Raw genomic sequence first — 287,304 nt, forward strand, 5'->3', positions numbered from 1 at the left:
ATGAAATTTAAATAATTACACCTGTAAATGACCTCTTTTGCACGTTTGGTTAATTTACACTTCTGAAGTTATTAAAGCTTAGAACTGTGCCGAGGTTTCTGGAACACTCCGCCACACACCTTACACATGACCAGATGCTGACGCGTCATCGGCTCTGGGGAACGGGGGGTGGATCTTAAAGGGCTTGGGATTTTCCCAGCTTGTGGTCTGGGAAGCTGCAAATGGCTTTGGGATCCTCTCAAACCTGTGTCTGCCTCTACTGCCCCCTCTCCCCCACCTTATGGAAGGACTAGACCCTGGCTGTGTTTTCGGATGGGGAGGGAGGTGGCGGCACCTGCAGGATGCTTGAATTTCACCTTTTTGCCCGTCTTTCTCTCCTCTGAACACCAAAGGGCTTTTACACTCCATTTCTGCTTGACAGTAATTTCCCACTCTTCCTTCTCTGTCCCATGAACTGCTGTGTCCCTGTCCTCTCCTCCGGAGGCAAATAAGCCCTGTGGTTTTGGTTTATTGGTAAAAGGCTGCAGGGAAAGAAACAGACAGACGATAATCAACCAGAGGGAAATTGGCTACTTGAAGCTAACATATTTTTTTTTCCCCTTTCACACAAATGTCCTTTGAATCTGAAGGGACAGCCTTTCCCATCCTTCTATTCCAGCCATTCTGAACTTCTGTTGTCCATCCTGGTCAAGAGGGTACTTGATACAGAGGCTGATTCCAGGGCTGTTCTGATTCAGAAGGTCCAGGGCAGCACCTTCAGTGGTCCCCGTGGCCACTCGTGGAGGAACTTCCACTTAATCCCACCCTCTACTGGGTCTCCTCCCCGATCCTCCTCTGCCAGACGGCGAACCCGAGGAAATGAGGCGAGTCTGGACATATGAAAAGTTGCAGCGTCATGCTAAAGAGTGTTTTCTTTGGACTTAGAGTGGGTTGTGGACCCCGATCTTACTTACGATCAATATCCTCAACTGTAAAACTGGGTGACCAAGGGTACCCTCTTGATTAGACTATGATGAGCATTGCCTGAAATAATCCATGGAGCACACTGCTTGGCACTCAGTAAGCCCTCAATAAAAATAAGCTATTCTCACTTCTAAGTACATGCAGCCTACCAGTAATATCTATTTTATTTCCCAGTTGTTCATAAGCCATCAGTTTCATAGACCCTTCCAGAAATGTGCCAGAAGTTAACACTCACTCACTGTTAAGAGTTTCTGGATCCCCCTTTTCCTCTCCCTTCATTGAAAGAACTCAGAGCAATGCTGACCATTCCTAATTTCTAACGTGACCCCTCCCTTTCCCACTGCCCTTGATTTCTGGAAGATTACGAACTGCTTCTGCTTTCATAGCTGCACTTCCTCTCAGGCCATTGGAATTTAATGCATCTGAGCCCAAAGACTTGAATCCAATTAAAGTAGTTAGACACTCTTTTCCTGCCCCATCTCATACCTTTATTCATTCGTTCAACAAACATTCTTGAGTAAGAGCATTACGCCAGTGCCGTGTTAGGTAGAGGATGTCAGAGCTTATGGTCTAACGTCTTAAACATCATTCCCTTTGCGTGCCACTTGCTTCCTTCTTTTTAGATGACGGATGATTCCCCCTGCTGCGGAGAATGGGATCAAAGTCGGAGTTGAGCAGATTTGCTTCCTCTTTGTACCCTGATCATTTTACATCATTTCTCCCAACCAACCTTGTCTTGTCCTTCCTCTCAATCTAAGCAGAGCCTTAAAAGACGCTCCTGATGAGTTCAGCATTTCCCCAACCCTCTGCTCCTCTCCAGTCCTACTTCTGCATGTAGCCCCACTTCCAGGTTTTATTTATGATGCGAACCTGTGTCCTGGGAAAGCTTCTGTGCCGCCCTCCTAGTTTCCCTTTCCTCTCTCACTGTGAAGGGTATTAGGGTAAGCCTGTTTTTGCTGCAGTAACAAACACCACCCATGTCTTAGAGCAACAACAAACAATGGCTTAATTCTTGTTCACTTGGCCAATAATGACTTGGCAAAACGGGCTGACAAAGGCTCATTGTCCTGTACTGCATCACCGGGACAGTGTGGCCTTCTGGTTATTGAGCTGGGGGAGGAGAGCATCCGAGGGCCTCACGCCAGCAGGAAGGTGCAGCAGCAGGGTGTGATGCATGCATGTCACTTCCATTCACAAACTAATGGCCAGAACTTGCCACATGGCTCCGTCTAACAGCATGGGGGTGAAAGGGTGGGGAAGTGAGTACCAGGAAGGAAAAGAGCATTTATGGGTGAACACAAGAAGTTCATACCACAGGCTGACTCACAATCACACGATTAGAGTTTCATTTTTCAGACCCTCCCAGTCCTTAAGCCACTGGAACTCTTGGGATCCCTTGACCCTAGCATCGCACCTATTTCTTGCCGACTCTCCTTTTCGAAAAGCTGTGTTCTATGTCCAGTTACTCCCAGCCTTTCCCTTCTTCACTCCTTATTCTTATGGTGAGATTCCTTGGTGAGAAACTCTAGGTGTACCGAATTTATTCCCGAATACCCTGCTGAGACACCTGAGAAAAATCTGATCTGAGCAAGATGGCCCTGATGGGGATGATTAGAAGACAGGAATGAGGGGGCTAGAAAGAGAAGTGAAGCCGGTGGCCAAGAAGTGAAGGCTTCTGCTGAAGGATGGGGAGAGAGCAGACCAGGGAAAGGAAAGTGTCACACCGGAGCCTTGCCTAGATGCTCAGAGCGGTGCCTGCACCAGTGGCCCCTGCATCACCTGGCTCTCAGCCCCGCCCCACACCTGCAGGGCTGGAATCTGCATTTTTAACTAGATTCCCCAGGGGCTCCACATGTACAGTGCAGTTTGAGAAGCCCTGCATCAGCACACTTCAGAGCACACCTGTTGGGAGGGAAGATCTGGAGAAGATCTTTGGAACTCAGTGAGAACGGCCAGACAGAATTCAGCCAACCCATCCCTTAAAAACAAGGAGGTATTAAACAGTCACAGGGTACAGAGGCTGCCAGCAGTGGTGGTGTAATGTACATATTCTCAGCAGCAAAACACAATGAATTTAAAACCAAGGAGGGAGGAGATTCTGAACAATTTTTACCAGGTAAGGAAAAACCAAGAGGAATTATGTAACACGTTATCGGTGCTGCTATGACATGTGCCGGATGTTACTGACTTTCTCCTCACTTAGTATCGCATTTTAGTAAAAGCACAAGTACTGGAATGGCTTCTCAAGGTCCCCTTGCATCTTCAGCCTTTCCGTGCTCGTTTCCATAAGTATAAATTCCCACTAGAGTGTCAGGATCAAACTATCCCTCTCGCCCCCGCTCACTGAAGATGAAGAGATGACAGCATTTGGTTTTGTCACTTTCAAATTCCCAGCCTTCTTAACTGTCAACTCCCCACGTCTCCTTTCTCTAGACTGTATGGGTGTCCCTTGTACCAGTACCATTGCCCTTCTTCATTTTAGGAGGTCACAACCCCAAATTTACAAACTATTCTTCACTCTCATATTGGGTGAGTCATTTTCCAATGGCGTCTAGAGTCACCAGAGCTGGGGGCAACTTGGGAACAAGTCCCAAATGAACAGATGAAAGGCAAACCGATTTCCTGCAAAGGAAGGGCTGTTCCCTGCACTTCTGATATGCCAGGCTTGTTCACTCTTTGAAGAACGACTTTATACTGTCTTGGATCTAGATAGAAATATAGACATAGATTCAGATATTTGTTTATTTATTCATACACAGATAGAGAACATGTTCCCCATCCAGCGCTCAGTGAAACTGACACCAACACACCAAAAGATGCAGAGCAGAACAACGGAAAGTTCCTTCAGCATTCAAGGCTCCAGGATTTAATCATTCCTGACACCTAGTTACCCCTCTGCTTTTGGACTCAGCCCTTCCTTAGAGACCATGAGCCAACCCCCTTTTGTACAAACTCCTTCAAGCTAGGTTTCTGTTGCCTGGAACCAAGAGACCGAAGTCATGCTCCAAGGCCTCACCTCTCCCTCCTAAGGAACGCCTCTCTGGGTAGGCCCCTCAGCCAGCTATAACACACTATACTATCGGAACATTTTAAACACAGTGGAAACAGAAGCGTGAGGACTTGCATTCATATGCTGATGCTAGTACTGGAATTAACCACCCCCCTCCCCAGATTAACGGAAGAAAAGCTTTGTCCCTTCTGCAGTCTTCTACACCAAGACTAGCTAGCTGGGGGAGCAGGCGCCTGTGAGCAGCTCTGCCTGTCTGACACCATCTCCAGAACAATTCAAATGCCTGACCTGCTCAAATCAGGCAAGAGGGCATCTCTGGGTCATATTCCAAAACACTTCCACTAGAAGCCTTGTGATGTGGGAGAATGAAGGCATTCCATTGCCTCTGGGGCTTGGTGAGTCTGGGAAGGAGAAAGAATGTTTTCTGGAGAATCTACATATGTCAGGCTTTGTGTATTATCTCAGCCGGCAATCCGTTGGCTTACCTATGCCGTGGCAGTGAGGGTGTAATCATCACTTTACAGAGGAGGAAACTGAAGCTCAGTGACAAGCTCAAGGTCAAGGTCACCTAACAGTAAACGGCAGAGGTAGGATTTGAACCCAGATCTGTTAGACTCCAGAGCCCCTTCTCTTCCTCTGCAGCCGTGCCTCTCAGACTGCTCCACGCACACAAATCACCTGGTGACCTTGCAGAAACGTGGGTTCTGATTCAGTAGATTTAAACCTTAGGGTAGGAACTGAGTCCACATTTCTAACAAGCTCTCAGATGATGTCGATGCTGCCAGTCTCCAGACCCACCTCAGGTAACAAAACTCCAGAGAACAGCATTGCCCCTAGAGCTTCAGTTTCTTGAGGAGGGATTTTGACTTTCATGGACCACAGATTGGTAGAGGTTGAGCTAATTTTACATAGCTCTCGTGGGGTAGGGAGGCCTCCTGCTAACATCTGGGCTACATAAGTATTTAGTTGTACAGAACGCAACTCTTTTTTTTTTTCTTCCCCTAGATGCAGAGGAGTTTGAAAATTCCTTTTTTGGTCTGCAAGCAAAAGCTTCCCTGGAGACAGAAGACATCTCCTGCTGGACCCTGTTTCTTCCAGGGCTTGTTCTGCCCTCCCCAGCTCTCCGCGTCACCCCGGGGGTCTGTGGACATCCTGATCAGTCAGCCATCAGCCAGCCTGATCTCCTATTCCCTCCCTCCCCGCATGACTTCCAAAATGTTACAATTACAGCAATTATGCAAAGTGCTGTAAGAGATGGAACTGTGAGGAATGGATTATACAATGGAGCACATGTCATAAACCCGGGGGAAAGTCCAACTTTTCAGGAAAAACAAAAATTTTACAAAAAAAATTTTTTTGCACACATTCCAGAAAGGAGGGTGGGGGGGTGGAGGTTGGGCAAAGAAACTTGGCCCGGGGATACTCCTAGCTTAGAGTCTCGGAAACCTAAAAGGACTGTTGGCAGTTCTTTGCCGGGATGGGTGTGGTCCCCTCTCATGACAGCTCCAATACGCTGCTCAAGGACAAAAGTGGCTTTGAGCTGCATCTCAAGAATAAGATGTTGCTATGCCTTTCCTTCATGATACTAAATTTGAACACTGATCTGCAGCTTGAACCCCATCTCCCAACCTGTTTTACAGCTGCCACTTAAAATTCAACCTATCAAACCCTGCCAAGCACGTGTTTGGCAGCATCGATGTAAACTGAACGCACACACACTCTGTGAACCGGCAAGCCCACTGCTCGTCTTGGGAGCTTGTGCACCAGACACAAACAAGGCTGCTCCTAGAAGCCCTAGTCCTGACAGCGCTCAGATGTCCACACAGCAACAGGAGGTGAGATAAATGAATTGTGCTACATTTACAGAGTGGAATACTGGGACTGGATGAATGATAAGTCTGTGCAACAATATAAATGGAATTTTACAATGGCTGAGTGACAGACAAAAGGAATCTAAGGTTTTGGAAGTCAGAATGGTGGTCTCCTTGGCAGGAAGGGAGAGGGACAGGCGGGGGACAGAGGGAAAGGTGCTGGGGTGCTGGCAATGCTGTTTCCGCATCTGGACACACGACCGTGTTCACTGGGTGCAGATTAATCACGGTGTATACTCATGATATGTGTGCGCTCCATGGATATAAGTTATATTTGAATTTAAAAGTTTACTTGAAAAAGACAAAGCTTCACATTCCCCTCTAAATTACAATCTCTTTTCTTTGAATGATTTGAAAGCAGCCCCGGAAGGTGTGCGCATCCTCCCTCCCCTGCCTGTACCACAGTCTGGCTCCATGGACTCTGCCCTGTAACTGGCGTGTCTCCTCCCTTCCTTTCCCACAGCCGCCTCCCCAGCCGGGGCCTCAGCCCCTCGGACCCGTTATGAATGAAATCACCGCCTCCCAGCCTCCCAGCTTCCTGTCTCTCCCTCCAGCCACCTCCAAAGTGATTGTTCAACATCTTTGCTTTCATCAGGACCCTTTCTTTACAAACTTGTAGTGTCGACACCACCACAGCCACCACCGAGCCCAGGATAAAACCCAGCCTCTCTGCAGGGCACTCAAGTCCCCCCTCTTCACAAAATCAGGCCACAAGGTCCCTTCCAACTTTGTCCTCTCTGTGCTCCCTAATGAACCAATTCTCCAGCCAAACGGTTTCCTCATTGTCACCATGTCTCCTGTGTTTGCTGTCCACCTTCTGGGCAGGTAAGAAAGCCCAGGTCCCTTCCGTCTTGTTCATTCTTCCCAGAAGGGCCTACTCTGGGAAGTTGTAGAAGGTTAAAGATGTCTTTAGCCTTCCTGGTGAGAACTTGACCTCAGCCTCCTCCAGTCCCTCTCTAAACTGAGCATCAATTGTCCCTACTTACTTGCCCAAACCATTCAGGGAGTACACCTTGAAAGGGGCTGGAGAGAAAAAAGCTCCTGAACTTTTTTTCACCCAGACAACCCATCTGGTCCTAAACTTCAAAATACACAAAAAGTAAACTCAGCAGGGAGCAAACTGCGCCCTGACTACTACCGATGACACAGCATGCGTATTTCCTCCAGCTACACAATGGAGAAGCTGAGTAATATGTGGAACTCACTAAATGACAGGGACTAAGATCACAGGGTTTTAAGGTCAGCTGAAACTCGATTGCCATATTTTTTCCTTCCTCTTGGGTAAAGCCTCTCTGAGAAAACCCCATGCTTTTTTTTTTTTTTTTTTTTTTTTCCAGATAACCAAGGCTGGAGTCATGGCCCAGGCAGTTCCTGGCCTGCCGGGCTGGGCTGGGCACTTTTCAGCCCTTCCTCCGGGGTCAGGCAGCAGCAGGATTCGAGGAGATAGAATGAGGCAATGCTGGCAGGGCAGCTGCCAAGGAAGCCAACGAAAAACTCTGCCCTGGGTGCAGTCACAGCCCTAAGCTTCAAAGGAAGAAAACCAACAGCAGCAAGCAGGAATTTGCATGCAAACAATAGGAATCAAAGCGGAATTTGTGATCCTGCACAGATGCTCCTGCTCAGGATGTAATTACGGTAGTCATCCACAAGCCAGAAAAAGGCCTGTGAGAGGGTCCTTGAGAATGCAAACACTGGAGTCGAGACAATTCTGGCTCTGCTATTCATTTGCTGTGTGACCTTGGACACGTTGCTTAGAGTCTCTGAGACTCTGAGTCCTCATCTGAAAGATGGTGGTAACAATGTGCATATTTCACAGAGGTGTTGTATAAAATGAGAATGTATGTAAACGGCCTACCACATTGTAAGAGCTCGATAAATAGCTACTCCGTTCTATGGGCTGTGGGAATCCCAGCCATCTTTAATTTATTAACCCTCTATGTACAAAACCTCTCCCATATTTTTTCTTCCTTTGTCCTGCATCCTTGCAAACAATGAAGCCCCTATGGAAACTGGGAGATGAAAGTAAAAATGTTAACCCAAGCAAGACTCCCTGAGCAGAGCTGGCCTAAAGAGGCAGGCTCCTAGACGGATTTAATCTGTCCCTAAACATCTCTCCCTTCACACTGTCTCATTCTCTGAAATTCGACCAATTTGTTATTGGGCACCCAGCATCCTCTTTTTAAGTAGAAGCCCTTCTGTGACGCTGAAGCTTCTGTACTCGTCATTCACGTGCTAGCGGTAAATCAGCAGTCTGCTGCAATAAGGCACTCAAGGTTTTGACTGGGAGTTGGGGGATGCCGTTAATTCAGGGCCATGAACCGTTCAGAGGGGTAGGCCTGGGCCAGGCAGGTACTGCCCTGAGTGACTTTGGGCAGAAGCATCCCTAAGAGCGTGGGTTCTGGAAGCACACTGCTCAGATTCACATCCCATGTACATCGCCAACCAACCGTGATCTAGGGGAAGCCGCCTGACCTCCCTGTGCCTGGATTTCCTCATCTATAAAAAGAGAATGATGATTACAGGGTTATCCTGAAGACTAAGTGAGTTATTACGTGTAAGTGCTTAGAACTGAGCCTAGAACATAGTAAGAATCATATACAAATTAGTTATTATTAAGGAATTAGAGAATCTGGGGCAAAGGATACTGAATTATATGGAAGATGATGTCAAACCTGGGGCCCGGCCCGAGTCACTGTTCCTCCCTGCACCCGGCCACGTGCATTTCCATAGCTTTTGGCTGCCCACCTGGGGAAGGGCTCCTCTATTACAGCTCAGCCACGTTTGGGGGAACAAGAATGTGGGATTGCCAAGGACCCTAAGCAGTCATTTTAGTACATTTTTCCATGGACAAAACACACCTGAGACTCCTACCTACCAGCTTTTACCAACAACTTCATGGATTAAGGCCTTATTTGGCTCATCCGGTAGCATCCTCATGAAACCAGAAAACTGCAGGAGGGAAAAGGTAAAAGTTTGTGACAGAAGGAAAAACGCACTGGAGTTAAGAGGAGGTGGGGGCCAGGCTGTTACTTTATAAACACAGCACCTAAGATTAAAGCTCTCATTATCACAATTATCCTCCTAAAGAAATCTCATAAGATACCCTTTTTAGACTTTGACCTCAGCCTTCAGACTCCAAAGACAAGAATTAGCTAATTTTGCTTTACTTTGCATTTTGGCCATGACCTCACTTTCCCTGGGGCAACACCCTAAAGCAGTTCATGTCTCCTCTTTGAGTTTCAAGTTTCCCAAAAAAAAAAAGAGAGATAAAGGCACTCACCTCTCAGAACTTTAGCAGGTTTAATGAAATAATGTATGTGATGAGGTTGGAGATACCTTGCTCACAGCTGGTAAGAGTTATATTGCTATCATTAATATCCATCTCCAATGCCAAATAAATTGCTTCTCATTAAAAAGCTCCTCCTTTGAAAAGCTCTTCATTTCTCAGCTCCTGTTTGCAATAAGCCTGGACCTTGCTCCTTCATCGGTAACTTGGTTTGTCACGGACGTGTCATCCTAGAGTCCCGGGGCAGAAACGGACCCTGGGCAACCTCAAGGTCTTCCAGCAAGTCCCATGGAAACTGTCCCAGATTGCTAGACATAATTAGACACCTAAAAAAGGAAAGTATACACTCATGCTCACCCACACCCTTCAACTATTTAAGGGGCACAGAACAGCAGCACTAGAAGCGACCTAATCCAATGACCTCATTTAAAGATGAGAAAACCAAGGCCTGGAAAAGACAACTCACCCAAGGTCGAGTAGCCTTGTGAAGGCAAGCCCTGATTAGAACCCTTGTCTTTGACTCCCAGGGAGCACTAAATTCTTCTTCTAGGTGTTCATATACCACCAGAAGGAAGATTTTTCAGAAACCACTTATGGAGATAACTGCAGTTTCTCTCTCTCTTTGAGATTAGGGCTAGTTGTGTTTTGAATTTATTTCCCATGTAGGCTCTCAGCTAGCTGAAGGCAGGAGCCAAGTTCAATAATTTCTCCATCAATGTCTTAGACTCATTAAGTATGTGTTGCTAACTGTAGAGAGAGTTTCTGTACAATAACCGATATAAACAATAACTTAAAATAAAGCTGTTCATTTATTTCTAGAAATTTATCCAAGTAAGTGACCAGAACTATGAAGGGAAAAAAGTCATTCATAAATATGTCCATGCAAGTGTACCTGTAAGAGTACACTATTGACCAAAAAATAATCAAAATTAACTGTGAGGGAATGACCAACTATATGGTAGTATTCTCATGCAATAGCTTGATATGATAGTTAAGTAACATTTTATTTAACTTAATTGTAAAATGGGAAAATATTAAGTTAAAATACCGGGCTACAAAATAATTTTTTAATACTTAACCATGTTAAAGAATATGTATAGTCCTGAAACACTATCACCAGCAATAAATATCAATAGCTTACAGTAAAAAAAAAAAAAAAATGTATAGAAAAACATTATTGCGAAGATACACGACAGAAATAAATAGTGGTTATCCCCATGTAGGGGGAGGGATTGTGTCCTTAGAGTTTCTGGTATCTTCTAAATTGTCGACAGTAGGTAAGCATTTTATGGCAGAAAAAAGTCACTGTAAAGGAGACAACTGAGAAGGCACTTTTTAGAAGAGCATCTGGATCAGATCTCACTGTACCAGAGAACTAGCAAGGCGGCAGAGAAACTTCCTGTTCCCCAAATGCCAGGTGCGCCTCTGTATTCTCAGCTCCCTCACAGTTAGGGCACATGACTTCTCTGACCTCTCACTGTGTGTCACTTCTGGGGTGAATCACTGAAGAACTGGCAGCCTAGCTCTGCCCGTGCTACGGAGACGGAGATCATTAGTTCTCAGTGGTGCAAACTACACCGGCCTGGGAACTTGAGGGACTGTGCGGAGCACCGCACTTCCCTCCTCACCACATCCTATCTGGACACGTAGCATGAGAAATAAACTTCCGTGGTTAAGTCACAAAGATTTTCATGCAATCTGTTACCTAGTCCAGTGGTTCTCAAACTTGCCAATCACTTGGGTTCTCTTAAGAATCCTAGTACCCAAGGCACCTCAGACAATTAAATCAGAATCTCTGTGGGTAGGACCCAGGCATCATTTTTGTTTTGTTTCGTTTTAAACTCCCTGAGTAAATCCAGTGAGAAGCCAGGGGCCTACTCCAGTGGTTCTCAAAGTGTGGACCCAATGACTGCATTAGCATCACCATGGAACTCGTTATAGGTGCAGATTTTCAGGCCCCATCCCAAACCCACTGATTCAGAAACTCTGGGGGTGGGATCCAACAACTCATGTTTAACAAGCCCTCCACGTGATTCTGTTGCATGCCCCAGGCTGAGAACCAATGGCCTGGTTCTCTTGGTCTTGAGTCATATAGTCATATTTCCTCAAGTTGGTTAATTGACAATAAATTTCTTAAAAAAATTAAGCAGTGGTTTTGTTATAACAAGGTATGCCGTGGCTCTTCAGGAGCGCTTCTTTGCTTGGATTTGATACTTTGGAAGTATTTTTACACACACTTTTCCAAAAATGATTGCACTAACTCAAACACGTTATGAAAAAAATACCCTAGTACTCAAAATACTGCATGGGTGGTCAAGGTGAGTGGTTCTCAGACTCTGAGATTTTTGAGCATATAATATATATTTTTTTAATGTTGGGAGCACCAAAATAAGGTTAATGACTACTTTTGCAATGCGGGAAAATTTTTTAAAATTACAACTATCACCAGCTATCACCATTATTTTCATGAGGTGACATTTTAACAATACAGACCAAGGAAGAGTATAATCTCAGAATAGAGAAAAGTCTGTGAAAGCCCTGTTTGTAACCTTACATTTCACTGCCCTCTGTTTCCATTTTGCTCAGACTGGTGAAATCTTTGTCACAGGCAAGCTCTTCTCCTCAGCCAGCATCTTGTAACTACTGATCTAGGTGACAACTAAGGCCAACTCACTATTCCCCAGGACATTATGCAATATCCAAAGCCTTCCAAATGGTACCAGAAGTTGAAACCCCTAAGAACTGCTCTAACCTTCAGCACCAAGTTGTTACAGCTCTCAGATTCTTCTCTTTCTTCCCATGCCCCGGTTTCGTGTAGGCCTCAAGGCTTAGCTATTTTGTCTATAGCATAATTCACATATTTCCCTAATTTTTAATACTAAAAACAACAGTGACCAGGCCAGAGCATGTTGTTAAGAAAGTCCATAAGTAAGGCCCATTTCTAAAGATGGGAGTCATGCCCAGAATGACACCCGTCCCCCACCCCTATCCCTGGATGGTGCCTCCACCCCTCTAAAGGGACAAAGTATATCTCTCCTAGGAGACAAGTCACCAAGTACAATCTCAGTCATTGTTTTTGTCACTTGCAGTTATGAGCTGGCAGGCTGAGAACCAAGTATGACATCCTTCCTTTCGGTGGGAGGAGGGGGCAAGGCCTGAAACTGATGCTCACAGATGAGTTTCTGGGTATAAAGGAGGGCAGACAGACACTAGTCAAGCAATTCAAGGGGTGCTGAGTTCAAGTTTCTGTTCCAATATGTTTTCCTCCAAAACACCACCTCAGATTTATTTCTCTGAGCCTTGCAGGATTTGGGGGGTTCAGGGATGGCTACCAAAATGCAAGTGATCTTCTGCAAGCATGAATTCTTCTTTGAGCATAGGAAGTGGGTCTTACTTTTGTATCATTAGTGCCTGACCCCAGAGTAGGCTTCTGGGAGCTGCTGGCTGGACTGTCTCAAGCAGATCCAGGCTGGCAGTGGAGAGGCTCCTAGCATATAAGAAGGACCCACTTGATAGGAGGAGAGGCAGTTGTATGTTAAGTAGTCAGGCAGTGAGCTGAGAAAGAGCTTCCCTGGAGAAATTAGAGGTGGGGCTATTCTAAGAAGGTCGGTGAGCCTCCCCAGCTGCTTGGAGCTAATTCCTAAGGATCAGGAGGCTGGCATCCTAGGCTAGGAAATACCTGGGGAGTGTCTGGGGAGAGGGGCAAAGACAGAAAGCCCAGACTTCATGGCTCACAATCCCCCTTTCATACTGTGAATCACAATTTCTCCTTTTGCTGGGGAATAGGACCCGAGACGGTGTCTCTGAGCCCCATGGCAAGTTTTCACATGTGCTAAATGCAGAACTGCTAAAACCATGATTCTTTTCACTTAGTCTTCTCAGCATTTTTTTTTTTTTTCCAAAGCTGAAAACCACAGTCTGAGAGAAGCCGGTTCACTTGGTGACCATCACACCATGGCCACACACCACAGCCACTCAGCTTATGACAAAAGCCAAGGCTTCCGGCCACATCCCAGGGTCCAGCCATACCCGATGCTGTTCTGATCTGTGTCACCAGAAAGGGGACATGAGCAACTCGGTTCAGTTTTTGTGGAAACTGTCGTGGCAATTCACTGTGGTCATGGTAACCCTATCTGCTTATTATTCCACTGAAACTAGGATTTCAGTTCTGGAAGGGAAAAGTTAAATAATTAAGCAGATTTAATGCCTTTGTCTTAGACAAGTCCCTTGATTTCAATAAGACAATCATAATTTTATATTTTTAGGTGGTGTCAATACTCAAATGCAAAAAGAAAACAAATTTAACAAAACTATTCAAATGGTAAGGATAAAATGCAAACTCAACTCCAAGGCCCAAGTGCCAGTTTGCTGTTGACATTAAGGCTCCTGAGGCTTTTAGGGCCCCCATTTTGGGGTTGGGGGTGCTTTGGCACAGCACCCCCTTTCTCTTCCCTAAGGCTTTTTCCCTCCATTCACAAGAGCTGGGGCCTGGGCAGGAAAGATGTAGACAGAGGACACTGCTGAGCATCCGCTCACCCCAGGGCTCTGCTTAAGTACACTGTTATAACCCAAACCTGATTATGCAGAGTCGTGAGTAATTTCTGCATTATAACAATTACGGGATTGAAAGCCAGGACTCACTCCCTCAGTCAATTCTCACGCTGGCTTCAGGGGCTCCCTGGGGAATATGGTTCTAAGTCCATTTGTGGGAAAAAAAAAAAAAAAAAACCCACCTCTCTTCCCCAGGCGGTGCCTCATTTCCACATCCCCACTGGGCCCAGTACCACCCTGGGGAGGCTGATGAGAATCACCACCAGGTCGGCCCCACTCCTGCAGCTCACAAATCAGAGCCCAAACTTGGCTGAGGCTCTGAGGAACCTAGGCCAGTGAGGCAAGAGAGCTTGGCCCATCCAGGGCCTCTGAAGTACGCCCCCCTCCTTGGAATCCACCCAAATCCCTGGAGGGTCTTCAAAGGACCAGACATGTCTGGGCTGCCCTGTCCAGCAGCCAAGAGTCTCAATCTTAGGACCCAGGAAGAAGTCTGCATTCGAGGGGTTAGCAACTGTTCAGAAGGATGGGAAAGACATTTCATGCAGAGGCCAACAAAAGCAAAAGCACAGAGCTAGGAACAAGAGCACGTGGGATGGCCTGAGATCCGTTACACTAGGACAGTGGCTTGAGTTGGGGGCAGGAGGAGATGACGGCCACAGCCTGATTAGGGCCTGATCCCATCCACTGTGGGACCAGTCCAGCAGCACGCTGTCAGTAGTCAATAAACATGCTGAACTACTGACTACTTGAAATGGCAGTTTAGAATCGAAATTTGCTGCACCAAAGGCACAAGTGATGGGCAGGGAGTCAATGAAAGCAGCCTGGCTTGGGGGCGTGGTCCAAGCTGCAGCCAGTCTCCAGGAAGATCATTCTGCAGCACTGTCCAGGAGGAGGCCAGAGAGGACCTGGACTAGGGTCCTGGCACTGCAGCTGGCGGGAAGAAACAGCTACTGAGGGTACAAAAACGAATTTGGACGAACTTGGTAACTGACCACGGGGAACCTAGACAAAGGGAAAGGCTGATGAGATATTTTACTCTCTAAAGGCTTGATATGACTCATGAACATGACATCTGCTCATGCAGAAATGTTCACTGGGGCCTACTATGTGTTCACAACTCCATTAGTCACTGGAGATAAAAAGATGACTCCACCACCTGATGATGACACAGACGGGGACCGTGGGTGAGTGAACGGAAAATTACAAGAACTTGGTAAGTACTAACACAGGGGAAGTGAGGGGTAGCCACCCAGGCTAGAGCTGGGGGGCTGGGGAGAGAAACAGGGTGCAGGATGAGCTGTCCAAGAAGACACAGCTTTGCAAGAGCTCAGAGGTCAAAAGCATGACAAGGGGAGGAGCTCTGCAAGAACGATCACGGGTGGCATGTAGGTTGCAGGGAGCTGCAGAGACCAGACTAGGAATGCCTCCGTTACAAGTTTGGCTTTTATCCTAAAGTCAGTGGGGAAACCATGGAGTGTTGCAAGTGGGCAAAGATCAAACATATTTGCATTTTAGAAATCAAAATGGAGATCACTTGACAAACCAGAGGTCAATCTGCAAGCATCCTCCAGGGTATCAGGATCATGCAGCAGGTAGAAAGCCACCCTCCATGGCATCAGCGCTTCCTATGACTTTATGAGGGCTCTGGGGGCATCCAGGGCCCTCTGCAATAGGTCCAGGAAGGGCTCAGACCAAAGGCTCGGGAGGAAACCCGCACAAATTATCATTGGTAGAGTTGAAAAGATAACAGAGTTGGGGAGCATTTCAACCTCAAAGGGCAGAGGGACTCCATCCTAGAAATGCATTCACTCACTGGACCCAAGTGGCTAAGAATGCTGGGCTCCATCAGACAGCTGTCGATTTTATCCTTATCCCACTACTTCCTAGCTTTGGGACCCTAGGCAAGTGGTTTCAGTTCAGCATCCACATCTGTAAAATGAGAACAACTCTTCACACCTCAAAGGGTTGCTTTGAAAACTGAGAGACACGGTGTATAAAGTTCGGAGCACACACAGGAGCTCAAAAAGCGTCGGTAACTGCTTTTCTTTCACTACACAAACATATATTGATTACACTGGCCACCTGCGAGGGATGACGGAGATGAAAAAGTCCCGGTTCCTGCCTTGGAAGGCTCCCAGCCAGCCCCAACTCCCAGCCATACGCATTTTGAAGTGCCCCTGCTCAGCTCTCTGCGACCCACAAAGGCGGCAGGCAGCCAAGCCCAGGACTCCTCCGCAGGTAAGCTGGCCCCACCGGCCCCTCCCAGGGCTCCTGGTCCAAGGCCAGCTTGAATGAAGTGGGGGTTGGGGGGACGACTGCTCTGCTTCCTGTAGAGCAGAGCCAGTCCGGAATAGCCCCACATCCGGCTTCAACGCTACTCAAAATTAATGAGCAGGAAAGAAAATGACCCCTAAGCCTTGGAATAGAGTCCACCCTTTAGGGCACCTGCAATCTCTAACTGAAAACTATCCTCCAGCTGCACTAAAAATAAATTCAATGAAATTCCTATTTAAATTATATGCAGTCACCTGGCACTGAGAGTAGGAAAGACCGGTTCTGATGCCAACATCCTTCCCTAGTCAACAGGATAATATATCCAACTTGATCAACTCCAGGAACTACAAAGGTCCCAAACAGCCAAAGACCTAAACTAGAGGATCCTCATTAACATTACTCACTTGTAATTTGTTCTTCCTTCCTATCACTTGAACTACATCCTAAGCTCATCTCCATATTCCCAACTCCTAGTACAGAATTAGTCTTAAGAAATGTCTACTGGAGATGGCTGAAAAATCCAGGGTAAGGCTGCTCCCAATATCTTCACATCCTCCGAGGCACCAATTAATGTCCTGTATTCTGTGAGGAGTTTGTGAGCCATTCTCTTCTCAGCTAGAAAAGGAAAAGGGGGGGAGGGGGGTGCAAAACAATGTAGGAGGAACAATTTAGGTTAGGCAATTAGGAAGTGTTTCAATAAATCTAAATGAACTCCCAATGGACTCTGCAGAATTCATGTCTCAGAGTATTAAGATGGTAGAAACAGCCGAAGTCTCTCGGCCCTGAGATTTGACAATCCATAGAGTTTCACCCCATATGGAATTTCATGGGCACTTTTACACGGGAAAACGTCAAAAGGGCTCCCAATTTTAGTTTGTATTTAAAATCTTTTCCTGGAGCCTTGAAGGTGAATAATCTCGTATGTTCAAGGAGGAATCAACCCCCATGATACTAAAACCACTTACTGTATCTCGAAGGGAAGAGGCTCTGGTGAATCATGGTAGCACCTACTTACTGCTCCTCTGTCACCTAAACAATGAGTCCACTCAAAGCCACACCTTCTTGGGCCTGTTGTTTGCAGAGTTATACAGACGTAACACAAAAGGAGGGTGTACCTGGAAAACACCTCCACTGGAAGGCAAACAGCATCACAAACTGCTCTTGTTGAGGATGACAAAGGATGGGGCTTCTGGGTCTGTTTCTAAGTTATCTGTGTGGCTTTGAGTCATTCCCCTTAAAAAAGGTAATATAAAGAACATGCCTAAACACTGTTCCAGATGCCCAGGAAATGTCTGCTAAGTCAGGAACATTATACCATCAGACTTGCTAAACCCAGACAGGATTCTAGACCCAACCAAGAATAGAGGAAGTGTCATTATCAGCCACTTGACCCGGTATGACTGCAGTCTCACACCCTCACCTACTATTAGTGTGGCTCTATCAGGTCCCCTGTGGGTGCCCAGGATGAAGCAAGAAGTCCCAGTGATGTCAAGAATTGCCTGTGTTTCTAGAAAACTTAGTGGGCAAAAAGGTTTGAATTGAACTCCAGAAAGAGAGGAAAGAAGGAACTGGAACGCTTGAGCCACTTATAAGGATGTGTCTTTCAAACTATTTAATATTTCATATCCATTCAGTTCCACTTTAGTCATGTTAGTAATCTAGGTGGATAAAACTCCTATTTGGTCCTGAATTATCAAAGTCATTGTGGCTGAGCCACGCTGGATTTAAAGACATCTCCATGGGACCCTCTTTGGTCACCAGCCACATCTACCTAATGCCCTCTGCACAGACTCAACTTAAAGAGCAGGTGTCATGGAAATTGCTGTGGAGTATATGATTCCATCAAGACAGGTAAAATATCAGATGATCTATTTTTGTCAAGCCTATGAACAACTTTCCAAGCATTACTAACACAAAATGCCTACACATCTTAAAAATTAGATCCCAAGTGATAATAAAACTAGGATCATATTTATGTTTTTAGAAACCACTTTATCATGGAACTTCCAGAGAAGGAATATTTAAAGTAAAACCTCACCTCCAAGGAAACTTTCAGGAAAATTTTTATGCCAAAATTCTGTCTGAAGGAAGGTGTCTGGATAACTTACTCATTCATTTTAGAACAGGACTGATGGTCACCAAAAAAAGTTGAAATGGAAAAGGCATCAGTAAGCACTAAATTGACCTAGGTTTCCTACAATTTCCTAATTTCTAGAGGTTTGACATCAATCCAGGTCTCCTATAACCAAGGCAACAACTTTTTCACTTGATCAGTATCTTGAGCACCATCTAAAACCTAGGCAAATTAGAACAAAGGCAAACTATTACATATTAACACTTAGGTGACGCAGTGCAATTTGGCGGAAGTTTTTCAGGGCAACAAGCTCACTAACCTTGAATACACAGGATATATATTTCACTTCCTGAAACACAGGGTTTTGTAAAGTTCCCTCTCTGTGTCCTACTTCAGCATAAATCTGGATACACGTATGTTATTACTGAATACCTAGAATGCAGTTTGAAGTCAGTGAATGGATTCATTTTTAAATTATGCTAACAAATCTAAATCGGCATTTAAATGCTTCCCGGAAGTTTGACGTTGTGGTTTTAAGAATTTAAGACATCCAGTGTTTCTGAGAACCTGGATAGGCTTGCCATGTAGAGTAACAGAAGACTTAGAAGACAAGGCTATGCTCTTTATTTGGGCCATCCTTGAGGATATCACAATTTATCTGCTGTGTCAAATTATCTGGAGGGGTAAAAGCAAGATTAGGAGAAACTGACTTAACACAAAGTGTTTCAGATCATACTTTCGAGGACCTTCTAGGTGGACAGAACTAGTCTATGGAACTCATCACAGGGTTTTGCACGCCATGGGAACTCATCATAAATATTTAACTTTTACAGCAGGAAAACAGAAGTACAAATGTTTAGATGATACGCAGAGTGAGTAATACCTGCCTCCTTCACGAGACTGCGCTAAGGACCCAATTATATAACATACGTGAACGCACTTTATAAACTGAAAAGGTCTAAATAAACACAATAAATGCCTCTGTTCCCACAGTAAAGAGTCAAGCAGTGATCCGGTCATGGCCACTACATATTATCTCCTAGAGTTAATGTGCCCGGAAATCACCTGGAAATCTTGCCAAAGCAGATTCTATTGGGTAGGTCTGCGGAAGGGCCAAGATTCTGCTATCTACCAAGTTCCTTGGTGATGCCAAAGCCAGCTCCCAGGACCACCACTGTGAGCAGGGAGGCCCCAGAAGATCATCCTAATTCTTGGTGCCTGGTTGGCCTTAAAGGACATATTTTCTGAGTATAATGCAAACTTTGGCTATCCCTAAAATGAGTCCTGGATAAGTCTGTATGCTTCATTTGGTTCTGAATAGAGTACTTTAGAAACTTAATAGCAAAATGCTTTCTTGGGCAGCCAAAGAGCTAATGAGTTGGGTTTTAATTAGGTTGTCTGCTAGTTCCAGCTTTCTAGGACCAGAGTCAACAACATGCAAAAACACAGAGAGCTAAGTTGCCAGCTTACTTTTATATAACTGCAGTTCATCTCCAAGGGGAGGTAAGAGAGGGAGAGCTCTGCAGTTGTAAACACACACATACACACAAGAAAAACCTGCCGATTCCAAACTGGCCGGAGAGACTAAATTATCTTTTCTACCCAAAGAAAAGGGCTCAAAATATCCCAGGAGGGAAAAAAACACCTGAGCAAACAAGAAACTTGCAGAAACACTGCTGCCTCCTGCCACAGAAGCACTCTGGTCTTACAGGGTCAGTAGGGAACACAAAGAAACCAGCAGGCCCTGCAGACCAGTGGTCCCCCAGACTGGGCCTGCATCCGAATCAGTGATCCACCCCAGAGTTTCTCCTAGAAACAGGCCCAGGATGCTGCTGCTGAGGCTACTGCCAGCCCACTAACCAAGTCTGGAGCAGCACTAGGTCTTTGCGAAGGGAGGAACCACGCCTCACTCTGGGCTGCAGCCCTGGGCCCCGCACAGTGGCTAGCACACACAGGTGGCCCCCAGGAAATATGTGTTGAATGAATGCCCATTGTAACTCTCATTTCCAGAAACAATTCTCTGACTTGCTTAGGTACACTTGCTGCAGGCGTCTTAAACACACATTCACTTAAAAAAAACTACATGCACACATGCCAGGCACTGCAGCCTCTGAGCCAAAGGCGCTTTACAGTTAAATTAAATCAACCCCAAGCACAGATACGAGTCATCATACTTCTCTATAGCATCAGAACAGTTCAATCGTTGAGCCTCTGCCCCTGACGTGGAAGCAGACTAGCCATCTATCCAAACCACCATGAATGAAAACCCTACTTTGGTAAAACAGGACAATTCATTTCACACATACTCATATGCAAAAAAAAATAATAATTTTTTTTAATCAAGGCAAGAATTTGCCTGGAGGGAACACAAGTATCTGTGTCCACATTGGAAGCCCAGAGATGGTCTCCTTAACGGCTCCTCCAGGTACTGGAAACCCAGGCACCGAGGGGCCAGGGGACGGCCCCACAGGCAAACGTGCTACTGAGGCTTCAAACGGATTTCTTCTCTAACTGCTCTCCTGTTTACCGAGCAAAGCTCAGAAGGGGCTTTGGCAGGCGGTTTTCAAATCCTCTGCCTGATCTGCATGTTACCATAGTCACATTCATTCCGAAAAAACAGGTGCTTCTGTTAAAATTAGCTGTTTCAAACTGTCAAATATTTTAGATCACTATGCTGGCTTAAAAAAAAAACAGGGTATGTAAAATAACCAACCAAATGAAAGTGATGCTTCCAGAACTATAAACTCTTTAGTGATTTTTTGAAGAAATATGACCTTAAATTTTACCAAAACTGGGGTAGAGATGAGGGTGGGGGACAAAAATACACACACACATACACACACGTAATTTTTTGCATTTTCTAACATCAACCCAGAATGAATAATAGAAAAAGGCCACACTTAAACAGCCAAGGAAAGACAGAGCTGTGCTTTTTTCTAGTTAAGTCTTGTGTTTGAAAGCCTTTTGTCCCATTACTTTGGTTGACTGTCATAAATAATGGCTTTTGTTCCGAGAACACAGCCATAATGATTTCCTTCTCTCATGACCATTCAAAGGAAGGTTTTCAACATCCTCAGTCAGGATGGTGCCCATTAAGCCTGTGTAAGAAAACCTGCCCTCAGAAGTCAGGAGAGCCCAAGGCTTGCCATCTTAAATTAACTCTAGTGTGGTTTAATTTTTTTTTTTTTAATGAGGCCACTCTGATTTTATTCCTGGAACCAGTATTATCTCTGCTGCCCTTATTAAACCCAATGAAATAGGTCTGAGATACTTCTTTTTAAAGAAATCAAGGCTATTTAAAAAACAAGTTTAACAACCTGATACACTGGAAGAAAGTTAAAATATCAGAGACCTGTGCCCAAATCCCTTGTCTAGCTAATGATACAGACACACAGAAACATTGTGCACTCTGGTTTCCTGAAACTTGCTGAAAAAAATAAAAGCAGAATTCATTTCAAGCCACCTGCTGGATGAAAAATCCTACTTTATCACAGAGCCAGAGAGAGGAAAAAAAAGGGGTTAACACACCACTGAACATTTTAACAACTTCAGAGGATAGGATTTTGATTTCAAGTCAAAACCTTTAATAGAAATGTTAAGAGCAACTATCCCTTGGCTAAGAGAAAGGAAAGTTTCAAAATTAATTTGGTGACTAGCTAGTTAACTTCATCCAAGTAGATAGGGAAAGTGATTTTTTTTTTCTTTTCTGGCTTGCACTGTCCTGAAAATTGCTTCTGCAAGGGAAGAGTCCAAGCAACAACTGGCAATTCTTTTTTTCCTAATCAGACACCAAATTTGCAGGTTTCTGGTTCTGATTTTATTTTACTTTGTTCCTTTCAGTTTACTCTTTGTGATCTGCACAGGCTAAAGGAACCACTTCAGTATTATTTACATAAATCCGATAAATAAAAATAACTAAAAATAACTATCCATAAGCAGGACTGTCACTGGCACATGGGTTAGGTTTCCTCTCCTCAAATACCTCCTGAACTTGACCAATCCAGACTTAAACGAAGGGCAGGGGCAGAGGAATAAACATTAAAGGTCATTTTCATCTTTTAAAGGCTTCAAAAATTTAAATTCACCAGGACCTATGAGAAAAAAACAACTCCCTTGACCGTTTTTTAAAAAATGCATAGACCCTACCACTTTAAAACTTTTTCAAACTTCAAATTCAGAGAAGCTGAACAGCTGTACCACCCCACACAGGTTTAAAGAGGTTTTACAGGCTGAATACGATGTGCTTGTAATAAGTGTAATTATTCAAGTAAAAACAGCCACTATGACTTTCTCCTCTAACATATCACAGTGGAAAAATCTTTCTTTTCAGATTTGTGGGACTTGCAAAGGTTCAGGCACAACAAATCCCCAGAAAAATGTACACGGAGCAAATTTAAAGCATGTATGAGTTTTACCCACGTGGTTCTCTCAGGATGAGCACACAAATAAACCTGTTGTACTTTCAGTGGGAAAATGTTCAAAACTCAGTTAGCTATGTTCAGCAAAACTATACACCCCCTCCCCCAAGATTTTTTTTAATTGTCTACAGAAAAGACCAACTACCTCAAAATAACTCCGAATTTCATTTAACAAAACCTTCTTCCAACATAACAGTCAACGAAAGCGTATCTTAGATCAAGGTCACAAAAAGGAGCCCTTTGCCCGCAATCATGCTCTGGAAAGTTCTTAAACACACTTTCCAGAATACCTCTCCCTGTATTAAACAGTCTGGAACCCTCTACAGTATTTTTCTGAAATCACGAGCACCTGGATCTTGTCTGAATAGACCTGTCTACATACTCTCACTTGATACACAGTCCTTTTGCACGTCCATACACAGATCCTCTGACCTGGGAAGGCTGGCATTCCACACAGGTGTAGGAAGAGCCTTAATCTGAAAAAGACAGGCGGAATACAAATCAAACTTCTGTCAGCCTGAACCCTGCTCATTAGGACAGAAAGAGGCGTGGGGACAAAGGGAGCTCAATCACATTCCAGGAGACACTAGAGGCAAGACCAAAAACCCCCATTAACAGTCCAGTTTGCACTATACTTAATTCAACCACATTTGTGCCCCCTGCCTCTACAAGAGTGTTACACGCAGCTCTCCTTGAATTTTGGGCTGTTCAAAGAAGCAGCTCTTGAGGAAGAAGAAAGGGTTGAGGATTGGGTACCCACCTCACTGCTACGGCAGAACTTTCCAGGGTGCCTTTCCATAGATGACATGCAGCCTGCAACATCACAATTATTGAAAATCAACAATAATTGCCAAAAGCCATCTGAGAAACATAACATTTTAATAGATGAAATAAATACTCCAGTACATGCAAGGTAAAAACTTGACATTAGGGGGGAAAAAATCACTCTATAGTGTAAATTAAAAAATAAAACACACACTCACAGTAGCTTTTCCCCCCGTATGCAAATCACATGGCAATGTCATACTCTTTCCATACCAAATATACGCCTAATCCAACACGATTGCTTAAAAAAATAACAACATACAAAAAAGGTAGCTACATCCATGTCTAAGGAGTGAAAACTGAGGTAACCTTTCTTTTAATTAGGGGGTGGGGAGACCAAAAAAAGAAATGAACCCATGACCTCCTTCCTGCCCAATTAATAAAATTTAGTTGAGGAATTCCGGAAGAGGAGCTGGGGGAGGGGTTGGGGGTGATTCTGCAACCAGCAGATCACACATCTTCCATCTCCTGGTCCCTACTGTGTCTGCGCTGGTGGGTACCGGGGCCCTCGAGTGCGTGCGTAAATGGGAGGCATGGCCCTGCCTTCTGGAAGATTCCTCTCGAGCATTTAACATGGGGGGGGGCGGGAGGGGGTTGGGGGGAAGCTTCACCTTTGATTTCTTTGGTATAAATGGAGAGGGATAAAGAATAAGTATCTTCCTTTAGCCTGGGGTGGAAGAAAGGGATGGTGGGGCCGGGGGTTGCTAATTCACAGAATTGGAATTCACTGGCGGTAAAGTCCTGGGCGAAGACCTCTCCCTTAAAGCCTGAGATAGCAGGGTGCAGCCTTCAGACACGGCGCAGGCCGAGTTCCTTAGCCTCTCCCTGTGGTCCGACATCTTGGCGCCCCCGTCCGGGTGCTGCGCCAGATCCCTGAGGCACTGGGTCAGGAGCACGCAGGCCGACACCACGCTCATGGCGCCGCCCAGGATGGCGGTCTGCACCGCCTTGCCCTCGGCGCTCACGGCCGCCGCGCGACCCAGGAACTGCGGCTCGGTGGCGAAGCCCACCAGGGCGCTGACCGCCTGCACCAGCGGCCCGCTGAAGAGCGCGCAGCGGCTCCGCGCCAGCTCGCTGGGCGCCACCTTCACCTCGCGCACGCAGGCCAGCAGCGCCGACGCGCTCGTGCTCATGCACTTGACGCCCAGCTTGAACTGCTCGCGGGAAAAGCGGTCCCGGGACTTGTCGCTGGCCAGGGCGCACGCGTCTGTCAGGAACTTGAGGTTGCGCGACAGGCCCTGCGACACCTCCAGCAGCAGCTGCGGGGTCATGTCAGCCAGCGGGGTGGCGCGCAGCACGGCGCAGCCCTGCTCCACCTCGTGCCGGCAGCGCGTCACGCGGTAGCGGTCCACCAGGCCCGGCTGCGCGGGCTGCGCGCCCGGCGTGGCCACGGCCGCCAGATATGCCGCGTGGGCGGAGCACTCGGTCAGTGACACCACCAGATCGCCCAGCTCCACCAGGCTGTCCCCTGCCTCCCCGAAGCGGCCCATGTTGAGCTGGCTCTGCACGTCGTGGGTCAGGATGGAGAGCCCCTTGGTGCGTGCGATGATGGTGTCCCGGCACTGCTCGAAGGACTCGGCACCGGCACAAGAGGAGGCAGGGCCCTCGAAGAGCACGGGCCGCGCCTCGCTCGAGAGCAGCAGCAGATCGGCCACCAGCTGCATCTTGCCCTTGCAGTGGTCGCAGACGGACACCAGCCTCTTACGCGGCTGCGAGCAGGCCCCGCCGACGGCGCTCGCTGGAGCCGGAGAAGCCGCCTCGCCAGTGGGCTTCCCAGCGCTGCCGCTAGCCATCGCGCCCGGGGGGCACTGGCATGCCGCTGGGGAGTCCGCTACCACCGCCGCTGCCAATGCCGCCGCCCCCGCGGCCGTCGCGACTCAGCTGGCCAAGGCCGCGGTGCCTTCCCCGCACCATCATGCCATCCACCGCCGCGGGCAGAGGGCACTGGGCTGCGGCGGCCGGATCCCGGGCGGCGCGGAGCGGGCCCTGGGGCCAGAGAACACAGAAGTCTCTTCGGGGCGCGGGGAGGGGCTGCAGCGTTCGGCCTCTTGGAGGGCTTGCAGGAACCATGAACCGGGGCAAAGCAAACTCACAGACTGCTCTCCTCGTCGCCGGGCTGCCAGGAAAGTCCCTTCTGCTGGGCTGCCGCCGCCGCCGCCTTCCTGGGCATGGCCCGGCCCGACCGCCGGAGCTGGGAGGGCCGGAGAGGGAAGCTGGGAGTTGTCCTTCCTTCCTTCCTTTCTTTGAAATCAAAATCCTTTCCTCGGGGAGGAGCGCGGGCGGCGGCTCAGGAGGGCACTGCTGTCAGCCACCTCGGGCTCGGCGGCGCACGTGGGCTTCAGGCGTCCAGACCCCGCCAGGCGGCACTTCCCCGCGACGGTGGCCGGGACTGGCGCTGTAGGACGCGGGGCTGCCCTGGGCGCATCTCCTGCCTCCCGCTCTCGGGAAGCGGCGCCGGCGGCGGCGGCAGGGCCGAGGGTGTGGCCGGTGCTGGCGCGGCCGAGTCAGAGTCGGGCGGGAGCCTGCACTGATTGCGCACAGCGGCCGCCCCGCTCGCGCTCTCGCCCGCCTGCCACGCCCGGGCGTGCCGGGCGCCGCAGCTGCCCCTTCCCGCCTCGCCGGTTCACAGAGCGCGGCCCGGCGCCGAGGCGGCACGCCCTCCCGGACCGCGCGCCCCGCGGCCCGCCGCTGGCTGTCGGCGCGAGTCCATCCCCGTCGCCTCCTCGCCTCGGGCCCGCTGCGGCTGAGCTCTCCCGAGACCCCGGGCCCTGTGCATCGGACGCAGCCGCGCGCGTCTCCCAGGCGGCCCAGCCAACTCAGAAGGTCCCCGCGGCGCTGCGGCAACCCGCCCGGGCCCCGGCTCCTGCCATTTTTGTCAACCTCCAACTTCCGAGCGAGCCGGGAGAAACTGAAAGGAAGGGCGGGGGCCGAAAGGCAGAGGGGAAAACACCCGCTTCCTCTCCCCGCGCGGCTTCACCTCGGAGCGCGGCCGTGGGTGCGCCGCCGCCCGCTCGCCCGCCGGGGCTGCTGGAGGCTTCTCCTCTTCCCGTCCGCGCCTCGCCCCCGGGCTCGCCGCCGCCGCCTCGGCCCTAACCTCCCTGGAGCCTATAGAAATCTTTTGTGTGGCGTCACCGCCTTTCGTTTAAATCCCGCTTCCTCCTCTCGCCCTTCCTCCCGCCCCCTCCGCCGCTCCCGGATGCTTGCGCGATGCGCTGCTCCTCCCCCGGGAAGCTGGGTGGCTGCGATAGGACGCCCCCTCCCAACGCGGACGCCGCTGGCGCGGGGCCGGTGGTCCCCGGCTTCCCCGGTGGTCCCCCGCGGAGCGGCGAGGGGAGCAGGCCGGAGGGAGGCCCTCCCGGGCCGGGGGCTCGGCGCACACCCTTGGGAGACACGGGCGCAGCCGCCGGTTGGCCTTACGTAAGCTCTCAGCCAGACCAGGGGGCTCCACGCTTTCTCGCCGCCAAGGGAGCAAGTCTAAAAGGTGGCCTGTTTCTGAACTGAAGGGAGGAAGACACCCGATACCATTTCCTAGTGATTTGCTGGGGTCCAGTTAGCGCGTTTTGCGGGACACCGACCGGTCTCCTGAGCGCTCCCCCGCCCTTTGTTGTGTGATCCTCTCCCGCGGTGGGATTCTGAAGGAGCCGTGCGGGTTAAGGAAAGAGCACTGGAGATGGAGTGCGAAGAACGAGGCTAGGCGCTTGCCGCCCCCTCCCTTATATCGCTGGGGCGCGGGCTTTGAACCAGACTTCCTGGGGTCAGTCTTCCCCCAGCCATTTCAGTTGTGTGACCTTGTGCAAGTTCTCTCTCCAAGTATCCGTTTTCTCATTTCGAAATCAGACACTGTGCACTGACTGCCTGAGTACTTGGCTCATAAATGTAGCTGTTAGAATTATGAGCCTTCACCGGCAGTTTGCCCTCTCATAACTTATATGTCTTTGGTTATATGATGGAATAATAGTGGCCACGGTTAAATAAAAGAAACAGCCTTTGGAAGTAAACGTTATTATCCCCATTTTACAGATAAGGAAAATGATGCTCAGACGCCTTAAGTGCCTTCCTAAGGTCAAGAAGTTAGCAAATGCATGGGCGAGGACCCCACCATCACCTCTTTTTAATTTTACCCAGCCTTTACTCTTCAGGAAGTGGTTAAAGCGTCTGGACTAACTCCACCTCCTGAAGGGCCGGCCCCCACCTCTTAGTCCTGAAATAAGCCTTCTAGGTGCCCATCCCGAGCAGGGTGCGTTCACCAAACGGAAATGTTTGTTCCTCTGCCCCTTTCTAGGATCTGGTGTCACCTTTTTTCAGCCAGTTGTAAATGTCATTTGTAACTAGGACGACCTTGCAATGTATTGTCCAAACCGAAACAGCTTTGAGACTGAACTGTGAGACATGTCACTAAGAAATTAACCAGTAACCACAGATACAAACCTAAATGGATAGTCACTCTGCTTATAACTTCAAGTATCCTTAGATAACTTCTAAAATCTAAATGAACCCAGTTATTTTGCAAACCGAGGCCGATAAAACTGCTGGTTTTCTAAACAAGCAGCGATTCTGTAGGGTTAATCCCTTTTATTTTTCTGCAGGAGAAAAACAGTTGGATAAATCAGACTCTTTCCATGGTAACCCAGGAATAGCACCCTAGTCCTACTTAGCTCCAAAAACTTCAGAGAAAGAAGTCAGACCCTTCCTTACATTCCTAGTTTATTCATAAAACTGCTCTGGGATCAGATTTTTTTCTCAAAGCCACTTGGTGTCCCTAGGGTCCTATTTTCCTTTCCTTCTACATATGCAGTCTCTTTGTGTTGCTGGAAACCTTGTACTCCAACAATGAGATACGTTACACATAAAATGTCCCCCTATATTCAGTGAGGTTTGGGTTTAGCTTGAAAAATTTGATAGGATCAGTTACTTGGCCCACCCGCCTTCCCTGGCTTCATTTTTCAGATATGACAGCTCTTCCTAAATGAATCCTTCCAGGTACTAACCCCACCTTCCTCTAGGTCCTTAACTTCCTGCCATTATTCATTCCCTCTGCAAACACTGGGCACCTCCCATGTGCCAGACCCTGAGGGCTCTACCCCTTCTGAAGAGTAGAGTCCAGAGAGGGCAACAGAGAAAGCAAGTCATCACAACTTCACTACTGGTATAGGGAGAGCACAGAGTAAAGGAGCTAGAGCAGAAGCAGTAGGGCTCACCAGGTAGCCCAGTTACAATTAGGCAGGAGCATGTGATCAGTTCTGACCAATGAAATGTAAGTGGAGGTGATGTGGGTTACCTGGGACCGAGGCTATGCAAGGCCAGTCTGTACCTGTCCGCTCTTCCCCTGCCGTGACTGCTCTGGAAGCTGTGTTCTAGGTGGTGCAGCTAAAAGCTGACGGACCCTCCGGAAGCCTGGGAGACCATGGAGCCGACCCTCTGTTGACCTGTGTTGGATGTGTAATGTGAGCAAAAAGTAAACTCAGTGTGAAGCCACTGAGACCTGGGGGGTTTTGATGCTGTAGCATATTTTTGTCTAACTTGATTAATTAATAGAGGAAGGCTGTCTGCCCCAGAGTCACGGGAGTCTGGGCTTTTTCTTTAGAAAACTCCACCCATTACTCCTAATCCTCTTCTAAAACTAAAATATAATATGAACAAAAGGTACTGTGCAAAGTATTTTTTATCAAAATGGAAACTGAGTGAGAGAAGAAAGCTGAAAAAAATGTGGCTGAAGGATTGGCCAGGGAAGGTGAATGGAGCAGACAAGAGGAAGCTGAGGCAATGCCGAAAATGGCGTGGCCACTGGAGAATGTATTCTCGGTGCCTGGCTCAAGGCCGACACTTAGTAGACATTTAATAAATAAATGAATACACAAGATGCAAATAGAGAGCTGATTGAGGGCTAGGGAGGAAAGGTGGAAATGACTGAGTTTGGGGCAGGCCAGAAACATACTTTCCTTCCTTCTTTGCCTATATTAGAAGGTACAGCTACCACCTGGACTTCAGGCATATATAAGATCACAGTTTGAGAACTCTTTTTTTTTTTTTAATTGTGATAAAATAGTCATAACATAAAGTTTCCCATCTTGGCCATTTTTATGAACCTAACCCACAGTTCCATGGTGTTAAGAACATTCACACCATTGTGCAACCATCACCACCATCCATCTCCAGAAACCTTTCATCTTCTCAAATTGAAGTTCTGTACCCACTAACAATAACTCCTCATTCCCCAGCCCCTACAAACCACCATTCTATTTTCTCTCTCTATAAATTTGACGACTATGAGTTCCTTATATAAGTGGAATCATATATTTGTCTTTTTGTGTCTGGCTTATTTCAGTTAGAGTAACGTCTTCAAGGTTCATTGATATTATCACATGTCTCAGAATTTTCTTGTAAGACTGAATTGTATTCCACTGTATATGTATATAGCTGTGCTAGGTTTTGATATCCAACTTTGACACTATACTCCAGAGTTTATAGACCAACAACCAAGCTGTGTCTGGTCTACACTGCCACCTGGCGGTCAGTAAGGGGCATTCTTTGCCGTTATGTATCTTTCCTTCGCTGCAGTTTCCCTCTGTTTCGTTTGTTTGTTTGTTTGTTTGTTTGTTTGTTTTTGCCCTTACAAGTGGGCCAGTTCAGTCTCAGGCATTCTTTCCTACACATGATCAGACATCATCCTTTATTATCTTCCTTTCAGTATCTCTTCTAAAGGAGAGGAACTTGTATCTGGAAAACTTACCCCTGCCCCTCCTTTTGCCTGATTCACCCATCCCCACAGGTGATAAATGAGAGTCTGACATCCAGTGGACTGTGGTTCATTAGGGAGCAGGTCACTGTGTGACGGGTCACTCTCCTTACCCAGTGTATCCTCCTTCTCTGGTGTGTTTGGTTCCCAGCCAGTAAGAACACTTGGGCAGGATCTCACCCATCACTCTCATATCCCTGGCTCCCTCCGTGCTGTCTCCCCATTCACCTGAAGTTGAGTGTGTGAGGGAAGCCTGTGTGCAGGACCAGTCATACCTTGGGAGCCTTCAAGTTCCAAGGTCTGGGGGATCTGAAATTTTCTCCCATCCAGCTTACCAGGCAAACCTACATGGAGGTGAAAGTTACTTTCACAGATAAATTCTATACCCCATTTCCCTACTGGTTAGTGATCTGTGGGTGTATTTTCCATTTTCCAGAACTCTATAGGGGAGAAAAGGTGAGTGCTAAGATCCAGGCTCCCTGGACTCCTAACAGTAAAATTTTTTGATATATCTCATGGTACCTAGCGCATAATTAGTCAGTACAGATTGACTAGCTTTTTTGCTCCTTCACATGAAGCCTCCCTGACTTTCAGACAGACATGGGCATTTCTGCCCCCTTGCACCTGCTATGCTATGTGCCCGGCTTCAGCGTGGCCATTAGCCTGCTGTATTTGTAACTGCTGGCATAACTCCCTCCCCACCACCCTGTCATCTTTTTAAAGACAAGGACTTGATCTGTTCATCTCTTCCCTACAGCCAGTCCATTGCATGGTCGTCAATAAGTGTGGAAGTAATAAATTAATGAATTAATTCATTTGCAATTCTCTGCAAGAAAGGCATCCTTTCACTGAACCCAAATCCTGCTACCCACAGCTCTTACTCAGCAATGGACAGAAGTCATGGACATTCCTGAACCCACAGCAGGGACACGGCCTGTGTGTGGTCATGATCAACAGCTAACAGCTCCAAGATTGAGGGCTGGGCCTTTGTTTAGCAAGTGTGCTCACCCCGTTTCTCTGACAGCTTGTTTTGGAGAGTCCAGGAAGCTAATTCTCTGGAAACAGAGATTCTGAGTTTTCAAAACATGATTGCATATATCTGAGCTGCAGAGTACAGGTGATGTTTCAGATAACACATTAAAATCCTACCTTTTCCTCTTAGGAGATGAATTCAGGTGTCTTCCCTAAATTTTCAAGGCAACTGCAGTTTTCTAGATCATTTGAATTAAGTGTATTATCCTGAGAATTTCTGTTGAAATTAGTCTCTTTTCCCCTTTTATCTTGGTGGAGAGAGCATTATCAGTCAATATTTTGGGAGCATCAGTGCCTTTATGTGCATCCTCCACCCCTTTTGAAATACAACCAATTTTAAATCCCACTGTTTAGAGATAGCCACGAGATACATATTTGCAGCTGTTTTCCCATGCAGACATACACATATCTATATAATTTTTTAAACTGAAGAATAGTCAGTTACAATGTATTAATTTCTGGTGTACAGCATAATGTCCCAGTCATGCATACACATACATATATTCATTCTATATCATTTCAATACCATGTTACATTTCACCACTTAATACTATAAAATGACTATCTTTAATATCAACAGATACACATCTATGATAGCATATTTGTTTTGCATTGCATGAGGGGATTACAGTTTACAATCTGCAAATGTAGACTTTATAGCCTGTGAGGGTTGAACAGTAAGGGTGGTCCCTGTTCTCCCCTCTTATAGAGGGTATTACGTAGGATTGTTACAGTGGGTAAATGAAATACAGGTACAGCATTCAGAAGACTGCCTGCCACACGCTAAGTGCTCTGTATTAGCATTTCTGTTATTTTCATTGTCAACTTCCTTAGTGTCATTCTTGGAGGTAGAATTGCTAATTGGGAGATTATGCACACTTTTTTAGAGTTTTGATACATTTCACCTAATTTTCATATAGAAAAACTCCATCCCATAAGTGAATGGGAAGGCTTATTTCCTTGCCAACAATGGACATCCTCTTTATTCTGGCCCAACTGATGGGTAAAAAATTATATCTTTGTTTGAATTTGCACTTCTTTGATATGCGGTGAGGTTCTGCACTTTTTAAAAAATTGAAGTGTAGTTGATTTACAATGTTGTTAATTTCTGGTGTACAGCATAGTGGTTCATTTATACACATATATGTTCCTTTTCACATTCTTTTTTGTTATAGGCCATTACAAGGTATTGAATATAGTTCCCTGTGCTGTACAGTAGGACTTTGTTGTTTATCTATTTTGTAGATAGCAGTTAGTATCTACAAATCTCGAACTCCAAATTTATCCCTCTCCACCTCTTTTCCCCTCTGGTAACTATAAGTTTGTTTTTTATGTCTGTGAGTCTGTCTCTGTCTGCACTTTTTTTTCATATATAAATTGGTTTATTTATTTTGGAAAAATAAAAATATTGTTCAGGTCCTTCCCCATTTTCATTCAGGGCTTTCATCTTTTTCTTACTGATTTGTAGGATATTTTTGTCTCTGCCATGTGGGAGTTTTCCTCCCAATTTACTGTTTATCTTTTAACTTTTTTTTCATGGTGTTTAGCAAACATAAGTTTTGATTGTAATATTTAATAATATGCATCCTGCTCTCCTGTTCACCAGTAATGATGATGACCAGGAATGGACACCCACCCCGGCCTGGGCCGGCCTGGGACAATCACATTCTCTCCTGGAAATCTGAAATTGTAGTCAAAAGGTAATCAATTAGTCACTACATGTGAGTAAATATAAAACCCAGGAGATATGTAGTAACTCTTCTTGCATTGGGTTAAAAAGCACAAAAGTAAAGAATGGTTAAAAAAAAAAGGGGGGGGTAAATAGTCACAGCCTCCCCTGTCTCCCAACTCAGCCCCAACCCCAGGACCTTCTTCCCATGATTCCCCATGATTCTGTCTTTAAAGGGTTAATGTTTGGCCCACCAGAGCCTCCAGAATCATGCTGTGCCTTTCAGGTCATAGGCATCAGTTCTGATTAATTGGTAACTGTGCCATTCTGTTTTTTCAGCATTTTGAATAGCACCCCTGCTTAACTACAAGTATTGCTAGAAACTCACTGCATGCTTCAGTTGAGGCTTCCCTCCTCTGTTGTGGCAGGACACAGGCCAGAAGCAGCCCAGGCTAGGTCACCGGTTAGATCGGAGATTCACCTTTACCATCTGTGGTCACTGAGCCACTTAGTGGTACGGTTAGTATTAAACCCCAGGGCAATGAGAGGCTGGCCAGACCACGCAGTCTCTTTCACTTCTGCCCCTTCCTTTCCTGCCCTACTACACGCCTTCAGACCTGGTTCCCCTTATCCCATCCCCTCTGAGCATTCCTGCCTCCAGACTCCTTTTCAATGGGTCTTCCATCTGGCTCCCTGTTTGACTATCCTGAGTGCCTGGATGATTAACCCAGATGGTGCTATGCTGGAGGAAAGACTCACCACGTCATCCAGTAGACCTGGGCTCAGACTCCTGCCTGCCACTTTGCTAGCTGTGTGACCTCAGACAAATTATGCAATTCTAAAACCAGGGTTTCCTCTTATTTAAAACAGGGATATTATTATCATCATATCTTCCCTTCAGTTCCTGACCTCCTGCCATCTGCATTATACTTCCTGTGTCTTGTTTATCTCCTCTGCTAGTCTGCAAGCTCTTCAGTGCAGGGACCTTGGTATAGCAATCTATACCAATCAACCAGTGCCCCATCTGGTTCCTGGTTGACAGTAGACCCTCGGTAAATACATTCTCACAGAGTTGAACTGAATCAAGTTCCAAAAAGCAAACTGGTAAAAATGCAGTTAATCCAGATGTTTTCACGTCAGTGGATCATAAATGGAGCTGATCTCCTCAGATGAAAGTAGCCCTGGAATTTTCTTTGCACCATCCCAATAATTTCTGTAAAGCAGTAAATGACTTTTTTCCCCCCTGTATCACTAGATACTGTGGACCAGGAATCTCAGCACTTTTGCACCTTAACTTGGCAGCTGGCAGAATGAATTACCAGGGTGACCCCTCCCAGCAGAGCACATGATCCACCACAGCTGTGCATGTTTTTTAGCATGACTGCACCAGGACAGGGCTCTGAGCCACTGGGTGGAGCAGTGTGCTCTGGGGAGAAAGCTTATGACATTTCCCTTATGATTTCAGAAAAGAAAGGAAAAGAAAAAACTACTTTTTTTTTCTTATGAATTATTTCTGCTCCATGTCAGTAGGAAATGGCATAGCATGTATACCTATAAATGCAGGCACGAATATGGCCAGTCTCAGCCACCCGACAGCGGGAGAGTTTTAAGCTTCGGTGGTCCTCAGCGTGAAGGTGAGACAGACATTGTTAGCTCGTTGCCTGCCCCTCTTTTCCCTTAATAACAGAATCCCAATTTTATTTGGGGTGACAATGGAGACAGAAGACAGACTCCCTTAGAAGGCTAGGTTCCAGCCCCTGAGATGTAAACAAAGTGTTGTGTGGATTGTCCAAGTAGGCTGCTGAAAGGAAGCTGACTCCGTTAAAAAGGTGTGCTCCTTTTGGCCTTCCTTCCTGCCTCCTTCCCCTGGATGAAAGTTATCTTGAGGGCTAGGGCTCCGTAGCCGTTTAGGAATTTGTGACCTTGAGGATGGAAGTCACGGGCCAATATGATGGAGCAGCAGGAGAAAGAGGCTGGGTGCCAGATGACCAAGGAGCCAAAATACCAGCCCCAGATGCTTAGTTTCTATCTGCTTCTGTGGTAGAAAAATCAAACAATAACAACAAAGCCCTCTGTCTTTTTAAGCCACTTTTTTTTGTTTTAACAAATTCACTTTTCTATTATATGTAGCCTATTAATCCTATCCAAGCAAGATACATTAGTTTACTAGGGCGGCCATAACAAAGTACAGATCAGGTGACTTAAACAACAGAAATGTATTTTCTCACTGTTCCGGAGGTTAGAAGTCCCAGATAGGCAGGGTTGGTGTCTTCTGAGACCTCTCTCCTTGGCTTGTAAACGGCCATCTTGTCCCTGTGTCTTCACATGATCTTCCCCCTACACATGGCTATGTCCAAATTTCCTCTTCTTATAAGGACACCAGTCACATTGGGTTAGGACCCCCTAACAGCCTCATTTTAACTTAATTACCTCTTTAAAGATTCGATCTCCAAATACAGTCACGTGAGGTAAAGGGGGGTTAAGACTTTAACATATGAAATTTGGGGGGATACAATTCAGCCCATAACACAAAGCATAAATAAAGAGGTTTATTGTGGCTTTTTTTTTTTTTTTGGTAATAGCAGAAAAATTGGTGTAAATGCCCATCAATAGGGTAATAGGGAAATAAACTATTGGCATATTAATACCAAAGCATACTACGCGGCAGTATAAACGTGAAAGTGCATCAGGTCACATTGGTAATTGGAAGATACTTAAGGAGCCAACACGCTCACTAATTTGTACAGTGTGCTGCCATAAACACATATATAAAGGCAACAAAACCATTTCTAGAGACACTTTGATGTTTGTTAATGTATAAAAAATGTATGCAATATTAAACATACTGATAACTAGTTGGTGTGGAATAGAATTGTGGTTGGTGTAGAACAGAGTAGAATGTTTGAAACTTTGTACAATGTTTGAATATTTTACAACTACAATAAATGATTTGTGTCTTTCTTACCCAATTAAAAGATTAAAAGAAATCAGATTAGCCATTTAAAACTTGTGGAATTTTAAAGCATCCACTTCTGGCCAGAATCTCTTTTTTTCCCCTTTTTTTAAAAGTGAAATCTAGTCAATTTACAGTGTTGTATCAATTTCCAGAATCTTTTTAAGTTATAAACGAAAGACAGAATGATTCGCCCTTGAGAAGAATTACAGCCGACAGCATTAGGTTAAAATCAGAAGTGCTACTGAAGCTATTTTACAGATGAAAACTGATTTTTTTAAAAAAAGCTTTTTCAAGTTTAGGAGGCGGCAGTAATAATGAAAGCCAAACTGAATCCTCCCTATTGAGCAGGAAAGCAGTGGGCCTGGTCTATTGATGATCTGAGCAAGTTGCTTTACCTGCCACTCACTTCTTTTTAACTGACTGTCCTCAAAGGAAATCGCAGGAGACAGAGGAAACGTGTGACACCGTGAAACGGGGTTTCTTAGGAGCAAAGGCAGCTCCCAGAACTTCCAGCGCCGATTCAATTCACAGGCGAAAAACTGAGGCCTCGTGAGGCGCTGTTTGAGGATTCCTAGAGGCCCTGGGTGAACTTTGGGACCCGGCCTACGCGTTAAGAGAGGAAAAGGTCGGCCTCTGGCGGAAAGTGAACGGGAGTACTCGGTCCGACCCAGCCGGCCAGGGAAGAAAGGCTCTCAGCAGGACCAAACCGAGGAACCCGTGGGCCGGGGCGGAGCCAAGATGGCGGAGGGGCGTGGCTCCCGGAGGTGGGGGATGGAGGAAACGTGACGGGGCGGGGCCTGGTAGGCTACCGCTGGCTGGTGGGCGGAGCCACGGGGCGGGGCGGGGCCGGAGGCGTTACGGGGCGGGGTCCCACGTACGCGAAGGCAGGGGGCGGGCCCAGGAAAGTGGCGGCCTGGGGCGGGGCCGGCGGCTCGCGCAGGTCCGCTCTCCGCGGCGGCACGGCGCTGCGCGGTAAAGATGGCGGCCTCCGGCTGGGCGCGCGCGGCTGTGGTTGTTCTCTGTGTATCTGATCTGCTGCTGCTCCTGCTGCTGCCGCCTCGGGTCTTCGCCGCCGACGGCCCGGCCGAGACGCCCAGCGAGGCTACCCCACCTCCCCGAAAGAAGAAGAAGGATATTCGCGACTACAATGATGCGGACATGGCTCGTCTTCTGGAACAGTGGGAGGTCCGCGGCGCGCGCACACTCTGCCGGCTCTCCTCTGTCCCGGGCCCCGCTCCCAGTGACCTCTTACCCCCTCCGTGTTGGGACCCTTTAGACCTCCGTCTCGGTATCTGCCGACCCCATAACCTCTTCTCTGCTCATGTCATGAGTCCTTACTGGCTCGCTCCGGCCCCCGCTGACCCCTTGCGGCCTGCCGACCCCCGTCTCAGGTCATTCGTCCCAGTGTCCTCTTCCACCATCCCTCGGGCCTCTCCAGTCATGGCCTCCCACTGTTCTGTCCTGTTTGCCTTCAGTGCCCTGGTCTCCACGGGGCAGTGAGCTGTCCCTGGAAATGTGGAGGGAGGCCTTTTCTACTCCACTCCAGAAGATGGGTGAGGGGTGTGGTGAGGATTATCTTTCAAGAGGGCCGTCTCAGCTTTCATTGTTCACCCGTGTTCTCTACGAATTCTGAGTTCCCATTTTGGTGTATGTCCCTGCTGAGAGTTTGTAATTTTGTGAGTGGCTTTACTTTGGGGGGATGGGGGCGGAGGCTGGTAGCAAAGACCAGTAAGTGGCTCGCTCTCACGGAACTCACATTTTTCGTTTAAAGGAGCAATGACTTTGAGTCATTTTTCTGATTTGAGTTTGAGTGAGAGTCTGTTTTCTTGTTTGTTACTTGAATGCACACGAGTGTGTAGTAAGCTTTTTAGGTAAAGTTCACTAACCGAAAATGTTGCTACCTCTTTCCCTTCCAAAGGTAGTTGTGTTGGCCTGGTTAATTTGCCCAGCTGGTGGAGAAGAGACAGAAACTTGGGTTCTGCTCACTGTATAACCTTGGGAGAGTCATGTCTCCACTCTAGGCCTCGGGTTTCTTATCTGCAGAATGAGATTTTACTGGATGATTTCTTCCAACACTGATGTTTTATTATTTTGTGGTTATCTCCAAATGTGTATGTATTGGATAGAGGCTTTCAGACATAAGTTTAAAATGCCATCTGATGCACTTGACTAGAAGAAAGCAGTTGACCTGCAGCTGATGGAAAGATTGGGGTAGGTCTGGGTGTGTGCACACCACCAAGGAAGAAGGAACTGACTTTCCATCTCCCTTGCAATCTCCCAGGCTCTCTTTGGGCTCTAACAAATGAAGTTTTTGACCCACCAAGGTGTGAGTAGCATCTCATGCAGAAATCCTAGCCTGGAAGTACTCAGATCCTGAGCTAGACAAAAAGACCTGCAGAGGTGACTGAGTGTTCCAACTATCAGGAATAGTAGATAATAATAAAAATAATCCTTAATACACACTAGAAATGGCTGAGTGCTATGGAAAGAAAGTGCAGTGGGAATCCCAAAGGGTTTCAGGAAGGAAGTGGCATTTCAGATAGGAAGGCAGTGTGGGAGAAGGGCATTACTAACTGAGCAGCATGAGCTGAGGTGGATGAGACACGTGGGAACTGGCCAAAGCAGTGTCAGTATTAATAGCCCAGGCTCTGGAGTTGGACTTCCTGGGTTCAGACCACTTCAGCTTGGAAATTGGAGCCAGTGAAGAACCCCTCTGTACTTTAGTTTCCTCACCTGCAAAATAGAGTTGTTAGGACCGACCTCAGAGTTGTTGCAAGGATTAACTGAGAAAAGGGAAAGGACCTACAGTAGTGCAGCTCTGATTATTAGCTATGCTAGTATAAATTGGGTTGTCTAGAACAGACTTTCTGAAGCAACATAATGAGAGAGAAAGATGGAAAGGTTGGTGAGAACCAGGTCCTGCTTGGCCTTGGATCCAGTGGGGTTTGGACTTTATTTAGAAGGAAAAATGCTGCCTGTGATGAGTTTCAAAAGTTGTGTTACTCAAATATTACGGTACTGGAATATGGGTATTTAATCAGCCATGACTTCATCCCAAACCATGTGTTCAGTCATTTGGTTGCCCTTCTGTGTGCAGACATAAGTTTTTACCGCTGAAAGCATTGCATCTATAGAATTTTTTGCTGTTATTTTTTTCATTTGATACATATTAAGCATTTCCCCGGGTTACTGCATAGTCTGTAATATTTTTAAAAGGCTTCAGAATATGCCTTGGAATGGTTGTTTCAGCTATTGAATGTTTTGAATAGTGGAATATCATGATGAGGGCTAAATTTGAGAAAAATTAATTGGTCAGCAAAATGTAGGATGGATGGGCAGGGAGAAACTGAAAGCAGAGACAATAATTATTGGGTGTTCATTAACTCAGAGGGCTACTTTAAGCACTTAATCTCATTTTATCCCTTTACCACATTAATGAAGGAGGTACTTATCTCTGTTTTCTAGATGAGACCTTGAGGCACAGAGGGGTTAAATAACTTGCCTAAAGTCACACAGCAAATTAGCTTAATTTCAGATTTGGTCACTTGACTTTAAAGCCTTTTCCTTTAACCGTTTTACTTCACTGCCTTACACATTGGTGAACACATATGCATATGAAAGGTAATTAGGAGGACCTGGGTTAAGTGAGAAGCTGCAAGAATGGAGGAGAAGGGAGAAAGAAATGTGAGAGATTTTGATGTTCTTGGCAGGATTTGGTAGTTGATTGACTGTGAGACCAGGAGGATGACCAGATAATGTAGTGGAAGGACAGAGGTTTTGCACACAGATTTACTCCTTGGAAACAGTGTGATCCTCATTTTCCTCATCCTTCAAGCTGGATAACATCCCACCTGGCAGAGTTCCTTGTGGACTCGTATTTGCAGATCCTGCAAATGTGAGCACCCTTCCCCAGGAGCAGGGATTTTTCTGTGGGAGAGCAGATCCATCTCTGTGGGAGCTTTTCTGGGAGGAAGCAGTACCTCCTCCCTGGGTGGCAATCCCTGAATTTCCCCCCCACTCCTCTGCTAGTGTCAAAATCAGAGCTGCAGTGAGAGGCCTGCGTCAGGTGTGTGGAGTGGGGCCAGAAGGGGACAAATCCTTCCACTGTGTTAGGACTGGTGCTGAGGCCTGGTTAGTGCAGAAGAACCAAAGGTGATTCTTCACCTGATGTTACTGTCACCAGGTGCCACGGAGGGCCAGGTGGGAGGGATTCAGAGCCAGACTGTGAGTTTATACTTCAGGCATGTGACATTGAGTAAGTTACCTGTCTTCTCTGAGTCTCATCCATGTCATGTATTCAGTGGGGCCTCGCAGAGTTGTCCTGAGGTGGGAGATCATAAATGAGAGGTGCCTGGGACAGCATAGCTACTCAGATGGTAGCTAGTCAAGGACCATGGGAGGAAGGAAAGGATTTACAGAAAAGAGGAGTTCAGCTTTGCAGCTATTAAATTTGACAGACAGCAATGGGGAAGTTGGTGAAGACAGTCAGAAATGCAGGACTGGCCTGGAGGCAGGACCATGCCTGGGTGTGGGGCATGCCTGACCTGATTACAGGACTCTAGCCAGGCCTGGGGGTAAGGGTTTGATTGCTCTCAGCTTAGAAAAATGAGATAAGATTACCCTGGGAAGCCAAGGAACTAAGAGTAGAACTGGACTGTTAACTACACCCAGGGTACTGGTTTTTTTCTTCTCTACCTTGAAGGATTCTTTACCTTTGCTATCTGCACTAGACTTCTGATCACTTAATTATGTTTTCATTAAAAAAGAAATGCTGCGTGTGACCTATGCAGTTAATTTCACGACCATTAGTAAAAATCGGTTTGAAAAATAAAAATATTTAAGGTTATTGAATCACCTAGAAGTCTGGAAGTATTAAGGAGACCATAACAGATGTTATGGAGAAATAGAATAAAGACAGAAACAGCCTGTGAATTTGACCACCAGGAGCTCCTGTGTATTTTGTGAGGGTGATTTCCCTAGTTGATTTCCAGGGGGCCAAGTGGTAACAGCCAACCTGTACTGAGTGTGGTTCAGAATCTCTAGCTTACACCACTGAAAACCAAGCCTGCTAACTAGAATTGAGTATTTGTTTACCGTTCTTATTTTTCAGGTGAAATTGATGTACATGAAATGCAGGTTTTGAGTATGCAGTGCCATGAGTTTTGACAAATTGATACATCTGTGTTATCCACACCCCTGTCAAAATATATTTCCCTCACCCCAGAAAGTACCCTTGTGTCCCTTCTCAGTCGAGCCCTCCTCATAACCCCCTCCTAGACACAGCCACTGTTCTGATTTCTCTTCTCCTAGATTCATTTTGCCTATTCCTGAACTTTAAATAAGTGAATTGGGTAGCATATCTGATTTTTGTTCCTGGCTCTGTCTCTCAATACAATGTTTTTGAGATTTGTGACACGTATCAGTATTTGTTTTTCTTCATTGCTGTGCAGTATTAGTTGTATGACCAAACCAGAACGTGGCTGTTCTTAGAATCTACCGTATTGGGTAGATTCTTTGAGAGCAAAAAAGCTGCAGAAACCATCACACAGGGGTTCTCTGTGATTGCTGGCCTGGAGTGATGGGTGCTGCCTGGAACTTAGACTTTGCTTGAGAGTCAGCTAGAGGAGCAAGTCTGGGTTTTCTTCTTTTCTGTTGTAACTTAGGTCACAGACCTGCACCTGACGTCACGTGCAGGTGTTCTTGCCTCTGCCGGTTCAGAAGCACACTTCTGACGATGTCTGATGCTTTCCCCCCTATCCTGATAGAAAGATGACGACATAGAAGAGGGAGACCTCCCCGAGCACAAGAGACCCTCCGCTCCTATCGACTTCTCGCAGATAGACCCGGGCAAGCCTGAGAGCATACTGAAAATGACGAAGAAGGGCAAGACTCTCATGATGTTTGTCACTGTGTCGGGAAGCCCCACCGAGAAGGAGACGGAGGAAATCACGAGCCTCTGGCAGGGCAGCCTTTTCAACGCCAACTACGATGTCCAGAGGTAAAGCCCCAGCCACCTTGCTGGGAAAACTGGGCTCTGCGGGGACGTTTTCTGAGCCCGTGTGTCAGGGGCTCCCTTCCGGCAGTGCTTGTACGTAGGGCCCTGGACCTTCCCTGTTTAGTCTCTATTTTACATTTATTTATTTATCTAACTTTTTTTTTCTTTTTTCTTTTATTATTTGGGGGTGGGGGTGGTAATTAGGTTTATTTATTTTTTTAACAGAGGTGCTGGGGGTTGAGCCCAGGACCTCGTGCACGCTGAGCACGCGCTCAGCCGCTGGGCTGTACCCTCCCCCCTTTTTCTTTAGAGAAAGAATTCATTATCGAACAAAGCCAGTAAGTTCGTTGTTTATTTGTTTGCTTTTTAATATCTCAGTTGATCCTAAAGTTATTTCTCTTTGTATCTTTAACTTTTATTTTACCTGAGTGAAAACTTGCGTAGTTCAGCCTCTGGTGGGGCACATTAGTCGGTTGGACAGCGTGCTTGTTTCCTTTAGGAGTTTCTGCCCATTGGAGAGTGCTTCAATGTGTAGCTATGTTCACACATACGCTTGGAGCAGACTGCTAATTTAGGGGACGGGGTCCGGTTCTCTAAGCTCAGTAGAATCCTGAGATGCAATTTTAAGTAATTTCCTTTTTCTCCTTCAATAACAGTTCTGAAATTTAGGGTTTTCAAATGTCTTAGTTTGGGAAATGTGAAAGTAATAAAAAGGAGTGCTTAGAAAGTGTCTAGGATGGCAGTTCGCTTTGTTAGCATAAATTGACACTTAGGGGAACAAATAAATGTTGCGGTGATGACTGGCCCAGGGCCGTGGCCACTGATCTCGGGGCTGGTGGCGGCATGACACAGTGAAGGGCGGAGGTGTGGGTGAGCCCCCCAGGAATGGAAGGATCGTGCCCACTGGCCACCCTCGTGGTCCATCCACCCAAACCACATTCCGTGCCTCTTTGGTCCTTGAGACCTGTTGAGCGTGGACATACTTGGGCTGCTTGCTGTTGACCTCCAGGGCTAAGATTTCTGTCCAGCAGCCGAGCGTCCTCCTGAGTCCTTCGTGGGCCTCTTATGGCCCCATATAAACTGGTGTTTCAGCCTTTATCAACAGAAGCCTTTTGTCCGGTGAGACCTTGGCTGGGCACTTCAGAAGGTAACGCAGACCCAGGTTGCAGCCGCCCCCCTGCTTCTGCAGCAGCAGCCCCCGAGCCAGGTCTGCAGCATCCTAAGACCCTCTTCCTAACACTGTCCCTTCCATCGGCCACCACCTATGCCACACGGACAAAATCCACCGTCTGTTCCGTTTTGATCTGAGCTGAGGTGTTAAATGGTTCAGCCAGCCAGTATTTTCAAACAGTGAATGTCAAAAGCACTAAGCCTTGGCAGATAGAATTTTTGTTCTGTGTTCATGTAGCATTTGAAAGGGGTTCTTTTTCCTGGTTAAGTGCCCCCGACCGCTCTGACCCGCTCGCGCTTGACGACCATGTGCTGACTGTGATCCCATCTCTCCGCCAAGGTTCATCGTGGGGTCAGACCGCGCTATCTTCATGCTTCGTGATGGGAGCTATGCCTGGGAGATCAAGGACTTTTTGGTCAGTCAAGACAGGTGCGCTGATGTAACTCTGGAGGGACAGGTGTATCCTGGCAAAGGAGGAAGAAGCAAAGAGAAAAATAAAACCAAGCAAGAGAAGGGCAAAAAGAAGAAGGAGGGAGAGCCAAAGTCCCAGGCTTCAAAGGAAGACAACCGAGCTGGGAGTAAAAGAGAAGAGCTGTGAGGGGCCGTGCTGCTCTGCAGGGGAGCGCACGCCGGGTTGGGGGCGGGTGTGGGGAACCGCACACGGATGGAATTCCAGTTTCTTCTAGAAAAGGTCTGCCACGTGACCAGTATAAGAATTACGGTGTCAAAGTTTCAGTAAGAAGGCAGAGGTTTTGTAATTAACACGGGATGCTGACACATTGACGTTTACTAGAGAAAGCTGACGGGGTTGCTTTTTCCCATTTAAATGTTGGGGGGGCCGCCGAGCGGACTGTGGCACCGCTCCCCTCACCGCACCTGCTCCGGCCTGGCAGCCCGCTGTGTCCATGCGTTCCATTTTCCCTTAACCAAAAGGATACCAGGTTCTAAACTTTAAAACTCTTGATTTAATTGAATCAGGCTCTTTGTGCCGTGGACATCACTACCATGACTGTGAGCCTTGAAACATGCCGTGGGAGCACCGGCATCTCGGTACACAATCAGGATGTGTGAAGCACAGATCTATGCAGAAGATGCAGAGCGCGGAGAATAACGTAACTTGGAAATCCTGATAATTCACTTTGCATTTCTTGGACTTGAATTCCTCTCATCAGTTACAGAGAACTCTTGGTATCTGTCAGGTTTTATGGGGTCTGTCAGTTCAGGGGGTCTGTCAGAACAGAACTTCATTTAGGAAAGAGTCATGCTGGTGTTGAGAGCTGTGTGTGCCATTTAATGTGATCATTTTAAAGTGTGTAAATCTGGCATCAGCAGAGTCCTTTGCAGAGTGTAGCAGAAGACTTGATAACCTCATTCATTTCCAAACTTTTTTTTTTTATAAAGTGCCTAAATTTGTGGTGTTTTTTGTATGGTACTAGCGTGATGTACTGCCTGTCTAATTTTGCTGTTCTGTGTCAGAGCCCACTGTGAGGAAGAGCTGCAGAATTTATACACAGGTGTCATTTTTAAGAACTAAAATGATTTGTTAAAAAAAAAACTTCCATTGTGATTTTAACAAATTAAAAATAGCGCATGTTACACGGTTAGGAAACATCCCTGAAGAATAGTGCCAGGCGGAACGTCTTGTCTCCCCACTGCCACTGCCTTGCCCCGGTGGGAGCTACTGTTCATTTGTTTAAAAAAAAAAAATACACTTACTGGTTTATAGTGATGCATATTTGTTTTGGCCTCATGGCACCGTTTTTAATTTTTTTTTTACCTGTAGTATCGTCAGTTTACAATGTTGTGTATTTCCCCTTATTTTGGTAACTACTCAGATTACTCTCTGATGATCCGCACTCTCTCTGTTCTCAGTTCTGTGCTGTCGGTGGGGTGTCTGCCCTGCAAGCCCCACGCTCTGGGGATGAAGGGCGTTAGTCCGGTCAGCTAATCCCAGGGTGAGTTTGCAGGAGCCGCCTCGGAAAGAGATGTTTTTTCGTTTCTCATACAGTTTGAGCCCAGGGAAGTGAGGCTGGAGGTGCTGCCCCCTCCTCCCCTGTCCAGAGGAGAGCTGTCTAAGGATGGGGCCAGCGCTGCAGCGGGGAGAAGCGGGGAGAGAGCGGGTCCCGATTCATCTAAGCCCCTGCATCCAGCCATGTCTGAAACGAGCCCTGTCCCTAGGTGCTTTCAGTTTTCGCCTAGACAGGTGGTCACCGTGATGGCCTAGTGTGGGGCAGCTGTCCTGATCGGATGCTGCTTCTCATTCAACAGAAGGGAGCACACCCTTCACGCTGCCCAAGACCTTGTATTTTCACTTAGCTGTCTTCCAGCGTCAGAATGTGCACGTGTGTCACAGCTTCCTGTGCAGCGTGCGGCCGCTTCAGCCCGTGTTGACCAACTGCCTGTTATGTGCTGGCACCACAAGGTGCCAGGGGCAGGGTAGATGTACCCCTGCTGTCATGAAACAGTGATTTGGTGGGGAAACACAAACACTAATCATACACAGAAATCAGAAAATGGCAACTGCTAGAAACCGGAAAGAAGTACACAGTGCCAAAAAGTGGAGCAATCTTGGGATAGTCAGAAAGGACCTAGACAGAGGAAACAGTCCATGCAAAGGCCCTGTGGTTTGAAGTAACAGGAAGGACAACGAGAAGGCCAATGAAGAGGCTGGGGCACAGCACAGGAGCAGGCTGGAGCGGTGAGGTACACAGATTAGGGGTAGGGGGTCCCTAAAGCTCATACAAGTTGTGGGACCTCTTAAACAGTACACCTTTAGGAATAAAAATTACGAAAATGGAGATTTATTTAGAAGATTCCTAGGCATGAAGGGCTCATTCACTTGGAAAGTCCAACTCTGCAAGCCAGCTGTTAAATGATGGAAGTGCTTCGTTAGGAGCTAAAGCACTTCTGTCCTGACTCTTGTCACCCTGGCCATCCTGGCCCCTCCCTCCCAGGAACCTGCCAGCACTGAGGGTGACAGCTGAAACGATAGCTTCCGTGCGAGGTGCACAGGGCCTTGCAGAGATCTGGGAGGCCCTGAAGGATTTTGAGCTGCACTGGAGAGCTGATTGGAGGGGGAGCTAGTGGGTGTGAGGGGTGTTTGAGTAGATTCAGGCCTTGGTTGAAGGTGGCGCAGATTAGCAGGGTGGGGGTGAAGTGTGACCCACAGTTCGCCTGCATAGATCCCTGCTGATGAACACTGATGTTTTAGGGTTTCACTAGTACAATCCTGCAATGGACATTTTAACAAATATTACCAAATATTTTGGTAAACTTGTGTTTGTATCTGAAGGGCAGATTCCTAGCAGTGGAATTGCTGGAACAAACAAAATTTACCGTTCTGGTGTGTGTTGCCGGATGACTCTCCCGAGTGCTTACCTTTGCTAGCAGGAGATCTCAAATCCTTGCCCGCACAGAGCTTTACGCTTGCCAGTTTAGTAGACTTAAAAACCACATTTTAACTGGCTACCCTGAGGCCACCATACTCGTGAGGCCACGTACAGGAGTGCCGTGCAGAGAGAGGTGCCGGGCAGCCTCACCTGTTCCAGTCCCAGCTGCCAGTCTTCCCAGCCCAGACACAGATACGGGAGGGGGTGAGCCTTCCAGTGCTTCCAGCCCCAGCCCTTAAGCTGTCCCAGGGATGCCGGAAGCAGAGAGAGGTTGTCCAGGAAAGCCACGCCCAATCTCCAGATTCATGAACAAGAGAAATGTCATATTTAAGGGAGGTAAGGGGGGGAATATATACATGCACACATAAACATACACATATAAATACGCATGCACATACAGAAATTTATTTTTACTTCTTCATGTTTGTTTTCATGTCTTTTGATCGAATACATTTACATGAATTTTTTGACTATCAGCTGCGGGGCATGAGGACTTAATAATTAGACATCTTTCCACTTCCCTTTCTCCTCCTGCCCTCTGGTGTTTGATGGTTGGACTGTGGTTTTTAGTACTTCTGGTGGTTTCCTTTATAATGTTAAACTTCTTTTTCTTTTTTTGAAACTTTTTTCTTTTCCGTATTTATTTCTTTTAATTGAACTATAGTCTGTTTACAAAGTTGTATCAATTTCTGGTGTACAGCCTAATGTTTCAGTCATACATACATTCATTTTCAATTCTTTTTCATTATAGGTATTGAATATAGTTTCCTGTGCTATACAGAAGAAACTTGTTGTTTATCTATTTTATATATAGTTGTTAATATTTACCAGTCTCAAACTCCCAATTTATCCCTTCTCACCTTCTTTCCCCTCTTGTAACCATAAGTTTGTTTTCTATGTCTGTGAGTCTGTTTCCATTTTGTAAATAAGTTCTTTTGTGTCTTTTTTTTTCTTCTTTAGATTCTACATGTGAGTGATACGGTATTTTCATTTTCTTTTTCTGGCTTACTGCGTATAGAATGATAGTCCATCCATGTTGCTGCAAATGGCATTATTTTATTCCTTTTCATGGCTGAATAGTATTCCATTGTATAAATATACTATATCTTCTTTATCCAGTCATCTATTGATGGACATTTAGGTTGTTTCTTCTTGTTCTTTTTTAATTAGGCCAACTTAGTATGTATTCACCCCTAGTCAAGGTGGGGGAGTTCTCAAACTTCCTCCTGTCCCATGTTGCGTGTTTCATAGTGTTATTTTTACCCTGACAAGTTGTATATAACACATCCACTGCTTTGTTAGAGTGGTCTGAGGCCAACTTTATCTTTCCCCTTAAAAGTGACAGCTTTTTCTATCAGGTCTTGGGGATCCTTGCTCATTCATAGCCATTTAGTAATTTTGCTGGGAAATCGTGTTGATTTTTCAAAATATTCCTTTTTTATTCTCCTAGAACATGGTGTGTCATTCCCAGTTGCAGATGTAGAGGGTTTTTTTCCCCCGTCATTTTGGGAAAATTTATCTTCTATTATTAACTTATTTTCAGTTTTGTGTTGGTGTTTGGGCACCAATTTTTTTCTTAGCTCTGAAATAAGTTTTTTTTTTTAAAATCTCTTTCTATTTTTAATCTCATTGAACTGTTTTTATTAGAATTCAAGTTTTTACTAAATTCTATGAACTCAAAAAGTTCAGGTAGAGACTCTCCACCCTGCATTCTATTTTTTCCCAGAATAGAAAATTTATCTGTATTTGTATATGTATTCTTTTGCGGTGGTGGTTTTCTAATTGCAAAATGTTTGGAGAGATGCCACTTCTTTGTTTCTTCCCCTGTTGCTCATGCTTCACAGACACAGCTTTTCCTAGACCTTAGCCTCGAGCATCCATCGTAGGTGAATTCTGACTCCCTTCCCTCCATATCCAAGCGGTGTTTGTTTTCCTGGAGCTGCAGTTCAAGGGCTGAGTGTTGCTTTTTCTCAGCTTTTCTACAACTGAACAGGAAAGGAAGTGGGCTCAGTCCGTGTGTGACCTTGCTTGCCAGGTAGTCTGTGCCCTCCTATGGTTTTCACCAAGTGTCCTAGACCCTGATCGGGGGGAGGAAGGTAGCCGCTGTTCCTAAAAAGTGTCTGGACAAGTCTTCCGAGAGTTCCTCAGGTTAGCAGTGGAGCTTGGGCCTCTGGCTCCCCTCAGGGAGGGTCAGGCGGCAGTGTTCTTTTCCTCACTCACCTCTAACGAGCATGTTCCTCTTGCCCCAGCAGAAGGAGGAAAGGCCACGCCAAAAGCTGCTTTTGGCCAGGGAGGACTGGGGCATAGGGCATGGGGCGCTTGCACCAGACATAGATGTAAGGGGGCGCCACAGAACTCAGTGAAGATAAATCATATTTTAATGCTGTGTTTAAAAAATCAGGCTAATGTTAACAAAACAAAACAAAACCCTGATGAACAAAAGATGAAAACACTAAAGACAGGACCAGACAGAGGAAGGGTTCGGCTGAGACAGTGAGGCCATGCTGTCATGTGTGTGGGGGGGGAATCTGGGGTCTTAAGCCAGCGGTCTTTCCTTAGTATTTCTTTGTGTTTGAAGAGTTCATATTCCCTGACTTCCCAGGTTTCTGTTTTCAGAGCTAGAAGTGAAATCCTTCTGTGTGTTAAAGTAAGACTGCAGAGATGTTACAAGATCTCCCTATAAAAAAAGAAGTTCCCCCACCCGCACAGCATCCCAGCTACTCAAGCTTTGCTCATGTGACCAAGCTTCCCTTTAAGCTATTATCTCTGCACTTTATATGCACATAGTTGTCATCATAGCAGAAACAGAATTTTGTTTTCAGCTTTTTTTCACTTAGCCTTATGTCGTCAAGAAGTTTCTGCGTTGCTATGTGGTCTTCATGTTTGACCTTTCAGTGGCTGTGGAATATACCTGTCCTTTTCCTGCAGAGAGAGAGAGTCCGCCAGACTGCAGTTTCAGGCATGGCTCTGCTAATTGCAAGTGCGTGAATCTAATTTTTTTTTGTTTTTTTTTCTTTCTCTTTCTTAATGGAGGTACTGGGGATTGAACCAGGACCTCGAGCACGCTAAGCATGCACTCTACCGCTGAGCTTTCTCTCCCCCATGAGTCTCATTTCTATCTCACTATCCACATCCCCTTCTAGAAGCATCTGCTTCAACCCAAGGCTGCCCGGTCGGCGTGAGTGACCCTCCTGCCCTATGCCACCCCGCCTTGGATGGTCGTGGCCATTCAGACCAGAGGTGGACACCTCACCCAGGGCACCACACCCCGTGCTGGCAAATCGGGTCCTCTCTCGGCCAGAGACTGAGTGACTTGGTAGCTGAGCCATCAGAAGTGGGACAGCCAGAATGAAGATGCAGAACTTCCGCTGGTGAAGTTCCTAGACTTGCCCTGAATTTTCTGACCTCCTGGGTTTCGATAAACCTGGCCATCCCTGGATTCTGAGAGCTCTGGATCCTGATAAGGAACTTCTCACTAGAGCTGCTTTGAAGAGGTTTCTGCAATCGGTCTGCCCTTCCCACTCTAACTTTTCTTATTCTCCTTTTTGTGTAAAGACAGCATGAAACAAAGCAAAGACGTAGGGACCCTCGCTCTGTGCTGTGTTGTCACTCTATCTCCTATATTGTTGAATATTTGATTTCTTTTTAGTTACTCATATCATCAATTGAAATTGGTTTTTTCCCTCCCTTAAGATGACTCCTTTAGTTTTGTTTGCAAGATGACTGGAACAAAGGATACATTATATGTTGTCATTTTATTTCCAAAATGATTTTATCAGTTTGCACTGTCACCAGCGATATATGAGCAGACCCGTCAATTCTGCCAAAACTCACTAGACTTGGGCATTATTTTTAATTCATTAATGTATTTATTCATTCAAAAAGTGTTTATTGACCACCTACATGCCAGGCATCATTCCATGGACATAGAATGTTCATTTATTTTAATTTGCATGCCTCAATCTTTGGTGGACTCTGTTAAAGAAATATTTTGTACTAGACTTTTGCTAAAATGGCAAAGATTTTATTCAAGACTATTGCAGGAGGGGAATGAGTTTGAACTGAACTCTGAATACAGCGGTGAGAGCTGGGGACTTTTAATTAAAGAGCAGAGTGAGAGGGGCAGTGGGTGGAAAATTAGATTAGCTATCTAGGGTAGGGGGATTCCTGTTAAACTGGCTCAACAGGATTCAACCAGGAGCCTTAGGCCCAAGGCTTAGCTTTCAAGGGTGGGGGTATTAAACTGACTTGGGCAGATTCTTTGCTAAAACTGGGCTCAGCAAGCCGAGGATGAGGTTTAGTTGAGATGAGGGCTCAGAGGAGCCTGACTAAAGCTCGGTCGGGGGGAGTCTTGGTCAGTTCCCACTTCTGTAATGTGTATGCTCTATTAAACATAGAAATTTGCCCTTTGACTGGAAGCTGATGAAAAAGTGGTGAGGCTGTGAGGTACCTGGTCAACCAGACTGGGTGAGGCCAGGGCCTGGCGCTGCGGGGCCTGTGCAGTGGGCGGAGCTCGGACTCTTCACCTGGGGGTCTGGGAGGAAGAGACCTGAAGTCTAGGTGCGGCTGTGCTCCGCTGGGGCTGGGGAGCGCAGAAGGAAGGTGCGGATGGCAGTGGCTACAACAAACATGGCTGGACTTCAGAGCCTACACACACTTCCTGTCACCCACCTCCCGTGAGCCTCACACCTGCCCTGCCGCGGGGGTGTGGGCAGTTCAGTTTCCCAGGTGAGAGCCGAGAGGGGGAGGGGACTTGCCCGTGATCACAGGAGCACCAGTGGTCTGGCTCCTTCATAAAACCCCTATCAGGTGAAGGAGAAATGGCCCTTCTCTCTGCCGTACCGTCCAGAGGTCCCAGACACAGCCGGGGAAAGTGATTTGGCCAGAGTCTGCTTGGGCTGTGACACCCCTTTGAATCAAGGACCAACAGTGTCTTCCAACGCCAGAAAGTCATCAAAAATTAAGGGATGTGTCCACTAGGGGGCAGCAGAGACTGGGGTGTCTCAGGGCCTCCTCATCCACCAAGCTCTTCCGAGTTGCCATCCATCCTTTGGTGAGCATTCTTCAACTATTATTTTAATTAACAGATCGCTCAGTCTGTGCCACATATTTGTGAAAATCTGCATACACCTCTCTCTGAATTTCTCTTTGAGACCTAAAGGATTATCTGATCCATGTATACTGCTCTGTATGAATTACTCCATCCTCATGGCAACCCTGTGCAGTAGACAGTATATTGTCATCGCCACTTGACACCCAAGGAAACTGAGGCACAGAGAAGTTAAGTAATTTTCCTATGGTCACACTGCCAAGAAGTGGCAGAGCCGGGATTTGAACTCAGGTCGTCGGGCTCTGCCTGGGAAGAGGGCTGCTCCTGCCCGTCAGGCCTCACTGCACGCCGACTCGCCAAGTCCCTACTGAACACCTACAAAATCCAGGAGTTGTGCAGGTGCTGGGGGTCAGGGCGAACATGGCGGGCAAGGCTCCTGCCCTCCTGGTGTTCACTGGTGACATTAAAAGATGCTCAGGGTCTCTTCCCGTTTACTGAGCCCCGCCGTGTGCAGGCTCTCTCCACACTTCATTTCACTTCTCTCCGTCACCCTGCGAGGTTACTGTTCGTTAGCCGTTAACGTGAGGCCCGTTAGAGAGCAGCTCGGGGATTGGACTGCCCGGCCCTGCATTTTACAAGCTGTATCATCTTGGGCACAGCATTTAGCACCTCAGCTACGCCTGTGGGTGCTAACAAAAGCTCCAGCCTCCTAGAAGTGCTGAGGATTAAATGAGCGAGTGTGAAGCCCTTGACACGGTGTTCTAATCGTGTTAACTATCACTATATTTTTTTGTTTGTTCTTTTAGATGAGTAAACAGAGGCTCATAAGGGTTAAGCCCCTTGTCCAAGGTCACTGCTAGCAAGAGGCAGCATGGCATCCCGTCCTCACCGTTTTCTTGTAAAGGCACTGCTCTCTTCCCAGGAACCTAGCAGCCCAAGGAAGGGGGTGGGATGGAAGTCTGCATGGGCTGCAGAGATTGTTCCAGAAGAATGCTCATCTGCCCAGGGCAGTGGATGCAAGAGCAGAGTGGGTCTGCTTCCCTCCAGGCAGGAGCACGCCCGGCTGCCACCTGCTGGACACTGCGCTCCCAGAGGCTTGCATGGCCAGGGGTCTTCACACTCAGGTAATGTGGCTTCACCCTGAAAAGGACCAGGGGACAGAGCTGCTCCAGTATGGGCTACAGGAGGCGGCAGGCTGTTTGCCAGGACAAGGACATTTCTGGGGGGCAAATTTCAGGAGGTCTCATTCATGTGTCAAAAGCCAGAAACTCCAGGGCCATCTCTGCGGGGTCTGGCACCTGGGGAAATGTGAGCTGGCAGCCGGGGCCATGTGGCAAACCCTCCACAGACCTTGCTGAATTGACTCAAGCCTAGCAATGAGCCTGCCACTCAGGTTCTGTCAGACCCTGGATCTGAGCATCCAGCTTGCAAGATTTTTAGATCTCTGCACAGGGCCCTAGCACGCTCAGAGCACTTTTTCTTCCCCCCTCCAGAGAAGTCTGCTGAAGTTTCCAAGGTGAAGTTTCTGAGTCCAAAATTGTGGGGCCCGGAGCTGGGCAGTGCTCTGAGCTTGAAGGGCTGCCCTCCTGGAATGTTAGGAATTTGCGGGGACATCTGGCCTGTTTTGCATCCGCTCCCCCTGCCTCCAGTCGCTAGGCCTTCTCCATGTGGGGAGTGGGGCTCAGTGATGGGTCTGGAAGCACTGAGGTCTCTTTGATCCTGGGCCCCCACCACAGCCCACGCTGGGTGACCTTGAGTGCCAATTTGATGTCCCTGCGCCTTGCCTCTTCTATAAACAGGGGTGACAAGTTCTGCCAGACTGGGAATTTACATACCAAGGTCTGGAAGAAACAGGTCATGAGGGATTCATTCCAGTGCCAAGGAGGCCCCTGAACCCCTGGGATAGAAGCTTCCTTACAAATTCCCTGGGATCTTTGCTCCTCCCTGAGAATCCCTTGAGGGCCAAGGTGGTGTTTTCTGCCTTTGGGCTCCTACTTCTAACTTTAAATCAGTGGATGTCCCAGGCTGGGAGGGATCCCATCCCTGCACCTCTGTTGGACCAGATGGCAGTCGCCAAAGGAATTTAACCAAGGGAACCTCCAGTTGAGGAGGAACTTGCTATTGCAGGCTAGTTCCTTGGGCTTTTGAGGAGCAGAATCTGGAGCGAGGGAAGAGGAGAGGGAGGAGGAGGTGGAAAGACCGGAGAGAGTGAGGGAGGAGAGGCTGCCCAGCCTGGAACAGTGAGCTCCCCTCCCTTCCAGCTCTGTACCCGCAACCCAGGCCCGAGGACGGGGATGGGGAGCCCTGCCAGTGCCTGCAGACCTGCTCCTTCCATAACGGAGTCCTCCCCTCCCCCACCCTCCTCTTACCCCTGCCCTTGGGGAGAAAACTTCCCCCCTTACCCAGCCCCCAGGTAAAGGAGCTTGGAGTGGGAGTGGAGGGTATCTGGCTTCTGGCTTCAGTGACAGAGGAAGGGGACTGGGTTTGCCCCTGCCTTCATTCTACAGGGTGATGATGACACATTACTGGGCGCACCTCTGCCCTGTGTGGGCGGGTCAGATGGCCCTGCTCTGTAGGAGGCTACAGGCTGGTGGAAGGGGTGAGTGACAGCCCGAGGCAGGACCAGAGCTATCATGGCCCAGTGGTCCTGAGCACAGAAGGAGGAAGGGGCCACGGGGCCAGGGGTGGGTCAGAGAAGGCTTTGCGTGGAGCCAGGCCTCAGGGAGTTCAGGCATAAGCCCAGGGGAGAGGACGGAGGGAAAGCGGTGCCAGTCGGAGGGAACAGCTCACCTGTGACGCTGTGGGGACACTAAGCGCCTTGAGTGGGTGAGAATGATGAGCGTTCGGTGTGCTGGGGCGCAGCTGGGGACAGAGGGGCAGGCCTAGGCCAGGCCCGGGACTGCCTGTGTTGTCCCGTGGGCATGGGGGCAAAGTCCCCCAAACTCCCGCTTCCGACTTCGTGCCATTGCCGCTTAAGCGGATGGCTTGCTGACCTCTCAAGGCCGCTCTGTGTTCTCTCTGAGCGGACAGCTGCGCCTTCCTCCCCGGGCTGCGTGCAAGAGCCTCTCACCCCTTCGGGGCAGCGTCTCCTCGTGCCTTTACCTCTGGGCGGCGGAAGCCCCAGTCCCCCAGGGGCGTTCTCCGTGCCCCGCCCCCCCCCCCCCCCCCGGTCCCGCGGGACCTCCTCGCCTCTCCTCCCGGGCACGCAGAGGCAGGTGCTAGCTGGCCCGTGTCCCTGCGCACAGGGGCTGGGTGCGCTGGCCCGGTGACTCCCCTGTGGGCGCCTGGGGACTGCTGAAGGGACAGACGTGGAAGGGGCCCCAGGGCCACCCGCGCTCTCCGCTCTGGTGTATCTCTTGCTCCTGCTGCTCCGCGCTGAGCGGCTGCAGTCCCCGGCTGCCCAGTCAGCTTCTGGCTGGCCCTCAGCCCTCCCCGGGTGCCTTCCCTAACTCCGCCGCTGAGCCCTGCGGGCTGTGCGCTCACTCAAGCCGCGAAACTGCTCGCCAAGGGCCCCCTAGGGACCCCCTCCCATCATTAAATCCAGTGGTTCCTAAAACCTGCCCGATGTCTGGCCGACCCACCTTCCCACCTTCCCCCTCACGACTACTGTGCCTTATGCCCCACCACCCTCCAGCCCTCACCTCTGGTTACCTTCCCCCTAACCCGGCTGTGCCTCTTCTGAGAAGGCCCATCCTCTCTCTGACCCTGACCCCCAGGCCGACTCCAGCCCCACCTCCGCTTGTTGACCCCTGACCACTCCGGGCGAGAACTCCTCCCGGCTTCTGAGCTCTGCCACACTGGGCGTGGGGACGCTCGGTCTCCAGGGGGGTCTTTTGTGTTCCTCACTGTGCCATGCCTGGCACAGAATGGGTGCTCAAAAGTATTTGTTGAGTGATCTCTCCCTCCAGGTAAAGTTTCCTGAGGGCAGGGGCCATTTTGGCCACTGCACATGGACGCAGGTGCCCCGGCGGGTCTGCCTGACTTACAGTTGGCCCTCCCTGTCCATGGGATCTCCATTCGCAGATTCAACTAACCGAGGGTGGAAGACATTACATGATCAGAGGTTGGTTGAATCCCTGGATGCAGAACCGCAGATACAGAGGGCAGACTGAGGGACTTGAGCACCTGTGGATTTTGGTGCCCACGGCAGGACCAGAGCGGGAGTCCTGGAACCAATCCCCTGCAGATACTGAGCGATGATTGTGTTTGTTTATTGCCAACTTGATAGCACCAATCTGGTGTCAGCCCCTTTAAGTGGACTGAACACACGCACACACATTAAAGGCATAGATTTTAAAAGTCCAGTGTATGAGCCCCAGAAGCTTTCTGGAAAACATTAAGAGAAGAACTTTTCTGTGTTGAAGGAAATGTTTTACACTCTCTCCGTCCCGTATGGTAATGACTAGCCACACGGGCTGTTGAACACTTCACATGTGGCTAACTGCTGTAACCAAGGAACTGAATGCTTGATTTTATTTCATTTTAATTAATTTCAACTTCGGTGGCCTCACGAGGCTAGTGGCCGCCCTACTGGACAGCACAGGTCTAGGACCATCCCATTCACCCCGTTCTAAGCTTCTCACTTTCTCCTCTCCAGACCCCGCCATCCCTCTCACCTCTCTGTAGGGGTCCCCTCTAACCTGCTTCTGCCCCTCTTGTCTGGCAGCTTAAGGTGGACCTATTTCTCCACCTCAACCTCCACACTCTTCTTAGACGCTGGCCTTTGATCAAACTGTACCTGTGAGGAGGAAAGGGTCCTGCTTCGAGTCCAGACTCTGCTGAGTCCTGGCTTCCCCTTGGGGAGGGTGCTGCCCTGACAGCTTACTGATGGCTTAGGAAGAAGGACCTAGTGGGATGTGGTTGGCCCTGTGAGTGACAGCCTCTCTCATAGGACCATCTCCACTTGCTCTTGTGGGCGCCCCCTAGAGGCAGGACCAGGCAGGAATTTGACATACGGATAGTTCCTGGAAGTGAGAGGCCGACTCCTAGGGCGATTTCCTCAATCTTATTTTCCTTAGCTGTCTGGCTTGAAATGAGGCGCACTTTAAAGGAAACACAAAACAAGCAGACGGGCGCGTGGCATCCTTCGTATGTTTACTATGGTACAGCAAGATCTCCAGACCAGAGCCAGTGTCCTCTGCTGCAAGCAGAAGGCTCTGGGTACACCCCTTTCAAGCGGTCCAAAGGACATCCCTAAACATGACATTTAAGACACTTCTTCATTTCTCTGACAATGACGTCTCGAAGTGCATATAGAATAAATAAATAGAAAATATATCTTTGTTCACGGTGACGCCTACAAGAAATGTTTACATACAAAACACACTATACATCTAATTCCCGAAAAAGGACCAGCTATTTCGGCAACAGGGAAAAAAAGACAAGCATTTCAGAGGAGTGTTTTTTTTTTTTTTAAAGGCCTATCACATTTCGATGCTTTCAAACAAAGAACAAGAACAGTCTTCTAAGCAATAAGAAAATTTGTGCTACCAAGAGCACGCCTGGATATTGGCTCTTGGTGAATGCTTCAGGAAGGAAAGTTTGTGCACGGATCCTGCACTGTTAGACATATGTACAACTCTGAGGATTTTCAAATAGATACGTATTTTTTTTCAACAAACTGAACCAAAGACAGTCAACATTCCTGGCCATCTGAAGTGATCGCATCCTAAGTGGTTCACAGTGTGAGACCCTTGCATTAGGAGTTTAGAAAAAACTCAACAGAACTATAAATAAGAAGATCATGAGGTCATCTGAACTCTGCTCCCCCTGGCCTTGGATCTGCCTGGAAGAGGCCTTTCCGGGGACTTGGGCCTTTGAAGCTGCCACGTTTCAAGAGGCGGAGTCCCACAGTCCCCTCCTAGCAGCTGAAAGACGAGTAGTGGGAGGAACCTCTCTGGCAGTTGGCTCAACCTGGGGAGCAGACCCGTGGGCTGAATCTCATGGGTGCAGCCGGGCAGACGGGGCCAAGGGAGGAAAGGGGACACCTGTAGTCATCATGAGACCCAGAGCGAGCCTGGTACCTCACGAGAGAGTATAAACCACAGACAGAGCTTCCGGAAGCTCTCTCGGCTCTCTCCAAGGTGGGCAAGAGAGAGCAGATTATTAGACAGTAGCTGGGAGGCTGGGATGGACCAAAAGCTCTTCCGAGCCTGGAGAGCCGCCTAGCTGGCTCGCCCCAACGTGCTAGGGCGCCCTGACGCTGCCTGCCGGGCGTTTCTGCAGAACCGCGGAAACAGGTAGCACCAGTGAGGTCACTGCAGCTGCTGGGCGCCCTGCGGGGCGGCTGCAGGACCACTGCAGCCCAGAGGAGGGCGCCCTTGTGCGCGCCGAGGGCCAAGAGAGAAACAGTCATTCGCCAATTCTCTTTCTATTCTGATCTTTTCTTTTTCCCCCTTCAAGGGGACTTGTCCCCATGCCGGGGAGCTCCTTCAGGAGTGCCCGGGGCCGGCTGTTGAGGCAATGTGGTGTGGCAGCAAGTGCTGGGAGGGGGGCTCCTGGCCCGGCCCTGCCCTGGCCGTGTGGTTCTTCCCCATCTTGGAGTCTCATGCGTCCCATCTATAAAGTGAAGGCTTTGGACTAGGTATTTCCTAAGGTCCTTTCCAGCCCTGAAGCCCCAGGCTCACAGAGCTGTGAGCGTGGCCTCAGGGCTCCCAGGGCCCTGGGGGTAGAGCAGACGGGGCTCACCTTTCTCAACCTGACTCTTCCCTCTCCTGGAGTCGGGGGTGGGGCTCAGCACTCTCCGCCCCTCCCTTCTGAGGCCGGCCTCTCCACGATGGGTGGGCCAGCAGGTTGAGGGCAAAGAGTGACCTTGCAGTTACCCTGCTGCGGCAGATGCGGGCAGGAAGGGCTCAACCCCTGAGCCCTGCCAGAGGCTGACTCATCCCTGCCCGTCCAAATGCCCCTGCCCTTCATTCCTGCAAAGCCCCATGGTCTCCCCCTGCAGGAAGCTTTCAGACCCACCCGAGCGTGTAAGGTCTTTCCCTCCTGGGAACTGACACTGGATTCCAGTTTACCTGTCTTGGCTTTCTCCACCTGGCAGCAGAGGGCACAAACTCCTAACCGCCTGTCCCGCCAGACTGTGAGCCCCTTGCCCTAGTCATGACTTCGTGCCCTTCCATCCTGTATGCCGGGGCATCCAGCATCATGGATGTGGGCTAAAAAGAATGTTCTCACCTCCTGCTGGGTTCTAGGCACGCTGTGAAAAGCCAGAGACTTCTGGCATCTCAGAACTGAAAAGGCCTTTAAAAGCCACCTAGTCCAACTCCCAACCTGGGTCCCAAAGTCTCCTGAAAGGTTGAACCCCTCCGGAGGCAGGCTCACCCTTCCCCAAGGGTGGCTGGTTCTACCCTGGCGAGTTCTGGCTACACGCCAGCGCCGCCCACGGAGGAATGAAGATCTCCCTTGACCAGGACTCTTCCCTACATCTACCACTCTAACGTGCGTGCTGGGGAGCACGGGGGTCTGTGGACGGCCCAGCCCCCCAGGCTGCCTCTGAGCTGGAGCACGGCTCCGGCTGAGGGGGACCTTTGCTGCTGGCACAGCCCAGGGCTCCTCATGTGGTCCCCACGCCCCCTCCTCCCCCGAAGAGGCACAGGTCAGAGAAAAGCACCCAAGAGGCTGCGGGAAAGAGAAGGTTCCAGCATCAGCCGACACTGTCCTGGGGCTGCAGTTAGATACTTGAGGGGGCAGTTGGCAGCACCAGGGGTCTCTGATGTCCTTCCCTTGGGCCACCAGGGCTGACGCATGGCCTTCCCAGGCAGCTGCTGGACAGGGGCTGGGGGAACCAGCCGTGCTGGCCTGGTCTGCTGCCAAGAGTCCCCCATCAGAGCCCACTGTGGGGTGGCTCCGGGGGACGGCGGTCCTCACAGCTTCTTCTTCCTCACCACGGGGATGGGCACAACTTGGAAGATTTTGGCATTGTGGTCCTCGGTGTCCAGAGTCACCCAGATGGGCCGGAAGCTGCCTTTGAAGCCGATGAATGCCATTTTCTCTGAAAAGCAGTGATGTCACGTGAGCAGAAACTTCAAGAGAGAATGCCTACACTCTCCCTCCACCTTCCAGGGTTCCCCATCGCCATTCCCCTGCCCCCACCAAGCACCCCCTCCTCTAGCCATGCTGGACTGTGTCCCCCTGGGAAGAGGTTTGTGCCCAGCTACTGATGCTACCTGACATTTGTTTGTACGGGGCACACAGGGTCTCCCCTGAGCCTCCCAGCCCCCCGTGCAGAGTGCTGGCTCTGCTTCACACGGGGGACCCCCTAGGACCCCCAGCCACCTTTGAGCTGACCCTACGATCAGCAGCAAGTCTCTGCCCCTCTCTGTGTCCCTATCTGTCAAGTGATGGCACTCATCTCCAAGACCTCTGTCCCAGCTCCAACATTCTGTAGCTTTAGAAGGAAGTTCTGAAAAGTGAAGGAATTTGCCCGAGGGCACAGAGTAGATGGCACAGCCCAGACTAGAACTCTCGACTCTGGGGGCCCACGCAGGGCTCTCTGTCTCGCAGCTCAGAGCCTGGTGCCCAGGAGACTTGGGGATCCGTGTCTACACTCAGGAATAGTCTGGCCCGGCAGGCAGCACTGGGAAAGTGTCCCTTGACTGAACATCCGCTTTTGGCAACTTTTGTCCTTAATTTAAAGGACAGATGCCCCCAAATGCTTTCAGGCCTAGCCCAGAGAAGACGCTTCTCTTTTCCTTGTGTTCTCTTTTGGCTCATTTGAAGGACTTTCATTGTTCCTGGTTGTTCTTTCGCCTGGGATGAACGGCCCGGGTGATGGGCTGCAGCTTTGATGTGTTTTGAAGTCAGGATGGCAGGGCAGCTAAGGACTCTGGCTCTGAATTAGAAAAATTAGGATCCAAATTCTAATCTTAAATCACTTAACAAATTCTCGGTTTCTTCATTTGAAATGGAAATAATAGTGCCTGTTGCCCAGGTTACTAATGAACAACTGAGGTCATTCTAAGCGGCTCAGCAAGGCGCAGGGCTGAGCGCTGCCTGGTCGCCACGAAGGACGTTGTCGTTACCAGCCGCGTGCTTGGTCTGCCCCCCCTCCGGGCCCCCCCAGGGGCCCCCTCTGGACACAGCCTGCGGCGGTGGCCACGGAAGGCTGCCGCGTCTGCCCTGGCTGGCGTCCTCCCTGCGGGGTCGGTGCCGGGCTTCATCGCAGAAGAGCTGCGTGACCTTGCAGAAACCACATGGATTCTCCAGGCTTTCATGTTCTCCTTTCCTGCCTATCTCTGAGGCACCAGTAAGAGCTTTGCAAAAAACTGGGCAGCAGCTGGAAAGTTCAGGAAGAGGGAGGGCCCCTTGGCCAGCTGGAGAAGCAGGAACTGGGATACGAGGGTCAGACGAGCCACTTTTCTGCTGGAAAAAAGGGCCCCTCGCTGACTAGATGGGTGAGCCACTGTAGCAATTTCCTTCCAGGGTCTGGTCACAGGTTAGAAGGACATTGCTGCCGTGCAGGGATGGTGACTAGGTGGCCTTTTGTCCACGCGTGCCAGCAGACCGCTAGCTGTGTGGAGGATTCTGAGGCTGTACCCAGGTTTGCGGGGAAAGTGGTCTGGCCCCAGCAGGGGACGGCAGCAGCCCGCACAGCAGGCATCTGGGTCATGGTCAGTGGAGAGCCCAGCCCAAGCCCCTTACCTTGCAACTTGAGCCCCTTGTCTGCTCCGAGCTTTTCCAGCACTCTGGTCCACGGGCCTCTGGAGACATATCTTCCCTTTGATGCCATGAGGACTATGGAACTGAGCGAAAAGGGACTGATTAGAGGACAGAGCAAGCTGGAGTACAGGGTTCACTGGGGGGGATGCTGGAGTGTGCCTGGTGGGACGTGAGTTAGCCATGCCCAGAGCCCCGCCAGGGACTTGGCAAAGGGCAGCTGACTGGCTCTTTCCATGTGGTGACCAACACCCTGAGCAGCTCGCCCACACATCTGGCCACGGTCAGTGCCTGTGGCCTTTCCTAAGCCTGCTGTCCACTCACGGCTGTTCCACGTCTGTCCCCACAGAGGACAGAGCAGCTACGCAGAGCACACCATCTGGGGGCCAGCACCTGTGTCAGGGCCGGGCACACAGGAGGACTTCGCCATGCATCTCCTCATTTGCACAGGGCTGTTTGGGTAGGACTAGATGGAAGCACGGTGATGGAGGGAAGCAGAGTGGAGAGTTACCACGTGCTCAGAGGAGGGTTAACTCCTTAGGTTCCCATCCTCCATCTCTGGTCAGGCAGGACAGCGTTACTGCTCCATTTTACAAAACGGGGAGAGGGAGATGGAGGCAAATAGTTACTATCTGCAAGGACCTGCCGCAGGGGAGCCATGCTTGGGGAGGGCAGAGGCCTGGGGCAGTGGCCGTGCCCAGCCTGATGGACCCAACTTGCAAAAGCCCACCTTGGGAGCACAGAGTCTCTACGCCCCTGCCCTGGTTGCGTTCAGGCCAAAGTGCTGGGAAAACAGCCGTCGTGGTGGCAGACTCAGCGTGCTGGGCCAGACGGCAGGAAGTGAACACCTCCCCCAGGAACAGAAACGGGGCCAGAGGCCCGATGGGGCTTCTAGTTTGCATCTCAGAGGAATCCTGTAACCGCAGACCACAGTCCAGACTTGGAAAAACTGTATAAGATTCTGGAAACTGTTGTTACCCCCACTTGTGTCCCACTAGGAGCAGAAGGAAGGCTCTTAAAATGCAAAGAGCTTGTGTGCAGTAAGAGTAGATGGGAAGGGAGCTGGGGGCTGCATCCAGCTCTTCAGGAAGGCTGGGCAGGAAAGCCTGAGGGCTGGGTGGCTGTTAAGGAGAGAGGGAGCATGGCTAACACATCCTCAACCTTGGATTCGGGCTCTGTTCCCAGAAGGCTGTTTCCCCCTCATTCCAAGTCAGAAGAAAAGCGAACATCCCTTTGGCTCAGTTAAGTCTTCTTGCTGGGCTGGACTCAGACTAAGGTCATGCCCTCCAGATGGGGCTCACAGGAGTGGGTCAGAGAGACAGTGCCACAGCCTCCCGGCGACACCCAGAAGCTGCCTGCACACTTCAGGTGCCCCTTTCTGTCTGGTATGGGCTTCCCCTGCACCTGTCAGCACAGAGGTCCCCATGGGGTGGCCGGGCAGAGGAAGCTCCTGCAAGCCATGGTGTGAGTGGCTGCCTCCTCCTTCCCCTGGGACCCTGGCACCAGGGGTGGCCCTGTGGGTGGGGTGGGAAGGGTGGGACAGCCTAGCTTGGACCCACAGTGACGGTGGGCCAGGACCTGTCTTGCCCCATTCCCTGCTGCTTTCCCGAAGTCAGAGCTGGGTCTTGTGGTACCCAATTCCTGAGCACCCGGCAGCAACCCAGGTCCCAGCGCACACCGGGTACTGGGTGAGCGCTGCCCCCAGCAAGGTGCACCGGGGCTGCTGCACGGGCTGAAAGCAGCCCTGGGCGGGGCAGTCCTATACCTCTCACCCCTTTGCTAAACAGAGCAGCTCTGCATCTTTTATTCTAGGCTTTTGCATCCTGTTTCATTTCAAGAAAAAGTCCTCTGGCCCAAAAAGGCATGAAAACTACTAATCTCTAGATGATAACGTACGTTCCCTGAATCGGCAAACCTGGGCCTTCTGCATGAATCTGCAGATGAAGATATGATGCTAAAAGAGCTTGTGATGGGGACTAGAGCAGGGACAAAAGCCCGATCTCTGGAATCTCGCAGAGCACCCAGTTCACGGCATGCCCATCAAACACCAAACAGCTAGCATCTGGGAAGTACATTTGTTTTCATCAATAAATATGTACAGCACTTCCTCTGTGGCGGGTATCACATTAAACGCTTCACTTAGACTGTCAGCTTCTGAGTGAATCCTACACCCATCATACTAGAAATGCAAGTATGAGTTAGACAGGGTCCCAACATCGAGAAGCCCATACTGTGGACGGGGGAGTAGACACGCCCACCAGTCCTTTGGTGGGTAGTAAGAAATTTTTGTTTGGGTTGGAAGAGACCTCCCCAAAGAAGGGGTGTCTGTGTTAGGTTTGGAAGGTGGAGGGGAATTACCAAAGATTTCTAGGAAAAGGGACAGGAGACACCTACAGGTAATAAGCTCAGCCCCCAAGCCAGTACGGTAGGTGGATTTGAGTCGGGGAGACTGGACGAGGGAGCCTGCTGGGTGGCTGTCAGACGGGGAGGGCCAGGACAGAGCAGCGATGCAGAGGACAGTGTGGGGTCACCAGCAGGAGAACAATGATGCAGGCAGAGTTGACGGGACATAGTCACAGAGCGTGGCGAAATGACAGAAGGACAAGAGCTAAGCACGATGCCCAGACTCTGGTCGAGCTGCCCGGATGGGAGATGATGACTTTGTCAAAACGGGGGAAAGAGGAGGAGTGACTGGTTTGGAGGTTTTTTTTTTTTTTTTTTTTTTTTAATTATGAGAACTCAGTTCCATAGGAGACATCCAGGTGGCAATGTCCAACTGCCACATGTCTGGCGTTTTGGAGGGACATGTGGGCTGGAGACACTCAAAAGCCACCAGCATTTGGATCATATTGAAGGTGCGGGAGGGGATGAGGTCATGCTGGGAGAGTGTGTCGTGCTGGGGGCAGAAGGCCAGGGCAGGCGTCCCATTCGCAGCTGGGTAGACCGTCTGCCTCGGCCTGACCTACGTGCACAACGGTCCCGGAGCCCACAGGAGAGGCACCGGGCAGGGAGCCGTCCCAGCCAGCACCCGTTATTGGTGGGCAGACTGTGGAGACTCCCTGAGCTTTCTCAGACTGGGCTGGGATGAAGGTCTCAGGGACAGGGAGGGGGCCTCAGCCAGGGGTCTGCTGGGCCGTGGGACAGCTCCAGACGCAGAGGCACAGACTCACTTGTCGGGGATGGCCGCCACGTAATTGAAGAGCTGCCACGGGATGCCCTGCAGGATGGCATTCCTGAAGCTTGCGTGGCTCACCACGTGCCCTTGCCTCCCGTCAATCACCACCACCTGGATGCCATCTTCCGCACTGGGGTACCTCTTCCCGTCCACCTGCAGACGACAAGCAACGCAAAGGATGACGTGGGTTGGGGGTGGTCCCGAACGCAGCAAAGCCCTGAGGTTCTCCTGCCTGAGTGGTTCCCATGCAGACTCTGAAGACAGAAGTCACCTATGCAGCTGTTCAAACTGTAAAACCCACTTAAATCAATTCCTCTTAGCCCTCTGTCATGGGCTGAATGGTGGCTTCCCCCAAGGACACATCTCCTGGAACCTGTGAAAGTGACCTTGTTTGGAAATATGGCCTTTGCAGATGTAATGAAGAGAGATCACCCTGCTTTAGGATGGGCCCTAAATCCAGGGGTAGATGCCCTTATAAGAGCAAGACAGAGGGAGATGTAAGATTCGGGCACACGGGGGAGGAGTCACGTGAGGGCAGAGGCAGGCATTGGAGGGGTGCATCTACAAGCCAAGGAGCATCAGGGGTGGCCAGGAGCCGCCAGAAGCCGGAAAGGCCTGGGACAGGCCCTGAACAGACGCTCATTATATGCATCCTCAGAGCCTCCACGAGGAACCACCCCTGCTGACGCCTTGATTTTGGACTTCCAGCTGCCAGAACAGGGAGAGGATGAATTTCTGTGGTTCTTAGCCACCCTCTGCGACAACAGGCCTGTGAAGCCAACACCCCATCTCAGTGAGCAAGGCGGTGCAGGGCAGGGGCCAGGGTTGCTTACTTCAATGTAAGCGAAGTCGTTCAGCAGGTGGAAGAAACGCTGCTTGGAACTTTCCATCTTCACCTCCAAGAAGCGGTCCTTTGTCTTCTGGAAAACAAACCGGACCCAGCGTGGTCGTCAGGCCTGGGGAGTCACGTGTCTGGTCTCCCCCTCCCTCTCCCGTCCCCCCAGTCACAGTCCACAGGTGTGAGGGGCTGTGCAGGTGTCCGGGCAGGACTCTCACGGGTCTGGGCCTGGCTGAAGGCAAAGGGAGCCCCGGCTCGCCGTCACCCACTTACCAGCTGAGCGCCGAGGAGCTTCCTGGGCATCGGCACGTCCACGACGGCCCTCTCCGTGAACTTGGGGTAGGCCGTGGCCGTGCAGTCGCTGATGCCCACGTTCTTTGGGATGAGAGCTTTAATCTTTATTCTCTCACAGCCTTTCACAGAGCAGAAGGCAAACTTCTCTCTCTCATTCTGAGCTTTCAGCTTCAGGAACAGCAGCCTGCACACAGGAGCAGAGCGGGGCGTTTGCTGTGGTACCCAGGTCCCCCTCCTCCGCTTCCTCCTCTCTCAAGGACATTTACCAAGCACACTTAGACCCAGAGGGCCCTACAAAATGGATCTGTGTCTACCACAAGTTTATATGTGGTTGGAGAAATTTTTTAAAAATGCATTTAAGAAAAAGCTAATACTGACAATTTTCAGTGCTGTATGCCATGCTATGCTCATGCCATAAAGAGACATATTATCTCACTTAATCCTTGAACAATCCTGTTCAGTGGGTGCTGTTAGCATCTCTATTTCTCAGATCAGGAAACCATGTATGAGAGACGTGGAGTGACTTGCCAGGACCATGCAGCACGAAAGGGACAGAGCTGGGGTTTTTCCATCCCATCCTATCCCTGTGCCTGGTGGGGAACAAGCTGTCGGGCTTCCTAACTCAGCTCTTCTCCAAATCATAATTTATCCTTGCTTCTTGTGAAGAACTAGAAGCGGACCTGGCGGTGCAGGGAGTCAGATGACGAGGAAACCAAGGGGCTCAGTTTGGATTTGTTATCGCTGTTCTTTTAGCTCAGAAAACTGCTTTCAGGCTGATTCCCACATGAGAAACATTGGAGTATATGGTATGGGTTGTCCGGTGCAGACTCCCCTCTGGGAGCTGACCCTCTGCTGAGCCCAGTCTGCCCAGAGAGCTTATGGGCACCTTCGTGCCTTGGCGCCACCCCCACCCCCTCACCACAGCTGATGGGACCAGGGGCGCATACTGGACTTGCAGAGGGGCCACTGATTGGCTACCCAACGGCCAAGAAGGTTCTCCCTCTCGAATCTGGATGAAGAGACCCAGGATCTCTTGTCAACTACTGGCTGGTGCTTAAGCTGGAAGGCCACATGGAGTTGGCACTGGGGCAACCGTTTTGAGCCATGTGCCCACTGAGGCATTGAGAGAGGAAGGCAGTTTTGCAGCAAGAAGCTGACACACAAGGCCCAGCATGCAAGGGAATGTGTGTGAACATGAGGAGAAAGAGAAGCCAAGGCCAGCAGGCCACCTGGTCCCTGCCAGCCCTGCCGTTTTCAGCACAGGGGCCCAGGGCGCCCAGCTGGGATGGCTTCCTGAAGATGCCTTGGCTCCCTTTCAAGAACACCTCCACTTCGAGCTCCCTTGAGTGGCTTTATGCTTCTTGCCATCCAGCGCTCCTGGAATAGAACTGTGTTCACGGGGGAAGAGCTGCTGCGGCATCACTCGCTGCAGCTGCGCGCAGAGCTGCTCCGTCTGTGTCCCGTGCTCTGCGCGGGGTGCAGGGAGCTTCGAGCAGCTTGGGAGGAAGGCAGTTTAATGCTGCCTGTCATCACGTCTCCACTGGCGTCTCCCACACGAGGTCAGAAACCACCCCAGGGGACAAGTTCATGAGCAAGATCCCGCAAGGAGACCCAGGCAGAGGAGTGGGCGTGGTCCTAGGCTTCTGCACGAGGCTGCCAGTGTGCAGGTTTCCTCGCTGCCATGACAGATCAGAGTATCCAAACTGGGAGGGCCCCGGAAGACCATATAGCCCACATCCCCGACTTTACAGAGAGCAGCTGCCTTCCCTGAGTTGAGGTGGCTTCAACACGGATGTGCCCGGGTCAGCTAGACCGGGAGGCCCTGGGGGGCATGAAAAGAATAAGGCCCTGGCGGCAGAAAGCCTGGGCTCAGATCCTGGCTGTGGGACCAAGTAACATTTCACAGCAGCCCTACAGATGGCCGTGCACCTGAATACTAGGCTTGTTTATAGTTCAGCAATACCTCGCTTAGGTGGCAGCTGGCACCAGGACACAGCTAAAATCACTTGAGTGGGGTTTTTTTTCCCTTGAAAGATTTACAGAGGTGATTCAGAGTCTGAAAAAAAATATTTGACACTTCAGGGCCCCTTTGCTTGCAGCCTACCCACTTTTTATTTTACCCCCAGTTACAGCAAGCTGGTCATCCAGTGTCCCAGCCCACAGCAGAGTAGGAGCGAGTCACTAAAGGCAGGTGCTCTGAATGTGAGCAAGAAAGAACATTTGTGAGGCAGAGGAGATCATTAAAAACAGCCTCAAGAATTCAAAAAGCCCAAGAGTTTGGGCTGCTGCTCGGGAAACAAACATCTCAGAACCCGGCTCACAGCCCCGAAGGCTCTCACTGAGCTAAAGCACAGCGTGAGGCCCAGCGGGCTAAGGATTACCTAAGCCGCCAGCAGAAAGGTCGGATTACACAACAAAATCTACCTAAAGGGGGGAAATCATAGATTTTTCAGTGTTTTGATCAAAAAGGCTCAACTTGTTTAAGTGGCAGTTAGAAAAATTTGAAACCTTTTTTTGGAGACGTTCACATCTTGGAACATCCCATTTCTCATGATCCTAAAAGGAGGAGGAACTGCGCACAGATGGCGCTGCGAGGGCTTCGCCTTAGTAATGTTTGGTTTTTTACCATAATGTTTTCTACTGGCGCAGGAGGGGTGTTTAATTTCTCCTCCAGTTTTCATAGGGAGGGAGTTTTCTAAACACCCCGGGACCCGGCTCACCCCCTCACTGGTGCCTTCTGGGGGAAGTGGGGTGACTCATTTGGTGGGGGTGGGCATACAGGTCAGCCCACAGAGCGGGCACCTGGTCTGCCCCATGAGCCCTAAGTCCTGGGGGCTGGGCTCTAGGTGGGGAGCCCACGACGGCTCGGCGCCGCTCAGGGCTGGGCAGGTGCAACTGGGGCTGGTCTGGGAAAGCTCGGATGACCAGCAGCCATGTCATCATTAAGACTGATCGTTCCCTCTGCACATGCTGTCTTGTGTGCCCTGCCTTGGTTCAGAATTGATGTGGGAAAAGGGGTGCTATTTCCTGCCTCCCTGAGCCCCAACATTTTGACGTACACTTCTGATTTTCAAATTTGAATTTTTCCTTTCATCAAATCGATAAAGCCGTGTCTCTCTTAACAAGTAAGAGACAGCGTCTCCTATTTCCTTATCATTGAGTTCAGTTCAAGAATGGAAAAGTGGCCGTGAAATGATCCTTTACCCCGAGGCCCCAGAGAGTTGGCTAGCAACAGCTTTATCGCTTTGGAGCTGTGTTGGCATTCTTAAGAGGTTAGAATAACTCTCTTTTTAGGGGAGGAAACCAAATAGCTCCCTGTCTCCGTGAGCAGGTAATCTGTCCCCATGACATCTCTACTGAATAGAACCTGGTGCAGTTCAGCAAAAGGCGGGAGGGCTCTGGGTACAGTTAGGCGTGGGCTCCAAACGAGCCACGCCAAGTCTGTGCTGTGGTCTCTGAGCAAGTCATTCCTGTGCGCCCTGTGCCTCCTGCCTTCATCTCTAAATCAGGGGTAATATCGCCTGCTCCAGCTGAGTGGTGGTAAGGAACTGAGGTCATGTACCACATTTGCTCAATTCTAAGATTCACTGCTTTCACTTTTTTTTCTGAAATAGGTATATACCCTACAATCCACGTGCTTATTAATAGAGTGTTTATTTTACTCCTAAAGCTTCACAGCTTTAAAAAAAATGTCATCCGTGGATGGTACAGTCTGCCTTAGAATGGCAGTGCCTAGGAAAGTATTCTACATTAACCGGCACGTGCTGCATGGTAGTTCTTAGGACTACTGGAAAGGCTGGGGGACAGAATGAGAACGGGGTGCTTTCCCGCAGCCGGGTGGGGGCTCCTCACCCTGAGTCCTCATCCCAGTAGTAGTGGCTCCTGCCGGGATAGCTCTGCTCCGTTTTATCCATCTGCGAGGTCCTCACGAAGATGCCCGTCTTGGACGTTTGCTTCAGCAGGCGATTGTGAACATCGGAGAGGATGGAAAAGGTGGTGCCTCGCGGGTAGCAGAACCCCACTCGGATCCAGTCGCCCCTACAACCAGAAGTGCAGTCAGGTTACAAGCAAGGATGTCCAGGCCCCCGGGCCTCCTGGGCATGCCTTGGAGAGAGACCAGAGAATTCTCCAGCAAATGGCACCTCTACTTTCCAATGGGGAATTTTGAAAGAGCACTTGCTGTGGGTCATGATTGGGTCAAAGAGTGTTCCAGGACAGTGGGAGAGACGGAGACCGCAATGAATGAGGAGGACCGTTGGAGAGGGTCAGTCGGGCGCTCCCAGGACGTACACTGGGTGCTCCATGTGGAACTTCGGCTGATGTGAGAGAGGGCTGGAGTGAAAGAACCAGGAGCTGCAGGACCCGGATTCAGGCCCTTCCTGGTCCAGCCTGATTGTGGGACCCATTTCATCTCTTTAGGTCTCACCTTCTGCATCTGATAAATGTCTGTCTCACAGAAATACTGTGATCAGTCAATAATGTGCATAGAAAATACATGAACAGAAATATATGACGCCCTATCCAGACGCCCTCAGCTTAATTCCTTGACCTCGCAGCCTCGTTTCCCGCTCTGTAAAATGGTAGCGACAGCTGCCAGGCATGTTTCGCCACATATCGAGCACTTCGTAAAGCCAGCTCCTGGGCAAAATGCCCAGCCTTCGCTGCCTTGCTCGATCCTCGTTACACTTCTGCAAAGTATCAGTATCCCCAGCTCCCAGATGAAGGAACTGAGGTTCCAAGCCGGTAGATGCCCTGCCCGAGGTTGCCCACACCCAGAAAGGGGGCTCAGCCCAGGTCTTCTGATTCTTAACCCCTAGGCGATGTCAAGCCCTCTAAATCCGTCCTCCTGCAGGGATGACATGGGCTAGCCTGAGGTTCCATGAGCGGTAAGCCCGGGACCTTGCAATGAGGCTTCGTTATCACCGCCGCCTGGAGCTCCGTCAGAGCAGCGGTCCCCAGGTCACACTGCTCCCGCCAGGCACCCACTCACTTGTTGAAGTTTATGAGCCAGATGATGAGCTCGGCGGGGGCCGTCTGGTCCCAGTGGATGGTGTAGCCCTTCTGCAGGGTGATGACTGGCTGGTACTGCTGGTAGTGGGTGCTCCTGGCCAGGGCGCCCTCCAGGTAGAGAGGGTGGCTAGGGAAGTCATTCTTGATGATCTTCATTCGCAGATTACTGGTCTTGTAGGCCTGAATATACATCTTTTAAAACCCAAAAAGGAAACACACAACGGGGCAATTACAAGGGATTATTCCAAGAGCGTCTGGTTAACATCTGACTACAGACTACACTTTCAAAGGCACTTTCTCTGAACAGAGCTCTTTTTAGAAAGCTTGAATGAAAGAAGGCCAAATAAGGGGGCATCTCTTTCTGCTGGTGAAGGCAGCCCAAGCCGTACTGTGCGATCCAGCTAAAGCTTTCTGCACATTTTCAAAAAAGTGCTCTGTTGAGGAGAGACCAGTGGAAACTTGGGGGGAGTCTACTTAATAGTCAGCTGGCAAATTTTGGGAAAAGGCGGGGGAATCAGGAGCTAGGGGGAAGGCAGAGAGAGGGAGAGAGAATTTTGACACTTCTGCTGCAAACGCAACTCCCCTTCAACTGGCTGTAGTCCTGCCTGAATTTGAGAAAGAGCCTGGGTGTGCAGCTCTAGGTCTTCCCCTGATTCTCAGTGTCTGGCCCTTGTGGTCAGTCCATGTGCCTGTCAGTACATCCCGGGGAGTGAATGACGTCTCATTTCAGAGAAAAAAACTGAAAGCAAGACTGTCAGCCACTGAGTCCCAGGGACCGAAGAGCCTGGGTGCTTTGGGCCCCTCTTTGTTGAAAACATTGTGACCTGTTTGAGAACCTGTCTCGCATTCATCAAATGACATCCTTGTAGCTGTGGCCAAGATAGGCCATCACATCAAGGGGCAATAATGTTGTGCCTTTGGAAGGAAGGGGTTATCTTCGCCTCCAGTTGTATTACATATAAAATGGGGAGAGAAACTTTAACTCCACCCTCGAATGGAGCTGTCATGAGTATCAAGAGAGCTTAGAGACACATTAAAGCATTTTGTAAGCTGTGAGGTGGAGGGAGGAGGTTATTACTAATAACTAGCCAGTAGCCTGGTTGTCATAACCTGGCAAGCTCTAACCATCAGCCTTTTTCTACACAAGATAAACACTATGGGAAAGAAAGGGTGGGAGGGAAGTTCACGATCAAGGCTCTGCATGGGATGCCTCGCCCTTGAATCAGGGATGCTGTGATACTGGCAGAGTGTGGCTGCAAGGCTTAAGGGTTTGGTCACCCTTTAATTATTCGGGTCATGACTCCTGTCTCTCAGCTCCCTTCTGACTCCACTTCCCTTCTTATCCGCCCCAGACCATCACGTCAACTGCTCACTCCTGTAGCATCAGATCCCTTGCCCTGTGCACACACGCAGCAGAAGCCTCAGCCTGGGTTGTTCCACGGGTCCCCCCTCCGCTGCCAGGGCTCTGGAACAGGGCTGAGAAAATCCCACAGCCTGGGAGAGCGGTGCCCCTTGCAGGGGGCCATCTGCAGCCTCCACCGGCTTTCAGCAGGGCCCGGCATTCCTTCCCCACGCCCCTTGTCAGCATTTTCCAGTCTCGGTGGCAGCCCTTCCCAGCCTTATCTCTCTCTGAAGGCCACCCGGCTCAGGCCCACGCTCCACCCTCTCAGTTCACAACCTCACCCTCCACTGTGGAAAGAAACTCCCTCGACTTCGCCAGCCCCGTCTTCCTCTGGGCTCCGCCGCCGCCGCTCCCACCCCCGCTGGCACCTGCTCCAAGCGCGCCTCTGCTCCAGGTCCCCCACTTGGCCCCCAGGAGCCCTTTCCCCTCACGGGCTGTAGCCCCCTCCCGAGCCCTCCCCAGACCCCAAACCATCTTTAGCTTTTTTCTGACACCGGATTGCTGATGGTGACAATGCCTGCCCGTAGGGCGGTTGTGAGGACAACTTCGTGCTTAGTTTCCGTGCCCGCTCTGGGGCCACCGGGCTCACCGTGCCTCCCTCCTATCTGACAGCCCTTCATTTCTTTGGGTCTCTCTTCTCCTGTTCATCTATTCCTCAGTCGTTCCTCCAAATAGTATCAGGAACAATAATACAGTGACATTTTCCCATTGCAGGCACTGTCCCTGCCTGCCGGCCCATACTGTAGCCGCTGGCCATGTGCAGCTGCTGGGCTCTAAAAGTGGGACCGGTGTGGCTGAGGACCTGAATTTTAAATCTCATTTTAGTTCATTTAAATTTCAAACCAAAGACAGTGCAAAACAGTTGTCCGTGAAACGCAGCTTTACTGTTGGGGTCGGACCAGCTTTTGCTTTGATGGTAGAAAATTTGCATCTAGGTTGAGTGGGCTATAAATATAAAAAGTGCTGTGGATGTCGAAGGCTTAGAGCAGGAAACAAACATAAACATAAAGAATGTTCCATTCATGATTTTTTTTATATGGGTTACATGTTGAGAGGATAGTATTTTGAATATATTGAGTTAAATCAAGTTTATCATTTAAATAGATTTCACCCATTTCTTCTTCCTTTTTAAAAAAAAACTCTTTTTTTTTTAAACTTTGTTCTTATTTATTTATTTTTGGGGAGAGGTAATTAGGTTTATTTATTTTTATTTACTTTTTAACGGAGATGCTGGGGCTTGAACCCAGGACCTCGTGCATGCCAGGCATGTGCTCTCCCACTGAGCTGCGCCCTCCCCATTCTTTTTCCTTTTTAATGTGGCTACTAGAACATCTGAGATCACGTCTGGGGGAGGGTATAGCTCAGTGGGAGAGTGCATACTTAGCATACATGAGGTCCTGGGTTCAAGCCCCAGTATCTCTATTAAAAAATAAAAAAAAGACCATGTGGACAGCTTGCACTGTATTTCTGGTGGAGAGGGCTGGTGAGGCACTCTGCGGGGGCCCAGCTGTTACGCTGCCCTCACAAATGAGGCACACAGTAAGTGCTGGGGCCTGACCTCACAGAGCTCTTTCTCTAAGCATTTTGCCTACAAAGTGTTTTCACTTAGATTTTTTTTGAAAATCTTATTGAGTGAGAAGAAAAAATAAAGAGAAAGAAAGAAGAATACAAAAGAAGCCTCCATCTCTTTCTGGCCTGGCCTAGAGGCAAGCATACAGTAGGCTGTCACTCCACGCTTGTCCCATGAGTGAGTGACCGGTGACACCCGGGGAGGTGTGCCCTGCATCCTCACCTGTGCGTAGCGCCCGCTGCAGATGGCGCCTCTCCAGTCGGGAACGTTGATGCAGTCTGGGTGCCGGACCAGCCAGTTATCGTCCTTGGTGAGGTAGGACCCCGGGTACTCGGACACCGAGCCATCGACATCATGGAATACCGATGTCTTATCCCCATCCATGTCCAGCTGGTTGAACCAGGGCCCAGGCTCTCCGAAGAACACTCTGGAAGTAATCTAAACAGAGCCCAGGAAAGTTAGGCTGGGCCAGGCAAAGGGAAGCTGCAGCTGTCACCGGGCCAGGGCGAAGTTTCCGATTTCCGCTGACATTACAAACCAGCCAAACCAAAGATGCTCTGGGGCACTGGAGGAAACCATGTGGCTGACCTCTCGGATGGAGCAGCAAAACGGCCAAAGGTTCACTGTGCCTCAACTCTCAGACCCAGCACGGTATTTTGGCCTCTGCTCACTGGAGGGTTGGCTGCTGTGTGTGACCCTGGAGAGCGTTCTGATACATGGCTCAAAACACTGCAGGAATGGGGGAGGTGGGGAGGCGGGCCTAGGAGTGTGTGTGCGTGCATGTGCGTGTGTGTGTGTGTGTGTCTGTGTGTGTGAGAGAGAGAGAGAGAGAGAGAAAGAGGCTGAGGTGGTGGTGAATGTTTGCATGAGAAAGTATACATATAATACATACACAGGCTGGGGTGGATTTGTGGGAGAAAGAATGTATGACTGTTTCAAGAAGACAGTCCTTCAACATGAGCCCATGGAGATTTCCACGACTGACCTCTTTCAGGCCTTCAGTGGCCTAAGAAAAGGAATTAAGTAACTTGAGTTTCACATCTTATCCCTCAGCCTGCCAGGAACTGGGCAGACAGGCAGAGGGCAGGAGGGGGGGTCTGGGAAATCTGTACCCCAAAGAGAATGCCCCAGGAGCCCTGGGTCTGCCTCGCCTCACAGGGCAGCCCTCTGTCCTGACCTCCTCACCCCCAGCTCCTGGTCTGTCGGCCGGCACGGCCAGGAGGGCCTATTTATGTTCCACTCTCAGGGAGAGATTAAACAGAGCATCTTCCGCAAAGGTTCCTTTGGAAACGGCTGGGGTTTTTAGATTAATTGTGCCCACTGAAGTGGGCTGGTTACAAGACTCGGTAGGCAGAAAGCAAGCCCCTTGGAGGGACAGCCTCAGAACCTTGAGGGCAGTGAAGGTTTCTGCCGGAGCTTGGGTGCACGTTGAGCAGGGTGAGGGCAAGCGGGCATTTACCCAGACTTGACCTGTGTGCGGCAACCTATGCCTGTACTTTTCCAGTTTGGATGCAGACAGATCTGGGACGTGGCCCAGCCTGCTTGGAGGAGGCTGTTCAACCCCTGCGGTGGTGGCAACGGCTCAAACTCCAGGCCCCGGGGGACTTGTGAATCACTGCCCAAAGTCTGGCTTTGCCGGGAGCCTGCCGCGGCGCCTCACTCACCGGGACATCCTCAAAGGCAATGTTGGTCACGTTGTTATGCGGGCAGCTCTGCCAGGCGTTGTTCAGACGGAAGGCCAGGGCGCTGGTGTGCCGGCCCTCCAGGGCTGCGAACTTGCGGAAAGTGCAGTTCTGGATGTTGATGGGGCCATCGTAGAACTGAATTCCTCGGATCGGAAAATTCCTATGGCGTTAAGGAAGCCAGATGTCAGGCCGATCACCATGTGCCACCATGCTGTTTGCACCCTCCAAGGTGCATGGTGAGAGACTTTCTGGGTAAAGCATTCCTGATTCCCACCCCCAGAAACTCCCCCTACCACAGAACACTAGTGATTCATTAATTCATTCACTGAGAAAGCATTTACACACATAGTAAATGTCAGTAAATGATTGCTGGATGGATGGACAGATGGATGTCTAGTTGCTGACTTAGAAGATGGTCCTCTATACAAACATTTCTCTTGATTTTTCCATCCGATAAAGAGTCATGGATAAATACTGTAAATACTACTGGAGCATGCCAGTATCAGGTCCCTTGGGAGAGTAGAGCCATTAGTCATTATCGCCTTAGTCTGAGTTGCTATAACAATTTAATTAGTTAAGACACAGATGAGTTTCCACTCTGTGAGTAAGTCTTTCAGTTGGCAGTACACTGGGTTTGGGAGACCAGGGAGAGGAAGGGCACAGGATGGAAGGTGATAATGAAATGGTAAAATAACTGCGATGTAACTTTTCAAGCATCCCTAGAAGAGAGGGCACCCCCCCCAACCCAGGAGGACAAGACTGTGAACTGCCAGAGGACCCCAAGAGGGGCCTGAGACCCAGGAGGCAGGGAAAGGATGTAGGAAGAAGCAAAAGGCTTGGGGATGGAGGTGGGAGGGACAAGAGGAGAACTCGTGACTTGGACATTTTGCCTTGGGCCCAATGCAAGGGGTAGGGCATTCAGAGGCTCCTCTCTCCTCGGCCGTGGACTCCTGAGCAGGGCGTGGGAGTCAAGGGCCTAAGAGGGGCTGGCTTCCTGGTGGTCTTTCTTGGACCTGGCCCTAAATCTAGGCTTGCTCATTCTGCAAGCCCAATTTTTATGCTCTTACTGGTATCTCTACCTCTGGGCCAGGGCCCTCTCCTTCCACAGTGGACATAGAGAAGAAAGGACAGAAAGAGGGGACAGAAAACAGAAACGGGACTCTGTCCATGGGAAGCTGCTGTATTCCAGCTGCCCCCCATCTTCAGTGCTGGGCTCCCCTCATTCAGACACGGTTCCCTGAGGAAGCGCCTGGTCACGCCTGTGCCGGCACTGTGCCTTCGGCGGACGCCAAGGCCTTCTGGCGCTTCTGTATCTTTGTATTTGTAACTGGCTGATGTCATCGCCTTGAACCCCAGTTCTCATGGAGCGGCTCCATGCATCTTTCCGTTTAAGGTATTGCAGGGACAGCCGGTTCTCACCAGCTCTATAATTAAACTGTGTGCTTGCTTTGCCTTGGGACCCCCAACCCAGGCCCCTACAGGGTGAATCCCTCACCACGAAGGCTGCACAGTCCTAGGTTTCTGCTCCCAAGTGCAGTCTGAGGAACCTGCCTGAATCTGACAGAGCTGTCAGGTCTCCATAAACAAGTGCACCTCTGGAAGTCATCAGAACAGTCTGGCCCTGGGAGATGGGTAACCCTCAGCGAAGAAACCCAAATATGCAGACCCAGAGCCACTCACGAAGATGATCTGGAGAGACTGCTACATCACTTAGGTTAGACAGAAACAAGGGCTCTGGATAGCTCATGCCAAAGGGGCCTGTGGTTCTGTCTGCAAAACCTTTTCAAAGACACACATCCACTTGGGCTGGGAGTTTAGGCCTGTGTCCTGCCTAGAGAGGCAGGAATGACAGATTCCTAGAGAAAGAGAAGAAAGCTCAGGGGGCAGGAAGGGTTGATCTTAGCCCTCAGAGAACAGGGTCCCCCTGCTGCTTGTGGCCCAGAGTCCTGCTCTCTGGCTTGAATTCCTATCTGAGCAGAAACACCATAAGAAGGAGAGATTTCCTCACTGCTGACCTAAGCTGTGGCTTTCCAAGGAACTGGCTGAGTCTCTTTTCTCTGTCAGCTCTCCAAGTAACCCCCTCCCTCCCCAACTGCTCGGTTATCATCCAGCCTTCAGCAGCAGAGAGCCTGTAACCCTCCATGTCTGTTCCCACCTTCTGGTTGAAGGTCCCCATCTGTGTGTGACACTGCTTTGAGTTGTGCCACCTTCCCAGTTATTCTCCTGTAAGTGCTTTGGTCTGTCTCTCTACTACGGTCAGAAGTGGATGAAACGCTCCAAGCGGGCGTGCTGTCGGGGGGAGAGAGGAAGCCACGGTTGCCGACCCCGGACCCTGAATTCCCACTAACACAGCCCAGAACTACAGGTGTGTTTTGATAGCTATGTTACCCTGTTGACTCATATTCAACAGTCTTTCGACTTCTCTCCCCCATTCTAGATTTAACTGTTTCAGTGATTTCTCTGACCAGTAGAGGACACAGGAATTCATAGTTGACAGGTACAAGTTACATACTAGCGTCTTTCCTTTCATTGCTGCCACTTAGGTTAAGCTACACAGAACAAGGAAGCTGTCATGGTTGCAAACCTACTGGCCTATAGGGAGGGTCCTTCCACTATGGTCCAAGCCACCCGGGCCCCAGATCCTGTTGTCCATCATCTCCGTCCCCACGTTGCCGCTCTCGCCAACAAACAAGCTGTTCTTGATCTCCTGCTTGGAGCCATCATCATACGGGAAGGTGCCACCGCTGTAGAGAGAAGATGTCTGGGGTGAGATGTCCAGAGACAGCGTCCCACCGAGGGCCCAGCATGATGACAGCTGCTCTTACCTGGCCAGGGTCAGGCCGATGCCATTGTCAGCAAACCTGGGGACAAGAGCAGACAGTCAGAGTGTGCCCTTGCTGAGTGAAGCCGTGGAGGGAAGGACGCTTCCCTGCCCCCCGGGGTCATACTTTGGATCCTGGGCAAGGGAAAGGTCCTCACACAAGTACAGGGTTTGCTGAGGGAGCTGTGGCTTGCCCATCCTGTATAATAAAGGGATAGTCTGGGCCCCCGCCCACTCCATGTCTGACTCCAAAGAGGAAAGGGTGACTGCAGTGGCTCTCAGTGTTTGATGCCACGTTGCATTAGCAGCATGCAGACCCGGCTCCACGGGCCTCCCGCTCCAGCCCACCCTCCTCTGTGATTCCAGGGTTCAGTGGGTGGCTGGACCAGGGGCACATGGAGGGTCTTGCCACTCTCAGGGCCAGCACAAAGTAAAGCTGGGGGCATGTGGACACAGTTCCATTTCCTCTTAGCCATCCTCACTACGATTCCAGCCACAGCAGGAAGGACAACTAGAGAGCTGATTTCTAGGTTTCCAGAAGTCAGGAAGATGCCAGCCAGGAGAGGGGCAGGAAGTCATTTTGCAATTACACTGCAGCCACCTTTTGCCCCTGTCCCTTTTGAGGGCCAGGAGGAGCACGCTCCTCGAGGGAGTCTGGTTGTGGGTGACAAGGGGTCACACAGAATCCAAGTGGATCGGTGCGTCCCTGCTGCCGTAGACCCCAAGGCCGAATGTGGCGGCTGCCTTTGTTTCCTTCATCCCGGGGGCAGATATAACTGGCCTCCTCCCACCTGTCCCATACACCCTCCGGGCCCATCTCCTCGAAGTGCCATTCCTACCGACCACTCTCTGCTTCCTGAACTCCAGTGGCTTCCTATCACCCATAAACCTAAGCCCAACCCTTGCCCTCAGGCTTAAGGCTCAGGTGAACCACTTTCCCTTTGCTTCAGCCACATCCTGGCTGCCTGAAGTTTCTCTGGTTCCCAGTTTGCTTCTTCTCACCCTGCTCCCTCTCATTCCGGACACGTGCACGTCCCCCTCTGGCTGAAGCCCATCTGGTTCAAATTAACCATTCGAAGCCCATCTTTGGGGCACTGTGCCCTCCAGTTCTTTCCCAGAACTTCCTGACTCTGGTTTCCCAGTCTTCTCAAGGCTCTTCCTTATCATCACCATCTCCCAGTGCTCTGCCCAAGATCCTCTCATTGTCTACCGTGTCCCTGGGGACTTCACAAAGACACATGGCTTCCATTCCCACCCGTCTGCTGGTGACTAAAACCAGCTCTTCTTTTCCTTGCTCCTCCAAACTTTGGGATCTTTCCATAGAGTTATCTCAAAAGCATCTCAAATTCAACACACATGAATCGGAAGTCATCTTCCAGCTAAGCCTGTTTGCTATCCTGAAGGCTCATTTTCAGCCAAGTTCTCACGGTCTGTAATTCTTTTTCTTTCTCATCTGGACGACTGCAGTATGATTGGTTGTCTCTCCCACTTCTAGGCGTGCCCCCTCCCATTGCTGCCTGAATCCAGTGGTTGCTAGCATGATCCTTCTAAGAAATGGACACAGTGGCCAAATGCTCAAAGTTTTTGAAGGGATCCCCATCTTCCGTCAGTCCCTGGCAGTGCCAACCTTGCCCGCTTGTGGGACGGTAACCTCAGCACCAGCCAGATCTGGGCTCCCTTGGAAGGAGTCTGGTGGAGGGTTAGAAAATCCACCCCCTGCCATTGGTGGGGTTGGGGGTCTTCACAACTCGTCTTGCAGCTCTAGGTCTGGCATCCACTACCTCCGTGGGGACCTGAACTTTCAGCAAACCAGAACCAAGACGTTCACTGGACGTGGAACACTGCAGAGGAGTGTAGCCTTGACCCCCATCTGTTTCCTCTTTCATCACCTCTCAAGTGTCATTGGGCCTCTATTCTAGGGATGAGCAGCGTATCTCACTGACTAGCATCTTGTATTGCAGGGGAGTTCTTCCTTCTGCTGAGCTGAAATCTGCCCAGATCTGTAACTTCCGCCCTCTCGAGCCAATCAGAACAAGCCTTCCTCCTCGTGCCCAGAACGCCCATCAGAAACCCAGAACAGGCTCCCTTCTTCCCTTTTCCCTCTTCTCTGGCCCCACACAAAACAAAGCCCCCCCCCCCCAGTTTCTCTGCCGGTGACATTCCCTTTCCATCTCCCACGTGTGTCTGGCTCTCACTGGGGCTGCCTGGTCTCCATCCCTGAGTCAGTGTCTGGCCTCTGCTTTTCTGAGAAGCCTTTCCACGTGCATGTGTGTGTGCATGCGTGTGTGTGAAATCTGTGTCCGGTTCCCTCCTCACACACTTTCATTTCCTTTTGTTCCCTTTCACGAGCAAGTCCCCCTTCATTTCTCCTTTAATTGGTCTCAATAAAATAGAGAAATACATTTATTCCCCACGTAAAGTTTCTGATCTCTTGTTTATAACGCAAAAGGCATTTCACGGTACTCCTTTAGAGCAAACCCTAGCTCGGCTGCCTGTCCCTTCTGGTCCTTGTCCAGTGTGGGACCTTATATCAGAACTCAGGGTTCCCTGTCTTCTTTCTTGGGCCTTGGAGTCTGATGAGCTGGTATTTCAAGTCTCAGTTCAACCACTCACATTTTGAGAAATTCACTCAGCTGAGCCTCCGTTTACTGTGTCTAAAATGGAGACAATGATTTATATCTTTGAGAAACATGGTAAGAAACGAATGCAACAAAGGAGTTAGCGCACAGTAGGTGCTTAGAACGCGCTCGTTTCCTTCTTCCTTCCTTTCGCTGACTGGTTATGCGACCTGACAGAGCCAAGTCCAGTGACTATTTGGAGGCAAATCATGACCCACAGGGCCTGGGATGGTGGGCTGAAGCCGTACGCTGCTTTTAGGGTTTTCCTGCTGCCATCTGATGCCCCTGCCTGGCTGGGCGACCACGAGGTCACACATCGGCACACAACTTGATTCCTCTCTCTGCCTCACTCACTTTTGTCCCCTACCCCGGGGAGGAGCTGCATCCCCACATTGTGCCCATGCCGCACGACTCTCCGCTCACCTGCAGCTGTCCAGCCACACGTCCCCGCCGCGCAGCCAGGCCCCGTGGTCCTGGTTCTTGTAGGCGGTGAAGTGCTTGATGATGGCCGGCTCCCGGGGCTTCAGCGGGTCAGCATCCTGATGAGGGCTGTACCTGGAACACAGCAGGGGAGGCCCAGGTGGTGGTGTTGGGGGGCCTCCTGAGCTGGCCCCCTTCTGGGGGGTGAGCCAGTCCCAAACCCAGCAAGCCAAGCCGCCTCTGTGTCCGGGAAGGAGAGTCTGAGATGCCCAGCTCTCTGCTTACTTGGGGGAAACCTTGACCTTGGGCCTTTCTGGGCTTCTACATCTTAGCCACCAAATGGAACACTGAGCCTGGGTGCTCCTGAGGTCCGGGCCAGCAAGTCTTCCATGGACATCATCGTGTCACTGGTGTTACCCACTTTTGATAGGGACCAAGCAACTTGGTCTATTTAAAGGGTACTGATTTCCCTAATCACCCTGAGGTTTTGACTCCCCCCGCACCACCTTTTTAATTGAAGTATAGTCAGTAACAACGTGTCAATGTCTGGTGTACAGCACAATGTCCCAGTCATACACAGACATACGCATATTTATTTTCGTATTTTTTTTCATTAAAGGTTATTACAAGGCATTACATATAGTTCCCTGTGACAGCACTTTTTAAAAGCAGCCCCTGGCCTTTGGCTGAGGTCCAGATTTATTTGTAGGTACAAACTGCATGCTCCTTCCCATTGAACTGATGGCATAACTCCTCCCTTCTTCTCTCTTCACCTTTTTATCCTGGCCCAATCTGCTAGGGCCCCGGCCAGTCCTGTTGACTTATTAAAAAGCAAGTACTGGCTTTTGCTGAGGGATCTAGAAACTTCTAGAAATTTCTCTTTCCTTTCAGCTGCTGGAGACTAAACCCTAATTCAGTTTTTGCCCTGCTCAGATTTTCACCACAGTACCCCCAGCAATGAGCTCAAGGCGCAGGACATAGAAAGTGCCCAACAGAGAGGACGGTATAGCTCAGTGGTAGACTGCTTGCCCACCATGCATAATGTCCTGGGCTCAATCCCCGGTACTCCCAGTAAAAATAAATAAGTAAATAAACCTGATACCTCCCTCTTGCCAAAAAACCAAATTTAAAAAAATTAAATTTAAAAAAAGTGCCCAACAGATATCTGATGAATGAATGAATGAGTGAGTGAATGACGGACTGTATGTGTTCCTGAGGGCTGATTACCTGGCGGAGATGATAGAGAGGAAGGGCCGCTTGTCCTTGGCAGAGGCCTCAGTAGTTTTGACTCCGTTGTCTATGATCATGCCAGCCTGGGGAGAGGGGACATTCAGAGACACATTAGCTTCTACCGCCAGGCTACAGGTATCTTCTCATATCTAGCATCCCTGGGTACTCTTGAATGCCCCAGGATGCATTAATAGAAGTAGGGAGTCTACAGCAAGGGAGGTGAAAAAGCTGCATTGTCCTACATTGCTCAAGTCAGATCTGGAGAAAGGCGTCCCCTTTGAGGTGCAGATGAGGAAACTGAGGTCTACAGGGGTTAAGTGTCTTGTCCAAGGCCAGACAGGTAAGTCTACGCCCAGAACTCCCACTGCTTTGGGCAGTTACAAGCCCAGGCCCCAAATCAAGAATCACCAATACGCTGTCTTGGGAAATAAGTCTGCCATGATTTAAAGGAGATGCTGGACTTAAGTCTCATCTTGACCTTGGGGTAGGGGGCTGGGAACCTTCCCCAGTCTTGTCTTGGTTCTTGCCTGACTTGGGGAAAGAACTTCACTTTCTTATTTGGCTCCAAAGGTGTCCACTTTGCCAGCCATGGGTGAGTGGGAGTGGAGGCAGCTGAATGATGCTGCCCAGCGAGGCCACATTCAGTCTCCCCTCTGGGCTGGATTCCCTTGGCCTCTTAGGAATGCTTGAACTTGGTATCTCTTCTTTGAATAATTGGAGGACACTCTGACTATCGCATTCTTCAACTGACTTATCATTAGCAGTGGTGATACGAGTCAGTAGGAGTGGGGCTGGATCCCCTGCTCGTCTCTCGTGAGCTATGGCCTTTGGTAAATCCCTTCACCTCTCAAGACTCAGTTGTAGCCTCTGTGAGATGGGTTAGTAACACTGAGGTCCTGGAGCAGGACCCTTCATGGTGGTGTGGAGTCAGGGCTGACTGGGTGTGAACACCATGCCCAGGGCCTCCCTCTTTGCTCAGACAACTGAATCAATCCAACTCGAGGGGTCCTCTTTGCTCCATTCCTGCCCCGCCACCTTCCTCAAGGCCCATCCTGCGCCCAGGGGTCCTTGCCTACTTCCTTATTGGAAACCACACTCCCTTGAGGATCTCTCCCCTTTCCAACCTCTCCAGACCCCCAGGTCCCACGTGGCTCATCCCCCAGCTCATGGGAAAACTTCTCAAGGAAAGGGTCTCAACAAGCCACCAGCGTCTTTCTTTCCACGGCCCCTGCCCCTCACGGTGGTATGGCCTCTGGGCCCGTTCTGTGTGGGGACAGCTCTCCCAGGCCCACGGGAGCCTCAGAAAGGCCCACTCGGAGGCCTGCGCTCACTCTCCCTCCTCTGTCCAAGTGGCATCGCTGCCCTCCTGACCTCCACCCTCTGCCCCGTGAGACTCTTCATTCTGGGCTTCTGGGACATGCCACTACCTGGGCCCCCTCTCTGCGCACACAGCCCAGCCTCTTCCCGGGCCCCTTCCCCGTCCCACCTCCTGGGCGTAAGCACACGTCTGTCCTGGGGTGACTTCCCTTCTTTATGGGCTTCTCCTTGGTTGAGTCTTTTTTGTTTGTTTGGTTGTTTATCCTGAGCGCACCCACTCACCCGTAGGGGCCCCAGTGTCCTCATCTGTTCCACTAGGGGTTGCACCAGAAGACTGACCGTGACATTCGGAGCTCTATCTATGCACTGCCCCTGCATCCCCAAGACCACCTCTGCCCCCAGCACAGCATCTCTGGTCCCAGCCTTGCTCCCAAGCAGCTCCATTCCCACGTCCCATGACGATGGTCTTATTGCCGCGCTGACTGACGGTCCTTGACACGCTCACGATCCCAGTCCCTTTCCCCAGCACCTCGCTTGGTGCTGGACACAGAACTATTAATGAGTAAACGAAGATGACAGAGGAATTTCTGTTTTCCACCTGCCTCCTTAGCTCTGCATGGATGGAGAAAGGGATGGAGAACCCACTTCCCAGAGACAAAACAAAAGCAAACAGAAGAGAGGAGGCCAAGGCTGCCTTCATCTTCCTCCAGAACCACGTTGATTTTCTCTGGCTTACAGGTCAGGCCTGGCTTTCCGTGGTCATCACTGCACCCATCCCCACCAAGCTCAGGTGCCCGGCTCAGGGGCCGCGGGAGGCGCAGCCTGAGTGAAAGCGCATCTGGCTTCTCCTTTCAGCTCCGGCCCAGATGCGAAGTCGAGGCCAAGGCAGGAGCAGACACCGGAGATCCTTGCTAAGGATGGTCAGCGGCCTGGGAGGCTGCAGAAGACCGCTTCGCTTCCTTCAAGACCAAGGCTAGGAACGCAGCTGTTCCCAGCTGAAGCCACACGGCTCTTCTGATGCTAACCGTCTGCAGGCTGGGCTGGCGCGGGGCGCAGCCCGGACGGACTTACCCGGTAGTTGGAGTGCGCGCGGTTGTTGTGGAATTTTCCCAGCGGGATGTGCTCCGAGTACCCTGGGGAGTACATTCCGGCCGAGGGGCCCGTCGGTACGTGGTGAAAGATGAACCAAAACCCAGTTTCCTGGTGGAGGAGGGCACAGGGGAAAGCCACAGAGTTCAGCACCAGGAGCTTCTCGCTGGGGAGACTGGATGGCGCAGACTAGGGGTGGGTCTCACGCTCTCACCCAAACCGGCCCCACCGCCCAGCCCCAAACACACTGCGGGAAACAGCGAAAAGCATGAAGCAAATATATTTTGGGGGATCCACCCTGACTGTTAAAACCCTGCACAGGGTCCTACTGTATCAGCCGTGAGCGCCAAATGGCTGGATTTCAGAGTCAGGGCCGGGGAGCACATAGTGGGAGGGTTTCGTGAGTGCTCTTAGCTTTCCCCTTTCATTCTGCAGATGTGGGAGCTGAGGCCCAGAGCCAGCACCCGACCTGCTCCAGGTCCCCAGGAAGGTAAGCACCAGGGAGGGGTGGGTAAGGGCAGGGCTGTGTAGACAGAATGCCGTGTTTGGATCCTGTGCGTGCCCCTGGGCATGCTGGCTCACCCCACCTTCCTCTCCTGGTGGGATAGGTAATATAGTACCTGCCTCATAGGGTTGATGCAAGAATTAAAGTATTTTCACATAGAACATTGGTGCGCCAGGCATCTAAGAATGAGTCATTACACATAAAGTGCTTAGTACTCATTAGCTGTGACCACCACCAGTGTGATGAAGGGACAGAGCCATCACTTAAAACCAAGTCCATCTGACTCCCAGGCTGGCTTTTCTCCTCTTCATTCGAAGCCTGGCTGCATGGACGTCTAGACCTGGGGCTCGCGGCGCACACCCTTCCGGGCTGGCTCCAGCCATCTCCTCGCCCCAGCCCCACCACCAGAAGGGGCGCTTCTGCTCACCTCAGACCCCGCAGCAGCACAGTTCACGAGGTTGTTGTTGGGATTGGCCATCCAGAAGGTGGACACAGCACTGCAGGCAGGGGCAGAGATCGGATGGCGTCAGACAAAAGGCTATTGGCTCCCATTCTGCCCCCCCGGGAGGGGACCTGTTGGGCAGCTTAACGTTGGTTTGAGGAGCCTCTTATCAGTGATTTGAGAAACCGCTGATGTGTTGATCTGAAACCCGGTTTTCTCATTAAAGTGCAGTGCATTTAAGCACTTAAATGTTCAGAATTGGAATGGGCCATGTTTCCTGAAGGTAGAGGCAGTTTGTGGGTGAAACCTGAGATGCGTTTTAAAATAAATCTAAGTCAGGAGAACCCAGGGAAGTGGCCGCTTCTAAGGGAGAGGCCCTGGTCTCAGAAGGCTGACCACAGAGGAAGCTCTCTCTCTGTCTCTCTCGGACCCTGTCTCTGCCTCTCTCATGTCTCGAGAGACATCAGTGCAGCTGGTGCCCACGTGGACACACTGTGGCAGCCGAGGTGGCAGCCTGCCTCCTCTGCTCAAGGCAGTGCTGCCCAGCAGCAGGAAAAGGCCGAGGATGAGAACAGGGGTCCCCGGGAGACACACTGAGAAGGCAGAAGTAGAAAACACACTCCTGCCCTCTGTCTGAGCAGCTGAGAGCAGTAGGTGGTTAAGGGCCGTGAGGGCCAAGTGGCCCAGAAGCTCCGGGGGTGAGAAGTCGGATGCTGGGCTGGGAAGTCGCCTGAGCACAGGCGCAGGGCCCTCCCCAGCCCGGGCCTGGCTGGTGCGGGGGCGGAGAGGGAGGCGCTTACTTGCAGTCCTGCCTGGGCTTGGGGATGTACCCCGGGTAGGAGTCTTCTGTGATCATCTTGCACATCTTGCTGTCACGGTCAGAGGGAAGGAGGGTTCCAGACTTGACAAGGAGGCCAAGGCAGTGGTCAAAGGTGTTGCGTTCCTCTGGCCCGTCTTCCGTGAAGAAGCAGTGTCCCAAAGAGTTATAGCCCACAACGTCCTTGACCTGCAGGGGTCAAGACAGGGGGACCAGTCATTCATGTGCTTATCCATCCATTCAACAAACATTAACAGCCTCTGCCACACAGCAGGCCCTGTGAGGGACACTGGGGGGTCGGGGGTGGGCCTGACACAGGTGTTGGGCCTGCGGAGGGAGGGTCAGGGGAAGGAGTAGTGACTTTAAAGCCCCTTCCAGCTGGAAGTGTTGCAACTGAGGCTTCATGGGGTGGGAAAGGGGACAAAGTGTTAGAAGTGGATCCAAGAGGCCACCATGGACGAGGTCATGTGAGCCTCCCCTGGTGAGGACACAATGAGTACACTGATTACAAGGACTTCACGTGGAGGGTTTCACAGAGGAGACCCCACCAGAAAAGGCAGCATCTGAGCCGGGCCAGGTGGGCTTTTTAGTAAGACTGGTATGGAGGGTCCTCATGGAGCCCCCACCCACGGGTCCAAGCCAGCTCTGAAGCCCATGACCTGCATCAAGCCTCATTTGCAACCCCTGAGCCAGAAAACCAGAAAAAGCTGCAAGCTCCATCTCTTCAGTATCCTTCCTGGAATCACAGAGCCAGCGGGCCAAGCAGAGAAACCATCTGAAGACATGGAGAGACGCGGGGTGCAGATTGAGCCATGCATCCCACCAGCACAGGGCTCTTACCCAAGTCTCCCAGCCTCTCTCCAACATACGTCCCCATCGCAAAGCAGAGGACTCGGTCACCATGATCTCCAAGGCTCCTGCTGGGTCTGAGCTCTGTGAACTCATCAGTCTGAGACCCTGAAGGTCCTCAGAGGGCTCCAGCCTGAGTCCCCCCTCCCCGTCTAATGCCACACTCTGTTCACAAGCATCCTTGATGAACGGGGCTCCTGCTTCCACTTAAACACCCCAGAGATGAGATGCTCACTCCCTCCGAAGGTGCCCTGTCTGCAGTGGGGCAGTGAGGATGGAGAGAAACGCCTCCTTACCTTGACTGAAATCTTCCATCCTCATCCCCACCCCGGGTCCCGACTGCCCAGTGATGTCACCCAACGGGGGACGCTCCTGCCCCCTGTGACATCATTCAACCCACACCTATTAAGTTCCAGGGTGTCAGGCCCTGGAAAATTTGTACATCATCCAAAAACAACGCCTCCTTCAGCACTGTTACTTTTTCAAGGGGCTGTCCTGTCTGTTGTAGGATGTTTAGCAGCAGGGCTGGCCTCGACCCACTGGATGCCAGCAGAACCCTCTCAGTTGTGACAACCCAAAATGCCTCCAGACATTCACTGCCAGGTATTAAAGTGGGAAAGGGGGGTGACAAGATTGCCCCTGACTGAGAAGCACAAATCTAAGACAAACACCCCAATCCCCTCTGGCATCTTTTATATGACAGAGCTTGCCTACTCCCCCAGCTCCAGGCAGCCATGCTCTAGAAGCATCTGGAACCAGCACCCTTTATGTCCCAGCACCAGGCTGGGCTTTTAACACCTTTTCATCTTGTTGAAATCTTACAGAACTCTACAATAACTTTTTTCCTTTTTTGGAGATGAGGGAAATGAGACAGAAAAGCTGAGTGATTTGCCCAAGGTCATGCAACCCAGATGTGCAAAGCCAGGGCTGGAACCCTAGTTTTCTAACTGTGTCCCTTCACCCATAAGGGAGGATCGTGCACACACAGCTGCCTTATTCCAGGCAAGCTCTCTGTTCCCTCAAATGAGCATCTCTCCCTTAATCTTTGGTAACAGGCCAGGGCGTGATCTTGAATACTGTTCAGTCCCTCAGTAAGCATTTCAGTCAATACCACGGTTGTCCAATGGGACTGCTTCCTTCTCTCCTAGGGAGCTATGAAAATTTGTTATAAATAGCCTGGAAAGGCAAGCCTGGGAGGAAGAGGCAAGAAAACACGGGCTGTTCATGCTGGCAGGGACATCTGAGACCAAGTTCAATGCCCTCACTTTACAGAGGAGGACACAGACGCCCCGAGAAAGGACCTGGAGCCATGTTGAGAGCCAGGCCTCCTACCTCCTGCCCACAGCTCCTCTTAACTCCTGTGTCCCCACTTGCTCGCTGTCTGGATCACACTTTGGGTGACCCTCTTTGCGTGCCAGTGAATAATGAATTCGGTACATTCTTGTTCTAACAAATGCCTGAAAAAGAAATTCTCTCCAAGACCCTTGAGGTATGCTCTGGAGAGGAAAGCCTTTATTGTATAAAATAACTGTTACGTTTTGGGTGTGCAATGTTTCACAAACATTGTCTCGTTTAATCCGTAGCACAAGTACTATACCCTTTCTACCAATGGCACGGAGACTTACAAAGTTCCCCAAGTCACTTCCCTTGCAAGGAAAGATTGAAACTCGCTTCTCCATCTGTCTAATCCAAAACTTGTGTACTAATTAAATCTCAACAGCACCAGAAAAAAAAAAAATCCTCTCATCTTTTGTTGCACTTGTTTCTTCTCCTTAGGGGTGGGCTGAGAATGGCATAGAATCAATAGAGAAGCACGACTGGGTAGAAGAAAGCCCTGGGTCGGGAGCAGAAGACACACGTTCAAGTCTTGCCTCCACCACAAACTTGCTGTGTGATTTGCCTGAGTGTCCTGGGGGTGACTTCTTTTTTAGAATCTCTTCCAGCTCTAAAATTCTTCCTTCGAATGTTTCCTAGAATTAGACCTTTAAACTATGACAAAGCTTGAGATAGATAAAACAGATGACAGACAGACAGACAGACAGACAGCAGCTGGATAACCAGACACATACATATGGGCTCACGGGTGCCCACCGCGTCCCCACGCACGCTGCCCAGAAACAATGTGTGCTTCTCTTGCACAAACTGTACGTTCCCTTTGTTCTTCTGGACTTCTTCCCTGTTGATGGTTGGCAATCAAGAAAGTGACTTCTGAGAGCCGTTTTAAGGCTTCACCTGCTGTCAGGCGGGGTCTGGGTGTGAGGCTGGGAAGGACAACGCTCCTCAGTGCTCCTAGACCAGCCACTTCACATAGGGTGACCATTTAATTTATCGTCTAAACCAGGACATTTCTGAGAGTGAAAGGAGGTCCTATTAGTAATCAGTCTGGGACAGCAGGGATGAAATGGAACTGTTCTATGCAAATCGGGCCATAGGGTCACCCCAGTTGTGATGATTCCCCACTCCAACCTGTACACAGGAAGAAAAAGAAACTGCCGTTTAAAGCGAATACTGATAAAAGTGAACTGTAGGCCTGATTCTGCCCTCTAGGGCGGATATGATATAATTCATCTTAGTGAGAAACCTGACAACACATATGATCCTATTCAAAGGAAGATTGAAATTTCTGAGCTTCTGCTGTTTATTTTTTTTTTTTTTCGGAGCTGCTAAAGAAAAGCGCCGTGGAGTAGGCGGTAATTTGTATAGCAGGGTGTGTTCATGAGTTTTTGAATATGCAAATAGAAGCTGGGAAAGGAAACCAAGAACCCAATCACTCTGCCTAATAAGAAGAATGAGTTTCTAAGGCAGCGGGAGAAGTGGGGAGGGGGAGGCAGGAACCCCACAGCCAGGTGGAGGGGAGGGCAGGGGAGGGGACGGTTGGAGAAGAGGAACCGTTTCTCTATTTCCAGCTGGTTTCTGTGCTGACCTGTGATGCACCCCACCTCCTCCCCATCTCTCACCCCATTCTGCCAGCGGAAGCCCTGGCCAGGGAAACAAGGACAGGAGTCTGGGTTCCTCATTTGGGCTCAGGTGGGAAGGAGCGGTGAGAACAGCTCATGAATCAATAGTGAGAACAAATTCATGAAACTGGAAAAAGGGGAAACCAGGGGAAACAGAAGCCGCGCCCACAATCCCCGGAGCTTTGAGGCTGGGACAGAGGACACTGAGTTTCCTCGCCATATAGTTAAAGTGGCTCCAGCCCTCCCTAACAGGCCACCAAAGGAAGGGTGTCTCCCTAAGGCTGGAGGGCTTGGGGACTGGAGTCATGTATGGCACCCCCTGGAGCTGCAGAGCCCATGGGGCAGCCTGTTGGGGCCACCCTGGTGGCTACTGGAGGCGTTTACATCAAAGAAAACACATTCTGAACACTGAGCAAGGTGACGAAGAAGGAAAGGACATGCTTACTTCTCCTATCCACTCTGCCCTAGAAAAGGAACAGAGGAGAAATTAAACAGAATCCACGTTGGTGTCTTGTCTGCCTTTCTCAAGAGAACTGGAATGCATTCCTTGCCATCCAGGAGGAACACTCTGGTGCGCCCCCGTGTCCTGCTCAGAGCCAGACACACACACACTAAGATGTAGCGCAGGCCCATCTGACTCCGCAGCTACCCGTCCTGCAGACAGTGTGCTCTCGCGCCTTCCTCTGAGGGCCAGCTCCACCCCCCATCTGCCAGCATCCTGGAGTTCCGGTGCAAACCACCCCGTTTCAAGCAGGACACTATCAACAGTGTCAATTCATGAGAGGCATTTCCCAAACTCTGTTCTGTAGAACGCTGACCCTATGAGATGCCGAAGTTGGGTGAAAAAGGCCTCTGTGTTGAATCAGTTTTGGCATTGCTAGGGAAATCAACATTACATGCGTTTTTACTGCAACCTTGACTCTACTGGCATGCACGGTGACTTTCTAGAATGGGGAGGAAAGACATATATGCAGTGTTTTCCAAGGTCATTAAATGATTGGGCCTACTCTGTGTGTGTGTAGCGGGGGATACCTACTACTATCTCATGGAAGCAGTGAGGTTTTGCACAGAACACAGACAAAGAGGCAGTGACAATACTGTTTCATACCATTGCTAAGTACGTCACATGCATTGTCTGGTGTAATCTTCCCCAAAAGCCTTTGAGATGGGCTCTGTCATCATCCTCACTTTGCACAGGAGGAAACTGAGGCTCAGAAAGCGTCAGGCACCCCCCAAGTTCACACTGGCAGGATCAGAAGAACATGGGTTGCCGTGACTCTAACCTCTTAACCTCGCTGGTCTACTGGTGCCTGCAGTGACTCTCACACAAGAGTAAGGAGATGCACGAGGAGGGAGAAGGGGGCAGTGGGTTTGTTGAGTGGGAGCCTGGTGGTGGTGTGTGAAGTCACATTACTGAGAACCGATACCAGGGCTCAGGGGGAGCAAAAGTTGAGAAGCACACATTTTTTGTCAGTTAGGAGATGTTGGCAGAAATATCAAGTTCAGACCACTCCTTCCAAAGGCTGACAGTGAAGAAAAGGAAAGAGCAAAGGTGGGCTGCCCCCGGGGGAGGTGGGGATGAGGGAAGCTGTTCTCTGAGGATGGAGGGTACCAGAGAACCATTACAGGTGGTGGGGCAGGAGGAGCCCACGAGTGAGGGGCCGCCCAGGGCCCTGGGGGTCAGCTTCAAGGCCCCCACCAGCTGTGCACACCTAGGAACCCCTCTTTCCAATAAACTAGTGACTGCCCATCTGGGGTCCAGGGCACCTCCAGACCGGGGATGGCACTGGGGAAAAGGCATTCGCGATACTACTGAGTGGCCTCTACACTCCAAATCAGAATAAAATCCTTGTCTGCTTTTGGCCTCCTTTCATCCCGTCAGCTAAAAACATCTTCCCAAACATAGTAAGCTGTTGGTAAATCCTTGGAGCCAAAATCAAGGGAGCACATGTAAAATACGGATGGAGAGAGTCCAGCTCCCAAGGCAGTGTTTCTGAATGTGGGGCTCTCTGCCCCAGTGGCAGAGCGAATCCACAAAACCCCAGGTCCCGACCAGCGGCGCGGCTCCTGGGTAAGGGTGCAGAATGCCCTCTGTTATCCTGCTGCCTCTTTGGCTCAGAGAGACACAGGCCTGCACTTCACGGAGATTCTAAGCCATGGCCGTTTGGTTTCACCTTGAAAAGCCGCGCAGGCCCGCAGGCTCCCAATCCTAACCACCAGTTCAGCCATCCAGGGTGGCCCTGGGTGAAGTGTAGCTAGAGCCCCACGTGGCCACTGGGATAACGCTGTGCAGGCACCTCGGCCAGGCACCTGGGCTCCCTGGCATCTGGATGACACCCAGGGAGCTGACGGATGCTCCCTCCCAGGCTGGTGGCCAGCATCCCTTGGGGCCAGACAGGAGGAAGGCTTTGGTACGCAGGATGGCGAGGGTCTTCAGGTTCTGAGAAGTGGTCCAAAGCTCTGGCTCCAAAAATCTAACTCTGCTTGTGGGTACAACTCATCCAGCTGGCATCTGGCTGCTCCAAAGGAGCCAGCTCCACGGCCACTCCTCACCCTCTGCCTTCCATCCTGCCCCACACATCTCTCCAACCCCTGCTTAGCTTCCTTAACTCGGGCTCCTGGCCTGGGCTAACTCTCCCAGCCTCTCGCCAGCATGCATCCCCGCGGAAACGCTCCCTCCCAGTGCTGCCCCGGTAGTGTCCTGGAGAGCCCACCCTGTGGCCCCACCCACAACACCTCCTGCCTGTGTCCCCCTGCTTGAGCCCGTTCCAGTGGCTGAGACCTGGGCTCACCGCTCAGAGGAAGGTTTGCTATTACTAAGACGGCCCAAAACATTGCATATATATTTTCCAACCAAACAACCACGGGAGGTAGCGGTCACGCTCTCTAGCACAGATGAGGAAAGTGAAGACCTAAGTGATTAAGTAGCTTGACTCAGGTCACCGAGCAAGAGGGTGGGAAAGCACAGACACACGTCCACACTGCAAGTGTGCCTGTGTGCGTGCGTCTGTGTGCATGTGTGTGGCTGCCCTGAGGTTCAAAGCAGCTTCCACTCAAACCAACCCAGATCTGTAATTACAGGCTTCTAATAATCTGACTGTCATTCTCTTTAGGAACATTAAATGTAGGTGAATTTAAGTTAAATTTAAGGACAAAACTTCAGAGCAAATACTTAAAGCAGGCAAAGCTCCTAAGCCTCAGGCCTGTTACAGTCCTTCACCAGCTCTGCCTTGTTCTTCTCACCACACATTCTCAGCCTAGTCACCAGCCTGGGTGCCAGTGCCTACGGCCTTCACTGCACTCACTCAGCAAACCCCCCAGGCGGACAGGACCATGGGATGGATGCCTGAGCCCAGGCCCGAGTGTGTGCCAAGCCCTGGGCCCAGCACTTCCCATGTCCTTTATTCCCCATTCAACGGACGAGGAAGAAGAGGCATGGAAAGGTAAAAGGACCAGCCCCGGGTCACACCGCCATTAAGTGGCAGAAGCCGGGTGGGGTCTCCGGTATCCGGCTCCAGAACTCAAGCCCATCCTGTGTCTTCTACTGCACCCCGACCTTCTGAATTCATTCTAAACCCCTTTTTTCTGCTTTTGCCAAAAAACATCCTCCTTCGCATCTTTCTTGAACCAGAAGAAAAAAAAAATCCCACATCTTCAAGCAACTGCACCGGCTGCAATCCTCTAACCACCTGCTGGGGGAGCCGGCCCCGGGTCCCGGCCAACACCTGCCTGTGAGCCCAGGAGACAGGGTCCCGGGGCTTGGGTCTCCCTCATGGCGCTGGTTCCCCAGGGCCCTGTGCGTTTGGTGTTACTTCCCCACTTGATGGAGGAGGGAACTGAGGTTCCGAGAGGATAAGCAACTTGCCCGGGGTTCACAGCTCATGACCCATGGGCCAAGCCCTGGATCATAGCCCCTTCTCGACTGGGCCCCAAAGCTCACGCTCTCTCCTTTATACTCGGTGGGTTTTAAATCAGAGCATTTAAAACACAGAGACAGCAGGCACTCCTCTATAGTAGAAGAGCACAGTGAATAGAACAGAAAGCAGCCTCACCAGCCACATGCTGATGGGCCCCTTCATCTTCCTGTCACCGTGTGCATGATGGGGAGGGTCATTATGCTTGGATTAAAGCAGGGCTCACAAACCCAAATGCCCACGGAGGCCAACAGGTGATGAGATGAGTGGCCCAGGCTGGGGCATTTACTGTAATGTACTAGGCAGTGGCAGGCATGGGGTAAACCAGGGAATACAGGCCTGGCTTGGCGGGGTGCTATGACTTTGCCCCAGTCCATTGCTGCCATGAGGGAATGTGGGTCTGGTGCTGCCAATTTCATTTACTTTTCAAAAGAAGCCAAGAGTCCAGATTTTTATGTGAAATCTCTAAGTTTTTAAATGATGAAAACTAATTCAAATGTTTCTTTAAACATTCAAGCCAAACAAAACACATCTGGCCACTGGGTTCAGCTTGCTGGGTGCCATTTTGTGACATCCGGTTTAAAAGTTCATAGAGGATATGAATTTAGTCCATTTAAAGAAAGTTCTATTTCGTGTAAAATTATCAGGTTAGTGTAAAAATTATCAAATGTTTCTCTAGACACCGTATAAGCCAAACAAAACACAAAGCTGGATCCAGCTTTCAGGGCGCCATTTTGTAACATCCAGCTTCAAATTTTATAGAGGATGTAAGCTGAGTTCATTTAAAGAAGGATCCCTTTAGCGTAAAAATCATCTCTGCAAGTCAAGACACGCCTCTAACACACACACAGACACACACACACACACAACCAATTTACTAATGAAGGTATTTCTCCCAGCAGTGATTGCTCTGAAGATACTTGGTTCAACAGAAGAAAAGGACCCATGCTGCCACTGCCCCAAGCTTGTTGGGCAGATGCGACAAGAGTCTTGCCATGACCCCCCTTGTCTGTAGTTAGCAGATCTGTCATGCTACACAGTCATGGAATGATCCTGGGGAAACCGAGGGACAGCAAGAGCTAGACTCCCAGTGACCACTGCAAACAAATTGCTCACCCATCTCTGTAGCTTAGTGCCCTTTGGCAAGGACACACCCCTATTGTCTCCTTCCTTTTTGGTCAGTGACCTGTTCTCAATTGATTTTGTTCTAAAATCTGAGCTAAGGATGGTTCAACTCCCAATGGCCCTAGACTAAGTGACTAGATCCAAACATCCAGCCATTGCTAACGGTCCCTGGGCCCAGCATTAAGCGGACTGGCATGCAGGGGGAGGACGAAGGGACAAGGGGGCCCTAGATCTCTTGCTTCCTCGGGAAGGAGGTGCTTACCAACAAGCCATTGGAGCCGTGGACAGTGACGCAGCGAGAGAACGTGTGGTGGATGGAGAGGTCCCTGACATACGTGGGTGGGTTGTAGCCTCCCTTCTCATCCACGTCACCCGCCAGGTGGAAGTGAATTGGGTACTGACCCACCAGCTGCTGGCCCATGTGCTTCAGCTCCACGCCCTCCAGGTGTGCAGCCTTAAACCCCAGTGCAAACTGCAATAGGAGAACCAAGAGTCAGAAGGAATCCATGAGGTGCCGCTGATCCCCCTAGCTAGTGCCCACACTCCGAAAATGCACACGTGTTGTTCTCAAAGTGCTCCATTAATTCCTGTTTTGGGTACTCAGTACATCAAAGATATTCTCTGCAAATAGGCCAGGATGCCTAGTCCTTCCTACCTCAAAGGAGACAAGGTGCTGCTAATAATATAGGGACGTTGCAAGGCAATGAACTACCTGGAATGAAGAGATGCAGTGGGACTGTGCAATAGCTGGGGCTTGTTTCAACCCTCTTTTCCTGCCTCCTAAGCCGCTGAGTGTTATGGGAAAGGAATAACCCTGAGATAACCTGGGGGGAGGCTGGCAAAAAGCATGCCCTAGGAGGGTTGGGGAATCCAGGTTAGGGTAGACCACAGTGCAGTAAGAGCCTGTGCCTTAGCTCACCATCTGAAGCCCTCTCCCAGCCATGGGAAAGGGATGCTGAGCTGGCAGTCCTCAGCCGCCGATAAGTCTGGTAGCGTGTGTGTGAGTGGCGGGGCGCTCCACACGCTCACTTCATGCTACACCCAGAGCCACTCCTAGCTTGCTCAAGGGAACCACTCGCTCACACGGAACGTCTTCACTCCAGGAACTCACCATAAAAGCACAGCTTAAAAATGATTCCTGTCAAAAGTTGAGCTCAGCCAACTTCTACTAGAGAAGGATGACTTAAGGACATGCTAACCGTTCCTTCCAAAAATAGGTGTCAATGGGGATGCCAACTCCGGTAGTGGCTGCCCTGGAGCGCTGTGTTGAGAATGATTCTGAGGCCCAGTTTGGGCAAGGTGGCAAGGAGTGCGCTGATCACTCAGGGATTACTCTCAAAATGGGAAATGGGGTTGCAGCCTGCTATTTTTGCTTTAGTCTCTCTGACAAGCTTCTCATCTGAAGATTATACTAACCACCCCTGTCCTCACCACATCCCCAGAACTGACTGGAAATGTGTAGAAGTGTTTTGAGGGGTTGCAACGACTGGGAGCACTGCTAGCATTTAATGAGTGGGGGCCAGGGATCCTAGAAATCCTATAATGTAGGCCTGCATGACAAAAAATAATTATCTTATATATGATGGTAGGACCCCCATTAGGAGCTCTCTAAATTTCACTCCATTATTCTTTTCACTTAGATTACCAAAAAATCTTATCCTTCAAAGCATGTGGTTTTAGCTTCAAGAGAATTGTCTTTACAAAACTCCATGGTACTATTGTTCCTCTATTAGCTTCAATCCCAAATCACTGAAAGCAACGGTCACGTGAGGTATTCAGTCTGCCAGCAAAAGGCACTTTATAGAGAGATGCAAAGAAATTCCTCTTGGAGCTTAATGCTAGGAAAACGTGAGCTCCAATGAGCTGATACAATTTTTCTTTATTGCACCATGAGAACTCAGCAGCTCACCATCTCCGTCTTAGCCTTGAGCTCCACCTGAAGCTCACAGGGAAATGTAATGCTGGCACTTCGAGCTCTTCTCCTTTGTTTACCATTTTATCTGTATTTTAATGGATCTAATGTAAATGTGACTTTTTGTGACTTAAACGCAGTTCTTTTAGGGAGTGGTCAGCGTTAAGTAATGAAGAAAGGGGATGAAAGCTGTGATCCAGGGTTGAAAATCACGAAGGCAGGAGCACAGTGCGCCAGATGCCATGAGACTGGGGAGCAGAGAGACGTTCCTCTATCATCTCTCTTGTTCCTGAGTATTGACTGAAGGAACTGAGTACCAATGCGTAACACATAAGACTTCTCCAACTTCCAGAAGGTACTCTTCCCTTGGTCCTACCTCTGCCCCTCCATCCCCTTTCCTATCAGGAATCCCTGCCCATAGGCTGGCACTGTGGGGATTCTCTGATTGGGCTGACAGCCTCAGCCAGGCAGACTCATACCTTGATGTGGCCCCCAAAGGTGTCGAAGTCAAAGAAGCTGCAGATGTGGGTGCTGTACGGGTAGCACTCATCCTCCATCTCCCCCATCACCACAATGTTCCGGCTCAGGAGCCCAACCTCGGCCCGCATGTCCACACCATCTATCTCCTCCCCGATGTGCAGGTACATTGGTTTCCCTAGGGCAGAGAGGAGGAGAGAAGGTGAGAAATCAGAGGCACTGCATGTCTTCCAGGCAGGTCTCTTCCAGGCAGGTCCCCGCCACGTGCTTCTGCAGCTGCTGCTTACACGGTGCATGGTGGTTCCCATGGCCCCAAGTCTCGTTTTATAGAAGAATGAAGCCCAGGGAGGTGAAATTACTTGCTTGAATGAAGAGCCAGGAGTCACAGCCATGCACGCTTATGTCTGAAGCCCGTGGAAGAAATGGCTGTTTGTCCCTCAGTATCTGTCCCCTCTTCTGCTTGTCAGTGTGAGACTCTCTTGTTTTAGCTAGACACATGGTTCCTGGGACAAGCACCATTCCCAGCCCCGCCGCAGGCCGGGGTGGTCACAGGATGAGCAGAAGCAGCAGGTGTAGCCTTCAGGCGGCCGCTGCTCTTGCCCATCCCCGGGGCTGGGATGTGGACGTTGGTGGTGGGCCAGCCTCGCCCACGTGGGTGACAACATGCCCTGGAGATGGCAGAGCAACAAGAGAGAAGAAACCCACTCTCTGGATGACCCCACAGAGCTCACGTCCTGGACTGCCCACCGGTTGGGATTCTTACGGACAAAACATAAAACAAACCCTGTCTTTAAAGCTACTAATATAAAGCAGTGCAAATCCATATTGTGTTGAAGTAGGCAAATCTGTGTCCTACTTCCCTCCTCCTTATGTGGAGTGTGTATCCACAACTGGATTTCCTAGAAAGAACCAGACTGGAGCTTCTGTGTCCAGCACTGTGGCCGAGCTCTGGATACCTCTATGGTGCCATACAGAACAGTGAAAAAGAGCTTGCAGCCCACTCTGTGTTGACCTCGCCGCCACCTCCCTCCCTCTCCACGGTCCTGGAGGACAGGATGCTCTCTCCTTTGGACCACTGACCCCAGCCCACTCCTTCCCAGAGTCTCGAGGGCCTTGACCCCAGTAGCATGCCCCCTCCAGTAGTTTCATGTCTTCCCTCATTTGGGTTCCTTATGTTCTATTCTCAAACTCATCTAGGCCTTCCTAGCCTTAAAAAATGAACACACAAAAGACATTTTTGGCCAACTCTGCTGCCCCTTCCAGCTCTTGTCCGCTACCTTCTGGCCATGGCCAGGGTCCCTCGACTTAACGCCTTTTCCTGTCCCTCCGTTTTCTCTTTACTGTCTCCCTCCCACCTCTGCATTCAACCTCTTGTCAAATCCACTTCATTTCGCCCTCCATCTCCTCCTCCTCTATCTGGGCAGCAAATGCACCCTAAGAAAGGTGGGAAGTGACAAGCACTGGGAACTTTGGAGCTGTCCTGGTCACCTCCACAACAATCCCAAGTTCGTTTCTGAAATAAAGGGACCTCAGGCTGCCCGTAACTTCAGCTCATCACTGAGACTGCTGACCTGGCCCCTAGGTGCCTTCTCTTCCTGTTGAGGACGCAGTTACAGAGCACAACAATCTCTTACCTCAATTTGCAGCCCAAACCACACCACAGACACCATGTGGCTTCCCTGTGACCTTGACTTGAGCAACCGCAGAGCACAGAGCTCAGAGCTCAGCCCCGTGACACAACCAGTGCCCACAGTCAAAGGCTGTGGCTCTAATGAGCCCTAAGCAGCACCCGCCCTGCTCTCGGTGACCTCACCCCGCTCCCTTACCCACAGGAGGGGCTGGCTCCCCTGCCAGGCCCGTCGACCGGCACACATCCCACGGGTGGGTCTGCAGTCCCTCTGAGGATGTTTATTGTTTTAGAATTCTGCAGACTCAGGGAGGTGGTGGTTTCTTTGAAGCATCTCAGTCCAAGATGCAAAAGCACTGCATGGCAAAGCTGAGAAAACACTCCCCTTGGAACCGCATTCGCCTCCTCTGTCTGCTGTAACCGCTCACCACAAACTTCACGGCTTAAAACAACAGGGATTTCTATTCTGACAGTCCTCGGGGTCAGAAGTCTGAAGTCAGTTTCACTGGGTCAGCAGGCAGGCTGTGGGCACGGCGGGTTCGGCCCAGGACTCCAGGGAGGGTCTGCTCCTGGCCTTCTGCAGAGTCCATTGCCACCTGTATTCCTTGGCTGGTGGCCCCTTCCTCCATCTTTGCTGCGCAACACTCCAGTCTGCTACAGTCGTCACATCACTTTCTCCTCTGACTCTGACCCTCCTGTATCCCTCTTATAAGGACACTTTTGATTCCATGAGCCCACCCAGATCATCCAGGATCATCCCCTATCCCACAGGCCTTAACTGAACTGAATCATACCTGCAAAGTCCCTTCTGTCATGTAATGTAACACTCACAGGCACCAAGGATTAGCACGGGGACACCTTTGGGGGCCGTTACTCAGTCTGCCACAGGGTCCTTCTTTTAAAAAGTCTCAGGTATTTTAAAAGTTAACTGTTCAAAGAGTCTATTTGCTGTAAGGTACTGTCACCCCCTGAGCTTCCTGATGCCAAAGGGCCAGGAGTGGACGCCACGGCCGGGGGCTGTCAGGCCTTCTGTTTCACACAGGTTCTGACATCGACCAGAGGAGAGAGTTTGAAGCAAGTTAGTGCTGCAGAATGCTGGGGCCTGCCCTCCAGCGCATCCCACTGTGGCTTCTGGCTTGGGTCACAAGGCCACATGTCTGTACAGTTTTAAGGCCCAGAAGCAGAGTCCCCTCTGGCTACCCATGCCGGAGCCTCTCTCCCATCCCTGGGTTGTCTGCGGCTACTGGACCTTTACAAGCAGCCAGTTTCAAGGACTTTGAGTGGGATTTAGGTCTTCTGCACCCCGGCTGGACAGAAAGCTGCACCCAGAGCAGTGTCCGATGCTGATAAGGAAAGGGACTCCTGAGCATGCCAGCTTTAAACCCCCAAAGTCCTATGACTGATAGAAGAATTGATTCTATGTGTCTAACAATAGAGAGTCAGGCCCAGAAGGATCCAGAAGGGCTTTCAGCAGTCACTTAAGCCAGCTCCCTGACTTCACCCTTGAGGAAACTGAAGGCAGACAATGCACCAGGCTTGCCCAGTGATCTGGTGGAGGCAGGGGTGAGAATGTGGGGGACACGAGCCTCAGGAAAAGAGGTCCTCTCGGCACCTATGACTGGTGCTGGGCGCTGTACTGCAACCGAGCAGGACCTCATGGGGCCTCCGTGGGAAAGACCCCTCCCCCATATCCTCTGCATTAACTCCTCTCTCAAGCACCTGGATAATAGTATCTGATGCATATTTCCGGAGTTTTTCAGATGCTAAAACCACCAGGGAATAGAAGAAATTAACTACCTGATGATCAGGAGCACCTAGGCCCCAGACCTTCTGGGGCCTAAGGATTGATCGCCATCAACCAATGAGAGAACTGTGCACAGCTGACCACCTACCTTGGGACGCCCTTCCCTCACCTGGCCTTTAAACATGCTTTGCTGAAACCCCTCCAGGAGTTCGGGGGTTTTGGGGGCATGAATCACCCATTCCCCTCGCTCAGCCCTGCAATAAACCTTTCTCTGCTCCAAACTCTGACATTTCAGTTTGGCCTCATGGTGAGTCCAGCTCACAAACTTGCCTTGGGTGACAGTTTCTCTTCACCACCAGATTCTGGCTCTGGGACCGAGTGCGCACTGTGAGCCTGGCCCTTTGCCATGAGGACGTGGAATATGAGACTTTTTACAGTCTGTGTACCCTGGATGCTGACTTTGAGGGCTGAGTATGTCCCCTTATGTCCAGACAGAGGTGATCTGGGGTGTGCTGCCGTCAGTCTCTCTTGGGGAGGGTGGTCAGCAGAGAACGTCCAGCTCAGGTCATGCTCTCCTTGGACTGAGCACGGCAGAGGTCCTAGAGCCAGGCCGCCGCTGCCCCACGCAGAACCCCCTAACAGGCAGGCTGTGCTCTGGGGCCCCCGTCCCTGGTTTCCCGAACCACCCAGTTCAGAACACTCCCTGCAGAGAAGTGGGTCGGTAGAAACAGACCCTTCTTTTCCCAGAGCCGGTATCTTTCCCTTAGGACTTCCCGGCTCCTTGTCTTCGGGGCCTCATGACTTTGGGCATGCTGGATCCAGACCTTTTCTTCACTAGTAGACACCCCAATGGCAACTTTGCTGGCAACATCCAGAAAAACTTCTAAAGGCTTGCTCAGCCATGCAAGGCCACCTTGGACTGTTCTTGGGGTGCAGAAGGAAGCATTGCCTGCCAGGCCCTAGTGGCAACTCAGAGATGCCCAAACTGGCCAAAGCAACCAATGGGGACCTGAGGGGCTGGTACTGAGAGGCACAGCGTAACGCATACTTCCCGAAAGGATGCCTCCTCAACCCTGCCACCCAGGGTTGAGCACACCACGGAAGAGGTTGCACAGAGAGCCAAAGGCTCAGTCCTGCCGGCCAGGGGCACAGGAAAGGACCTTCCCATGCGGCTCCAAGGAGTGCAGCACCCCCACTAGCAGCCTTCAGGATGGACAGAGTAAAACCCAAACTCTTATCAGCTTATCCGCCATCACTCCCCCACATCCCCTTCTGCTCCAGCCAGACCCAACAACCCATCCTTCCCTGAGCAAGCCTCCACTTTCCCACATCTCAGAGCTTTTACCTAAGCTGCTCCCTCTAGTTGGGACAGCCCTCTCCAACTGTCCATGTGGCAAATCACTCTGTCCTTCAAGATCCAGCTCCAATGGCTCCTTCTCAGTGAAGTCTCCCCCCCCCCCCACCCCCAGCGTCAGCCTCTCCATCTCGGGGTCCCTGCATCACTAGGCAGAGGCAGGAAAACCAGGCCGAACCTCCCCATCTCCAGGCCACACATCCCCAGATTTTCAACCACCCCTCAAAACACACCCATTTCAGTGCTCAGGGGACTCCTCTATTTGTCAGTATCCCCCTTAAAATACAGTGTCCCGGCAGGATGCTGACCAGAGGCTCCTGCTCCTGTGGGTGGCCTGAGGGCCTTCCTCGGGGATCCAGTCTCAACACAACTGGACAGGTAGGATGGTGGATGGGGAGGACTGTGGCTCTGGAGTCCAGCTGTCTGGGTCGGATCCCAACTCAGATCGTAGCCTTGAGTCCCTGAACATGTTATTAAGCTCCCTGAACCTCAGGCCCTTCATCTATAAAGTGGAGATAAAAATAGCCCATATCTCAAAAGGTAGCTATGATTGTTAAGTGAGCTAGTCCCTGGACTGTGCTTAGACCAGCCCCCGGCACATGGTAGGGGCTAATGTAACAGGAGCCACACAGGCCGCTGTCCCCGAATGAAGGCTGGAACCCAGGGCTCCCACCAACTACCCTCACGCCTACAATGGTGGGGAGTTGATAGAAAACAGGCTTGACAGCTTTCCTTGTTCCACAGGGGAAACCAGCGGGGGGTAGGAGTGACTTCCAGGTAGATGGAGGGACTGCATTTATCAGACTCCTGTGAGCAGAGTAAGACAGACTGAGAGCTGAAAGAATATTCCAGTCACACCGCCTCCTCCCCCAAGGCGGGGCTCCTTGTCAGGACTTCTGCGAAGCCTTGTGGCCAGTTTATCTGTCCTGCTGCTGCTTTCACAGGGCACTCCCAGCCTGCTATCCCCGGGAAGCTGTGGGTCCTGCGTTCCCAGCATCCCGTCCCGTCTGCAGAGTTCTCCCTCCTGGCTTCACCCTCCCTTCCATCTCCAAGTTCTGGTACATGAAGGCCAGCCAGGAAAAGCAGACATGGTCAAGCTAGACATGTCTTGAATAATCTAGAAGGGCCATGAGCACAGGCAAGGACTGGGGAAGGCCTGGGACGCAGGGGACAATGGGGTCTGCCCCTCCAGACCACTGAGGACAAGCCCAGAGGGACCTGGGCTGGAGGGTCCCAGAGGGGCAAATTTAAACTACAGAGCTCCCCAGATTCCTCCTACAGTCCGTCACCTTCAAATGAAGATGCTGGGGGCAGGGCCTTCAGGAAGCGAGAACAAAGCAGAACACATAGCCCTGGAGCCAGAGAGCTCTGAGTTTGAATCTCGGCTCAGATCGACCTAGTAGACTTGTTCTGTCTACACCAGCAGCCCCTACTAGAGATTTCTGAGATGATGGAAATGCTCTGTTCTGTGCCATACAATATGGTAGCTATTAGTCACATGGGGCTACTGAACTCCCCAAATCTGGCTATTATGACTGAGGAATGGAATGTTTAATTTTGCTTAATTTTAATTAAATTTAAATAGCCACACGTGGCTGGTCACTGCCATACTGGAAGGCATGCGTCTAGACATTTAATTTCCATGAACCTCAGTCTCCTCGTCTGTGTCGTGGAGAAGAGAGCCCCCACCCTGTCATGTTAACATGAGAAGTGGACAAGATGGTTTATGCAAAGTGCTTAGCATATCATAGGAAACTCAAAACTGAATACAGTAGTATTACTTAAAGGTGTGTGTGTGGAGGTGGGGTTACAAGCAAAGGAGGAAGTTGGGAATGAAAACAGGGCAGAAAACTGAGGAGATTTCCAATCGCCATGTCAGGAGGTGTTGAGAGGTGGCTGGCAAAACTTTTGGCCTATTTTTTTTAGATGATTCACACACACTTTCATTTCATTTTGTTTTGTTTGTACTTTGTTACCCCCATCTGTTTCCTGTCAGAAAATCCTTAAAATGCAAAAAAAAAAAAAAAAAAAAGCCTATTTACTGGAATTTGGGGGCAGTGAGGAAGGAGGATCCAGGAAAGCTGTGACCCTCCCTGCAGCCAGCCTGGGGACGGGGACACTCATTGATAATTGGGTGGGGAGCACAGTTTTGGGAAAAGAATGAAGCAGGTGGAATCCTTGCTTCACATCAGTGGGGGATGGAGAGCCAGACAAGAGGCTTGGAGCTGAAAAGGAGAAATGTGAGCCTTTCCAGGACAGACGGACAGACGGTCACACACACACATATGCACACACACACACACACACACACACACACACACACACCCCTACACACACACTCCTCACACATACCCCTACCGAGGGCTTTTCTGATGCTCTCCACCAGGAACCATTGTTTTCATGTAAGCCCTAAAGCTTCTGAGCAAGATGGTCCACTCCGAGCCTAATAACTTTAAGGGGAGTGGCGGAGGCTGGGCTGTGAGGCTGGCAGAGACACCGATACAGGCGGTCCTGAACCAAGGGCATTTGGAGGGTCCTGTGGAGATGCATCATCTTCTCCACTTAGCCCTTCCTCCTTGACACACAGGGCCCAGAGCCGCACCATCTCATTCTGTGGAGCCTTAACAGACCTCAAGAGGCAGCTGGAATGGTTGGCCAAACCTTACCACCTGGCACAACTCTCTCTTTGCTTCTATCAAAAAAAAAAAAGAAAAAAAAGTCTTTCGAAAATGTGGCAAGAGCATGTCCCTCTGTCTAACATTATAAGTCAAACCATAAATAGCCACATTCAGAGCATCTTGGCATCAGACGGCTTCCAGAGCGGCGGTTCACACTGCTGTGGGGGCTCCTTCCTGAGAAAACACCCATGACAGGTTCCCCGATTGCCCAGAGCGAAGGGAAAGTTGTCCTTCTTGGCCTCTGGTCTCCTTCCTTTTATTGGACAATATTAATTACGTAATTTGGGACGTTTCTTTTTCTGTTTTGGCTGCCAGGAAGCTCAGAGGTACATTCTATGGTCTACTTCAGTAGTTCCTGCTAACTTCAATTTCTCCCCTTTTTGCTGAATGTATTCTCCGTCCATCAGTCTTTTATATTTAGACATGTATCTTTCACTCTGTTTTTTTTTTCCCCTGGGGAAGATCTACTTGGACTTATGTTTATACTAAGAGGCCCCCAAACCTTTTTTGAAGAAAGTAGGGGTTTCAAGCAAATGGTTGTTTAAAAAGGCAGACTCTGTTACTTTGTCAATGAACACAGTGTGGTCATCTCAGCCTCTGCCCTCCTTCCCTCTCTCCAGCCACACCCACCACATCACCATCTCCCGGAAACACTGACAGCCTCCCTTTGGCAGTTCTGATCATAGCTGCCGTGTCTGTGGACCACCTCAGCCACATGCCCTCCAGCCTCCCCTTCCCCGTGAATAAAATAAAGGCATTGGACTCCATCATTGTTTTTCACTTTTCTAACCTTTGCTCCCCCAAATTCTCTAGCACACTTCCATTAGTCACAACGAATCTGCTGAATTTTACTTTTTGTAGTTTTATTTCCAAAATAATAGATATTTTGAATATATTGGCTATGCTTTTTCAGTCCATAGTCTTCCTCCTGCTCACAAACTCCAATACTTCTCCAGGCGTAATGGTCCTGGAGTAGCTGATATTTTTAATACCCTGTATTGAGTTTCCTTTCTTCTGGTAATACATCCCAATTTTCCTTTAGGGAGTGTCTCTTTGTCCATTCAATGTGGTCTTGGAGGGATGGTCGATGAAGGTGCCCCAGCCAGAGGGTGAGCACACAGGATACCAGCCCAATCAGTGCTTTCTCCCTGGAAGGTGACTTTTGAGCACTACATCCCAGGAATGAAGCATAGGTCCTGCAGACAGCAGTGCCCTAAGGATGCTACCCATTTGTCCCTGCTACCCAGACCCCTGCAGCTGCCCTATTCCTGGTCCTTCTGCAGCTTGGCTACTCAGCTTCTGCTTGGTTTTCTAAGTTCAACAGCTGCCCAGTGAATTCTTTTTTGCTTAAGATAGTCAAGTTGGATTCTGTTGCTTACAACCAAGAACACTAATTGATACATAACTCCTCCCACTAAGAATAACTGACCTTGACTACTGCACCATGTGGTTTGCTTTGGTCAATGGAAAATGGGTGTGAGAATGTTCTAGTTCTGAGCACAGGCCTTAAGAGTCCTCCCATGTTTCTGCTCACTTCTTCCCCACGAGCACAGTATGTCCTGAGAAGAATGAGAGCCACATGGAGCTGACCTGAACCCCACTCAGCCTAAAGCAAAGCTTAGTCAAGAGGAACTGAACCCCAGACAGCCTGCAGATGCATAGGTAAGAAATAGATGCTTGCCATGAGATTTCAAAGGGTTGTTGTTGTTATGCAGCATTATTATGGCAATAGCTGACTGACACAGATTTGTTGTGATTTCCGTCAACTTTAAGCCTAACAATTTTCAGATTCATCTAGCCTAGGGAAGGGTTGAAAGTCCTACCTGCTACTTTGACCTGGTTGGAGGCACAGGCTTTGCAGGGAAGCACCTGGAACTCTTCTGCTTGGTACATGGAGTAATCAGTACTTGCAATAACCAGGGTGTCTCCAGGCTTCCATGATTGTACATTGTCTTCCAGATTCAGGATGGTGCTGTTCACATTGGTGTCGATGGTGACGGTGAGTTTGGGCCTCACTGTAACCCAAAGCAGGAGAGCCTGAGATCTAAACCTTTGCTCAGAGCAAACTTCTCACTCCCTATCTCTTCCCTTCCTCTCCTTCAATCAGTAAATGTCGGGTTTGCCTATCCAAAACCCAAATCACCAGGCTCACCCCATCCCAGTCTTGGTACAGGTTTTTGAAGTCAACAAAAACTCTACCAGAAAAGAGCCATTCATTAGCTCTGGGCAGGGGAATTTTCCACTAACTCCTCAGCTGGAGTTAAATGTAGCTGCCTCACCACACCCACTTTGCAAAAGATGTAAAACAAATATAGCTCCTCTCAACTATTATTTACAGTAGCTGTAAGCCTCCCTTCCAAAGAACTCCCATCCCTAATGACTGCCCTCTGGAGATGGCCAAGTGCCTCTGAGAACAAACCGAACATTTCCAATCCCTCCTAACGAGCACCTCGGAACCAGCTTTAAAACAATAGCACCCAATGAGGCAATGAGTTCTGGGCCTCGGCAGGGGAGGGCTGCAGGAAGGCCAGCTCTGTCCATGGCAGCCCGGTTTTCTTGGACCAGGCCTTTATCCTTCCTGAAAGGCACATGGGCAGGGCGGGGTTCTGTGAGCTCCTGCCAACTCCGAGGGCCATCCCACTGCTCCTGTGTCCCAGAAGTGCTCTCCATTGTGAACTTGGCAGGAGCACGGTGTCACTGAGATGGCCGAAGGCAGCCGGTCCGGCCATTCAAACTCACAATGCACGGCTGCCAGCTCAAGGAACAGAGCCACAGTTGCATTTCTGTCCCCAGCAAGGAGCTGCTTACCAGGTTTCCCACAGAGGAACCGCACACGGTAGCTCTGGCAGGCTCGGCCCTGGTCGTAGCACACAAACCTATAATCCTGGCCTTTTTTGTAGACAGCCTCAGTGGTGAGGTTAACTCCATCTGCTGTAGTGGCCTGGGGAAGGCACAGAAATTATAGAGCAAAGTCACTTCTTTTTGTAAAGAAGGAAGGTGATGATTAATGCTATAAACATATACTCACGAGTCTAAAATTGTTTCTGCTCCAAAAATGATTTACAATGGCCTTAGATTATTATTCTACCGTTTCCCTTTTTCGATTTTGTTGTAAGAAAGACAGCATGAAGACATAGGATGGATAAACATCTTGCCTGGGGTCCTATGGTATCTGAGCTCCAAACCGGGGACTGACTGCCCTGGTGAACATCTCATGGAGAGAATCTGCAACAAGCACACTCTTTCAGGAGCAGAACCAGCTGCCTCTTACAACTCGGACCTCCACCCCAGGACCATCAACAATGGCCGACATGTATTACAGGCTCACTACGATCAACCCACTGGTGCCCAAATGTGGTTCCACATCCTGTGGGGAGTCTTTAGAAACACGCATGCCCAGGCTACATCCTTGGTGTCTCAGATTTGACTGTGTCTGGGGTGCAGCCTGGGCATCAGGACTTTTCAAAGCTGCCCAGGTGACTCCACTGGGCAGTAAAGTTTGAGAACCCCTCTTGTAGTTGCGGAGCTGAGTGCTCACGTACATTATCTCATCCCACCTTCATGGCTGTGAGGGCTGTGAGGGCTGTGAGGGCTGTGAGGTCGCTGGTGGTTTTACAGATCTAGAAACTGATGCTCAGAGAGGTTGGGTAACTTGCCAACATCACAAAGCCAGTACGTGGCAGAGCTAAAATTTGAATCCAGATGCAACCAACTACAGAGCTGGTGCGTCTCAGTCCCTCCCACTGCTGCCCTCAGACATACCACCTACAGTCCTTTTTTCAGCGTCTGTCTCCTCCCAGTGGATGGTGGGCTCTGGGAGGGCCAGGTTTTGCCTGCCTTCCTGATCCCAGCATCCAGTCCAGGTCCCAGCATAGATCGGAGTCAGTTGATGAGAGCTGATGGGTGAGCAGCTTCAAGGCCAGGTAGAGAATTTAAGGGCGCTCAGAGGAGGGCAGGATCCCTGCCAGCTGGGGCTCATCCCAGGACTAGGGTGTGTCCTCACCAAGACTGTGGCTGTCATCAGAGACTTGCAATTTAGAGCAAGGGCTGCAGCTGTTGTCCTCTTTGGCACGGAGACCAAAGGGACCAGGGATGAGCAAATAGGGAGGCAAAATGCAGTCAATCTAAAAAGGAGGAGGGGGCACTATATAAGAAACATCGTTTTGAACCCAGCAGATATCTGCTGCCTTTGCTTGGGAGGAGAGCTACGTAGATGTGAGTTCAGCCAGAATTAAAATTCAGCCCCTTCCTGCAAGCAGCACCCTCACAGCGATCACCTCAGAGGGATTCAGGAGCAAAGCTCGAGGTCGCCTGGCTGTCACGCCCTCTCCTCTGACCCCCTGACCAAAAATTTTTCCCTGAGGCCAGCACGTTTTTCAGTAGAGCACCCCTTAATACTAAGAACTGAGCCTGAAAACATCATCCAGTGGAGCTGGACGTGTTTTAAGGCACAACATCCAACAACAATTTCAAGAAAAACATCTACTCAGTGTTGCTGCTTTTCTTTTTTTTCTTTTTTTAACCAGAAGAGCCACCTCAGTTTGGGAAAGGGCTCAGGGCTCCACCACTGCTCAGTGAGCCTGGATTGAGCTTTAAGTAGATGCAATTTGATTGTTATTCATGGTACTAATTATAAAGTAACTAGCAATGTCATAATAGTAATACAAGAAAATTATTTTAGAATTATTTTAAAATTACGGGCACTCAGTACAGGTCAGGGGCTTCATGTACTGTTGCATTAGATCCATGAAATAATCCCATGAAGGAACAATTATTATCTCCATTTTTGCTTATGAAGAAATTGAGATACTAAACTAAGTAACTTGATGCCAGCCAGCACTGCTAGTGAGGTACCTGCGGTGCAAAATTTAAGGTAGCACCCACTCTGCCAGTCATGCAAGTGCAGAGTGGGCACCTGAGAGGGAACGCCACCTTAAATCTTGTGCCGTGGGCACCTCACCCGTCTAACCCTCGTCCTGACACTGTTGATATGCCAGAGCTCACAAGGGGCAGAGCTAGGAATGCAAACTAGGCTCTATCTGGTTTCAAATACATTTTCCGAACCACCAGACTGACCTCCTGCCACTGCACCATGGCTGTGGGGGTGTGGGGACTGCCCAGCACGGTCTCTTCCCCAAGGAAGTGTGAGTCCAGGAGGTCCCACTGGCCTTGAAGGGCGGGTGGGTTTTAAGAAAGAAGATGGGAGGAAAGGGGATTTCAGCCCAGGAGAACTGCAAGGGGGACAAAGACACGGGGACAGGGGGGCTGCGGTTTGGGTTCTGATTTTGCAGAACCACAAACTATCAGATCTTGAAGGTCTCCTTGAGTTGAGGTCAACTGGGCTGGTCTCAGTACTTCCTCTCTCTCCAGCTTGCCCCCTCCCACCCTGCCTAGGTGACAGATGTTCTTAACACCCTCTCCTTGTGCAGAGGCTTTGACTGCGTCAGGGGAGAGCAGGGCTGTCAGGGACCTTGGGGGCAGCCACAGCTCTGAAGAGTCTTCAGGAACACTGGGCCCGGCAGGGTGGTCACAGTCACCTGTGATTTCCCACAGTGGCAAAAACTGGCGTGTGGCAAGCTCAGTCCTGTTCAGGCTCTTCTGTGGGTTAATCAGCTAGGTCTCCTGGCTGACGTGTCTGATGCCCTATTTATAAAGAGGATGAAATCTTGCTTCTCTCACCTGGGGTGAGCAGAGGACAAGTCTAGCTTGGCTTTTCTGATTTCAGAAAAACTCAGAATATATTCCACCTCATTGCCTTTTGTGTTTAAAGAGATGCTCTGGGTAAGTTTGGGGCCACTCCTAATTAAAGGCTGATGGTGAGAAAAGGGGAGAACTTGGCATCTCCAGGATGGAGCACCCCACCCTTTGCTCCACAGGTAGAGGTTTAATTCACTTTCAGAGGTACGTGGCATATTTTTACATGACCGCTTCAACGAGACTTTACTTTGCCAAGAAAAAGCCGAGATCCTATTTTGGAATTGAGAGTTTTGAACTAATAAGGGACTACAATGCCTAGCAAAATACTGTCAAAGAATGCACTTTTGTGTGGAGGCTGGCCCAAGCCTCAGGGTAATGCAGAAAACAGTTGTTGGGTCTTTCATTCTTCTCTGGACTTGGAACAGTTGAGAACTTGAACTCAGGGAAGTCATTGTCAAGGATACTCCTTTTGTTGAAAGAGAAACTGGTCCCTGCAATATGGCAGGAGACGGGTGGTTGCGGAGCATGGGATTGGGTCCCTACAGAAGGTCTGGAATTACGCAGTTGGTGAGCAATCACATACTATATATATGTGTGTGTGTGTGTTTTTCACCAGTCCCTTCTGCTACCTCTAAGACTTCAGTAAAGTTTTATTCAGTGTTTTAGTCTGGCTTCGTTGCGCATGGACACGTTCAGGGAAGAGCCTGTGTCCGGCTGGGAGCAAAGTTACTGAGAGTAAGAAACGCCTAAGGAAAGCTATTTTCCTGGCGTGGAGAAGTGCTCTTCTAAACAACAGGGGTCTGGAGCCAGACGGCTGGCAGAGCAAACACCAGGAGGGATTTGTAGAGCATGTAAGCATTCCTCGAGGATTTCCAGAAAATACTTGGGGAGGGAGAGCTGGTAAAAGACTGAACTTCCTGTAGCCAAGTAAGCTGGAAGAATAAAAGTATGGCTATTTCAGAATTAGAGCTGGAACGTTCAGGGTTGCAAGAGAAAATTAAAATTAAATCTGGGAAGTATGTGCTTTGGGAGAGTCAGTGCTTTTTGACTCTGCTGGACCCAAGAAGAGCCTACAATGTGTAACTTAATCTTGGTAAAGCCTTCCCAGTAATACTGGAGCCATGTGAAGGGAGAGCCATGGCCAGATAATGAGAGCGGTTCCTCAGCCTCTGCTAACTGCGGAACAGAGCATCCTCCCCTGGAAAAGTGGTCCCTTGTATGATGCAAGGCAGAGGGCAGAGGTCGTGCCTCAGATGGTGCAGTGGTGTGGAAGCCCAGTCACATGATCTGAGACCTGCAGTTAGAAAACCTGGAAGAAGGTGGTGGGCAAATGTCAGTTGCTATTTTTATTGGCTGAAAGAGGATAAAATGGGCAGGGATGGTCTTTCTCAAATGACTCCTAATTCCAAGCCAAACATTTAAGTGGCCCCAAATTATGTTCTGGAAGAAGACCAGGCATAAGGAGATAAACTCCATTTTCTTGCAAAGGTCTCTATCTTTCCTGTTGTTCCTTGAGCCCAGCAGCCCACCAGCTGAGCCACTGAACTGTGAGAGCTGACTGTTCACCCCACACTTTTATGCTGGAGCCAGCTGAGAAAGTCAAGGTCCCCCTTTGGACAGAGGTCACTCCAAGGGATGACCCTGAGCAAACACTGTCCGTTCTGTGCCTGCTGCCTTTTCTTTAGCCGAGTGGAGAACAAGGCCGTGGGTCTTCTCCACCTGGACTGGGCTCAGCCGGCACCCAGATCCCAGCTGGTTCCTGTGCATTTGAGGTCCCAGAGGAAATCGACTGATGAGTGAAGCTGAGTAGGTCTCAAACCATCCCCGCATTGGGCACCCCCAGTCATGGCTGAAGAAGCAGGTTGGGGAGAAGGAAAAGGAACGTGGCAGTGGGATGCAGGAGAGAATTTGAGTCCTCGCTTTGGAACTTACTGGTGGGGCAGATAAGCAGCCTCCATCTCAGTCTCTAAAGTGAGGACAGCTCTGTCTGGCTTACCAACGTCGTAGGAGGGCCACGAGAGTCACACCACTCAGACAGCAGGAAAGTTTGAAGACTCTACAGAGTCTTCTTCCAGATAAAGCGTTCTGAACCTTTATAATGATTTGGTTACCTGTATATCAATGGGGCGATTGCAGATTTTTCCTGGGTAAGCCGCTCGGAGGTCTGAAATTTTCTCCCCACCTTTAGTGTAAGACACTTTGTCATGTTCAAACCATTCTGTCCACTCCACATCTGGGCAGAAAGCAAAGGGCAGGGTCAGTCAGGCGGGCTCCAGGGAGCCAGCCACACTCCGTGCAGCTCCCACGCACCCGCTGCGAAACAGGGTTGAACACCAGCCGTGCAGGCTTGCACCAGGCTGGGTACCGGGGGCCTGTAAACAATCTGTCAACTCCCCCATTTCTCCCAGCTCTTAATTAAAAATACCTCTTATTGTCTATCTTATTTTATAAAAGCAATAGATAATCTTCACGATTGCCCAAAGGAGAAAGATGAAATCCATCGGTTAACCCATTATCCGAGGATTTCGGTGAGGATTGCAGCTTGCCGCTACCCCCACCCCCACCCCCACCATGCGTGTGCTCCTGGAAGTCCAGGTCCTGCTCCAGTGTTCCCTGTTCAGTGCCATCGCTTGGTGCAGAAAAGGTATTCCATGAGGTTAGATATCCCTCTGGGCTATTCACCACTGAGACTGGATTAATTAAAGACAGCTTTCAGTTGCAAATTGAATTTGAAGCTGCAGCAGTCAAGGAGTTCTATTGGTGCAGAAGAAAAATTCTCATTCTGCAAAGGTAACGAGTCCTGTCCTTTTGCACCACTGTTAAGGTTTACTGAGTTGTCCCAAACTCCTCACCTTGAACCCACTCGCTGGATGAAGAGACATTGAAATGCTCGCCATGCTCTGTCTGGAAGAGCTTGAACACCCGGGCAGCAGCGGAGCCACGGTGTCCTGTCAAAGGAACCAGAGGCTTTAGCAACCAAACAGACCCTCTAAATTCAGAGGGATGTGATTCTAAGACAGAGAAATCCCCCTACACATGTGGATCTTGAGCCATTTCTTAAAAATACAAAGTTTCAGGCCAGTCTTTCCACTTGGGGAGCAGATTATTTACCATTCCTTCTAACTGAAATGTTCCCACAACTCTGAATTTTGGAACCCCACCACTTCTCGTGTGAACTCCTCCCCAGGGTTAGAGCCGGCAGGACCTTCCGAAACCTTCTCTGGGCAGAGGAGGCTGGCGCCGTGTGGTACAGCCCATCCAAAGCATCTTTTTAGCTCAAAATATTACCCCTGCTTGTTCCGTCCCAATTCTCATCTTTCCTATGTCACTTGTTTTGGATTAAGCCAATGACAATTTCTTTGAAAATGTAAATATTATCTCAGTAACTGGCCTTAAATCAGTATGGACTTTTGCCATGCATGTAACCTGGGAGGTGGGTTCTAAAGGAGGAAGGTGGTTCAGAAAGACCTTGAGCCTCTTGATCAGAGAGACACGGGAGGGGATCCGGCCTCTTGCCATGTATTACCGTGATACTCAACGTGGTCTTCAACGGAAGACGAGGGATTCCCTTTCACGGTTATGAAACTCCAAGGGTGTCTGAAAAAAACAACAGAAAGTCAAGTTCTTTGCACGTCTGAGCCTGGAATGGAGGCAGAGTTGAAACAAGGAGCCACACGGATGCTGTCTGAGGGAAACTCACTTACGGGCTGGGTTTCCCTTTTCCAGAAGAACAAGGGCCTTTCTCTGCAAGCCCTGGCCTTCCTGACCACCTGGCGGGCTTGATGTTTGTGGACTGTGGGGCTCTGCACCTCCATTCTGGCAGTGGACAGGGGTTATGAATCACAAATAAACAAACAAGCCCACAGACCTGCATACCACCTGCCAGGCTCAATTAGGTCCTGAAGCGAGTGCTCTGGCTCCTTTAGGAAAACAAGGAAACATGCTCTGAGGGAGAAAGGTTATTCCTCTCCTGTGCGACTCCCCGAGAACTGAGCTCGAGGAAAATGCCAGCGGCGGATGTGACTGAGGCCCCAGGAATCAGCACTGGGCCTTGGGGTGGAAAGAGGTACCTCTTCTTCTTAATGGAAGGTAAAGGAGGAAAAAAAAAGGTGTATGGGTTTGGAAAGTTGTACAACTTCTCTTTTCTCCATTGAAGATACATCTGCTCAACAATCACTTCCTGTATGAATGGGCAAGTGGTAGGTCCAAGTCTCAGATCTTCCACTGATTTTAGACGCTTCGAGTTTGTCACTCAGAGTGGGTCTACACAAATGAGGGTGCAAGTGTAACCCACCCGTGCACTATGGCGTGCATCCTTCCCGGGCCCTTGCTTATAAGGAGAGAATAGTTGCTAGCACTTATCGAGTCCTTATTCTGTGCCAGACACAATATTTTGTTCATACTATCACGTTTACCCTCCCCAAAGTCCTTTGAGGTGGCTCCTGAAGTACCCCATTTTACAGATGCAGGTACCATGCAAAGAGAGGGTAAGTCACTTGCCTGCAGTCACACCTAATAGGAAGTGCAGCCCAGACTCCAATTCGAGCCAAATCAGATGCCAGATCTTGGACCTTCCTCTGCTGAGGCCCTACGTAGCCAGTCCCACTGTGGTTCTACCCCTCAATGCAAATTAACAAGCTGGCCTTTTGGCTTATAAAAAATGAAATGGCAGTGCCCTCAGTTTCTGTTAACAAAGGAGCTTTGCTGTGATCTTTGGCAGCCTGAGTTTCCTGCCCAAACTCATCCAGAAGGAGCAGCCCCTGACCTGTCAGGAAGTGCACCCTGGAACCCGGAGCCCCGCCCTGGCCCAGGGGATCCTGGCCCAGCCAGTAAAATTGCTCTGCTCAGAGCCCAGAAAAGGCTCTGGCCTGCCCCCATCTTGCCCATGATTCGAGGAGCTGATGGGAGGGGCATCCATATCTCCAATAGCCACAGGCCAGATGATCTCAATTTTCCACTGGGCTCAGATCTGATACAACATGATCGAAAGGTGTGGCTACTGTGGGGTAAACTGTTTCCTCTTGGCGCCAATGTGTGTGTGCATGCCAAAGTCAGGCATGACTCTGCAATCCGAGGCAAACAAAACACACCCTAGAGCACATCGAATGGTCCCCTCCGCTAGGGAGCTGGGCAGGGCAGGGGGCCCTTCATGCGATCTCTAAACAAAGGTCTGCCAACCCTCAAGGCACATTATGATTCCGTGGCCAAAGGATGGGAAAATGAACACTAGCTATACATCTGAGGCATGGCTCTTACACACAGTAGGTGCTCAATTAATATTTTGCAAGTGGCAGACTGAATGAATGAGTTCAGATACACAGTGACTTTCGGAGTTTAAAGTGTATGCTTGTAAGAATAAACAGGCTCCCTTTAAGAACAAGCCCTAATACATCCCAGGCAGATGGATCATGGCCCTGCATCTCCCTGAGTCACCATTAAAGGGGATGTGGCCTGGGGAAATGAGGAGGGAAGTTAGGTAACTTCTGCCTAGGGTGGTGTTGCTTCGTGTTCTGGAGCCTGGGGGAGGGGAAGTGACGGGTGGTACCTAAATCCAAGGTGTAGGAAGTGTTTGCTGCCCAGTTTGGTCATCGCCTTCCTGGCCATGTCATCCAGGTTTCGAGAGCCCTCATCATTCACGGCCACAGAAAGGATCCTGCCCTCGGGCACCGCATTCAAATACTGGACCAGACGTTCACTCTCTTTCTTGGATCTATAGGTGTCAAACCTAAAAAAGGCAGAGAGAGCAGATTTTAACAGTCCTAGCAGGACCCAAAAGAGAGAGCTTGAAGCACCTACCCGTGGTGTGACGACTAACACACCATCCGATCATCCCAAAGACTGATTTTTTTTTTAAAGAAAGAAGCTTTTATTACAGAAAACAAATCAATCATCTCAGACTTGACAAAGATAACCCACCCTTACATACATAAAATATCCATGAAATATAGGTCTCAAAAAAATCTGTACCACAGGCGACAAGAATTTACAAAGGAAAGACCCAACTGTGTAATGATCTAACTCCAAGTATGAAGTGCACGTATTAGGTGTAGAGATTTTGTACAATCACTGCGGAAGTTCCAAAAGAATCTGCCTTGGAACTTAACAAGCAAAATCGTTCTCAAATGAATCTAGACGAATAACCCAGCACGAATAGCCAAGATTTGGGAAAAAGAAAACCATGGTGGTGTGGGGAGGAGGGGGGAGATGGACGGATGCTCGCGAGTCCCCAGACTTCTTTTTCATTGTTGACATAACCTGGTCCGGCCCCGCCTAGGCCCCCTCCTTCTCCACGGCCCCTCCCCAGGAATCGCCTGCTGCCAGCCTCGCATGTGTCAGGGCCCTGTGACCACACTAGGTACCCCCTCCTAGGCATCTCTTGCCTAGACCGTGCAGAAGCCTCCTGACCACCTCTGTTAGCTTTACTTCTCCACTCTGTACACAGCAGCGAGAATATTCTTTTAAATCAGATCTTCTTAAAAGCCCTTCACCGGCTTTGCATCCCACTAAGAATAAAACCCACCTCCTCACCGCGGCCTTCAAGGCCCCAAACATGCCCCTGTCCAAAACGCCGACATGACTGTGTCTTGTTTCCTCGGCTCTGCATTCTCCACCTCTCTGCTGGCCCTTCTGTCCTTTGAGAACAGCACACCCTTTCTCACCTCTGGCCCTCTGCACTTGCCGCTCTCTGCCCTGCACACTCCTCGCCCCATGGTTCTCAGCTCAAACGTTGCTTGCTTTCACAGGCGTTCTCTGATCACCTGTTGCAGAGCAATCTCCCCTAGCTACTCTCCATCGTTTCACTATGACTTTTTTCCCTAATTACCGATGATCACAGCCTGAAACTATGTTGTGTGTACAAGTGTGCATGTGTGCGCGCACGTGTCTGTTCCTGTTCAACTCAGCTGCATGAGGAGAACGCCCCAGGAATGAGAGACCTAACTCCCTGAGGTCGGGGATTTCTGTCTGTTTCACTCACTGCCGTGCTCCCAGCACCCTGAGTGGCATCTGGCTAGGCCACACCCTCAGCAAATGCAGACTGAATGACTGTGTTTACACGAAGGCAAACCTTACCGGTCAGAATGGATGACTGTCCCTGATTTGGGGTCGATGACATGAACAATGACTCCACGGTGACCCCAGCTCCTTTCAAAAAAATAGCCTCCCTCCTCCATGCCACCCGGGTGAAGAGTCTTGTTCAGAAATGTCCAAGAGAGCTTCTTCTGTCCATGCAACTCCAGGGTACCTCCTCTGTCGACGCCAATGTACTTGAGGCCAAAGTAAGGGTCCGGCTGAACACCTTCATCAGCCCTACAAGAGAAAACAGCTCTCCACAGTCGGCCGACACCTCTCTCTGTCGGCTGCTGAACCCAGAGGGGGCTGCACTGCTCCCTGACTCCCATGTGGTCCCCGTGGAGCCAGGCACACTTGGTGACTGCACAAGGTCGGTAGAAATAGCACAAGCAACCAAGATCTTCCCAAGCCAGACCAAAACGAGCCCAAAAGGCCAAGCAGAAATCCTATCAATAGTTAACATGTTGGCTTCAGTTCTTCAGTTCTTTTCAGTTCTAAGTATGTTATGTTTCAGTCCGTATCAGATGTGGAATCACCTGGGCATGCACTGCATACCCTGTGTGTTCCTGGCTGCCACCTAGAATTCTCAGTTGCTTGAAGAGCGAGCACAGCCAGAGGCAAATGCTGCTTGGAATTTTTCTTTATCTTGTCCATCATAATCTATTAATAAGCACTCAGAGAGACTCCCTGAGCCATGAGTTGATTGGAAGGCAGCTGAAAGGCTGGCAGGGATTTCTGCAACTTAAGTCCGGACCCGGGCCACAATAAATAAAATGCCTCATGTATTTCTCCAGCTCGCCCAGCTCACCAGTGTCTGTCTTGTTCATGATTACGATCTGGCAGTACATAATGAGGATTCCTGTCTTGCACTAAAGCCTTGCGGTCTTACCTCCCTCTCTTCTATGGAAATCCTCCTTCCCATCAGATCCAAGAGTAGCATTTGACCCATGGAAGCTCTCTACCCACCTTCCATACAAAATGATGCTGAAGTTGCCCTGGAAAGGGCAGAGGGCACTCCCAGCATGCAGCTCTCCTCCATTGTCAATCAGGATGTGCCGTGTGCGTAGAACAATTGTCTCATCTTGGTCTTTAATGACTAGCTTTCCTGAAGAGGGAGGGATGGAGGGAGGTTTAGGAACACATGCTAATGATGAAGTTACAGCAGAGCCAAGGGCAGACCTCCTAAGCTCCCCATCTCATCCAAGCAGGCAAGAAGATATGTTTTTCAAATATCTCTATGCTTGTTGTGCTTACAAGCAGTTACTTTTCTCTCTGCCTTGCGATGTGTAAATAGTGCCTGCTTGGTTTACTGCCATGGCTGCGTGCACTGCATTCAATGAGCAGGCATCTGAAGGTAAGATAAGCAGGAATGCTCGGAGACCAATCAGGGTTTTCCTCTATAAATGCTTCTTTCACTAAGACCGGACTTCTGGCAAGCCATTCCTAAGAGCTCAGAGCTGACGGCTATCTCAAACTACCAGATGCTCTGATATGAACCCAAAGCACGTGACATTTGTTCTGTCCATCTAAAGTTATGGCACCCTGCTAGGCTCTGAACGTGGAGATTGGGGTTGGGGTTGGGGAATGCTGGCTTACCTCCTTCTGAGATGCGGATGGAGTGGATGGTGGCAGAAGAGGTGAGCAGCAGTGCTCTGCCCTGGCCAATGTACACATAGTGGTCCGGGTCATGTCCAGGGTTCCAGGGCTGCAGCTCAGGCCACTGATCAGGGCACTCAGGGGTCACTGCCAAGGACAGAGAGATGTCACTGCTACCAACCACTGACCTCACCAAGCAAGGACTGCCACAGACCACAAGGTGGGGGCAGGGAGGGAGTTTGTGAATTTTCCTGGCCCCTGCCTCCTCCCTCCTAGAGCTAAAAGCAGGGCCTTGGAGAGCAAAGAGAACCCCTGACATAAGAGCCCTGGGATTTAGGCCCATGTCTTTTATTAGTTCGTCATGTATCTGTGAACAAGTCGCTTCCCTTTTCAAGGCTCAATTTTTCCCTTTAGAAAATGCAGGGTAGACCAGATGACTCCTCAAGATATTCCGCAATCTAAGGTTAGGTAATGACTTATCCAGATTATTTGTATTCCAAGGCATCCTTTCCCCTGGAAAGCAACATTTGAAAAGTTGACAAAGCCTTTTCCCCTTCTGCATGAGAATTTGACTTTTAGTTAATTTTCTCACTCTGTTTCCCTGGAAACCTGAGAAAGATAGTGTTATATAAACCATGTTACCAAGCAACATAGTTTATACAAACGTGACCCCGGATTAGTAAATGGCATCTAAACTGGGAAGAACCATACATAATTTATATTTATTCCTGGTGGAGATGTCATGCAGTGGGCATCTGTGAGTTCCGGGATTCCCGTGACTGGGCATGTCCCATGCAGCAACTCTGAAAGTTGGAGTTGCTGGAAGAGATCCTGGTTCTGATGGGGCTGTTTCCATACCTGTCCAATGACAGTCTTGCTTCCTCTCACCTAAGGAGCAGTCACCTGGGGAACCAGAGAGGATAGCTTCTGGAAGGCTATCTGGAATGCTGCCAGGACCACTCCCACGGAAGAGAAATGCCTGATGCTGCTCTGATGGCAGGTGGTGTTTCTATCCTAGATTCATGGACCTGGAGTCCCTTCCAAGGTGGTGTCTCCTCAGCCGTGTGGGGAAAACATGTGGCTGACTGGAGAGCCCAGTGGTCCGGGCTTGGAGCCATGAGCGTGCTGAGAAGGAATCATTCCAACTCAAAGGGACAAAGCCTGAGAGGGTCTCACCGCCCGCATCCCGCAGGAGAATCCTGACTGTCCTTTTACTCTCCAGCTGCATGGGTTTGTGTCAGTCTTTGCATATGGACTTGGAGGTGGTCAGTTTGATCCTTGCAGGCTCTCCTGTCATTGGGAGCACAATTCCCAGAGCTCTGGCAGCTCTGACCCCGCAGCAAAAGCACAACAGTCACAAGATTGGCCGTGGATGGCTGCTCCTTCGCTGGAGCTGGATATTTTGCGCTCAGTAAAGGTCAGTTTCAGTGGGTTTTCATTTGTAGGAACCAGTGAGTAGCTGGAAAAAGTCAATGTCTTTGGTGAAATATCACCACGGCAACCACCCTTCCCAGGAGGGGCTGCAGGAAGTGCGATTCAGATGAGCGCAAGCCCGACCTACTTGGAGCATGAATGGCCGGGGTTGGCTTCCGCATCCCTCTGACGTCAGAGCAAAGCACAGACCAGAGGCACAGCCTCCTTTCCAAATGGTTTATACTCAAACAGAAGAGAGAGACCCAGGATGTGAGAGGAGATACCCGGGGAAGCATCTCCCCAAGGCCCTGAGGTGAACCACCTTGAAAGAGAACCCCAAACCCAGTTCCTGGCACAGAGTCAGTGTCCCCTTGGTGTTTATTAACTGAATACATGATGGGAGGATTAAATGAATGAATTCAGGCCATATTGTTAATTGTTGCATTGAGAGTTAAAATACCAATCCCTTGCTATGTCCCATAAGGACCAAAAAGATTCTACAAGGAATCACGTTGAAGGAATTTCACTAATGACTAGAGATTACTTCCATCCATCAGTGGATTGATAAAAACAAGATATAATACAATGCAAGGTCATTTATTCTCAGTGTAGAAACGCGTTCAGTTCAAGTAATAATAATAGCATTTTGGGGGGGAAAGCAATCTATGGTGATGGTATTATTACTAAAAACCTCTGTTCAAAAAATTTAAATTGTCCCCATCTTTCACCTCCTACCCCAAGCTTGGTTATTTGATTGGCTTTTTTATAGCCTACACAAGTTTGCCTTGTATCTCTGGATGTTAATTCAGAATCACTCAAAGAAAAAGCTGACAATATTGAAATCAGAAAAACAGGTTTAAACCTCGCCTAGAGCTTAACAAGGTGCTTTAATGCACCTGGATCTCATGATGGCAAAGCGGGAAGGGTACATTGAAACCAGGTGGCCCAGAGGCAGCGAGCTGGCTGGCAGATAGGGGTTCTTTTCTACCCTACTCCCACCCTGAGTGGCTGGGAAAATTTCAGTTGGTCGCCTTCCTTTAACAAGAAGAGAGCTTTCACATAAAAGCCTAGATTTCGGGCTTCTCTTCAAAATTCAGCAGCTCCTGTAAAAAGGATCCCATCTTCCCACGTGGCAGCAATTGGCCAGAACTGAGAAGTGGGTGTCCCTTAAGTAGGGTCTGAACTCCCCAGGTGACCATGTCTCTGCCTGGCCACCTTGAGCTGGTTTTATGTCCCGTGCCAGGCTCCTGTAGACACTGAGTTTGTAACCCCGGAGTCTAGTCCAACACTTCATTTTGCGGATGACGAAACTGAAGCCCAGAGTGAGACTTGCCCAGGATCAACGAGTTAGCAGGGCAGGCCAGAGCCCAGGCACCCCAGAAGGACACGCCCGGCGGCTCCTTCTCCTGGCCCCCGGCAGCCTTGCTTCAACAAGGGGCTGCACCTTCCTCACTGAGACACAGAGTCCAACTGCTTTGCGGTGGCTTACCTGTGGATATGGCACCAGGGAAGTGGGCCAGGATGAACCAGCCGACTGTCAGCATCGCCTTGAAAGAGACATCCGGCCTGTGAGCCGCTCCCATCCTGGCAGAATACTCCCTGAAACAGAAGCACCCCGAGTCAGGCCTGCAGCTTCCCCAGGCTGGAGTCAGAGTGTGCGAGGCAGACACACACAGAGACAGGGCCACATGCACACACGGACGCAGGGCCAGCGTGGGCATACTCCAGCCGGCCAGTGCAAAGTCCTCAGCTGCCATGACTCAGGGCTGGGCAGATCAGGGCACGCAAGCCCTGCCATCGTCCCGCCTGTGTCCTGCAGCTCAGAGACCCAGTGAAGGATGGAATTTCATCCTTGGCACAGGAGCTTGCCACCCTCCAGGATGAAGTTTTTTTCTTAAGTTAAAAAACAGAGAGACACAAAAATCACTCCCACAGAACATGAGCTGGAAAATAGATGCCACCAACTTGTGTGATCTCAGATGATTTGATTAACTTCTCTGGGCCTCAATTTCCTAATCTGAAAAATGGGGATATGGACTGGCTAATTTGTAACCTTTACTCCACCTTTACCCATCTGTGCTTCTAAAACAAGTCTCGATACTAATGTTGAAATCCTAAATATGATGCTTATGTGTTATAAACCCTTTTAATATTACCTGTCCAAGAGGAAGGTGGGGCAGAGACAGCTGATTATCCCCCAATAACAATTTTTTTCCCTCCTTAGTAAAAGAACCCGATTTTTATCTGGGTATATGGCCACCTAGGATAAAGGCTACCTTCTCCAGTCTCTACATTAGCTATGGCCTTGAAATTAAGTTCTGGCCAGTAAAATGGAAGTACAGTATGTGAATCCCAGGAAATGTCCTTAGGGAAGGCAGGAAGTCTTTCTTCCCTCCTTCCTCCTTCCCGCTGGCTGGAATATGGAAAAGATGGCTGGATCTTCAGCAGCTATCTTTGTCCGTGTCTTGGGAGCCATGCACTGAAGATGGCAAAGCAAGCAGAGGGAAGGAACCTAGGCCCTGACCCTGTGGAGCACCGAAACAGCCTGAGGCTGTGGATTTATTTTTATGGGTGACAGAATTAAATTTGCATTTTATTAAACTTCTATTTTATTAAAGCCACTTATATTTTCCCCTTTTACTCAGACAGAAGGTGAATATGGGAATCTGTCTAGGTAAACCTCAAGGCAGGAACTCAGAAAAAGATGCCAGATTCCCCTTTCAGAATATAACGCTACTCGGAAAATCTCTGTCAAGTCCTCTGCGCCACACAAGATTGCTTAAACGGGGCTTGGGGAGTGGCCAGCTCCGGCTTCCATGCCCATGTCCCCAGCTCCTCCCCGGAGCATGAAACAAGCAGACATTCTCCCACACTGAGAAAGGGGCCAAATCTATCTCACCCCATACAGGCTCCTCCCTCTGAGTGAGCTCGGGGACAAATCTGATCATCCCTGACCCTTCAGCTCCAGGTGAAGTGCTTTGTGTGAGCTCAGTGAGTGGGGGCAGGCAAGAGGGTCTGAAACAGAGCACACTGGCCCTGAGCCTGGGCCCTCCCGCACAGGTGTGCCGGGGAGGCGGGGGCGAGGGAGGAGACGGTCCTCTCAGCATCAATGCCTGCGGGGTCCTCTTGGCGGGCACCCTGCCTGGCCCAGGCCTGATTGGCAGAGAACAACGGGACCCATTCTAGTCGCCTCTGCAGGGTCACCGAAGTCACACGTCACTGCATCTGGGAATGGTGCCTTTCCCAGGGCCCCCAGAAGAGGAACGTCTGCTCTCATGCTCTTTGCAATAGAAAGGAGGGGACGCTGGAGACAGGAGTGTTCTGTGGTCCTTAGGGAAAGCCAGAGCCCAGCTCTCAAGTCTCCATCTGTTTAGAAAAGCCAAAGGTAGTTTGCTTTTTGCTACTGAGAAGCCCCAAATCATCCTGGGGCTCCTTTGGAGGGAACCTGGACTTTGGGCTGTGAGCTGGCAAAGGAAGGTGGCAGGCACCAGGCTTGGAGGGGCCAGGGGATGGGAGGTGATCTGGGTGCGGGCACCCCTCCTGCCCTAACTGCCGGGTGACCCTCATCCGGCATTTCCTTCTTTGGGCCTCAGACTTCCCTTGTGCACGGTAGGAGGCTGGGGTACAGGGACTTCATGGCTCTGACATCTCCTGATGATATCCTAGGTCATTTCAGAGACAGAAAAAAAAAGTCACTCTCTGGATGGATGTGAAAACAATTCCACGTGGAAGGATAATGCTCAAAACCTCTCTTCCCTGACATCACAGAGACCTCCTGCTGGGTCTCAGCGCTAGACACATCTAAGCCACTCGAGGCAGAGAGCCCCCTGCCCACGAGGTGGCCCCACATGGCTGGGGGCGGTCCTCCGTGCTTTCCTGCCCATGAATGGCTTCCAGGGCCCGAGTACAGCAACCTCGAGAAACACTTTGTTGACGTGAATCCAAAAGGCTCTCAAATTTCACTTGGGAGTTCTTCACCGAGGGAGGACAGCTTTCTCAGTTGGCCACTAAAAGCTCTCTGGCAATGGGAGTTGGGGTTCGGCTTCTCTAGCTGGCAAGATATGGTCTTGAAACAGTTCCCAGCTGTTGAAGGCCTGGGAAGAGAGCATGTTGGCTAACAATGCTAGAAGTTTCCACAGGAAGCTGTTGGCTGGAGGCTGGCTGGACACTGCCCTTGCTAGGTCCCGATGGTCCTGAGCTGCCCTCCTCCTTAAAGGATGCAGTGGAAGGACTTGGCGGTGGAAGAACATGGACACACTTTGGGGGAAGGCTGGCACGCTGGATGCTCCACAAGTCTTCACAATAACAGGTTAAAGTTTTCCAGAAGCTCAGCATTCCCCTGTCCAGCTGCGGCTCCGGGCTGTGTTTGCCAGGCCTCCCAGGAACTCGGGGAGGGAGGGGCAAAAGCAGGGACAAGAGGCGTTGCCTGCCACCGTCTGTCTCTGCCTCTCCTCGCTGCCATCCTGCACCCCGGTCTGGGGTCTTTGCTCTTCCTCAGGTCACCCTGGGGCTGCAGCTGCCCTGGGGTCCAGGGTGTGTCACCTGCAGAGCAGAAGGAGCACAGGATTATGCGAGTGTCCAAAGAGGCCCCTGCATCCTTGCCCGGACCTCCCCAGAGCAGCAGCACTAGCAGGTACACGCCCCGCGGCGCCCCCTGCCCCAGGCGGATGCAAGCTCCTGCCGCCTGCTGAGCCTGCACAGCGAGCAGGTGGCAGAGTTCAAAGCCTGCTCTCTCCTCCAGAAGTTATGCTCCTAATTCCTAAAGACTAAATGATTTGCAGTATCATCTCAAATTAGGAGAAGGCAGGAGCTGCTGGGATAATGAGAGGGAACACAGCCAACACTTCTCCAACTTGGCTGCGCACAGACATTTCCCGGAGAGCGGGCTAAAATACAGACTCTGATTCGGTAGCTGTGGGGTGGGGCCCAAGGGTCACAGAGCTAGTAAGTGGCACAGTCAGGATCTTGAACCCAGGAGGTCCGGCTCCGGAGTCCATGCTCTGTGAAACAGGAACACCACCCCCACCCCCACCTACCTCCCAGCCGGGCACCCTAGAAGGAGGGAATGTTTGATTTGAGCCATTGTCGACAGATTAATGATCCTGAAAGCCAGTTGGGGTGAAGTTGGGGGAAGATGGCAAGAATCTCCCTCCAGCATCTCTTGCATCAGGAAAGCCTTGCTGCTCCCTCTCATCATACCTGGGTTTCTCGTTCACAAGCCCTCAGATCTGTGCCCTGGTTCCTGGTGGCCCCAACAGGGCTGTGCGGGCTGGGTCACCTGCACAGGCTCAACTCAGATCCTTTTCTAGATAAGAAACCACAGGCCCATCTCATTGGCTACCAGAAACCACGGAAACAGGAAGGCCAAGCCCTGAGATCATTCCCTCTGGACAGAAATCTCTGATGAATCTCAGAAAGCCCTTTATAACATTCCCTAACATTCTCCTGAATCAGGCAAGGGGCAGCCAACTCCCTGACCTGCCACTTACCCCAGCCCCGGCCCAGCTCCCCCGGCAGAGGGAGGCACCTCTTCTGGTCACCTGGTCCTGACACAGTATCCTCAGGGAGGAAAAGTAGGCAGGAGACGGGGCAGCCGAAGCATCCTTCTGGACCACAGGTAAACACAGGAAGATTCCCAACTCTGGGGAACCTCGGCAGCCCTGAGCTGTTTCTCAGGGCGAGACTACTATGCTAGGGACTCCAGGGACAGGGGTTTCCTCTGTCCATCCATTTCCTCTGAGAGGAGCATATTTAAAAGCCCCTTTGCTTCTGCGAATCAAACAACACGTTCTTCTGGCATGAGCTACACCTTGGAAACACACTTGCCCAGATCTCTCTCATTGCTGCAAAGACCGAAAACATTCCCCCAAAGCCCAGGGACATTCCAAAGCCTAGACTCTTCTCCAAAACAGTGCTTCTAATTCCTCAAGACTAAGCAACTTGCTAGGTAGCGTCAGGCTCACAAAATGCAGAAGCTGATGGCAACAGGGGACCCATTCCAGCCAGCCCCTGCTGCTGCGCCTGAACCATCTGGGAACGTGTCAGAATGCAGATTCTGGTCCTGCAGGTCTGGGGCGGGGTCTGATTCTGCATTTCCAACCAGCTCCCAGGCGCTGCTGCGCTGCTGCTGGGCGGCGGGCCATGCTTTGAGTAGCAAAGATCCAGTGCAGCCCCCCTCCTCCCTGTTCTACAGATGGGCAAACTGAGGCCCACAGTGCAGAAGGTTATTGCTCACATTGATCAGGAGCAGTACATGGAAACCTGAACCAGTGTCTGATAGGACAACTGATGTCTGACTCCAAATTATGGGACACGTATCACCTTCTCTGCCTCCCTGCTTGCTTGGGAGGAAGGGGGAGATGGGGAAGACTGGGCTCACCTGTTCCTGCCCCTGTCTCAACTGAGGCATCGCTTTAAGTCATAGTTTGGACAATAAACACTTGCCTCAGGAGCCCTTTATACTTCCAGAGTTTTAAATTATCTTCCGCAAACAAAAGATCTCCTTTGATAGGGGGAATTCCCAGCGGGGAGACACCTGCAGAGCCGAAGAGGAGAGATGCTGTTCCATGTGATAAGGGAAATTCACCGTCACAGACCACCCCATCCCCGAGCATATTTGAACAAATCCTGTCAGGCCCTCCCGTGCCACCACATTCAAATCCCTCATCTCATCACCGAATCATCTACCGGGGCTGGGATTGCTCTCCCAGGAGCCTCGTTGCCCTTGCCCGCATGTGGGCATCTGTCTGGTCTTCCCAGTCCGTCAGATGGATCCATAGATAAGTGAGCCTCGTCTAGAACGAGAGGGCACGTTCCACCAGCGCCCCCCCCCCCGCCTCCTCAGCTTCTTTAGCTTCCTTATACTCAGCGGATGCAAGTAAGTCTTCAGGGACAGGAGCGGCCACCTGACTTCAAGGACGAGTTGACCTGGGTCCCAACCCTGGCTTTGCGGGGCATGATCTGCAGAAGGTACAGCAGCCCTGCTGGCTGGCGCTCCTCTCCTCTCGGAGGGCAAGCTCGTCAGGGAGCGCGGGAGGCTGCTCAGCTATGGGCTTTTATCCCTCGCACCCTGTCCTGGGCAAACTCGGCAAGGCTCAGCCATCAGAGCCCTGTGCCCGCCATGGCCAGCAGCTGAAAATTTAGGAGACGCCCAGAGTGGCCTGATCACAGAATTCAGTGACATTTAAAGGGAAGCCTCTCCTGGGACTGAGACAGAACTTGGAGCTGCCCAAGTTAGACCATGCGCTCGCTACACACCTTTCCAGCCGGTTGCATGTGCTCTCCAGGCTGGGTGAGCGGTTGCAGCAATAAACACTTCATCGATTGTGTTTTTTAACTGAACATACCAGCATCGGCAGTGGGTTTGGCGCTTCTCCCGGCCTGAAGTTGCCCTCTGTGTGCCCACTTGTTTCTGAGGCTCTGGAAAGCTTTCTGCACCACCTCCCGGGCTGTTCTGCTGCCCCCGCCTCCATCCTCCACACTGAGCCCATGGGGGTAGGAGGACCCATTCCCACAAACAGCTTTATTTCAAAGAGCAGGAAATCAGTTCTAGATAAGAAGGTACGGCCGGTGCCGAGGAGCGGCAGACATGAGCAGCGCAGAGGGTCCAGTTCCTGAAGCACCTTCGGTGTGAAGTTAAGGAGTTTGGACTTTATCCTGAAAGCCTGAGGGGTCTGCAGGCAGAATGGAGGAGCCCAGGGGAACACCTGCATTTTATAAAGCGGCTGCTGGCAGGCGTGGAAGGGAGGGATGGGCGGGAACGGGAGTGCAGCCCGGAGGACTCTGCCAGAGTTGGATTCATTCTACACATATTTATTAAGTGCCTACTGCACACTGCTTCTAGGCAGTGGGCCACAGAGGTAACAACTCAGGAAAAGACCCTGCCCTGGGTTAGGTTAGAGCTTAGTCTAGTGGGGGTGGGTGGGAGCGGAGAGAAAATAAAGGACAAATGAATGCACCCTGTATGTGCCTGATGGTGGTAAGAGCTTTGGAGAAACTCAAGCAACTGATGGGGGAGAAGCTGCCATTTCATGTGGGTGGTCAGGGATGTTCTCATTGAGAAGGTGACCTATGAGCAGAGACCTGGAGGAAGGGACAGGGCAGGGACGCCGCTGGGATATCCCAGCAGAGGGACACAGCAGGTGAAGGACGCCGGGCGGGAGCAGGCTCGGTGTGTCCACAGAGCAAGAGGCCGGGAGCAGGCACTGAGTAGGGAGGGCAAGGGATGGTGGTGGAGGGTGGGGGGGGGGGCACACAGCGAAACAGAAGGATGCTGCCTCTCATCACAGCGGGTCCCACCTGGCTCAGCGCTTCATCGGTTATCCAGTCGGGTAGGATTGGCTTAAATACACCCCGACCGGATGGCATTGTGTTTGCAGTGGTGTGTACTGGTTTAACACGTTGATCTACTGGTTTAAATGAATGTACAGTAGGCCTTCTATTCTGGGCAATGGCTTCAACATGGACAGCTGATTGTCACTGGGAGTGACGCCTCCAGGCACTGTGCCTAGGTCATCGTGGACCGCATGGGCCCAACTTACATCTGTTGTCAAGATTCTAGTGCCCAGAAGGAAGAGGGTCATGTGACACGGTCTAAAAAAGGCTGCCTTCTAGCTAAGTGGGCCACACGGCACTCATCTGGAGAGGAAAGATGTTCTCGAAACCGTAGGGCCGTGGAAAATCTTTACTGTTAATAGAGCAGTTCTCAGTGTGATTCTGTTCTGTGTTCAAATTACTCGTACTGTAGAGCAGTGGTTCATAAGCGCCCACTTTCTGATGTAAAGGAAGCAAAGGAGGGATGGAGGGAAGACGGGAGGGACTGAGAGAGAGAGAGATTTCTGTGCAGATCTTGACAAGCATGCAGATCATATCCTTACTCCAAGGATTCTGATGCCTTGGGTCTGGGCAGGACCCAGTCATCCAACATTTGCATGCACCCCGGACACCCTGGATGACCTTCGTGCAGGCAGCGCCCTTTCAGAGGCATGGGTTAAGACCCGTGTTTAGGGTTCTGGCACCTGGACTGTGAACTAGGGGCGTCCTTCAAACTGGAAACAAGGACCTCTGTAGGCAAAGGCCTTCTGACCTGAACAGAATGCTCCTGCTCCAGGGACAAGTGCTTTCAGGAGAGGCAGGGTCCTGGAACAATTTCACAGCAAAAAGTGATGAATTTGGGTTTTGCCCAAGGGGAGAACCAGTCTTAAAGCCTGCTGGAAGAATGTGCTTTATCCCAATGGACTGAGACCGAGGGAGAACTGGCGGCAGGACGAGGAGAATCCCGGGAAGTGCGGAACCAGAACATGGACGGACCTTGGGAACCCACAGCGGGCATCTGTGGGTCTCACTTGCCTGCTTCCCTTCTCCTGCCCTCAGCACCTCAGTCTCCCTTTGGCAACCATCCCTCCCTCACTCTCAGTCCCTGTGGTCCAAGTGGGGCTGACCCACCCACCTTGGCTCCTAAGGTAGACATGAGACCCAACCTGACCAATGGATATATTCCATTTCCGGGCTGCTGGGATGGGTTCAGAGACAAAGAAAGGGGGTGCGGAACTGTTGGGATTGCTGGTTCTCATCCCACCATGGCTGGCATGCCTGGAGTTGCTGGGGCTGTCTTGCCTCTGTGCTGGGAGAGCCTGCCTGAGAACAAAACTTGTACAGAGGAAGGCAGAGCCGAGAGACAGAGACAACACTTGAGCACCCAGATCCAACTCTGCCTGAAGCTAGTGCTGCCCCTGGACTTTTCAACTGCCTGAGCCAATAAAGTTCCTTTCTGTTTAAGCTAATTTGAATTGTGCCTTTGACATTTGCTATGGAAACAATCCTAATTAGTGGGGAGCCAAAGGGTGAGGATAAGATGAAGGTTAGTTCTTACAGGTCTTTTTGCTCTCATAACAGGTCCATGTTTATCAATGAGGCTTCATACTATTTTACTGGGAAAAGAGACTACCTTTCTCCAATTACGGCATATCCCCAAACATGTGTGTCTCTAGGAAAGGTGACCCACATTAGGAAAAATAAGTCACTACTACCACGATGGTCCAGGACTTCCCTGTAGGATTCTGTAAGAAGCATCTATTGGCCTCCTCCCCACCCTGACCCCAATCCATCTTTCACAGCCCAGTCAGTGTGGATCACAGCACATTTTTGTTTAAAACCCTCTAATGGCTCTGATTACACATAGAATAAAGTCAGGATTCCTCACCCAGTCCCACACAGCCTGGCCTCCTCTCCAGCTTCCTCCCACACCTCCTGCCACATTGGCCTCTTTGTCATTTCCTCCAAAGATGCTAAGCGCGTTTCTGCCTCAGGACCTTTTCACATGCTTTCCTCCATTCCACCTTTCCTCAGGTCTCAGTTTAAAGCCCTGAGGGAGATCAGCCAAGATGGCAGAGTAGGAAGACCCTGAGCTAACCTCTCACAAGTGCACCAAAATCACAATTATTTGCAGAACAACGATCAAGGAAAAGTCCTGTTCTTAGAGATGATTTTCCTGACACTCCCTTCCCATCCGAAGAAGGTCCTCTCTGTCAATAACCTTCATAATGTCCCAGTTGCTCTCTTCCCTTGCCATAGTTTATAATCATGTATCTTCTTGTGAGTTTGCTTACTGTCCATAAGTTTCATGTGGGGAGGGATTGCGGCCACTGGTAGGGCTACTCAGAGTGTGGTCCAAAGATCGGCACCATCAGCATCACCTGAGAGCCTGTTAGACAGGCGAAGGCAGACCTGACTGTTTCAGTGCATCTCTTTCCCTCTCCCTCTTCCCCCAGGAGCACTGATGTGAACCAGTAGGGCTGCCAAACTCAGGACAAAGAAGGTAGGCCATGAAATGTTCCCCAAAGCACCGGGGGCCCCAGAGGGCTGCCATGAGAGCCCAAAGACCGGCATGTGGCCCACCGGGGAGCCCCCTGGGGTTGGACACAACAAGAGGCCAACGTGCTGGCACCTGCTGCGTCTGGACGCCGGGCTGGAACGTCATGAGGCAGGACCTGGCAGCAGTTCAGAGAGCGCAGCCTTCCTCCCAGCTCCCGTTCTCAGGCTCACACAAACCCAGGAAGGGCAGAGACAGGGAATGTTTGCACAGCAGATAGACCTTCTCCACTCCTCCCTCTGCCTGCCAGATTGGAGTCGAAAGAGCTCGCTTGATTTTGGTTCAAGTTTGGGCCAGAGTCCTCCTTTGATCTGAGGGGCTTGTCTTCTCCTGGGTTATTTATTTGTAGAAACCACTCTGGTTTCCTACAACTTCAAATACACCTACAGGAAACGACGCCAGGCGGAGTCCCGACCGAGGTTTGTTTTCCTGCCCTGTGTGCCACCGGCTCCGTGTGCCTGGGATCGGTTACCTGTATTCCTGCACGCAGGTGTGATTTGCACCCTTGGGCTATGAAACAAAAGCCTGTGATCTTTGAGGGAAAAAAATGGGCTGTAATAAAACCTGTTGGGGAGAAGTGACTCGAAATCAGCAGTCCTGGCTCGTCCTGGGAGACCCTGGGCAAGGCTCCTCCGTAAAAGGAGACCAGGGAAGTGCGCATTTTCATGCTTACTCACGGGTCCCCCACAGGGGCTGGGACAGAGGTGAGTAAGGATGACAGGGCTGCTAGGAGAAGCTCATGAACCAGCTCTGAGCTCTGGGAGCCCCTGCTTCACCACTAGGGGACCCTAGGGCTCCACATAATTGCTTCCCCCCAACATTTTATTATGAAAAATTTCAAACATACAGCCAAGTTGAAAGAATTTCACAGCAAACACCAACATACCCACGACCTAAAAGCTACCAGCAACACTTTGCTTACATTTGCTTTATCACATCCCTGTCCATTAATCTATCCCTCTATCCATCCAGAAACGGATCTTATTTTTAGATGCATTTTAAAGTAAATTGCAATGAGGAGGATATAGTTCAAGTGGTAGAGCACATGCTTAGCATGCACAAGGTCCTGGGTTCAATCCCCAGGACCTCCTCTAAAAATAAATCAATAAATAAACCTAATTACCACCCCTCTACACACATAAATAAATTAATAAATAAATAAAATTTAAAAATAAATAAATAAATAAAGTAAATTGCAAGCACCAGGACCCTTCTCCTAACTACTTCAGCATGCCTATTATTATAAGCTCAATATTCATTTGACTTTTTTAATCATTTGAGATAAAATTTATACATAATCAAACACACAAACCTCAAGTATACATTTGCTGAGTTTTGACAAATGCATCTACCTGTGCAAACCAAGCACCTAGCAAGGTATAGAACATTGCCACCCCCTAGAAGGCTCTCCCACGCCCTCTCCCAGCTAATTCCTTCTTGCAAGAGGCAACCACCGCTACAGTTGAAAACGATCAAAACCATACCATAGATTCATTTTGTCTGCTCTAGAATGTCAATATAAATGGAATTATCCAGTATGTAGTCTTTTGTGTGAAGCTTCTTTCCCTCAGCATGCTTCTGGGATTTATCCACGTTGTTGCATGTACCAATAGTTCATTCCTTATGACGGCTGCGTGGTATCCAAGTGCACGAATATACTACACTACGTAACTGCTTTAATATTTCTGCTCTAGGGAATCCCAGATGAAATGGAGCTTGGGAGAGAAAAAGAAGAAAAACTCTGCTACCCTAACAAAGCCAGACAATGCTGTTTGCCACTGTCCGCAAACCCAACAAGATGCACCAGAGGTGGGAATCCTTGGGTCAAATCCCAGCTCTGCCACTTGGCAAGTGTGTGAAATTCAGCAAGCTTTGGTAGCTACCTCCTCTGTAAGACGTTGGCAGTAATGGCACCTTCCTCAAACGGCTGTGGTGAGGACTAAGGAGGCAAGGCACACAAGGTGATGGGCAGAGTGCGTGGCACAAACAGTAAGTGTTCTAAATGTTACTATACGTTGATGAGAAGGAGCTCTGATCTTAAATGATGTGCGTTTGAACCTGACACATGCCACTGAGCAGCTCTACAATTCTGGGAGATTTCCATAGGTTCTTTTTAAACTAGGAGTGGCATAATAATTTTTCATGGTATTATCCAATGGATTTATTCTTCCCTCTGCCTGTTTTTGCCCTTTGGATTCAACTTTTAAAACTACCTCCTCTCAATGCTGTAGGCTAAGGCTCCTCTCCAGCACATAAGGCTGTTAGCATCTTCTACCCAACAGAGGTTTTGAGGGAATTAAAAGAGATAAAATACACAAAGAGCTTAAAAGAGTCCCTGATATGCAGGAAGCATCTTATAAAAGTCACCTTCCATTACTAGCTGTGCCCTCGGAAAGGGCAGAACAGCGACTGATTCATATTTGCTGAAAACAGTGGATGCTCAAGGAATGCTTTTGAGAGAGTCCTGCCCCGAGAAGTCAGGACACAGGGCATGCAAGCAGGTCAGCCCTGGGCTCCCTGCCCGACAGATGCTAATGAAGATGGAATTCAAGGGGAGTGGCTGCACAGAGCCTGAAGTGCCCCCGGGCCCTCAGCCTGATCTCCTGGGGGCTGCCGCCCACACCTGGTTCACAGCCAGGAAGAGCCACCAGGCGGCTTGCAGAGCACCCCCCCCCCCCCCCACCAAGGCTCTGGCCTCCTTTGCCAAGCTGAGCTGATTTGTGGCCCAGGATGCTGGCCTGGGTTCAGCCCAGTTTGTCTGGGTTGCCTAAGATCTTCCAGAGGCTTCAGCTGGAAAAAGTTATTCCTTACTTTTTACCATTAAATGGGAGAGAGCTGGCTAAGAGAGAAGGTGGCACTATCAACTTGGGGCAGTCCTGGCTGACTTACTGAGGGCTTGCAGAGGCTGAGGTCCTGCCTGGCTGGGATCTGAACCCAGAGCTCTCTGACTCCAGCTTTTTTCTGTCTCCGACTGTCAGTCTTCTCCTAGGATGAAATCTGGAAGTTGTATTTCCAGCACCTTGGAACAAGGGGAGGGACTTTCAAAACCACTGAGCCCATGACTTGCCCAAGGTCCCATAATGAAGATTAAAAGCCAGGTCCTAATGCAATTCAACATACATGTATCATGTATTAAGTTGATCAATATGAAATTGCCACTATTCGACAGTTTTGATCCTCAAAAATGATCAACCTATATGTTATCGTTATGATTCAACCTATACGTTTCTCCAGCCCCTTATGTGTGCACTGCCCTTGCGCCTGGAAGATGGGAGTGGCCGGCACAGAGATTCGGAAACAAGGCTCGCCCTTAGAGCTTGTGTTGGTGTCTCTCATCTACACTCTTCACTGCAATCTCTTTCCTAAGTAGTCTTACTTCTTACAATGAGATCCACACCATCTGAACTGGGTCAATCACTTTCTCAGGGTTTCAAAGACCCCCATGTTCTGAGGCTTCCCAAATCTCTGCCTTGAGCCAAGGTCTCCACCCCGTGCTCCAGACCCTCTGTGATCTGCCCTTTCACATGGTGGGCCTCCTAGAGCCATCCTGGTTCCCCGGAAGTCCTGGATAAGGGGCCAAACTGATTGCACCAAGGGAAACAACTGACCAAGGTCAGGCTGATCACTTTTCTCTTGGTTTTAGTCCCTTCTTGTGCCTTGGCTTTATAGCTGCCTTTGATTCTAGGAGACACCCACTGTGTCTTTATAATAAATCCAACCCCTCTGATTTTTTTTTTTCATTTTTGCTAAGTTTAACCCAACTTGGTTTCTGTTTCTTGCAAAAACAGAGTCTTAGTTCTTCAGCCCATAAAAGAGTGATCTGGCCTCTCTCTCCTAAGGTCTTAAATGGACGTTGGAACTTTCAGACACAACACATTTTTCTGTGTGGATTTCTACTCTGTCCTTATTGATCCCACCCCTGGCGGCCAGAACTTTGTAAGGACAGAGGACGTGATGCCCCTGACTCACCCCATATCCCAGGACCAGACAGGAGTGAGCAGAGCAGGACTCATGGACGTGGCACAGGCGAGTGAGGGCTGTCGGGGCGTTTCCCTGCTCAGCTACCTCGGCACCATTAGAAGCTGCTCTCGTGTGTTTACAGTTCAATTCATGTTGGAACAAAGACGAGCCGAAAGTCAAACAAACGTCTTCCAGACACTTAGCACAGCACACACTCCATCTTTTTCCTCCTTGACTACTGAAAACAAGATAAGCACCACCTCGTCTGACTCTCCTCCAGGAGAGTCAGCATAAAAGTTGGTATAAAAGGGTAAAAGGACAGGGGTGAGATTATCCCTTGGGGTATGTTGTGACAAGACAGCAGAGGAGACAGACCCTTCTTTGAATGGAGCCAAAAGATTTTTTTAAAACATGTTTCAGTACAAAGGAAGATGGTACCGGAGGAAACATCTGCATCTGGTCAGAATGTTTCCCATGCCATGAAAACAAACTGTGTCCTCAAGGCTCAACAGATTCCATTCTTGCTGTTAATTATTCTGATCTCTCCAATTTCCAAAAATAAATATTGAATGTGGCCACTGAGCCCCCAAAAGGTTCTGATTCTGATTTGAATGAATAGGTTGAGTGCCTTCTTTGTACCAGACACTGGGCTATTTACTTACTATCCATTTCGCCCCTCCCCGGATCCCAGAGGTTAAGTGATTTGTTCAGATTCACATAATCAGCAAGTGGTATGTCCCTTCTAGGGTCCAAACTGTCTGACTTTCAAGCCATTGCCTTTGTTCTGGCTGCTCCGCTATTGCAAGGAACTGATAGTTCCTCCGGAGGACCACGGCCAGCTCTCAGACAAGCGCCTCTTCCCGCCCAGCAAGCTGCCTCCTCTGTCTCTCACTCATGGCCTCATCCTGCCCCAGCTGAAGTTCTACAGTGCCCGCCTGCCTCCTTATCCTCTCTCCAGTCATGGGCTCTAGCATGAGGCCTCTGTACTTCCTTCATGGACAGTCATAGTGGGGTCCTGACCAGCCTGCCATCTCCAGTCCCTTCCTTTCTCGGATTCACCCCCAGCTCTGCTGCCAGAACAGTCTTTCTCTAAGGCAGCTTGCACTTTGCACCTTCCCAGACTTTTGATGTCGTCTGAGGCCCCTCATAAAGGAGCCCCTAGCTGCCTACCCAACTTCACCTCTCACCACTTTCCCTCTCCCACCTTCTAACGCATGGTCTGGCCACCCTAGACCACCAGCAGACACCCCCCCCCAAGGCCCTATGCACTCCCATGGTCTGTGCCTTTCCCTACATTGCTCTTTCTTCCTAGAAGACCCTTCTCCAGCATCAATGCCCAGAGAAACCCTATCACCATCCTTTCAGGGCAACTTAAGATTCGTCTTTTCTTGGAGGCTTTATTGGATTGCCAACAGGAATTAATCACTACTTTCTTCCTCATTTCCCATCTCTATTTAGCACTTGTCATTTATTATTTTTATCATCATCATCATCATCATCATCATCATAGAATTTATTACATGTCTCCCACATGCTAGAATGTGGGTTACTGGAGGGCCCAGAACCTTATTTTTTTCATCTTTATATCCCTGCTCATATATTTTGCTTACATCTGCCTATTTCCATTCTGCCTCACTTTGAGAACTTCTTGAGGACCCTAACCTTGCTTTCTGATAAACTTTCTTGCTCCCACATGCACACTGTCTCTCTCTGTTGCTCACTCCCCTTAAGCAAACGTGACTTTCAAATCAAGAGAAACCTCACACATCCTTCATGATATTCCTCCACCGCATTTACCTGTCATGTGCGTGCACAGAAGCCAGGCCGGGCCCACATCCTCTCAGGGCGCTGGCAGAGCCAGTCACTCATCCTGTTGTGTGAAGGGGGTGAGCCTGAGGCAGGAGACCAGGATGACTCAGGGGTTTGGAGTGGATTTCTCAGCTGGCTGGAAGGGCCTGCTGGATGTGAGATGCTATCAAGGCCAAGTGTCGATGTATACCAGGCTGCTGTGTGGGTGGGTCCGGAGACCAGGAGAATGATGTGGGCTGTAGATGCAGTTTAAAGAGGTCCCTGAAGCCACGGGGGAGGGGGCATGAACTCAGCAGGGGACACACCGACCGTGAGAGCCCGGGAGCTCAGAACGACTTCAGTTGGGGTGATCCTGCAAAGTCCGCTTGGGACCCTCTTAGATGTCTGCACCCCACATTGCAGGGCTGGGAAAACTGCTGCTGGGCATCAGCTTCCTGCACCCCTTCCTCCTGCCCAGGCCCCCCTTCCCGTCCACAGGCAAGCTGCACCCTTCGGGCCAGCAAAGCCGTCAGAGCATTTGAAGTCCCCGCCTGGAGCACGTGAGGCGGGCGGTCCGGCCGCCAGGACCTGGCTGCCAGCCAGGCCCACCACCTGCTCGGTCAGGTGCCCTGCCTTTCCCTGCCACCCGCAGCTGCCGGCTCGGCTCTGCTCCCACACCCCCCAGGCTGTTTGGACTCTCCAAGGAGTCTCCCACCCTCCCTAGGAACACCACAAGGTGGTCTCCTTCCTCCCCTGCTGATGCATTTTGGAAGAATAACCCCCAGAGAGATTCTCTACAACTAGGGGGATGTGAACTGACTTCACCTCTCTCCCTGGAAATGCCAGCCACCGCGTGAGTCCCGGCCAAGGGGAAAAGGCCCCGTGGGCTTGGGTCTTGGCAGGCTGAGGCTCTGCCTCCCCACCAGCTGTTCCTGAGCCAACAGGGCTGTAAATGCGTTACAAGGTGTCGAGTGGGTTGTGTGAGGCCAACCCAAGGTGTCGAGCACGGGGCAGGCACAGCTGAGGGGCGGCTGTCCAGGAACCAAATCTCTCATCGGCCTCTTTCCCAGAACCGCAGAGCATGAGTGGCTTCTCTATAGGAAAAAGGCTGGCAGGGCCCAGGTGACGAGGCCAGAGTAGGAGAAATCCACGCGGCTTGTGAAGGCCAGCCCTCCCAGACCATGCAGCATCCTGCAGGGCTCTCGCTCAGGTTTCTTCCAGATTTTCTGGTAAATAATCCACTTTGTTTTATCAGGGTCATCTCCTTCTTAAAAGTCTAAACATCATCTGGTTCAACCTGCCACACTGGGGTGCAGAGCCCTGAGGCCCCCTCTTGGAGACGGGGACACAGGCTGGAGAGCTGTGCATCACCGCATCACCATCTCATGAAAGTCATGGAGGGAGTCCCAGGAGGAGTCGTGGGTGTCTGAAGCTCACTGTTTGCACCTGCTACTCCCAACCCCTCTTGTCTAGGCAGGTGGGCTGATTAGTATCTGCTACCTGGGTGGCAATCACCCTGCTTCAGCATCCCATCGCTCTATAACATTCTGAACAAGCCCATCGTTTTGCTGTGCTGGAAGAAGATGGCCTCTGAATGGGTCTTCTGAGCATGTGGAGTGAGGACCTGTCTTCTCAGGAGCATTGCTGGCCACGCCCTGGCAGCCAAGATCATCACACAGTGGCAAACTGCAGTGGATGATCAAAGGCATGTTGCTGGAGAGAAAGGGGAAGGACCATCTGATGCTGAAGGCTCTACCCCCGGATCTCACGATATGACGGGCCTGATCATCACCCTGCGTGGCCTCTCAGTTCTCCGGCTCCTCACAAAGTGGTCCTGAGTTGCTGCTGGAGATGAGGGAGCGCCCAGGTCCCACCTCACCCCTGGAAGCCTTCTGTTGACTCAGGTTTGCTTTATTGATGGTATTTTTATTTACACAGAGCCTTAAGTTCACTAGTCACTAGCTCACAAAAGCTACATAAGAACCAACTGGGGCACTTAAAAATATACAAATTCTTGAGCCCTTTCCTGGAGATCTGAATTCTGAACATCTGGGATATGACCCAGGAAGCAACCTTTTAAAAAATGTCTTCAGGGCTTCTGACACACAGCCAGCAAATAGGAATTACCTGTGGCCCCACACTGCTCCTCAATCTTTTCACCAGGACAAGGACCACCAGTTGGTTTAATATTTGTGGCTGAGCTGATGAACCAAGAGATAGGGCTTCACATTCATGCTTAGAAAGTTTCCTTTTCAATTCAGCCGCCTGTGATATTTAGATTTTAAGCTTACCACCCAAATCCTTCCCTAATTGGTTCACTCCAGCAGGTAAGCCTGCCTCACTTCCATCCATGTCTCTGAAAAAAAAGATGAGCTGGACACCGAGCAGCAGCTTTGCCCAGCCAGGGCAGTTTCCTGAAGTACTCAGCTCACCACCTGGAACACAGTGCGTGCTCAGTAAACGTTAGTTTGTGTTGGGTGTTGCCAGTACGCACTTGCCAAACCAGCTGGTCTCAGAATCCATGAACACTACCACTCCAAGAAAACGAGTCTGCATACAGCCTATTTGAACATGGGTTCCACTGGCCCAGCTGATTGTGACCATAATTAGTGTAGGATAAGGCACTATTAAGAGTCAAGGCGCAGACTAGGTCTAAATCTGTGTGCTCCCTCACTCATGTCCAGTGGGAATGCAAAATGGTGAGGCAGCTTTGAGAAATAGTCTGGCTCAAATGGTTAATCCTCATTGGTTAATCATAGAGTTACCTCAAATGGTTCCTCAAGTGGTTAATCATAGAGTTACCATGTGATCCAGCAATTCCACTCCTAGGTATATACCCAAGGGAAGTAAAAACATGTCCACAGAAAAACTTGCACAGGACTGTTCATAATAGCCAAAAAGTGAAACAACCCAAATGTTCATCGACTGATGAATGGGTAAACAGAATGTGGTATAGCCATATAATGGACTATTATTTAGCCATAAAAAGGAATGAAGTACTGATATACACTTCAACATGGACAGACCTTATGCTCAGTAGAAGAAGCCAGACACAAAAGGCCACTTATTATATGATGTCACACAAAATGTGAAATATACATGAAATGTCCGGAATAGGTAAGTCCATAGAGATAGGAAATAAATTTATGGTTTTTGGGGGATGGGGGAGGGAGAATAGAGAGTGACTACTAATGCTGGTAGGGTTTCTGCTGATTGGGGTGATCAAATGCTCAAAAAATTGATAGTGGTAGTGATGATGGTTACACAATTCTGTCAATATACTAAACACTACTGAAGTGTATGTTTTAAAAGAATAGATTTTATGGTAAGTAGATCTCGATAAACCTGTTAGGGGAAAAAAAAAACCCTAGGCACTGTCACTTGCTCTCTATGTGCCTTTGGACAAGTCACTTAGACTCTCTGAGCCTTAATATTCTAATCTATTAAATGGGGATGAGAATACTCTAAAGAGAATACTCTAAGAGTATCATGTGACACATATGAGCACTCACTAAACACTAGAACCATCATTATTATTATCAATTTTTATTATCATAAGTATAATAATTTAAAAGGTGTGGTGTATGTGTGTATATATATATGTATATATGTATGTATAATGGAATACTACTCAGCCATAAAAAGGGATGAAATAATGCCATTTGCAACAACGTGGATGGACCTAGAGATTATCATACTAAGTGAAGTAAGTCACACAGAGAAAGACAAATATATGCTATTACTTATATGTGGAATCTAAAAAAATGACACAAATTAACTTATTTGCAAAACAGAAACAGACTCACAGACAAAGAAAACAAATTATGGTTACCAAAGAGGGGGAGGGATAAATTAGGAGTTTGGGATTAGCAGATACAAACTACTGTGTATAAAACAGATAAACAACTAGGTCCTACTGTATAGCACAGGGAACTATATTCAATATCTGGTAATAACCTATAGTGAAAAAGAATATGAGAAAGAATATATATATATATGTATATGTATATGTATATGTATATGTATATACATATACCTGAATCACTATACTGTACACAGAAACTAACACAATATTGTACATTAACTATGCTTCAATTTTAAAAAAAGAATAATAATGTAAAGCTGGGCTCGGTCTATATGATTTACATGCATTATTGTAATCCTTTCAATAGCACAGCTCGGTGAATAATTATGCCTCTGCTTATAGGTACAGAGGGAGGCAATACTCAGAAAGATGCTCATGGTCCCTTATCTAGGAAGTAGCTGAATCAAGATTCAAACCTTAACTTGTCTCACTCCAGAGTCTGTCATTCATTCATTCACTCACTCATTCAACAGTCCAGCACTGAGCCAGCACAGGCGAATCAATATTGAACAAAGCAGCCATGTTCCCCAGCCTCTTGAAGTTTACCATCTACTGGGGTGACCAAGTGTTATCAAATAATCACAAAACCAAATACATAATTACAAACAACAGAACGAGTTACGTTCAGTGCAAATACGGAACACTCTGAGGGAGCATATCAGGAGAAGTGAATGTAGGTTGGGAGGAGGGTGGGCAGGGAGAGCCTCGGGATGCTCAGAGCCCTGCAAGATGCGTAAGACCGACCTGGAGGATGAAGGGGAACAGCACTCCTGGCGGGCTGAGTGACTACATGAGCATGTGAATGCGGGTCCCACACCCAGTGCAAGAGCTGAAGGATGGGGGAGGTGCCCACTGATACTGCAAAAGGGTTAGGCAATAGCTATTCCATCACTGTCCTTTCCGAGGGCCTGTCCTTCCCGATTCCACCTGGTCTGGCCCAAAGCACATGGCGTGTGTATGGGGATGCAGACGGAGTGGGTGGGAAGAGGAAGCACCTGTCTCTCGCCCTCCAGCAGTGGCTTCGGGGTGGGGTGGGTGTAGCAGAGGGCGTGCCCACCTAGGACAGGGCCAGACTGAGCTGTCACTGGGGTGGGCAGGACGGGTTGTGTTGGGAGGGCTCACCCAGCTCTGGACGGTGGAGGCAGGAGGGGCTGGCCCTGGAATGTTGCCTGGGCTCCCCAGTCATCCAGTGCATCTGCACCGAGCCTCCAGGACCTCAGCCTTCTCCCACTGTCCTGGTTCTAACCCAGCCCTGCCCGGTGACTTGATCTACCTCCCAAACAGGACTTTCTATCCCAGTTCCTGCTCACCTGTCCCATCCCAGGTGACAGCCCAAGTCACCATGGAACTGTTGAAGGCTTGCATGAGTGCTGTCCTGGTCCCACTGAACCCAAGTCAGTTCATAGAAACATTATTCAAACACCATCATCCCTGGACAGAGACCAGGGGAAGGAGGGGAGAGAGACCAGAAGACGGGAATGAAGAGGGAGGTGATGATCAGTGTTTCCAGCATTTACTTATTTATGTACCACTGAACGTTTTTTTAATGACATGATTATATACTGGCTGTAGCACAATATTTGTTTAATATATGTCTTAAGTTGTATTCCTTTTCAAATATTAGCTTCATCCTCTAGTAAACCAGCATCAAATCACTGATTACTACAAGCAATTTTTTAGTTTACCTGTGTTTGAAATCATTTCACAAATGTATCGTACTTAGGGACACTGTGGACGAGCTGATTTGGAGGGTCTTCTTAAGAATAAACAGGAATTGGACGTGTCGTGTGGTGATTCTGGGGCTCTGGGCCCTGCCCAGGGGGGAGACTGGGCCTGCAGCCACCCCTGCTCCCACCCAGAGCCAGCCCAGCCCGGCTTTGACGGGCTCCTGGCCCCAGCCTCGCTGCATTCCTAGGGCAGCCTCAGTCATACCACGCTCTCTGCTGTCACCAGGTATGCTCCCTGGGGATGGCAGGGCCTGGAGGGTAGGTGGGGACACAGGAAGTGAGGGGCAGCCCCATTTGGCCCCAGCCCTACTCACTGTGGAGCAGCTGGTCAGGTTCAACTGGCTTTAAAAAGCCTCCACCAAAATGAGCAGACATTCCTCTCTGGGCTGCCACAGCCCATGACTCATCCTGGGGGTGGCTTTCAGGGTCACACTCCCACCATGGAGGCAATGGCCACCCAAAAAGCTCAGAGGGAAAGGAGCGGGCAAAGAAGTCGCCTGGCTAAATCTGGAAGAGGGGCCTGCAGCTGTTTCCACCCCTTCCTGCCCCTTCCTCCTGGGATTTGGCTTATTTAACGGCTTTTGCTTCTGGCCGGAGCTCTGCCAGCTTTTCTCCCTGGGACACCCTGAGCCATTAGGGAAGGGGCACAGGCTGGCTGGGGACTCAGGCAGCTGCAGCTCATCCCCAGGAAGGAGAGGGTGGCACACGGGTGGGGGTCACACGAGCAGGAAGTCCACGCCCACCCATCAGCTGCTCCTGAGCTGGGTGTGGGTGCCAGGGAAGCTGGCCCGGGCTGCTGGAAGCCTCCGCGCCCTGCCTGCCTGGGAGGTGAGTGTGTGAGGCCGGCTCCCCCAGAGGCCAGGCCCCGTGGAGAGTCAGCGATCCAGACGAGGGGAAGCCAGGCAAACACCGGCTACGTTCGCACCTGCTCTGGCCCTGATTGCCTGAGAGGCCTTGGGCCACGTCAGGTTCCTCCCTGCCTCAGTTTCCTCCCTGCTTCAGTTTCCCCATCAGTAAAATAAGGAGAGGTCTTCTCTTTTCCTAGGTGCCATGCCACCATGAGCCCAGCTTTTCTCTCTGGTGAGCAGCAGGCCTCTCTCCTGGCCCCAGGCCCTTCCAGCACCATGAACTTCCCTCTGTCCCCACCCTGACTGCCATCACCTGTCTGCCTACCTGCAGCACATGCTGGCTATCGACCCCCGGAGAGCAGGGAGCAAGACATGTGCTCAATAAATATTTGTGGGCTGATGAGTCAGTGAACACAGGAGAGCAGAGTAAAGGTCCTGGTGAGTGGAAGGAGGTCAAGTAAGAGGAAAAGACAAGTGAAAGATTATTTAATGCATAATGTATTACCTTTCAGTTCATCATGGTTTTGTTTAAAAGATACCAAGGTAAAAGATGAGCTGGAAATACATCTATAAAACATGGACAGATGGCATCCAACTTGTTTCTGTTCCAAGAGTGTGTTTATATGTCGGCTGTTGAGAACCTGGCATTGCATCTTCTGCTAGGAATTCAAATCAAGAAGAATTAAGGATGAATTACAACTATTGATTACTCTTAATATATGCCAGGTATGGTGCTAGGCATTTTCCATGCATCTTCATATTTAATCCCTTCTAGGAAGGAATTACTATCCTCACTTTGCAAATAAAGGAATAGTGTTGCAGGAAGATTGGGTAATTGTCTCAAGGTCACAAAGCTAGTTAGGGAAAGAGTTGTGAGTTGAATCCAGGTCTGTCTGATCGTGAAGCTGTGCTTTCTCTCACTATGCTACACGGTCATTAATTCCCACCAATATTGCCAACTACTCTGATTGGTTGGCCACCAGCCTCCCAAACTTGTCATTGGCCAAACCTCCTAGGAGGAGAGCTCTGGTGACCACAAGGATCTATGAGGGGAAGCCAGGGACAGAGAAGGGGAGTGAGGAGGGGGCAAGAGCCTCCTGGTGGGTATACCTTCTGAGACAAACCAGCAGAAAGAGGTCAGGCCAAGTGCAACTGGAAATGCCTGAGAGAGAAACAAGGTCCATGTTCTGGAAATCACACCCCTTTCCTCCTTCCCCTATATTTGCACCCAGAGCGTAGATGACAACCAAGAAGAAACTGAAGCAGTTCCTGCCCTTTTTGGGGAGTGGAGGAAGGATTAAGCCTTCCTCATCTGCGGACTTTGGGGCCCCTCTTCAAACTTTCTCTCCATCCCACCCCCATCCCATCACTAGTTGGGGACCTTTTGCTTGGATGGTCCTTGGATTCCAAAGGCCAAGAGCAGAGGTCACTAATTGGCAGCCAAGGGACCAAGTCTGGCCTGCAGATGTGGCATGCATACTGCTTGATATTTTTTAGAATTTCAAAAATTGAGAAATTTCACACAAATATCTGGATTTTCAGCTTTGCTGGAAAATCTGAGGATCTGGCAACTCAGGTTCAAATTCCCACATGGCAACAATCAGGGGGCACTGAGTTGTAGCTGCCCCCTTACGTCAGGCACAGTCTCCCCTCCTCGGAGGAGACGGGAGAGGCTCTCAAGCCAGCCTTGGCCATGGCCCCACGATCTGGGATAGCAGCTTGAATGTTTCCGAAAGCGGTGCCTTCCTCCACTTGTGGCTGGTGAGGACAGAGGGCTGCTCTGTCAGCTCACGGAGTTGAGGCATGGTGGCCACACAGTGGGGAGCCAGACCACCTCCAAGCCTGCTTGTTCCTTGACCACTGGACTCAGTCCACTCCAGGAAGCCTGCTGGTATTTCTCATGTAACCTAAAACCCCTCTGGCTTCCTGGCCTGGACCGCCTACAGCTCCCTCTCAGGCAGCCAGGCCTTGCACCCCAGGCTGCTCTGTCCAGGGCACCTGGGCAAACACTCAGGCGCTCAGGCCCATGGCTGGCCCACCTCTGTGCCTCAGGCCGGGCCCCCACCATCCCAGCAGTGCGGCCCATGCCGCTCCCCGGGACTCCGGCCTGTTTGCTTCCTCAGGGAAGTGCTGCCGGGGCGGGCCTGCTGCCGGGGGGGGGGGGGGGGGGGCCGGCTCGGCACCAGCAGTGGTGCCTGCCGCCCTGCTGAATGAACGCTGCCTGTCTGCTGCCCAGGGAGGCCGGGCGGTCTGGCCGGCTCTGCAGCCTAAGAAGGTGCTGGCCCCCTGCAGGCCCCGTCTGGCGGGGATGTGGGATGGGAAGCAGCTCAGGGAGCCCGCTGGGGACTTTGCACTTGACTTTTATAGACACTTATGTCTTCCGGCTCTACACTTATCTCACCCCCAGTGGGGACAACCTTTCCTTCTTCCTTTGTTTGTCTCCTTAACTCATTCTTAAGTCTGGACTCCAGTGAAGCCACACACACACACACACACACACACACACACAGTTGGCCTTGGCTCCTGACGGGGCCTCCTTTGAACAGAGGGTTCCTGTGCTGTGGAATGCGGTTCCTGCTGACAGAGGAGAAATGGCATTCGGGCCTCTGGGCAGAATGCCTCTTACCTGAGGGAGTGTGAGTGAGGGTGGCTGGCCCCCCACCGCCCATCAGTTGCTTCCCTCACCTGCCTCCCACCCCATCAGCCTCACCTGGGCTGCAGCCTCCGTCCTCTCCCTCACAGAGGGGAGAGCTGCAAAGCAAGATGCCTCAGCTCCTGTGTGCCAGACACTCTCGAGTGAGCCCCAATACCTGGGCACCAAAGACACACAGACCACTTTGGATGCCCCAAGAGAGGGCAGCGGCTGGAAGCACGCATTTTGGAGCCAGGCAGGACCAGCATCAGACATGTGCTCTGGCCTTGACCTGCTGAGTTATGTAAAGCAAGCTGCTCGATCTATCTGAACCTCAGTGTCAAACGGGAATTCCTGCCTCACGTCCAAAGAGATAATGCAAACGTACTCTGTGAACGTTTAAAAGCTGTGGAAATGTTGGTACCATTGAATAGGACGTTGGCATGTGTCCTAGGAATGCCAGGATAAGTTACAGAGGGATTCTGCCCTAAAGGACCTCCCAACTCCTGAGGCAGCTGAGGGCCATAGAGAGAAGTAGAAGACTTTGATGGTCCCGGTGATGTGCCTGGGAAGTCAATCCAGCCTGATGCATCTGGGCATGAAGAGAGGTGGCACTGCACTTGGCCTTGAACCCACGGGGAGGGTGGACAAGCCGAGAACCTGGGGCCAGGAAGAGCACCTGGGGGTGCTGGAGCACAGAGTACAGCCTGGGAACGGCGGGAGGGGTGGAAGAACGGAAGACTCACTTGTAGAGTTTGGTGGGAGAAAGAGTCTTCTCACTTAGACAGGAGGACAGAGAAGTTGGCATGCCGAGGTAGAGGGCACAGAGAAGGGCAGCGAGAGGCCATGGTCTGCACCGGGGAGGTTTCCTGGGTCCAGGTGAAATCTCCAGGTGGGGTGGGCTCACATTAGCAAGACTCTGTTTATACCATGAGCTTAGCTGGGGCAACTTTGCTCCCGCCAGCTGGCATCTTGAATGAAATGAAATGAGCACTAATAACATCTCAAAATAAATGCAAGAATGCTTGGTTTAGATGCTCTTGGAATATTGAAGCACTTCCTCCTGATGGAAGGCAGATGGGAAAGGAGGAAAACATTATTACATAGTATTTGGCACAAGATTTCCAGCATTTCCACACGGCATGGCGGCTATGCCTGCGAACCCCGGCATTCCATCTGAGTTTTGACTGAATGGCCTTGGGCAACCCTTAGTCTTTTAGGGTCTGGTGACTTCTTAGGGAGGCTGTGAGGATCGACATGAGACAGTGCCTGTGACACTCTCTGGACCAGGCTGGCACAGAGAAATGCTAGTTTCCTTTTCGGTCCTGCCATTTCGAATGTCTCCTCCATGGGAGCCCCGGGAACCGTCTGCTTACCTGATTCTAGGCGATACCACTATTTATCTACACCCCTCCCACGTCTCTCGGTCATTCCACTTGCACATCTATCTGTCAGTCTGTCAAGCATGGAATCTGGTATAGCAATGTGCTCTCACAATCTGCAGTATCTTGGAGAATCTGGTTCAAGTTTTGTTGTTTTATTAAGTGCATCCTGCTGGGCAGTCATAGGTTCCACGAGGGCCCAGGCTGTCAGGAGGGGCTGGCGCTATTTTGAGGTTTTAGCAACTCCGCCTGCTCCTCGGGCTGCGGAACCCAGCTAAGGCCAGACATGTCCCTTAGGCCAAGTTCAACTGAGGATCACGGATAGAAACAGACTGCTGGGCTGGGTCTGTCCCCAAGGAAGGGGAGGGGGATTCCTGGGCCAGCTATGGAAGGTGGGAGCTGGGGGTTGGGAGAAATTGGAAATAACCTTTCTATATAGAGCTCAATGCAGCCAGGGGCTCAGGAATTCTTCCATGACTTCTCTGCTTAGACTTTACCAGACTATCTTATTATTCCAGCTTGTTATACAAAATATTACTTACAACTTCCTACTGCTATGGTTCTGGTAACGGTATTTTGCTGAAAACCCTGTTGGCTGGAAAGTGAAAATCTGGACATGGAAGTTGACACCAGAACAAATTACTCAGCAAAATACAGGAGTGGGAGGCTTTGGGTTTGATGGGGGAGGTGGGGAAGGGAGTGGCTGGCAGAATATCCAGGGGGAAAGAGAAAAAGGAAAGTACTTGAGAGGGTTTGGGGACTAAAAAACAGGAATTATAGGACACAGGCGTGTTGGAGAATGGTTTTCAAGCTGTTTTTTATAAAGTATTTGTCATGAAACCCTCCTTCTCCGTGAAACCTTCAGTAAAATTTCTGCCACACTCACTGACGCTTTTGGTGTAAGTGGATGAAAAACAGAGACAACCCACAGAGACAGCTAGATGTCAGAAAAACACTTTTTTCATCACTTCCTTCATTCCCCACAAAGTCCTTCTCCTGTTCCCAAACACTGCCTTCCCTGCCCATTATTAACACCTGCCCTGAAAAGATGCTTTTTCCAGCTGAAAGAGGGAAGCAGAAGTCAAGGTCAAACAAAGCCCGGCGTGGTTAACTCTTCGGTTTGGGCAACAGAAGGCTGCACCAGCACTGCGAAGCCAGGAAACTCCACCAGCGATGGAGAAGGTGGAGACATTTTCCAAGCTCTCTTTGGTTTAAAAAGAAAAATAGAGAAAAATAATACGAAAAATTACTTCCCTGTCTCCTCTCTAAATATGTCAAGTATCAGCCTCTTTTTATGAGCAAACCTGTTAAATGTGGACCTGTTCTGATTTTTCCCAACCAACAAAACGACTTCACATTTTTTAAAGGACACTTAAAAATAAGCATGTAGATATTTCCATTTTCACCTAAAGTTTTATTATGTTTTTTTGAAAAAAGCCTTCTGCGGTTCCAGCTGGGGCAAGATTCTGGCCTGTTGAGACTAGGTGTGGTCAAGGGTGAGGCAGAGAGGAAGAGATTGTGGGAGAAGGGAGAGAGCCCCACGCTGAAGGTCCCTCAGGGAAGGAGGGACCCAGAGAAATCCAGGGTGTTCACAAATCCTGAAAACACAAGGGAACACTCACAATGTCTTCATGGACGTCTCCCATCTCTAAAAAATAAAATAATATCTGTTTCCAGACTTTTCAGATACCCGGCAGATTCAGACCACTCAAGACAGGCTGGTAGATTCCACATGCTTGAGACAAACTGGGCCCTTCTATAGGCCAGAAGAGCACAGATTGGCTGCCTCTGCAGGGTGAAGTGGGCCATGCAGGGCCCTGGCCTTCACCCAGGCCCAGGATATTACAGATGTCAAGAGTCTCACTTGAACTAGGCTTTGATGAAAGGTAGGTACTCCCCCTTCTCTGCCTAGAAATGCCCACTCATTCTTCAAGACAGCACATTCTCCATGAAGCTCTCCCTGACATCGCTGACCCCAGCCCTAACCCTAGGTCCAGTATGTCATGTCCCTCCTCTGTGCCCGCCTGGATCACTAGGTGTACCACACGGGCTAGGGCTGTCTCTGTGCGTTTGCGATCTCTCTGAGGGTGCAGTGAATGGTTTAATCTTCTCTATAAGCCGGGAGCCCAGCACAGGGACTGGCGTTTAGAAGGACCTCAGGATATGCTTGGTGAAGGAATAAATGAATGAATGCATGGTTGTCAACATAGTACCATCCCACATTCTCTGCAGGAGGCAGACTAGAACATAACCAACCCCTATACAGAGTAAAAAATACAAGGGTGGATGGTGTGACAAGAATGCGAGGGGACACAGAGGAAGAAGCAGTTCATTCTGCTTGGGGAGGGGGATGCTCAGAACGCTTGATCTGGGGCCTTGATATACAAGCAAGATTTTATCAGGGAGTCTCCTTGACAAAAGACACTCGAAGCAGAGCAGGCAGCAGGAGCAAAGGCATGGTGAATGGGGGAAATTTAGAGTAGCTTCAAGTGACCGAAGGGAAAAATATATAGATGGGAGGGCAGGAGGATGGCCAGAACTGGTTTGCTAAACCCACTGAATGCCAGGATCTCTCTCTCTGCAATAAAGATTCAGAATATGTTTTTAGTCCAAGAAACACAATCTTTCAAAACGCAAATAGATTTTGAAAAATAACAACACTTCATTACTATAAGAAGCCACACACACACTTACACGGTTTCTTCTAAACCAATGCTTCAGAAATCTGAAGTAGTGCCTGATGTGGTAACTTAGAGGCAACATAAATCAAAGAGTGAATTACTCATAACATGACAGTAATAATATAAGTTCACACCCATTGAGATGTTGCTAAATGTGGAAAGGGCAAAGTTTTTGAACCTGATTTTGCAAAACAAGCCGGCCGACCTGGAAGACCGCTTCCCGTGCTGTATATGCCGGGCATCTAGAGCTGCTCCTGCAGACACATTCTTGTCCCTTTGGGCCAGAGCAGGTGATGCTTAAAACAGGAGTCATCTGGATGACAATCGGTGGGAAATGTTTGCAACAGGTTCTTTCTATCTCTGTCTCGCCCTCACGGTCACTCCATTTCTAAATCCACCTTTCCCCTGGAGCTCCGTTTGTACACAGAGCAGCGTGGGAAGGCCAGGGAGAAGGAATTCGGCACTGCAGCCCTTTAAAGAGCCCCATGGCCAGCAGCTGCACCCGGAGGCCTCTGAGAGGAGGGACCACCAAGTGTAACTGGTGGTCGACCTGGGAACACCACCACCATCAAGCCTTCCCAGCACGAAACCCCCTTGACATACGGAACTGCAGGTTTCATAAAGAGATTAAGAACCAGGGAGCTCAGGGATCCTGGATATTCCTGCCTGGGCTGTGGAGCTGTCAGTGTAGGGAGTGTTCACAGGGGCCCTCTGCCCTTCATCTCAACCCAGTCCAGAGAGGCCAGTGTTTCCCAACCCACCGCCTGCTGCTTGGTTCTGGAAGTGTCATGATTAGCCCAGGCCACAGCTGCCCCCTCCCAGAGACCCTGGGTCAACACCCCCTGCACGGCCTCCCCCAGCTTAGCCCTCACCCATACTCCTGTGCCCCCTAGAAAATTAGTGGGATTGATTGTTCTGGAAATGCTGGGGCCGGCTGAACCCCCAGCTCATCATTTGTTGGCAACCTTGGACACTTCCAGGAAGGCACCCTCATTGGCTTTCTGTCCTCTCCCGCCCCCCAGCTGCCTCATGCTTTTCCGGAGCCTCTCCCCAGCGTGCCTTCCAGAGCTCCATCTTGTAATTCACAACCTTACCTAAACCCCAGCACCTTCACAGAAGGCTCCTTCTACCTCCCGCCTGGACCAAGCCTGCGCAGTTCTTTCCCGAGCACATCGACTCCTCATCAGCCTCCTAAGGCTGCCAGTTTCCCACACCTGCCACTCCTCTGGGTTGGAAGTGGGGGATCATTGTCCTCTAGACCAGTGGTTCTCAAACCTGACAGTACGTAACCTCCCTGTATTGTTACTGCCCCTTGATTTACTTCCCCCTAGACAGGAGCTCCTTGAGAGCCCAGTTCTGGGCCTAACCCATGGTTAGTGTACACAAAAAATGCATAAAACACTCCTAAATGTTGAAATACTTAATACGTACAAGGCAGATATCATTGCTCCCATTCTACGGATGAGGAAACTGAGCCTCAGAGAAGATAACAGACAAGCCTCGTCACACAAGCAATAGGTAGCAGAACTACAGCCTGAACTAGGTCACCTGGCTCCAAAACATCTTGCTACCTAGTAGCATGACTCAGCCTATAGGATCTTGATTAGATATAACGAAGCTAAAAAAAATTAAGATAATTTAATTTTTCTAGTTAACACAGACTTCCCAAGAGCTCACAGATGGAAGAAATAAACTTTGGAATCTCCTGAAAGAAACTAAAGACATCCATCCATAAGGCAACTCCACGGGGCCCCTTCCCTTCCCTCACTGCCCTTCAGGCGGGAGGGAAGCACCAGGGCCCCCAAGACCAGTCTTAGCCGTGGGCAGAATGGGGAGGTCAGAGAAATCACAGTTTGAGAACCAGAAAGACACCTCAGGGAGGTCCCTGAGTTAAGACAAGGCTCTTCCTCCCCACAGTTTGGCTACAACCCTGCGATACTAATAAGAGACAAAAAACTGAGTACAGGCTCTTAGGGGAGTCATGATCATAGTCAGTTATGGGCTGAGGCCTCGTGCTGATTGGAGTAACTACTGCAGGAAACTGAACTGTGATCTGCTGCCAACAGAGGACTATGAAAGAACCGAATTTCAAAATGTGGAGCAAATGACAAATAGAAACGTTGAACAAAGAAAGATGTGAACGTGACCAGCCATCAGCCCAAACCAGGAAACCTGGCCCGTGTGGGGTTGCAAGACAAACACTCTTCTGTGCAGAGCTGCCCCAGATCCCCCCAGAACACTAAAACCAGGTCAGAAGTTGCCAGAACTCTGGAGCCCGGTCACCCATTGGAAGAGTGCACACACACAGACACACACACCCATCCCCTCTGCTGCACTGTGTCAGGATGCATTAAAATCCACAGGAGGTTCTTAATAAAAGATAACAGCCTGGAGATTGGTGAGAGGGGATTCACACACAACGGGATTTGGGGAAATTCCATGAATAAAGTGTTGGTCAGCCAGCCTTCCCGTAATTCCTACAAACCCCAATACGCCTTAAGAAGTTTGGCCAACCTGTGGGAGCCCCTGTGTCTGCAGAGCACTGCCCCAGGGCGGGCCTTCCAGATGTGTCTACCTGGGGAAAGAGGAGCATTTCATGTGGACACAGCCATGGTTTTCAAACTTTATCTGTGAGCATGAGCAGCAAGGCCCATCTCTAATAACCTCCTCACAAAATTCCAGAACTCACGGGTAAGAACAAAGGTGCTCTGGTTGAGGTGGGATGGGGGCCAGCTTGCTACCTCCTCTCCTCAAAACACCTGAGAAACCTGTAGAAATGCTAGGGTTCCACAGAACACCATCAGAGAACGTCTGATCCAAAGTGGGCCAAACCTGGCAGGGTGGTCCAGAAGAATGAAAAGCATCGGTGCTCACAGCAAAAGAGAATGTGACAATGAATGTATGTATGTTCATGTATAACTGAAAAATTGTGCTCTGCACTGGAATTTGACGCAACATTATAAAATGACTATAACTCAATAAAAAGAAATGTTAAAAAAAAAAAAAAGAAAAGCATCAGTAACTTTTGAAAGAAGACTCTCCATAGGCAGTGAAGGCAGAAATGAGACAGCAGGTGGTCACGGGGGACTGGGTGACGGGGAAGTGAGAGGGGCAGATGCAGGCGTCTCCATCCCAAATACCTCAGCAGAGAAACAGCGGAAGCTGGAGAAGAATGAGGAACCCCATGAGGGTGTTCAGATGTCAGGGCCCCAGGTGAGGAGAGGAGGCAGAGGGAAAGGCCCAGGTGGGAAGGGCAAGTCCCTCTGAGACCCGAGGGAAGGACAGGTGCGTATCTCCAGGTGGCACACTGAGGGCGCTCGGACAGATGGCTCGGCCGTCCAGCAGTGCGGGGCCCTGGGGAGGGGGGTGCAGAGGAGGGGCCGCTGTGGGAGAATCCCTCTGTGAGCACAAAATGTGGGCTCCGCTGGGGGGCCCCAGCATGGGCTCCTGGTGGCCTTTCTCCACTGCAATGTCCTAACCCACTTCCTGTGGAGGAAGAAAGGGCAGGCTTCTTCACTGCCCCCAGTAAACATGAGAGTGAAATTTATAAATTAAATGAAATTTATAAATTAAATGAGGGAGAACATACGTATATTTTCAGAAAAATGTTTGCCTATACAAAAAGGAGAGTCACATGACTGGTGATTGGCCACAGGGTTCCTTTAAAGAGTAAGGGCCAGTGTTCCAGATACATCTTTCAAATCAAGCTCAGTGATCAAATTATTCAAATTGTTTGTTGCCTCATTTACTGCAGACAGTTTGATTGGTACTTGGACCAGAACTTTTATTTCCAGTTTCTGGTATTCAGTGTTCTGAAGAGGTCTTGGGGCAAACCAATGTGCTTTTCTTTGCGTGAAATTCTTAAAAAACAAAATCAAAAAAAGATCTTAGATAATGCCTTTCTCCTTCATGGTTCACAGTCAACATCTCACCTGGTCCCATCTACTTGGGATTCTGACAGAGATGGTGCAGAGCTCTATTTCAACCTTTCAGAGACAGGGAAGAAGAGATGGAGACAGCCTAGATTTATTGCAGAATGCCAAACAGTAAACTAATAGTAAATTAACTTCAACAGCTTAGAGATTCCGCCTTGTTGAGGGGATGGGCGGGGAATGCTCTCTCATCTGCCCTTCACCATATCTTGCTAAGTTTCTCCAAGTCTCAGGTATGTGGACACATCCTCCCTAACTCTCAGTGGCAAAGTGGCATTTCCTATTATAATTTGTTTGGTTGTTTCAGTGGGATTTTTCTGGGGAGAGTTTTAAAAATTTGACTCAGATCACTATCTTTGGGCTGAAAACTGTCTCTGTTTATATCCAGTTTCCCTTCTCCTTTCCCCACTCCCCAGTGATGGCCTTAGAGTCAGGGCTATACTCCTTCTCTCTCTCTCATTCTCTCACTCTCCTCTCAGCTACAGAGGACTGAGTTCTGTATATGCTTCAGGTCACAGAACAAAATCATCACCGGGGCCAGGTCTTTCCAGCCCCCATCTCCAGGCCAGACCTGGCCCATTACCATGCACAGTAACAATCTGTCTGCTGGATAAATAAACAGGTTGGAAATAGAGCAGGGACTCTGACAGCAGGAAGACCAAGCCCCACCCTCAGGCTTGTTTCTTACTGTGAAATTTGGACAAGTTACATAACCTCCAGATGGGCCTTGGTATCCTCATCTACAAAATATTCTTCATTGAGTTATTAAAAGGACTAAGTGAGAATGTTATGCTAATCAGGAGGTGGAGACCCAAAGCCATGTGGGAATAGGTAGGTAAGAAACTGGGTGAGAGACAATAAGGAGTGGTAGGGACTGTGGCCAACTGGAAAGCACCCTGCACGCTGAAGGCCACACATACAGACATTCAAATTTTATACTCATAAAGGCCAAAGACATTATTTCTGTTGGCCAGATTTTGCCTTTGACTGTGACCTCTGTTCCCCAGTCTGGCACGTAGTGTGTCTTTAGTAGTATAAGTTAAAGGTAGGTGCTCTGTGACTTGAGGCCCACATCATTTAGAGAGACCACAGCTTAAGGTCAGGCCTTAGTTTTCTGCCTGTCTCATCCTAAGAAAGTAGTAAGTTGTGACACAAAACAACAACTCAGTTTACAGACCAGTCATCTGGGATTACCCTCACTGTCACCATAAAGGGTTAAGTGACATCCACGGTGCTCACGGGGCCATACTAAGAGCCTCAGGCTGAAGTCGACCCAAGGACAGACAAACGTGCCCAAGTGGTAACTTGACAGCACATAAGTTTTGTAAATAATGCAACATTGGAGCCTCTGGAGAAAATGTGCTATTAAGTAAAGTATCATTCCCTCTTTGAAGGCAGGACCGCACATATTTTTAATTCTCCTGCCATGCATAAGGCACCTGAGCTCACGGAAGGGGCCTGTGGATGCATGAATGATTGAAAGGTGTTCCTGGGGAAAAGGGAAGACGTGCTGGTAGCAGAGTTCCCAAGTGATGACTTACGAAACTGTGGGCAGGAGAGTCTCAGGGGTGGGTCTCCGCCTGTCACACCAGCGGGGAGGAAGGCCAGACTGCAACGGTCTTTGCCTTTATCATAGATGTTTCGGTGGCCTGGACAGTAAGAGTCACGGACGCAGCCTCGGGCAGCCTGCGGGGGTCCGGACGGTGGGAACGTGGCAGGGCTTTGTGGGAGGACGGTCTGCAGGCTCTGCAGTGGAGGGAGAGGGGCTCATTCTTAAAGCCAAAGGGTCAGTGTCCTGCCGCTTTGCCTCTCTGAGCTGAGTGACAGCTGAGGTGTCCGGCCAGCCGTGAAGCCAGCGACCGGCTCAGTGTCTTGGCTCCAACATGACATGGCTGATAGTGAAATGGCTGATGGAGAGGCTGGTTCTCTTGCTTTTGCTCCCTTCTCAGATGTTAATGGGAAAGGCGCGATGGCTTCACTTACTTGTTTGAACCCTGGCCATTTGTGCTGTGGCTTGGCCGGCTCTCAGCATTTGGAGTGGCTTAAACAGCGGGTCAGACAGAGGCCTTCCCAGCCCAGCCTTCTCCTGGAAATTCTTATTAATGTTTCCAAGAATAAGAGAAAATAATGCCTGCTTTGCTGAGGATGGGGGAAAGGGCTTGGGTCTTGGAGTTAGGACTTCTACGTTTTCATCCTGGTTCACAGATTTCCCTTAGGTGCATCATTTAACCTCCCTGAGCCTCCGTTTCCGCATTTGTAAATGGAAGGGAATGTCACCATTAGTTACTTGTGAGCGTTATTCAGTGAGATCGCACCCACACAGAGCATAGTAGTACCGTCAGTGCCCACAGGGAACACAGCAGACACTCAGCACCGGCCTTCATCAGTTACTGGGGACACCAAGGCCTCTCAAACCCAGGTTTGTCACGACAGCCCGTAACATAAACCAGGTGAATAGTCTGGGGTGCTGACTAGTCCTTCTTTAGCTGTTAGGGACCAACCCAAGTGGAGATCAACGTGTCCGTTTTACTCAGGCGCTCTGCTGATGGCTACTAGGAAAATGTTCCAGAACATCATTTGTCCCATCTCAACTGGATGAAAGCGGGGCCCACAACCTGCTTCTTCCACTGGTCCAGGGAGGTGACTTATTGAGCTGAGAAAGGTGGGCTGATTGAACCTGCCTCATGTGGCCTGCTTACCACACGGGGACTGAGGACACAAGCGCCCTCTGCACCCCCACCCCCCAGCTCAAAGAGGTCAGAAAAATCAAAGATAAAAGACAGTGAGTCCCTCCCATGTAGTAATGGTCTTTCAAACTGTTCATGTAGTATAAATCAGTGGAAGGAGACAGGGTAAGAGGGCCTGCCACCCCGTGGAGGAAAGCTGGCCAGGCTGCTGATGTCAGAACAGGGTGGAAGGGAGGCTGGTGCAGACGCCTGTCCCACCCCCAAGAGAAACAGAAGCCAGCAACTCCAGATGTAGGGGCTGGGGACACAGACAGCTGCAAGTGCCCGTGGGGAGGGAGGCTGCCGGTCTGGAGCAGAGGATGCTGGGGAATGTCCACTTGGTCTTAGAAGGAGAGGACCAGAGTGACATGCAGGATTTCTGAGGGCAGACTGCGGGGATGCCAGCTGAGACAGACAGAGGTCACTTGCTTGGTGGCAGTTGCAACCTGAAGCTTAAAAGATGGGAATCTGGGGCCCAAACAAGAAAAGATCTCGTGCCTCCAGAAGCCAAGAGTAGGTGAATGGGAGCGAGAGGAGAAAGCCCCAGCAAGAGGGGTGGGTGAGCCAGACTTGTGAACAGGGCTGCCCAGGATGCTAGACCAGAGTCAGCCAAAGGTAAAGCAAACATCCCTCACTTCCCTTCTCAAGCGTCTGGCAGAATTACTAATCAAACACAACACCCTTTCCCAGGGACCCCAGATGTGCCATCACAATCCTCCCCTGAGTTGATCGGCAAGACGAAAACTAATTGCCATCACAGACCTACAGGAAAGACCCAATAGGAGGGAGCGTTTGGTGCTTCGGACATGCCAAGTCCACGGTTGGTCATATCAACCTTCATTTGTGTTCCACCTGCTCCAGAGTCTTGGCGTCTGCATGTTGGGGGTTAAATTTCAACTCTGCCAGTCATCAGCCATGCGGTGCCTTATCTGTGAGATGGGGGTACCTCACGGGTACATGTGAGAATTCCCACACCTGGGCCGCCGGTCGTGCACTTGATAGATTTTCAAAAAGGGGCCAGTTGTCTTTCTCCCTTGTATCCATCACTTCACTCTCTGGAGGTGCCCTCATCTTAACCTCAATCCAAATATAATGCTCACTCAATGCTCTTATCATCTCTCTCTCTCTCTTAAAAATCGTTAAGCCTGCTACGGTTCACCCAGGCAGGGCTTGGCAGGGGTGCATCACAAGAGCTGAGATGGGAAACTTGCACCTCTTCACGTCTGGTCTCAGAACTGGAGACCCCAGGTGATGGCGTGGGTGTGTGTGGATTATAGGAGAGGAGAGGGCACTGACTCTCCACGGCGCATGGGATGAAGGGGCCCCGTGGAGATGCAGCCTGGGACTGAGAAGGAGCCACATCAGGAGGCCTCTGTGGTTGCCAGTAGCATCCGAGTCCCCTTCCCAATCCTGAGTCATTCTGGCCCTGGGATGCCAGGTTGGATTCCCCAGGCTGCTGGCGTCATCACCAGGGGCCCTTGTGCAGGTAGGTGCTTTGCTGTTGGCCAGCCTCTGGGGAGTCCAAGGGTGTCTGAAGTCGGCTGCCATCAATGGAACGACTTGTACTTAACTCAGTGGGAATTAACACACACAAACGTCTGGAAAACCACACAGGCTGACACTCCCCGGGGGAGTAAACACAGGCATACTCTCACTTCAACAAGGAACTCAAACAAACTGCTTTTCCCAGCTCCCTTCCCAGAATCCTGCTCCCTCTCATTCAAATCGATGCAAGGCAGGCTCGTGCTTTGCTGTTATTGTTGTTGTTTTAATGTGCAAGATCGCTGAGGCCCGCAGAGGGTGAGCCATCTTCCCAGGAACCCACCATGAGTAGGGAGCTCAGCCAGGACTGGATACCGGCCCCCTGACTCCCAGCACCATGCTCTCCCTGGGCCTGACGATTTCCCAAACTTGGCTCTCGTTCCTGACCATCTGTTTGAAAAGCTGAAGAGTGAGGTGCCCTGTGTGGTGGCAGATGGAAGTCAATCAAGGCATAGAAACCAAACAGCACCACGCTGGGGGGAAGGGATGCTCTCAAACTGGAAATGTCCTTATTGTATGCCACAAACAACAAGAGAGGAAGAAATAAAACCAGACCGTTAGCCAAGCCTGTGCTAGCTTCTACAAAACCTGAGCCCCTTGTAATGTCCCTCATCCCCAGGCAGGTGACTGTGTTGACTCTGCTAATGTCAGATCAGAGCTTTCTGCTCTGGGCTTGTCCACCATCTCTTCTGTCCTTCCTGTGGAAAACCAAGGATGGAGACAGGGGCTTGTGCAAACAGTCTCGAGAACCAGTCAGCGGGAGCTTAAAGAGAGGCCCATGGTACCCATGCCAAGGGGAACTTGGCCCCTGTTTCAGAGACCTGCTGCCTGGCACAGGCTGGGTTTGGCTTGGAAAGGGACAGAGCTGTGCCTGCACACATGGGAAGACCGTCAAAACAGCCTGAGGTCATTACAAACATCAATCACCCTCACTTCCTGCAAGGTGCCAGAGATGGTGACCCCAGGGGGCAGGCAGCAAGGAGACGCACGTACTCAGCCAGGACCCACGCTTTGAGGGCCTGCGGGGAGCCAGGCCCTGGGCCTGAAGGGAAACATTTATTAAGGACCTCCTTGGAGCCGGGTAGCTGTGTACAAGGCGTGTCAAGTTTTCAGCTGTGTCTGGAGGCATCTGTCAAAGCCAACTGGATGCTTCTTCAGGGACTATCAGACCCACCCCACATGAGAGACAGGTAAGATCTGGACAAACAGCACACTTTCATGCATCCTCATCTGGAGGATGAAAGACAATCCAATCAGTGGACCAGTTCTCAAGCTGCAACACCCGGGAGGAAGAGGAACCTGGCTGTCACTCTTCTTGTGCCCAGTGGCAGATGGTAGTCCTCCAACATGGTGGTCTCTAGAAAGTTCGAGAGCTTTCAAGAGCTCCTGACTTGTAGCTCTTCTGATCCCAAGGTGAAGCAGAAAGGCCCACCTGAGGACTTCCCTCAAGGTCTCCTTCAGGGGACACCAGAGCTGTCCCTTGAGTTAGTTCTCCATCTCCTCTCAGCCCCAGCTTGGTTCCATGACCCATGGGCATGTCAAAGGGAGCTCATGACAGGAAGTTCCATAGAAATAAAGAAGACCCCGAGGGGTATAAGGGCCCCTTCTCCCCACGAGATCGCATCCTCACTCCCTCACACACCTTGATTAAGTGGCAGCCCTGTCAACCTGTCTTCATGGATAAAACCTGTTAACTTTCTTCCTTATAGACCTCTTAAATCTGTCTCCCTATTTTGGGTCCCTGTTATTGTTACCTAATTGGTGGGAAAAGCCTCCAAGTGGGCTCACTACCCTCATCTACCTTCTCCCATCCAACCCATGTGGCTGCCTGAGCTGTCTTTCTAAAATACAAATGGACTCATTCCTTCCTCCTGCTCCAGCTCTTCCCACAGCTCTCAGTTGCTCATGGGTGGTAACTTCTTAGCATGACCGTTTATTACCTGGCCTCTCCTCACCTTTCTGGTCACTCACAGCACTGGGAGATGAAACCACTGGGAATAAAATAGAAACCAAACTTCATGAAAACAATGAGCCAGGGAAGACTGTGGCCTTCTATGCTCCCTCATTAGCCATCTCCATCCTCGCTGCATACAGTCAGTGGCTGTTTCCTCCTGAGATGAAGTGCTCCAAGGGGCCAGGGGATGGGCGAGGATCATCTCTAAGTTCTGAGCAACCAGCACAGAGCCTGGGACACAGTACATGTTCGGTGTATGTTGGCTGAACAGAACTCATAATTGAACGGTTCCTTTCCAACTGCTGCCTCCTCAAAGGTTTTACACCCTGATGATGAAGACCTAATATAACCATTTTAAAGAATCTCTTATATTCCAAACTCTGTATCAGACACTTTCACATCATCAGCCTATTTGAACCTCACTGCAACCTTGTAAGCTGGATAATAATAACAATAAAATAGCCATATCCAACATTCACTGAGCACGGCCAATGCCAACAGTTGTCCTAAGTGTTCCCATGTTTTAATTCATGTACTGTGTGCAACAACCCAAGAGGTTAAGGACTATTATAATCTCCATTCTGTGGGTGAGAAAACTGAGTTTGCAAAGGGTGAGGGACTTGCCCAAAGTTACCTAGTTCTCAAGTCCCTGGGAATCAAATCCAGACCCATCAGCCTCTGTAGCCTGTGCCTTTAGCAACTATTATCATCCCATTTTACAGCTGAGGGAACTGAGGCTCAAAAAGTTTGTGGGTTGTTCAGGGTCACACAGCTGGTAAGTGGTCTAGCCAGGCCTCCTGGCTCCCCAACCCTTGCTGAGATCCACCACTGCTCCCTGTAGCTGGTGATCAGAACTGTGGTTCTGGTAGGCTGAGAAAAGAACATTGACCAGACAAAAATCAGATTCCTAAGATAAAAAGACCCCAGGAGAACATGAGAATCTGTGAAAACAAAGGATGCACTGTTCTAACAGCCCTTGGGAAATTTATGCAGGCCAAAGGAAGAGGCCTTGGGTTCTGCATGAGTGTTTTTGGCAGTCGAGAAGACATGTGACTCATGGTATTTATAAGGAACAGGCTGCCCGCTTTCCTCTGACCAGTCTGGGTAACAGCACTACCATGGAATACCATTGCCCAAGAGAATTCCAGATTAAATAAAGGAAAATCAATCAGGAAGAAGAAACACACACATACCCAGAGAAAAAGAGGCAGCATGTTTTTGCCCAGCTCCAAAGAATTCTGGAAAGGTCTGGAGCAGGAGCTGTGACTTTAGATGAGAATGAAGAATTAACAAAGAGCAGGAGGAGGGCTTGATCAATCTTCCCCCTCCCATCCTCATGACACTCTGCAATTTGGGATGCCCTCAATCCAATTCTCAGGATACCTGCAGAAGCCCAGCAGTCTCAGACTTATCTTTGAATCCCAACCCCGCTTTAATGTGACCAAGGGATCAAGTCATCCAACTTGACTGAGCCTCAGTTTCCTCATCCCCAAAATAGGGTAATGGGGACCTGTATCTCAGGGATTGTTGATAGGCTCAATGAAACAATGTACAAGGAGTGCCTTGCACAGAGCTAACGCATAGTAAGCATTCAAGAAATATTCCTCTATTCCACTCCCCTCCCTCTGTGTAAGATATTTTTCCCTTAAAATAATAAAAATAGGCAGGGGGTGGGGAGGGTATAGCTCAACGTGGTAGAGCACATGCTTAGCATGTATGAGGTCCAGTACCTCCTCTAAAAAAAAAAAGAAAGAAGTAAATAAATAAATAAACCTAATTAGCAACCCCCCCCAAAAAAAACTTAAAAAAAAAAAAAAGAAAAATAGGCGGAAAAACATCTAGCCCATCACTCTCAGTGATTCATGCTCCCGTCTCTCGTCATGAGTGCTATGATGGGGAAGGAGGGAACTCACAGGATGTGTTTCAATGGCCTTGGTGAATATAAATTTGAGGAGTCGCACCAGGGCTCCCATTCTAGGTCACATCCTGTCATGACCAAGACAGAAATGGGTAGGGCAAAGATCCCAGATGAAAAGCAATTTCTGAACCGCAGCCACCGGCCTCCTGAGTAAGGCGAACATAGGCGAGCTGAACCCAGCAAGACATCTGGGACCATCCCTAAGAGTGACCATCACTCTAGACAAGACCAAACCCTGCAATGAGAGGACTCAACTTCCTGGTGTCCAAGCCTGCAGATTTCACACCCTGTGCTTCTCCATGGCTTCCTGAGATCCTAACCACACACTGACAGCCATGGCATCCAATCAAGAAGGCAAATGGGTGAGGCCGGTTTGAGAATTATATAATCCTCCATTTTTAAAAATAGGAGTGGGTATTTTTGGAAAGAACTGGCTGGGTGAGTTGTTTAGTAGCCTTTCTGGATAGACTGTGGAAACTCAGAAAATGGCTTTCTCTTGGGTCTCTAGAAAGATGTGTCAACTGGTAGAGCCAAAGAGAAGTAAAGATGTCTAGACTGGGTTGAACTATTAGAGAAAGGCACTTTACGCTGGGACTATGCAGACGTAGAATGATCCTTTGTAAGCTCTGGAATGCATGCTGGGGAGATGAATTTGGAAGCCATCCTCAGGTGGATCTCTGCAGGGAAAGCCTCCACCAGCCACTGTGAAGCCCTCAGAGGGATACGCCTGATCTAGGATGACAAAGGCCTGACAAACGATTCCACTCCCCATTTTCTGTTCCCATGTTAGACATTACTAATCAATCACAGCTCTCCTTCTGTGAGCCCCTGACCCAATCCTTTCACACAACTCTTCCAGAAGCCACCAACACTCACTAGCAATTGGCATGAGGTTTCTTTCATTTCTTCACCCTCTCTGTTACAGCCAGTGAGCTGCACACTGGCTTTTGTTTGGATCCCTGCTGTGTGTGTGTGCGCTGACCTGTGAGCTGAGAGTTCAGAGTCAGGTAGATGCTCCCTGCAGCTTAGAGTTCAGGGCTCCTGCTGTGATACAAACACAGCTGGTTAAAGCATGGAAGCAAACATATTTGTTTGGCGGAGGGGCAGAGAGTAAGTACTTCCAAGGATACGGCACTTTACCAAAATTAAAACCATCGACAAGTACCCTGATTCCCCCCGGCCTTCTGGCCCAGGTAAGTTGGTGCTCTCCTGCCCCTTGTGAAGTTAGGCACAGTCACATGGCTTGATTTAGCCATTCATACATGAGTAGAAGTGATGTCTGTCACACACGTGAAGTGTCAGGAACCCGTGTGTGGTTTACCATCTTCCCTTCCCTCCACCTGGTGACGGCAGAAGCACGTGCTGAGATAGAGCTTCCACATGCTGGGGGCCCTGGGTGACCACGATGGACAGCGCCTCCTTGCTGAAGTGTACATGCGCTACTCAGGACATTTGCACAAGAGATGAGGCATGTAAGCAAGTCACAGGTCTCACCGAAAAATTAAATATTATCTGCAAATTGACCCAGGAACACCAAAATTATTTCCAAGATGACTCAACACAATTATTTAAGAAGAAAGTCAGGATTTACCACCATAAACTCCCAAATTAAAAGCCTGACTCGTCTTTGCAACTGTCACCCATATCCTCCCATCCAGCCACACCCCACCCCTGAGTGTTCCTACAGTGCTTTCTGCTTCTGTTCCACATTATTTATGGAATCCTATGTTCCTCTAAGCAATATCCAATTCTTTAAGCCCCTTTCTCTCCACTCCTCTCTCAAATGGCAGACACCACTACACGCTTCTGGGCAGCCTGCCCCACGGCCTTCCACATTCCCAGTTCCAAGCTACATATAATCATAATCATTCTATTAGCTTAGGCAACGCAATTTTAGCTCCTTCCTCCTTCTACATGGCTTTCAACTTATATTTCCACATAAGTATCTCTATTGTTAACTCTTTACTGTCAGCCAGCTCCCTTCTTTTCTGGAAGTAGGCAGAGCATATATTACAAACATAAAAATGTAGTAATAATAAATTTCCTCTTACTCTCTTCAGGCATATAAATAGTAACTGTCCGGGGAAGCCATGGGGAGAGGGGCCCACCTCTTCTCCTTCATCTGTAGCTCTCTCCTGGAGTTGTGACTGGCAGGTTCCTAATCACAAGCATTCGTCTATCACCCGTTCCACGCCCAGCGCCGTGCCTGGGGCTGGGCAGATGCAGGAGGTGATGTTCTCCTGCCCCCAGTTCACCCCTGTCTCCTCTCCCAGTGCCCCGCCCCGAGACACATCCGCACTCCTCCTCCCACAGACAAAAGAGAAGAGTTTAAATCCAGCGGGTGGGACCAGGTTGGAGCACTGGAGGAGGTCACGGAGCTGGCTGCAGTGGGGGCTGTGAAGGAGTCCAGGACAGGACGTTTTGAGATCTGCAGTGATGGAGGAAGGCATCCCAGAGGAGCTGCAGCTTGACCTGGGCTGGGAAGCACGGCTTATCTGTGGGGCACTGGGAAGATGTGTGGCCCAGATGAAGCAGAAACAAGGTTAGAAGGAGGGAGGTGATAAAACCATGATGGGGGATACAGACATCGGCCTGAAGGAGGCTCTGGAGAGGAAGGCAGAAAAGGGTTCAAGGAAATATCCAAACAACTCTTCTGCCTCCCCCAAGGCTTCGGTGGCTTCCGAGCTTTCCCCTCCCTGAGAACAGTCAGGGATCTCTGATCTGGTCACCTCACTGCCACTGAATGGGGATAAGGAAAAGGGAACATTCAGGGGAAAGAAGTCCTGTTGAGATGGGATTCCTTAACTCTCTCTGTCTCTCTCCTGCCATCTAGATCAGATCAACTCTTCAGGACTACCACAGGCATTCTTTGTACCAAAACCCACATGCAGCCATCATAGCTCTTAAAAAAAAAAAAAAAAAAAAGAATAGCACCGACTTTTCACTGCAAAGGGCTGGCTTTAGCAAGTCACAGCGTCTCTTACCTCACTTGGATTTTAAGCATAAATCTCAATCTGGAAGAATATTAGAAAGAGGGCACCAGTCATGGACGCATCCCAGGAAAAGTATTTATTCTTGCCTTTCCCTGGCCAAGGAAAGTTTCTGTGCTGGAAAAAGCGCCTCATCCTCCACCGAGCTGTATGGCAAAGATTATAAATAGAAATAAAGAAGCCATTCTGACACGTTTATCATTTTTCCCTTTAACTCCTGGAGCTCCCAGAGCACAAGAGATCTGGATCTTCCCCCTCCTATTTGGAAAAAAACGTATTTCTTGAGCTTTCCAAGTAATTGTCCACAAATAAAACATGGCCTTTATTTAAAAAAAAAAAAAGGACAGACTCAGTCTCTTGTATTAGATAATATTCAACTCCTCATTTTTATAAGGAAGAAACCAAGGAGAAGGAGGGAAGGAAGGGAGAAGGGAAGGATGGACAGGGTTGAGGAAGGGAGGGGAAGGGAGGGGGAGGGAAGGGGAAGGCTCATGGAGTCTCCTCTCCATTCCAGGTGCCATGCTGGGCATTTTCCACATTTACCTCATTTCACCTTCATAGCCAAACTATCTGGAAAGTACTCGTGGCCTTATCTTCATGATCAAAGGATTTGAGGTACAGTGTTTCCCAACACTTCTTTCACAGTGTTACAAATGAAAAATGAGATAAGGCCAGAGCAAGAGGGCAAAGTAACCTCCTTGACGTGTAGTCTAAATTCTGGAGTCTGGCGTGTTCGTGAGTTCTTCGAGGGCAGGCTCAGTCAACAGCAGCTCGGTGAGCTTCAAAATGCTGCCTTGACCTGCACTCCCAGCTTGGGGCTGAGGAACAACTGAGTTGTCCAGGAGAAGATGGCCAACAGCAAAGCGATGTGACCCGCTCTGTCCATCCCTTCGCCCATCTGGTTGTCATCACAGCCCTGGGAGTTGGGCCCGGCAGCCACGTAACACCCATTTCACAAATAAAGAAAGTGAGTTGGGATCCAGCTCTCCCAACATCCGCCCACTGTATCCTTGGCTGTGCCACACAGAGCCTACAGATGGCGAGTCTTCTCTTGCGTGGGCCAGCATTCCCAAACTAGTGAACGCCACTGTAATCTCATTGGAAAGACCCTTTCAGGGCTCAGGGAGAGGAGGAGGGGAACTGCCCACTTGTGCTGGCCACCGGCCAGTCATCAAAGGTAGGGGCATGAAGCAGACCTCCCCACTGTGCAGGGCCTATGGCCCTTGGTTCAGACCCATGAGTGTGCATGTGGGGAGAAGGAAACGGAAAATCAATGCCACTGACTGCCTATCCCCCGCCCATATTCTAGAATTCTGCCACCAGAGTTGCCTTTTTTTTTCTACCCATGCAAACAATTCTGTCCTTCTCTTGAAAACCTATGCGTGATGTCTGAGCAAGATCATGCTGTTAGCAATGGCACCAAACACCTACCCTATAGGGTTCTCATGGAAAGGACCACTGGCTAGGAAGCCAGGTGCTAACAATGAGGGGAGGATACCAGGAAGAGGCTAGAAAAATCAAGAAGCTTCTGCTCAATGTGGTACAGACTGGGCCAGAATGAATGAATGAAGACTTGGAAGGGAAACTAGAAATTCTCCCTCCTGAGAAAGAATATCAGTGGGGAGGAAGACGAGGCAATCCCAGGAAAGCTCCAGCAACATGCTCTAACAGATAGCTGATAGAGGGGAGAGGGGTGTACAGCTCAGTCATAGAGTGTGCGCCTAGCATGCACAAGGTCCTGGGTTCAATCCCCAGTACCTCCATTAAAAATAATAATAATAATTTTTTAATTAAAAAAAAGTCAAGGAGATGTGTGTTGAAAAAAAAATTTTAAAAACAGTGAGCAGGAAAGGGGGCTAAGATGCAACCAAGGGTCAGATCCGTGGACTGCACTTGCCCCTGGGAATCCATAGGACTGAGGGGTCCTAGATGCTGAAGCCAAGCAAGTAGAGAACAGACGCGCTGCTATAAGCCCCCAAAAGGAAGGGGATGGCAATCAGAGATTGTACCTGCTGTGGAGGCTGGGCCAAACCAAAAGCAGGATGCAGAAATCTGGTCCATTAGGGGAGGAGCCCCCTGCAGAGAGGAGGTCCTCTGGCACAGGCTGCCCTGATGCCTCCCATTCTCTGCAGCCTGTGAGTCACCGGACACGCTCCACACCCAGTCAGAGGCTCCAGAAAAGCACAGTTTTGGTTCAGACCTATATAAAACTCCCATTGTTAAAACGAGTGAAAAACAAAACAGACTAAAAGGGATCACATGAAAAAACTCTGCAACATGAAAGAAGAGAAATATCCCACCAGAGCCCAGAAGCCAGGACAAGTTTGACAAAGTGTCCCAACAACTTTTAAGAACACGTGGGCTCTATGAAGGGAAAGAAGAAACCAAAGATAAGGTGATGAGGCAACAGCAAAAGCAAGGTAGCCACTGAAAACAGAGGCAAGGGGGACCCAGTAAGGTTATAAGGAAACTGAAAATGCAACGGTAGAATTTCAATCTGCATCAGGAGGAGAAAATCGCAGAGTTAACACTGGGGAAAATAAGAATTTGGAGGAGGAATTCGGTGGATCGCTCACAACCATTCATTTTTCCAGGTCTGCGTCTTTGCCATGCTGTTCCTTCTGGCTCAAGTACCCTTCCCATCTTCACAAGCCCAAAGCCAATCCATCCTTCAAGGTCCAACCAAAGACCCTCAGCAGGCAAGGCACCTTCTAAGGCACCCACATGTTCTGCCTTGAGGTTTGGGAGTAGAGAAGAGTCGGAGAGGGTCTCTAAGAGGTGGTGACATTGAGTTCAGTCTTGAAGGACAAGAGGTTGTCAGGGACATGTGGAACTCGAAGAGAATCTTTAAAGGCAAATGAATAAATGACCAGAGGAATGGAGTGGAGGGAGAGCCAGCATGCTGCCCTGGCTGGAGCACAGAAGAACTGCGGGAAGCCAGGCAGGGTTGGAGACAGCGACCAAGCCCTGAGATGCTCTGAGCGCCATGCTGGAGACAGTGGACTTGACGCTGCTGTGGATGGGAGGCAGAGGCTCAGCTTTGATCAGTAAACCTTTTCTGCTGCCAAGTATGAAGCCTGGTGCTGGAAATAGCCCAGCAAATGAAACATGCCCTCCTACCCTTGGGAAGCCAGGAGGCTGGTGGGTTTTAAGTGAGAGAGAAAAACGATCAAATTTGCATTTCAGAAAGATATTTGTAGTTCATAGGTGTGAGACATGAAAATTAATTCGTAAAAGCATACTTCAGAGGGCTGGCCCTGAAATCACCTGCCTGAGCTCAAATCCGAACTGGGCCCCTTGCTCTCTGACCTTGGACAAGTTACTTCACCTTTCTGATGTCTGAGGTTCCTCCTCTTAAAACCGTACCACCACTTACATCACAAACGATGAGGATGGTGATGACAGGGGCTAGCGCTTACAGAACACTCACTGTGTCAACCACTGTTCTTTTTTTTTTTTTTAATTGGAGGTACAGGGCATTGAACCCAGGACCTCGTGCATGCTAAGCATGCGCTCTACCACTGAGCTGTACCCTTCCCACCTCAACCACTGTTCTAAGAACATCTATGCTAACCCATTTAGTCCTGACCACAACCTTCTGAAGGAGCTGCTAAACCGCTCCCACTTTATCAAGCCCTCTGGAACAAGAAGTGACCTGCTTCTGGTCACAGAGGGGTTAAGTAACTTGTTCAAGGTCAAGTGGGGACAGTTATTATTAGCTCTCACTTTCACTCTTCATAGTCTGCCTTTATTTCCAAGAGACAAAAGCATTCGTAAAATTACAATGAACCGTGTGTTGCGAAGGGAAAAACGCGCAGCGATGTGAAACAGCAGGTTTCTTTTGAAGCCCATCCTCCTCGATTTCAGCGTGACTCTGGTACAAGCTTCTCAGCGCTTAGCTCTGTCTTGAATGAGCTGTTATTGGCCTCTGCCCCATCCCTTTCCACGACAGGGCACGTTAACCTTTCAAGATAAAGTGCCTGTGGATTATTCCCTGGCCTAAGCTAAGTGTTTGTTAACTGCACGATTCATTTCAGTGTTTTCTTGGCCTAATCAACTAGACCCAGCAATCTGTTACCCTGCTGCTTTAAACAAGACTTCACTAAACGTTTTTTATGAGCATGTTTAGCCATAAAGCTGATTATTCTGATCAGTGAGTCAAGTCTGCCTGTGGAAAAAATATGAGAATTCTCTCAATACAACTTGAAATATCAAATGTCCCTGGAAATAGTCACAGTAGCAGGAAGGACAAACACAAGTCCCCCTTTCTGAGTGTTTCACTGCTGTCTGTGCTTTGCACTCCACATGCCTTAGCCCAAATAATCTTCATAAGAAGCCCACAAGCTGGTGTTATTAGGTCATTATACAGGTAAGAAAACTGAGGCTCAGTAAGGATTGGTAACTCACACAGGGCCATGCAACTGAGATTAGCAGCAGAACTAGGATTTGAAACCAGGTCTCTAACTGTCTCTAAAATTAATATTCTTTTACACCAGCTTGGAATACTAATGGAGGAGGAGGCAATAAGAGGAGAAATGACCTTGAAGACTCCACTCAAAAGTAGCCTCAGATGGACATGAAGAGAAAAGAATCTCAGTGTCCCCAGCACTGGCCACCCAGGTCACCCTAACACTGCTGAACCATATACCCTCATGAGGGTTTGGCCAAAGTTGGCCACAAACAACCTGTGCTAAAACAGAGGACGTGGAATCAAAGTGAGAGCCACGTTAACTGTGGGCCCCCAGGCGCAATGACACAAATTCTCTGGCACTCAAAGCAGCTGGACAAATTATGCTAGGTGTCTGTGGGCCAGGTTTAAATTAGGCTCACAGTAAGTGTCGTAGAAGATGAGACACTCAACACGGTCCATCCGGCAAGGTTGCCTCTGGCATGTCTCAAGTTTTCATGTCAGTACTACACTTGAGCACGTCCAGGAGAGGCTAAAGCCGATGCCATTGATCTAGCCCTCCAGGCCCGTGCTCTGGGGCTCCTGCAGTACATCAGTCACACCGGGGGAAACCTCTCACTCCGAGGGAGCTGGAGCACTTGCCTTCTCCGTGACTCGGGGGTGCATACAACGGGCTTTCGCTCAGGGTGAGGCAGCTCACCCTCCAAAGGTCAATTCCTGTGTTTTCTCCTTGCCTGATTTCCTCAGACTTGATGAGTTCCTACCCTCTTTAGGCTTCCAAACCATCTGACACATTCTTCTGTTAGAGGATTTTTCATGTTGAATTGTAATTATCTGTTTACTTTTCTGTCCCCTTTCCCCACCAGGGTATAAGCAGGTTAGAAGAAGAGGTTTTATCCTAGAATCCTCGTGCTCACTGCAGGGTCTAGCGTGTTATTAGTGTTCAAACAGTTCTACTAGATCAATAAGAAAGATGATGTCTGGGTGATGGTAGTTGATGGATAGATGGGCAAATGGGTGGATGGAAGGTTGAGTAGGCAGACAGACGGGGAAGTATAATTGAATATATTGTTGGACAGGTGGCCAGATGGACAGACACAAGGCTAGACACATGGGTGGGTGTAAGAGTGGATGGTTGGATGGATAGATGGATGGTTGGGTGGGTGGGCAGACAGACTGGTAGGTGATTTGGTAGGTGGAGAGGGACTGCTGGGTGGGTAGATGAATGAGCAAGGAGGGTAGGTGGATGGGCAAGGACCAGACAAGTTCTCAAGAAGCCAAGTCCACTGAACCATTTTAGGCACAAGTTCAAAGAGCACAGATGATTAAAAAAGAAAACAGTAAGGTGTTTTTCAGGAAAGTCCAAAACTAATCTTATTGAAATCAAAAGGGGAAAACAGTTTTAAACTATATATGTAAGATTTCTTTTGTACTATAAGACATTAAGTGTGGTCTCAACAATGTCACAGTGCTGTAATCCATATTACTATTAAGAAAGAAATCAATTTATCAGTTGTGGTAGGCAGAATTCTAGGATTCCCCCACCAAGATTCCCAGCACCTGCTCAAAGTTATTCCGTCAAACACTGATATAGGAGCTGCTGTGAAAGGATTTTGCAGATATAATTAAGGTCCCCAACCAGCTGACCTTAAGACAGGGAAATTATTCAGTTGGGTCTAACTAACCCTTTAAAAGCAGAGTATCCTCTGGCTGGCTGCAGAATGATAACTTTGACATTCAAAGCACAAGCAAGATTTGATGTGCCGTTCTTGGCATGAAGAGGGACAAGGCCACATGGCAAGAACTATGAGTGGCCTCTGGTTGCTGAGAGCAGTCCTCAGCTGACAATGAACAAGGAAATGGAGACTTCAGTCCTACAACCTTAAGGAAATGAGTTCCACCAACCACAGAAGCAGAAGTGGATTTTCCCTAGCGCCTCCAGATAAGAACTCAGCCTGGCCAACACCTCGATTTCAGCCTATGAGACCCTCAGTAGAAAACCCACTCACTCAATGTCGGGCTCTGACCTGCAGAACTGTCAGTGAATAAAATGGTGTTGCTTTAAGCTACTAAATTGGTGGTAGTTTGTTGTGCAGTTACCATTAAATTAATATATTAATTTTCCCTAGAACAGTTCTATCAAGGAAATTCATTCTCAGTATAAACAGAACTGTTATCCTCTCAGTGACTGAGGAAACACATAACAACAACATTCTTTCTCAGATTGGCTCAAATGCTCACTTCACAATATTTTCCATGTAAATAAACTCTTCCACGAGATTTTAAATAGCTACATCTACAGTTGTCTGGAGACACAATCGTTGAGTTAACTTCTCCCCCACTGCTAGGCATTGCGGAGGCTTCCAATTTTTTACTATTATACATATCACTGTTATACAAACTCTTGTCAATGCATTCTTGTGCTCTTCCCTGATAGATTATTTAAGATAAGGTCCCAGAAGTGAAATCACTGGTTTTAACAGGGTGCCTATTTTTAAAGTTTTGTTACAAGTGATACTTCCACCCACAAGACAGGAGACTGCTCCAATCGCCACACCTAGCCACAGCTAGGTAATTTAAGAAACATCTATAGCTCACTGTGACACTTTAATTTGCTGGCATTCACATCTGTCATGTGGTCCCTAACCACTGGCATTTCTTTATTTTTCTCTGCATTCTGGGATAACAGCATATGTTGTTGATCAATCAAATCACTGACAATCTTCAGCGAAGTCAATTCTACTCTCTAATTTTTTTTTCTAATTCTACTTTAAGTTATTCTAGTCCACTGTTGATTTCCTGACAAGTATTTTTTTAGCTCTCCCATATGTTATTTCATGACAACCTGTTATCTCTTATTTCATGGAATCGGGTTTCTCTGTTGCAGAGAGCTCAAAGCAGACACTGCCTACAATTCACTCTTACTTCCTGTAGCAATGTTTTGTGTTGTCCTTTCTCTACCTCTTCAATGTTATGACTAATTCCTTTTTTTCCCGTTGCATAACATTCTCATAGATTTGGATTTGCTTTGTTTTTTCCGTTTTTTCTTTCATCTTTGATCATATCACTCTCTCCAGGCCTGTTAATTTTCCCAACTGTGGCCTAGGTCGATGCTCTGCATCCCACAGCTGGCTCTCTATTAGAATCCTGCTTGCAGACCTGAAGTTGGGAGAGAAGCCAGCTGATATCCCCAGCTCACCGACGCAGCTGCCCGAGGGAGGGCAAAGGGTGGCAGCTGGACTCTAACTGGTGTCTCCTATTAACTGAAATATCTAACCTCGGCACTGTTTCATTATCTGGTTTTCTGTCTGATCTCTACTCCAGGCTCCGAGGGTCTGTGTGACTGGCCACCTTCCTACCTGAGGACCGTTAATACCTCTGAACACCATTTCTCCTTGGAGCTCAGGGGACTCCAGCTGCGTGCACCTTGCCCCCAGTTCTCCTTTCCCAGACTTTCCCTCTTTTGTATTAGGGGAGATGTATGGGTTCTGATAGAATCTCCTATACTGACTTGTGCAGGAAGGAGAGTCATGAGCCCACCCTTGGTGACAGCCTTCCATTTGGTCCCACGTGTACTGATTTGAGCAGAAATGTCTTTGCATTTATGGCAAGTGGCTGGCACCTCCCTCCTATTATAATGAGCATTGGATGTTTATGCCACTTGCCTAGGGAACTGCTCCCTCCTCCCTCCCCAACTTCAAACCTTTCATTCTAGTGGGGCCTTCAATCATTGTGCCTTCTTTCCTGATCACAGACAGGTAGGGCAATCAAAAATACCCATTTTTCTGGTCACAGTGATTTATCTGGAACAAGCATGTGATCAAAACTAGGGTAATGAGTGGCTTCATCTGGATTATCTTTTCCACTTTGAAGCCCAGGGAGAGGGGTCTCGCTGTTCAGGTCTCTTGGGTGGAAGGATGCAGATGGGGGATGCCGCTGCCAGGCCTGCCTCCTGGGTCAGTCTGCCTCTGAGCACCACCTACCGCCCCTAATAAAATACATATGAAACAGGCCATGGCTGATCTTGGATGATTAGTTCTCCCCACTGAGACTGAGTTTCCTCATCTATAAAATAAAGATAAAAATGCCTAGCCTGGTCTAATGACTTCAAGGGGTTATTGAGAGTGCTGTGAGATGCGCGTCCAAGAGTTTTATAAATTGCCCATAAATCCTGCGTAAAGTGTCATATTGTAGGATTACAGTAGGATGGAACTTGCCAAAGGGCTGCAATGGGTAGGAAGAGGAGACATGAAGAGAAAGAGAAGGTCAAGTGGATGTGGCTCCAATTCATCCTCCACTGTCCGGCCATATAATTACAGCAGGCGCCTGAGGGCTAGGTGCTCCCTGCCCAGGGCCTGCTGCCACCCAGCCCCTCTCCAGAGCACACTCGCCTGCAACACACAGGAACACAGTCTCAGTGACATGTCAGCCATGCCCAAGGTGAGGCTATCTCTGCCACCAACGGAGCTCCACAAACATCAAAGCAACAGCAAAACATGGACAGAAACATTAAGAGAGAATGGGTTAAGTGGAAGCCACCCCGTTGGAGGCAGCAAATTCACAGCCATGGGATGGGCACGTCTTTAAGACAGTCTTTAGCAACGATGTCTTTAATGTCTTCAAACAGTTGATCAGGGGCTCCCACCAATTACAATACCATGTGCACTGCTGTCCTGTCATCCAAGGCCTCCACAGTTTGGCTCCAGCCTACTTTCCAGACGTATACTCCCTCTCCCTCCTTATAAGCATCCTCCCCTCTATGCTTGTGACCCAGCTCTCCCTCAGACCTTGAATGCCCCATTCTCAATGCCTACAGTCCTTGTTTCACTCGTCCCACATCAAGTCCCATGGCTTCTTTAAATCTCTCCTGAGTGAGTCCAGCCCATAATCTAAACCTCTCGTGAAAACTCATGGTACTTTGTGTTTCTGATGCTCACTTAGCATTGATCATTAATTCACTTCCACGGGCTATTTCTTGTGTTGTAAACTGAGGCTCTCCTATTTTAAACAAACTCATCAGGACTCAGACATCCAGGTGGTTATTATCTCATCCCACACACCCTCCGAAGGGACGGGAGGCTTATTCTAATGTCACTCTCCAGGGAGTGGCCTTCAAAGCCTGCAGCACATTCTTGAGACTATTCTTAAAGGTGGCAAATTTTTATCCTTCTTAGAATTCAATTCCTGGAAGTGGCCAGACATCACTTGAAAAGAGAAGCAGAAAGTAAAGATGATCAACCAGTATGATATTGTGCAAAATGAGTGCTGTAACTCTAAAGCTTAGATATTAACTGCTTTCTGGGGCTTATAACCTAATTTAGAGAGCAGTTCCAAAGAGCTTCACAAGCTTTCCCAAGCCACTATCTAAGGGAGCAGTTCTGCTTAGTTCTACCACTGTCCTTTCCCCTATGCCCTAGGCTAGGTCTATGAAAAAGACGGTGTTCCATTTAATATGCAGTGAATAAATGATCAAATGGATAAATTCAGTCCCATTTGCTCTTTCTTGATTCCTGGGAGAAAATCATCCTCTTGGGCCATCCCACATTGCGGGGAGCCCTCTTTACCCTCTGTCAGCACCACAGGCTTGTCTCCAGAAGAATGTTTTTTTCAAAACTGGGGTTCAGAGACCCCTATGGACACAGTCTTAGGGGCTCTGTCACAAAAGCATATTCAGGATCATTTAGATGAGCCCCTTGGAATGAAGAGCTGCACACAATTTGCACTAATTACCTGGGGCCAAGTCACAATCAAATCACGTCCAGATGCCCTCTAGGGGGTTTTCACCGTAATTACTGGTAGGAGTGAGTCATCACATGGCACATGTTGGTACCGGCACCCCACTCTCCCCCAAACTGTAGGCTCTTCTGAAGGCTGCCAGCAGGTGTACTCTGCAAGCCTTCCCTTTGCCCGCACCGACATTCAACTGTCCATTAGCAGTAAGTAAACACACAGTGAAGAATATCCCATTAACCAGTATCTGACTTTTTTTTTCAGTGTCTGATATTGATCTCCTTTTACAGAAACAGCTTAATAAAATAATGGCTTTCTGGCTCCAAATGAGTTCAGCGTTACTAAGTGGGGGGAAATGATACACGATAACTCAAACAAGGGTCCTTTATACACACAATCAAATAAATCAAGACACTATAACAGGTGAAATATGAAACATTAGAGATAAAGCTTTTTTTCCTGTGAAGCCCAACATCAGAGGTTTAGCTGTAGCGTGTTGAGTTAATGTTGACAATTGGAATTTCATTCATGTTACAGTTTTGTTTGCATATCATTTGTAAATTTGTTTTAGATTTATAGTTGCATAAGAACTCTAAGCTGAAGGAATTTCTACCTGGTTTTATGTTTGTGTATATTTAAATAACATAATAATAAAGGTAATTTAAGTCAACACTGGACATCCTTGAGGTTTTTCCTTAAAAGGGGTCTGTGTCTCATTCAAGTAAAAGCAACACTGCTCTGGACTTACTAACCACGCGGTAACCACCACGGCAGGCAGGCTCAGCGGGCTGGCAGAGGTGCTCTTTAAACACCTAGCTCGGTGCTGGGCAAGGACCTCAGCATGGGGAGAGTCTGGCTCCCGAGGCCATATAAACCTAAAAAGAAGGTCTTCTTGTTTGCATGCCTGCTTTGTAAATATTGTGCCCAGGCTGGGCAGGAAGGGGCGGGTTTTAAAAACACCCATCATCATCAACTTCTGTGTATTCCTTTTGCTCTGGATCTGACTCACAGAGAACAAACAGCCCTTAGCAGCCTTGTCCGGATGAAGCTGACCAGTTTCTCCCGGGGTGATACGATCTCTCAGCCGGCTGCTGATTTTATCAGCGCACCAAGCTTGTTCTTTGGGCTCATGAGCTATCAGCCTGCCTCTCCTGCTTTCATGTGGTTGTGGGAGCCGGAGGGAGGATGAGTATTGACACAGAAATGGGACTTTTCGTAATAACTAAATGCGTGAAGGAGGAAATGTAAACTCGCAGGGAGGCAATTAGGGCTCCCACTCAGCCAGGTGACTTGCTTCCAGCGCTGGTTCTCCTGGAAACTTGGTCCCTGGCTACCTCCCATATTACAGATGCTCTAGAACTTTTCCAGCAACGACAAAAGTCACATCGAAAGTCTTTCTACGTGGCCTTTGTGCTTGCTACCTGGTTTAGGTACCACGACAGCCTGACCTCAATCAGAAGGAAGATACTGGTTTTATCACAAAAGGAAGATACGTTTGCTCTCACGTCAGAGTCTTTTGCCAAAGTTTTGAAATGTTGACCTGATATGAAGAAATCCCAGTCATCTACTAAGAAAGACACATATGCTTTTAGAAAGTCTGATCCTGCATGAAAATCTGCCCCTGGATGTCTGAACAGTGAGGGGAAAGGGGCTGGCATCTTCACCCAGATGTCAGAAGGGACCTGGAGACAATCCCACCCCACCTTCTTATTTACAGGTGGGGAAACTGAGACTCAGAAGAGTCAGCCTGTCTAAGGTCACACAGCCACATGGTGTAGAAGCTGACCGTAAAACTTAGGGCTCCTATCCCCTATCCCAGAACTCTTTCCCTCAAATGACCATCACACTCTCAACACCAACTCGCATACTCTCTGGTGGTGCAGCAACGTCATTTATAAATAGGGCACCCCAAGGTGCCATTTTCTTCAGCGAGATGCAAGTCATAGAGGTCAGAGTAATACAGAGCTGAAAAGAGACCTTGGGGTCCAATGGATTCATTTTCCAGATGGGATCTCTGAGGTCCAAAGGTGGTCACTGACCCACAAGAGAAAATGAGTGAGAGGCAGAGCAGAGACCTGAGCTCAAACAGCAGACTCCCCCCCACCCCACCCACACACATACATACATAAAGTTTAGCTGTGTGTCTTTGGGCCAGTTGTTTAACTTCTCTAGGCCTCCTAGATCTCATCTAGGTAATCTGGATGGCATAGACCCAACCTCATGGAGCTGCTGGGAGAGCTAAATGAGGTACCGAGTGCAAGTACTGATCACAGTGCCTGGAGGATATAGTAGGTATTCAAAAAACTATAACCATCATCACCAACGCCTTCACTGCCTTGCCTCCTAGTCCAGGGAATTTCCCATTACGATATTTTGCCTCTTGCAAGATTCTTTTTTTTTTTTTTGCTTTTGTTTTTCACATAAAATCCTAAAATTAAACCTTCTTGGTTTGACATTTCCCAACCTAATTTGGCTTAAAAAATTTGGGTAAAAATTGAACTGAATACTGTCCACACGTCTATTGGGAGGACAGTGTTCCTGCCTGGTCATCTGGTAGCTGTGTGAAGTCATCCATGGCTTTCTGAGGACTACATACTCATTCCAGGGAAAATGCTGCCCACTGACCTCCTTGTATATGGATGGACAGAATCCAGCCATCCCACAGCCCCAAGGGAGGTACTGCCCACGCTGGGGTCACCCATGGAGGAGTGAAGTCTGGTTTCTACCCACCATCTCCTGGGACCATCCCACCTCTGCACTGGACAAGGAAGGGGAGGGCTGGCCTTCTTCTGTGAGGAGATACAGAGTGGGCACTCGGGGCAGGGGCAGTTCACGACTGAGCTCAGGAATCACCCTCCTTCTTAGGACTCTGAGGAACATCAGCGGAGAACAGTGACGTTGAGAAGCCATTCTGCATGGGAAGGTCTGTATCCAGTGCAAGCACAAATGGTTTTCTCCTTCTTGCCAGGACCACGTGGGACTCAGAGGCGACTGGAATGCTGGCTCTCCAGGGAAGGATGGAGAAACTCAGCAATGTTTCATAACTGAGAAAATACAGCTCCTTACTCACAAAGTATTCTTCAAGATAAAATCAAGGTGAGAGGGAAGGAAACACTCAACTCCACTTTCCATGATCCTAATCTGTGACCCAGGAATCTTAGTATTTATAGACTTAGGATTTAAAGGTCTATTAAAATAGTAATCAACTCAAAGCCAAAGTTATTCCCAGGAGAAAAACCTCTACCCTGTTAGCAATGATCCCAGGTCCAGTGAGAAACAGTCCAGAGGGAGAACAGGCAGGACCACGCGATCTCATAGGCATCTATGGGAGTCTCGGAAAAGCACGTCCTCAGGGCTGAGGCAGCCCCCGGAGCACCCAGCCCAGCAAGGTGGTAGCACCTCCGTGCCAAGAGAAATGTACCCCTTCCCCGAAGCAGACGCAGCCCCCTGCCAGGACACCCAGCTTCGTGAGCCAAGTGAAGGACAACTTTAGCCCTCACGTTCCGCTTTGCTCCAGCACCTTCATGAAGTCCACAAATTCCAGCAGCTCTAATGGAAGATCCCAGTTCAGCCTCACCATTCCTTTACAAAATCAGGGGCCGATCCATCATTCTACGAAGATGAAAACTCGGGCCTGGAAAAGTGAAGCTGGTAGTCCAAGTTCACATGGCAAGCCAGTGACAGAATCTTGAACCCAGGACTTCTGACCTCAAAGCCATTGCTCTCCTGACTACATCACAAGATGGGTATGCGAACAGGCTAGAAGTCTTCCAGGACACGTACCCGACCAGTAGATTTATTTCAGTCACTCAAAGATGCAGAGAAAAGCAGCAGGAACTGACCCAGAATTGCAGGAAAGTGATGTCACCGCTCTCACCAGCCCACACCCCATGGTCATTATTTTAAAAGCGATGAGACCATCCATTAAAGCTGGCGCTGGAGCCATGCCCCTGTCAACATCCGGGTGTGTGGGCAGGACCTGGAGCAGGTCCTCTGGGGGCTGCATTGCTGACATTGTGGGTAAGGGCTGGAGCCTCAGCTGGCGGGACCTGCCAACCCACGCCCGGCTAAAGGCAGGAACATCAGTGAGGGTGAACGGGGCTTCCTTTGGGCTCTGGGACCTGCCCTGCAGCAGTTGACAGCTTAAGCCAGCCTTCAGGACATGCAGCCGAGGTTCTGTGAAGCAAGTCCCCTTGCCCCCTCAGGGTCCCCTCCCTCCAGGTACTACCACTCTCAGGTGCTGGCCCCTTGTTACTGCACTTAGGGGATGGATGGCCAACACATCCCCAAAAGATTGACTGATGGTCCAGATGCCAGCTGAGATTAAAACAAGTACCAGGACATGTTTGCACAATTAAGACTCAGACAATTAGACAACGCGATATGTCACCATTTAAGCACATCCAAGTGCAGGATCATGATGAGGTCAGCAATTCTATCAAAGGTAGGTGTGGCAGATTGATCACAAACATGACCCCATTCCCCTCACCTTTTCCTCTTCTCCCTAGACCCATGTCCTCTGCAATACGGCTTTGCAGCTTCTCCCATCACAAGGTAGAGTCAGAATCTCCTCCCCTTGAATATGAACTGGTCTTGTTTCAGCCAAAAGAATGAAGCAGAAGTGATGGTAGGCCATTGAGTTTTGAGATCAGTGCTTGCACCCTTCTGTCTCACAGAACTGTATCAGTCACCCCGAGAACTCCCCGAGGCTAGTCCGCTGCATGATGAGAGGTACATGGTCCAGTCACCCTCATCCCCTCAGAAGAAATCCAGCCAACGCCAAAGACATCCCAGACCAGCCAGCCCTCAGCAGTTCTGCCAAATGAATCGAGATACAGACGAACCAGCTGGTGGACAGGTGCAGCCCAGCCCTGAGCTAGCAGACAGGTGCACCAGGCTGAGCTGTCTCCCCACCGGCCCCCAAACCTCTAGGCCAACAGCTCCACTTTCTAACAGGTTTTTGGAAAGTTAAAAGAAGAGATAAACTCAATGTTTGTGCACCTACACGTCTTTTCAAATATGACCCATGGGAATCTCAATGACTCTGCACATCTTTTTAGATTGTGAATTTCTTCTCTAACACTGATCTAGAGTAAGGATTTTTTAAATATGGTTTGTAAAGACTCCTCAAGACTGTGACCATCACACATATTTGATGAAAAATAAAACCTGGAATCAGGGAAAAGTTCTAAAGTGAGATGACATTAAAGTCAAGGTTTTCCCAGGATTTTTAAAGAGAAAGACCAGCAGTTTTAAAAGGAGTTGCCACAACCAATGTTAAGTAGTCCGGGTGTGGGAAGACATGGAAAAGCCAGCCACATTCAGTCACTAATTATTCATTCATTCATTCATTCCATAGAGGTAGCACGCATTGACTCTGTTACATCCTGTAACAGGTCCCGAGACTAAATAAATAAGACATGAGCCCCCAGGCAGAGGAGGAGAATGGACATCCAACCATATAGCTCAGAAGATGGAGAGGTAATTTCAGCTACCTCATCAGACTAGGCTAGAAACAAATATCTTCACACTATTTGTGCACAAAACTTTGCATTTCATGGAAGAGACTGCCCGTGATGCTCAGAATGCTGACATTCCTCTGGACCAGGGCTTCCACAGTCTGAGCATGCATGGGAGCCCTGGACTCGCTGGGACACACAGATGACCACTCTTCCCAGGGAGGAATTATCAATCTCCTCTCCCCATGCAGCACTGCCCAGGGACTGCCCAGATGCAGAGCTTGCCCGGCGGCTAGCAGCCCAGTGTGCTGCCAGACTGATGCTCATTCAGCTAAGTTCTTAGAGCACACGTCTGGCAGAGCTGGCCGTGTCTCTGCAGACCCTTGGAGACACAGCCAGGCCTAGTCCACTGAGATGGAACCTCTGAAGTCTGCTTAGATGGTCAGATCGAATGTCTGGCTGGATTCCTGCCACGCTCGCCTTATCACATTCCTGTCATCTGCCACACTGGTAACCGGATCAGCTAAGCTTTCACTGGCAGCAGAAATCAACGGATAAAGGAGAGCTTGTTCAATAGAACTGCATTTGGGTAACAGGTTAGTAGACTGAGAGGAAAACAGTTAGAATCTCTCTTTGCCTCATGAACTGAAATAAATTCCAGACAGGTCAAGGAGCTTAAAAGTCAATCCACAGGACCATCAGAAGACTCTAGAATCATACATTGACAAAAGAAATCCAGAAGTAAATGATCAACAGATTGGGCCACATGAAAATATTTCACATATTTTTACAAAATAACCAAAAAGGAAGACAAGGAGAGAGAACTGTCTCTGGGTATCTTTCACTCCAAAGCTTCATCTCTCACCCAGTTTGGCTCTGGCCATATTCAGCTGCTGGAAGCTCCTTTCATGAGCCACGTTGTCTTATCTCCCTTTGTCCAAAGAGCCGTTCTCTGATCGACAGAGAGATCCTTGCTGTGTTTCATAGGGTTCAAATCAAGCATCAAGTCCTCCAGTAATAATGGAGCTCTCTCACTCTTCTGCACTCTCTGTGTCTTGCACAGAGATAGACTATTCTCTTATTCTCCTTTATTCACATGACACCCACTCCTCCACTTTGAATTGTAAGGTAGAAGCGTGAGTGATTGGGTTTCATATGCTCCATGTCTGGTGTAGACTGGTTGATTAGTAAGTGTTTGCTGAATAAACTGGCTCAGCAAATGCAGTATCTCCTGGTTTTATTAATTCACCTGGCACTGACTCAAAGCTTCAAGCCCCTGGTATCTTTTTCGACAAACAAGCCTGACTGATAAATGCATTGCTGGCTTATCACACACGTAAGTGGGACACAGAGCATGTACCAAAAGTCCTGTGATAAGAGCATTTCACCCAGACTACCTTTAGCCTGCTCATTCATTTCCTGACAGTTTCCTTTGGCGTACATCTTGGGTTTCAAGTTCTCAATCAGAGCTATCCAAGATGAAAAATGGGCCCACTGAGGGTATACATTAGTGACACTGAATTTTGCCGCCGTCCTATCCATTTACAAAGCACTCTGCAGCCTGAGTGTAATCAGCAAAGAGAAGCTAACCCAACTCTCAGTTTAAAATCCTTGCTAATTTCTGTTTCAAGGTGTTTTAAAAGTGTTGCAGGGGAAAAAAAGCATGTCTTTATGGAAATACTTTCTGGTACAAACTGTATATAATTGCAATAATAAATTGCAAAATGGAACAGAAGCAATTTTGTACCTTATCCTCAGAGACAATCATTAAATACTCCATAGCATTTAAAAGTAATTGATTTTTAAAAAGCCATGAATAACCTCCACTGAAGAGACGCAAAATTTCTTCCTTGATCATGTCCCTTGGAGTCCTAAATGTGTATCTCCAGTCTAAACTGTCTCCAGGCTTCCCAACATCCACCCATGTGCTCAGCCCCCAAACCTGGGAGTTTCCCTGGACACTTCCATCTCCCTCACCCTATGTCCAAACCACTATCCAGTTCTGCCCATTGTGTCTCCTGAACACCAGCTGGATCCACCCACATCTCTCCTGTCTGTTGGCACCACTTCATCTCACCATCACCGTGCCCCTAGCCCAGCACCAGAGCCTCCTCTGTGTTCTCCCCGCTTTTGCCAGACATTGCCCATCACTCCCCCGGCCACCCCCATCCACATGAAGTCATCTGAGAGCAGCCTGAGGGGTCCTTCTTAAAAACAAGTATCAGACAGTGTAACTCCCTTGCTTACAACCATATAATGATTCCCATTGCCTTTAGAATGAAGTTCACAGTCTTGAGCATGGTTTGGAAGATGCTGCGTGATCTTCCCTCCACCCTCCTCGCCTGTACTTTCCACTCCAGTCTTCCCCACCCCAGCCACCCTGGCCTTCTCTCAGCCTTCATCTCAGGCCTCCAGGCACTCCCGCTGCCTGAGACAGTCCTGCCCCACTCTTGGTCTAGCTAACCGCTCCTCAGCACCCTTCTAGGCTCTGCCTGAATGCTGCCTTCCCAGAGTCTATCCTTCCCCTCACTCCGTTCATTTCTACCTCCGTCACCCACCTCCCCCAGCCAAAGCCCCTGAATATTTCCTCTCCTGGTACCTTTTAACTTGGCTTCATCTCACTGATCACAGTCTGAAATCACATACGCACATGCATTTCTTTACCTGTCTGTCTAAACCTGCCTGTCCAATACAGCAGCCGCCTGACGCTACTATGCACTTGAAACATGCCTAGTCCAAACTGAACTGTTCTATAAGAGCAAAATACACACTGATTTCAAAGACTTGGTATGAAAAAAAGGAATGTAAACTGCCTCAACACTTTTTCTATTGCTTACCCGTTGAAGTGGCGGGTAAGAGTTTGGATGTACTGGGATAAAGGATGCTATTAAAGTTAATGTCACCTGTTTTTTGGGCTTTGTTTTAATGGGGCTGCTAGAAAAATTAGAATTCTGTATGTTTATATCCTTGTTCATTGGCCAGCACTGTTCTAGACTGTAATCTCTAGGAAGGCAGGAACTCGGCCCATTTTGTTCACTGCTGCATGCCCAAGGCCTAGCCCAGCCTCCGGAGTTGTACAAGTTGAATCCAGTGAACTGCTAAATAAATGAATGAACAAATGAGTGAATGAATCCAGGTAAGCAAAGAAAAAGCTTCTGGCTGAAAAGACAGTCATACAGATACGGTTATGCACGTCTGTAAACGTGGCCTTCTTTTTGCGTCAGATAGTAAAAGGGAGACGTTTCTGATGAGAGGACTATCTGGAACAACACGTTATGACCGTCTCTTGGAAGCGAAGTCGGGCTAACGGACCATCTGTGGTTAAACCAGAGAAAAGTCACCGAGAGCAGAAGAGCAAAGATAAAATGCTAAGGGGTCTCTGACCCCACGTTACACCATTGTTCAAACCCCTCAAACCAGGAACACACTTGGCAATATCTTGGCCCCAAAATCAAACGATAAAAAAGACAACTTGACAGAAACATTCTACTCAAATTCAGAGTAACACCAGTGATAATAAAACTGGAATTAGCACCAGTGAAGGATTTTGGACAGAGGTGCCCAACTACACGCGGCCTTTGTTTCTTATTCTCGTTCACCACTCAATATGGAGCCCAGGATTTCCCCGACGTGCCCTCCACAGCATGTGCGTGTCAGCAGGTCCTCTGAGAACGCAGAGCAGGCCTCTCCAGACAGGCGCGCTCGGAAAGTGCGGTGCAGCCCACTCCCCTCCTGGAGCTTCGTGCTGCGTAGTTTAGAAAGGCTTCGAGAAGAACTTTGAAAATGAAAACTGGTCGACTGTGTTGAACCCAGCTCATCCCAAACTTATTTTATTTATTGATTTTTTATTTTCCACAGTGGCAGTCTCTTTTTACTTACTGATTTATCGGGGGAGTGGGTGGTGGTGGTGGATTGGGCTTATGTCTTTATTTTTATTGGCAGTCCTGGGGATGGAACCCAGGACCTCATGCATGCTAAGCACGCCACCTTATCTCTGAGCTCTACCCTCCCCGCCTTGTCACAAACTCACTTGACCTCAGAAGGCCTGTTAACACCCTGAGGAAGTGGTGCTCCTGAGAAATGCATTTGAGGCAATGCTCATCTAAGTTTAGTTTTCAAAACCGTAACTGGTGAGAAATCGTTCTAATCTGGTGAGTAATCCTAGCCGTGACAAAGCCAGCTATGCTACCCAGAGCTGCGCCGCCGTCCACGACGGCTGCCCTCCTCTGCGGGCGCGAGACGGATGCCGGCCTCACAGCGAGCTGCTGACAGTGGGTGCAGCGACCCTGACGACAGGTAAACACGGAACTTCAGGATGTCCACCTGATATCCACCTGATACGCTCGAACCGATTATACGCCTCCCAGCGGCTTCAAAGTTTGGAGAACAGAAGGGGAAAGGCAGCCTTCTGTGAGAGCGAAATGATTTACCAGCCAAGCTGGGCCGAGAGCCCATGTGCGTCAGACGCTGCCGTCAGGCTGGCCTGTCACAGCCCACACAGCCCTCAACACCCGGCTCCACACGCTCGCTCTCTCAGTGGGACACCCTGAGCTGGGGCACAGAGACTCCAGGGAACCTGCTCCACACTTGCGATGCTGCATCTTCATCAGAAGTCGGAAGACCTCTCGATTCTTTCTCTATTCTGCTTCCTACCAAGGGCCCTGAGGTATGGCACTGCCCCACCGCGCCCCCAGGTTCTGGAAAGAGGTAGTTTCTGGAAGCCTGGTTCAGCCGTTCACTGGCTGCATGATCTCAGAAACTTATGCAACCCCTCAGCGTCCTCATCCGTAAAAGGATGAAAAAAAACAGCACTCACGCCACAGGCCTGTTGTGAGGCTGAAGTGAGTGACTATCTGTAAAGCAATGATAAAGGCGGGTGGTACCTGGTGGAGATCAGGAAGAGCCAGTGAGGAGCTCTTGGTTCCAAATGTCATTCACTCATAAACGTGTGTTAAGCACCGGCTCAGTTCTGGAGGTGCAGCGGTGAGCCCAGAGGCCCCGGTCCCTGCTCCCGTGACACTGAGCTCGTCACGCACCACCTTCCCTCTGCACTCGGTCATTAGGGCACGCGCCTGGGCCATCCAGATGGTGGCTGCCGGACCAGATACTGCCCACAGTTTGCCAAAGTTTGAAAGTTTGAAAAACGCCCCCAGAAATCACAGTATTGCCCTCCCCACTTGAAATGTCTACTAATTCCATTAAGTATGTTGACAAACGGGAAGAGGCACCCCGTTTTGTATACCTCATAGGTACCAGGTCACAACTCTAAGAAGTTTGCCATGCATTATATCACTATTACTTGCCATGGATTATTCCCAGAATAACACACAATCATCCCATTTTAGGGGCTGGATAAACACCTAAGGCACCGAGAGGTGCAGTAACTCGTCCAGAGTCACAGGGCAAGTCCGTGGGGGCAGGGGGTGGATCTGCTGCTGGGTCTGTGGGGCCAGCTCTAACATTCTACAAACAAGGCAAGTATAAGCTAAAGAGCTTGAAAGCACAATGAGGAAGAAAGGAACGTGGAAAACAGTTTATTCCGCAGTCAGCAAAACCTGGAAGAGTCTTTCCTGAACACTTCCTTCATATACCTCTCTGTTCATCTGATTAGAACCATCTTGGAGATACTGGTGACCTGAGTCTAAACTAATGTATTTATGTCAGAGGGCAGAGCCCCAGGTCCCGGGGGCCTCTCTCTCTCCTCTGGTCACTTGATGGGCATACTTAGATTTACTTTAGGACCAAGTACAGTTCTGGGCACAGGGGCAACACTAAGAGAATATTTACGGATGGGTTTAGTTCACTGAAATTACCTGAATGTCTAACAGCAACTACAGTGCAGAGAAGGAAGGGAGACTGTGAAGGTCACCTCTGCAGGTTAGACAGAGTTCAGAGTACCTGCTCCATCCAGTTAAGCTGGACTATCTGAACTGGACCAGCAGCCTTCACGGTGACCACCATCTCCTTTCTAAAGGTGAGTTTCACACGGAAATTATGTCCCTTTCCCCCACATTCCTTCCACCGCCTCTGCTGCAGGTCAGTCAAACACAGCAGTTAGGAATTTGCCCAAGAATTTGTGAAGAATGATGAGGCTGCTTACAAAAAATCAGCACAAAGGCCACAGGAAGAAGACTTGAACACGCTGACCCCACACTGAGGCTACGGAACAGGGGTGCCCCAGACTAGAGGGATAACCCCAAAGCCTCGGGATTATGAGTCTCAGACAATTTTCTTCAAAGGCTTGGAGCTCTACCTGAAGAGGGACCAGACCTCATGCTGGCGGGGACTCAGGCCACAAGGTCCCTGAAACATGTCCAGTTTACTGACTTCCCTCCTGCCCAGGCACCAATTATTCACTTTAGGCAGTGTGGTTTTCCTTACTGCCTTTGCTGGGCCCTGGGAGCCCCATTCTCAAGTGAGGACTGGTATTCTGGAATGGACTTCCTGCCAAGAACACCACCCTTAGGACCGAGGAACACAAGCCCAATCCAAGCCACCAGCCACCAGGAACAATGGTCTGATGTCCACCTACCGATTATATCCCTCCCCTCTTCAAAGCCCCTTCTGTTAAAGGCCAAACGCCCTGACTTGGCTTTTCAGGACCATCACCACCTGCCCCCACTTTTATGATATTTCCAGCCGTAGGGAACTCCTAGACCTTCCCCTAAATATCTATTTTCTGGATTCTCTAAATTTAGTTCAGGCTACTCCCGTCTTCCTAACCCTCCCTTCCCTGCCAAGCAATCTGGACTCTCCTTCAGGACGCAATCAAGCAACACTTCCTCCATGACGCCTGTCTCTTTCCCTAGTGGACTCATTTCTCATCAATCTGTAGCACTTCCATATTATTTACACCTGTCTCACAGCACAGACGGCAGGTAGCTGGACGTCTGTCTGTCTGTCTGCTCAGTTGTGAGCTTCTCCATTGCAGGGAGATGCCATGGAGTCATTTCTGAACCCCAGGTGTCCAGAAAGAATCAGTAAGTCAACAAGAGCATTTGGGTTGCAGTTACTCTCAAACAGCTTTACTATGAATTACAATATTCCCATAAACATGCTTTCTCAAAATTTAAGACTCAAGCAACCTCAGTCATTATTCAGAGCAGGGGCTTTTGGACTCACACAGACCTGGGTCCCAGTTCCAAATCCATCACATCTGGGCAGGGGACCGGATCTCACGGAGTCTTCGCCACCTGATGCCTTGCTCAGAGTTGTCAAGAAGATTAGCTGAGGTGATGCACCTAACTTCCCTACATGGTGCCTGAACTTAGCAAGTGCTCAACAAGCACTGGATATTCATGATGATGATGCGAGTAATCACAGGGCCACCAGAATAAAGACCTCGGAGAAGGTGACTGGCTGGCTCTGATTTCATTCAATTCCCAGAGCAGAATATGCATGAGTCAGTATCAAATTTATTCCACTAAGAAACGTATGCACTTGGGGGAGCTGGGGCTTAGATGCAAAACTCAAGCATTTGTATATTTAATTAGTATTTGAGTGCCTACTACGTGCTAGTCCTTGGGAATAGGACCGAACATAAAAGTCTCTGCCTCTGAGCCCTGTGGGGCCCTGTCTTAAATGGAGAAATGACTGTCTTGTCCTGGGAGAGGCTAAGGTGGGAGCCAGCCCCACACTCCTCACTGAGGGAAACCCCAGCCTCCTGCCCCACATTTCCCAGAAAGTCCACCAAAGGGCGTTGCGTGAACAGAACATGCCCCATTCAAAGTGTGACTCCATCCCCTCTCTGTTACCCCTGACCTTGGAAAGGTGATGTCCTCAAACGACCTCAGCAGAACAGAAGCTCAAGTTCATGCATATTCAGCAAAATTCAATAGAAATATCATCATTTTTCTAGGTTAAAAATAGTTTTTCCTTTTAAGTAACTGTATGTGGGGATGTTTAAAGGAAAAGGAACTTCACTACAGAGTCACTCGCAGAAACTCCCAGGATGTGTTTACACATTACCATTTGTAACAACATTGCCCAATGATTTTAAAATCTAAAACAGATTTAAGCTCAGCCACCTAGAAAGCTCAGAGACATACACAACCCACAAGGAGGGGGATCAGAGGAAACACCAAACTTCTTCAAAGCTCTGAACCAGATAGACACCACCAAGGCTGCTGTACCTTTTTATTTTTACAAAATCATTTAAATGAGAAGAAATCCCTGCACATCGAAGTTCCAAAGCCAAAATCCTACAGCTGCTTTCCCTTTTGTTACCAGGAACTGAATTGAGAAATCTGATGAACTCAGCGCCTTCTGAAGAAGTCACAGACATAGTGACACATCAGGCCACACGGCTGTCTGAAGGGACTCACACCTCTCGCTCCTCCACTTTCCCTAAGGATCCCTAAGACTCCTCAGTTCAAATCAACCGGTAGGTTAGGAGGTGGAGGAGGCGCCTTTAGCATCACCAAAGCTTGTTCGCCTGTCTCTGGCACTGATCTCCGCCTGCACAAGTTTCTACTGTACAGCACAGGGAACTACATACAATATCTTGTAGCAACCTATAATGAAAAAGAATATGAAAACAAATGTATGTATGTATATGTATGACTGAAACATTATGCCGTACACCAGAAATCGACACATTGTAAACTGACTAGATTTCATTTAAAAAAGAAAAAAAAAAAAAAAAAGATCAGAGCAGAACCAGCACTGATGGTGAAGAACTTTAACCTCCCAACAGGAAAGAGCCCTGAAGGGGGTCAGTTGGGAGAACGGTGAGGCAAGGGTGCAAAATTTGAGAGCACCCAAAAACTCAGTCATCAGTGTAACTAACAGTATAATGCAGCATTTTAAAAAATCTGAACTCGTGCAAAAAAAAAAAATCTATAGCAAATCAAACATCCAAAATTTAAATAAAGACACAATCAGTATCACTGATTTTTTTCCTTTTGCCTCCAGGGCTTACACTTGGTTGTATCTCATAAGAGGTGACAGAACCCACCAGCCACAAGCCTGGGGCTCGGCTGAGAGTGAAGTTTGGGGATGGCTGCAGGAGGGGAGAGAAAGGAACGAAGCACACTCATGACTTAGCAATGTCGGGTAGAAAATAACCTTTTGCTGAGTAACATGGAAATAGATCTGAAACATATGGATTAAATTCCTCCAAAAACAAACATAATTTTTAAAGGAAAGGAAAAGTACTTAGCCACTATGTTTGAGGTTTTCCTGAACCCAAACCTTTGGAAAATTAGCATACGTGCGAATTGCTCAGAGGCTGAAACACAGTCAGCTTTGAAATAGGTTCGTCATAAACCACCAGTTGGTTTTTACAACAACAAAAAAATGTTGTAATGGTTTGCCTAAGTCCATTCCCTGTCTCACTCTTTTAAGGCTCATTCTTGTTGTTCTTTACAGGAAAAAGAACAGCTTTGCACGCCCACTGTCTGACCGTGGGGCCCTGGAGACCCAGGAATTTGGGCGGCTTTGGGAGATCAAGCTGGGAATAACAGCCACCCCCACCACACAGGAAGGACGAGAACCCTGAGAAGAAGGCAAGTGAGTGATGCCCTGGACTAAGAGCTAAACAGACACCGAAGATATCATCGTGTACTAGCTCTGTGTCCTTGGGCATCAGTGTCTTCATCGCCACGTGCAGGGGAGCAGAGGGAAGAGGGCACACAGCTGGTGAGCCGTGCAGTAGCCACTGCATCCAAGTAGACAGGTGAGGCTCACCACTGGCCACCCCCAGACAGTTCTGTGGGATCTAGGGACCCCATGTCTTTGGTCACCTGTTCTAAGAGATCAGGACGACCTAGAAGCCCAGCCTAAGTACAGCCCTAGGAAGCTAGGAGAAGCTGAATCCTCATGGTTTGGGAGTCAAGTCCATAGTTCAAGGCCATGGGGGCTGATGCCAAGTCCTCTGGACATGAGGGCCTCTGGATAGTGAAAGCTGCTGATCACCAGCTGTCTGGCCTTCCCTGACACTGCCCAGTTCAACGCGCTGCTGGTCTGGCAAGCAGAGCAAGCCCCAGGCCCATCCTGGAGGGAACCCTCAACCACCTCTTCCCTCCCTTGGAGTTCCTCATATACCCCGTGGAGTCCTTCCAGAGCAGGTGATGTTCCCTAAGTTCTCTAAACTGAACATGCCTTACTTTCATCACCTCAACCCAGTCGTGCTGTGTCCTCAGAGCTGGCTCTGCGCCCAGAAGGAGCGCTTCACATCCCTTTACAAGGACCAGGACCACCCGTCACTGAGAGGTGGGACTCCTTTTGGGCGTTGTCCTATTCAGAGGATCAATTTCCTCCTTTAGGACAGCTTTGTAAGAGGCACCCAGGAGCCACAGTCGGAACTGGAACCTTCCGCCTCACCCTGGGCCAGTGGAACTTTTCCACTCTTACTCTTCTGGCCGACAGCCCCTTTTCAAAACTCACTCTCAAAAACATCCTGCCTTCAAATCTGGCCACTTTACGTCGATGAAAAGGGATGCAAGATCCTGGGCAGAATTTGTTGAATCTTATACTTTAGAAATAGGCTTTTTTTTTCTTGCCAGCTTTTATAGAATCTGAAGTCTTGGAAGACTGGACAAGACTGATCGACAAAATTGAAAATACAAAGCCCATTTCTACAAGAAGTTCACAGCTCTATTTGCCTCCACCGGTGGTCAGCTTCAGCTGGAGTTTTCTGAACCAGCACCTGCCACATGTCCTTTCCCATCAGAAGCATATGTGCCCCATATTTGTTAGAGTGTCACAAAGGATAATTCCAGTTTCTTTTCACTGAAAATTGTTGACACAAAACCCAGCAAGACATCCCAGAATATTAAAAAGATATAGCAAGACAAACCATGATAAAGCTAAGATAACACTCTTCATACGACTGCCAAAAGCAGAAGGAAATGTTTCAGGACAGAAGTTTCCAAACTGTGCTCCATGGAACCCAGAGAGCTCTCCGGAATCCCCTGGGGGCCTCAAGACCAAAAAAAAAAAAAAAAAAAAAAAAAAAAAAAAAAAAAAAAAACCCCGCTCCCAGATACAACCACTTTTTATCTGGTTTGTATATTGGATTTAGTAAGATTTTATGGAAAAAAAGTTTATGGTTAAAGCAATTTTAAACAACTAGTCCAAGAGACCTACAGCTGCTCAGAAACACCTTCTCTTTGACCAGGTATAGCCCACAGTCTGGGCAGGTAAAAGAGCTTACACACCTGAGGCAGGTAAGGAGCTTTGTGCACCTGAGGGGTTGCAGAGGTGAGAGGTTAAGGGCGGTCTGTGTTTCTGGATCTTTCCCCATGGCTTCCTCTCTGTGTAGAATGTCTTCCAAACACCACTCCCCACGTTTGCCTCACCAGAAAATTCCTATAAACTCCTAATTCCAGACACACCTCTTCTCACATCTCTTCTCAGGGAAGCTTCCTGAGATGCCCTCTGCCTTTGCCTTCCCCCAGCAGGGCACCTTGCACACCATTTCTCCTGACCCATGTGTCCCAGCCCCCAGTCACACTGCATGGCAACTGCTGACTCCGATGTCTGTTCCCCACTAAACCGTTAGCTCTGGAGGGCAGAGACCATTTATTCAGCTCTGCCTCCCCAGTGGCTAACACAGGGCCTGCCTGGTAGAAGATGATCAAAACATTGGACTCAGTCTCTTCCCTGCTTCCCCACGTGGCAATAGGTGATAGGATGCAACTGTACCCCTGCATCTTGGGCTAATCAGGGTGCATCTCTGGTGCCCAGCTCATCCCCACAGGAATGCCACAGGGAGGACAGCTGAAGATGATACCTGAGCCTTAAATTTCATTTTCAGGTTCAAAAAAAAAAAGTTGTGATCTTTACTGTCAAGTATAGTTGTTTAAATGTAAACACACATTCTCAGTGTCTGGAACCAGAGTGAGATGAAGTTCCCTGAGTGATCTCTTAATACCACCAAAATTACATTCAAATGCCTCTGTCAGGCAGAGATAAATTGCCATTTGCACAATGGTCTTGCACTTAAAAGTAACTCAGTCCAGAGAGCTTTGGAAAATGTATTATGTCAGGGAAAAGGGGAAACTCAAAGGGGTTCAAGATATTTAGTCTATTGATAAGACAGCTTAGGAGCAACAATAATTATCTCCAAGAATTTGAAGGGTCGAATAAGGTCATTAGGAGGATGCAGGCCAGCTGGGTCCCATCTACTTGGACATCAGAAATGAACTTGAATTACACAAAAAAGAGTGGAGTTAGCATCACAGAAGCTTGGCAATGATGGAGGCCCTGGCAACCCAAAGGGAGCTCCTTAGACCAGTGGCATCACCTGGGAGCTTGTTAGAAATGCAGATGCTTAAACCCCACCCCAGACCTGCCCACTCAGAACTTGCATTTTAACAAGCTCCCCTGTGATTTGCTGGCATATTCAAGTCTAAAAGGCACTGGTCACTGCACTTTCCTCAGTCCTACGGGCTGTGTCCATGCCTTGTAGCCATGAAGTCTCAGGCCAGCAGCATGAACTCCTGACCCCAGAAAAAGCCAAACCGTGCATCAGGCTCCTAGAGAAGTCTGCAGTCCACCTGCCCCCCATGGTGCCTAGAAACAGGAGAGGCAACAGTCTGGCACGAATACTTTTCATGCCAGCAGAACCAGCTTCTAGACGTGCCTTCCCTGTAACACAAAATGACTAATGGCTAAGCTCATCTATGGACAGCTGAGGGAAAGAAGCACTCAGAGTTTTCAAAAGCAGTTGTCTGGTCAAAGCACTTTAAACCCAAGTTATAGCTATCATGTGGCTGTCCTTGCAGAAGATTCAAAGATAATGCCTCAGCAATTTCCCGACACAAGGAGCCAGAGTGTCCAGAGCTGGAGAGAGGAAGCCTGTTCGGAGTGAGTGCCAACTGGGGAGGCCAACTGCCGGTGCCCTCCAGGGCGCCCTCACCTGCAGGGAGTGGGAAGAGACGGATGATTTGAGATGCCTGGAGCCAAGCTGAGCCTAGAGAGGGGCCCTTGAAAATAACAGGGGTAGGGGAGAGCGGCAGCTCCTCTCCCTCCGGGTGGGGAAGTGTGTTTCCTGGCACCGAGGGAACTAAGCAGAAAGCAAATGTATATTTGATGACCTTTCTCTGCATGCAGCCTCCCTTCTGAAGAGCCAAGTTTGAACAAAACCTGGCACCAAAGCAGACGGAGGAAAAAGGATTGGGGAACCTACCAGAGAGGCTAGGATGGCCCCTGGATGTGCAGATATGAATGAGTCATGACAACAGGCACCATAGTCCTATCCAATTTAACAAAATTCCCATGTGCCAGGCTCTTGGGAAAGGAGGTGCAAAGCCCAGCTGATCAGCCGGCAAAACAGTAGAAAGGAACTCAGCACTACGAAGTCTCCCTCTGTACCCACTACCACCCTAACTTCCTACTAACCTGACCAGACACAAGAGAGTAAGAGTGTGACCACTGTTCAAAGGAAACTGAGCTGCCATCATACAATGATAAAAATCAAGCAAAAGGAGACAACTGATGCATTGCTCTGCTGAGATCAAACATTTGGGTACTTGCCATCATGTGGAAAGAGACATGGAGCCTAGATTGATCATAGATATGGGATCTCATGGACACAACTCATAAACAGAACTTTGTTCCTTTTTCGGAACCCAACCCACATGCTTCTACTTTTCTTTTGAGTTATAACTACAAATGCAAAGTGCATTTATCCTATCAAGTTGTGCTGCTCTGCCAAATACCACAGAAGGTACTAAAAGGGGATTACTTAAGCGGTAGGTTTCAAAGGAGGCTGAGAGTAACTGAATTCACCCCTGTCATCCCACCAGCCTTCCCCACTGAATGACACTCTTGCCATTTGATCCATCTGTCCCAGCTACTCAGACACCACTGCAATAGACAGAATGCCACAGGATCCTTGAAGAGCCCGTTTCTCCCTCTCATGCCAGTTCCTCCCTCTTTGGTCCTGTATTCCCAAAGTGTGCTGTAGTTCAACAGTTTTCCTACCAGAAAGTTGTGTGTGCTGGAAACTGGAACTGCGTGGGAGTCCAGAGAAGAGAGCTGGGACTTCAAGGTCACCCCCGGCCCATGTCTTCCTGCTCCATTCATATCATGGGTAGACGAAAGTCATAGAAAGACGCCCAGTATCTGTGGTCTGCATCCTTCAGCTCCACTCCTTTCAGGTAGAGGGAGCTAAGATGACTTCTGATCTACTAAGGAAAAAAATATATAAAAAAGCTAAGAGCCTCAGAATGTAAAACTGCCAGAAACATGCATAGACATCCTTTTTGTGGATGAAAAAATCATCTAAGATTGGACCCATTATAACTCCATTATTCAAACTTATGTATGTCACATATTAATGACTGCTACCAGACAGAATCCCAAAGGTGGAACTGAAGAATCTTCAAACCCATCTGAGACCAAATAAGTAGCAATGCTCCAGGCAGAGACAGTGGGTGTCTTGGTCAAAGTCTCACAGACAAACAAGGCTCAAACACGAACATGCTTCCTTCCTGGTAACGGCCACTCAGGGGTTTCCTAGATCAGATGCTGCCCCAGTGCAGAGACCCCTCACTTCATCCAGCAGGAATCCAGAAATGGGGCCCTGGAGGCCACTCCCCATCAATACCCAAGGGAATTTCAGGACAAAGAGGCCCTCTGGAAGTTCCTGCATTCTTCTGAGAGCAGGATCAGGAAGAATAGATCATCTCAACCCTCACAGAGGGCTGTGATAACATTTTGAAAATCACTTACTTTATCTTTCCTCCAACTGGTACAGGTGGGAAAAACAGACGCCCGATTTGTTTCACACAAAAATTCTTCCTTTTGTCTTTGAATAAGATTTTTTTTTTCAGCATTGTGACCAACTCCAGCACTTTCATCAATTCCAACAACAAGCTCTCAAATGTGAATATAAAGTGGAGATGGAGTCCCTATCAAACAATCACTAGGTTAGGAGAGAGAGCAGAGGGCTGGCGAACGTAATTCAAAAGAATGGCACAACTGTCTTTAAAATATTCCTATAACTGCTCCCATTTTAAGAGCTTTCTCTGCGCTCAGCACTAGGATAAGTGCTTTACATTGTGCTACTTAATTCTCATTAGCTACTCCGCATGGCAGATTGTGCTGTCTCCCGTTTACAGACAGGGAAACAGACACAGAGCTTAAGTGACTTTCAAGAAGTCACATATGCTGTCTCTTTAAAAAAAAAAAACTTGATTGTTTTTACTCTCCACAGCCTTCGTCAGTCACAAACAGAAGCAGATCTTCTGAATTTCTTGCAATTTTAAAATGAAGGAAGATACATCCTTCTGCATAGGTGGAGATGACAAAAAGAAGCACCCCCGCCAATGTCAGTTCTTATCAGAGAAGGGAGATGTTTAATTTGCACAGATTAACCCCTACAGATTCTCCCTACTCTGTTTCCAAGCAACCAACTTGAAAAATCATCTATTGGGCAAAAGAGGAGCCATTGGAAGCTTCTTTAAAGTGTTATAAACCTTGGAGGAAATGATTAGGATCAGAAAACAGCAGAGCTGCTTTTGCAAATGCATTCAAACACATTCTCTATAAACTTGTTTTATGTGATTCTTCTCCATTCTGTCACCATAACTGAAACTAATATAACCCCCCCCCCCCCGGTACCACATTTACTAAATCATTTAATAAAATAGAACATGACCCTATGTCACGCACAGACAATAGTTTGAAGGGAGTTCCTAATCAGGTCTGGCATTATTTCATGGCCTCAGTCGAATGCTCAGGCGTCACACAATTATAACAACTGAGAAGGCCCTGTAGTGCTACAGAAAAGCCAGAGAAGCCCCCTGGGACACCAACCGGAGGTCCTGTACAAAGCTCAGCTGCAGGCTGATCTAGGGACCCAGCCATAAAACCACAGGCTCCCTTTATCCCCCTGAGTGGCGCACGCCGCCTCGGGACAGGATACCGAGGGCTCTCGCAGACTGGCGGTCCCTTTCCTCCTGCTCTGCGCCCCTACTCCCTGAGTCTGGGAGGAAAGCGCACGGCTTCCCCAGGAGACCCAGGGCCACAGACCCGGAGTGGAGGAAGCGGCTGGGAGCTGTCCATGGTGGCGCCGCGCCTGAGCACGCAGAGCCGCCGGCTCCCGCCCCCGGGCGCGCCCGGGATCACGCTCCAGACCGCCGGAATGGAGAGAGAGACTCGCTCCCGGGCTGCAGCCAGACCCTGGCTCACACATCAAAAGGTTAGTTTAAAAGGGGAATTCTCACCTGTGGGCAGCGTTGGCTGCACGGAGCAGGGCCCAGGACCTCAAACCCGGCTGCTGGCGGCGCGCCTGGGACGTCCGTAGTGTTGGACCCCTGGGGAACGGCGGCGGTCTCCGACAGTGCTGACAGCGAGTCTGTGGCGGAGGACTTCGGCGCACTGAGCTCCTTTCTCCAGAGCACATGCGTCCCGCCGGGTCCACTGCAGAATGTCTCTGGCCCTGGTTCCCAGAGCGGCGAACTGGAGACCTGGCCACGGCCCTGGCCTGCGCTCCGCCAGGTCCCTGCCTTTCATCCTAACCTAATTTGACCTATCTTGGAGCTGATGTCCCTTGTCAGGGACCACCGAAACCTCTTCCAGCGATGCCAGGTTTGGGATCTCAGCCTAAGTATCAGCAAGGGCTCTCGTGTCATCTAACATTCAATTGCCTCGGCTCGGTCCCGTGCCAGCGCGATGGTGGGTGCCTAGAGCTGTCGGGGAGCGCGCGAGTGGGGAGGCAGCGGGAGGCGGAGGAGGAAACCAGAAGGAAGACCGTGCTGAGGCCCGAGCAGCGGGGCGCTGACCTGTTGCCAGGCGCACGCCCACTAGTGCACAGTGTGAGCCGGCTCCTCGTCGGCTGGACTCCGCGACCCGACCCTCGGAGCAGTTCCTCCTCAGCAAGACACTGTTCGGGGCGTAAGCCCCCCGAGCCACTCAGAAAGGGGGAAACTACGAAAGACCGGGATCTGTCCTCCGTTGGATGCGCTCCGGGGCCACTGGCGCCCCCGGCACCTGCCGCTTGCAAAAGATCGCACAATCTGAGAGAAATCCCACAGAGGACAGTGACATGGGTGTGTGCCCATCAAAAGACGCGTGGACAGACAGACAGACGGACAGAGGCGGGCCGCACAGCACAGAGTGGACAAACAGAAGACAACGACCGGTAACGTTTTCCCTATCACCGGCGGAGGCGCCGGCCCCCCAGTTTCCCTCCCCTCTGAGGCTGGGCAGTCCGCGCAGCTCTGGCGCGCCGGGCCCGGCCCTCTTACCTCCCTGTCGGTAGCTGAGACAGTGCCACGCCTCGCGGGCCAGGAGCGCAGCGGCGGGAGCAGTCGGGTAGCGCGCTGACGGGCCCCGCGAGCTCTTGGGACGTCGGTAAGCGGAGAGGTAGTTTGCCTGGGAAAGCGGCGCTCAGCCCCCGACCGCGCTCAGCCCCGCCGGCTCCGTGCGCACCACCGCCGACGCCCGCCGCGCCGCTTGCGCTCGCCAGGCTTGGCCGGGTTGCACCGCGCTGCGCTCGCCGCGCTCCCCGGCCGCCCGCCAGAGCGGCGGCTTTTATAGCGAGCTGCCGCTTCAGCCAGCCGCGCCGGGCTGACTCCTCCCCGGGGCCCCTGACGCCCGCGCGCCACCGGCCCGCCCCCCTGCCGAAGCTCCCCGCCTGCCCAAGGGGGGCGGGGGCCCCGCGCCCCGGCCGGACCCGGGCGGGCTCTGGCGGCCGCTCTGGGAGACGCAGACCTGAGCCCGCCGAGGCCGCGCGCGCGGAGTCCGGCCGCAGCAGCCAGGTGAGGGCGCTGGAGCCCAGGACTCTGTGGAGCGGCCGCGGCGGGCCGCCGAGAGCCTGTTCTCGGGGCTCCGGGGGCTTAGGGTCGCGCGGGCGCGGGAGCAAAAGCCCACTGGCCTGAGTGTAAGGAGACGCTATCGCGGTGAGAAGAAAGTCCCGCGTCTGCCACGGAGTCGCGCGAGATGGGGGTCAGGGCTATTAAGTCGCAGAATCTTTTTTAACTTATCCAAAGTGAGTGGCCTCAGAAAGAGATCCTGCCATAGGGTCCTGGCAGTCCCTCTGAGAAGAAGCGTGGACACTGGGTCAGAGAGACTTTCGTTAGGAACCGGAGTCAGACAGGTCAGCTATGTGACTGCGGACAACTATCTTCACCTCTCTGGGCTTGAGTTTCCTCGTTAGGAAAATGGGTTCTCTGACGCCTCCTTTCCAACTGGTAGGATTTAAGTGCGGTCTCAATAGTATGGGTACCTAGCACGTAGCAGGTCCTCAGTAAGTTAGAATCCTTACCGTATGAGGGCTCTGTACATCTCTTACTAGACAAACCGAGGTCCTCAAGGGTCGGAGCAAGAGGGCAGGACTGCTCTAGATATTCCCTGGGGAAACAGCACTAGTGGAAGGAGCCCGTAACAGGTCGCTGGGGCACTGGGAGTCTCCTCTCAACTCGGCCACTAACTTGCTGTGTGGCCCAGGGCCATCTGCTCCCCCTCTCTGGGTCTCTGTTTGTTGTTTGTAAAATGAGGGCTTTGATGCCATCTCCAGCCCTTCCACTCTTCCGGAGCTTACAACTCAGCCCCTCACCTGGTTAACTGGAGTCCTAGAATATACATTCCTTTCTCCCTCCCAGCCAGTGCTGTGTGAGAACCAACTCTGCAGGAACCATCCTCATTCCAGGCAACACACACCACTTTGTGAATCTACATCTGGTCTTTGGGGCTACAGTCAGGCAGAAGCTGCTGGAGTCTGTGTCCATGACTTCTGTGCTGGGACAGAAGACCTAATCACCTGGCTAACCTAGGAAAGCAATGCATTCCCTCTCCATGCCTTTCCCAGAAAGTTGATCTTGACCATCACTCGATCCCTTATCAGGATCCTCAGCCTTTCTTAACTTCTTGGGAGGTAACAAGCTGGGTGCTATGGCAGTTTTCTCTCCCAGCCTTTCCTTTCCAGCAAATTTAGATGGAACCCACCTAAGTACCCTCCCCTCAAACCACAATTCCTGGTTTCTTTTCTTTCTTACTAGGAGTCTTCAGACACAGGCACCCACAAACATTTGGAGGATGCTGAGCATTGGGTCCAAATGGGGAAAGGTCAGCCTTGAATCAGCCTTGCTTAGAGCAATGAAAGCGATATGTGGGGATTTCTCCTCTCCCATCAGGAGAGAGTAGATTTGAGGCCTGCAGGGCGAGAGGTCTCTGGTGAGAACCTGCACCACAGGCATCCGGGAGATGAGACAGTAAAGGAGGACTCTTGTCTGGTGATGGGCTCTGAAAAGAGCTTAGTCACGTTTTCTCAAAGCACAGAAATGCCAAGCACATTCCTTGGCGACCAGCTTTCTTTATCACAGACCAATGCCTAGGGGGAAAGAGCAATGCTGATGAATTACAAACAGACAGTGCATGTCTAAATCCAGATTCTTCAGCCAGAGCTCCATTCAGCACTTCCACTCAGCACTCAGTGATGGACGGGGTATGCGGATAGTTCTTTTTTGGGATGAATGTTGGCAACATGACTCTGGCATAATTACTACCCATACTTCCCTCAATCCAAGGTCTTGCTCTTATAAATGCAAACACAGGAGCTGGTCAAGGAAGGCTGTGTTGGTTTTCTGGTTCTTGTCAGAATTCCCCAGCAGAGAATCTCCAGATAGTGGGGAAATGTTCTTAAATGGTATGGACCCCTCCCCACCCAGAAAGTCTGCCCTTCCTCCATGCTTGCTTCCTCAGGTGGGATACAGACCCCTCAACCATGTCCTGGCCGTAGAATGGCCTGCCTGCTCACTGCTCCCACAAGCTGCCCACGTCTGGTATTTTCATTCAGCTGGCAGGATCCCAGTCTGTCAGTTAGAGCAAGAGTCACCACACTCTACCCTCTGGCCAGCAAAGCCAGACCCTTTCTCCTATAGGAGCCTGCCTGCATGACATTTAAAAGCTGGCCACCCCTGTGGCTTCATCCTCCAAGCCCCAGACATGGTTTTCCCGGGCAAACAGCAGGCAAACCGCAGGCAAACCTGCGGTGAGGGAGAGCACGGATTGCTGGGAAGTAAAATGCAGCTGAGGGAAGGAGCGAGTTGGCTTCAAAGCTTCCAGCAGACCCCAAGAAACAGTAAAATCTCAGGCACTCCAATCCTATTGCAAATAATGAACTTATTTAAATTTCACCAACAGGGGTCGCCCTTGGACATGGAGCCTGAAGCTGGCATCTGAAAAGGGAAATTCCCAGCTGTGGGCCCTGGGGCCAGATTTCCAGGACTAATAACTGCTCAGTTCCTGTTTTGCTGGTTGCAGATGAGGTTGCCCAGCTGAGAAGAGACAAGTCCTCAGTTTTTATGGTGAGTGGAGGTCTGCTTTGGAATTTGGGACGGGAAGTCCTAGAACACTGGCCAACCACTTAGGAGTTCTGAAAACGGATTTCTACATCTTCCTCTTCAATGTCATTAGTAGCATACAGAAAGAACATTCTTTCCTGTTTTTCCATCTAAAATACATGTAAATTTGTGTATATGTATGTGATGTTTGCATATCATATAGTTCATTTTTCCTAATCCAAGAATCATATGTGTTCCTTGCCCAAAAATCTTCTGAAAATACGGAAAACGAACAAAGGAGAAATTACCTAATTGCAAGCATAATGTATGTGCATTACAAAAAGCTCAGAAAATAAAGAAGAGCACAAAGGAAAAATATTACTTCTACTCAAAGATCACCTCTATTAACTTACAGTAGATAGCTAAATATTTCCCCCTGTATCAGTTACATACACAGAGGTGCAAATACATACATGTACGTTAGTATTCCATAAGTAGTTCAACATTTAGCTCAAATCCTTCTCCTCCACCAGCTTGCACTTTCTGGGAGAGCAGGGACAGTCTCCCATGTTCATTCCTTTACCTACAGTAGCTCCTGTAAGTGTCCAACAGAGAGATGATATGCAGGAGGTGTTTACGTTACAAATGAATGAATACATAGGTGAGCATTTTTAATTAAAATAATATCTTTATACACGCAGTTCATGGGGGGAAAAAAACCCCAAGTGGTTCATAAACATTTGAAAAGAGGCTCAACTTTTCGTAAGCAAAAAAAAAAATGCAAATTAACACTACACTGAAATCTCTATCAGATTAGCAAAAATCCAAACATTTGGTGATACCACCTTTGTTGGGGGACAGGGCGAGGGTGCAGAACAGATCCATACCTCATATGTTGGCGATGAAAGCTCAATTTGGTACAACTTCTCAGTGCAGTTTGCCAAGATGTTAGAAAATGCATGTAACATTTGATTCAGCAATTCCACTTACTGGAATTTATCCTATAGATATAGTTGCACGATGTGTGAAGTGACAGGTACTGGGTTGTGCGTTGCAGCCCTATTTGTAAAGACAAAAAATTGGAAAGAGCCTAAATGCCTAGTAATAGGGCTAATTAACTTATATGACATTCATATAATGGAATACTATGCAGTTATTTTCTTTTAAAGAAGAAAGATCCATTTTATGTATCAAAATGAAAACTCAAAGTATAAATCAATGTGTACAGCAAACTATCATTTGTCCACAAGGGGAAAGGATAAAGAATACATATTTGCATTTACTTCTAGATGCATAAGAAGTCATCTAGAATGATATACGAGAAACCAGTAACATGATTTGCTGTCTGTTGCTGGTGATGGTTTTGGTGGGGGGTGTAGAATGATAGAAAACAGAAATAAATAATAGATTTTTCCTTGTATACGTCTTTGTATTTTTGAACCAAGTTAATGAACTACCTAGGAAAAAAGTGAATAATTTTTAAACGGCAAAAAAAAAAGTATGTCAAGTATAATAAGACTTTTTCTTCACTTAATAATACACCATAAACATTTCCCCAAGTCTTAAGCTTCCTTCACCATTATCTTCAGTGGTATACTGTTTCTTAATAAGGACATAATCCCTATCACTGGTTTCAGTATTCTAAATAAGACTATGATTTTGAACGTCTTCGCACCTCTCTCTCATTATTTCTTTGGAATAAATTTAAGTTTACATCAACTTAAAGCCAACTTGCCCTCTAGAAAAGGTGAACCAATCTCCATTCCAACAATCCACACATGAGAGTTTCCCTGAATCCTCTTTGATACCTAGTATTCTTTCTTCAACTCCAATGCCGATGTAGTAGAAAAATATATTTCATTGTAGTTTTAGTTTTCACTGCTTCTGTAACCAGCCCAGTTCCACGCTTTGACGTGAGCATTTGTAGTTCTTCCCTTAGAAGTTGACTGCTCACGGAATGGAGTGTATCACTGGCCGATCACACCAAGCATTTGTGAACTTAGTAGACGTTACCAAAGAATTGCTGTAGTGAGGGCTCTACTGTGTCCTGGCAGGTCAAAGAAGCATCGCTCATTTCTCCAAAGATATTCAAATGGCCAATATACACATGAAGACATTCAACATCACTAATCATTAGGGAAAAGCAAACCATGATCTCAATGAAATATCACTTCACACCCATTAGGATAGCTACTAAAAGCAAAACCAAACCAGACAAAAAAAACCCCAGAAAATAAAAGTGCCAGTGAGGATGTGGACAGGTTGTACACTATTGGTGAGAATATAAAATGCTACAGGCATTATGGAAAATAATACGGCATTTTCCAAAAAACTTAAAAATTGAACTACCATCTGATCCAGCAATCCCACTTCTGGATATATAGCCAAAGGAATTGAAGAGATATTTGTACACTCATGTTTGTTGCAGCATTATTCACAATACCCAAGAGGCCCCAAGTTCTATCAACTGATGAACAGATAAAGTGTGGTATACCCATACAACAGAATATTAGTCAGCCTTAAAAAGGGAAGAAATCCCGACTTGGATGAAACTTTAGGACATTATGCTAAGAGAAATAAAAGTCGGTTACAAAAAGACAAAGGCTACATGCCTCCTCTTTAATGAGGTACCCGGAGTACTCAAATTCATAGGGTAGGAAGTAGAATGGTGGTTGCTAAGAGTGGGGAGACAGGTGAGTGAGGAGCCATTGTTTAATAGAGGTAGAATTTCCTTTTTGCAAGATGAAAAAATTTCTGGAGATGGGTTGCACAGCAGTGTGAGTATCCTCCACACACCACTCAACGGTATGCTTTAAAATGGTTAAGCTGGTATATTTTATGCTGTGTGTATTGTATCACATATTTTAAAAAGAAAAAAACAAGATGCACTATAAAGAAATTATGGCTGGAGTTTTCCTTCCAAAACAGATGTCAAAACATGATTCTTCTCTATTCAGAACTTTCCAGTTTACCTCTTGCTCAGAGCAAAATCTGGAGACGTGGTGGGGCCACCTGCTGCCACTCTAACCACAGTCACTAGTCATCTTGCTCACTGGACCCAACCCCCCTTGCCATCTTGCTGTTTCCTCAACACATCAAATATATTCCAGCCTGAGGCCCTTTATACTTGCTGCTTCTTGTGGCTGAAATGATGCCTCTCCGGACATCAGCATGACCCTATCCCTGACTTACACATACCTCTGCTCAAAAACCACACACTCGGAAAGGGTTTTCCCATCTTTCCTATAAACACAGTGTCCAACACCATCCCCTTATCCTGATTTATCTCCCTTTTATTTTTTTCTTTTGTTAGGTGTTTATTCTCTATTGTCTCAATACCACTGGAGTGTAAATGCCAATGGACCAGAAATATAGTTGTTTTATTAGCTGCTATATTCCTAGTGCCCAGACAGTGCCTCAATGGAAGAACAGGAACTCCACAGATACTTGTTCACTGATGGAACAAATTTTGACCCCTTAACTAAAGCATCGAGTGTACAATAACCTGTTGACAGAAGGTGGATATAGTAAACATGATTTGTCTTGGATGTTAAGATGTCAGGGATCTTTCTCCAGAGATCAACTAATTCATCTTCAATTCCATAACGCCACTGGGACAGAGTGTGTTTGGTTGGCAGGTCCATGTTTGCCTTTCAGGAAAATTAGGGCCTGGCTGAAAGACACTCACCTCTTCTCTGCCTGGCAGACAGGAAGCCACTTGTCGAGACTCCCGTGTTCCTTCCGCTGGGATGCCTCGTCTGATCCCCCCACCCTGAGTTCTCATGGCAGCCCGTAGAAAATGCTGTTGTAGAATTACCGCAGTGTGCGTGTGTGCGCCCATCTCCTCCTCCTCCTCCCCACTGCAGCTGGGAGCGTTGTGGCACGGAGATGCGTCTTCCCCATTTCTCTGGCCCCAGCAATGACAGCACGATGGTGGACTGAGTAGATGCCCAGTAGATGGATAAGTAAATAACCTTTGTCCACTAAGATGTATACAGTACTCTCAAAGAGAAACTCCTGGCATGAGAAATAAACACATATAGGTCAACTGCTGGTTAAATATCCCATGTAATTCCTAGACAGCCAAGACGTAGTTTGCTAATACCCTTAGCTAGAACATGTGTACCTCCTGGTTTCCATGGCAACATAATAAACACATTTGGTATTTTTTATAATGCCATAAAACTGCCAAAAAGAAGTTTGCCTTCTTTCTGAAAGTGTAGAAAGCGCACCAGTGTGGGAATGGGCTGGATTTAAACTGCAACTAAATCAGCCTTTGTTCTTGGGCAGTTCCCTGGGCCTGGATCACCTCTTGTATAAAAGTGAAGGGGGTGGGTGAGGGGGTCGAGGGTATAGCTCAGTGGTAGAGTGCATGCGTAGCATGCCTGAGGTCAGTCTCCATTAAAAAAATCCATTTAAAAAATGAATAAACCTAATTAGCTACTGCCTCCCACATGGCCCACTTCATGCATCTATGCCCTCTGCTCCTGAAGGTATCAGCCGGTGTCATCTCTGGACTAAACTCAGCTTTTTGCAGACTGTGTTGAAGGAAGAGGACACTACTCTGTATTGGAAGCAAAAAGTGGGGCTCATTGCTTGAGAGGCATAAACACAGCAAACTGCTGATCTCCTATAGTGTGCTTGGGATGTGTGGGGCTGGGGAGTGGCAGACTCTAAGCAGTGGGAGTATTCAGGCTTTGAGGGACCTTGAGCAAAGGAAGTTTGGGCACTGGAGCAAGGCTGTTGCTGATTGACTGGCCCTCAGAAGCATGTGTGCTGTCCGGAGGAAGCTGTCACTGATGGATTGGGACAGCTTTCAAACCTGCTCTCCTGGTTACTTGTTACAGTGGCCAAAGAACAGTGTGTCTTTTCTGTTCTTAAACCGGGAGTATGGGAACTATTCTCAGTAGGGTTCTTTGTTTATTTAAATGTCAAATAATCCAGCTCAGAGATTTTCAAACTTTAACATGAATCAAATCAGATCACCCAGAGGGCTTGTTAAAGCAGACTATTGGGCCCCTCCCCTCCAGAGTTTCTGATTCATTAGGTCTGGGACGGGTGCCAAGATTCTGCTCTTTCTGTGAGCTCCCAAGTGACGCTGATGCTGTTGGTCCTGGGACCACACTTTGAGAACCACTGGACTAGCGTCACAGGATTTGTACTTAATTATTTGCTGTTAAGAAAATATTTAAAATAATAATAATAATTAATAATAATAGTGAGTGTAAGAATTCTGTAAATGATTTTGTAAGATGGTTGTTAATCACAGCCACATCTATATACTTTTGAAAAATAATGATAAATGTACAAGGGGAAGGATGCTATTTACTCCATCTAAAGCTAATGTGGGTTGGGTGGGTAAAATGCGTGCTCAGCCTGTGTACTATTTACTCCATCTAAACCTAATGTGGGTTGGGTGGGTAAAATGCGTGCTCAGCCTGTGTAAGGTCCTGGGTTCAATCTCCAGTATCTCCATGAAAATAAATAAATAAGTTAATGGCTAGAAAATACGAATTCCAGGACATATTGAAGTAATTCTATCCCGTCCCTCCCCTTCTCTCCCTTTACCTACCTCCCTCCTCAGAATGTGTGGCCCATCCCAGCCTAGACCAAGTACTTCCCAAGGAATTTCCCAGGTTTGTGATCCTGTATGTTGTGGCGGATGGTGGTTTAGCTCATGAACTCTCCCAGTCAAGGTACGAACCACATTAATACACTGATGTACATTGAAAACACAGGAGGCAGGGAGGTTTACAAAACAGGTGGAAGAGGAAGAGAGGGATAGAGAGGGGCTGACTTTAGAAATTCTCCTTCATCTAATGAAGAACTGTCCCTCTTTATATCAGTTCCAGTGCTGGCTGATAGCGGATCATTCTGGTTCTTTGACGATAAACCCTTTTGCTGGCAGGACACATGCTGTCCTCAGAGAAAAAGCCTGGCACACTCCTAAGTCTGTATGGAAGAGAAATGAAAACACTTTCTGTGTTTCTGAAGAGAAAAAGTTTTTTACAAAGAGAATTCTTATTAAAGGAAAAAACAAAACAAAACAAAACAAAACACAGGGGATACTGTTAGACCCAAAAGCCATTGCTCTGTAGGATACTGAGCCTGGAGTGAATAAAGACTCAGTACATATTGAATGAATGGTGCCCTTTACCCAGATCTTCCCAAGAGGTTTTTACTAATGCATTCACGTGGAAAATTCTTTCAGTAGAGAATGTGATGTTCTATTTCTACAGGTGATAACAGCACCTAGTATTTATTGAGAAGCACCGTTGAGAGCTCAGTATATTCTAGGCTCATGTAATCCTCACATTAGTAGTGAAGTAAGGACTGAGTCATCCTTATTTTACAGATGAGGAAACTGAGGCACAGAGAGGTCACACAGTGTCCCTGTGACACACAGGGAGTAGCTGGTGGAGCTGAAATGCAAGCTCAGACGAAGGGACTCCACAGATGCATGCTGAACCGCTAGGTCATAACCCTCCCAAAGGCCTGAAGATTCAGGCCCCTTGGTCACTTTCTCAGCTTGTTTCACGTTTCCTTTCTAACACACATTATGATTTGATGTTTTTATTTGTTCCCCTGTTATTGTCTGTTAGCTCCAAGGGAACAGGGGCTTTGTCTGTTCATGGCTGCACTCTCACAACCAAGCAGTGTTTGTGGCTATAGACATTTGTGGAAGGAAGGAAAGAAGGAAGGAAGGAGGGAAGGAAGGAAGGAAGGAAGGAAGGAAGGAAGGAAGGAAGGAAGGAAGGAAGGAAGGAAGGAAAGGAAGTCTGTATACAGTCAGTTTGATTAATGAGATCTGATTAAAAAAAATGCTTGTTGTTTTCTTTGTTCCATTGCTCACTAATTATGCACCGAGTGGTCTTGTTTTTAAGGAAAGCCCACCCATGTCTTGCACTGAAAAGAACAGAGGTCATCTTTAAGGTGACAGTAGGCAAGTGCAGAGGACACAGCACTGCAGTTACATCAATCTGCCCTTTATGCACTTAGATTGCACTGAGAACCTGAAGGCACTGGGGTGGCTCCATGTGGGAGCCCCAAGGTTCCTTCCTAGAGACCAGTAGGCCAGGTGGGTCCTCTCTGATGAGTGGGATTAGTGAAGTGGGAGAGAGGAGACCAAAGCCTTTCCTCTTTTTATGTCATATGCTCCTGGATTGTTTGCATTTCCCCCCCATGAGCATGTATTATTTCTGGAATGAAACAAAAGCAACGCACAACTTTAAAAGAAGGATTCGCAAGGTAGGGATTGGCAAAGTACGCCCCATGAGCCAGATCTGGCCCACCACCTGTTGCATAAATCAGGTTTTCTTGGAACACAGCCACATCCCTTCATTTACATATTGTCTACAGTTGCTTTAGTGCAACGGTGGCAGAGTTTGAGGATAGAGACCACATGGTCCACGAAACCCCCAAATTTGCTATCTGACACTCTATAGAAAACATTTTCTGACCCTTGAGCTGAAATCGTTTATTATAAATCCCTTAGAGGCGGCGAGGGTATAGCTCAGTGGTAGAGTGTGTGCTTAGCATGCACAAGGTCCTGGGTTCACTCCCCAGTACCTCCATTAAAATAAATAAGTGAATAAATAAATCTAATCCCCCCCAAATAAATAAATAAAACAATTTTTAAAAAGTAAATATATAAATTCCTTAGGTGTTTGGTTTTTTTTTTCCCCGCCTATAGAAGCAAGGCCCAGTGAAACAGGTTAACAGACCCGGGTTCTTTCTGCTACTAGGAAGGCAATCACTGTCTAGATCTTGTTAGCTTATTCAGAGGCTATGCACCTTATTCTGTGCATATACAAAGAATGTAAGATTGCTCAGCTAAAAACCAAACCAAACAAAACTTTCCTAGCCTTCCTAGGAATGTAAACATCTGTCTGTCCATCTAACAAGGCTTAGAAGAGCTGGGGGTTGGGAGCAAGTAGGCTGACTGACCACCTACTTGATTTTCCTGCGGAGCACTTGGTAACGCTTGGTGGATTTAGTGGACTGTGGCCTGTTGTCCCACCACCACCAGAATGTAAGCTTTACTAGATTAAGGATCTAGGAAGCATGATTTATGTATAAGGAACATGATACTTAGGCCATCAAGGTATTTGGTGTTATTGGAATTGATGTCTCCGTCAGTTTCTTCTTGCGGTTTAAAAAACAGTTTAATGTATTTTGAGTCCACTTATTAAAGTCGTAATGAAGCAAAAACCCATTAAGGTTTACCCAAGTAAACCTGAGACTATCTGTTCTGCAAAAGGTACCATGGAGAAGATAAAAAGGCGAGGGACAACCTGGGAGGATGTATTTGTGGGTTGTGAAAATAAAGGGTGGGTGAGTACCAAGAATATATAAATAATTGCCTGAAACAGAAAAAGAGAATTCTACTTGAAAAGGAGCCAAGAGTCATGCATGGACATTTCACATTAGACAGCTTACAAGGGGCCCATGGGATTTTTTTGAAAAGTTGCTTTATCTCCTGAGTAATCAGGGACATAGTATTTCACTTCCACTGGGCAAAAATTCACAAAATCCAGGGATGTCAGGTGTGAATGGCTGAAACTTCCATCCGGTATCAGTGGGAGGGTAAGTTGGTGCTCTCACTTGGGAAGTGTCTTGGCATTACCTGGCAAAGCTGAGCAGACAGATCACCTGTGACTCAGCATTCCTCAAAATAGGGCCCCAGATCAGCATCCCCCTGGGAGCCTCTTAGAAATACACATTAGGGGCCCCATCCTGGACCCACTGGGTCAGGATCTGCATTTAGATGCCCACTGGAAACCCCTGGCGAGCTTTTTAAAGTCCAGCCCCTGGGGAGCTTTTAAAAGTCCAGGTGCCCAGGTGGCATGCAGACTAGTTAATTGTAATTTTTTTTTTTTACAATTTTAAAAGAGCTTCTCAGTAATTTCAACATGTAACTGGAGTTCAGAAGCAGCAACCAGAAAGTCTCTCCTATCAAGAGAAATACAAAAATATCTTTAAATAGCAAAAATCTGGAAGATAACCAAAATGTCTACCAACAGTAGATCACACACACACACACACACACACACACACACACACACACCCCACATTTTTACTTACTGTAAAGAAAAGCTGGGGAATGACTAATAGGAAATTCAGGATAGTGGGGTGTGGAAGGAGAAGGCATGTCATGAGAGAATGGGGGAGAAGGCGAGTTTCTAAGGTCCTGGTAATAGTGTTTCTTAGGTTCAATCATGGGAATGTGGGTGTTCATTTTTTCCCCTTAAACTATAAAAATCAGCTTTATCTACACTTTTGGATACAATTGTAAAGTTTAAAAAATGTTTTAAGAGGGCATCTTTCGTATCAGTTCCTCTGAGCCCCCTCCTTCAATGCACCATCTCCTACCCCAGACATCTTTGCTGCTCTCCTCCGAGCTGGTTCTCTGTCTTTGCTCAGAGGTCAGGGCCGAGAGGACCCAGCACTCTACCCAGTTTTATCCCAGAGAACCTGGCCCACTCCAGGTCCCATCTTAGACAGTTCTGCATGGGCTCAAGGTCTACATGTGCCTCACAGGCCCATGTAAGGGGCATCTGGAAGCCCAGAGATGCTCTGAAGGGAATTCGAATAGGAGACAGTGTCTGTGCATGTCTGGGAACCCCTAGGTCCTCTCCACCCAAACCCAGACAGAGCCAGACAGGGCCAGGTGTCAACAGGCTGGGGCCTGCCAAAGTGGTAAAGCACTTAGCAGCAGAGTAATGATTAAGTAACAACATAGCGAGGGCGCCGGCAGGGTAGACTGTCTTAACCTAGAGTTTCCGAAGTGTTTTCTGTTTTGCTTTAAACCCAAGCTCGCCATCCATTTAATGAGTGGGTCCAAGCCCCCATTACCTCTTACAAAGCATTTCTAACTGCAGAATTTCATCTGATCCTACCGTGGCTGCGGTAGGGATTACTACCATTTTAGAGATGAAGAACAGACTCGGAGCACTTAAGAGAATCGCCCAAGATCACACGGTTACCATGGTACAAAAACTCACAGCCAGGCCTGCTGTCTCCAAGATTCTTCCAATTGTCTCACCTGCTCCTAGGTCTGGAAATGCTTCTGCACTTGCCTCCCGCACGTCCAGAGATGCCCTCCTTATGCAGACAGCTCTGCGCAACCCATGCCCCTCCCTCCGGGTGTTTGCCTGCAGGATAAATTCAAGCTCCTTAAACTCTCCAGAATCCGCACTCACTGTTCTTGGAATTTAAAAAATATTGGCTTTAAAAGAGCCTGTGGATACTACTACCTAGGTGAGTGTTTTTAATCCTCTGGAATCACTGATACCTTTGAGATTCTGCTGAGATGGTGGACCTTCTCCCCAGCAAAATGCCCACAGGTGCAGCATCTTAAAGGGGCCACAGACTCCAAGAACTCTCGTTAAGAATTGCAGATCAAGTCTTGCAATTTTGGTGTTTTCTCCAAAAAGTGAAAATAGGATTGTCGTATGATCCAGAAATTCCACCTCTGGGTATATACCCAAAAGAATTAAAAGGAGGATCGCCAACGTCTATTTATACACCTATATTCACAGCAGCATTTTTCACAATAGCTGAAAGGTGGACACAACCCAGGTGTCCATCAGTGAGTGAATGGATAAACAAACTGTGGTATATACACACAGCAGAAAATTATTCAGCCTTAAGAAGAAATAAAATGTCACAACATGGGTGAACCTTGACATTATAGTAAGTGACATAAGCTAGTCACAAAAGGACAAGTGCTGTGTGGTTCTACTTACATGAGGTACTTAGAGTAGCCAAACTCTTAGAGACAGAGAGGAGGAGGGTGGTTTCCAGGGCCTGGGGGAGGGCGAAATAAAGTTATTATTTCCTGGGAACAGAGTTTCAGTTTGGAAAGATGAAAAAGTTCTGGAGGTGGATGGTGGTGATGGCTGCACAAAAATGTGAATGAGCTGTAGACCTCAAATTGGTTAAAATGGTGTATTTTATGTTACACATATTTTCCCCTGGCTGGGAAGGAATAGGGCCGGGCCAGGCCTCCTTGTCCCAGGTCTGCGCCCCAGGCCCTCTGCCTGGGCAAGCCCTGCACAAGCTCCTGCAGGGAAGACTGTGTCTATTCTGCGGAAATCCTGGTGGGCAAGGCCTCAGGGAAGAGGTGGCATCGAGGCTGGGCGGCTCGGGACGTGCTGTTTATATGAACTTGATCTGCTGGCTTAGTAACCCTCGCACACAGGGGCCTAAGATCTACCCAGGATGACTGGTTCTCTCTAGTTAAAGCAGCACTGCCTTGGGGAGTAAGGCAGTGCCATCCAGTGGGGTTCCAGAACCATTTATTGTAATGAAAGAGCTTACCAATGTTTTAACCCACTTCCCATGAGTTCTGAAGGATAGGTTTGGGTGTTCCTCTATAGGAAGACTTACTGACAATATAATTAAACCTCAAAAAAAAAAAAAAAAAAACCACCCTTCGCAATACCCATCCATTAACATTTTGCTGCATATCCAGTTCTTTGTCCAACTTGGAAGGAGGGGTGGAGTGAAGAGGGAGATCACACACAGGAGCTATTTGGTTATCAGTTTTACTGTGTAACACTGTATTTTTTTTAAATTCTCTTAATGGAGGTGCTGGGGATTGAACTCAGGACCTCATGCCTGGTAAGCACACGCTCTACCACTGAGCTACACCCTCCCCTAATAACACTGTATTTTGATCATTTTGTCACATCACTAATTGTCGTTCTGTAGCATCATCTATGATGGTTACAGAATTGTGTATTGTATGGACATAATCAAAATGAAATCCCTTTTGCTGGAAACTTAAATGGTTTGCAAGTTTTCACTTTTACTAACAGTGTAGCAGTGATTATCCCATCTAAGCCCACGCCATCATCTTCATTGTTTCCTAAGGACAAATTCCTAGAAGCCAAATTGCTAGATTAGGCTTTTGATTCAAAGCATACTTTAGAACATTTGTACCAATTTGGTGTGTAAATTAGCAGTAAAATTTCAAAGTACCCATTTATCCAAACCATTACCACCAATGGGCATTATAATTCAAATATTTATACCAACCTATAATTTAAAATGGCATCTCATTATTTCAATGTGTATATATATATATATTTGATATAGTCATTTGATTGATTGAACCTACACATGATCATTATGGACAATAACCTCTTTCTTTGATACTCTCTTCAGTCCTGTGCCCTTTGATAAAGCGCACCTCCTCACTTGAATATTAAATATATTTTTACATTATCTGTTACATGCTTTATAATGTCCTCCCCGTTTGTCACTAGATTATGCTATTTGCTACTATGAAAGTTTTATATTTTTAATAAATAAAATCTAGAAATGTGTTCCTTTTTGTGGTCTCAAGCAGTAATGATATGGCAAGCAGTAATGATATGGCCACGTTCAGGTGAGCACAGAATGCTGAAGCAGCTCTTGGCAGGGGCTAGTTTTGGGGCAAGGGTGGGGGAAGAGGGGAGATGCAAGCAGCAAATAGGATCAGAAATCAGGTCTTTGGAAACCGAGGTTAGCTGCTCTCTAGCCCCAAAGGCAGGCTGCTGGTTGTGCTTCTTTCCCTCCTAGGTCTCCTGGGAACAGTATCACCTGTGGCGCTTCGCTGATGACCCCTTCAGGTGAGTCGTGCCCACCCTTCCAAGGCCCCCCATTGTAGGCACTGACCAAAGACCAGGAAGTAGCCTGCAACATGCTGGAACACACATTCCTGGGAGCACAGCCCCGTGTCCCCTCGCCTCCCCTCCACCACTGTCCCTCTCACTGCGAGCTCAGAAGGGCTGTGCTGAGAGCTGAAGACAAGCATCCCTCGGGGGCTCTTTTTCTGGTCAGTGGTTAAAGGGCTGGGAGTACTCTGTGGAACACATCTGGCTCTTGTTTTCCAAAGAAACAGGCCTGTTCTCCCTCCTAGCCAGGTCACAGTGAGATGGCCTTCATCACTCTTGCTTCACAGCCAGAATCCATTGCGTTTTCTATTTGAATTCCATCTGTACTTTTATGGCTATAGGCTTTATATCTTGGCGCCTCCAAAAGTAAGCTGTGGTCTCTCACAGAACAGAAAACGTGCACCTTGAGAAAGGCAGTGACATTTGTAAGCCCCAGGGGTTTCTTCTTGAATCTAGACAAAGTATTTTCCTCTTGTTCACCGATCTCTTGGATGGAGAGAGGTGAGGGGAAAAACTGCACGAGCCCACACGTTCTGATCCATGCATCCTTTATTCCGTGGCCAACCACTGTGCTGCATCCAAGCAACAGAACACAAACTGGCAATCAACCGCAACCCAGCTGTACAACAATCTGAGGCTGACAGTACATTTAAGGCTTTTAAATTTGGGGGGGAAAAAAACTTAAAAAAGAAAATAAAACCAAAGAACCCCCAAACCCAAACCCCCAACCAATACAAGCAGTGTAGCAAGTTGAAGCATCTTACATTTCCGCTGCTTATTCGGCGCAACTCCAGTGTCAAAACCCAAAGAATTCCTCAACTAAAAGATTAGTTTCGTGAAATTTTAATTACATAAGTTCTTCAAAGCATAAACTTGTAATTTTCTTTTGTCTTGGAAATGTTATAAAATTTTTTAATAGCAAAACATAGGAATAAAAACAGATTAACAAAATGTATTCAATCATTTACAATACAAACAAGGAAATCTGCAGTTTGTTGGAGCCTGACAAAAGAAAACTGCCCATTAAGAATCTATGCACAATGTAATTGCAAATATGTACAGTACTTTAAAAAAGCCTACAAGGAGGACTTTACAGAAGGAAAGTCGGCTAGGCTCTTTGTTAGACCAACCAGACAATCAAAATATTAAAACTCTGTGGGGACTGGTAATAAATTTACACTTAAAAAAAACCCCAGTTTCCTTTTGTTTAAGAATATTCCAGTTATATTTATATGGTTCCAGTTGATGAAGCTATTCATGATAGTTCCAGTAAACTACCCTTTAACTGATTTGTTTGGGGGAAAGACCAGCAAAAAAAATTAACAAAGATTAACAAAGGAATTTTCATCACAATTGTTTTCCAGTTACACTATCACAGCTTCACAAATGGATTGAACTCACAAATCCAGTGGCTGAAAGAGAGCTGCAGGTCAAATACTGAGAACACTGGTGGAGAGAGGGTGGAGTCCTGCATACATGAATCCTAAGTGATGGGCAAGGTAGACAGATATGAGCATCCTTTATAGAGCACAAGGAAACGGTCCCCCCGCTCAGCTCTCATTCCCATTCTGCAAGGCCATGAAGCTGGGAATCAGACTGTTCAGTTTAACATGATGTGTGAGTTAGCAGAACCTCTAGGTATGAAAGACTGAGAATTCCTCAGCTCTTTGATTAGGACGCCCTGAAAGCTGAGCACTTCCTCGTGGTTATCACGCCATGACCGCTATCCAGTTAAAGCATGTGCAAAACAGAGGACTCCTGTGTTCACGGTAATGAGGTAAAATCAAGTGGTCTTCAGGAGTTGGGAAGTTCGTGAGATATGAACTGCTTTAGTCTTTCTAGGTATTGTGCGTAAAGCTCTATGTCGTTATGCCCGGCCCCCTCGACCCAGAGGGGCTCCACGGCCCGCGGACAGCGCTCGTACATCGCCAGGCCGTGGGAGAAATCGATGACCTCGTCCTCCGTCCCGTGGATGACCAGCACGGGAGAGGTGACTTTAGAGATCTTGTCGATGCTGCAAGAGAGAGAAGGGGAGGGGGAGAAAAAGGACTCGTTTAGTCATGCTCACAGACAGCAGACATCCCACTTAATGGAACGGAATTGGCATCCACAGGCGAGGAAGGTAGCACTCTGGAGGGTTTCCCGTCTCATTTTTCTAGTAATTCTTTTTTTTTTTTTTTTTTTTTTAAATAGGCTTTGCAGGGGGAGGGTATATAGCTCAAGTTGCAGGGTGCATGCTTAGGAGGTCCTGGGTTCAGTTCCCAGTACCTCCTCCAAGAATAAATAAATAAACCTAATTACCTCCCCCACCAAAAAATAATAGTGATAATAATAATATTAAGATTTTCATTTTGTAATCATTGTGGGTTTACAGGAAAGTTGCAAAGATAATACTGAGCCCCTATCCGGCCCTAAGCCATTTCCCATAAGGAAACATCACCACTGTACATTTGTCAAAACCAAGAAACCAACTTTGGTACGTTACTAAACTCCAGACTTTATTTGGATTTCATGAGTTTTTCCACTGATGTCCTTTTTCTGTTCCAAAATCCAATTGAGACTACCACACTGCATCTAGCCACTGTGTTTTTGTTAAGTATTTTATTAAAAACAGAACCTCTAAACGTCATCAGACTAGCAATCCAGTAACTAACAGTTCTGATATATCCATATTTTTGAGACAGGATTTTTAAAAAAATAAACAAGCTCGAGCTTAACATATCTGGATAAAGGTCTCTTTGGAGAGCTGAGCGCCTAATCCATGGCTGCTCGAGTTTTCAGAGCTCTTACTGCGAGAGCTATTTTCAGAACCAATTAACAAGATCCTCACAAGCCTCATTTCATAAAAAACGAATACTTCATTTTTAATAAAAACTGTACTATTTAGCTTGAAAACTTCATGTAATGCCTAGGTTTGATTCTGAATGATTTTTTTGACTGTTTACAAAAATCAAATCTACCCTCAACGGATGAGTATTTGAGAATCTTCACAAGAACGTGCTGCAGGCTGTAAAAGCATTTCCCACGGAGGAATCCACGAGACTGCAGGCCTTACTGGGCTGGGTGTGCAGACGACCTCTCTGATGGAGGCAGCTGTCATTTCACCTACGTACACATCGGGAGAGGTGAACCTCTGCCCAGTCTGTCCTCCTGCCAGAGTCCCCCTAACAGGTGACTTCTCTTTCTGTATTGTAACTTCTAGCCAAAGTTGCAAACAGATGTGAACTGGTACTCCCCTTAGAGACTGCTTTGTTAGAAGTAATAGCTAACATTTATTCAACACTGACCAGGGCAAGGTGCTTCGTACTTGATGTACAAGACCTCACGTAACCTTCCACGGGACACGACGAAAGGGGCATAGACCACCTCTGTTAAACCAAGGAGGAAACTGAAGCTAGGGGGATTATTAAAGAACAGGCATGAGGGTGTGGAGATAGTACAGAGCTCTGTACTGTCGTATGGTATGTCTGTCGTATGGCCTTATTCACAACTCACGAGGTTGCCAACCACCTCAAGACGTTCAGGAAGACTGCAAAATCTCATCAGCGTGTAACTCGCCAAGATGCGGGCCACTGTGGCAGAAGTCAATTCTGCAGATTAGGAATCTTGCTTAGACACCTATCTTCTTCCTATATTTAATTTTTAAAGCGACTTCTTCTTCTAAGAATGTGAGAATCCAATTATATTCAATTAAAAAGATATTTACTGACAGCTCCACGCTGCACAGTTTGGGAGAATCTCTGCAGCCTGCAGGGTGTGCCTGAGGTTAAATGCCGCCATCTGATTCTAAATGTAAAGGCAGTAAAAGAAAAATAAACCACCAATCAAATGGTGAGCAGGATTCATTTATTTATTTATTTTTCTAACATTAAAAAGGAAACGTGAAAGTACCTTCCTTTAAAGAGAAGGACACAGAGACAATTCAGCACTTGGTTAGCGATGGACACCGTAAGAACACATTTTCCAAATTCAGTTAATCATGAAAGGCAATGGTTTGAAATCTATCATATTCAGACTTTATGGTATCGAATAGGAGGAACGGCCTTTTCTGGCTGTCTCCACTCACCAACCTTTAGTAACCAAACTGCTTGACTGTCTAAGCCTCAGTTTCCCAATCTGTAAAATGAGCCTTGTGAGATAAGAAAGGTGAAGTGTTTAGCCCATGACTGGCAGATCAGATAAGACCCAGGAAAGACTAGTTGCTGGTTTCCTATTAATTAATACGCTGTAATTAGCTGCCGTGATTGTATTTTAAGGTATGCTAATTTAAGGGTCAGGGGAAAAACCTATTCATTTTGTTGCCAGGGTAACTCCCAGCATAGCTTCCCACAAACATGTTAAATATCTCCCTTTCAACAAACTGGCCTCTCATTACCCATTGAGCACAAATAAGGCCACATTTGAGACACACACGAGCCCTGCTTAGCATTCTCAGCCGGCCTGCTGGAAACCTGCAGCTCACTCAGCTTTCCCGTGAAGCTGAATTTCACTGAATCCCGGTACAAACTGCGCAGCAGGGAGGTTCACCCGAGGTGTTAAGAGGTTTCTTCTTGTGAAACGGGACAGTCTGCGCCACAGGTGTTTATATAAGCAAATGCTGTTCCTCCCCACCCCCGGCAACAACAGAATGACAGCAATTAATGAGCCAATCAAAATGCTACGATTGTACATACTTCTGCTGAGACTTTTTCTACAAGACAGCAGCGTGAGTCCTGCTGTAAGAATCTCGGACTGCTTTAGCAGTGTACCGAGGGCAAAGCTTAGGGGGGCAGATAGCTTTTATTAAATACTTTCCTCAGCTTAGATGTAAAAAAACAAGCAGAAGTTTTCCAAGGGAGGTTTTCAAGAAGGCAGCGTGCTTGCTGCTGCTGTGTTTGTAAGGCAGCTGCCCATGTTTCTTCCTGGTACCGGGGAGCTAGGAAATAGCAGGGCCCGGCTGGCAGGCGAGAGGCCGGGCCAGGGGCGCTCGTGTGCACACCCCAGCGGGGGGAGGCGCAGGCCCTCTGCAGCGGGGGCACATGGGGGCCGGCAGGAGGAATGAGGGGAGGCAGGGGGCTGGGACTGCAGGGGAGGGGAGGGGAGTCGGGGGGAGGGGGCGGACCGTCCATTCACACTGTCCCTGTAGCCCGTTACCAGCCTGAGAGGAGCTCAAGTCACCTTTTCTCTTTGACTGGAAAAGTAAGAGAAATTTCAAAATTGGGGATATTGGAGGTTTTTGTTTTGTTCTGTTTTGTTGTTTCTTTGGTTTTTTTTGAGTGTCTAGACCACTGCTAATTGCCTCATCACAGATTTCACATTTAGCTCTTGGGTTTGTTTTTGGTTTTTTGGGGGAGGGTAATTAGGTCTATTTATTTATTTATTTTTAGTGGAGGTACTGAGGACTGAACCCAGGACCTCATGCCTGCTAGGCCTGCACTCTACCACTGAGCTACACCCTGCCCCCTGCATTTAGCTCTCGTGATTCAACAATGCACGTGCATCTGATTGAATGAACAAACACCCAACCAGAAGTTAGTTCCTTTAGGGCATGTGGTACTTTTATTTTTATCCTGCACAACCAGCTCCACGTCCCCTGAGCAGCCCAACACAGGGGCTGACGTACAGATACATCCAAGAAAGATTTATTAGCGGCCCACAATGAACGGTGGCATCAGATCTGAACGTAGGCACTGGACGCCTTAGCCCTTGTTGTACACGTTTAGCTTACCTGGGAAAAGCATCAAAGCAGTACGTTTTCCTGGTATCCGGAAAAGCCACGCGCAACCCAGACATGAGAGGCGAATGGAGAATCACGGCTGCACACTCGTACCTGGAGGCCAAGTCTACCGTGGGCACGGTCCCGATGCTCTGCCCGTACAGGATGATGTTCTCCGGACTTACGCCGTACCTGGAGGAACCAGAGGGGGCATGCCATTAGCTGACATGTGGGAGAAACAGAGACACAAGCACCATGATATCAGAAACTCAGAAAACTCCCACGTCTACCAGCTTAAAAAATCACATCCTCTAATGTGTATACTTTAGCTTAAAATGGATGAGAACTTCACAACAATGTCAGGGGCCCATCTCAGCACTAAGTGACTGAGATTCTGTCTTCCACTACTGCTGCAAAATTAATGATCATGACTTCTTTTTTCTGGAAATTAACTGTATAACTGCATTGTAAATTTCATTTCAGTGTTTACGGAGTCATCCCATTTCCTATTCTTCCCTCTTTAGAGTTCTTTGATAATCCTAAATGTATTTCTGAAATAAAAACAAAAACACCTTTGCCAAATTATAATATTAAGAGCACTTCAAGTGAGGCTTTAATAAAATATGAAAGATATTAACATTTATCATCAGAAAAAGGTACTGGGAACCAATGAATTTAAAGGCAAATATATTTCCTGTAGCCTCTCTTTGGGGCTTAACCCTTCTGATCTTTCAATCCATGGATGGTCTCCCACTCCACTGTCTTCCAACGTTTAACTGGTAAACAGCCCCGTGAATCACAGATTTCATTTCCTGGCCTCCCTGGCAGCCTGGTGTGTGCAGAGAACTAAGCTTCGGGTGATGGGATGTGAGCAGAATTGACACATACAGACTGAAGGTCATAACTGTAAACAGATGCCTGGGCCCCCCCCAATTCCTGTTGGGGGTTAGAAGACACCATGGGGAGCTACCCTGGCCCACTCAGAAGAACGCAGCACCCCAGGTATGGTGGTGGAACAAAACAGAAGGACTCCAGGAAAATGGCTACTTTACTCATTAACCTACAGTGGATACCCAGAATATATAAAGAGTGCCCAGAAATAAAAAAGAAAAAGACAAAAGAAACAGACATATTATAGGGAAGAGAACACGAATGCCTAATAAACACATAACAAGATGTGATGCCCAACCCCGTCGGTAGATGAACCTGCAAACTGAAACCACGAGTTACTATTTTATACCTAAGGGGCAAAACCCCAAAAGCCGGACACCGTCAAGGGACAGCAAGGACATGGACAAGCGGAACTCTGTAACATTGCTGTGGGAGTATAAATGGTACGAGTGCCTGGGAAGATAATCTGATATTATCCGGCGAGGCTGGAGCCTGTGACTCAGCGATTCCACTGGTCAGTATAAATACCCGCTGTAGCTTGCAGGGCGATGGGCCATGCTTTCTGATGACAGCCTTCAGTGAAGAGGACTGTCAATCTGCAGCTGGGGCGGGTGGCAGGAGTTCAGTCTAGCCACCCCCCCAGGCTCCCTGAAACACCACAGGGAAATGAGGGCCCTTAGGAAGGAACTGAGGGACGGATGGCTGTGCCGTGAGGGGCAGACCGGAGCCGGACACGTGGGGTAAAAGGACTGTGTCTGAAAGCAGCGTCAGCCACACAGGGCTGGCGGGGGGCTGGGGGTGTCCAGGGAGTGGCTCGGGTCGGGGGCTGTGGGGCTGCGACAGAGCTGGGCAGGCCCGCAGGGAACACGTCTGGGGGGAGCTTGAAGGGGAAGGGAAGGAGGTAGAGTTCGTCCCAGAGGAGATGAGGGGCCGCTGGAGGCGCTCGGGACAAGGGGACAGGAGCAGGGCCAGGCAGGCTGGATGACAGAGCATGAAAAGGAAGCCGGGAGAGAGTTAAGGGACGATTAAGACCCCTACAGGGAGGAGGGAACAGAAGAGTGTAATATGTTGAAAACAAACACATCACCAAAAAAGAGAGACCCTCTCCTCCCCGGACACAGGGAAAGAAATCGCTGCTCAGAATGAGGATCCACCCTCTCTTTCTAAAGCGACATCTCGGTGTGGCCCCGGCCCCTGGAACCTGACTAACACAACCGTGCTCATGGAAGAGGCTCCCAGGATGCAGGTCTCATCTGGTGCTCTTGCCTGGGCTCCATTTCCACTGGAAGAACAGGTTATTAAAACATGGTTGGCAAAAGGGGGAGGGTATAGCTTAAGTGGTAGAACGCATGCCTAGCAGGCGCAAGGTCCTAGGTTCAATCCCCAGCACCTCCTCCAAATATAAATAAATAAACCTAATTACCTCCCCCTCACAAAACGAACAAACAAAAAACCATGGTCAGCAAAAAGGGCTTTGAGGAAGGTTTGAAGAAGGAACCGATGGCTGCAGCATCCTGTGTCCTACATCCCCAAGTCAGAGACCACGGGCAGTAAAACACAGGGCCCCTCAATGAGGACGAAACGATGAGAGATGTCAGAAAGGAGCCCTGTTCCAGTGCATCCACAGGCCATTGCCAGGGAGATGCTTTTTATGGAAGGAAGTTATCCCAGGAAACTCCCTCCGCTGCAACAGCCCCTGAGTCCCTTCTCTGATGGACAGGGAGGTGCATTTCAGCAGGATTTGTTACTGAGAGTTCAAAGTCCCTTGAAGGAGGAAGTATAAATAAGATCAGAGGTCGCCTCCTCCCTCCACAATTTTCATCAGAAGTAGTCACCCCCCCAAAAAAAAGGGGGGGAAAAAGAATAACTAAAAAAATTTTTTTTAATAATAATAGAAAGGGAAAAAGGAAACCCAAAGGCAGTTATTGAAGGACAGAGGATTTAGAGGTGATTAACACTAAAAATCAAAAATAGAGTGAAAGACTTCCAGGTTGAACTAGCATCAGACTAGCCTCTACCTTCTTGGATCAAATCTGAAGAACGATGAGAATTATATAGGATAACTCGTCACAGTAACTCATGTTATCAACTTTTCAGTATCCTGACACTCTTCTGCACGACACTCCATGGACCTCAGGGGCTGCCCTGAACAAGTGGGGGAGAAACGGGCACAGACGCAAGGACAGAGGCGGGTGTGCGGTTACTGGCACAGGCAGCCTTTTCTCTTGCGTGTCCTGAATCTGTCCATCCGCCGAGATCAGGGTCTTCTTTTATTTATGTCATGGTGAAGCCTGAGCGTTTCACCAAAGGACTCTCAGCCTTTAGCTTTTCATTCACGGGCACCAGGACACATTACCAAGTCAACAGATTCCACCTCCGACACACAGACAGTCATAACCTTTATAACAAACACTTTTTCACTGAAAAACTTCAACATGTAAAACACTAGCCATAAGGGGAAAAACACGACAAATTGTGTCACGTTAAAATAATGTACTTCTGGTCATCAGAAGATACCGTTATGAAAGGAAAAAGGCAAACCACCAGATGGGAAGGTATTTGCCGCGTGTGTAACCAGCAAAGGGCTCCCATCTAGAATACATAAGGAACACATCGGTGGGGATATGTGTAAAGAACAACTACACATCAGTGGGGGAAAAAATGACCAAATACAGGAAAACGGCATGTTACAAAACGGGAATTTCGTAAAAGAAGAAATCTAAATGGCAGGGAGAGAAGAAACGAAGGAGGGGAGGGAGGGCAGGCTGTGCAACGTCATGAGTAAAGGGAGAAACGCAAATTAAAACCACAGTGTGACACTAACGTACATTTACAAGTTGACGGTACCACGTGTTGACAAAGACACGAACCACAGGAACTTCCATTCACTGTGGACGGAGGTGTAAGCTGACGGCACTTTGGAAAAAGTAAGCGTGCAGGTGTATTAACACAGACCCAGTGACCCCGCAAGTCTACTCCCAGGTATACTCCCCACAGGGAAGCGCTTACTCACGACTGTCTGTGGGCAGCTGGAGACAAGCCTAATGTGCGCCACCGGCAGGGTGGGTAAATGAACGGTGGTGAAGTCAGGCCACGGAATGTCACACAACAAGGCTCACGCATCTTCAAGGCACAGTGTTAAACCGAAGGGGCAGATGCCACACAACACATGCTGTACGGTACCGTTCGCAAAAAACGTAAACACACCAAAATTAAACGTTATGGTTTAGGGATATTTAATTGAAAGAAAAGCAAGGCAGTGAAGCCCTAAGAACCAGGGTGGTGGTTAAGGACGGCGAAGGGGAAGGGTTATCGCTCGGAAGAAACATGTCTTTTTTTGCTGGGGAGGGGAGGGAGGTTACAGAACCCTGGTTATAGTCTCTGTCTTGTCTCTAATGAACCGTTCATTGCTTTTACTGTTCATTAAGCTGAACACTTACATTTTATGAACATCCCTAGGTGGCTATATTGTTATATTTTGTAAACAACAACAAAAAAAAAACCCACATTTTTAAACAGCTCACACCAGATATTTCAGATACGGAGACAATGCTCCCCACCCTCAAACTGTTACAAGTCACGGTAGATTTTGTGCTAAATCAAAACCTCAGAAGGAAACACGAAGCTGTTAAAAATTATGTCTCATCAAGAGCTAATGTGGAGAAAACTCATGTTAAAACGTTCCACCAAAAGCAGCCTACAAAAAACAGGGTCACAATTATGTCCCTTAAAACAGAATCTATACGTGGAGAAGGAACTTGAAAGCAATACATTACGATGATGATGATGGTTACCTTCAGGTGGTGAGGAGACCGGGTAATGTCTCTTCTTTGAAATTTTCATTTCTCATTTCCTTTAATTACTAGGTAGTCATTTGTTAAAAGTAAATAAATAGAGGAAGCCGTCTTGCCGGACCTTCTGACGTGGGTCAGCCTGCACTCTGCTCACGGCCAGGGTCCCTGCTTTTCAAAGGGCTTTGAAAATTGTAAAGTGCCGGTGAAATGATTAGATTTGTTAGTGGTACGTGAAGGACTTTTTCACCGCCTTTCCCCATCTCTGTCACACAGTCTGACAACAAATGATCTAGGGAGGGAGGGATGGGGTGAGACAGCCAGTCCTTTGAAGGTATGGAAGATTTTCGGAGGAATGCTCCGAGGCCTCTCCCCCAACACCCCCGGTACAGATGAGGGCACTGCAGTGAGTCCTTTTCACTGTACCACTAGGGTGTTGCTTCTGATGGGAAAAAAAAAAAAAGGTCGATTGATGCCTTCAACACCAATGGTTCCAAAATGAGAAGTATCTGATATTCTGAGGAATTTTTTACAATGTAAACTTCCTTACTTAGAAATTTTCCATCCTTAGAAATTCCAGTGGGTTTGTGGATTCCTCAAACTAACTATTGTTTGATACTGGGTAAACGGTCGGACCAGATCCTAAAGTCCTTTTAGCTCTCCAATTAAAAGATAAAGGATAAAAAAGAGAGATGGTAAATGGAATCTGTTACTAAGTCTGTGTGAAATACAGGGCATTTGAAGATCATAGCTTTTTCCCAAAAGTGCAGGATTAAGTGAAAAGTATTTTTTCCAAAACATCAATAATCCCCAAGTCCAAAACCTTTAAAGTAAAACAGATGTGAAACCCTCCCAACCTGGAACAGGACGGCTTTGCAGCAGGCAGACACGACACAGGCGAAATGGAAAAAACACTTAGGCAGATTTTTTTTTTTTTTGTATTTTTACTTACAATTTTCTGTCTTCGGATGTCACAACAGCAGGACATTAAGTGATTTCCTCTAGCACGCACCACCTTTGTGGGCAGGCACAGGGGCAGGCGGAAGGGCAGCTACAGCCTACAAGCGATGTTTTCCTCCACGTGTCCAAACCCCAAGGCAGTCTTTTACAGGTAAACCTCCCCGTGGCTCAAGAATAAACACAGACAGTCAGCAGACACTTGGTGGGTGACTTCACGTCGGGAGACGGTGGGGCAGTTCCTCCAGTCGTACGCCTAACAGCTGTCCTTTCTCCGCCTGGGGCTCCCTGGCCCCCTGGTGTGTCTGGAAGAGGTGCTGGATGCCCGCCCTCCCGGGACTTTGTGAGTTTCATCCTCACCCACACGGCATTCCAGTCTGATTCTCAACGCCACACACACCTCCATGTCTCTGAATCTAAGAAAGGGCCTGTCCTCATCGGTGCTTCATGCGAGCCTCAGTAAGGGCTCAGCACCCATTTAGTCTTGGGACTCACATTTTTTCTCTCTCTAAGGACCTGAAGATAGAGCTTAGGAGAAAAGACACTAACATGGTGACAACAGACAGTCCGGTGCTGCACATGGCAGGTCAGCAGGGGGAAGTCGGACCCAGGAAGGAAGTAATGAGGTCAGGACGGGCTACAGGTCCGTGGAGGTGGAGGAATGAAAGCTGGTGGACTGAGTATCAGGGGGTGAGCCTGGCAGCGGAATCAGGAAGCCTGTACCTGTCAGGCAGGTAGGACCAGAAAACAAAATAAACTAAAACAAACCCAGGCACAGACTGGGTGGCAGAGATTCAGAAGCCAAACAAGGGGCTGGTAGAGTCCAGGGAATCCACTAAGACTCTGCAGAACAGGGATGTGGTACCAGCAGATTTAAAAAGGAGGAAGAGAACGCCCATAAAGGAGAAGACTCGCATTAGAGACAAGCGCTCCAGCAGCAGGTCCCTGCAAACTCACAGAAATACTTGGATGGCGTAGAGTGAAGGGGGCAGAACTCAGGGCAGATTCTGATAAAAGTAACAGAAAACTCACAAGCAGTAAACCAAGGCCCACGAGATGAGCTATTTTATGGGACTCTGGAGTCAGGAGGAGAGAGAGCTCACAGGTAGGCGGTGAGCCTGGTGGTCAGGGAGGGCTTGGCTGCCTTTCAAGGGATGGAGTGAAGGATGAGATGCTTCTGCACCAGGGAGAGGTGCTCAGTAGACGTTTGCCGGGGACAAGCCTGTCATTCTTTAAACATGCTTCTCCTTCGGCTGGCCCAGAACCACCCTAGCCAGATTCTTCTTTCTCTTCTTCTGTTTCCTTTGCTCATGCCTCTTTCTTCTCCCACATTTTACTTTACCTGGGCATCCATCAAAGCTCGGTCCTCACCCTCTCCTGGAATCTCTTCTCTGCCTATTTATTCCCTTGTTGAACTCTGCCAGTGCCAGAGCCCAGCACGCACCTGCCTCTCCTACAGTAAATGTGCAACAGACTCGTGTGAACTGGAGAAATGGGTGGCGAAGGTTTCTACAATGTGTCACTCCTGACATCTCATCTGTGCTCCAGCGCCCCGGCCCCTTCCTTTCTGTGGATATTTCTTTCTTCCTGAGCATCCCACCACTGCACACTCAACAACTCCCAAACTCCACTTTATGTTCTCTCTCTCCCCAGATCTGTTCATGTCTACCCATAACCAGACCCTCGACCTCACGGGCTCGACAGTTAGGACGAATTCCTCAGGCTTCTCTCCTTTGCCTCTCACGTACTCTTAGTCACCAAGTCCTGCCATTTCTCTCTTGGAGATGTTTTCCAGATGCTCGCTTTTCTCACACCACTCCCGTAGCTCTGTGGTTGCATCCTGTGGTCAATCGATCAGGATCTGTCAGTTCAGCACATGAATGAGCACAGTTTGCCCAATGATGACCATCCCCCAGGGTACCGAGGGTCCGTTACTCAAAGGTCTTTCTGGAATCCTTGTCACCGCTGCCTCTGTCCATGCCCACGGTGCTTACACGGCTCCAGTGGGTCCCTGACTGCTCAAACTCCCCACCTGCTCTGTCCTGTCCCTTTGGTTTCTGTGTACTGTTCTCTGGCTGGGGAGGGGGCAGGTATCTCAGTTCCTGACCCCTGAGCCGGTTTCTGTCCACTGCTGACTCTGACTCACGCTGACTGCGTGCACCTGCCAGCTTCATCCCAGCCCTTCCCTTCTTCCCAGGGCAGAATCTGCCAGTCTCCAGGCCCAATCAACCCCCACTTCTGACCTCCCTTCTCCTAGTTCGATCTGTATAAGCCGCCACACTCATGTCACCCCCCGCTCCCATCCGTCCTGTACCTTCCCATCTGATCGAGCTTCCAAAACACGTTTGTTATGTTACTTTGCTGATCAAACGCTTCAACAATCACTACCGCTCCTTGGGATAAAAGTCCATGTTCTCAGATTACCCTCCACAGCCCGGCCCCATCCTGCTCCTCCAGCCCTCTCTCTTCTCTCCGAGTGACCCCTCTGCTCCTGCTGTTAGACCCCTCACGGTCTCTTCAACAACCCCGGGCTGGACTGTCCTCGCGCCTCCCCACCACCTGCAAAGCCCCGGGGTCCGTCACACCCACCCCAGTCCTGCCTCTTTCACACTTTCCCCAACCACCCCGCTCTACGTGTGCTATTTTCTTTCCCGAGCCCTTCACTCGAGTACCCGGTCACTGCGAGGGTGTACACAGCTAACCACTGTGTAACACGTCCCACACTGCCAAGGAGAGCTTCAGCTCCTCAGAGTAGGTAGAACTATGAATCCTTTTGGGTCGTTAAGGATACCCACGCTCAGGGCTCAGTACACTGGAGGCATGTCTTACTTTGCATGGAAGGTGATTCTAACCAAAGGCTGTTTTTGAACCAAGTAAAACTAAATGTCATACATCGTTATCATCCTAATGGCTATTCAATCCACTCGACGTGTAGCGTCTTCTTGGGGATCTGGCTGGGAGCAGAAACAATCTCTTGTCTGCAAACTGACAGAAGTGAGTCAGCCCCTCAAGGATGACCACAGTACTCAGCAAGCATTCATGTTTCTAGGCATCACGTAAGATTCACTTAAAACACAGCACAAGGAATTGGAGTCTCCCAGTTTTCGCAAGGGGAAAGCTGTGACCCTGAATGACGACTCTCTGGAACAGGCAAAGCCACGTGTGTAGTAAGCCCCTTGGAAACCTGCCGCTTTTGCTCCCAGCCTCTCCAAGTGTCTATCATCTTGCCGACACAAGCGATGCGGAGCTCAGGGTGACCAGACACGTTTCGGTGTAGGTTCCCACTCAGCGCGGAGGCCACGTCCCAGGAGCTCCCGGCCGCCAAGGCCGCGGCAGCACGAGCAGGAGCCGAGGCAGGCAGCGGCCCTCGGGAGTGCTCTCCACGGAGAAGGCGACACCTGTCTGCTTTCATTTGAATGTAAGGCTTGCTCTTCTGTCTGCAAACCAAGCTGAGCCGCCCAAAGACACCCTGCATCCTGTTTAAGTCACTGGGCCTTGACTTTGCCCCTGTCAAGAGCGTTTCCATTCATCTTCAGGCAAAGCACGCTTGGCACAGTTCCACCGACTTTGAAGTCAATATTTTGAATATTTCAGAGCTAGAACTCCTGGTGGAAATATCTTTATACATAGGACAAAGATAAATACACACGGTAACATGAATGTTAATTGAAGGATGAGGTCTGAGGATACTGAGAAACCCTAACACACGTTAGAACAAAGCCTCAGGGTAAGAGGACTGACTGTGTGGCGGAAGCAGGTGAATAAACAGATCAGCCTGGAATGCCCGCCTTCAGGCACAGAAATGGGAAATCAGCCTTTTACTTTCTGCAGCCAACACTTAAGAAATACGTTTTATATTTTAATTACGAGGAAGAGAAAAAAGCATCAATCCCCTGAAACACACGTATTTCTCCTTTTTTAAAGTACACCTTTGTAGGTTTAGACTTTTAAAAATGATATCCTGATTTCCACAATCAGATTCCTGCTGGGTGTTAATTCCAGCAGCAAAAGCACACGAAACACACTTTAAAGTGAGCATCTGCTGCATGAATGCTGAGAACATTTTAAAACGTAAAGGTTAGTGATGTCAGCTGTACATGTGTTTCTTTTCTTTCTGACCAAGGGAATTTGGTTAACAGGGACACTTATAAACAAGATAATGGTAACTCTGAAGGTTCCCCAAACCTGAGCATGGACAAGGTCTTCCCTCAACAGTGGTTATAAAATAAAGCACGCCAAATTCAGCATCACAAGTAGCCTCCTTCACCTGAAGCATCCATGATGTAATGGAGATAAACTGAGTTCCTGGGTGATGAGTCTTTGGGGGAAATGAAGAAGGAAATGAGACTCAAACCAAAAAGTAACACTAAAGCCAAGCGTAAGTTTAGGCAAAATAAGTATTATGGTCAGTAAGTTCATCAAAGCACAGCGAAAGGGAATGATCAAAACGGGGACGGGGAGTCAGGAAGCGCAGAAGTAAAGCTTGAAGCCAGTCACGTGGGAGGGGAGACTGGAGAACACCTAGAGAAGGGAAGAGCTGAACTGGAGGGAGCACATCCCAGCCTGGCCTGGCTGGGGTGAGGGTTTTACCTTAGGAAGGGGGTGGGGGGCACGCCTGCATCCAAAGGAGGTGGAGCCAACTATGGAAGCATCTGGGGAATGTGCCCCAAGTCCTAAGAGGATGGAGATGGTGAAAAGTTGTGCCACAGGAGGGAAGAGAATGGCTGGATGAGAGGCTTTTTGAGCAGCTTACATCAGGTATGTATGTAGCAAGGGGTGGTGGAGATGGGAGAGATTCAAGAATAATTCTCTAGATAAGGGCTGGAAAATCGGCACTAATTGAGAAGTCAGGAGGGAGAAGAGGGGCAGTGGGAATTTTGTTTTGTTGGAAAATACATTCAGTTTGGGAAGATACTGAATTTCGGATAACTGGAGCATGCTAGGAAGGCACGGACAGGTCAAACTCTCAGGGTTCACTATGAGCAAAATCTTCCCGAATTATTCTGGTGTCTATGGTAGACAGACGAGCCCCTAAGCGTTCCTAATCCTACCTCCTGTCAGGGTACAGAGGAAGGTGAAGGAGGCTGGAAGTATCTGTCCAGGCCGGGAGCTGCAGGAGCGACCCTGGGAGGGATCAAACTGCCCAGACCCGTGGGCGTGGACAGGTCAGGCAGCCCACAGCACAGAGCAAGGGCATCCCGGGAGAGCACCGCCGGGCTGCCTGGCGGCGTGCCTGCCCGGGCGGCGCAGCCTTTCGCACACTCCTCCATGTCTTTCTTTCAACCCTATCAAGACACCATTGTCTAACATTCGTAAAGCAGCATCCACCCTCGTGTATGGTGTTTCATTCTAACCCAGGTGTCTGAAATTTCCTTCCAAATGGTGGTGCAGGGAAGGACTTTTTCTATGTCAGGTCTAAACCCACCTTCAGAACAACATGAACAGGAACAGAACAGCCATAAAAAGGAACGGATAACGCCATTTGCAGCAACGTGGATGTACCTAGAGATTATCATACTAAGGGAAGTAAGTCAGACAGAGAAAAAGAAATACATTATGTAATATCACTTAAAGTGGAATCTAAAAAAAAAAACGACATAAATGAACTTATTTACAAAACAGAAATAGATATGCAGCCATAGAAAACAAACTTATGGTTACCAAAGGGGAAGGTGGGGTGGAGGGATAAATTAGGACTCTGGGATTAGCCGATGCAAACTACTCTATATAAATACACAACGAGGTCCTCCTGTACAGCGCAGGGAACTATACTCAGTAACTTGTGATAACCTGTAATTATAATACATGTAACTGAATCACTGTGCTGTACACCAGAAACTAATACAACACTGTAAATCAACTATAATTTTTTTTAAAAGTGATTCTTTATGACATTCAAGACTGTCCTCTACCCTACTCTCTGTGTCAAAGCAAAAAAAAAAAAAAAAAAAAGACTTGGCATGACTTAATTTCAGTTTTTTTAAAAACTACTTTTCAGAGGAAAAGCTACCGTCCTAAAGAACACATCAACTCTCTTTAGTTCTGTGGCAGTTAAAATAGAATAATTTGCTTGGAATTGTTTGAGTATAATTGTGCATGAAACTGTTCTAATGATAATTAGGACTCTTTGGGCATTCTCTAATTATCCAACATGTCGGAAAAGCCAGAAAATGCTGCCTTCCCCCTACAGCTGCATAAATACCTGTGAACCGGTTAGACTACCAGCTACCCTACAGGGTTTGAGAGGGTTCCGTGAGCTAACACAGGCAACTGACCAAAAAAGCCGTTTAATAAATGCCATTTCTGTCCACACCAAATACAGATAACAACAGACACTTGAGCAAAGTAAAGCCTTAAAGGACTTCCCTATTTCACACCCAAGAAACACAGCCAAAACGAGGGGGATAGATCTTGTGAAAGCTCTGTGATGGGGAAAAATGTTAAAAAATCTAATTTAATTATCCACTTGTGGCTCAAGGCTGAAAGCTATTTCTTAGAACTTGAAACGCAAGAATCAATTTCTAATGATTTTAGCTCACTGTAAAATGAGTCCTTACAACAGCTCACAAGACGCCCAAGACACTAGATAGTCCTCAGTGTGTCTACCCGCCTCACACTGACTCTAGATCCAGGAATTCGAGAAAATCCCCTTAGTTCCTGCACTAACACTGCTGAGATGTCCACTAGGACATTCTGGCATGGTCACGTGCTGGGGACAGAGCATTTCTGACCTGCTGTATCTTTTCAGAGCATCTCTCATCTCCCCTTCCTGGAGCTGCAGCTGGGAACACGTGCCCAGGTCTGGACCCCCTCGGCCAGAGTGAGTGCTTCAGGGATAAGCAGAGTTGGAACCAAGACTGGTCAGTCAGTGTCCCTTCAGGGTGTCTGTGCCCTCTGCTGCTGAACCCGGGGGAGATCACCTTTGTCCTCACACAGAGCCTGCTCAAGAATTACTACAGAAGGGGAAGCAAAGCCGAGAGGGGGCTGAGCCCTGACGCCCCCGGTCCAGGCCGCGCACCTGGTCACGGGTCTCCCGGAGTTTTGACCTGGGTGGAGCTTAGACTGCGCTCTCTTGAAGCTGGGCTAACATTAATCTTCTGTGAGTGACTCAGAATGTGGCCATGACAATGCGGAGGTCTGGGGGCAGGGATGGAAGGTGGAGATTTGCACAGTGGGTCGGAAGAAAGAGGAGGCTTTGAAATCAGACAGTTCAAGGTCTGGACCCCAGCTCTGCCTTGCACAATGATCTGACCTCTCTGGCTGTTAAGGGGTGAGAGTCCTGCCTTGGGCCTGTGGTGACAATTAAATGAGGTAGTCAGTGAAACCCCGCGGACGCCCCTCCCTCTTCAAGGTGGCTTTCCTGTGTCCATATCCAGACGTGACACAAGGGGAGAGATCACGTGGCCCCTGGACACAAGATGACACCTAATCTGAAACCAGAACGCTGGCTGGCTCCGTCAGCTCGGGCTTGGCACTGCCCGACTCTTACTGTTTGCTCCCGCAAATGTCTTGTGTACACTTGAAATGGAAGTCTGCTAAGTAAACATCCTCCTTGGGCAGACCCAGTGAGTCCTTTGCCCCTCCTTGATGACATCTCCGGCTCCTCTCCCATTTAATCCCCTCTTTGTGCCAGTCTTGTGTTCCCTACTCTTTCTTCTGCTTCCAGAAACTTCCATTCTCCTTTTCATCCTTCTTAAAAGCATAAAAAGTTCACAGCATCAATTATGGAAATAACTCGAACCACAGGGCAGGTGGATGGAAAGGCCCTTGGAGATCATACAGGTGGGTCACTTTACAGATAAGGGAACTAAAGCTTTGAGAGAGGTTAAAACTCAGAATTGTAATGACCAAGACCGCTCTGCAGGATATCACCACTCCAGAAAATGGACTAACAGGGGGAGGAATTATGACTCCTATGAATTACAACCATGCCCGCGAAAGCATCGCGTAGTGGGGCTGGCGCAGCACAGCCTCAGAATCAGGCAGAACCGCCAGCACCGTGCCCTGTGTGCGAGCTGTCAGGTCTGTCAAGCGGGGCTCCTACCTATCAAAGCCCGTGTGTAGCCACCCAGTAATGTCAGTTCTCCCCGCCCCCCACCCCCACCTTAACTCAAAGGAAAAGGATTTGGAATTAGCCCAGAGCACCAACCTGAGCACTCCTAACATAAATGATGCTTTACAGGTGAGCGTTCTAATGGGTACAGAGCTTCCATTTGGCACAAGGAAAAGTTCTGGAGATGGGTGGTCGTGATGGGTGCACGACAGTGTGAACTGGACCCAGTGCCAAAGAACTGCCCACGTAAAACGGGCTCAAATAATCAATGTTATGTTATGGATAGTCGGTCACAAGAAGAAGGGAAAAAAGTGAACAAGCCCCTTAAATCTGACTTGTACTAATTATTTCCTTATTAGAGGGTAGAAGGGAGAAATCCTAACTCTCCTGAATTCGAAATGAGATTTTACTACAAAAATAAATAGTAAATAAAGTTTGCTTTTTTTTTTAAATTGTAAACTCTCTAGCATCCAAAGGCATTAACATCTATCAGTAACATAAAGAAAAAAGATAATAAAGCTATGCACGTCACTAAGACTGTGCACCTTTACAGATCTGGTAGAACGTGCTACTCATGATCCGTCTCCGAGGGGAGGCGGAAGCTTCTAGGGGGCTGAGTGGCAGTTCTGAAGCTGGGATCCGTGTGACAGGCCTATTTCACCGAAGCATCCGTTTGACCTCCCCGTCACAAAGACCTTGCTATCCTCTCCACCTTGCCTGGATTTTTTTTTTTTTAAAGCAAAACAAATGAAAACCACCCCTTAGCACAGCCCAACCGGTCTGCCATCCTCTCTCTCTTCTGGACGTGAAAGGACTCCCTCAGGAGCATCACGGAAGGACGCCAGGGCGGGAGGCGGCAGTGGAGACACCTTTCCTCTAGCAGCAACTTCCGTCTGAGTAGCACCGGAACAGAATTCCAATTTCTATATTTGAACACTCAAGGGCAGTTGTTAAAGGAGTCAGCTGCATTCTAAAATATCACACATGCCCCCTCCATCAGTCTGTCAAGGACAGAGGATTTGGGATTGTGTGCGCCAGGTCCAGCCTGGTGGCCTCCAAGCAGCAGACAGTGACCGTGTGACTCAGAGGTCTTATCCACGCCGAGTCTTCACTTCCCTTCTCAAGTCAGTCTGACAGACGGCCCTGCAGGAACGTCAACATTGTATTTTAATTAGAACACTACATAGTGTATAACCCTTCGAAGCAAACGCCGTGTCCTTATTTATCGTACACAGGAAGCCTTTGTTTGGCCACCAAGAACACTGTGTACCATAACGTTAATAATTCAGAAACACTCAGCTAGCCACACTCCGTTCCACACACTTCACTGTAACCTGCTCTGATGTCTTTGGAGTCTAATGTAATAACCAGAGATGCAGAGGCCTGAGGAGCAGATCCAGTTTCTTTTTGCAGGACACACGAGCCGGCAGTAACACATGCTCTCAAGCAAGAAATTCACAAGGTTTTCACCTCTCCAGTCCACACGGCAGTCTGTACTCTCAACCACTGTGTCTTGCATTCTTCCCCTGGGGGGGTCATGGTTTCCTTTGGTGGAACAGAAAACACCGTGTCTCCTACTTTAGATCCTTTCAGAAATGCAGAGACTTCCTACAAGCTGCATGCCGATGGTGTTTCAAACAGGCACAGACGTGGACCCAGGTTTTGGTTCTGAAATGAAACTTTTGTCACTGCAAAAACTTCAGACTCGTATCAACAAGGTGCATTTATCACACACACTGAGGAGCCTGGTGGCGGTGATCTCCCTCCTCACCCATCCTACAGGAATTCAGGGAGGGCAGAGATGGCCAGGCCACCAGAAGTGGATCCCACGTGCTAGGTGGAGCAGGGGACTTTAGGACCCACCGGCAGACACTGGGATTAAGGTGCTGAAACAAAGGACGGGAGATGAAAGAAGAGTGGGGGGGGGGGGTTCAGACACAGTTAGGGGCGCCCCTAACTCAGGCCACGCTCCTGGGAATCGCTGCTGGGGGCATCTTCCTTTCCTTTGTTCAGAGCATGAGAAATGTCTTCCTCTCCTCCGAGCGAGGCTGATCTGTAACCTCTGCACGTCTGCTTTAGGCTCTCACCTTGATTCTCTCTTGTCCCAGCTGTTATCGCCCCATCCTTCCAGCGGTCCCCTGCTCCACACTGGCTTCCCTGGCTGGGTTCTGTCCCCTTTCTAAGCCCAGTCTCTCTAAAATTCCACTCCAGATGCCAATGGGTACTTTAACATTATTAAACTTTCAAATCTCTTTCCTCAGGCCTGGAATGTTCCTACATTATTATTTCTAATACATCTGACTTCCTGTTGACAACTTACCATGGTTTGTGAGTTCCCATCAAGTCAAGGCACTTTGGGAAAGGAGAATTTTTACTACAAAATCACGAAGTTAGTCAAAGATTTGTTTTTTCCACTCCAAACTTAAAAGAAATCAAAATGATATAAATCTATAAAATATTAAAAAGCTTTCAATACTGTAGCTCTGTTTGTAAGCATTTGTCTTGAAAAAGAAGCTTATTTTCACACTCTTTTACAATTTATCAGAATTCCCGAGGTTAAAAAAAATATGAAACAGTAAAGCCAAAATGTTTATGAAAATATTAAGATTTTATTACCATTTCAAACTTGCTACTTCTTTGGCACAAAGCAAATTTATGTGCAAGGTTATACATCTTCATGAAATGAATATTTGAATTGTGTATTATATAAAAAATACTTTAGCTGAGGGGTTTCTTTTGCCCCACTGGTTACATATATGCATGCGGCCTGGGTTCTCTCTGTGGGGCCTCCGAGGAACCAGAGATAAAGAAAAATTACCAGGGGACCTCTCTGTACTTGAGGGGATGTGAGCTGAGGGCATAAGAACGAACAAGCAAGGCTGAGTTTTGTCCTTGTGGGGCTTACAGTCTAATAGTCGGATTATGTCGGCTCTCTTAATCTACAGTAAGAATGTCTGGTTTTAAAGATCTGAAGGCAGCAGACCCCAGCCTGATTCATTCCCCTCACTCGACAGATCAGAAATTCAAAGACAAATAAATCACCTCGGTGCACGTGTCCCCACATGTTCAATGCCTGCAGGCATTTTCACGGAGCATCAAGAGTCAGGATGTGTGATTTGTGGGCCGAGGGCCCGTGACCTCACTTTCCAAGGGGATTAGGCCCACATCGGCCTCCTCCAGCCACTTTCCCCCGCAGGCTCAGCCCTACCAGGTCACACATCACACTCCACCAGGCCAGACCAGAGGTGTCCACTCCAGGTGAGGCTGACTTCTCACGTACTTGTGAACAACAGCCAGGAACCACTGGGGGCTGCCTCACAATGTCTGAGCTCCTGAATTGCAGGGGCTCAGTCCTGTTCATCACCAGAAGGTGCTCTGCACACAGGGGATGACCCAGGATGAACCGTGGCCAATGATGATGGAGATGATGATGAAGATGATCTCTACATATCTTACCTGTAATTCTAACAAGAACCTGCACGGTGCAGTTGAGGTGCAATTATCAGTTCCGTTCATCTACAGTTACTAGAGTTTGGTGAATTACCCAAGGCCCTGGAGCTAGTAGGTGATAGAGCCTGGCTCTGAAACCCACATAAGATGCCTGCCTCCAAAGCTAACCCCTGTGCTCTGAACCCCACAACAGCCCTAGAGAGGGGTGGCAGCAGCCACATGGTCCCTTGACGGCCAGATGGAGTCAGGAGTGCGGGCACCTATGAACCCACCCCTTCACCAATGGACTTAAGGATGCTACTCAGTCCTTCCCTTAACTCCACACTTATTATCTTTATGAAGCACCAAAACCTTACCAGGAAGCCCCAGAATTCATGGTGCAGCAGAAATCAGCATACATGTTGCCAGACCAGTCACTGGTTCCATGGGCCTCGGGAACACTCAGACCCCACTGCGCATAGACCTGGGAACTATATGCTTTGGACCACTGTTCCCACGTGTGTTCTTTCATTTCCTCCCTGCTTTCTCTCACCCGGTACTTTCCCAGTTATCTCAGGAAAGTTATCTCTATTTATGGGGACTGCCTCTATTCTAATTTTTAAAAGAATGCTATATTAGGGCGTTGATTGTTAAAGGATTGGGAGGGACTCAGAAGAATGTGGACTATTCAACTCTGGGACAGAGGTTAGCTAAGGCACAGAGGACAATTCTTTAACAAGGGTGCAATGAAGATGGGAGGTGTCACCTGCTGTTCACAACCAGGTAGTTTGAATTTCTCAACTCAAATTTCTCAAATAACCAAATACTATAAACACACCCTCCACTGGCCAACTGCTCAAATGGAAGCACCGAGTCACACTAAGCCACTGAGATCTCTCACCTCGAGGGAGAAGAAAAAATTAAATTTCAGGAGAAGACACCAAGACCAAGTCTCCTTAGGAGCTCATCACATGCACTAGAACATTTTCAAATGAGTCAATAATATTTTGACTTTGCACTCTACCTTGGACCACAAGATTTGAACCACAGAACCTCCGACAGAGCCTACTCAACTCCTAACACCAGGCCACTCTAGACGCACTGAAGGAACAGACAATCAGAGGAAAACCACATCACTAGACATATGGAAAAAACCTATAGATTCTGAAAAGGGACTGATCTGAGGGATCAAAGTAAATGAAAGCTATGACACAGCCTTGGACCACAAGGCAAGTAACAGCAGAAACAGATGCAAATTAACCAAGAGAGAAGGGACAGTCCTTGAAGTTAATTCATTAAATCTACCTCTACGTAAGTATCTTTCTATACCACTCCTGAACCAAGGAGAAATGAAAACCACAATGATGGGCTAGGTAAAAAAATAATGACGAAATAACCAGGTATTGAAAGGCAAAAATAACAATAAAATCATCGTCACCCTCTTGACCATCAAGATAGCCAAGTCTGTAACAATGCTAAACTAACGTCTGGATTTCCGAGCTTAAAGACTTTGGAGACGTCCACACTTGCTAACAGCAGGGAGCAGGAATTCACAGCCTTTCCACGTCTGCAAGAGCCCATCACTCTCGGAGAATGTCTGACGAAGGAGACGCTGTAGATAACCTCTCTTCCAAGAGTCTGTTAATTCTTAGAAACTGCAGAGAAAATTTTCTGTATCTGTGCGTTAAATGTCCTGGGCAAGTTTTGGTTGGCTGGGTTTTGTTTCTTTTTGAGCCCCCTACTTGCCTAGAGCCTTATAACCTACAGTAGGCACCTGCACATCTCAGTGAAGCTCCCCCCAGGCTAACCGGTGCTGGTCAGGATCGCCCTCTGCACCTCTGTGCCTCTTTCTTGCAGTTCTTTTTGACTGTTTGACTCTGGTTATTCTCCAAGAAACCAGAGTATGAGAACATAGTAACAGTGGTTACATAACTAAGCTAACAAGGAAATACTATTTGGTACAGGATTTAAAAGACCAATAATGGGACTTCTTACCAGAACTGGCGAAGTAAAGGCGTGTTTCTCTATTCTGCCCCGCTGAAGCCCACTCAAAACAAAAAGAAAAATATTTTAAATAATAACACGATGAAAAGAAAACACCCAAGAAAGCCTAGTATACGGGCATCATTGCCCCCAGAGCCCCACCAAGCTTGAGGGCAGCACTCCAGGAGGCAGCGGGCAGCACACAGATCCCTGTGGAAGGGACTTTTAAATCTCACTCTGGCTCCATTTCATGTTTCCAGCCATGCCTTTATTTCCCCCTTATTGTACCTTATCTCCCTTTACATCTTACAGAACATTCTAGACAAGGTATAAATCGAACAATCAATCAAAAGTCACTGTACCAGCAGGATACCCAATTTCCATATTGATGACAGCGCGTCATCAGGAGGATGTATTTTCTGCTTAGGATGGAAAAGCACGTAAAACATTTAGAAACATTTCATCATACAATGTAAGTTTTAGTGCTGAAGACAACGCACACGAGGCCACCCTGACGTTCTGTGGTCTAGAACCAGACTGTGGACTCCGTGTCCCCCCATCTCTGAGCAGTGCCCTGCACACACCAGATGCCTTCTGAGCGGGTGGAAGCCCTTAGAGTCCCAGATAACCCAAGAGGACAGGCCTCCCTGACGGGCCCACATCCGGTTTGCCTCACGTGGGGGCAAATACTATTAACTATTCAAAGTCAATGAAACTCCTTTTGCGGTGACTCCATGTACCTCGAGAAACCTTTACATCTGGCTTTCTCTGAATTTCACATACATGCAGACAATGTGTTATAAGAATGCAAATATCTGCTTTACCTAATAGTTCTCACTGACAATAAAGTGTCTCATGATAGTCACTGAGTGTGCCTTGGCCGAGTCTGATCAACTCTGGAACACCGGTAGGATGTACTTTTGGGGTCCCCAGTGTGATGTGACCCGTGGGAAATTCTCCCTGGACTACGCAGCTCAACAAGATCTAATGAGCAGAGGCCCTCACTACGCGATCTAGTCTGTTCCTACACTATTAGATGCCAAGTCAGACTGAAAGGGCTGTCAGCACTGACAGTGTTACAGGAGCATGTCAGCTGTGGGGAGGCTCGCCTGCAGCTGCCCCCGCCGCGCACAGGGCGAGTCTGGGGGTGCCATTTACGCGGGCTGCAAAGTGAGCGGGGTCCCCAGGGTGGTGAGACGGGCAAGCCCTGATCACTAACCCAGGTTAACAATGCTGGTAACTCAAAGGAAAAATACTGGTTTATGAAATTATAATTAAGAAGATTCTAGTTCAAAATGAGGACCCAAGCCCATACGTTTGCTTCCCAACCAACCCAACCCTACTGAAAAAGAAGTATAAACATTCAGAAAGAAAAAAGTCCCCAGTAGCAGAGACAATAGGAAGATGGGACTAAGTCAAGAGACAGAAGAGTTCAATACATTTCTAGAGATTGGAGGAGAATGGAGATGTGAGGTGGAGAGAGCGGCCCAGAATACACCCCAAGAGGTCTTCAGGGAAGGCAGAGGTCATCCGAATCTCAGGAAGGCCTCTGGCTCAAAATCCACATGCAACTAAAAATTGGTAAGTTAGAGAAAGTCTGATTAAGGAATTACACAATCTATTCCCCTCCCTAACACAGAGTTTAAAGGCCTCTGGGGTGAGCTAAGACTTCTAGTTGGTGTTCTGAAGTGAAGTCATCCTCATCCTGGCACTGGAGACCTCCTTCCATCCAAAACAAAGCCTGCCAGGTAGGTCACCAGCCCAGGCTGGCTTCCCTCTCAGGAGCAAGGCTGAGGGAGGAACAGATCTGCTTACACCATGGGGAGGAATCCCAACCTGATTACTCAATCCTTCTTCAGTATCAACAGATGACCAAAAATGATGATGATGACAGCCAACATTTACTGAGCATTTACTAAAACCCTGGTACAATTCTAAAAACTTTCCAGGTACTGACTTATTTAATCCTCAAAAGCCCTAGCAGGTTTCCTCTAACCACCATTATTATTATTAAAGTGTTTTATACCTAGCAAAAGGTAAAGCAAGGATTCAACCTGCATCTGAGCCAGAGACCAAGCTCTTAACCACTAAGCTACACTATCATACTACCAACATGTAAGGCAAGCTACTGGCACAAAACACCCAAATGTGTCCTCAGAGGAACAGACAAGTAAAGGACCAGTATTTAGGACTTAAAAAAAAAAAAAAAGAAGAAGAAGAGGAAAAGGAAGAGGAAGAAAAATACTTAAAAGAAAAAAGGCTACTCACAAATCTGAGAAAATACAGCCATAAAACAAGAACAGGATGCTATGAAAAAGGGAAGTCAAAGAGGAAAAGTGAACCCAGAGATGAAAAATGATGGCTAAAATAGAAAATGTAACTCAGAGGCTAGAAAAATAAAGTTGAAGAGTCCTCCCAGAACTTCAAACAAACTAGACAAAGAAATGGAGACCATGAGAGACAAAGGGGAAAATCCAAGTCTGGTGTAACAGAAGGCATGCTCAGAACTATGACAACAGAACCTAGACTCTACAGGAGTAAAGGCTGAGCTGACAGGAACTGAGAGCTGAGGGTGGAAGTAGGTGAACAGAGTTCAGATTCTGACTAAAGCAGATGGAGCCAGATGTAAAGTTTATTACTTAAAAATCATGAACACTGTCAAAGAACCAAAAATAACCATCAAACACCAAACATATCAAATAAAAAAGTCATTGGGATTGGATAACTTAAAAAAACTCCATGTTTCTTAGCAGAAAGTCAGTAAATACTGTCTAAAGTTGGGGGAGGGGGGTATAGCTCAGTAGTAGAGCACATGCTTAGCATGCATGAAGTCCTGGGTTCAATCCTAGCACTCCATTGATTGATGAATCTAATTACCTCCTGCCAAACTACACACACCTACACACACACACACACACACAAATACTGTCTAAAGTTGCTCCTGGGTGCTGGGGGTCAGGAAGAAGAGGGGTCATAACCACTTTCCACCATCATCTCTTCTGTTTATAACTGTGTGCGTACTATTTGAGTAAAAATGTTACAAATTGAGTAAAAATGTTACAATCTGTCATTAAATTGTTATTCACCCTTCACGTCATTCATTACTAAGTGTTCTTACCAGCAGGTTGGCATCGCTTGGTGCCTAGTGGTATATCGTACTGTATTTATTGTGGCATGTTCTCCATGAGTACCCCAATGGCATTTTCTTTTAAGAAATGAGGAGGGTGGTTCCTACCCTGTATCTTGCCAGCCATAACTGAGTGAGGAAATGAAATGCAGGCATCATTCAGACTAATTCTCAAAGTTACCCTACCCCCTCCTCTACCTCATTCTGTCCTTCACAAGCCAACGACAGCTCCAGCTGGAGCACAATGACGGCACTGTGTTGGAACGGTGCCTCGGTCCTCCAAGCCACCAGGTTCTAATCTGCAATCATTACATATAAGAATCTGATCTAAAAATCAAGACTGAATATTAACAAGGTCAGTGGCAAGGAGATACTGATGGGCCAAGCATGGGGCTTAAAATTACAAGGAGAATTTGACACAACATTGTAAAATGACTATAATTCAATAAAAAAATGTTTAAAAAATTACAAGGAGAAATTTCATATAAATGTTTTTAAAATATTCAAAGGTGGTTTTTTTAAAAAAATTAAAGTCTAAACTAGAGACCTGATTTGGCAACAGTGCATGTGGGGTGGGAAAAACAAACAAACAAAAAAGACTTGACAGGAGGATCTTAAAATCCATCAAGAGATTGAAACAAGGCAAAAATTCTGATGGGGCTGTGAAGAATGTTTCTGAAGGCAATGCTCAGTTCTAGCACAACCACACCCTCCTCGCCTTCCTGGCAGGCCACCCACGTGGGCTTCTGTGTCACGTGACAATGATGCTACCAGCCGGTGGCTCCGTTAGGCCAGCAGTGGCCTTTCCCTGCGGTGTGTGTGACCCCATCTGAGTACTTTACTGTGACCACTGAGGGACTCTGGTCATCTTAAGCTCTTCAGGAAGCAAGACAAGGGGAGAAGGTGAGGCTTCCTACTCAGGTTCAACCCTAATTGCTCTGAAAAGGCTGCCAAATAAGGATCTTAAAACCTGTTTCTATGCATTTTGCTCATATTTTATCAAATAGATTGGCATTAGGGATCCACCAGATCACTTCAATTCTCACATCCATTACAAGGGTCATCTGACTGTATACCCTAAGGATTTACCTAGTAATAGAAGGGCTAACACCTTAAAATCCACTGATAAACACAGTGGACTTATAGAACACAGCCCAGTTAACCAGAGAAATGACTGTGCCCTTTAGTTTCTCTGGCTGTAATTCAAGGGCAATAAACTTCAGTGGGGTGGTGGGAGAAGGGAAGGATTTAAGATGCTTTTCCTTATGAATGGTGTCTTACACCAGGGATCCATTCTGCCAAGAAACCTACAGACAATCAGGACATAACCCTTCTACTGCCAGAGCCCTCTCATTTTAGGGTTAAAGACACCCTCTCATTTTCAAGAATTGTAATGGACCTGCAGCCAGATAGGAACTCAGGAAACAGAGAGGTTTCCAGCAAGATCAGAGAATTTATCTTACTTGCTGTTCCATGCTGTTGATACAGATGCATGTGCAGAGTCTGGTCTGGGATGAAGTCAGTAAATCCTTATTGAAAACTGCCAAGTACCAGGGTCTTGAGCAGCTGGTTATGATAAATACCCTACATCCTCAGAGAGTACATGACTTCAGGAAACCATCAGTGGTGATAGTGTGAGCTCCTGGAGGGAAAGAACCCCTTTCTTAAGTTATCCCTCAAAGCTGGGCCCAGAAGTGCCACATGGCTTTTTAAGTATTTTCACTTCCCATCTTAAAAAAAGGAACTTCTGCAATTCAGTAAAAAAAACCAGTCCAACATAAAATGCTCAGGAATAAAACACTGCTCCATTCTTTAAAATAGGTCAAATGGTTCCTTAAAACCAGTTTCAGGAATGAAAATAAACAGAAGAATGAGAAAGAAAACTGAATTGCACTTAAAAAAAAAAAAGAGGTCAAATAGGGAGAGATTATGTTGCCGATCATTTGTACACAACTGCGTTATTTATAGACTGACAGAATCATTAGAAAGCTGGCTACTACTGGCAACAAATTAAAAGAGGCAGCCCTAGAAAAATGTTAAAGTCAGAAGAAATACACTGAAGCCTTGCACTTACGGCTTAGCAGCCACACAGGGTGATGTAAACCCTTTACTTCGACTCCCTTCTACTAGTGTGTCAAGTGGGGACCACAGTATTTGTCCTATCTTTCTCACAGAACTGCTCTCAGGAACCAAGGCAGTGTATGTGACAGTGCTCTGGAGATCACAGAATCCTTCAGAAAGTCAACGGGTTGCTATTTTTCAAATCTTTAAAGGCTATCTACTATAAACCTTTTCATTTCTTTCCCTCTTTCTTTTCAGCTTTTTAAAAATCCATTTTATCAAACTTACACAGAAGCACTTTACAGTTACTTATTCATTTTTCATAACAAACACTATTATATATACTACTGCAATTTCTCCACTGTACAAAAGAGGAAACTGAGGCACAGAGGAACCAGCGTGGGCATGATTCAAACCCAGGCAGTCTGGCTGTGGCTGTACTGTCCTTGCTCTGCACCACGCAGCCCACTAAAGCTATCAAGGGTTCTGTTTACTAATGTTCGGCCGCCTTCTCATCAGAATCCACAAAACGAAAGGCAAAGCAGTGAGAACCATCCGACCCCAGTGCTGAAAGGAATGAGTGGACTTCTTGGTAGAAAAGAATCATTTCTATTCTTCCTTTCAATTGATTTTCAAAGATTCAGGAGGCATTTTTTGTCTTCAAAATACTGTTAGAAAAAAGTACAGAATTCCAGGGGGGAGGGAGGGAGTGTTCACCTCTCCAAGAGTACTCAAAGTCATCTTTCAAATGCAAACTGAAGGTTTTTTTTTGGTGCTATAGAAGATCAGGTGACAACGGAAGAGTGTACCAAGCACCCGGCACAGTGCCTCACACATCAGGTGCTCAATTTGTTGAAAGACTGTGATTTCTAAAATTTTTAGTTTCTCATCATGTTCAGATCCTGTAATTCTGAGAAGAGAAATCCAAAACATATTGAATAACAGTATTCATCTAGAACACTGGTGTCTGAACCTTTCATCAGGAATCCTTCTTCACAAAAATGAGAGCATGTACTCCTGATCTGTGTGTAGATGTAGATTTATATATCTCAAAGTTTTAAAACACTATATAAAATCTTATGAACATTTAAAACAAAAACATACATTGAAAAATGATAAATAATGAGTAGAAACGTAAGTTCTGATATTTTCTTTCTGTATCACAATGTACAGTCTTGACTATCTTCCAAGATGCTCACCCTCTACCCACCCCATCACCTTGGGAAACTCCTAATGTAGAGAATATAGTCTGATTTTTAGAACAGGAGCTCCAGAGTCAGGCTGCCTGGGTCCGAATCCTGGCTCACCTTTTAACCCTGTGTGACCCTGGGCAAGTCATTCATCTTTCCTGGTCCTCAGTTTTCAAATCTTTAAAATGGAGTTAGCAACAGTCCCCACCTCGTTGATATGTCGATGATTAAAATAATGTCATGTGTGAAATGTGCTTAGCACAAAGGAGACATTCAAGGAATGATGCTAAACCAGAACTGACATTGAATGCAAGCCCCCTTTTTGTAAGTGGAGAAAATGAGGCCCAAAGACAGTACCTCACGATCCAGGCCTAACAGCTGCTCATCTCAGTGGCTGACCTGAAGCCATGCCTCCTAGCCCCAGGCCAGTGTTCTGTCTACTATACTTCACTAATTCTAGATAAACGGGACACACCCCAGGGGTTCCCAACTTATCTACCTGTCTGTCTATCCTTACAACACAGACGTTGAAAACAAGGGCCAAGACTCCAGTGCCTTTCCTTTGATAACTATTTGGTATTAAATCTACTTGATATCTCCCTTAAATCTATTTTCACATCACAATCGCTACTCCAGTGATGTGACACTTCCCACAGCACACTGAGAGAAGCCTGTGTCTGCAGCCTGCTCATCGCCATGCCTGAGTGCTGATACAGAGCAAGGAGATATTTCTGGGAAAGTAGACAGCTAAGATTTGTGCATTTCAATGATGCAAATTTTGCCTTTTTTTTTTTAAAAGACCTATACAAAAGTAATAATAAAAGAGTGGGGATGGGGCGTGGGTTGAAGTACAGATGCTACAAGAATGGCAGAATGTTGATAAGTGTTGAAGGTGGGTGATAAGGACATGGGGTTTGTTTTAATATTTTACTTGCCTTGCATAAAATAAAGGTTTTTAAAAAATAAATAAGTTGGGGGGAGGGTATAGCTCAAGTGGTAGAGTGCATGCTTAGCACGCATGAGGTCCTGGGTTCAATCCCCAGAACCTCCTCCAAACAGAAATAAATAAACCCAAGTACCTCCCCCTCATAAAAAATAAACAAACAACATGGCAAGGGGAAAAAAAACACAGCTGGTGTAGAGGTCTCAAGGACCTGAGGAAATGAAGGCAACAGACAGGCAAAGGCAGTCAGTGGCATTCAGATATATATTTTTTCCAATTCTGCATTCTAATTGTCAACTGACACAAAATATACTCATATTCCTCAGTAATAAGCACCACAACCACCTTTCTCAAGCCTTCCAGAAACATCAGAATGAGACGGCTGTCAGTACACGTATGGAGGACTGCAGGCTTTCCGCTGACAGTAGACGGACTTGCACCCACTCTTGCCCCATAAACGACGAGAAAGACAAACGTTGTTCCCCCACCTCCTCCAAGTACTCCTGTCACCCTTCCTGGAAGGGCCCCACAGGCAGGTGTCTCTGAAGAAAGCAGCTTTGTCTTGCAGAAGGCAGGCCAGGCATTTGGAGGACTGGCTGCTGGGCTGCAAGGGAGAGGGGGGCGCTCTCAGTCCCTTAGGACCTTACTCAGCTCTCAGGACCTTACTGCCTCTCTCCCCTGGGCTGGGGTTCCACATTTACACCCAACCCAGGAGGAAGCCAGGGCGGCCACAGATACCTGGGGCTCAACCAAAGGAGAGTAAGACCCTGGAATCTCGAACCTGAAAAGAAAGAGCCCTCAGTACAAAGGGGACTCTCCCCATTCCTTTGGCTGACACTCAAGGGCCTTCTGTACAATACAAGGGGGACTGTACTGGCGGTCTGAGTGAGTCCAGGAAGAGCCAGAAGCTGGCCTGTCCTCAAGGAGATGACACTCTTGCAGAGGAGTCAGACAGCCAGAGCAAACCACAAACCAGGTGATGAGAGCTGGAACAGAGCTCTGTGAGCAGAGGAAGGGACAGCCGCCTCGTTGGCAAAGCTCTTGGGGGAATCGGGGGAGGATGCTGAGCAGCCTCTGCTGGCTGGAGAAGGGCATTCAGGTAAAGACACAGAAAAGCCAAGGCACTTTTTTTTCTTTCATAAGCATACCTACAGGGAGCAGTCTTTCATTCCAAGTAGTACTTTCCAGAAAAGTGCCACTGATTGGAAGAGACAACTCCTGAGAGATTCAGATTCCAATTGTCTGGGGGGGTTAATTAATTAACTGTGCAGCCCTTTAGTAAATGTGAAGGTGGGAGGATAACTTGAAAGTAACAGAAGAGTGGATTTTAGAAGATACAGGTGTCACGTGCTGCCACCACCCCCCCCCCGGGTGCCTCGGAAGGGATCACAGGCAAGATCGAGGGTCACTCTCCCGGGGCAGAGAAAGTGAGCAAAGAGCCACAACTCCGCAAGCAGAACACACGCAACCTGACACCAGGGTGCTCTCTCCCAGGGAGACCCGTCATTCACCGGAACGCTGGATCCTCCCGTACGGGGTTCGTTCCCGGGCCTGGTGAATTGGATGAACGGACTCAAGAGGCTGTTACCCGGTGATGCTGGCAAGGGTGCGGGCAGGGGCAGGGCTACGCCAGGTAAAATGCCAGTTCTCCCGAGTTTGTTTTTTGTTTAATTGCTTTCCTTCTTTGACGGGACAATTCCCAGGTCTCACTGCTGAACTCCAGACTCACACCCTACTGCCGACTCCACATCCCCACTTGGAAGTCTGGTGGGCATCTCAAACTCACCAAATCCAGAGCTAGACTCCTGGTCTACCCCCTCCCCCAGTCGGAGCCACTTACAGCCCCCTCCCCCACTATCTTAATTGCAACTCTAGGTTTCCTGTTACCCAAGTAGAATCAGCCTGGACTGTCCCCGTCCCCACTGGGTACTGTTTGTTGCTTCTACCTTTACAAACAACATCTGTATCTGAGCGCTTCTCACCACCTCTGCTGCCACCACCACAGTGGTGCGAGCCACTATCATCTCATACCTAAAATAGTGCAGGCGAATCCTAACTGGTCTCTCTCCTTCTTCCCCTGGCACACCAGCCCCTCCAACTTATCATTAACACACAGCCAGAGGGATCCTTTAGAAGCCTAAATCAAATCATGTCATTTCTCTACCCAAAGTTTTCCAAAGGCTCCCCCCGTTTCATGCTGTAAAAGCTGAAGTCCTTGCAATGGTCTACAGGGCCCTAAATGAACTCCCCATCCCACCCCCCCCACCCCATTGCCCCCAGTCCTCCTCTCCCACTATCCTGCCCCTCCTTTGCATATGATAGGCCCTGCTGCAGCCACTTCTGTGTCCTTAATGTTCCACGAATCCACCAAGCATACTCCACCCGCCTTTGTCCCCACCCTTCTGCACACAGCCGCCGAGCGAACCCCTCATGCTTTGGGCCAGTTGTCTTTCTCTGGATAGAGCACATTGTAATCACCTTTTTAAAATTGCAATCCAGATGTCCTCTCTCCAGTACTCCCACTGCCTTACCCTGTTCTGTGTTTTTCTCTTTTTCTATAACATGTATCATATTCTAACCAATTATCACTTACATAATTGTTAGAAACACACTGTTTTTTCATTGGTATTTGCATACTTGTGAATGGAAGCTTCACAAGAGCAGGGATTTTGCTTGCTCGTTCTGTTCTGCAAGAATGCCGGGCCCACAGCAGGCCCTTTATACATTTGTTAATTAAGCAGATCCAACAGGTTATGAGGTTAAATCAAGGAGTATTTCATAATTCAAAATCCTGGAAGTGGAAATGTTACAAGTTATAGGGACAAGAGTAATCATTAAATAACACAGCATTCTGAGACACTCTCACATTATTTATGACAGTAGGGATAAATCAGATCGAGTTAAACCATCATACGAGAATCTTGCTCTGATATTATAGACCTTTGCAGTCAATATAATAACCACTGTACATGGTTTGGGTCATTCCATGACAATCACCGAAAACAGTTTTGGGTAAGTTGGAATTCTCATTTGATAACCAACCATAATAACAGAGGCGTTAGCTCGCAGAGTTATAATTACCGCCTGGGAGCTCACTCGTTGTGGATATATTCTGAATACAGGCTTGCTTCATGTTTTCCCCCTGACGTAAATGCCCAGATTTCACTTTGTTTAAAAATGTAAACTGAAGGAACAAACTAATAATCAGCACTAGAGGCTCTTTGTGCTCCTTTTCCACTTGAAAATGTACGCAGTGCTCGGTTAACAAGTAATCTCCAGGTAGGGCTCTGCTCAGCGACTCCGCAAGTTAAGAGATAAGCAACAGTTAACTATTAGTCTGAGCAATGAATGTGAATGACCTAGACTTCCTGGAAACAAAGGTTTCCAGTTTCATCATGGTGCTCCGGGCCTTCAACACTCCGAAGTAAATCAATATTGTGGAAGTTATCAATGGCTCCATTTCACAGAGCCTTGAAAACTCAACAGGAATCGGAGGTGCCAGGCATCACGCAGGCATTCATATTTTAAGAGGAAGTGTGCATTCAGGTCCCTTGTCCAACTTTAGGAAAAAAGGACAAGTCTATCTACAGAAGGTCATCCCATTAGTAAAGAGCAACCAGAATGTCCACAGTGGGGCGGGAGGGGGGTCTCACCTCCTCGTCCTCTCCACCCCTGACTCTATGCCCAGGGAAGTCTCTGGTTCCGGCCAGAACACAGGCTCGATTCCTGAGAGCTAGGCCTGGGAAGAGCACGGCAGGGGGTAGGGGAACAAAAGAGGAAGGGTTTGCAAAGTAATTGCAAGGTGTTGGATTACAGGTAAGGTTTCCCCTCCTTTTAAGGTCTCCTTTGGGGATATAAACACCTGGGTAGATGAAGTGCTGCTGGATTAAAATACTAATGCAGACCACTCCCCAAAGCCCAAAGAGCCCTCGGGCCAGAGGAGCAGATTCAAAGAGCCTCTTTCCCCCGAGCTGCAAATGAAATGAAAACCGCTTCATTGTTCTTCAGTAGCCACACCCACCAAGAGCGCCTGCCCTGGGCATTATTTATATCCACGGGGTGAGGAAGGAAGCAATTTCTTTAATATCTTCTGATCTAAGCGTCTGGTCTACAGCATGAGCTGAGCATTTGGTTACTATAGCTCGAACGATTTTATTAATATTCCTAAACAACAGTAACGTCCCATTTGTTGTGCTTCCGCCGTGTGCAAAGCATCGTGCTGGAGGACCTGGCGTAAGGTGGTTAATGTTGTCATTATCATCATTACTACCATGGAGGGGCAGGAAAGTCTTCTTTTCTTCCTTTCCAGGTTCTTTGGCTGGTCTAATAATTAAATTTATATAAAACATATTAACAAGAGAAAAACAAACAGAAGTTTAATAACATGTTTACACGGGAAAGACCAGGAAAACTGAGTCTCTGAGATGGCAGAAGCCCTCACCTTAAACATAGTCTTTAGACTAAAGCAAAAAAAAAAAAAAAAAAAAGATGGTGGTAGGGATCAACTCTGGGAAGTTACCAAAGAAAGCACCGTAAACAAAGGTGAGGCTGTTATGCAGAGTTAAGTCGCCTTCTGCATTGATAAGAGCTGGTAGAGAGAAGGTCGCCCCCCACTCTCCCAGCGTGGGAGACACCCTTACAAATGGAAATTTCCCTCATACCTGTAAATGGCTCTTACAAAAGGGTAACTTCTACTCAGTTTTCAAAGCTCCTCCTATGTCTGCAGTTTCTTAAAATCTGCCTCAAATAATCCTTAAGCCTAAGAGACCTATTTTGGGGTGGCCAATTATGCTCCCCTATAACCACCACCATTATTATTTTAACTGAGGTTCAAAATGATTAGGAAACTTGCCTGCAGCCAGGTAGTTAATAAGTGGCCCAGGAAAGACCTAAACTCAGGTCTGTTTGACTCCAAAATCCCTGCCCATAACCATTAAAAGCACCAGAGAGCGAAGGCTGGCAGGCACATTCCTCCCCAGGTTACCCTTGAGACAACCTTGCCTGAGCTGCTCTGACATAAGAGCCAGAAATCAGTTCTGGCTGTAAGTCATCTAAATGAAGAAATAAATCATGAAATCATTTCAAGCTGGGGATCTCTTCTAACTCGGTGACACAGGAGTCCGCTGGGCCCCTGCAGTTTGGGTCGGCCCCCGCCCCACCCCTCTTTTCCCCTCCCCTTCTCCTGTGCTCCATGGGCGGTTCAGAATTCTTTCGACATCACAGACCACTTTCCATGGCAGCCCCCATCGCAGGGTGGATGGTGCGTCCGCTGCGGACAGAGAGGAGAGGCCACGAGAGGAGAGCCCTATTCTCTCACAGCCTTTCAGCTCCAGGCTCACAAAGGAGCCACACGCTGGTCACAAAGCAACGACTTGGTCACTGCTCTACTGACCTGGTTTAAGGTCTATTAATTATGGTCTATTTTCAAGGCTCATGCTCACTTGTCAGACGCACTCCGTGGCTCACAGGGGCTGGGTATAGTGGAGACTGCCCTGTGCACACCTCTCTGAGTGGAAGCCGGGCAGGGCACCAAGACCCATAAGTGCCCACTGATGGACACGTGGGGCGATGCTCATCCCGGCCACAGCCCCTCCTCTCGGCTGCTCCCACCTGGTTCCCAACCCCTAACGAGGAAGCTGTGTTCACGAACCCTGCCTCGGCCACAACCGGAGCTCTCCTGGGATACAAAGGGGAAATCAGGAGTGGGAACCCAGTATCTAGAGGCCGGCGGGAGGCCGGTTCCAGGGCAGCTAGGTCAGGGGTAAGCACAGCTGGATTTGGAGGTGAGCTGATGCACAGAGACCAGGAGTAGGGCAGAGGCTTGTTGCTCAAAGAGCAATGACCCGGCACGCAGAGGGAAGGAGATGGGAGACACCAGCCCAGACGGGGATGCTGAGAGCCTGAGGGTCGAGGGCTTCGGCCACTTACAGAGTTCCCAGCTTCAAGCCCCCTGAGATTTGGGGATCCCTCAGGTTTGAGCAGCTGTGTCTTTTCAACAACTGCCCCCACTTGGTCTATGCTGGTGGGTTCCTGGCCACCAAAGACCATTGACTAAAACCATCCATGTAAGTGTATCAAAAACACTTCCGTAACCTTCTGTTTTCTTCAACTCTTAACCAACTGTATCCGGCCAATCTTTTAACTGTAGCTTCCGGATGTTTCTAGGCTAGTGCATCTCAGCCCTGGCTGCATGCACACATGCACACACGTGAATAAATGTACACATGCGTACACACATATATAAACACACCTCACGCCAGGGACACACACACACACACACACACACACACACACACACACACGCGGTAAAATCTCCCTAGGACTGCTACAGTGCAGCCACTGCAGAGATCCACTGCAGAGACTGAATCCACCAAGTTTCCCAGCATAAGCAAGAAAAGCCAATTCAAAAACAGGAGGTAGTGTCCCTGAAAAATCATGAAATGCAGCCTTACATAAGGAAGGCACCTCAGAAGTCATGGAGTTGGGCCCTTTGCTTTTAAAACCACAGAATGCGAAGCCCAGACGCGCGGCGCACCTCCGTGTGCGACGTGGTGTCATGGATTAGAGGGAGTGCCGGCATCAGAACTCATCCCCCGGGTTCAAAAGGTTTTGTGTTCATCTAATTTTCACAAATTAAATCTTTTAGACAAATCAGCAAGCCTATTATTTAAAGCAATCCTGCAAAAGAAAACATCATTCTGATGCCCAAATAATGATCTCCTAAGTGTATCTGTGTTGAGACTTTGGATCCTTGTACCTAAGGCTTCTTAAAGTGAAATAGATTTGTGGCCTCAACACTGGCTTAAGCAAAATCCAATCAAGAAGGTAAATCTGCTACCACTGTGAACAGTAAAATTCCTAAAGCCACGTTCTGGAGTCTTCTGTAGAGTTAACAATACTGGGTAGAGAAGTTACTAAATTTGGAGGGGCGGTAGTACAAGCAGTAGCAGAAGCTTGGGATGACCTTAAGGACATGCTTTAAGTGACCTCGGGAGAGTGTCATTGAAATGATTTCTTCAGGAAAAATAAAAACAAAAACGGGGTGTGTGGGCAGATGCTCCTTCCACTAATACGCCATTGCGCCAGTAGAGTTTTCAGACTGAATTTTTGGTGAGACTGAGACTCCAAGATTGCTCTAAATAAAAACAAGTATGCTCGGAAGACGAGACACATGAAGGAGTTATTGCCAGTTAACACAGAAACATGAAACAGCTTGTCAGGTCTCTGGCACCTGGGTTACTAGAGGAGAGGATGCTCCTCAGACTAGAACCAATGGCTAAGGAAGCTCTGGTGGGATGGGGGTTGACAGCTCGGAATCTGGTTCTGCTGGAGAGAAACCCTGCATGCCGGCAGAGGGAGGGCAGCCTGAAGAACCAGGCTCAGGCAGGAGAGAGCACTGGAAGAGGGGGGACATTAAAAACAAGACTCTAAGGGAACCCCCAAAACACACTTCACCTACGTCAGTTTCAACAAGTCTGTTCTTAAGAGTTACATTCTTCCTAATGGGATATTCTCATACTGACGGCCTTGAATTGCAAGCTGATATACTATTTCTGTTCTAGAAAGATCATTGCATTCACATAACGCATTATTCCTAACACACTCTGTTCTCCTTGTCCTTAACCATGAACCAGTCGAACTCAGGTAGAAATCCTGAGCACTGAATTCCCTCGGAGACAACTGAGAACAAAGAAGTTAGGTCATTAACTTCAGCTTGCCCAGGAAAGGAGTAACTGTCTTGCTGCTCCCAGGAGAAATTCATCCTGAGTCTTAACTGCAAAGAACATTCACAACCAGCAGAAGGTGCTCCTCAAGGATCCCACTACCTGAGGGTGTCTACTGCAGCCTTCCCATGACTTAGGGATGTTCCAGTCTTGGATCCTACGCATCACAGATGCAGAAGTCGTGAAGGAGCACCACACGGTTACACATTCAAAATGCCTCTAAAATCCAGTCCGTTCGGTCCCAACAGAAAGAAACAGTTTGAGATTAACGATACTGGATGGAACCTACCTTAGTGTCTGGTACAAGCACAGTATCGATACACGTAGGTTCAATGGTTAATGGTTTACTGGTTGAAAGAATGAATGAGTGAATGAAACCTTAAGTCTTTTGTAATTTGCCTTCCGTACCTAGGCACTCAAAGTTCTTATTTATCATCTTCTCTCTGCATTTGCCTTTTCTGATTGGATCAGTGTTTCTCCACCAATGTTACCAAATGCCTCTCTCCTCCACAGTCTTTGCATCAAACAGCTTCTGTAGATGGCAATGGTAAACACTAACAACGCACTGAATCACAAACTCCCCTACTCCCCTGTTTCTCTAGGGTTTCCCCCACACCTCATTCCCTCCGTTATTTACTTGTTTGGGTTAATACCTTCAAATCAGCTTGACTCACTCCCTCTTGAATCACAGTTCTCACTTCTGCACAGTCTGAAGCTGCTCATATTTAAGAGGACCCCTAAGGATGTGCGTGGAGGAGACTTAATCCATCTGCTCCCACTTTAACCAACAGGCAGACTTTCCCCCACAGATGAATCACACCCCCTTGCTCAGATTATAATACTACCTTTTAATAAGGCCATCCTGATTTACAGTGTCCTTTCCACAAAGGAAAGTGATTCCAATTCATTCTTTCAATTGCTTGGATTCACAACATACTTATAAACTTAATCAGTGACACAAACGTAAGCGCTAGCCTTCAAGCCCTCCATCATGCTTAGATTGTCTCTCTCACTGTTCCAAATACCAACTGCTGGTAGGCTGGATAGTGTGTGTGTGTGTGTGTGTGTGTGTGTGTGTGTGTGTGTCCCAAACCTATCCCCAACGGTAATGTTATTAGGAAGTGTGGCTTTTGGAAGGTGACTACGTCATGAGGGTGGAGCCCATATGAATGGAATCAGCACCCTTACAAACCAGCCTAAGAAAGCTCCTTTGCCCCTTCCACCATGTGAGGATACAATGAGAAGTCAGCAGTCTGCATCCAGAAAGAGGGTTCTGACCAGAGCCTGGCCACGCTGGCACCCTGATCTCAGACTTCCAGCCTCTAGAACGTTGAAATAAGTTCTTGTTGTTCATAAGCCACTCTGCCAATAGCAGCCAGAACCAAGTAAGATACCAACTTACTTCTTCCATGCTAAGTCCACACACTTCCTGACTCTTTCAAACCCTTCCTCTCTTCTACACCATTTTTCAAATAATCGTCTATTGTCCAAACAGTAATGACCTTCTTGCCTTCAAATTTACTTCCTCCTGAAACCCTATTTTAGACTATTTGCCCACTCTACTGCTCATCCCTTAGGAAATTTGCTACTTTTACCCATGGAAATACTAGGCAGTATTTGAAGTCCTCCATCAAGGAGTGGGCAGCTCACCAGAGCACGCACAGGAGCTGTCACAGACAGAAAACGGAGAAAGCATGAAGAGAAACACAAAGGGTTACTGTCACTCTTCCGTTCAATACAGACACTTCAATGTTGTCAACACCATAATGTGATGGATACAAAGTAGACCAGACCTCGAGCCGATACATCACAACCCTCCTCTTGGCCTACAGCTGTGCCCATGGACAACAAACCCTAGTGGTAAACTAGATATAACTCTTTATAAGACTCCAATCTAGGAAAATTTGAATCTATCCCATGTATTTAGGGGGCACCCATATGTGCAACCCCATTAAACAAATATTTAATGAGTGCCTATCATTTTAAGGCACTATGCCAGCTGTTGGGAATACAGAAGACATGGAGCCCTTTCAACTTAGTGGGAGTGCAGTTACACAGCAGGACATGGTGACGGAGTGATAACTGCAGGCCCAGCACCAGGTGCACAGGAACACCCAGGGTCTCAGAATCCAATCAGGATCCAGGCAAGACGGAGAGTTCGGGCATGGAAAGGGGGCGCGTACAAAAGGCCAGACGTGAGCATGAGGAGGGAGGGCGAGCACTGGGCCACGTACTCTGAGGATGCACAGCACTGACACACACACACCTCATAGTCCTCCTCGGGGAATGACCTAAAGACAGAGATAGAGATGATTTAGGACAGGAGGGCACTCTAATCAGTGTCCTGAGCAGTGTGGTTCACCAGGAGATGGGAAAAGAAAAAGCCCCCAAGGAAGACAGGCGCCCCCAAGGAAGACAGGGTGGGGGAGAGGATCTGAGCCAGCCACAGAAGGACGGGTACCTGTGGTGGGAGGCACGGTGGCGGTGGCAGTGACCTGAAAGGAGCTGTAAATGGGCAGAGAACAGGGCCTGTTCCAGGCAAGGTCAGAGCAGAAAAGCTACAGAGAAAAGAGAGCGGGGAAAGGCTGAAGAAAGGTGGTTCAGGGACCGTTCAGCTTCAGAGTCAAGGAACTCCTAGGCTATCAGAATAACCGAGACACACAAATGCACCTCTTGAGAAACAGGACTGCACGGCACAGTGGAAACGAGCAGTCAAGGGAACTACTGCTAATTCTCTATGAAATTATCTTCCGCAGGCTTCTGCCAAAGAAGGCTGGACAAGGGCAGTGTCTATGAGCTGAGAAATAAATATAGTCGTTCACAACCAGCATTCTTTTTCTTCTTTTTAAAAAAATATGAAATAGAACAGAACATAATCTGCCATGTGTATTGCCCACAGGAAAAAAAAATACTGTTTTGTGAGACATTTGCTTCAGATATACAGACGCAGATGTGTACATGTGTGCTTGATCAAGATGTAAAATGCACTTCTTACTGTGGGCTCACAACCAAAAAAGTTTGAAAAGCACAGGACAAGAGGAAGTATAAGGTTTCTTCAAATCCTAAGATTCTCATTTAGCCTTTAAATTCTAACCAATTTTATGGGTGAAGAAATCTAGATATGAGTTCTGGCATAAAATTAAATAAATCCTGGGCAAAGTTCAGACAATTCAAAACTCAACCTGACCTGAAACAATGTCCTTAATTAAATCAAATAGGACAAATAAGTCCAGGAAATAACTACGCCTCACATATGCTGTAACACAGACACACCTGCATGTTCAGGGCAAAGGGTTAGTCTTACATCCGAAATGATTTCCTTCCAATCCAGATACCCACGTATAAGAATTTCTGTGTTCTACAGAAATTTTACCATAAAACGTACTCAAGGTAGAATTGTAATGTTTCACGTTAAAAAGATCTAATGCCAACCCTTATCTTTAATACTTCTACTGAAGACAAATTCTATTTATTGCGTGTGACACACATACTTTTGAAACTCTTTACTGGAACAGGTGGCTTTTAATTACTTGTAGAGTCTGACTCAATGTATCTGTGTATGGTACAGGCACATCAGCCTAAACCATTTTCAAAAAGCTATGATGCAAACGAAGTCCTTCAGGAATTCAGGAGAACATGGACAAACAACATATACTGAATCCTAAGTACTTCCCTGTTGGACAGGCCATTTTCCCAGAGAGACATGGGGTAATTTACGAGCACACGTATGAACTGGAATGGAGACAAAATCACTAGTGTTGGCAGTCTCCACGAGCCAAGCAAACACACTTTAGGTAAAAACTACATGTGTCAGTAGCCGTAACAGTGCCAACTGCACTTATTCTGGGGACTCTTTGATCTGAAGAAATCAGATGCCATAATAGACATGGCCTCAGGTATTTTCACTATCATTGCTATGAGGTGGGCAGGGGAAAGTCATAGACACCCAACCTGGAGGATAAACAGGCGATGTGACGTGACATGACTTGACGTGACTTCCCCACTTACCAGACTTAGTCTAACTTGAGACCAAAACTCAAGTTTTGCTTGCTGGTCTCACTGAAACCACGCCCCCAACGTGTGCTTTGCATACAAAAGGCCCTCCCCCAATAAATATGCTCTAGTCCTCCCCTGAATGCTAATGCGAACTCAAGGTCAACAGATTTCCGCAAACCCTAGAACAGAAGATTCAAACTCATCCTGGGCTGTTACTGAGGCTCTGTGGAAGGTGCCAGGCCCAGAGCCACCAGCTAACCTCCTGCTCGCAGCTACTCACTCGGTGCCAGCTACTCAGTCAGCCCCGCCAGGAGGCAAACTTCACACCATCCGACCCTCCCAGACAGTGCCCCGCGGAGCACTTTACAACCACAATGTTTTTTGGAAGTCATCTCGTCTGGCCCCCTTGTTTCACAGGGAAGAAAGCAGAGGTCTAGAGACTCATGTGCCTTGCCCAAGGTCACTTCAGCCTGAGGATCTCCAGTCTCTGGCTGCCAGCTCACACAAACTAAACGCGAACCAAGTTGTTTCTGCCCGGTACTTAAGCACCCCCACGCTGCCCCTTGCGGTGACCAGAACCACAAAAGACCCAGCGGGTGGATCGGGGGCACCCCGGCGTGCCAAAGTAGGCAAAATCCTCTGACTCTGAGCTCTCCAGGAACCAGAGGGCTGGCGGGGTTTTTGGAGGGGGTGGGAGAAAGCCAGAGATAGAGAAGAAGAGAATCCACGGTGGGGCCGGGGGGCTCTCTGCTTGCCCACAGCCCGGGAGGAGGGGCCCCTCTCCAGCAGGCCGCCTCAGAGGCTCCCAGGGGACCCCCAGCCCGCCTCCCTGCGGCGGCGGCTCAGGCCTGGCGACCCTCGCCGGGCTCACCGGGTGCGCAGCGCCTGCCACGCGGCGTCGATGTCAGCGTAGAGGTTCTTCTCGGAGGGCTTGCCCGAGCTGACGCCGTAGCCCGAGTAGTCGTAGGAGAAGATGTTGCAGTTGATGCGCGAGCCAAGGCCGATGTAGAAGCTGCACATCTGGCCCAGGTCCACCGCGTTGCCGTGAGAGAAGAGCAGCGTGTAGCGGCTGGAGGGCGCGCAGCGCACGAACATGCAGCCGAGCCGGTTGTCCCGGGCCGTGCGCGAGAAGAAGACCTCGACGGCGTCCAGCTCGCGCTGCGAGTACTGCCAGTCGGCGCGCTCGCTCAGGTGCAGGCTGCACGCGCCGGGCCCCGCGCCCGCGCCCTCCTCGGGCTGCTGCGGTGCCGGCTGGGCCGCGGCCGTGGCGGCGGCGGCCGGGGCCGGGGAGGGCGCGCCGGGGCCGCGCTGCTCGGGCGCCAGCACCGTGTAGGTGGGCTCCGGCGGCAGGAAGGCCAGCTTAGCGGCGATGCGGCTCGGGCAGGGCGGGCAGCAGAACAGCCAGCACAGCTCGCCCAGCGAGAAGCCGTTCATCCTGGGGCCTGGCTCGGGCATCGGGGCGGCCTCGAGCCCGCCGCTGCCGCCGGCCCGGCAGGCAGGCAGGCAGGCAGGCTGGCCGGCTGGCTCGAGAGCGAGGGCGGGCGGGCGCGCGGCGAGGAGCGGGCGAGCGAGCGCGGAGGGCGGCTGCAGCCCGCCCGCCCGGCGGCAGGAGGAGGGGGAGGGGGAGGGGAGGCGCAGGAGAGGGGAGGCGGGGCCGGCCCGGCGGGCGCGGCGCGGGGAGCCGGGGCGGGTCAGCGGCGGCCCCGCGGGCCGGGCGAGGCGCGGGCGGCCAGGGCCCGCGCGCGGCACACAAAGCCGGCGGCGGCGGCCATGCCGGCTGGAGCGCACAGCCCCCCGCCTCCCCGCTCCCGCACGCCCGCCGCCGCCGCCGCCGCCACTTCCGGGTTACCGCGCGCCGGCGCCCCCGCCCGGACACGGCGCGAGGTCTGGGCTGTGGGCGGGGCTCCCCGGCCGCCTCCCCGACTCCGCGTGCGAGGGCGCGGACACCTGTGCTGGCCCGGGACGGACAGGGGCCTGGAGCAGCGGGGCGCGCCGGCTTAGGGGTCTGCATGGAGGTGGGCCTATCCCCAGAGGGGCCCTGGAGGGGGCGCGGGCACCTTCACCAGGCTGGGAAGCACGACCTGGAGCCGGCAGGGGCTCTCCGCCGGCGCAGGGGCACGGAGGAGCGGGGCGCCCTGGATTTAGGCATGGAGGAGGGTGAGAGGGGTGGGCAGGTGGGCCGATCCCCAGAAGGGACCGTGGAATCGTCGCCGGTATCCTCCCGGATAGGACTATTTCCCTCTCTCCCCTCCCCCTGAAATTCCCTTCCCCAAATAGAAGTTTTCTCATGCATGGAGTTTCTTGGAAATCTATTGAAAAATCAGCGAGTAGAAGAGAGTTGGAATGAACCTGAAATCTTTGACTTTCGGTGTCCATGCTGCTTTCGGAACTGCTCTTCCCAAAGTCTCAGGACCGTAAGGGCTACGGGTGGTGTAGGATAGAGCGGTGGTCGCTGTTTTTCCCTGTTACAGGAGGCTGTTTCTGCATTTGTTGCCACAGTATTACTTTCCTAGGGGCCTGATTGGGCCTTTGGTAAATCCGCTGAATCTAATCCATTGTGGCTGTCATTTCTAGTCCCACATGCAGTAGATTTTCTAGTAGTAACTAGGTGTCGTTTACAGTGCTAGTTTCTCTAGACTTGTTTCAGGTCCAGGATTTTGAATGATTTTGATAATGAAAGATTTCTTATAATTAAACCCATTGTAATCTTGGCATTCGCCTTTAAGTGATTTCTTTTTCAAATATTACTCTCAGTGCCTTGAAACTGAGTATGCTCGAATGCCAATTTCACAGAGCCTTCTATACTTCCCTTTTTCCCTCCTGATTTGGCAGCTGAATTCCCTTTTAGGAACTGACAGGAGATACCCTTCCTGGACTGCCAGCAGGGCAGCTAGAGACACGGAAGTTGGCAGCATCACACTCTGGATCTGTTGTTTTAACTCACAGATGTCCCAGGGAGAGTTAAACTTATGCTGTGGCTTTGGTGGAAGGAGTATTTTTGAGCACACACATAGGAATGAATTTGTTCATACTGATTTCAGTACCCTTCAGGACCTGGCTTTAAAAGATTATGTCTTCAGTATAATAATTTTTAGATGTTTTTGAACTATCCAAAAACTTGGCCGCAGAGAACCTGGTTGGCAAAACCTGTTCAGACTAAATATTTGAAGTTTATTTTAAAGTTATTCACACTTGGTGACATTACATCTAAAACCATATTTTTGTCTCCTGGAGATTAGGTTTCCCTTTTTAAAAAGCTTTGTAACTTGGTACTGTTTAGGCACTTTGTTTCTTGTATTCAGCATATATTTCTGTAATGTTTTTCATGCTCACAGGCCCTAGGATGTTAGAACTTTTGTGCTGAAGCTATAAAGATGATGTTGAGTTGCTCAAGATCACCTTAATTTATAAAAGTAAAATCTGTGCCTGCAGTGTAGAGGACAATGATCCAATTTCACTGACCCATAAGAGAAGCATATTTATGCTTAAAACCTGGATTTTTGGTTTTTGGAGGTCCTGGGGACTGAACCCAGGACCCTATGCGTGCTAAGTGCTCTACCACTGAGCTATACCCAGCCTCTAGTTTTGATGGAAGGTAAAAGAGAATTCTAAGATGCAGTGCCCTGTTTTTCTTTTTCTTTCTTTCTTTTTCTTTTATTTTTTTCCTTTTTTAATTTAGGACCAGATACTGTGTGAAGGCAAGGACCATATCTATTTTGGTCATGACTGTTTTCCTCCATGCCTGGCACAGAGAAGATCCTTAATAAATATTAATTAAATTGATAAAGAATGAATTAGTGATTTGCTGTGTGCATCAGGAGACCAAGCCTGTTCCTTCTGCTTTGGGCAGTGTTGTTGGAGTACAGGCTTTGAGAAAGACATATAGCGATACAAAGCACATGCCACATCACCCTGCAGGAGTAGACTACACGTGCCCTCTGGCTAAGGAGCTGTGGCATTCCCCCTGTCTTTCTTATCAAGAGAGCTCAGGTTTTGTCCTGCGTGATGGTGCTCCCAGTTAAGATGCAGAGTGTCTATCTAGCATCCCCTGCTGTGAAGATGGCCTTAGGACACAGTTCTGGCAAATAGTCTCTAAGTGGAGAGCTTTGGGGGAGCTTCTGGAAAGACTTGAGCCAGACTCATCTGGAATGTTTCTCTTTGCCCCTTCCCTTTGTTCCCACCTGGGTTGCAGGCATTATTATTATTAGAGCTACAGGAGCCACGTTGCCACCACGAGGCTGAATTACATAGCTGAAGATTGTGAAGAAGAAAGATATAAGTCTAGTTGCTTCCTGGCATTGCTGAATAGCTGCCCAGCTTTGCCTTCACCTGGGCTTCTTGTTATGTGAGAACAGTAAGTCACTTGATGGAAGTGTAGTTGAGTATTTTGTTACCTGTAGCCTAATGCAGTGATTGGGAATCTGATGCAGGAATTGAAGCAGAAGATCTTACATCATTCTTAACTGCTTTCTCAATAAAGTCAAAGAATATTTTGTTGATCAACAATGAAACTGTTATGCCTAAATCCTGCCTTTCTCCCATTAAAAAAAAATATTAAAGTATAACTAAAGATGGCGTAGATTTTTGAGGAGATACCTATTAAACACACCTGAAATGTGAAGAAAATCAAGCTTATAATTTTGAAAAGAGTATATGTGGAAGACATTTTGAAGCTATTCCAGAAAATCTATGCCCGTGTTAATTAGGGTAAGGGACCCACCACTCAACTAAAAGCTTTTGGAGGCAAAGTATCTTTTCCCAGAACCTTTCTCAGCCCGAGGGTGCTTATCAGAAGTGTTGTAAATGAGGTCACTGGAACCCAGCTGGGGAGAGCTCGGAGATCCACGAAATGCTGAGAAAGCACTGCCGAGATAAAGATTGAAAGAAATAAAACACCAGCCACCCACGGATACATGTTCTCACAGTTCCATTCTTTGCCTGGATGATTATGTGCTCAAACCTGCGTTTCTTACTCGTGTCACCCTATCGCTTATTCATGGATTCCTAACAGGAGCCCAGAGCCCCTGAAATTGATCACAGAATTTGGACTTGGTAAGCTACTTAGAGATGGAAACTGTGTCCACCGTGCTTTTCCGTGTACAATCAGCACCAAACATGATGTCCTAGCATGGAACAGGAACTCCAACATATTTGTTAAGTTGATTGGAATTCAATTTCTGGTCATTTCTAATCGCACTCTTTTTTTTTTAATATGCAAAGATGTAGTAGAATAGGTTATTTTTTTTAATAGAAAATGGGAAGGAACAACATTTTATACGCTAAGCTTGCAAATGTAATTTTAAGGTGATAACAAACAATACCGTGGCTTCAATTTTAAGGGGTTTTTTTTTCCAGAATTTTGGATAGTTGCATATGAAAAGAGTGTACATGAATGATTGTTCTACAGTGTTATTCCATGAAGTTAACAGTAATGAATATTAAGTATATACTCAAAGGAGAAGACAGTAATACCAGCAGAAGACCAGACAGATCTAGCTGTGTGTATTTCACTTGGGGTAAAGTTGATATTTCAAATCGGTAGAGATATATTAACTTATTTTGATAACTGGTTAAATATTTGAAAAAAACAATAAAGTTCAATTCTGATGGACCAAAAAACCAAAAAACATTTTTAAGTGAAACAAAAAGACAACTGAAACTATAGATGAAAATTTTTGTGCTATTTTGAGTTTAATAACAAAGGCAGAAATCACAAAGGAAAAAATTGGTGATTTGACTATGTAATTTTCAGTCTTCTGTGTACTGAAATATTTACAGATGAAATAATATGATGTTGATAATTTGCTGCAAAAAAAAAAAAAAAAAATAAAAGAAGAAGAAAGAAAAAAAAAACATGATTGATTAGCCATGAGTTGGTAATTGTTGAATCTGGGAGTTGAGTTGACATGGGGGTTTGATATACTATTCTCTCTACTTTTGTATATATTTGAAATTTTTACTAATAAAAAAATTACATTTTAAAATGTTTAGGACTTTGAAAAACAAACTAGACCAAAATATTTGCTATAAGTTCATTAAAAAAAAAAAAAAAAGACATAATACCCCTGTGGGGAAAATGGACAAAATGTCTGAAAAAGCATTTTATAAAAAGGAGTACAAATGGCCAATAAGTATATGAGAAAAGATTTAGATTCAGTTTTTAAGAAGCAAATTTTTCAAATGTAGTTTTAACCTTCTTGCCAATTTAAAAAAAAAAAAAAAGGAATAAAAAATACTAGTGCTCAGTTGGACAAGATGTAGAAAAGTAAGCTCTCAGATACAGCTTTCTGGCAGAAATATTAATTGGTATAACTTTCTGGAAGGAAACGTGACAATATATATCAAAATGCTTAAAAACATGTCGAACTTATAATCAAGTAACTCAGGTTGAGATGTAGCCTAAGGAAATCATTCATTTTGCACATAGATTTTAAATACTAGGATGTTGATGACAGCATAGTTTAAACAAAGCAAAACAAAACAATACTGAGAACATCAAAGTCTAAAGAAGTAAATGATAGCGCATTTAGACAATAGACCCATATGTGCCATTAAAGCCCAAATGAAAGAGCTGTATTTTTTATCATATGCACAATACGTTGAGTGAAAACAACAGAAATATGTACAACAATAGAAAAATATACTTTAAAAGTTTAGGCCCAGGAAAAAAAGTCACTGGCCAATGAGATTACGGGGATTTTGTTTTGGTTTGGTTGGTTGGTTTTTTTGGGTAGATGTATCTATTCTTAAAGTTTGGGGCATGTGTTATTTTATAATTAAATGGGAATAATAAACATCACTTTAAACCAGACAGGGGGAAAAACAGTACCTTAGAATAATGAAGTTGTTCGTCTGGCTACTTTAAGATACTTCAAATATTAACACCCCAAATATAAAATAATTTTCCGTCACATGAAAACAAAATATTGTTACTACAAGGGAATTAAGCAGAGCTCTACCAAGACCTACTATGTGCCAGAACTGTGGTTTCTGCAGGAAATACAAAGATGAACAAGATAACCTACACCCCACCCCACCCTCAAGGATCTTTCTCTCTCTCTCTCCCACCACGGCCCCGCCTTGGAGTCCATATTATCTGGTTGCTTGGCCTTTCTCGGTATTGGTACCTGCCTAGCCCAGAGATGGGCTTTTCTGTTCTCCAGTGTTTTTTTGCAGCGGGCTTACTCTCTTCCTCTCTCCCCCTCCCTTCTTCTCTGCCTGCTCCTCCCTAATGATGCAAGCAGTACTTACAGAGATGACCCCCGCCCCCCAGTGAAGAGCCTGACCTCACACTTCTCTGTTTGCCTCATCTCTCCTGACCTTTTACTTCTCCTCTGAACTACCCCTAAACGTTGTCACCACCTGGACCTTCTTATCAAGTGACACCGTGTCATCCCTGGGAGGTTGCAATTCCTTTCCCTGACTACAACTTCCTCTTCATTCACCCCTCTTCTTCCCTCCCATGGAACTTCTTAGATTCTCGTGTTACCCACTCCTTTGATCGGACAGCCCAGAATGCTTGTCCTGAGCTTGGTTTTATGGACAGTGAATCATATCAATAATGTTCTCGTTGGCAACTTAATATGCACACACCCTCCCATAACTGTTGTCCCTCTGTGTGCCCACTTTGCTAACTCCCTTCCCTGGTTAGATCAAATACTTAACAAACTATTCATAAGCTTCTACTCTGTGCCATGCAGATCAGTAGAGCTGAGATATCAAGATCTCATCATTTTTAAAACTGTTTTTGTTACCAAGTCTAAGCTCATACTGCCTACCGCACCACAGGCCAATAAATCGAGAGACAGTTGTTGGGGCAAGGAATAGCAACTTTATCTGGGAAGTCAACAGACCAAGAAGATGGTGGACTAGTGTCCCAAAGAGCCATCTTACCTGATATCTTCCATTCCTTCCACATCATGACCTCTAACAAAATTGGAACCTTGTGCTCCTTAGGTAAATGGATTTAGTGGGGCAGGACCTGGAACCTAGAAGTGATACACGTTCTCTGATCTGAGTTGGGCACAAGAGGGTTGATGCAGCTTCTGACAACAGGAGAATGTCCTGCTAGACAGGCAGAACTTGCTTAGTCACTCAGCAGCCCTTCCTGTTCTGTGCCAGGACAGTCAGGCAAGTGCTAACAGAGGCAAATAGAAAATGCAGTGGGGCATCAAGGACGCAGTTATACGCCCCTCCACCACCCTGCTTCAAGTAGGCAGTCAAGAAAGACATCAAGGAGAAGGTGACTTGAGCAAGAGGAAATATCCAGAACATATAGGGACAGGCAGCTTGAGTGGCAACCTGGGAAGCTGATCAGAATCTGGGGGGAAAGAATTCACATTTATGGAGCCCTGCCTCCAGGCCAGGCAGTGAATAGGGAATTGTCACAGGTCATGTTCCCTAGGTAGCTGACTCTGAGATGGAGATTAGCATGTAGGAAGTTTGCCAGAGGGTGCTCTTGGGATTAACACCTGTGAAGGAAATAAGACAGGACAGAAGTTGGTTTGTGATGCAGTCTTAAAGGAGGCTCACTGCCAGCACAGGGAACCCTGAAGACCAAAGAAGTTGAGAATCTCCATAGCCACATAACTTGTACATCTCAGAGGAGACATACGAGTCTGGTTCTGATTCCAAAGTTCACATTCCCTCTAGGGCATGCATTCTCCGTTCCTGAGGTGGAGTGGTATCACCTCCAAGGGTATGAAAACGGGTCTTGGAGGGGCCAAAACAATCTTTGCTATTACAATGGTTTGTGGCTTTCCACTCCAAAGGGCCACAGAACATGACAAATACATACTCTATCTGTGCTATTAAAATTTCATGGGGTGGGATAATTGGGGGTGGGGGGAATGTCTAAAAAGACTGGAAGGGGAAACAACAGTGACAAAAAGATTGGGAACCATTGCTCTAGGGAATACTTGGGTGGGGCTAAGAGATATACTATAAGATTGAATTATACACATTGGGACTAAATTTTGGAGGATTACAGAATGTCAGGGTCAGCACTTTGAACTTCTCCAGGGAATGGAGACCCATGTGGGATTTTCAATCAGAGAAGAAACATATGTTTCAGAAATACACCAGAAGCAACAGTGTGTAGGATAGATTGAAGACAGGGACAATGAAGGCAGAACAGGTGGGAGTCTCTTGCAACAAACCAAGTGAGAGGCAAAAAAAAAAAGTCTCACCCAACCATTAATAGCAGGATGGAGAGGAGAGTTTGCAAGAGACTGAAAAGGCAGAATCAATATGATTCATAAACTGTCTCAGTGGGACGGTCAAATGTGACCATGCGCCTTGATTACCAGGAAGATAATGGTCTCATAATCAGAGCAAACCTAGAGATAGGATAACTGCGGGACAGCTAAGAGGACATCAATAAGAAGAAGCTTGCTGATTTGAAGCCCCCAAAAGAGCAAAATTTGGGGGCGTATTTTGGAAAGTTATTGAGATAGAAGTGATGGCTGAAGTCATGGAGATGGGTGATCTCTCTGAGGAAGAGAGTGCAGAGGTAGAAGAAAGCCAAGCAGACATCACTAGGAAATATTTAAATTTAGGGACTGCGGAATAAGAGGAGCCAATAAAGACATCAGTGAAGAATTAGGGTAGAGAAGGAAACTAGTACCTTTCAATGCCAAGGGAAGAGTTACAAAGAGAAGGGGACAACATATCCAACGTCACAGAGTGGAAGATAAAGGCATTTGGTTTAACTGTTGGGAAACCAGTGTTATCTTTTGAGAGAACATGTTCAACGGAGTAGAAGCCAAATTGCAAGGAACTGAGGATGATGTAGTGGCCAGTTGTTATGACTGAGAGTTCAGACCATGGAGCCTGAGCCCTCATTCTACCACTCACTAGCTGTGTGATCTTCATTGAATTACTCAAAGTTGGTTACCTCATCTGTATAAATTTGAATAATAGTGGAGACTACCTCTAAGAGGCTAAAGATCAAATGAGGTACATGTATGAAGAAGTTGGAATTTATTAGGTGATCAATAAAGTTTTAGTTACTCTTCTTGATCAAGCACCTGGTGAGGAAGAGGAAGAAGTGGGTTCCATTACTTTCTTAGGGCTACCATACAAATGCCACAGACTGGGAGGCTTACAATGACAGAAATGTATTCTCTTACAGTTCTGGAGGCTAGAAGTCTCCAGTCAAGGTGTTGTCAGAGCCACACACCGTCAGAAGACTCTAGAGAAGAATTCTTACCTCTTCTTGCTTCTGGAGGTCCCAGGCATTCGTTGGCTTGTGGCAGCGAAACTCCAATCTCTGCTTCTATCTTCCTGTGGCCACCTCTGGGTCTCTCTGTGTTCCCAAATATCCATCTCTTCTCTCCTATAAAGATAACAGTCATTGGATTTAGGGCTCACCATAAATCCATGATGATTTTATCTAGAGATTCTTAACTAATGGATTCCTCAAAAACTCTATTTCCAAGTCAAGTCTTTTTCTGAGGTTCCCGTGGACATGAATTTTGGCAGGACAGAATCAACTCACCACTCTGGTGGAGAATATGGTTTAGAGAAATTTGACGGTAAATAGAAGAGAAATAGAACTACATTTTGTTTTTATGGAAGGGTGCTTCTTTTATAAGATAGAGACTTCATATTTTTTGCAGTCAGGGGAAAGGATATAGGGAGAAGAAGTTGAAGATTCAGGAGATGCTTAATGGAGGGAGAAAAGGGGGAGGGCAGAAGAGAATTAAGAGCACAAAGAGGTGGGGGAGGGTGTAGCTTAGTGGTAGAGTGCTTGCCTAGAATGCACAAAGTCCTGGTTTAATCCCCAGTGCTGCCATTAAAAAATATAGAAATAAACAAATCTGATTACCCAAATCCACCAAAAAAAAAAAAAAAAAAAAAGCACAAAGAGAGAACTAGTCTTGACCAAAGACAACATTTCACCTGCAAGATCAGTTGTAAATGACAGAGTAAAGGTGAAGACATTAGGAGTTTTTGGTCCTAAGTAGACACGTGGAGCGAGGAAACAAGGAAAGCTGAGGTCTGGAAAGTTGCCTTGGAGGATGTGACAATGTGCAACCAGAGGCTGAGCACCAGTGAGGACCCGGCAGAAGTTCCAGGAAAGCCATTCATTGAAAAAGGACTTTGCTGAGTGATGATGTTTACAAAAGGAGCCTGCTGTGCTTGATCCAACACTGAATGGTAGGAGGGAATCTCCGACAGGTTATTCTTCTTTAAAATTACTCACCTAATGAAAGAAAGCAAAACCTAAGCATAATGTTCATTAAATCAGAAGAAGAAAAAAATCACCACACAATTCAACATCATCCACTTGGTTTCATATTCAGTGCAAATATATTTCTAACAAATCCAGCCTTGTATTCAAATAATTTCTAGATCTATCAACTTGGGGGTAAGATTTGTGATTTACAGTGAAAGGAAGATCTTGGAGAGCTGAGAGGAACAGCTGTGTTCTCTGTGAATCTGTTACGGAATGACGGAGGGATATCCTTCCTAAATGGATTCTGCCATAGATTCGGGGGAGACCGAGCAAAGAAAATTATAGATCTACTTATCAAACTATGCATATCAAACTGGATGTGACTAAAAGAGCTGTCTGTTGTGAGTAGCATCAGTATTTCTGCAGGGCTGCTGCGAATCAGAGTGGTAATATTAGCCATTCATAAGGAGATACAAAATTTATGTCAGATTCTCTGCCGTTGGGATCCATGCTCAAGCTGTGGGGGGAGTCAGCAGGGAGATGTTGGGGGCCAATATTCTCTATTTAGGATTTGGACAGCCCTACGTTCCTTGCCCCAAGTTCCACTGTCCAGCCAAGAGAGGCAGAACTGCCAAGAGACTCTAGAAAACTATAGACCCAAGGGAGAAGGAGCAAGGAAGTCGGAGTTAACTCAGCCTAAAGGTGGCAGAAGCCTCATGACAGCACTTGTCTTGAAAGAACAGTGGCAACCAGGCTCCAGAGATTCCATCATTCTGGCTAGGCAAGTCCAGTCCTCAGACCTTTGAACTAAAGAGTGTCTTTTTGCCTTTAGTCCAGTGTCTTCGCAACCCATTGACCTACCCAGCCTTACTCGGCAGCCCTTTGTTTTGGTGTAAACGCTTAACTACCGCGAGCCTGCCCAAATGACTTGGGACTGTAACTCTCAGTTTCTCTCATTGGATGCTGGTCCATGCCTGCTTTTTCCGTCTGGAAGATCCAGAGAACAGGAACATCCAGTATCCCAAGGATGCTGAAAGGTTTAGATTAAGGCAACCCACATACAATATGATTAAAGAGCACTGTTGAAAATGTCAAATGCTATAAATATGGATAATATAATGATAACTGAGAAGCAGTTTGGTTAATTGAAGCTGGTCCCGAGAGCTCTCCTGTAATTACGGGATGACTGTGTCCGGTGTGCCCTGAAGCAGGACAAGGACATCTTATGCAAACAGACAAGTCAGATTATTTGCATCCCACTTATTTCTGAGACGCAGCTTAAACCCAGGAGACGATGAGATGCACTCTTAAGAATTTTAGTGAGTCAAGAGAATTTCTTGACCTGAGCATTGTCTGTGTGTTTATGACATGTGACCTTATCACCAGTTGGCAGTTCTAAGAGAGAATGGATCCTCTGCAGTTTCTCGGGCCCTCTGCAAATCCATCTGAGCATAAGATGCCAGGAGAAGTTTTCCCCAACCTGAATAGATGAGAAAGAAATATGAAAAAAAAAAAGAAAAAATCAGGGATGAGTGATGTACACTTTTAAGGTCAGTAATTTCTAAATCAATAACTAGGACTCCAGTGTTTACAATAATGACATCAACTTTTGCTGAAATATTAATAGACATCCCCATTCTCCATTTAGATCTTGATGTTTGCCATGTGCCCCGAAGAAGACAATTATGTTCTTAATTTGACAGACTAAAACTGCCAGAGCACTGAACCTTTGTAGATTTATTTATTTAAAAATATTATTGTGGAAGAGGGAGGGCATAGCTCAGTGCTTAGCATAGAGGAAGTCCTATATTCAGTCCTCAGTACCCTCATTAAAATAACTAAATAAATAAACCTAATTACTTCCCTGCCGAAAAAATAAAAATAAATTTAAAAAAATATTCTGGAATGAGTATGAATGGGATTGGTGTTGAAATGGGTACCTCCTCGGCAGTCTGCTTCCACACTCTCACAGACACATGCAAATACATAATCTCATTTTAAGGGCCTCTCTCTGGATAATCTCAACTTCCAAATTTTGAACACTAGCCCACTTCTCTCCCCACATCTTAAACTGCTTTTCCACTTGCCTCCCAGACATCTCCATTTGGATGGTCCACAGACTCCTTCTACTGAACGTGTATAAAACTGAGCTCAGGTTTTCCTCTGACCCCCATTCCACCCGGCCAGCCCCTCCTCCCATATTCCCAGTGCAGTGGCTGGTACTGCCCAGAAGCCAGGGCCGGAAACTGTAGTGTTATCTTTCATTCCTTCTTCTTCTTCGCTCTCTATTTCCAGTTGACCCGGGTCTTACCAGTCCTAATTCTTAACTGTTGTTGAAACCACTTATACCTTAACCTGGACTATGACCCTCTCTTGCCTAGATTACTGTCTCAGCCTCAGTTCTTGTCCCCCATAAAACCCCATCATGTCGTGTCCCTGCTTCAAATCCTTCAATGATATCCCCTTGACATTAGAATAACTCCTTCACATGGCCTCTGAGCTCTTTATCGCCCTAGCTTTGTCTCTTAGCACTCCCTACTTCGCAAGAAACTTCTCTCAATTCCTTAATTAGGCTGTACTCTCTACCCTTAACCCCACTAGACTGTAAACTCCATGCAGGCAGGAACCACATTTGTCTCAATTATCATCACACCCCCAGGGCCCAGTGCATTGCCTGCCCTCAATATATGGTCACGCTCGTGAGTCTGTAGCACTAGTCCAGTTTCCCTTATAACTGGTTATTTAAAAAAAAAAAAATGTGCCCTTTCAATCCCCATAGTCCTCTCTGGAGCTCCTGTCACACCAAATCCCCCTATCCTTGTGGGACTGTATTTACTGCATCGTATCCTGGCCCCACATCCACATCATTTGCGGTGAGACGTGCATTATTACGTAGGCAGCAGAGGTGGTGTGTCTCATTCCCAGCCGCCTTCAAAGTAATTTTCTCGTGTGAATCAAGTGGCTCTTCCCGCAGAAGTTGAACCTGTTTCCCATAGTAACCGGTTTCACAGGTTTTCTAGGTTTTTGTTTCCCCTCTCCTTCTAAATTCAGTCAAAAGCCCTTCTGATCTGGTCACACTGTCCCCATGACAGAAGTAGTCATCTCAGCCCTCTTGAGGGGCATTCCTTCCCTAGTCAAGTGTCAGTTTGCTATTTCAAAAATGTCGATGTTTGGCTTTGTTGAGGTGTTTTATTTAGAGGGTCTGATAGTCAGAAAAAAAAAATTTTATGACTATAACAAATTACTCCTGCTTTAATTTCAACCATTCTCTGCTTTGAAATGGTCCATCTAGGAAGGAAGGGTTTTACACATTCCCCTCCATCCCCGCCCCACCCGCATACTCTTCCAGCCAAGAGTAGGGCTCTGGGAAGTCCATTTCTTTCCTTCATGGCACCCAGCCTTGGAGCCTGATTCTCACACACTCACAGGAAAACCCTAATCAGACATCACTTCAGAAGTTCCGTTTTATTTTTGGAAGTCTGATGTGACAAAGTTTATTTTGTTTTCTTATGCAATCTCTATTAAAGGGATCACTAGTCCATCAAATTTTAAGCAACATATTATTAAGAAAATAATGTGAATAATGTCTTATCCTTTGCTGTGTCAAATAAGGAAAAGGGATAGATTTTAAAATCATACATCAATAAATCTTGAGAATGTAGAGAGGAAAGTCTGAATAAATTTACTTTCAAGGTACAATGTCTTTAAGATACAGGGGGACCAAGATGATGATGTGAAGATGACGGTATAATTGGATGGAATGGATTTCAAGAGCGATCTTCTTTGTGATCCTTCATAACTCTTCCCTTGCCGATCCCCAGCCCTGGATAAACACAAACACCTGTCTCCTTCATTCTTCATCCTGGGCCAGTGACGATGGCTATGACAAATTATACCGTGTTATGCAATGTCAAGTGTGCCCTCAATACCACTCACGAACCTTCTTACTCCTTCCTTGTTGATGTCTTGTTCCCAATCTGACCACACCTGGGTATTGCATGCAATTCTAGAGCCACATGTCCAGATCGTTCGAGACAGGCAGAAGCATGCTCAGAGGCTTGGCTTCTCACACCCCTGCGTTCTACGGATTTCTTGAAAGAATATTTGATACTTAGTCTGAAGAACATGAGAGCTGATTTCAGAAGGTTCCCAGGGCTAGACCCTGGACTAGTGGCAGAGAGGACGACTTAAGGCTCAGTCTAAGGGAGCACCATATAAGAGCTCTCCAAATACAGAATGGGTTGTGTCAGGAGGCAGTTTTCTCTTTCACTGGAGCTGATTATATCAAAGTTTAATCTTCAATCAGTGGCTAAACTAGAGTTTGAGGATCTCTCATAATCAAGAGGGATCTGTATTGTAGACCTTTACTCGTTATTTTACGTGCAAGGAATACACACTATGATTGAAACTGGGTTTCTGCCTCAGGATAGGAGGACACAAATGTGAAAAAATCATCACCATGTGGGATTACAAGTGCCATACTCAAGGGGTATGTGAGACGGCATGCAGGAGGAATGAGTACTGCTGGGGAAGGTTTTAGTAAAGGAGGTGGGTTTTAAGCTCAGTTTTATAGAGTTTGGCCAATGTGTTCATAGAGAGGCAGCAGCATATGCAACAGTGCAGAAGGAAAAGTGTACCTGGTGTATTTACCCCCGATGGGTACAAAGGGCAAGAAGCTTTAAATGCAGTTGAAGGCCAGATTTTGAATGACCCTCATGCCTTCGAGTTGTCATGGGACAATGAAGCAGAGGATGAACTGATTCAATTAGTGTCGTAGGAAGCTGTGGTGTGTGGTATGAGATAGTATGGACTCTGGAGCAATCGAGGCTGGGAGAATTCTAAATTGGGGCAGTGGAGCTGGGGACTAGGAGGATGGGATGGAGAAGTTGACTGTTTTGGAGGCAGAATTGGCAAAACTGAGGTATGGGGATTTGGAGGAAGCCAGGATCAATTGAATAGGACTCAGAAATTTCTGTTTGGAGCGACTGAGTCGGGGAAGAATACATTCATTGCAGGAAGGAGATGATCAAGAGTTTTTGATCATTTCAAGTTAGAGTTACACATGGGACATCTAGCTGGAACAGTCTGATGATTCTCAGAAATAGGAGCCTAGAGCCCTGGAGGGAGATAGAGGGTCAGGTAATAAAGCCAGGAGGGGACACGCTCTACCCCAGATTCCTCCCTTTCTTTTCCCAGGAAATAGAACCCCCTTTTTTCCCCAAGAGCAGCTCCTCCCTTCCTACCTGATAGTGCCAGTCATGAGGTTCTCCCCAGAGCTGCCAAGTTCTCACATCACCACACCCCATGGTTACTATGGCTCCATCCAGAGGTAGGGTCAAGACAAGCTAATGTCATTCCTTCTCAGGATTTCTTTTATAATTTAAAGAAAATTTCCAACATATATAAAAGTTGACAGAATCATGTAATGAACCCCTGTGCACCTAAAATCCAGCTTCAACAATGATCGATTCATGGCCCATCTTGCTGCAGCTCTACTTCCATCTGCTTCTTCTCCTTCCCTATTATTTTGAAGCAAATACCAGACATCTAGGATTTTATTCTCTGGTATTAGAAGGTGTAGGATGTAAATAAAAGGAATTTTGTCAGTCATGTTTCTATCCTGTTGAGGAGGCCAGTTTTGTGTAAGGGGGGATGATACTGGCAGCTTTTGAGTCTTTAGTTCTTGATGTTCCAGAGGCCTCTCTACATTTTGGTCGTTCAATCTATGGATTCCTTGAGCCAAAAATCTCCCTTCCTGCCTTAACCAGGAAGTGAGTTGAGTTTCTGTCCCTTACAACCAAGTGTCCTGATTAAGTCACATCCGCCTTGCCCTCACGATTAAAGCCCCACCAGAGTGTGTTTTCTCCTGTAGAAACAGCTTCCCTCCACCCCTGAAAGTCCAGTCCTTCAGGACAAAGGCCACCTCTTAATGACAGCTTCCCTAATCCTAGTAGCAGGAAGTGACCTCTCCCATCTCTGAATCTGGGGCACGTTAAGCACTCTCATTTCATGACTCACATTCTCTTTTGTTCTATAACTACTTGGGTGGTGTATTCAGCTTTCTGCTACAAACTGTAAGCCCCTGAAAACAGGAACTATGTCAGTAGTTTTATATACATATATTTAAACACCTATCAGTTCTTGAGTTTATCGCCAAACACAAGTAAAGCAGTAACCCTCCGAGGTAGGTATTATTCCCACTTTACAGATTTTGAAATAGTGAAATTCCTACACATGCGCAGAATAGGCACACATGGCTTAAAATGAATTAACAGTTTCACATAAGAAAAAATTTTCCATACTAAAAAACTCCAGATATTTGTGGTATTGATGAGGGAGGAGTTCTTATTATAAAAGCAGTGCATATTCATTTATAATATATACAGACAGAAAAGTAAAAGAGCATCAAGAAAACTCACCATCCCAGCCTATAGCGTCAACCATCACAAATAAATTAATGTATATTTTTCAGACTGTGCATATGTATATACGCTTCTATATGTACAAATAGTTACATTTTTGCCAAAATAGGATCATATCCATACAAATCTTTAATTCATCATAATTTATTTAAGCAGTCCACCCATTTGGGAACATTTATATTGTTTGAATTGCTGGTTATTTAAATTATTCCATGCTTAACTTCTATGTTATGCTCATGGATTCATGGATTAAAAAAAAAGGTAATTAGAATTGTTTAATTCTGCTTTTATTTAAACTCTCTTTTTCTTGTGATTTTGGCTGTTTGCACTTTTTTTTAGGTTTTTAAAATTTTATTATTTTATTTTTTTGGATTTTTTTCGGGGAGGGGAGTAAATTTGGTTATTTATTTAATTAAAGTGGAGGAGCTGGGAATTGAAGCCAGGACCTCTTACATTCTAAGCGTGCATTTTACCACTAAGCTTTACCTTCCCCCGATTTGCACTTCTTTTTAAAATTCGATGTCCTATTTATTCTATTAGGAAAGATCAAAATTCATCTATATAGTCTTAAAAGTCAAAGATTACTACAGTGTTTTTAACAAACAACTCCCTTCTCCTCTTCCAGCTGTTCGCCATGACTTTTTGTTGTTACTCAGCATGGTCCTTACATTCTTGAGTTAATTGCCAAATTTTGGGCAAAGCCAAAGTGTTTTCCAAACTATTTCAGGCTCTCTACCCTCTTCTGTTTCAGAGGATGGAGTGAATACTTGACCCTTATACCCTCTCTGTATTATTCTGTGCTAGAAACTTTACCATCTCAGATTTAAAACTGAGAGTAACTCTTAAATGCACAACCTTCTAGCTTAAACTGTGAAATCTTAAGAACTCAACTGGAATGTTTCTCCTGGTTTGTTTTGTCTTTTTTGATCTTGTTTTCATGTTCCCTATGCCATAGTCAAATGTTTCCAGTATCTCGATGTTCCAAAACATACGGGAACCACTCCCATTATGTGTAAGTCCTCATACTCTTCCTCTCTGTTTGGGTCACTGCCATTCTGGGAAAGCTAAGCATTCCAGGATGCAATTTATCTCCTGATTGCTCTGCTTTCTGTGGCCTCTGTATGAAGGTAGAAGAGAACATCTGAGGGTTGAACTAAAGCTCTGAAATGATCTCCAAATCAGGGTGCAGAGAAACAGAGCCCAAGCAGAAAGCAAGGATCTTGCTGGATGGAGGAAACAGACAATGGAGTTTGGGGCTGCCAAGGCTGCTGCGGTTTGGGTCAGTGTACTTGTGAGAAGACAGCCTCAGAAAAGAAGTGAAAGAAAATCTGCCAAGCCCACCCCCCTTATTCCTCATCGTATCTTTGGCTGCATGTTACACTGTGCCTGAGAAGGACGAGACTCCAGGTCACCAGGAAGCCGGAGAGCTGAGCAAAGATTTCAGGAACTGTATAGTACTAGGAGATTTTGAAGTTCAGGAGCAGCCAGGACGTAGCCTGGTTAAGTACCTGAGCTTTCAACTGAGACTCCAGAAAGTCCACACCCTACGAGCAAGGAACACATACTAGAAGTAAGGTCTACATCATAGAAGGTAGGGTAAAACTACAAAAGACCAATCCTCAAGCCTCAACATGATCAAGGTGTTCTGTGTGCAAGAACAAAACTTAACACTCTTTAAAGGAATAGTTACTTTTATAACACGCTGTTACAGTATTATTAAAAAAAAAAAAACCTCAAACCTTCAGAAAATTACAGAAGTTAATATAAAAACACCTATGTTCCCATCACACAGAATAAATATGTTTTGTCATATTTGCCACAGTTTTTCCTTCATTTTCTTTTTTGATTAAGAAATAGAACATGATAGATTTTCTTTGTACCTCCAGTCCTGGCCCCTGTGGCAACCACCAGCCTGAGACTGGTGTATATTCTTCCTTTTCAGGTTTTTGCATTATTTTTCTGTGTTATGTGTGTATTCCTTTATGGATTTGCATTTTATCCTAGCGTGAGGACCTTGCGATCGTCTCTGTATCACTCCAGTTTTGACAAACAAGGTGGTTAGTGAACATACTTGGCTTAATTTCAACCCAACAATGTGTACTGGGCAGTATTTACTGGGTGTGAGGCATCAGCCTTATGGACACTAGGGGGTCAGTCTGCTGTCCTTATGGACCTTCCAGCCTGGTAAAAATAACAAAAACTTGCTGAATTCAGTACATGTTTTCTGAATGTCCTTCCTGAATACTCACCACTCCCTCATCATTTAAGGATTATTCCACCAATTCAGGCCTCAACAATGACAAGGGGAGGGTGCCAGGAGCAGACCAAGGGTGTAGTTAAGGCCAAGTGTTTCTCGAGGCTTCTGGTTCCCCTGTTCAGAGCACTGACCCAGTATCCTGGGCTGGTTCAGACTTCCTGAAGGGGTGAGCTTTGCAGTTCAACAGTGGAAGGGGGAAGCGATGCTCTCCTCCTGACTCAGTCATGAAAGCTTATTCATTTCCCTGCATATGAGACTCAGTGATCAAACACTGCTCTGTATTATAGCTTGGTCAGACCTCACTATGGCTGTATACAGAGGGTGAATGTAGGTGAAACCTGCTTTATTGGCTGTTGACTTGCCTTGATTCTGTCTTTCAAGACCTTGGTTTCCCAATCTATAACACGAGATGACTTAAAAAGACTAAAAAACCTTTCAAAGGACTCGATAACTGTTTAAATCCATGCCAGCTCTCAAATTCTAGACCTTTAAAATTCTATGGCCCTCAAAACAATGACAGCTACAACCAGTGAAAGATGGAGATATTACCGACAGATGACTGAATCGCAGAATTAATGTTCTGCCCTGGATTCTCAGGCATACTGGTTTCACAAAAAAAATGTAAGGACAAAAAAAAAAAAAATTGTCCTGGTATACAGAATATTCCAGAATGACTCTTTCAAATTCAGCTCAGTTTTTAACTAACTTTCTTTCAGTGACCACTTCCTAAGTGCCAGGAGGTTTGCCAGTAGAATGGACAATGAGAAAGGGATGGGGGTAAAAAGAGGCACAGATAGAGTACAGAGGAAGCCCACAGTTGGAAATGCCTTGCAGGTTGGAAGAATCTAGGAAGTCTTCATGGAGGAGGTGGCAGATTTTAATTTAATGTGTATTTATTGGGCCACTACTCTGTGCCGTGAAGGCTCTGGTGATACAAGGATGAATAAGATGCAAAGCCAGAGTCCGTGTCTGCAAGGAGTCTTCAGACAAGCAGCAGTTATGATAGCCCGTGACAGAGGTGAATGGAGACGGCTTTAACCAGCAAAGGGACACCTAACCATCTCAGGGAGGAGCTTGTGAAGGCTTCCAGGAGAAAGAGGCAGGGCTATCCTTGTGCTTCAATGACATAGACGAGTAATCCAGGCAGATAAGGAAAAGGAAGGCATTCTTTGCAAAGCCAGCAGCATGTGCGAAGGCCTGGCGGTGGTGGGGGCGGGGGAGCCCAGCGCACCTGGAGGGCGATACATAATTCAGTATGTCTGAAGCAGAGGTGTGTGAGTGGCAAGTGAGCAAGTGAATGGTGGGGCCTGTTTGTAAAGCTCTGAATGATCAATCAATGAACATGGACAGATGCTCTGGTGAAGTGAATCCAATGACAGAAAAGATTAATGTCATTAAAATAAAAAGGTAAAAACGGCAGGCAAAGATCCTGCAGAAACAGGCACGAATATCAGAAGCCTCGTGTTTCTGCAACGATGATCCCCCCAGCACGTGACTGAACAACTCATCTTTTGAAATCAGGAGAGGAAACGGGATTTATCATGCATTGAACAATTGGATTTTTCATTTTCTCCTGAAGTGGAATCAACTTCTCTCCCGGAAAACCACAATCCACAGAGGAGGAGAGTAAACAAGACATAAATATAAACACACCCCGCCCCCGAAGGGCCGTCAGCAGACGAGTCTTTGTTCGGAGATGTGCCAGTTGATGTCATAGTGAAGTAAGATAAAATTACTCATCACTGTTCTGTTAACTGAAGCAAAAGTGGGGGAAACCCGAGGAAGGTCATGGAAACAGTGTGGATCACAAATTATTCCAGGCAAGGCCACCGTTCCGGGCACCTTTGGCTTATGCTACGGTGAATGAACAAAGGAAATATTCTGGAAGCTGCTTTTCTTTGCTTATCGACTGGCCCCCCTCTGGGTTATGTTATGACACCGTCCTTCGACTATATTCTCATCTAAGCCCACGATCAAGAGCAGAGCAGCATCTGGTGGGGAGGAGGGGTCTGGCTCATCCGCCCTCTGCTTTACCCTGAGCGAGCGTGCAAACTCCCCAGCACATTTCTAATCCAATTCAAGTGCCCTGAGTCCCGTCCCATCCCCACAGCCCTCGCCAGCACTACTGCTGGATAGGGGCCTCTCCACGCCCCACACTGTCCTCTTGCAGAGGCCCATGGCAGAGCCCCTCCTCAGGAGACCCTGCGCATCTATGGCTCCTGTGAGCTCAGCCTCAACAGTCCTCCCCTGGCTCTTTCGAGGCCCCTCGCCCTCCTTTTCATTCTCCTCTGAAGTCACCATAGGTTTTCAATGGCTGCAGAAAGGCGATGTCCCCGTTTGGGGAAAGCATCCTAGGAACTTGTTTGGAAAACCTGGGAACTCTTGAAGAAATCACTAACCCTCTGTCTCCAGGCTGCTGTTCGGAGCTACAGATCCAGGACTTGAGCGGCCACGTTTCCTGCCTCCAGCCAGCCCTGCTCACTTCGTCCGGCCCCCTCAACCCCAACTGGCAAGGGCCAGTCGTTTAATATCCTGTTGCTACTGTCTGTCCAGAACTCAGTGGATTTTGTCCCCTGACAGACTCCTTGATTTGTCTCAAGCCTGAAGCCAAGGGGAGATTCTGCCAGCAACCAAGGACCTCTCTGTCCTGAACGTTTTTTCCTCAAATTGCAGGGCTTGTCCCTACCCTTGTGCTACGAATGTATAAAGCTATACATTCTACTGCCCCCTAGATTCTGGATGATTGTTGAATATATTGTGCTGTGTTTAATGCATCAAATCCTTAAAGCTCTCAATTTGTCTTTATTTCAAAAATCTGAGCTTAGGGCCAGCATATACTTGAGCTCAGTGTTTGGTGGAATTTCAATGTGAGTAAAATAGTATACCCATTAAAATAAAAAAGGCAATGTGATTTTAGTTTGTGTTAGCAGAAGTATAGAACCCAAACGGGGAGAAGGGATAAGCCAGCTCTGCACTACACACTCACCCGCTCCTAGGGTTGGGTGACTTCACTACATCGTATAAGAGCATGTCTTCTTATGACTTCCATCCTTGGAGACCGTATTCCTTTGCTCTACACAGCGTAGGACCAGACTCTAAGGTATCTGCGCTTATCTGCAGCAAGACAGGTTAATTGGGCACCTAGGCGGTCAGGCACAGGCAGAGTCAGTGTCTCCATCTTCCAGGAGTCCCCATCTATAGAGGGAGCGGGACAAAGACAAGAGGGTTCAAGGAAAAGACAGTGGTGGGCACACAGGGGAGGGAGACAGCCCTCACTCACTCCTGGCCGCAGCCCCTAATGGTGACTTCTCTCGGGGCTTGCATCCCTGTGGGAAGCTGGAGGCCGCCAGCCAGCCCTGCTGTGTGGGGACCGATGGGCTGTGTTTGCAGGAGCCTCTGAACTAAACACAGGTTTGACTCCAGTAGAGGTGTGATGGGAGGGTTGCCCAGTGCCAGGTAATGCAGGCTCCCGGACAGGGGTGCAGGAGGCTCCACCTCCCTGAGTACGAGCACCCACGCACACGCAGCACAGGCTCCCCCCTCTTCCGAACACTGTCTGAAATGCAGCGCCAGTCCCTTCACACCGGATCTCGGGTTGCTGGGGTCTGCAGCGCCTCGGTTGATACACTTAAGGAGGAAGAGGCAATACGACGGGGCGCGTGCGTGCAGGTGGCCGCAGCCACTCACTCAACATTACTGGCACTGGTGTGATCACAAGCCAATGGTGTCCCTCCCGCATCAGGTGACAGTGGCTCCTGGGAGGCAAAACTGTCTCTCTCGTGTGGAAGTCGCAGACATTGTGAGGATGGCATTGATGCACACAGAGTCAGCCCACGACAAAATTTGAAAATTGTGAAAAGATGATCTCAGGTGACCATGAATCAACCTGCAGGCAGGATCTGGCTCCTTCCCAGAGAAGATGCCATTCATAAAGGGAGGTGACCAGGCGCTGCCCCCAGGTGTCTCAGCCCCAACCACCTGTGTCACCCGGACAAATTTCTTAAGCACTCAGAGTCCCTGTTCCTCTGTATGTAAAGCAGAGGGGTGTTGGGATGATGAAGTGAGATAATTTAACATTCTTACAGTACCTGGCTGATGAGACACTAGGTTCCCCGGGTCTGAGGGATTCCCAGGACATGGGACCTCCAGTGCTAAACCCACAACAGAGCCAGGTAAACGGGACATCTGGTCACCCTAGCGGTGCCTGTCATACAGCAGATGGCAGCTGCTGGCACTCACTATGACTGTTTCTACTGCGGTGAACAGTAGCTAACGCATAGGGGCTTACTCTTGGCCAGGCCCCGTTCGATGTGTGTTGCATGTATTCGCTCTTGTAACCTTCAGAACCAGCCTCTAAGGCAGGTAAGCGTCACTCAGTTTTGCAGAGGAAGAAACGGAGGAGCCAGGATCAGAGTCAACAGACCCAAGCAGTCTGATTCCACGCTGTACAGTCTTTGTCAACATGCTGTGCCCTCTACCCTCAAATGTACTAAGCAGTGACTATGTCCCAGGCACTGGCCTAAGTGCTTAAATTATGTTAATTCACTTAATTCTAACAATGACCCTATTACTACTATTATGGACCAAAAAAAAAAAAAAAAAAGGAAGGCTTATTTGGGAGTGTGGGAAGGAATGCACCGAACACTAATTATGCATTGCTGAAGCTGGTATATAAAGATATGATATGTTGGGGGAGAGGATAGCTCAATGGTAGAGCGTGTGCTTAGCATGCACGAGGTCCTGGGTTCAATCCCCAGTACCTCCATTAAAAAATAATAATAATAAAATAAATAAATAAATCTAATTACCTCCCCCTAGAATTTTTTTTTTTTAAAGACGACCAATAAAAGATATGATATATAAAGACCAGTTCTGGTTTTAGCACCGAAAGCTGCATCCCAGGAGCCGCCTCAGTCCTGGGCAAACCAGGGCAGCTGGTCACTCAGTACAAAGAACTAATACACGCAGTAGGTCCAGGCGAGCGCAAAACCCAAAGTCCACTCAAGAAAGAGGAAATACAATCTGCAAATAAGAGAATCAATATATATTTAACCTTCCTAGTTATCACGGAAATGTAAAAACTACACCAATGAGATTTAATGTTTAACCAATGAGGAAACGTTTCGAATCCTGCTAATAAGCACGCAGGTTCCGGGAAACTGCACGCTCATTTGTCAGCGGCGGTGTTGCAGAAAGCGCAGCAGTGAAAGAGTGAAAGACAGCGCGCCCGCGTGAGGGCTGGAATTTGTGTAGCCGCATGGAAACATGCTTCTAGGCGAGGCTAAGTGAGACCAGCTGAGTTCAGAGTCAGGCCCTCTGTGTTTGCCACAATAAAACATTTTTGCATAATTGTCACCAGTGTCTGGAAAAGGACTTGGAAAAATTAAAACTTCTGATGTGTTAGGGGGAAAAATTGAGGTGGTTTTCTTTTTCTTTCTCCCTGATTTTTATCGTTGCTGTTTCATTTGTTTGTGTAATAAATGCAAAGGAAGGCCAACACCCCACAGTGACCCACTTTTCTGCCCTTAGTGGGCCTGCAACTCAGGACCAGCTCTGCCTGTCTTCACTGGCCAGGCATCTCCAGGCTGAGCAAATCTCCTTCCTCCGAGCCCCCCAGGCTCTTGGTTCCTCCCTCTCTGGCGGTCCTCACTTGTGGCCCTCCACCACGCATGGGGCCGTAGTCTGGGACCTTGAGGGAGAGAACCGGGACCCGTCTCCCTTTGTTCTCACTCCACGTGCCTGACAGCCAACTGCCACTGAAGAAATACTGCTGAATCCAATGCTTTGATTTCCTCCTTCCAGTTTCTGTATCTGCAAGAGGCAAACAGGACAGTAAAAGCCTGGGTGAGTTTAAAAAGACCTGAAATGTCTCCAAGCTCTTGGAAGAGAGAGGATGAGGTAGGACATTTTCTAGGTAATTTGGTACCTCACAAGGGAGGTAGAAACGATGAAGGCAAAATACCAATATACCCCCAGGATCCGTGGTCCCGCAGCTGTGGGGGTTGGGACACTAGAGAAGACGGAAACCCCAGATTTGGACATCACTTCAGCCAGCACCTAGTTCAAACTGTCATTGTACAGACGGAGAAACGGGTCAGAAAGCGGAGTGATGCAAATGTCCCTAGCAAGTCTGTCTCAACGCTTGCTCTGGCCTGTGTCCCTTCTGCCCTCCACAGGCCAGCTTCGTCCGCAGCAGCAGCTGTCCCTCTGGCCTCCTAAGGTCCTGGAAATTTCTGTCATCCATGAGTCAGTCATTCTCTTTGGGAGTGGCATTTTGATCTGAGAAAGCTGTGCTGAAGTTCAGTTCAGTTTCCTGAAAGTGGTAACTCAGGAACCCACCGTGGGCTGGGCTGGATCACTTCATCTAAAGGCTTAGCCTTAATCTAGACCCTGGTGAGGATGGGGGATAAAAAGGATAGATTTTTAAGGAAAATAAGGGACTAGAGAGAGAAGGCCAGAGTAGTTGGACACGGATGGTGGAGGGGAGGAATGAAGGCACGGAGGTCAGCCCGTAGCAACGGGTACAAGAAAACAGAGTGGTGTTGGGTGGTAGCGGGGCCACATCCCAGGTGCCTCTTCCTTGTTTAAACCTACAGTCCCGGGCAAGTTTTTCTGAGCGGTGGTTTCCGCTTTCATAATACACGGTAACAACACCCACCCTCATCACCAGTTATTGTGAGGATCGAATGAGACAAGGTCATAACACTTTACAACTGGTGGAAGCCATCCTGTGCCCGCTGGGCAAAGAGGGAGGTTGGGCCAGAGAAGACAGGTGTCCAGCCTGATGTCACATCGCACGCCGGGGTCCAGACTGTGGCTACAACACATTCTCTGTGCTCCAGCCCAAGTGTCTGATGATAACTACAGAAGTTCCCTGCTAACCGCCCGAAGTGCACAGGGCCCTCCGTGGACCAAGGTAATCATCCCAGGTGGCCCAAGGCCTGCTGATGGGCGGCGTGCAGGGCTGTGCTTCGAACAAGAGTGCTCAGAAATCGCGGATCTCGAGAGCCCTCCTTCTGCTCCCAGGTCCCAAACATCCATCCTCTCACTTTACCATAGACTGAGCAGCATTTCCCACTGTTTGGGTGTGAGGGCCCAGGTCCTGCTGGTACAGCACACAGACTCCCAGGACGGTGTGGGAAACGGAGCGCCAGGGGGCGGGTATAAGGCCGAAGTGAAAGGAAGGGCTGGAAGCTGGTGTAAAAACAACGGGGCAACAGGCTCTGTTTTGTGTGTGCCTTACATTGATTGACTCCTCACCAGCACTCTGTGCATCCCAATTTTACAGATGAGGACATTGAGGCACAGTGTGGGTAAGTAACTTGTCAGAATTCTCACAGCTAGCACCTGGTTGAGCCAAGATGTGAACCCGGGCCTGCTGATGCAGAGAGACCCTGCACTTTACTACTGTCTTAGGCAGAAATCTGACGATACCAGAGAAAGTTCCAATGAAATGTTTATTGCTCACATAATGTCATCTGGCAAAAATAGAGCTAGAGGAGGTGGCAAGAGTCTGGCCCCACTCCCAGCTCTGCTATTAATGTTCTGCTCGACCCCAACAAGGCGTCTGGAGGCTCTCTGGGTCTTGGCTCCCCAGCTGTAAAATGGGGCGGGGGCGGGGTGGGTAAGTTGCTGTGGGTGAAATCTAAGCGAGCCTTCAACTCCAACGTGAAATATGTCCCCATTAAATCAAGCGTTTTCCCAATGACATTATGTGGTTGTCTGCTTAGGTCAGTAGAGACAAAATTTAGAGGAAGTTGCAGGCTTCCAAATCGCAGTAAAGTCATTTTGCAAAATATTTTCAAAGATGAGGAGAACATGTCAAAAACAATGGAGGCATTTTCTCTTATTTCCAAAGGAAATGATTCAACCTAACCAAAGGTCACTAACGAAAGAGATGAATTCAATCACGTTATAAACACGAGAGATTCTGCAACTCTTCCCAGCCAGCTGGAGAGACAGCCTGGGCTTCTGCTGTGTGTATTGCTTCTAGAAGATTTTGCTCAAAACTACCTTTCTTTTCAAAAGTACGAGTTTTCCAACCTGGTTGCATTAGGATCACCTGGAAAACTTAAAAACAACCACGGCCACCACCAATGACTGGCCCTCACTCCAAGTGACTGAATGGGGACTACCCGCCGGGATCTAAGCATCAGGATCATTTTCAAGCAAAAGTCTCCCCGACCAGTTCTACTGAACAATCAGGGTTTAGGACCCTTGTTCTAGAACAGTGGTTCTCCCCTATTTTATCACTTACAAAATCATCTGGAGGGCCTGTTGAAGGCAGACTGCTCTAGCTGCTAATTCCTAAGCTCAGTCGTTCACATTTCTAGCGAGTCCCCAGGAAATGCTAGTTCCCGCCCCACCTTGGGAGTCACCATGGTAAAACTGCGTCTGCAGCTCTAAGGGCCTTTCACAGCAGTGGAGCAGGGATGCTCAGCCCTGGCAGTGCATTAGAATCACTCTGGAAGCGCTGAAACTTCCTGATGCTCCAGCAGCACCACAGACCAACTAAATCAGAATTCCTCGGGGTAGGACAAGTATTTCCCCAAGCTCAAGAGATTCCAACGTGCAGCCAGGTTGAGAGTCACTGCGGCTGACACCCTCACACCCACAACCGTGCAGACGGCTGGAGACGCTTATTCCGACTTTATCGCTGAGAAAAGTGAGGATCAGACCGACTGGGGTCAGGCAGCTAGAGCACTGAGGGGCCTGAAGTTGGAATCCAGAGCCCTGGCTCCTCATCCTGAGCTCCTGCCTTCCCCACTTCCCACGGCCTGTCTCACACCCACCGACTCGGAGCAGGCTGGGACCTGGAACGGGCGTGGCGATCAGTGTGGGGCTGTGGCTCGGCTCACAGGAAGCAGCGAAGGGGAGCAGAATGAACAGATACACACTATTGTACCTAAAACAAACAAGCAGCAAGGATGTACTGTCTAACACAGGGAACAGTGTTCAATATCTTGTAATAGCCTGTAATGGAAAATAATCTGAAAAAAAAGTGTATGACTGAATCCCTTTGCTGTACACCTGAAACTATTACTTGAATAAAAAATTAAAAGGGGGGGAGGGTATAGTTTGTAGAGAGTGTTCTCAGCACACACGACCCCTGGGTTCAATCCCCAGTACCTCTGATATTAATTAATTAATTAATTAATCTAATTACCTGCCCCCCCCAAGAAAAAAATTTTTTTGTTAATCTTAAAAGAGAAAGGAGCAGGCTGTGTCATCCTACAATATGTCTCTTTGGCTTAGGGATTCTTGAGCTGATTACTTTTAAAAAATAGCAGACACTGTTTTCAGAGAAGACTAGAAGTTGCCCCTTTGTGAGGGAAGTTTACACTCATAAAGGAAATCTCCATTTGTATGGGTGTCTCCCTCTAGGAAGAGAAATAAGATTAAATCTCCAGAAACTCTTTGTCAGTGGAGAAGGCGCCAACTTAAATCTGCAGTAAGAAACCTTACCCTTGTTGACTGGGCCTTTCCTGGTAACCTCCCCTGATGGGCCCACTTCCAACATCATTCTTTTGCCTTTAGCTGGAGGTGGTGCCTGGGTGGTGGGCTTCCATCTCAGGGCATCTCCCATGTATACCTGTGGCATACATACATGTTGTTAAACTTCTGTTGGATTTTCCCTTGTTAATTTAACTTTTATTACACAGGGTCTCAGCCACAGAACCTAGAAGGGTAGAGGGAAAATTGTTCTTCCCCCCTCTTGTAGCGC

The 287,304-nt window shown here is 48.4% G+C and overlaps 4 protein-coding genes and 1 non-coding gene across 7 annotated transcripts; 1 reads left to right on the forward strand and 4 right to left on the reverse strand.

The window, feature by feature from the left end:
* Nucleotides 1-21,823: 21,823 nt before the first annotated feature.
* On the reverse strand, nucleotides 21,824-26,252 carry TLNRD1 (talin rod domain containing 1). The gene is made up of 3 exons (XM_064480644.1): nucleotides 23,884-26,252; nucleotides 23,208-23,260; nucleotides 21,824-22,923 (listed from the first exon to the last, which is right to left on the reverse strand). Exon 1 carries the CDS (start codon nucleotides 25,063-25,065, stop codon nucleotides 23,977-23,979), a length of 1,089 nt encoding a protein of 362 aa, XP_064336714.1. The 5' UTR covers nucleotides 25,066-26,252; the 3' UTR covers nucleotides 21,824-22,923; nucleotides 23,208-23,260; nucleotides 23,884-23,976.
* A 10,364-nt stretch (nucleotides 26,253-36,616) lies between these two features.
* Nucleotides 36,617-44,566, forward strand: MESD (mesoderm development LRP chaperone). The gene is made up of 3 exons (XM_064480645.1): nucleotides 36,617-36,850; nucleotides 41,431-41,663; nucleotides 43,171-44,566. The coding sequence occupies exons 1-3, from the start codon at nucleotides 36,644-36,646 to the stop codon at nucleotides 43,427-43,429; spliced, it is 699 nt and encodes a 232-aa protein (XP_064336715.1). The 5' UTR covers nucleotides 36,617-36,643; the 3' UTR covers nucleotides 43,430-44,566.
* An 11,781-nt stretch (nucleotides 44,567-56,347) lies between these two features.
* Nucleotides 56,348-198,432, reverse strand: CEMIP (cell migration inducing hyaluronidase 1). Of its 3 annotated transcripts, none has more exons than XM_064480646.1 (29): nucleotides 198,185-198,432; nucleotides 122,064-122,173; nucleotides 119,162-119,308; nucleotides 118,532-118,670; nucleotides 117,566-117,802; nucleotides 116,040-116,219; nucleotides 114,021-114,091; nucleotides 113,347-113,442; nucleotides 112,606-112,727; nucleotides 107,606-107,738; nucleotides 106,621-106,812; nucleotides 97,397-97,572; nucleotides 95,268-95,477; nucleotides 86,144-86,349; nucleotides 85,329-85,398; nucleotides 84,379-84,507; nucleotides 81,988-82,073; nucleotides 80,764-80,895; nucleotides 77,727-77,762; nucleotides 77,490-77,645; nucleotides 74,881-75,061; nucleotides 73,439-73,654; nucleotides 70,225-70,436; nucleotides 69,087-69,272; nucleotides 65,214-65,418; nucleotides 64,936-65,022; nucleotides 64,098-64,255; nucleotides 60,913-61,013; nucleotides 56,348-59,263 (listed from the first exon to the last, which is right to left on the reverse strand). In XM_064480646.1, the coding sequence occupies exons 2-29, from the start codon at nucleotides 122,155-122,157 to the stop codon at nucleotides 59,136-59,138; spliced, it is 4,086 nt and encodes a 1,361-aa protein (XP_064336716.1). In that variant the 5' UTR covers nucleotides 122,158-122,173; nucleotides 198,185-198,432; the 3' UTR covers nucleotides 56,348-59,135. The 3 variants fall into 3 exon arrangements, with proteins under 3 accessions (XP_064336716.1, XP_031296554.2, XP_031296553.2); XM_031440694.2 differs by lacking the exon at nucleotides 198,185-198,432 and adding an exon at nucleotides 123,474-125,167; XM_031440693.2 differs by lacking the exon at nucleotides 198,185-198,432 and having other exon boundaries at nucleotides 122,064-125,167.
* Nucleotides 198,433-212,807: 14,375 nt separating this feature from the next.
* On the reverse strand, nucleotides 212,808-212,880 carry TRNAG-ACC (transfer RNA glycine (anticodon ACC)). Its single transcript has one exon. It is a non-coding gene; the product is annotated as a tRNA-Gly (tRNA).
* A 1,533-nt stretch (nucleotides 212,881-214,413) lies between these two features.
* ABHD17C (abhydrolase domain containing 17C, depalmitoylase) lies at nucleotides 214,414-259,246 on the reverse strand. The gene is made up of 3 exons (XM_010986833.3): nucleotides 258,594-259,246; nucleotides 219,590-219,769; nucleotides 214,414-215,896 (listed from the first exon to the last, which is right to left on the reverse strand). Exons 1-3 carry the CDS (start codon nucleotides 259,175-259,177, stop codon nucleotides 215,677-215,679), a joined length of 984 nt encoding a protein of 327 aa, XP_010985135.3. The 5' UTR covers nucleotides 259,178-259,246; the 3' UTR covers nucleotides 214,414-215,676.
* Between the last annotated feature and the right edge of the window lie 28,058 nt (nucleotides 259,247-287,304).

The sequence above is a fragment of the Camelus dromedarius genome, chromosome 29 (genome assembly GCF_036321535.1).
Source record: "Camelus dromedarius isolate mCamDro1 chromosome 29, mCamDro1.pat, whole genome shotgun sequence".
Taxonomy (NCBI): Eukaryota; Metazoa; Chordata; class Mammalia; order Artiodactyla; family Camelidae; genus Camelus; species Camelus dromedarius.

What these genes read in the sequence shown, in the direction of transcription:
- TLNRD1 (XM_064480644.1), bottom strand. Translation starts at nt 25,065, where the DNA reads ATGGCTAGCGGCAGCGCTGGGAAGCCCACTGGCGAGGCGGCTTCTCCG.
- MESD (XM_064480645.1), top strand. Translation starts at nt 36,644, where the DNA reads ATGGCGGCCTCCGGCTGGGCGCGCGCGGCTGTGGTTGTTCTCTGTGTA. An exon ending in GTCTTCTGGAACAGTGGGAG is followed by an intron (nt 36,851 to 41,430) that starts GTCCGCGGCGCG and finishes CTATCCTGATAG; the next exon opens with AAAGATGACGACATAGAAGA. An exon ending in GCCAACTACGATGTCCAGAG is followed by an intron (nt 41,664 to 43,170) that starts GTAAAGCCCCAG and finishes CTCTCCGCCAAG; the next exon opens with GTTCATCGTGGGGTCAGACC.
- CEMIP (XM_031440693.2), bottom strand. Translation starts at nt 122,331, where the DNA reads ATGGCAGCTGAGGACTTTGCACTGGCCGGCTGGAGTATGCCCACGCTG. An exon ending in ATCCAGCGAGTGGGTTCAAG is followed by an intron (nt 112,728 to 113,346) that starts GTGAGGAGTTTG and finishes CTTTCTGCCCAG; the next exon opens with ATGTGGAGTGGACAGAATGG. An exon ending in ACGACTTCGCTTACATTGAA is followed by an intron (nt 64,256 to 64,935) that starts GTAAGCAACCCT and finishes TGTCGTCTGCAG; the next exon opens with GTGGACGGGAAGAGGTACCC.
- ABHD17C (XM_010986833.3), bottom strand. Translation starts at nt 259,177, where the DNA reads ATGCCCGAGCCAGGCCCCAGGATGAACGGCTTCTCGCTGGGCGAGCTG. An exon ending in TGGCAGGCGCTGCGCACCCG is followed by an intron (nt 219,770 to 258,593) that starts GTGAGCCCGGCG and finishes TGGTTCCTCCAG; the next exon opens with GTACGGCGTAAGTCCGGAGA. An exon ending in TGCTTTGATGCTTTTCCCAG is followed by an intron (nt 215,897 to 219,589) that starts GTAAGCTAAACG and finishes TCTCTCTTGCAG; the next exon opens with CATCGACAAGATCTCTAAAG.